This window comes from Pagrus major, chromosome 15 (genome assembly GCF_040436345.1).
Source record: "Pagrus major chromosome 15, Pma_NU_1.0".
In the NCBI taxonomy this organism is placed as follows: Eukaryota; Metazoa; Chordata; class Actinopteri; order Spariformes; family Sparidae; genus Pagrus; species Pagrus major.
Genome location: NC_133229.1, coordinates 8,289,250 through 8,576,971, shown reverse-complemented (window position 1 = coordinate 8,576,971; position 287,722 = coordinate 8,289,250). Strand labels below are relative to the sequence as shown.

The following is a 287,722-nucleotide window of genomic DNA, read 5'->3' as shown; positions in this document are numbered from 1 at the left end:
TTGAGGACTTGTATAGTTGTCATGGAGCTGTTTACTCGCACGTTAGTGACCGAACCATAGCCTGGAGTAAACACAGATGTCTGGAGGCGAGACAAAACAAACATGGAGAAATCTTTAACAGAGAGGACACAAAGTACTGGGGACTTTGCTTCATCAACACCTGTGGCTTGACATTATTTGAGTAGGGAGTCCTGGACATGAGAACCTTGTACATTTTGAGCAGGAAATCTAAAACAGAAAGGAAATCTGTGCAGCTGGAATCCGTTCAATAGCAACACACACACATACTGTACTCTGGAGAAACTGATGAAGGAACTCATTGTACTCTGTGGAACATTAATGAAATCAGCTCAAGGCAGGCAGGCTGTTGTGAAACTCAAAGTACAGGCTCACCCACACAGGAAACTTCTGCCTCTGCACCTGGAGATGTGTCAACAACGGGATACATTAATGTGTGTGCGCGTATGTGTGCTCTGTTTATTGAACCTTGTGGTTGTAGAAGTGTCCGTTGATTGAGAACCGGTGTGTGCGCAAGCGCTGCAAGTCTCGTGCGGTGTGTGTCTTCGCCCTCCTCTGAATCTGCATGAAGGAAGCATCACTCCTGGTCCTCAGCAGCTGAGGAGAATCCTCTTCCTCCAGACCGACCACATCATCAGCTGGGGAAAAACAAAACTCTCTTACTGTGTGCATGCTTTTATATACATCTGCGGAAGTGGTGGAAGAGGGGCGAAGTACTGGGCCTTTACTTCTACTACTTTAGAAGTACTACTTTATTTTACTCAGTACAACAATCATAAAATACTCTATTACAAGTAAAAGCATCTACCTATGATTTCTTGATTTCACAAAACTGAAACTCTATTGGAAGAAAATGATCACATAGCTGTACGAAAGGAATTGAATAGTGAAGCGCCAACAACCAATCACGTTTTTAGTGCCTATATTACAACTGAACCAGTTAATAAATCAAATATTAAACCAGAACTGGGGCCTTGTGTAAACAAACACAAAGCAAATACTCTTGTTAGTTTTCCTTCAAAACAGCTTGTTATATAATCACCATATCTAATTTGATACCACAGAATACCATGAAGATCTTCTCATTCAGACGACTCCAGGCTGGGAGTGTCTATTAATGAAGTCAGTGTTATTAGCTGAAAGTCTGTGGTCATCCTGTGGCATTTTTGTTGAAGTAATTTAAAAAAATTAAGTGCAAACACATGAATACGTGGAAACGTGGACTTTAATTGAAAGATTTTTATTGGAAATTATGCAAATCATTTTAATTAGGTGTATATATAGCTGTGTGTAGGTGTATTAGCTGTGCCTACAAACTCCCTATAAATTAATAAGTTCCATTGTTTTCATTCATTCTCATAATAAATTATCTTGATTAATGTATAAATTGTTTCTATATTTATTCATAAACACTTGCCTCTAGAAGTGTATGTATTTTTTTCCAGTTCCATACAATGTGCAGTGTTTTTAGCCCAGATGCTAATGTTAGGCCTAATTAAACTTTGTTGTAATATACACATCTATTCACTCTTCTGCTCTCAATTTAAAGTCGAGAGAGTGCAAGTTAAATCAAAATACCTAACCCTTTCAGCTTTGTGTGAGGGTTCAGTCTTCCCATCAGAACTGTAAATCCTATAAGACAGCATGAAGATCATCATGTGACAAAACTCTGTTTATCTTTGGTAGAGATGACACCCAAAAATTGTCAGCAGGTGACAAAACAGCTTAAAGAAACAATCCCAGATTGATGACTGAGTAGTCTCAGTCTTGGTTATTTATAGTGTTGGTGATCTGATCTAACTGCATTTTATGGTAATCTGTGCTCTCCACGTGAGCCAACCTTTCCACTGGGAGTGCTGACTGAAGCACTTGCTGAGCTCTAATCCGTTTCAGCATGTGTACATTAATCCACCACGTGTTTGTCAGAGAATGACTGCACCTGTGTGCTTCTCACCAGCTGGTCCGATCTCTCTGACAGGGGAATTATTGTTGGCCTCTGATGATAACTGCTTTTCCACATCGTTTCTGAAGGAAGGAAAAATGTGTTTGTTAACATTCTTGACACTTGAAACAATACTTTAAATGCACCCAGGTGCTAAAGTAGATCTGAACTCAATGATTACTTGTAGCTTGTTTAACTTTATCTCACAGTAGATTAAAAAAGAAAAAAACGCTAATTTACCCAATTACAGAGTTAAATGAGAAAATCAATATCCCTATCGGTTAAATACAAAGCTATTGACAGTTAGCCTAGCTTATTTCCCCTGCTTCCACACTTTATGCTAAGCTAAGCTAACTGTCTCCTGGCTGACAAATACGAGGGAGTTATTGATCATCATCTGTCAAGAAAGCAAATAAGTGTCCAAAAATGTGAAACTGATCCTTTTTTGTCAAACTACAGTCTCCAAGGTATAGGATAGACTTCCATGTTCAATATTAAGAAGGAATTTAAAGATATAAGACCTCAGGTTTTACAGTAGGTGGTTTATCACTGTGACAACGATATATTTTAAATGCACAGTATGTCATTTCTGCTGTAAATGGTCTGTCAAACGAATCAAAAGACATTAGCAGTGTGGAATCCTAGAGGTGTTTTCTTTATCATTAAACAACCACCACTGACGATGAAACTCTATCTGTGTGATTCAGGTAGCAATGTTCGCAGATGAGGTAATGTTTTACAGTTTTATTCACGAATGTTTAGTCACGTTTGCTGACTTCCTTACTCACTCTCTGACTCTCTCCTGGAATTTATAGCAACAAACGACCAAATGAAACGCACCATTACCTTGAATTAACCCTAACTCCAAAACACAATTATATTCACTTTAATAAGTTGTAACCATTGAATGTTTTGGCCATTAAATTTTTGTGTTGCCAAATGCAAAAAAAGTAAGTAAAAAAGTAATGTACATAGATTTTTGTTATATCAATCTAAATTTATATTCCATTCACTTCCTCTTAAAACTGTGTCTTGTACTGTAATGTCCTCTTTAGTGATGAATAAAATCTTCTCTTATCTCTCTTTATTGAAAAGAATTGCCAAAAACCTAAAGGTGACCCAACCTTGAGTATACAAACATCATGTTCTGCACTGGTAAAATATATTTTCCCAGTTTCCTTCACTGAATAATACAGGGTGGGGATACCGGTGAACAAAGAGGTGAGTTGTTAGAGTTTCTATTGTGTGTGAGATCCCCTTTGATTCTGTTGTAGTTACAAGGCCCACATCTGTTTATTCAGCACATGAAGACGTGTGTGTGTGTCAGTTTGTATCAGCTACCTGTTGAGACGAAATCTTTCATTGTCATCGTACATCTGAAGCCTGATTGGTCGGCGGAGACCCCAGTAGATGTTCAGTAACCCCTCGAGGATGAGCTCTCCATCCTCCTACACACACAATATGCACAAGCACACACATATAACAATAATTATCAGGACTCATGGTCAGAGGGGAAATCCTGCTGGCAGCCCGCCACAGCGGCTCAATATCAGGTGTACGTGCAGGAGCAGACGCTCGCAGCGCTCACAGGGTGAACCCTCTCATCTTGGAGAAACCTCGTCAGGTTCGACCCACCCTTTTATTTATACAGTACGGGGGTGAAGTCACGTCTGAGGAGGCAGAGAATTGACTGCTTTGGGTCACGTACACACGGCGGCCGGGAGGTGTTTTGATTTCACAAAACTGAAACTCTATTGGAATAAAATGGTCACATAGCTGTACGTGTTCTGAATACAGGAGGAAAAACTGTGTCACCATGTTTAAGATGGGTGAGAAAAAGGAATTAAATAGTGAAGCTCCAACAGCCAATCACGTTTTTTGTGCATATATTACAACTGAACCACTTAATAAATCAAATATCAAACCAAAACTGGGGCCTTGTGTAAACAAACACAAAGCAAATACTCTTGTTAGTGTTCCTTCAAAACAGCTTGTTATATAACCATCATATCTAATTTGATACCACAGAATACCATGAAGATCTTCTCATTCAGATGACTCCAGGCCAGGAGTGTCTATTAATGAAGTCAGTGTTATTAGCTGAAAGTCTGTGGTCACCCTGTGGCATTTTTGTTGAAGTAATTTCATGGAAAAATTAAGTGCAAACACATGAATACATGGAAATACAAGGAAAAGGGCTGACTTTCATTGAAAAATGGAATGGAAATTAAGCAAATCCTTTTAATTAGGTGTATATATGGTTGTGCGTAGGTGTGTTAGCTGTGCCACGATATATACTGGTATTGACGATAATCATGATATTAAAAAATGTAATATGGTGTTAATAATACACATATTCAAATATTGTCTGTGAACAATTTTTCAGGAGGCAGAAGAACAAAGGAGAGGTGTCAGGTTCCAGGAAGTACAATAAAAGGTTCATAAAAGGTGACTGTGTAAACCTTTTTTGGGAATTTCTGAGCAACTCTTCTGACAGAGAAACTGACAAAAATGTATCTGACTTGAACAATAAAAAGTTGTCTCGAAACTGAAACAACAGATCAAAACTTAGGGTGTAAATAGAGATTTAGGCAGAAATGCTGAATGAAAGCAGTTGAAAGTAGGACCTCAGATTGCATAAGAAAGCCACGAGTTAAACTATTTCATGGGAGCTTTCACGTTTCATGACTGTTAACGGTCGAAGTTTCATGGATAACTTGTGTCTGACATACATTTTACTTTACACATCAGACTGTTATTTCATAGTTGTACAGAGCTGGGTCAAAAGGAGGCTCTCCAGTGAGAAATTATTGAAATAATTATAATACTGGAGGCAGTTTTTAGAACCATCTTTAGACGACCACAGTCATTTTATGACTGGAAAGTCAGAGAGAGGGGAGAAGAGGCAGAGAGTGGGTTTTTGAAGGGGAGGCAGATTGCTCCCAGGGCTTCATTGTTTCTGTAATATAAACATTCAGAGCAGCTGCAGCACTGAACCTCGCTAACCCACCACTCCTGAGCTTCCTGAACAGGCATGAACACACCCTCACAAGAGATGTGAGTAAGGTCAGCTGAGCTATTTTTGGAGGAGGCAGTTAATCACTCTCCCTCAACGTGCCGCTATAAAGCCTGGATACGTGCTCTGATCCAGTCAGACTTCACTGAGCGAATGAGACATCACTCTGCTTCACTCTGCATATCAAACCTACAGCCAAAGCATCAAAGGTGAGAAGACTTCTACTGTTTGTTCGTCATTACCAGCTATTATCTATTACCAAGGGTGTACAGTATAGCCATAGTATAAACATAGTTTACTTGATAAAGTAGATGAAAACAAATAATGACTTTAGGTAAATGTTTTAGCAGCACAGTGACAGACCCTAATACTAAAAGACAGAAATTAAAATCACTATCTAAAATCACTGTCTAACTATTTTACTCTTCCTCCCCCGCTTCAGCATGAAACGCAGGCGGTTGTTGCTCTCCCTGCCTCTCTTACCAACAATTACTGAGACGCTCGAGGACTTGCCTGCCCTTCCCTCATCCTCTCAGTCTACCCAGAGCTCCGAGTCTCAAGAGGACTACATGAGCAGTATCCAGGCCCTGGCCTGCCCTGTTGAAGCCCCGAGCTGCGGCCCTGTCAGACTCCAGAGATCCCCCAGGCTGCGGAACTTCTCAAAGGCTCCGATGAAGCCCTCGGTCTCAGCCTCACTTCCTCGCGGGTCTCCCCGCACACTAAGGACTTCCCGACCTTACAGTCTGAGTCTGAACAGCTCGGAGGATTTTTCTCTGAAGATGAGCAGAGAGAAAGACTGCAGGGGCAAAGACCCCATGGACTGGCTGTTTGGACAGATAAGGACTTGAAACAAAAAGCTGTTGCTGTTTGAAGCCCTGAATGCACTCTGGTGGAGTATCTCATAATCAAACAAGGCTGGAAGAACCTGCTCCGTTTATGAAGATGAAAACAACACAGTGTATGATGGGACTTATTACGATGGCCTGAAAGAAAAGTGGAGATCTATTTATTTCTATGCACTGAGGACTCAAGTCTACATGTTTACATTGTTTGTAAAGATGTTAAGGATATTGTTTGTAATAAAATACTAAAATAATCATGAAAATGTTTATTCCTTGCTGATTGGAAAGTTACTCGACAAAAGAGCTGAAGATCATTGCGTCTTAAGTGTATTTACAAATAGAGCTGAAGTGATTAGTGATTAATCAATAAGAAAATGATTTGTCAGAATTGTAATAATTGGTTAATCCTGTAAGCCATTTATCAGCAAAAAATGCCAGTTATTTGTAGTTCCAGGTGGTCAAATGTGTGAAATTATTTTACGTTTGCTAACGTAAACTTGATCTTAGTTTTGTGTCTTAGACAAAACATTTGAAGACATCCCCTTCGGCTCTGGGAACCTGTGACAGTTTTTATATTTTTTGACGTGTATGTAAGGAAATATGATTAATTGAAAAAGAAAAAATCAATAGCTTAGCTGAAACCAATTATAAGTTACAGCCATAGTTGAAATGCTACTGCAGGTTTGTGTCTTCCGATTTACTCCCCTACATTTATTTGACTATTTAAGTCTCTAGCTAATTTTCATACAGCCATTTTATTAGTCAGTGTTGGCAGTAACTATGTACATTTACTGTACATTGGTTATAGTTCAGAGGGACATATTGTACTTTTTACTCCAATACATTTACTTGAGACCTTTAGTTAATAGTTACTTTGCAGATTCAATAATACATATTATAATCAGCAAAGACAATATTCTATTTAATTCTAGATAGATACGTTTTTAATTATTCCTGGAGGAAAATTCACAAGCTACACAGCAGTTTATAAAAGAGCTGAAACGAACCCTAACTTTACCAGCTGCAACGTTAAGTGTTGCACACATCACACATCATAATTATACATTCAGTAATGCAATATATATTACTCTGAAATGAAGTAAAGAAATAAAGTAAAAGTTTTTCTTTTCAAATTTTTACTTTATTTTTATGCTACTTTTACCTGTAATGGAGTATATCTGCATTGTAGTACTCTTACTTTAATGAAATGAGTTCTGAGTACTTTTTCTATTATCTTACAGATCAACACCCTGAACAGTATACAAAGCACCTAAAATGACCTCCTTTGACCTGCTATGACAAAATACTACTTATATATTACAGCAACAGTTTTATTAATATAATTTGTAACAATTCAATACTCACTGGAGACATTTAAATGAGTCCTTAATTAATACAAGTACATTTGGTGTATAATTCTTGATTCTCTCTTTATTTTTAATCAACATAATAAATGCAGGACTTTAGAGCTGTGTTTGTTTCTACTGACGGTTAGTAAAGGATCTGAACCGACCATATCAGTGATTTTTGGCCCTGCATCTCACTGTCATCTAGTGGTGGTCAATGGTGCTGCAGTGGTAGTCTTTTTTTTTTTTTTTTTTTTTTTGCTACAATGTACTTGATCCTGCCACTAGAAGGAGCTGCAGGCACATTTGATATTTGAGGATATTGAGCAAACAAGCACAGACAAGCACCTTCACTCTCTCCTGTGTTTTGCTGATCCCAGATAAGACTCAAATCGTTTGACTATAGCACATTATAATCTGAAGAGATTATTTAGTGGAAGTTGGATTTGGTAAAAGGACATCCGTTTAATCAGATGATTTAGCAAAAATCCACCATGCTCAAGTGCTCTTGAGCAAGACAGTGAATCATTACTGGCCCAAGAAAGGCTGCTGCTCTGCAGTCTGAGCAGTGAATAGAGAAAACACCTCCAGCTATCCGCCTTATCTACATAGTTACAGCTAATACAGTTGTACTCTTAATAGGGATACATGTTGGAGCTTGTGTTCTCCGTGAACATTCTGGGTCAGTTTACAGTGAATGGTGCAGAAACCTCAAAGCACCTGACATGTCTTCCCACGCCATGACTAACGCACATCACCTGACTACACCTGCAGAGGTGTGATCATGATGTAATCCTAAAACAACAACACCTGTAAGTCCTCGTTCCCTCTAAAACCACAGCCTCCACTTTTCTTTTTCAAACAGACACCCAATTATCGAACAATAAAAACAAATACTCAGATATGTCTGGTATATACAGAGGTGTAAGAAGTACAAAGATGTTGTAATTAAGTAAAAGTCGCAATACCACAGTATAGAAACACTGTAATTATATGTAAAAGTCATGCTTTAAAGTTTTACTGAAGTAAAAGTACAAAAGCATCAGCATTACAGCCTGAAGGACATACTGTCCTATCATATATCATATCTGCAAATATGTGCCAATATGAAACCTTAAGAGTGCGATAACAACATTTGTGGATCATCACAAAAAATCTGTGTTAATGAATACAAAATATCAGCAAATATATAGATAACTGTATTTTTATAATGTTGGTAACAACAGCCCCAAAAGGTAAAAAGGTAAAACAAGAGGATATTTCATTTCCAACATGATTGCCGTATAAAGTCAATGCATTAATGTGTTCATCACTCCTTTATATAGTTTATCTTTTGGGTAGCTTGTTAATTTCTTCTCAGGGAACAATAAAGATTTATCTTAATCTTTATTAAATCATAATTTATTTTTTTCTCATATTTTGGATTATTAAACTAAATCTGTAACTATTAGCTAAAATGAATATCAAATATATGTAGTGGAGTAAGAAAATATAATATTTGCCTCTCAATTGTAGTGAAGAAGAAAAAAAGTAGCCAAAAATGGAAATACTCAGGTGAAGTACAAGTACCTCAAAATTAAAAAGTAATATTGTTTATTTTCATACTTGAGTAAATGTACTTTGTTACTCTTAACCACTGTGTATATATGACCACAGTAAACTCTTTCTGGAAATGATGGTGAACGTCTACGGCTGGATTTCATCAAAACTCAATCACACAGGAATGTCACTGCTGAGTAATGTTTTGACCCTCATTTCCACAAAATATCTACTGAGTCACTCCTCAGTAACCTCTGGCCTCAATGCATCAGCTCTAACAACGTCACTAGATCATGTCAAGTAGAAAATATTTGAGTAAGAGAAAAGATAATTTTACATAAAGGAGCTCATTTCAACTTGATCATATGTCATATTGCAGTTGTCTCCATACTACTACAAAGTATTTTGTAGGAAGATCTTCTAACCACACAAATCCTACCCCATGATACTGTAACACGAAAGTTCATTAGGTAGCTGTTCTGAAGCTTTTGATCCAGTTGTCACGGCCCAAAAAAAGCTGAGACACTGCGGAAAATGTAGATAAAAACAGAAAGTAATAATTTCGCAAATGAACCGTGTTTACTGACAATGATTTTACAAGGTGCTGCCAGGCCCATGTAATATCCTCAATAAAAACATGTTTTTTACAAAGTGGTGAACCTCGTCCCATCCAGGTTCACGTTTCATGCCCAATCATGATACAATCACCTGTCAACAATGAACCCGTTTACCTGTGGACCTGTTGTGTCTTTGGATTGTTCCACAACTCTCCCAGTCTCTTGCTGACCCTGTCCCAACTTGTTTGAAACATGTTGCTTGGATCAAATTCAGACTAAGCATAGATTTTTAAAAATCAATAAAGTGAATTATTTAAAACATTAAGTATATTGTCTTCGTGCTGTCATTTTTTTACAGTATATGTCAAAAAAGGATTAACAATTTATCAAGTTTATTTCATGCTGTCCTAATGTTTTTGGAATCAGGGTTCTGCTACTACCAGCATAGTATATTGAAGACACATAGCGGTTACTGTTTAGTGCCACTCATTCTTGTAGACTACAAACAAGTGAATCAGTCAGAAGTTGTAAAGGAGTAATTTCACAGTACAAACTGAACGCTGGAGCATGAACAAACTTGTGGGGTTTTTTTTTTACTACAACAGAATGTTTATTCATCAAATTTCTATTCAACGCTCAGATGATCAGATTGTGTTGGTGCAGTTTTGTGGCTGCAGATTTTTTTTAGTCACACTAGACCAACCTAACAATGCTGTCTTTGCACAATACATGCAGACACAGATTTCACAATATCACCACATTTTGCACATAATGATTTTTAGGATTGACCGACATGCCTTGGCCCACAGTTCACATCAGGTGTTTTGTTGCCTTTAAGTATAGAGGCTAATTTATGGCAACCTATACTTTATAACATTTTTGATGAAGAATATTTTGGTTACTGCAAGACTAAACTGTTTTTAAAAAAGTAATCTATGTGAAATTATTTAAATTTGGGCAACATTATCAGAAAAGTGATAAAAAATGATACTGTTACACAGCCATTATTTTATATTACCAACAGTCTGAATCACAATTTTTGTTTACAATAACTTCTGGGTATAAACCCCTGCATCAGACACTAGTTTACATGTGTTTACATCAGTTTACAATCTAATTCACTTTTTTTAATGACATTATTTCAAAGTCTGTACATCTCATTCATGTAAAATGCATATTTAATGCTTTCATGTGTCAGTAATAACTCTTTCACTGAGACACTGACAGTGTGAGTTACCCAAAACTAGCAGTTAGTCCAAGATGTTGCTGTTGTGTAGGTATCAAAGATGCTGGCAAAGCAATTATACTATATAATACTATATATATTTGAACATTAAAGTTACGGCTGAAAATGACAGCAGAAATTAACAAGAATTCTCATATCTCTGTTATGTTGTCTCTCTTAACTCTTTCTTTGCCTGTTTTCTGTAGTTTTCACAAAGCTGGAGCCTTGGACAGCCTGAGTTATAACCCAGAAAGTAAAATATACTGTGGAATGACTCTTTTTACAGCTATCACAGTAGACAAATATATGTTTAAGTTATTCTAAAAGTTTTGACTGAATCTTTTTACCGATTAGTGACGCAACATGTTTTGTCTGAATAAGTGACTTGTGTTTTCAGCAAAGTGAAAAGAAGACACCCACATAAAAACCTCAGATGGCTGATGACAGGTTACAGTGGTGGAGTGTAATGTGTTGAGTCACTGTGTATAATGAGGGATAATAATGAGCACAATCTGTTTCAAATTTCCTCATCACACACTAATGTTCACTACAAATTACCCTTTTAATGGGTTCAAGTCATAAGTCTGGTTCATTTCATGTCATTACTGTGATATCATTGGTGCCTCTGTATATCTGTGCATGTGTACTGTATGTTGCATGGAGACATATTATGTGACATGTGAGTGTGTGGGATTTTCCCAGAGTGTAGTGATGTAGTGGGTCCGGCTGGTGGGACAAAAAGAGGGACAGATCATGACCACCCGTCCAACACCCCACACCCCTACACACACACACACACACAAACACACACACTCTCTGAAAAACCTGCTGGTGAACACATAGGGGAACTCCCGACCATAAAACCCATAGGATGATTATCAAACAAATAACCAAGCAGCTTTACAGACACACCACAACAGCAAAACGTCTACTGTGGAAATACTTGTCTGAGCGGTTAGTGTATATGACTAAAATCTGACATCCCTCCCTCCCTCCTTCCATTTCCATTTTCATTTTGAGGCAAAGGGAGGCTTTTTGTGGTTTGTCAGCCCGTTGGCATGTTGGAAAAGAAGCCAGGAGTCGCAGCTCTGTGCTCAGAACTGCAGCCACATTGTTTGGTCTCAGACTCTTTGGTCCTCATTGTCTGCCTGAGAATCAAAGTGCCAGTTTAACTGGTTCCAGTGTTGGTGTGTGTGCGACCCATTTAACAATGTCCTGCAATCCAGTACGCCCACACACTCACCGGTGAGCAATTGTTGATAACTCTACCTGTTTATCTTTCTTATTTCCGCCAGTCAGGTGACATGTCTGAGGTGGCTGAGCCTTTTTCTTACCTCGCGAGTCCTCAGCTGGAAGTTTTTCCCTTCGTGGTAACAGTTGTAGGTTCTCAGCAGTGATAAGATGTCAGACCTGAACATGAAGACAAGGGATGCAGATGGTAGATTAGCGCTGCAAGAAATGATTAAATCTAAACAAGAAATCGCCACTGTACTTAATTGTGGGTAATTACTGTGCAGTGACTGAACTCAAAGGACTTACTTGGGTATAAGTTTCTCTTTGCTGAGCTTCACGTAGGTCTGACGCTCACTCATTCTGTCTGGAGCCCAGCTGAGTCAAAAGAACATGACACAAACATTAAAAATAACATAATGACAGTATTATCTGTAAACTAATCTACATAAATGATGATGTGCATGTACAGATAACCTTAACACAGGGATGGCAGACGGCCCGACCTATAATCCTAATGCGTCAGTATTTGACGAGCTGGGAATGAGACTCAAAAATCTACTTTTCTTACAAATAGCACCTTTAATTCCCTAAAAAGATGATGGAAAATCACACAAAAAATATAACAAAACCAATGATTCATAAATACTCAATATAAACATTGTGTTGCTATATTTGTAATTCAGTTTGAGCCCTGAATATTTTTTCTAAAACAGACACTGCTGGACAAATGGCTCCTGTTAAAAGCAGGGACAGGGAATTAGAAGAAATCACATGGTGCTGTTGACTCAGAGCCACAACTGATGTGGACAGAATGTCAAGGCAACACTGGACAAAGCCCGGAAAACTTTCATGTGTCTTTCATGTCATTCGAGGATACCTCCTGCTACTGTGGCAAAGATCTTACAAACAATTAGCATCATTAAAAATGATTGGAAACACTCCTCGGTCATGTGAGTGGAACAGTTTATCAAGAAAACAACAAGTCTGCAACATCAGACTTGTTCTTCTATGTGCAGTAAGACAAAACAAGGTTAGCTATCAGTCAGTGTGTCCTTCAAGGTGTCAGGTCTTTTCTGACAAAGCCTGAGGAATGGTGTCCCTGATCCCTGCATCCTAAATCCTGTGTCTTGATATTTTCTCGGGAAAGTGCGAGGCATGGGGAATTTCCTGGTTTGGAAAGCCCAGCTCCGAATGTGTGGGGGGAGGAGCAAAGGGTATAAAACAGCAACATGTGGCTCAGGGGCTCAGTGTCAACGCTCAGCTTGTCTCCAGTATGAAGCTTTATCTCCAGTCGATCTGTCAGCTCGCCTTCTTCAGCCTTTGCTGTGTACTGATCACAGGTAAGAATCTACAGATTGGATGCATTTATGCTTATATATATATATATATATATATAAATATATATATATATATAGATGTGTGCGGTAAACGTGTTGTGTTATTTGAGTATTTAAACTTGCAGTAATCACAGCTCGTGTTGCACTCTATTGAATTAACCTGTAATCCTGTTACTGTGTCTGTGCAGTGAGGGAGTCAGACGGCACGTTTGTCCCGGGAAGATGTTTGTGTCCAGACAGCCAACCGGGTGTCAGAGGGCAACTGAAGGAGCTCGCAGTTTATCCAAAAAGCCCCAGCTGTGATAAAGTCACAGTAATGTGAGTACCAAATCCTGCACACACACACACACACACACACACACGCACACACACACACACACACACACACACACACAGACATTAATGTACGCTGACACACATTCAGATGAGTGTGAGTAAATGTGTGGTTTTACATGTGTTTTTTCAGTGTGACACTGAGGAGTAACAACGAGACAGTGTGTCTGAATCCAGTGGCACCCATGGGCAAACAGCTGATTCGCTGCTGGAACAGGTGAGGGCATTGATCTGTGAAACTAGAACTGAAGCCTAAGGGATACTATAGCTGTGTCAACATAATGAAAAAATGAAACCCTGCAACAAAAAACAGCAAAATACAGCCATGTTTTTACAAGACAGGTCGCAGTTATAACTGGTTATAGAGGGTAGAGCTGGAGTTCCACCCAACTTCATATTTCCCATTAATCACGGCCAACAGTATCTTAATTGTTGCCAAGCCAGTTCTTGTCCGGACAAAGCACCTAGTTGTGCAGTTTTTTTTTCGTTTAACTCTCCTCCACATGTTTTGCTACTTGTGAGACAGAAAGAATAAAAGCTAGAGCCTCTAAGATAGTTGTACTCCACTAATTCTGTATTGGAACCATAACTTCCTTACTGTATTTGATATACAAATATTTGACCAACTTAAAATGGACTGTGGCCAAGTTCTTAGTGCCTTATCTTCTCTGACTCAACCGATAGATCTCATTTTAATTGTCAGGTCCTACAACAGTATCATTCACAGACCTTCCTCCAGGCTAAAGTTCTCTTCTCTGTGTGTGTTTTCTAGGGCTCACAGGCTGGGTCGTGACACGAGGCTGTGCCTGAGGAGGAGGAGGAGAGGGAAAGGTCAGCGCCAGCGACCTCGACAGAGGAGCCGTGGCCAGAACAGGAAAGCCTCATCCTCTAACTCCCAGTAGTCGAGCAGCCTGACCAAAGATGGGAAGCTACTGCATGGAGAGAAGTGTGAAAGCTGATTCTGGCTACCAGAGAGACTGTTAAGATAGAGAAACAGCAGGCTACCACTTTTCTCGCTGTAAATGTCATGCAGCTCAGACGTCAAGTGCCCCTTAATTGTTGTCTGAGTATAAATCAAACTCAGCAGTGGGCCTTATGTTTTCTGTGCAGATGACTGATGTAACGTGATGTAAAACTAAGCCCTGGAGGCTTGTCATAAATGTTGACAGTTTGAGCTTTAAAACACTGTTAAATGGACAAAATGGTCAATGTATTGTTTGTATGTACTTCTGTGTATGCAGCTGGAAAAGCTAACTGAAGAGAATTAGTTGGATATTTATTTTTATATGAATATAGAGGATTTTTTTTTTTTTTAAATAAATACATCAGAACAACAGTTTGACCCTGTGTGCAATTCATTGTTAAAACTCCTGATTATCTTCACGCTCAAAGATGGGAAGGATGATTACTTACTTGGCAGGATATGAGAGGTCGCTTAACCCACAGCTTCAACTTTAGTTAATAAACTACAGGATGTGAGTCAGCGAGCGGCGACACAAAGTAAACATGTCTCCCTCAAAACATCTGAAGAAATATCTCTAAGCTCTAACAGGGGCTTGTTGTGTGTTGTATTATCATTATATCTCTTTCTATAGCACAAATATACAGAGGTGACCACTTGATTGCTGGTTGGTGTTTCTGAAAAGCACAATAGCATTAATTGTGCGTATCACAGGTTGTAGCTCTATACTTTTATGGACTATTGACAGTGTTGCACAACTGAGAATCAAGGTGATCAGGGTGTGGGCTGTTGAAAGTGAGCGTTTTATGATGGCTTGTAAACCAGAGTTACACCAGCTCTCATTTCTTGTAAATCATGTGACAGGATGGATCCCAGTTGAGCCTTAAGGGAGGGAAAACAAACAGACGAAATATTTTGCCTGCTTCTGAAGAGCACCCACATCAGTCTGTGTAATGGAAAGTTAATATCCGAGGCATGTGCTGACCGGTTTTTGTTTTCCATCCAATTCACCAACTGGCACTGATTTGGAATCTAATGGCTAATCTGATCCTGATGTTATCACTGAATGCTTGGTGGCACTTGGTGGTAATATGGAAAGTGAAAGTAAACAGCTCAATAGAGTCCTTTGTCTCAGGCTGGGAATTTTAAGGGACTTTTCACAGGTAGCATGTTATTGATGAATAAATAGAAAGCAGTTGGGTGACTTCAATGTTAAAACAGGATACTGGTTAGGAGGGTCAAATAACAGCTGCCAAGACACAGTAACTCTTTTGACACTGGAAGGCATGTTAGCAACACATACTCCCTTAAAATCCAATGCTAATATGACTAACACATAAATTCACACACACTTATATTTATCTGACGGCTATAAATACTTGATTGAATACAGATTGAGACGTTGCACACCAAATCTAGACATACACTACACTCAGTAAATAAAAATTAGCTTGATCTCAGCCAAATACAACAATTAAAATACTGTTGTTTTCTTGTTTTTGTTGGATTATTCTTCATCAGATGTATTAAAGAAACTGATAGTTTCTATGTGGAAATCCACATAGCCTCCTACATCACTACACTGGAGAAAAGAGATGTGTTGTCATTTTAACAAGGAAAAGATAACAGCTATTGACAGGAGCAAAATAACTCAATTTGAAACCATACGGGGAGATGTATTATCAGCATTGAGTACATGAAAACATGGCCTTTGCTTGAGAATTCTGGTTTTACACTTGTTTTATCCTGTGAAGGACAGAAGGGATTGTATTGTACCTAGTTGATTTTTCTTTTTTTGGCGGTTAGTGACAGAAAATGGACGATATACTGAGGCTGAGTTGTTTCATGTGTGGTATACAGTAAATGTCTGTTAGTTTTCCTTTGTTGTGTATTATACATTGTGTATTATAAATTGAGAAAATCTAATTAAAATCTTAAAAAAGCAAAACAAAAAACTGAAATACTGCTTGATGCATCAGTAATACCAATACAATGAAAATGAAGTAGAATCTGGCATGCAGGACTTGTAATTGAGTAATGTAACCTGTGATATTGCTACTTTTAAATCAAATAATAATCGAATAAAGCATCTGAATATTTCTTCCACCACTGTTGAAATCCCGTTTAAGATTTACATGACAGTTTTTTCATTATTACACATTACTGCTTTCACCAACAAATCTTAATATTAGCTATCAGCTACGAAAGACTGTTCACCAAACTTATTAAGACATTCACACAAACTGCAGTTTTGCTGAACCTTTTCTGCAACACACACTACACACACATTTTGTAACCACATGATTAAAATGTAGTACAAATCATTAATCATAATATGTAGTGGCAAATGATTGGTTACCACCTTTTATAGCAGTGTGATTTTTTTATTCCTTTTATCACTGTGTAATTGTGCCAGTATAATATAATGTTTTTGTGGCTTCTTGAGTATTATGTATCATTATACTGCCCACGTATGATGTTACAGATGGGTTCATGTTTCTAATGGAGGCCCACAGTGCCATGTAGTTGTTATAGTCTACATACAGTATGTGTACTGTCTGATTCATGAGTGTTTTCGGTCAGTAAGCGTGACTTTATTGGTCCTGGTGTGATTCATAGTATTTTGAGCGATGTCGGTCTGTAGTGTGACCTGATTGGTCCAAGCGTGTCAACCTACTGTAAGGTGGCCTCTTGTATTGTCTTGTAAAATATGGTGGCCTTTGTACCGAGACGATTGCAAGTGAGGTGAGCAGTGTGTGGGAGTCTTTTGAGCTGGCATCTTAAGTAAAAGTTTGATGAACATGATGTAACGTGATGTTGGTATTTGGATTAATGATATAAAGTCTGTGCTTTGGTCTGATAACTGGAGGTTTTCTGTTGACAGAACTGAGAAAAAGGAGCAGCTATTGAAACTAATTAAAGAGTCAAGAGGTTATAAGTGTATAAAGGGAGAGGAAATGTCTCATTAAAAATGCCAGAACATGTTATCAACTACAGCTTAATGTTTCCTGCAAACTGATCGTTAAAATGCACATCTCAACACTGGATTGTGCTGCCATCTAGTGTCTAAATCATTATGTACATCTGATTTGTAGAGTGTTGCTGCATTGCTGGGTCTCGCTCAGTGGTAAGAGACAGTTTGTCTTGAACTTGGAGCATGAACTCTGACACCATCTGCAGAAACAGAACCTGCAGGACAGCGAACAGATGGATTTTGGAGCTTTTCATTTAATATTTAGTCCAAAAATGCTCATGGCTGAGTTGTTGGTTGGGACTCCCAGTACTTTCTGGGATGATCCATTTAGTTGCACTGCATTATATGGTCACATGATTAAAAAGGGAGGTTAATCAGCTTAAAGTATAAGTTCACCCAAAATGAATATTCAGTCATTATCTACTCACCCTCATGCCGATCAAATGTCAGTTGAAGTTTCTTAGTTCACAAAACATTTCTGGAGCTTCACAGCAAAAGAGTGTCACAGCATTCTCCTAAACAACTGAAGTAGATGGGGACTTAAAAACGTAAAACTGTAAAAAACAAAACAAAACAAAAAACAACATAAAATGGCTCCATACAGCTTGTCTGGTGTAATCAAAGTCTCCAGAAGCCCTGAGATCCCAAATTGATTTATAAGACAATATTTACACTGTTGATGCACAGTCAAGCTCATGTAACCACTTCAGATGCAGTGTGCATTACAGCTACAGTGAAGATTTTGGCTTAAAAAAAAGGTGTAAATAACGTTTTTTCAAATCAAATGGAAAAAAGATCTTGGGGCTTCTTGAGACTTGGATTCCACCGGACGAGCTGTATGTAGCCATGTTATGTTTTGTGGGTTGTTTTGTTACACTTCCAACAAGTCCCCATCTATTTGAGTTGTTTAGGAGAAAACTGGAACTCTGTTTTTCTGTGAGGCTCCAGAAATGTTTTGTGGACTACGAATCTTCACCCGATATTCCATCGACATGAAGTAGATACTGACCGACTGATTTTCATTTTTGGGCGAACTGTTCCTTTAAGCATTTATGTCTGACTTATTTAATGTAAAGGTAGTTCGACTTTGATCTATTACTGACCCATTTATAATAAATGTAACCTAGTTCATCAAACCCCTTGGTGGTTGCTATTCTTAAAAGCAAATGAGGCAGAGCTTTGCTAAGAATAGGCTCTGATGGCACATGGGAAGTGATTCTTTTGCATTTCCTGCAGCTGAGACATAAGTTACTTAGGAAGAAAAAAAAATGCTTGCATGAGCAGCGACTGTCACCACAAAAACCAGGAAACAGACTTCCCAGTACTGACCACACCACCGCCTGACTGGGAAGTGATCTCTGGGAGATCTCTGCAGATTCAGCTGAACAATGAACACTGAGAACGAAAGATGGAGAATGTTTTAGCTTTCTGTCACTATGCTGCCTTTCTTATCTCTTAATACAGCTGAAGATTCAAATCCAATCACCTCTGATGCACTTGTTTATCATCCACATGAAACTGTTAACTACTGGGGTAACCTCACTACCCATCAGCCCTCCTCCCTCCCTTTAAGCACCTCTCTGCCCACCTCCGCTCTCATGCAAGGAATCTGCTGACAGAGTAGGTGCATAATGGGATGGTCAGTCTATCGCTCATGCATATTCATACATAATAATGGGAGTATAAATATTCCATAACTTGAAAGATTCCAGTCAGTCACCATTTTTATGAATTATTCAGCCAGCGCACATGGCTGCACAGGAGACAGACTGAAGACTGAGAGCTGTGCAAAGAAGATAGGGGTCAGTCTATGGGTGAAGTGAATTTACATAATCTGTCTGTCTCTTCTCTCCTCTTTTCTTCTCTCCTCTTGAGACTAAATTGCGCATTAGCCCACCTCTGAGCTCCCTCGATGGACAAAGAAGCTTCATTGCGGGTCTGCTAATTGGTTTTGATCATCGCGAGATTCGTATCCAATTATCGCACCTACTCTGGCAGCTGCGCCCGGAGACGACCCATCCCCACGCGTAAAAATGTCCAGGAGTGCTCCAAATGACGCACAGGATGCCAATTTTTAACAAAAATAAAACCTTTCTAAAAATGTAGACAAACGCCAACTGGAGACATCAGAAAATCACCTGCTGATAAGTCATGTATTCCTGTGTAGTTTTATAGGAGTAAAAATGATTCAATCTGATGAAAAATATTCCTAAATGCATGAAAGGAATTCCCAGCGCTATAACCTTCATCCAACTTCACAACACCTCTCCCCATCCTGTTGTTTTCAGGGTTTAACCGCAGAGTTACATCGCTAAAGTTTACCGCTTCTTCACGTTTTCATATAAAAACATGTCGCAGTAAATCTGATTAGTTTGAGGGTCTTACCATAGCAGAGCGCGTCCTCCGTCTTCTTCCGTATATCCACCACCGATGTATCCCGCCGCTTGTTTCTTATCAGGCTTTCATGCCTACCCGGTCGTGCGGTATTCAGAGATGGGAGATTAAACTGACAGCAGGGTGAGCCAATGGAAGGCCGCGCTGGAACTCTTCAGCCAATGAGCGTTGGGGGTGGGCGGGACGAAGACATCAGGGATCCAGACTTGTCTCCTCTTCATCAAGGTGCCTCAGTGCTCTGCCTCAGTGTCATCAGTCAAAGCAGAGTCTTAGATTCTGATCTTCACGGTTTAAAAATGGTTAGTTTGACCTGGAAAACTCAGGTTAGAGGTTACATGGAGTTTGTTTATTGATGTGTTTTGTGCAAAAAATGCACATAGATTATGTTCATTTGATTTAATGTATATTTTGGATCTTTAAAATGTATTTCCTTCTTGTGCACTTTTATAGATGGACACTCAAGAATGTTAAATGGACACCCAAGTCTTTTTTGAAACATAATTCTTATTATGTTATGTTATCTTGTTATTAGACATCACAGTTTTTGTTTTTGTTCAGAAATATTCTCACATTTTATGAAAATCACCTTTTCTTTTACATGTTTTTTTTTTATAGTTTGTTGTGTTTTAATACTTGTTTATATTTTTCCCTTTTTCTGGCTTGTTAATTTTAATGAAAGTCTGAGTCATGTGTATGTTTTTTGACAGAATTGAAGCAAACCAACTGCACAAACAAACAACACAAAGACATGTTTGTCTTCCTTTACATATGCAGCTGTAAGAAAACCCAATTCCTTCAGCACAGCCACCATTAAAGCACCTATCCTGTTTGTTTTCCCAGCTCAGCAGTAAAGGAAGAAGTCCCTGTGAGTGACCTGTTAAGATTTATTTCACCCATCCTGTTTTTCAGCCTGGATGTGCCATCTAGGAAACTATTGTACAAACTGTAGGAAGTCTCCCTCTCTCTCTGTCTGAACAGGATTTATGATTTAACATGCACAGAGGAAGTAAGTTGTTCCAGCAGCTGAATAACTTCCCCCACAGAGAACAGCTCATTCTGAAGGATATGGCTATGACAACGTTGGTGGAACATTTATGGAAGCGGGCTGGAAAAACTGACGTTCCCTTCCTCTATTACTGGGTCACTCAGCTGCTAATTGACCCAAGATCATTGTGAAGCTGATAATACAGCCCTGATTACAGGACAATGAGCGTCCTCACTGAACTCTGGACAAAGACTCTCTGTTTTCCCCTCATCTCATCCCTCCTGACTGGATTCACATGCTGTTATACCTATTCAGTGAAAAACACATTTAAATGGTGAAAAGAGTTTATGACATCAGTATAGCTGCCGGAGATGTAATTGGTGTCAAATAAAGGGGATAACCCAGTTGTTTAACCTGCAGGCTTTTTATGCGTGCGTGTGTTTTCACGTGTCTGACCCCAGAGAGTGAGGTGTTTTCTGATGAATGAGCCTCTCTGCTTTTATTGATTCTCTCTTTAGCTTTGATGCTGCGGAGAGATTGCCTCTTAAGGCTACATGCAGTTATATATCTGCAGTTCAGTGAACAAAGGACTGAGGAATACAATGTGTGTACAGTCTGAATGTGTGTGTGTGTGTGTGTGTTTTGACAGAGCAAAACAGTATTGATTTATGACCTGAACAAAAGATGAATGTCTGTACGGAGAATTGTATTCTTTGTAGCGTGATAAAAACAAAAGACATACAAATGAAATGCTTTTCATACATCCTTTTGTATCACAAATATGCTAATTTCAGGGTGATTTATGGAGCCTGGGTGTGATCCAAACAACCTATTAATATTATCAATGCACAGCGTCTGACATATTATTAATGCATGAATAATAAAAGTAATTGTGTTTGGTTTGTTGGCACATACGATATGTTGTGTTGAAACACAAGCCTGATCTGATGCTTTTCTCATCACCATAATAACGTGAGCACTCCTCCCAGAGCTCCGTCTCCATGGTCACCACTCACACACGACAAACACACAATGAGGAGACTTGAATGTGACTAACACATGCACCTGCACAAGCTCTTAATTCCTGCTACTCCCGGTCACATTCACGCGTATTTTTCCTCTGATGCTGAATGGACGAAACAGTTGATCTAATTTATTGCCTCATGCATAATGCATGCTGCAGTAACTGGATTGGATTGCTCCACGTTAATGTTTGCTTTTCAATCAGTGCTAGCTGTGCAAAAGAGAGGCAATCATGCTAAAAGCCACCCATGTGCACACGTGGGTACAAATGGTTTAATTTCTTTCCATTTATACAGTTGAAGATCAAATTGTGCTCAAATACATGCAGATTTCACATACAATACATTTTTCTTTATGTACAAATAGATCTTTTTTAAGTTAAAAATACAAAAATCAGTTGGACATTTTATAAAAAAATCTAATAATCTTCAGTATTTAGTTGAGGAATTACATAAAATACACAAAACCTTTTAACTGAACACTCAAAAATGCTCAAAAGTCTTATTTTGGCCACCAGCTGGTTGCTCTCAGTCAGTATGAACACATTGCTCATCTTCTCCTTTGTGTGATATCAGTAAGCAGCTCAGTCTGAGCGCAGAGTGGCGTTCAGTCTGTAATCATCGGTGCAGTGTCTGAGGTGGTGTCTGGCTCACTGTAGCAGTCCATCTCCTCCATCTCTCTCTCCACTGGCTCCTCCTTGTTGCCTCTGAAGCATATCAGCCTCCTGTCTTTCCACCTCCTCCTCTCCCTGTCTGCAGTGGCTGCTGTCTGCTCCAGCTCCAGCATGGCCTGGACGCTCTCTCCTCTCTCCCCCGGGCCGAGGCACCGGTCTCTGGTGGCGAGAGCCAGTCCCCCTCCTCTCCTCCCCGGAGCCATGTGGAGGAATGCGAAATTGCTGTCCGAGTCTGCTGTTTCCGTCACACACACAGTGGTCGGGCCTTGGTCGCTGTGGCTCTCCTGAGGCCTTTTGGGAGACTTGTTGGTCTTTGATTTCTTGCTGAGGATGAAGTTGAAGAAGGCCGTCACGAGAAGCATTGTGCCTGAAATCAGAAAGTATATTTTATTTTATAATTCTTCTTTAAAAGAGACATTTTGAAATATCACAGTAAGAAAAGCACATGTAAAATAATACAATTTCCATCTACGCCTGTGTTTTTCCTACTATGTGACAATTCAAAATGTCTGTTGCTGTAAAAGTTGATGACACTAACAGTACAGTAAACAGTACTGTGATTATCAGCGTGTTGTAGCTGCTGGTGCAGTTTTACCTGGGATAATTGCATGCCACACTAACACAGGGTGCAAGAAGCAGACCACTGACATTATGGAGTAGTAGAGGAACTTATGGAATCCTCCGATACGAGCCATCTTCCCCCACAACTGAAACACCTGCCAGTCTGGAGGACAGCTACAGAGAAAGACAGGAAGAAGAGGAAGATTGAGATTCATTTACAACAAATTCTACGTGGTCACAATTATTCATGGGAACTTATTATTTTACTAACGAACTGTACAATGTGCTCATTTCACTGTGTAACCAGACACCCTTTCACATCCTATTCTTAAGAGCAGATATTGTGTAAGTTCAGCATGACTGTTAAAGATAACTTACTTCTATGTAAGCATAGAGGAAGCCTGATGTAGGTCATACTCATCAGTTTGTACTCTAAATGTCCAGTATGGATGACTAACTACACAAGGTTATGAAGTCAGCAAGAGTCTCCTCTGTATAAAAACGCACATACATTGTACATTCCTCTTGGGATGAGTCCACATGCGTATGTCTGGTTCTAGGAATCAGAATTAATCTTGTGAAAGTCAAGACGCTCTGGAGCTGGGTCCTTTCTAACATATTGTTGTATTAAAAACTGGAACAACACTACCCCTATCTTTCTTCTTTTGGGGTGAAAAGTCGTGTTCTTACAAAATTAGATACGTTGACATTGCAAAGAATGAACCCTTCTCCCTCTGTGCGTGGTGCAGAGTCTTCTGGGGGCCCTGAATACAGTATGAATTCACCACTGACCAGTTTAATCTGAACCTGTCTGGCCTTCTCATCTACCCAAGACCTTGGGGTTTTCATCAATGTTTTCATAAAGTTTCTATTTTTTTTTTGTTAGTCAATTTTTTCTTTTATGGATTGGGGTCTTAATCTTCCAACTTTTCTAGTTTCTGATGTGTTTTGGAGTTAATTTGTTACTTAAGGTAAGGGACTACTCTGGGGGAAACAGTTGACTTTAAGTACTTTAATTACATGTATACATTTACTATCTAATAATTACATAAGATCAATGTAAGGATCACATATGATGCAAAGCTCTTCTGTAATGTTGAGTCAATGCATTTAAAATCGATAACTTAATCTGATTAAATTAAATTAATGCATACTTAAACATAAACCTTGTTTATTTAATTATTACACATACAGTTATGGGGGAACTTCTACATGTTTTCAAGTGTTTATTATTCAAGGATTATACATTTCAAATTGGTTATTGGGTCTCTGTAATAAATCATACATCTAATTATTTAATTTATACATATTGACTCAACATGATAAAAAAACTTTGCACTTTGCTAATGTAATAGAATTAGAGGGAAAATATACATGTAATTAAAAAAACTTAAAGTCACTTTTCTAGGCAAATTATTATTATTATTATTTTTTGTGAGGTCAGCCAGGCTTGGAGTCAAGCTGTCTGTGCACGTCAAGCCCATCCAACTCCTGAAAGCTGCAACCAGTACGGTCATTTCATACCAGCAGCATAAGACAGACGCTTGTATGTGGTTTTTTCTCTGTACTGTACTGTACTCACGGCAGACACATGAACAGAAGAGTATCCAGGAAATAGGCCAGCTCAAACACCATGATACCAACAGATGACACTCTGGAAGGAGGAAAAAAAGGTTGGAGCCACATGAAACTGATACAGTCTCATTGATAACATCAGTAAACTGTTTCTAAACTATGTAAATAATCTAAATATTTAACTTTCTGTGTATTTTATCTTGGGCTGTGGGTGAAGATTGCATTTTCTAAGTTGTGCAAGATGCGGGCAGAAGGGTTAGGTTTCAAGTGCCCTATGACAATAAAAGAAAGAGGTATCACCTCATATGGTGCAAAAGACCAAAAAGGCACTGAGGGATTGTGTTTGGTGCTACTATATAACCCCCTTTGTGTTTAAATAGTCTGATAACCATCTGATCAAGTGAACCAGAAAAATGCCCTCATACTAATATCGTACACTGCCCTCTCTTTGAAGAGTTATCACTGATTTGTGTGTGCGTATGTTTCTGTGTGAAGCGTTCATCTGCATCTGTGTGTACTGACTGAATAAACAGTCATGCATTTCTCGTCTCCTTTGGGAGATGTTTTCCTGTGACTCTGTGGGAGTTTGGCTGTGAGCCACAGAGATAATAAGAAGTAGGTCTGAAGGATCGCTCTTCTTTCTGCCCTCTTCACCTTGTTTCATCCTTCTGACTCCTTCCCAACATCTCCTTGCAAGTGTGTGTGTACATATGGTGTGAAAGCGATTATACAGGCCAGGTACAGTATTGTAATTGTTTTCTACAATCCCTCAGGCCACACATTCTTTACCATATTAAAATCGAGGCGGTCTGTTTGTAACTCAGGAATGCCACCAGTTTAGTCCCAAGCAGGCCGGAGTCAGGAGTGCTTTGGTAGGTTTAAATTCATACTGTATATCATGAGGTCGACTGTAGTGCCACTTACAATAAGTAGATGCCGAGGCTGTTGAATTCTCCATGATGTATGGTCTCCACTCCCACAGCACACAACACTGAAGAAGAGACAGAAAGATAATTTCCTTGTTTTTATTCAGGCTCAGGTACTCTGTCGCTGGTGAGCAGATTCTGTCCAGCAGATGTCAGACTTAGTTCATGATTTCCTCAATATTTGGTCAAAACTTGGATGATTCAATGCAACCAGTGAAACTTGTTCAGATACTTTTAATGTTGCCACTGTGATGGAGCTTTGTGTTGTGCTGCTTTTACTTTTTTTTTGGCATATTTCTACGTATCTTTGTCGTGCTGCTGTCATTTTATTCTTTCCTGCAGTCTTGTAGCTGTGATGTTTTAGGGTTTTCTCCCCTCATTGAGCAATAACGATTTGACCTGAGTTGACTTGAAGTGACTCAACTTGATTTCAGAGTTAACACCCTAAGGCGTAGTATTCATCTGAAGGCATATGCCATGAAAAGATATATAAAGACAATAAGGGCAATTTTTAAAATTGTTTCCACCATGGTCACAACATTTTTGTAATAGCTTACTCATGCTTGTAATTATCATTTCGCTGCCGGCAGTTTAGGTTGCGTTATTTGAGTGGGCACTTAACACATCACAGATCTGCCTAAGCAGAGCACCACTTGTCTGTGAAGTGGTTCTTACATGTCATCAGGGTATGTAGATCCATTCTCTATCAATATTTCTTCTTTTCTTCCATTTATATGAATTCACTGTAAATGAAAGCATACATTTATTGGTAAAAGGAAAGCTAGGCTGCAACTGGAAGCTGCAGATTTGTTCCTTTTTGTTTGTAAGATGAACTTTGCTGCATTAAACTTCAGCAGGTTGACTCTCTTCTACAGCTGACCTTAACCTCTGACCTCAGTGTGGTGAGAGAAAATCTCCAGAAGAGATCAATAAGATTATTTATTAGAATATTTTAAAGGAATAATTTGACATTTTCGGAAATAAACGTAGATCGGTACCACTGTCATGTCTGTATGGTGTAAATGAAGCTAGCACAGCAGCTAGTTTATTTAGCTTAACACAAAGACTGGAAACAGCTAGCCTGGCTCTGTCTTAATGTAACAAAATCTGCCTAGCTATTATATATTATCATATCTTTTCATTACTACCTGTTCGACAAGTTTTGGTTACAGAGGGAGTCATGTGCAGGACTGTTTCTTAGCAGGCACAGTAACTAGGCCTACCTTGCGTCTTGTCCTCATGGTGAGGAGCCAGACAACCAGCAGATACCATTGGACCACCCACATGATATGGGATAAAACCACAATATCATTTAAGAGACATACATGCTGCCTTCAGTCAAAAAACAGAATGCAAGGAGAGCTGTTCAGTTGTGGAAAATAGTGTCCCTCTGGTGCTCATCAGTTTAGGGATCTTGTTCTTTCAAAATCATAGAAAAAGTCTGAGGCACTCAAGAGGGTGATGAGTTAAAAAGCCTTTAATTAATCACGGCTGTTGAATCACAACAATAGTAAAAACACGCTGCCTTTAAATGGGACTTGTGAGCTTGTCGTTATGACCGCTGCTCGGCAACGGTGCCTGGAAGCCACCAGCGCTAACAATTCAGCGAGCTAGAAAGCAGGTCACGCATGCAGGAACTGAAAAGGGATAAAGTTAGGTAGAATTAGGTAATTCATAAGAAAAGCACTATACAACTAAAATTTCAATATATTAACTTACCATCTTTCAAAAACTAAACAGCCATTTTTTAAAACATTAGCATACACGTCATAACTCGTGAACTTGGAGCTTTCAGAAAATTTACACTAACAAGGGGGATGTTCGTCTAGACTGCTCTTGTGAACACTGTAAATATGACCACATTTGAAGGCAGCAACAGTATAACTTTTATTTTTGTGTGATGTGTAAGAGGTGCTGGTGGACTGGTGGGTTTGTCACCTTTGGATAGATACAGGCTAGCTATTTCCCTCTGTTTCTAGTCTTCATGCTAAGCTAGGCTAACAAGGTACTGGCTTCAGTCTTGATATGAAAGTGGTGTCAATCCTCTCATCTAACTCTCTGCAAGAAACCCAAATGTCAAACTGTATTTTGAAGGTTCCCAAATGCATTTGAACATACGGGACGCTATAAAATTAGATGACAACAAAGTCTTAAAAACCATAAAGAACCGCCTGTTTTACTACCCATCAAACCATCGACCATCAAATATATTTCTTCTTTAATCAGTTGTTTTCCTGTGGGGTCTGAAAGAGGTAAGCAAGTGCTGATCGCCACTAAACACATGGAAGCAATTTCTCTGGCGTGCTTAGCTGAAACTCTGTGATAGAATCTGCACCAGAGGGAAATCAAGGGAATGTTTTCTGGTAGTTTATAGACTGTGAGAGGAATTAACGCTGCATATAGAGCAGCTGGATATTAACATATATGCGCTCTCTGCATGCATGTCTGTTTGGAGAACACACACAGAGGCAGACAGGCCAACACAGACATAAAGACGTGTAAACAGAGACAGAGGCATACCATAAACATACACACACACATATAGAAGCAATGCACTGAAAGCTCCTGTAGGTGTGAATGTATAACAGCTTGTGATCACATAAGCCCAGTAACCCAGCTGGATACAGAGACTTGGTTTCTGGTGTGATGCGAGGCACATGTCTCTAAGTAAATGTTCAGTGTCTGCAGCTGTTGGAGTTTAAGTAGAGAGGTCCCATATTTCTTGAAAGAGGCAGCAACCAGAGAGCTATTTCCCCCGTGATGATTTAATGTGGCTGAGAGAGCTGCGTGCAATCTGTCCCTGCGTGCCTGAGAACAACAGCGAAGGGGGGGACACTAATAGCAAGGTTATGTATGATCAAGTATGTTTTTATATGCTCCGTATATCAGCAGAGTCGAGTGTTCTTGGAGGTCAAGTATACAGTTGGCCAACATCACCATCTGACCTTCTAACATTTTGGGTTTATGAAATCCTTAAAAAGTCCAGCTGGAGAGCTCCTAAAAAAGGTGACACTTTCAGCACAGGCAGGAGTCAGATATCAGCTTTAAACAACAGGTTGCAACACTTCATAGCAGATAAAATGTATAACTTCTATCACTACTCCTACTTCCAATAATCTTATGTTGAATTTTAAGTTTACAACAGTGTGTAAGCTCTGACTGCAGAACCTATCAGAAAGATGATCTGGAGTCTGTTGTACATCAGCTAGGACATCCAAAGAACTAAATCAAACTCATACTGAGACAATAAGAGATACACATGAGTCACAATTTAATCTTTTCATGTTTTTCTGTTTGTTTTTTTATTTTTACTTACCTGTTGCTGTAGAAACACCAAGAATCCTGCAGGCGCACTCCACAACAACCCACCAAACGCTCTCTGAGTTCCCCATGACCTTCTTCACTGTTTAACAAATGTAACCTTGACGCTTCTCTAACACTCCCTGAAATAGTCGGTGTATCTAGTAGTTACCAAAGCGGCAATTTAGACGCATCATTGAATGTTGGCTAGGTGGGTGGTTGTAAAGAAACTGGAATAATCCATAAGCGCCATGATGTGGAGCCTCTTAGACTGTACGCTTTTACTTCTGAAAGGTTTGTGACTCAGTGCCCCTGTTGCTCCATTAACTACTAATCACACACACACACACGCACACACACACACACACACACACACACACACACACACACACACACACACACACACACACACACACACACACACACACACACACACACACACACACACACACACACACACACACAATAACAATGCCACTTTCATTTAGCAATCCACCTTGGACGTCAAGGTGAAACAGTTCAGTTCGAGGTCATTTGTATCACATTTGTCATTAGAGCTGGTTAAAAATTGTCCACACACACTGCATAAACACACACATATTCAGATTTAACAGTAATTTGCTTCCCTACCAAAGAATTTCTTGTCCTCTCTCTACAAACCTCCTCTTGTTTTTCCTCTGTTCAATTTCATCCTGTTGTGAGGACGATTTTGTGTGATTGAACAAACAGAAACACTTTTTTTATCTTTCAAGGCCACAATCACACATTCAGCTTACAGTTTGGCATCCATTTACTGGGAAAACACTGTTTGAGCCAGAGTAAGGATTGTCAAAATAACGCTGCAGCTTGCGTCAGTAAACAAAAATCAATGTTTCACGCTCAAATAAAATATTCCAAACAAGTTCAGTTTAGTTTAACACTGACGTTCTGCACACAGCGAATTGTGTCACACTGCAATGGATATGGGATAAAATGCTGCAGGGGCCAACAGAGACCCTTTGACACACTTACACATGCGTAAATGCAAGCCCGTATAATCGCTTGACGCAGGTTTGGCTGAGGTGTAATCTTGTTCAGGCACAGCAGAGTCCTATTGGAACAAGTCACAGCACTAACACACACACACATACACACACACTGACTCCTGGTAGGGGCCAAAGTAAGCTACATAAATCTCCTTAAATCTCTAACAAAGACACTTTTGTTTATGCGCTCTACTTGTTTCCGGCTAAGCACCCAGGTTATTTGTGGCATTTATGGTATATATAGAGTGAAGGTGAGTGCGTACGAGCAGAGCCGCAGGAACTGAAGATGTTAGATGTGTAATGATTAAACCATAACTTAAGTGGAACTACTTTTCTCAAGATGGCAATGTCACCCTGTCAGGTGGTCCAATATTTTGGTCCAGACTGAAATCTCTTGGCAACTATTGGATATTTGTAATATCTGCTGACTTTTGTGATGCCCTGACCATGATGTTGACATTTGATTGACATTTGTATTTAGTTAAATGTCAACAACTGGATGGATGGATTGCCATGACATTTGGTGCACATGTTCATGTCCCCCCTCAGGATGAATTTTAATAACTTTAGTGCTCCATGAATGTTATTTGGTACCGTCATCAGGTTGAATATTGTAGTTTTTGACCAAATACCTGTACAATTATTGATACTCAGATCAGCATCAGCTGTACTTTGGGTTTAGTGCTTATTAGTGAATGCTAGCTTGCTAACATGCTAAACCATAACTGAACATAGTTCACTGTAACATGAACATTGTGACTGCTCAACATCAGCATTTTAGCATTGTCACTATGAGCATGTTAGCATGCTAACAGCAGCATTTGCAGTAGGTCAAAGCACAGTTGTGCCTAAGTACAGCCTCACAGTGTGGCTATATAGATATTCTTTGCAGAGAGTTTGTATTTTGTAAATGTTGGCATAAGTCATTAAATGCTAAAATATCTCCAAAAGTTCAATCTGTTATCTTGTTTGTCCTTTTGCATTATTGAAGGATCATGAAAATAGTTATGCAAATATGTGTCTTTTCAAAAGTTTGACTACTTCACAGGAGATGTCTCCTACTTGACTGTAAAAAGTCCATTCTCAGTGTATGTGCACTGGAGATCAAGTTTCCACATCAAAGTTGTGTGCTGAATATTCTAAACTGTTTGTGATGTAACAAACCATGTTCGTAGGCCCGCCTCTTCAAATTAGATTTTCAATCGACTTTCAGCAGATGAATGGGAAAACAGCCTTCTAGTGTCAAACTCTGCACATAAATCATTTTACTGAGTGAAGCTCAACATTCTGTAGTATGAAGAAGAAAAATCATTTTTGAGTGGAGGGGGACTTCAATAGAACTTTTAATGCTCAATAGATCAGTAGTAAGCTATTGTAAAAACATCTGCTATGAACAATCCCTTTGGTTGATGTAGCAGCTCTGGCATGCTTTGTCTTTTTTATCTATCTGTTTCATTCATCAAGAAGACCCCTGCAAAGGAGAGTTTGGAGCTGCACAGCATCAAGACAACAATTTACAGCTGCTGGACGGTTTATTAGCTATTCTTTATTTTGGTAGCTGGGATGCATTTATATAATAAATAGTTATTTTGACTAAAGAGATTTACAATGTGACTTTTATTACCCACGCATACTGACTCACACACATAGTACCTCAACCATGTGAGCCAGGAAAAATTGGGGCTCAGTGCCTTGCTCAAAGACACTCTGACAGGAAGAGAAGAGGAGCCAGGGAGTGAACCACAAACACAAATGCATGCATATACATGCACTGTGACATACTGTAAAAAAGTGACCACCCACTTTATGTGATTAATTGATCGAAGAGAAATCTTAGAAGCCTGAAGAAATCTTAATGAAATCACGCGTATGTTTATACTGCAGTGCATTATTGCCCATGAACGAGACATTCATGAGCCAGGAATGTGTACTGGGCATGTTAACTGAGCCTAGCCACCATGGCCACAGTGGGCTGTGTGTTTATGTTTATGTGACTTTCTTGGCCCTCATGATGACATTAAAAACAACCTTATAAAAACACAATTATGGTAATAAGTCAGTGTGTATTGTGAGGGGATCATTGCTGACATTTACTGTACGTTGTGAGTTTTATGGTAATTGTCAGGCTATATGCCAGAGGGTGTTTAGGTAATTGTGACTGATTGCCATCTGGTGGGACTGTAAATCTGATGTTACTGTATAAATACAGTCTCATGTTTTCATTCAGTCTGTGCAGAGATGTCCACATCTCCTCTCAACGTTCACCCAGCCTGACCCACGACCTCTCACCCTCTTCCCAAACTTTCACTCGCCTGCTCACATGTTCGTTCACCCCGTAATCATCCCCACGTTACGCCTCCTCACCCTCCTCCTCATCACGGCTTCACACCATTCTCCCCCTCACTCAGCTGTGCCCACGGGCATGGGACCAGAGATTAGCCATGCCTCTCTCTCCCTCAACTTCCTCCCTCCCTTCCTCCCCATCCAGCCCTCTCTCAGTCCAGCGTGGGTGTCTGGTGCCTGTCAGAACCAGTGAAAACAGCTCTAATCTTAATTACACCAGCAGCTTTATTACCCTGCTCCGTTGCTTTGCTCAGGCAATCTCTCCATAATCACTTTCTACAGGCTGTTTTATCTAAAGGCCGAGGGAGGGCTGTGAAAGACACCTGAGAGACTGAATTAATTTCAGCAGAATACTTGAATATTTCTGAGAATATGAGGATATAAAACTAACTGGGCACACTGTGATATTACACCTCACTGCAGTCTTTAACACCCCACCATGGTGGATCCTAATTACTAGATTTACAAATGAATGCAGCCACCTAGTGGTGAGAGGTGTTGGTACAATGCAGCCCTGAAGTGACTTCATGGTCATACTGCTGCTGATTTATGAAAATGCTGACACTGATCCGGACAAAAGTGTCTTGTTCCCTTCTGTCTGATACCATTTATAACAATACCAAAAGGTCATGAGCAGAACCCAGAGAGATGAAGCACCGACGTGGGAAGGAGAAACAGGGAAAAGTACGTGGTTGTGAAAGAGATTATGAATCATGGAGGTTTCGGGAAGACATAGGAGACATGTAATCCCTGCCTGTTTTGTGTCTTATAGTCAACACAGATTATATACGTCATTACGAGGTGGTGACATGTATTTCACAGTGCTCAGACCCCCCGCAGTTTTATGAAGAATTAGAGTGTTTTTGGGAACTGTAATGAATCAAATGAGGTTTATGTGGTCACATCACATTTCTGCTTTGCTTTTACGTCTCTGTAGGAACATCATGGTGCAGGGCCGAAGCATGTAGTCAAACATTTTTGAACATAATTTGAACACAATTTTAAACCGCAATAACAGATTTTTTGGCCACTTGGGGGCAACAGAAACAAGCAATAAAGATAACACTCACCTTATGAGTTTATGTGATAAATAAGCAAAGAGTTGATACGTTTCTGACACTTGATTGAGGAGGGGGAGCTGTGTCTCATAATTTCTGTAACTTTCTGAAAGCGATTATCTGAGATTTATACTTAAATCACGCTGTGATTGGCCGGCAGTGCGGAAAAAAGAAATAAGCAAGGGTTTGAACTTCTATGTCTTTTTTTTCATCTTTTCACAACAATTTCTTTCACTTTTGATGTGTACAACCAAGTGCACGTCTATGAATAGGAGTCTAGAGGGGAGACTATCTGTAAAATGTACACTATCCCCATATTTAAAAGATGTCACGTCTCTATGACTGCAAGCTCTTCACTCCACCTTCGAGTGGAGGCGTTTGAAATAACTATAAACTCTACTGACATCAGTTGAAATAATTACTTGTAATTGAGCCAAACCTTACACATCCAGCAGACATGGAGCAACACTAGCATTCAATCAGAGTCATGTTTATGTCCACCTGAAGAATGTACGTCCAATATTCACTCTCCATTTTAACTCTGTTTTGGTCTCCACCACCTCCTGAGGAAAAAAATCTATTTCTTTGGCTGCTAAATTACCGTACAGCCGATTTTCAGAGCTTTCTCGCTGAAAACAGCTGCCTGTTGCAGCTGAGAATGACAGTAATGACAGAGGCACAGTGAACCACAACAGTTAAAGCAACATTATGTAACTTTTGCTGAATAACAGCTGTTTCTGTTGTCACAAGTGGAAATAATTACAGGATGCTGGGGGTATTAATTCTATTGATGTGGGAGCGAAGAAAGTGAAACACTGTTGTACCATTATTACTAAACCAATATACAGTCTATGATCTGGACCCGAAGCAGCTGTATGTTAGGATTCAGTTTCTAACACTAGCGTTACAATGATTTAGTGACTAGTGGAGGGTAAAGATCTCGCTGCCCCTCTCTTTTCCTCTTTTTTGCTTCATCTCTCAATGTCTTCTTCAGTCTCTTCGCCTTTGTCATGATGTTGTTTCTTTAGGATGAAATAGCTGTATAATGTTGCATTAAAAGTTGCAGTTCAGGAAACCAAAACAAGGAGCTGAAAGATGCTAGAACAGGAGATCTGGAGAGTTGTGTGATAATTCGCTGTTGGTTCATTACTACAGTGACCTCTCTCACATACATTTAGTCAAATGATCCATTGTTAAAATTAAAATATTGACATTGCTGATGGTGTTCCTTGGACTGCTAGTGTGGCTACAGTGAGGAGACGGCGAGCAGCCGCATATATGGTAAGGTATTTACCATGTGCTTAATTTTGATTGGCAGAGCGTGACTTGGCTTCACACAGGATGCAAATAAGCTGGCTGAAGACAACATGGAGATGTCCAGTTAGCATCCATCAAACCAGATTCTCACACACCAGTGTATGTGTTTGCATGTTCTACGAGTGTAGTTTGGCTTCTCGGCTGTGACTAAGAGGCCAGCATCGCTAATACATAGTCAAGTAAGTCATTATCCCCAGTTTCTCCTCCAAAGCTAATGTTAGACTGTCCTTTCTGTTTCGGGTTTTGATTTGAGTGCTGCTGAGTCAGGACGCTTACATCCTCTGCAATGAGACATTGTGATTTTGATCCGCTTTGTGTACTGAGCTGATACCGCAGAGGTCATCAGCCATTTTTGTGGTGATTGCGTTGGCAGATGACTCTTTGTCCTTTCACTTTAGCAGCACACTGTGATGAGTTAAAAACAGAGCTTCCTCGTTTTCATCTTGCGGCTCATAACCTGTCTCCTCCTTAATATGAAACTGTTTAGTCTGCTCGCTTTCATCAGTCCCTCTTGTCTTCTCAGCAGCTCACAGACAGGCCTACGGAAAAGAAACAACTTTTGATTCTGACACTCGTAAGAGCCGTCCAGATGAGAGAGGAACGTCTTTTCGTGATTGTATGCTTTCGATGTTTTTATATTTTCTTGAGCAGTTACAGAGCGCACTGTTCTTACACATCCTCTAGCAGATGTGAGGTTTAGGAATGCAGTGTGAAGTGAGAGGGCAATCTCTTCCGACTGTTGGCATAAACGCACACACATGTGCGCACACAATTAGATTCACACAATGATAGTGAACAGAGAAGGGAACTGTGAGCAATTCAGAGTTTGGCCTTGGTACTGAGGAGTTCTGAGATTCTTTTCTTTATTTCTTCTTTCTGTATGAAACAACATTTCTGTCCCATGAGAAGTTATTCTGTGGTTAGAGTGCAAAGTCTTTAAAGATGGAGCATTTGCCCTGTAACCAAGAGGTTGCAGCACAAAACCAGGCCCCACTGTTCCCTCTGGACTGATGGCAGCCTCCCATGTGGCCGGTTGGCCCATGTCGGCTTTGCTACACATGCTTTCTTCAGCAACTCAAGTCCCACAGAAGGAAGTGGATCTAAAGTGATTTAAGAATATGAATAAAAGATTCTACAAAAGCCACAGTACTCTTCCTTCAATACACATAGCTGTGTAGCATCATCTGCCCCATGATAATATCTGAGACGGTGCAGTATTTCATTGTAAAAAGAAGAACCGTTTCAAAACCTAGCTTCTTTCAGTGACATCCAAACTTTAGTCATAAAAATCTGCTCTTCATTTCTTCCTTGTTGCAGCCCAAGATTAGAAGAAAAGCTTTCACGGTAATCTGGCCTGGCTGTAAAGATTTTCTGAGTTGGTCCTCAGAGACAGAAGTTCTACTTTTAAGAACATGGAGAAGCTGAAGTCAACAATCCTAAATACACCACTGAGTGCAATAGACTGTAAGAGCGTGACAGTGAATATGGGAGGATTTTCCTTCCTGAGGAAACGCTGTTGTATATCATAGCGCAGTGTGTGCATTTAGGGTGATGGACAGAGCTAATCCTCAGGTGTCGGGTGACCTCCTATCACAGAGCACACTGAGGGTCTGTTTGGAATTAAGTGAAAAACCCTGTTACTGTCTTGTCCATGTGGGAGCAGTAAAATGCAGTCATGGTTCACATTTATCACATGAAATAAGGTGAATTTAGTGAAATAATACAGGCAAAGGTTACATAGACACACTATAAAGAGTGTGTTGATCCCAATGCAAAGACCCCTGTATCCCAGTTCATAACTGGTTGTATATGAAAGGTTAAGTTAAGATAGAAAGAATACAAATTTGAGGAACATCGCCCAAATTGAGGGCCTCACCTTGCCCCCCCTTTCTCTTTCTTTAAGGGTCTTTTTGGACTTCAGACTTGGGTTTGAGGTGCAGGTTGGACATGAAAAGGGGATTTAGGGGGTTTAGGGAATGAATGTTATTAGCGAAGGCCTGCACAGATATAGTTCAGATTTTCAGGGCCTGGACCAAATGCATGATCTGATATTGCTATGTTGTTGTTCATGGAAAATCATAATTAATGTTGCTGCAGGACCACATCAAAAAGATCAAAAAATATGCACATGGGAGAAATTATCCTTTTCTAACATGTGGTTAAAGTTGTGACAGGGTTGATTTAAGGCCAAACCAACCTTTCCTAAACCTTACCAAGTATTGTTGTCTAAACTGTGACAGAAAATTGGGGGGAAAAAGGGAAATAATACGTGAGCTTATATGTGCCAAATGGAATACAAACCCCACTCTCATGGTTGAGAGTCCTGTATGTAAGCAGTTCAACCACAAGAGATGTTGGCTTTCGCTTTTTCATGAGCAAAAGCGAAATTAAGAAACACCAGCAGTGATATCAGATAAACCTGGATGAAATCATCTAAAAACCTCAGTGAGAGGGACTTCAACTCTAAGTAACCTAATTCCAGTTACAAATACTACAAAAAATGTGGGTCTTATCAGGTCGCAATTAACAACATATCTTAGCTATGAAGGTCTTTTCAGTGCAACATACAGTAGTGACACTTCTACAGGTCCAGGTTGCAGGTGTGTTGGTCAACTCGTAAAAATAACTGTAATAACTGTAACTAATAACTGTAGTTTTTCTAAACCCTGTTAGAGTACAGACTTGGGTTTAAGGTTATGGCTGGACATGAAGAGGGGATTTTGGAGGTTTAGCGAATGGATGTAATTACTGAAGGTCCTAATTGAGTACAGATTTTCAGGGCATAGACCAAATACACAATCTCATATCGAACATTATGTTGCAACAGGACCATCATTGCAGCTGACCAGTCATGTTTTGTAATGTCATAGATTTGTGACTTGAAAAAAAATGTGAAAAAAGCATGGAAAAATACACACATGGGAGAAATTATCCTTTCTAACATGTGGTTAACGTTGTGAAACCACCTTTTCCCAAATCTAACCAAGTATTTATGTTGTCTAAACCTAACCAAACTGTGACTGAAAAGAAAGGGAAGTAATAAATAAAAAGTAATAAAAATCATTAAGTGAAACATATAAAAAGTCCCCAAGGTGAAATGACGTTCTGGATCAACAATAATCATCAGGTTCTAGAGACAACACCAACACAGACCAGCGATACCAGATAAACCTGGAGAAAATAATGTAAAAAAGTCAGTGAGAGGGACTCTCAGCAACTCAACCATAGTTAGAAATACGACTGAATATTTGGGTCTTATCAGATTGCAATTAACACCATTTCTCAGATATAATGTCTTTTCAGTGCAACATAGAGACACTGTTACAGGTCCAAGTTGCGGGTGTTTTGGTAAAAAAACAAAATAAAATTATAGTATAAAAAAGTATATAATAAAAAACAAGCAAGCGAAAGATTTAAATTGTAAAGGAAGTCTTGAAAATCGTGACAACAGTCAAAGTTAAACTTAACCAACAGGGAAACAATGGACCTTTACACCCGATACAAATACAGCTAACAGGTATTGGCTGCAACTTTATAATGATGTACTGTAAGTTTGTCCAACTCTCTCTCTCTCTCTCTCTCTCTCTCTCTCTCTCTCTCTCTCTCTCTCTGTGTGTGTGTGTGTGTGTGTGTGTGTGGAGACACAGACAATGAATGAATCTAAATCCTCAGAGGTTGAAACAGCTGGGGATCAGTTTGTTTCTGGACCAGTGGAAACCAGAGAAACTGCAGCTCCTGTTTAACTGATCATCATGGATTTGGATGGACGCATGTAGAAGTTCAGGATTCCTTGAAATAAAATGACTTTGATTGGCTGTAATTGGAATAAAATGGAATCTGTCTGTCTCCTGTCTACAGTATGTGTGTTCTTTGTCCTTCAGGCAGTAAAAACAATATGACCCTGTGTCTTTCCCTAAAACACAGTTCCTAATCCTGTGGTCGACTTTTACAACTGCCAGCTCTGTCTGAAGACAGCTAATAAATTGGATGATTAAGTTCAAGATCCAGGTTAAGAGAGTGGAATCATGTCTTATTACATGCCACATTATAAACACCATGTCATTAGTCAGGCCTCATACTGAATATCAAAAGAGAAGTCACCGTCCTCCCAATCCATCACATATGGCTGTGTTTTATGAGTGTGTGCAGTGGTCAGGGTGAGGGCCATCCTTCAGCCTGGTTAAATGCTTCCATGCAGCCGAGTTTCGCTAACCGCTACTCATTTGCCCTATTGTACAAACGATAGGAGGCCTTGATCAAGGACAGCCTGCCAGGAAGATTGCTTTGGCCGATAGTTTGCTAGTATGCGTGCTCATGCTTCATGCATACGTGCAAATGGTCTCGTTTCCGTGGAACAGGTTGAGTTTTTGAAGAATATGAGTCCAGAGAGCAAAGTGAATGTTTTTGTTCTATTTGTGAGGCAGCGAGAGCCGAGTCAAACATCATAATGAGACAGATTTGTTAACTTTATTATTAGATTGGTTGAAAAAAAAATCAAATAAACATCATGAGGCCAATGTGCTGCAGTTCAGCTAAATCCTCTCAGGGTGCTCTGAATGTTGGCCGACACTTTAAATCCCAAAACATGAATATAAATGACTTTATAACAAAGGTAATTATCTGCAGTGTTATGAGAATAGACAGATTTGATGAAAGAAATCTAGGAACTGTTTATTCTGGCACCGACAAACTTGTTGGTCTAATGAGAGGGGAGCAAAGGTTTTGTTTTGTAAGACTGTGACTTTGACTTTATGGTAATAACTGCTACAGCACGCCCCTGAGAGTGTGTATACCTGTCACATACATAAATCACATCAGACTCATGAGTGGACACACAGGAAGAATGCTCTCTAATTACTCTGTTTCCATCGGTGGGTGCGCTAACAAGCTATGAGCGACAACATATGGGCTCTAAAAGTGAACCAACATCACGCTTTAAGATCCAAATAACAAAAAGAGGTCGATAATAATGTATTTTCTATGTTTAATGTATCCACAGACTGTTTTTGCCTTTTCCACAAGACCAAATGATAATACATAACTGCTTTTTAAGATGTTTCATATGTCTTGATGTGGTCACTGAATACACTGAATAGAGAGGGAAGTGGTGAATAAATGGAACCATAATGAGAAAAGAGTCAGAGGACCATCGAGACAAGATGGATGAGAACGCGACCGCTGTCAGAGTGATGTGTTTTGCTCTGGCGCTGGATAGATGTGATGCCTTCATGCTCCTCTCCTGCCTAACCTTTCGCTGCTCCTCTGTGAACCCGTGACCCCGTTTGACCACACAGAAGCGCTCCATCAGCAGGGTCATGGCCGCACGTTAACCCTCTCTGCCGCTCCGGCCTCGACATGCGTGGAAGTGCAAGGACGTGCTTAACACTCAACAGTCTCCTCGTGACTCTGACATCATGGGTCATCCTCGCTTGGGCCGGTCGCTGTGGCAACAATTGTTCATGGGAGGGGTTAATGATTTAAACAGTCTTCATGACTTGAATATGTAAAAGTGCAGTGGTGGGAGGACATGATGTGCAGCTAGAAATCGAAGAGGAAAAGTGGAAGAGGAAAAGATCAATTGAGGTGATTGGTGGAAGGTTAACAGTGAGGTCAGAGGGATTTCATAAAGCTGAGTGCTTGAACAGTGTAAAAAATGCAAAGCTCTCGTTTCTATGTTTTAGCGGAAGTGGTGAAAATGAGGTGCAAGATCCCAAGAGTCCCTTTTTCAGCCGGGGTCATTTGTCTAAATGGCGAAACTCAGCACTGTAATAAGTCATGCATGAAATGTGTGTTTAGACTTAACAAGACGCAGCAACAAAACACAAGAGTTTAACACGTCCTCCATACAATAGGCTACATAAATATGAAGGAACACGATTCTGTTACTGTAATAACATGAGCAGTAATGACTGTAATTGTGTCAGTTTATCCCAGCAATTGAAAGTTGGTAGGTGTTATTCACTGGGGGTGGATGACTATACCTGAAACCAAAAGTGGTTTAACTTGGAAAGAAAAATAGAAAAATGTGTTCTGTTATAATGTGAACCTGTTGCACAACTCCAGACCCCTTCAGCGCTGAAATGTTAGTTTCTGATTAGAGCTCTGTTTCCTGTCCAGACAAAGAGTTGTGATTTCCCCTGTAAATCATTGCTGTACACTTTTGGAATCAACCAGAGCTGAAAAAAAAAATCATTCTCAGAAATCGAAAGGCAGTTTTTCAAGCGGCATGAACACCTGATGACTTTATAGTTTGTCCTCTTCCCAACTTGCTCTTTGCAGGGTTAGAGGTCAGAGGGTGATGTGTGACACAGCAGAGCTGTTAACCCCTGCATCTGCTGCAGTACACGTCAACCTGACTCAAACAGCTATAAAGATGCCTACGAGGTAACAGGTATAAAAAGCTTGAAATTCTACGAACAGCACAAGTTTCAGCTGCCTTCACGAGGCCAGTGAGATGTGACCTGAGGCCATGACAGAGTGTGTAACAAGATGAAACATGGATTGCAGTGATGACAAATGCTCTCAGTATTTTAGTGTTTAGACAGCATTGTGAAATAAAAACTATATCTCAGACAGGAATTCTGCAACTGGCCAGTGATGGACAATAACTACTTAAATTTATTTACTCTGTGCTTGAGTACGACTTTTGAGTATTTAAAAAAAGAGACTGTTCATTGGGTATAAAAATGACAACAAAGCGCCATGAAGACTGAAGGGAGATGAAAGACGAATGTGCAGCTAACTAGCTAGTAATAGCATGCTGGCGCTAAATGGCCACGACGTGCCAACAGTGGTCTGTGCTTCTTTTTTGGCAAGATGCAAAATTGCTGCTGTTGTCCTCATCGTGCCCTTTTTTTCTGGTAGACAGTGTAGGTATATCCCTTTCTGTGGTAAGGTGGGAGAAATACTTCCAGGTGACAGCAGTTCCATATTTCAAAAATCAGAACGTTGAACCGTTTTTGGGGGAAGGTTTGTTTGTTCTGTTTGTTTGAGTTATATACTTACATTACTTCAAGTGATTTCACAAATCCTCAAACCAAGAGAAAAAACATAAATTCATTCAAGGTAACAGAGCATTTCATTTGGTTTCCCATCACTGTAACTTCTGGGAGAAATTCAGGGAGAATCAAGCCAATGTGACTAAACATACCATGTAAAATCACTTTACCTCCCACGTGAACATTTCTGTCTGAGTCAGGTAGATAGGTTTTCATCAGCAATGGTGGTTGCGTAACAATCAACACAGCAACACTCATGATCCCACACTTCTTCTGTCTTTTGTTTTGTTTTGACTGAGAGACCTCTGGTGGCAGAAACGATATATTGTGAGTTTTTAACACCACACTTTTACTTGTAATGCAGTATTTTTATAGCGTTGTATACCTACTTTTACTTAAGTAAATGATTTGAAGACCTCATCCACCACTGCATCTAGATACCTTTCAGTATGTGCTGGTATTCATTGTGCAAACTCCATAAAGATAATCAAATCAAACTCTGAGTTTGTAGCATAAGTATCATTTAACTCTTCAATCTGAAGATTTCCTTGACATGCTCAGTTCCACTGACCTCAGGGAAATCCAGCACGCTTCATTCAATCTCCACGTACCACACTCTGAGAAAGAATTTGTCGATTAGCTGTCCAGTGATGCCTGACACTGCACCTTGTCCAGATTTCACGGTCACTTTCTTTTTGATGCAGGTCGCACTATGATATATCTTCACAGTCCTGACCTTTAGCACTGTGGCCTCTGGCGACCGCACACAATCTGTGAAAGAGCGATCCAAACATGATGTGAGATTACAGCGGGAGGTTCGCTGTCGACAGTGCCAAGCCGCCGCATCTTGACTCAGCGTTGTCACTCCTCTGTATATCACTATTTGAGGCCTGACTTCAGTTTGGAGTGATGTGTTATATACCAGATGTATTGAAAGTGTCAATGTTAAGTCACAATTATACAGACTTAACAGTTAATCACTTGGAGGGAGAAAGAAAGCAAATGCACATAGAGCCCCTTTTCTCTTCATACAAACGCCAAAATGTGTCAGACCTGATGCAGAGGTCATGGTTTCTCTTGTAAAAACACATGTACTAATTGGTGTATGCATCATACCGTGTGTCACACAAAAGCACTGATTATAAAAAACGGAGGTTTTTAGACACTTATGGGTTTTTTTTTACCCTTTTTTTGTACTAAGAGAAAATAACAATTGTGCTATCTGCATCTTAACACAAACACACTGTGCGAGCTCGATGGAAAATGACTGATCGAGCTCGCTGTTTTACGTCACCACCATAAACAGTGGTCCCCTTTGTTAACGCTGAGTGTTGAACAAATAAAAAAAAACGGGTTCATAATAGTTGCAACTGTTTTTTTGGCAAAAAAAGATGTTTATCTGCTCTTGAATATACATCACAGTTCATGTACTAACTGCAGATGGCATGACTGATTAAATACTGATTATAGACAAGACAGAGACAGTCAAAGACAAGTCATCAGATACTGAACTGTGTGATTCTTATTAAAAACACCTATTTCATTTAAAATACACTACTTGTTTTTATTCAGGCATTGTGCAACTGCTGTCTTTATGAGTCTGCATAGTTGATGTTAAACACAGACCACACCTGGCGTAGACCAAATACACAGAGAGGCAAACAATTCTCTTTTATATGTGAAAAAGAACAGATTTGCTTCACAAATTGAGTCTGCGTTTGAGACGCTTCCCTGAGGAGCACATGAAGCAAGCCGGACCACAGTCTAAACAAATACCAGACAGATAAACCTGCTGTGAACATCCCTCACTGACACAAATACACACACATACTGTGAGCTATTCACACAAAAGAGATATAATGAAAAAGTACATAGAGGCTACACAGAAAGACATAGTCATGATAATTTGACAGATTATTTAGTAGCTGAACATATTCTGAAATTTTCCATGTGAGTTTTTCAGCATAGATCAAGTCAGGTTCAACTGTCAGGAGTCACTGAACGAGTGTTTCTGTCACTCTGCCGCTGAGGTGGTCACACTGTGTGTGTAGCAGCACTGATTAACACATGTAAACCACGGCTCAGCTAGTTTCATCGGACAAAGATGGAGAATGTCTTGTGTGAGGGGAGAAGTGCGGGTGCAGTGTTTCTTTTGGGCGCATAGAAATATATATTGTCACTACTGTAACGATAAAAAACATCTAATTCATGAAAGTATGAAAGCAGATGAAATGTGTCATTTTTACACTGTTATACTGAAAAATTTCCTTTGACAGTCATACTGTTCATAATGTGGTTGTAAAACAAAGAAGTTGACAATGAAATCTAAAACATTATGTTTATATTATGTTGTAATTACATATAAACAAGGACATTGTCAAACAATTTTTCTAAAATCTAGAGTATTATAAACAATAAAAGTTCATACCATTGTGCAAGGGCTTCACTTTGTGTTGTGTGTGGTGGGAACTCCATATCAGCTCAGATGAGGAGACATTTTTTCAAACAGTGAAATTTAAGGTAAGATCATGTATGGTTAGAGTAAGAAATTATGGTATGGATACATAATTTTATTTATGTGGATGTTACAGGATAAATTATGCTGATCACATGTATTAGCCAATGAACAAAAACTGTTGTCGGCTGTTGCTTAGCTTTACTGTAGGCTACTTTACATATTAGGTCCTGGGTTAAAAACATTTCATATTTCCCACCAGAATCAGCAGCAGGTGGGTTCAACTGCAGGTACTGATGGAGAGCAAAGCATTTGTTCTCATTTGTTAGTTAACTTTTTTTTTTTTGCATGTTATTTTCAGAACATTTCTTGTTTTTTTTTTTGTTTTTTTGTTTTTTTTTTACAAATTATGCTTTGAAAAAGTGATGTGGAACTGACTATTTCAAAAAGTGGTGGGGACATGTCCTCAATTGTAAATGACACCTACGCCATTGTGTTACTTTTGACCCAAATGACATGGTCAAAGGTAAAAATATGCAGCTCGCGTTCAAAGTCAAATAATGTTCCACATCTGGTATTGATTGAACAGACATGTGAATTGTTTATCACAAGGAAAATCAGTTTCTCTCTGTGGAGTTATCTTTTTAACATTTATCTGAAAAGTGTTACTTTGTCATGGTCTTCCCTACACAGTGATAGAGGCAGTAAAAATAAAAATAAAACAATAAATCCTCCTTTTGTTTTATTTTACAATCTAAATTCAAGTCATCTTTCGGTTATTAAAACAATATTACAACTGTTTTCAATCTTAACTTGGCAGACATTTTATTTCTAAACAGTGAATCAGTGGATACTTATTACAATGAATGAATAAATCACACTTATAACAAGATCTTCATAACATCACTGATGTTATGGTGTCACTGAGTGGAGCTTTTTTCAGGCCACTTACAATATTTTTTTAACTGTCTCTATTATTCTTCAGACCACCACATGCTGCTATTCATTTCCAGAAATGCAACATTCACAGGATCAATGTGAAACGAGGGTTTTCTGTAAACTAACACTGGTAGTACATAGTTACACGAGAAGTCTCGTATGCTTCTATCAGGAAGCTCATCATAAATCATACAGGGGACGAGGTTTATCCCCGCTGGAAAGCCCGTTTAACCACACAAGCTGTGGTCGTGAGGCCGGAGTGTGATCCTATGTAGCCCCAAACTGCTGCACGTGTGTGTAAGCTGCATTTGACGATGTTTGTCCTAAAGGACACGCTGGCTTATGGCCGGATAAAATGGCCCGGGGCTGTCTTTACAAGTCATAACTGCTTGAGTAGTGTGTTTGGGGGGCAGGGGGGCAACAGGAAACCAGCCTAATCCATCAGGATCAGTCCATTAAGCCCCAGACAGATTCAATTAAAGGAAAAAATAATTACCTCTGCCACAATAACATAACACCGCAAAAAACAATACTGTCTCGGACACTTAACGACTCGCAGACTAACATACAGGAACAATATTTGAACATTAGAGAACAAACTGAAGTTCAATCACTGTTTTGTCTTCCTTAAAAACCATGCAGTAAAGTCCAACATTGATTGTGATTTCACGCATGAAAATGTGAGGTGAGTCTCCTCAACAGAAAACAAATGCTGCTCTCTGCGCCTGGTAAACGTTGAAAATATCTTCCTCAACTCGAGCTGAAGTAGAATGTTAATAAGTTTCAAATTAACATTGTTAAGTTGTCCAAATACTTCTAAGTCTTTCCACGTACCTCTCACCAGCTGCACAAATATGAACGATTTACCCACAGGGAGTATAAACTTTCATTTCATACATGAGCCCTGTGGCAGAAACACCGACGGACAAGCCAATGCGGATAGAGTTCAAACCTTAGAAATAAAAGATGTAGAGGGGACACCTAATATATCAGGACGTTAGAAAGGGCCAAGTGGAGCCTCGACCACAGATATGGAAGCAGTAGAAGCTCTGTAATCTTTTCCAGAGGTAGCTGTCATGCCTTCACATATGATCAGAGTAACATTCTTAGCTTATTTTGGAGTGAGATGAGAGAGATGTACAGTAGATATGATAATGAGCCTCTTCTGTCTTCAAGACTTTGAATGTAATGATAACTGCATTTCTTCACTGACTGTCCACAGGGCTGGATCATAACTTTGATGCTTCATTGAAAGGCCAACAACTGCAAAAGACGCTTATGAAACGAGCGCTAGATGAGAAGATTGAGACCATTCTAATACTCGTCAGCCAGCAGTAAACTTAGCATGGCATCAAGACAAGAAACAGTCATCCAGTTCCAGTTCAAGAAACACTCTGGCACATAGTAAAATGGCAAATTGTGATTTTTACACTTTACACAGGTGCTGATAGGTGGTTTTTGTTACCTTTGGACAGAGCCAGACGAGCTGTTTCCCCCTGTTTCCATTCTTTATGCTGGGCTAACCAGCTGCTGTCTGTAGCTTCATATTAAACACACAGTATGTAATTTCTGCTGCTCTCAGTCAGAACAATGAACACAAAAGACTAGTTTGATGACATTGAGAAGTAGCTCGGGCTTATGGGCATTGTTGCATTTGTTGTTAAACAACCACCCTTGCCGATGACAATCTATATGACGTGAATCTGGTGGAAATGTGCATGGAAACATACTTATTAACCCTCCCCATTTTGCTGGGAGACTCCATTTTGTCATTGCCCTCTCCTGGTTTTCCTCTCCTGTAATTCTCCGATGTGTGACAACACAGAGAAATAGGGAGGAGATAGAACATTTAAACAAATGTCAGATGCCCTTGAGAGAAAAATTCCTGTTTCTTATGTAAAGTTTTACATTGATTTTGCCCCCACGTTTCAATTTTGTCAGTTGTGGGGGTCGCACCTCCTCAATCCTCATTGAGAGGCTGACAAACATAGTGCAGTGGCATGCACAGACTCTCTAAAGGGCTGGGGCAAAACGCTAGAGGGCGAATTATTCTGTAGTTTTCTGAGAATTAAAATTAACATCATTTGACATAAAAGCGCTATTTCATTTTACTTAATAATTTGTTACATTTCACCAGAATGCAGGAAACACAGTCTTCGATTCTCAAATTTTTCAGGGGTAAGTCCCCCAGAGCCCCACTTTGGTTTCAAAATCATCCCTATTTTTGAGGTCTCTTGCACTGTTTTAAAAAGCCCCAGCAGACAGTGTAGCCAACAAACCGTTGAGCCATGCAGTCCTGGTTCCTCTGTATCCTCATACAGTCACACAGAGGGTCACAAAGTCAGCCCTGCTCCACAATACCAAATCAATTCCTCTTATCTCCTTTTAAACCTTTTATAGCTGCCATGAGTGTTAAAATGTGGCTGAAATGTGGCTGTTCCTATCCCCTCTTCCTCTGCCCTTTCCCTCGCGTTATCAGGGTTTTATAAGGTTCGAGATAGCACCTTAAAGCTCAGACGCTTCCCAGAGGCCCCCTGTCGGTCCTGAGTCTGGTCAGGCAGATTGACAGCAGGCAGCCAATACAAGGTCACCTGGGCGCTGCCCCGGGAACAAGACATTTCTTATCAAAATCACAGCGCGACACGGACCTGCTAACCAACCTCACCTGATAACAAGGATTCAGAACAAGCAGAGGAAGGGAAAGGGGTATAAAGAGGAGCTGCAAGGAACTGTAAAATATGGAGAGGAAGAGATTCATCAAAGAGGGAGATTAACACTGAGGGTTTTATCTGGGCAATAAATTCTAAACCAGCAACTCAAGTCCAGGCTTTCCACTAAATCCTGTGACACCGCAGCTTGTCTAGTGAAGCAAACCAAATACTGCTCTTACGCCTTGGCCTGGATAAATATTGCGTATGGAGGCCTGCTGTGATTGTTAGGCATGTCTGAGAGGCAGACGGTTTAATGTGTGTATGTTCACCACAGGGTTCCTTGTAGAAAACCCTCACTGTAGCTGAGATTTACACAAAGACCCTATAGAATGACGTTCATGCTGCTCTGTGTCTCTCTCTGTGTCTATTTTTTTACCTGAGTGTGTGTGGGTCATGTAAATCCGGGAAATATGTGTGTTCTCCACTTCTCTACTATCGTCACATAATAAATGTAGGATTGGTTGTTGCCTGTTTGACTGATATTAAGTGTTATAGCTAAAAAAAAACAAAGTGAATGAGCTTTCTGAGGGAGGTTGGCTACACTGATTGGTCTCTGTACTTTCATTCTGCGTCTCCTCCTTAATAGGATTCAAGTGAAAGCCACATTAGTTGAATAGCTGCCACACAGAGCCCCAGACAGACACACAGGTCCAGTCAAAACCAGCTCAGATTTCAACGGCCAGCCAACATCTGAACCAGCGGATTATCACAGCTTCTTGACCATTATACACCTCTTGAATGGTCTTGATTCCCCCGTTAATGGCATCCGTGCATTTGTAAAGCGAGGAAGTGAAAGAAATCCTCGCAAAGGAAGAAAAGAGACAACCTTATTTCACATTCACCTCCCGAAACCTTTTCACTGCACACACAGCTCCCAGACACAAAGCTGCTTTTGTCTGAGGTTAACAGAGTCCTGCTAAGGTCCAGAGGCAAGACTACTGGGAACCTCCATGCCTTCTCACACACACACTACAAAGATATGTCTATATTAAAGAGACAGTTAAATCCAAAATTTTAAAACAAACATGTTTTACCTTTTACATGTTGTGCTATTTAATCATCTAGATTGTTTTGGTAGGTGGCTGAGTTTAAGAGGTATTGCAAGAAGAGATGTCTGCCCTCTATTGAACATAATGGAACGAGATGACACTCAAAAAATTTATTTGAAAAACTCAACAGCTATGTCCCTTTCCAGAAATCATGACCCAGTAACTCAAGATAATCCACAGACCTGCGCAGTTTCATTTAGGAACTATTTTCGTTCCTTATTGTCACACAGAAAGAAGCATACATCTACTAATGGATGAGAGATTTGTGCTTGTGACAGTGCATGATGTAACCATTAATGGTGTCATCCTGGGCTGAACTGTAACGTCAGTCATCTTATTTAGCTGAGTTAGCTACCCTCTTGTTGATTTGTAGATACACGCTTCCTTCTGCATGATTATACATAAAGAAAATAGTTCCGGCATGTAACTGCTCACAACAAGGTCTGTGGATTATCTTGGTAACTGGGTCATGATTTCTAGAAAGAGACATTACTGTTGAGTTTTTCAAAATATATTTCTTTTGGCACTTTCAGCACCACAAACCAAGTGCCGTCTAGTTCCATTATATTGGAGAGAAGGCAGACATCTCTCGGCTGATATCTCCAAAACTCAACAACTCAAACCAAAACAATCTAGATGAATAAGCAGCACTACAGGTAAGTGGAAAAATATGTATTTCGGATTTTGAGATGAATTTTTCTTTTAAATGTATGAAAAAGGTCTCTATCCAATATCAACTAACTTCCTTTACAATCCTTTCTTTAGTATTATTGTAAATCTTACTTTACATCAATCTCCTCAAGGCTTTAACCTCTATCAATTCTTCGGAACTATATGCCACATCTACATTCCCCACCAGCCCTTTCAGATAGTTTTAAAACATTTGCCATCCATACACTTAAAGTGGAAAACACTGAAAGGTCCACTTGTTTTTCCTCTTCTTTTAATTTATTTGTGGTTGGAAAATGCTGGTATGCAGCATCATCGCTAACAAATGGGAAGAACCACAGATAAATGGATTGGACTTAAAAACAGATATTTGGCTCTGTAAACCTCTGTTCTCTCTCTTTTCTGTCTGCACAAGAATAAAATACTGATTGATTAACTCAAGGCGAATGATAACTTTGGTAACGCTGCATTGAGACGCTTAATCAAATCAATTTACATTTGTTGAACAACAGGAGCGGAAAAATATGTCGGGGGAAATAACTCTCCACAGAGACCCTGAAGCTTGAATTCTTGAGACAGAAGACAAAAAAAGCATCTAGATTAACATTGACATGGTCTAAAACAAAAATTCTATTTTAAACCCCAAATCCACTCATAACTTTGAATTATATCTGAATAAAACCATTTCATTTTCATACATGTGGTTCTCGTCAGGACAGAAAAACAACAACACAGACAAAGCTGATGTACCTTTTTTATAGAGGAGGATTATTGTGAATCTTATTGCCATGAGCACGGCCATTCCTTAATTCTGTGCGGTTGAAAAGACGTGACAGGAGTGTGAAGTCATTGTCGCAGGAGAGCAGTTTAGAGAAGATGGATGATGAGGGAAGAGGAGATAAACTGGCGCATGAGCTGCAAACCTCTGTATACCTCACTACACTGGTCCTGTCTCTCTCTAAATAGCCCATCACATTAGTTTGGCAAAGAGGGAACAGAACACCAAAGACACTGAAATTGGCCCATTGTGGGTTTGGATGTCACGAGCAGAAATTTCTCATCTGTCATTTTTTTCCTCTGAAGTTCGGAATGAACAGATCTCGTTTCACCACCAGAACGAGAAATCCATTTATTTCTGTTTCCATTCAAGAGGAATTCAAAGTGTGCACTCACTCCTGCAGCTACAACAGAAACAAATTAACTCCCAATGAAAGTTTAACGGTCTCTGTTGCAATTTATCACCGTGTTTGGTAACACCTGCTTATATGAACAGAACACCGACTCCTTGATGTGTCAACCAGAGCAGGCGTGCTGAGAATGTGTGTCTGTGTGTGTGTGTGTGTGTGTGTGTGTGTAAGACATGTTAGCGGTTTATGACCTTTAAAGCATAAAAATTCTGGTCAGGCTCACTCAAGTGGTCCGGCCACATGTGGAGAAAGTTGAAAAGAGCACTTGTAGTGGTCAATGTGAGTCCTTCAAAGACCACCCATAATTGGACTTCATGTTACGGATGACCCGGATTATAAAACGACCCTCTGTTTTCCAATAAAAGACTTAACTAAGTTGTGAAACACTTTCAGACCAGGCAAAAAGAGAAGAGTGTTGTCTTTATACATAACAGATTATCTTACCTTCTCATATAAATAACCATCAAATTAAAGCTTAAACCATTAATGATTGTTCAAATCGACACCAGTATGAATGAACAATTATAGCTGCTAGTAAATTAAACAACTTCACCACATTCCACATATCAGAAGTCTCACTTCCAATAATATATATTGTAAATGTGGACTGCACAGCTCTGACCTTGCCTTGCAATTGTGGATATGAAGCACACACACAGAGAATTATCAAGTATTTAACTATTTAAAGGTACATAGACGTTTTTATAGCGTGTAGAGCAGCTTAAAGGAGACTTTATCACATTTTCTCCACTAGAAAGGCTTGAACTGATGCATCTTTACAGCAGCAACTGTATTACACCAAACCTTATTTCATGCCACAACTGCAATATGCGTATAAAAAATATTAATGTTGAACCCTCTCCAATTATTGTGAAACACCTGAATTTCCTTTTGTGTAAATCATGAGGAGCAAAAAACACCCAACGAACAGAAACAAAAAGTGTCCAGAACTGACTTTCATTTTGTTTTCTGTCACCTTTACTGGAAAAAAGGCAACATTTTCTGTAAAAAGGTAAAAACAGATTGATTTAAAGGTGCACTATGTAATTTTGGGGAAGAAATTTTAATCAGAAGCGCAAAATCTTCATTGACAAAATAATTAACAAACTCTCTTCATTCTCATTACTGAATACACTGAATAAACAAACTGACCTTAAAGGACAACATAATTTCAGGATGTTTTACTTTGTTTATATGTGGCGGACCCTGCCACCTTTCTAGCTTCAAACAGTGTTCTGGGGACCTTAGTTTCCTCTGAGAACAGCTTGTTTATTCAGTTATGGAGAAAATAAATATTTCTGAGTTTGAATTTCTTCTCCAAAACTACGTAGTGCCCCTTTAAAGAACATACATGAACCAAAAATGGAATGATTTTCATACGAGTCATTTAAAATGGCCAGTTGAAGATGAGGAAAAAACCTTTGATTAGCTCTAGATGAGATCTTGATGTTAGCTCCTGCCATTTGCTATACCACGCATTAAGAGCTCTTTCTCTGTTTGTTTACAGGCCTGTAAAAAAGTTGCATAGTGTACCTTTAATGAGTATTTGACTGAATATGAGTCCTTCATGCTCATTTTTATTATGCCCGTATCCAGTTTGCTGATAACAAAAAAGTTGTTTGTTTGTCTTTTGACAGAAAAAGTTTCTCTACAACAAATTTCAGAAAAGTAGCAGCAGTGTTGTAATCACATTTGACAGCAATTCTGCACTACTACTAGATCATTAGATTATGGTTAATACATTCGTTATTAATTATCTATATAGCTCTTGTGAAAAAGTCCAGTGTTGGCCGCTGACCAAGCTGCTGTATTTGACAAGTGGGAGTGAGAACATGTTGAGATGATACACACCAAAAGTACATTTGTTGCAAAAAAATAAATCTTATGTGAAATAATCACATCTGCAGGTCACATCTGTCACATGGATATTGTACAGCTTGAATAGTTAAAAGGCGGTGGTTCAGGAGTAAAGGGACAAGGGTGGAGCAGGGAAAGACAGTTCCTGGCACAGAGGTAGACCTCAACCCTCCAACAAAGTCTTTGTTCAGCACACACAATCATGTGCATGTACAGCCACTTTAGAGGATTTAGAAGAGGTTAAACCGAGAACCATTGCAACCACCTCCAAAACCCAAAACAACCACTTCAAGTCAACAAAAAGATTTTCTTTCTCTGAGGCTGTATTGAGATTCAAAAGGGTTTGGAGATGAATGCTAATTTCTGCATATTAACATGGTCATGATATGTGCTAGCATGATAAGGTTACACTTTATATTAACCATCATTATTAAATAGTAAATGCATAGTTAATTAAACTTTAGTTAATTGTTATTTCACTGTCAACAAACAATGAAATGCTCATTTATTAAACAACAGTTTAAACATTATTCAGATGGCTATTATAAAGCTGCAACTGATGTTTATAAAACTTGCTCAATAAATGGTTTATCTAGCATTTCATTGTTTGTTAATAGTAAAATAATGATTACCTAAAGTTTGATTAACTATAAGTTTGTTCAGTTTATTAATGATGGTTATTATAAAGTGCAACCAACCAAAGCACTAGACAAAATAACTTTTCAACCTGATGATGTCGCAGAACACTGATGGGATCATTGAAGGTTTTCCAATTCATCCTCTGGGAAACAATGTGCCAAATTCAATGGCAATCATTTCACCCAGAATCATGCTGGTGTGAGGAAAAGTCAGGTAATCATCAAAGTCATTAGTATTCATCCTCTGAAGACCATGAATGTGCAATATTTACTGGTAATCATCTGTTATTTCAGTCTGGACTGAAGCAGAGTTGGTGTTCTGGCACAACTTCACCTACTTCAAAGGTTCATGGAGAAGGGAATAAGTCTAAAGAGGTCAAAACTACAAGCAACACTTGTGGTATATTAGAAGACTTTATAGTTAGACAAATGTGTTGCAGCTTTCATCAGGGTCATTAAGAAGCACATTACAATTAACATTTCAATAGGTTAGGTATGAAAGGTATTCAAAAGGTAAAAAAATATTTATATAGATGATGACCGATCATATAGATCAACACACATATTAGCCAGGGGAGTCATGTGGTCATGTGGCTTTAGGCCAATCATTGTCTCAGACCGACATAGAGGTAAGGGGAGTGTCCAATCAGGGACATGGGTGACAACATATTTGGTCCATAAACTATAGAAAAGCAACTAAGAGGTTGTACAAAGCAGAACATTTCATAAAGTGCTATATGTAGAAAGAGTAAGAAGAACAACAAGAAACAAAAAATGTTATATACACGTATTGCCATAAGTGTTGCTGGTGTTTTCACAGAAAATACATTGCAATCCGTATGTTGTGCAGCTAAAATGTCAAACAGTGTGGACAATACTGTCTTAGAATTGAAATGTTTCCGTGCAGAAAAGCTCACAATGGAGGTCTGAGCAGAGAAAATAAAGACTTCTCCACTCTTTTGCCTCACTGATGAAGACACCAACACATTTTATTGCAGGTGAGGCCTTTTGCTCTCCAGTGATGATCACTTTATTCTACACACATATATTACATCCAGTAAAGCAGCGTAACTCCCAGAGTGGAAACACCAATCAGATCAGAGGCTGTTGTTGAATTATGGTACTGTTAGTTTGAAGGGGGAATGTGCAGCGGATGAATTTACGGGTCTCTGATTCACTCTGCATCGTCTAACCTCCCAGAAACACTCAGCCCCTCCTCCCTCTATGCTACACCTCCACGCTGTAGTGCCTTAATGAGTAACAGAGCTTGGTTACAGTCACTAATCAAAGCCAGCTCTGGAAACAGACCTTTAGCTGGCTGCTCGTTTCTCACCCTCACCTCTCGTTACTTTGTCTTTCCTCTACATCGTCTGTACCTCTCGTCCTTTCCTGTCCTCTCTCCTCACCTGTCAGCGACTCCGCTTCCTGTTTTCTCCCGCCTCTGCCAGTCTTCTCCTTCGCGTCCTCGACTCATTTGTCATCCGCTCAGAGAACATTGGTGACGTACGAATGTTGCTGATAGCGAGCCGACAGGAGGCCTCGGGGATCACACGGCCCATTAAGAATAGAGGAGCAGAGGCAAGTAACTCCAGGCCAACCAACCGCCATGTCAACACACGTCGCGCATTTGCAGTTTCACAACTCTGTTGAAGTTTCCAGAGTATTTGTTCCACATGAACTCCATTTTTATAATCTTTATATACATCCATGCTTATTTTTTCCTGTCTTTGTGTGATTAAACGCATGTGTGATCGTGTGTCCGAGCACATGCAAGTCAATCTGTACACATAATCCCCCTTGTGTTCATTTGTGCCTTCATGAAAAATCACCCTCTGTTTCCCAGCTGGGGAATCACTTCAAAGGCGCCACGCACGATGAATAGCATGTAACAATATCTCGTATTTGTCCAGCGAAACAGGACAAGATACTCTGTCTTCACTTCTCTGCTGGTGCCGTTTCTTCTCTCTGATTAATAGGCCTTTGATTGCAGCGACAGACCTGTGCCCGAGCACACCGAGCTGCATACCTGCCATTACAGCCTGCTACGTTACAAAGAGAGCACATAAAAGTGACAGTCATGTTTAGCTGCTCTGTCATTCTGATTGACAGCTGTAGCTTTAACTCTCTCTTTAAATGCTTTTCAAGTGTTTTATGTAATGACCGGGGCATGGAGAGGCAGTAAAGAGACAGCAGCTGTGGTGTTACGGCTCAGCGGAGGACTGAGAATAGAAAGACCTCGGGGGTCGTCGCTAAAAGGAGGGTGGGCGAAGAGAAAGGAGAAAGACGTGGCTAAATTTGGGGAAAGTGCTTTCTTTACAATCAAGCAGTGATTCCATGATAATTGATCAGTCTAGGATAACATGATATGTTGAGTGCACTTAGCAAATGCATAAAGACTCCTCCATGTTAAGCTTTGAGTATTATCAGGGTGGACAATCTTCAGGTTTGGCAGAAAATCTGAATTGCGTTTTGTTTCTTCCAGCAAATATCATTTTTCTCAACCTCCTCATTAGGCTGTGATGAGTTTCTGACATGTATTCCAAAATGTAAACACATCTCTCTGGGAGCCTGAGGATGAGGACAGCTGTAGATGGCCTCATACTGTCATATTAAAATCAGAATACTGATAAATTTTTATGGTCTGGGACAGTTTTACTGAATATTTACCGCTGCTCCCATCTGCCAGGAATCAGATCCAAGATGCTCTTTTGCATAATGAACAAGAAAAACGGGGAAGAGCAGAGGTTAGAAGAAAACTGATGTCTTATGGATTCACTTTAAAGCGCAGAACTGTGGTAATGATATTACAGTATATTATTATCAGGTGCAGGAACTCGAACAAATGGCCCAGCTGCACACTGCTTCTTTCTGTTGCTGTGATTACAAGAAAGCACTCGCACTGAGAGACAGTTTCATATATCTTCAAAACTTATAAAACTACGTTGAAGGAATTTTATATTAAATGGTTTTTCTGTCAAGCAACAAGGCTTGTTAATTAATTTGATTTAACCTAAACTCAGAAACACTTTGTGATGATTTATGTCCAAGTGGCTTTCAGCTGTTTTTGGCACTCACTCACCTGTTTCAGCATCCCAGAAACATGACATGGCCCCATACCAGCTTGATGACAGACAGGATCAATCTGCTGGATAACACTTGGGCAGTTTGACACACAGGAACGAATGACTAATGAAATATTAACAGACTCCATGTGTCTTTAATGCTTTTTTATCACACAAATGGATCAGGTTTAAGGACGGGCCAAAAACATCAAGTGTGTGAGGATGCTTTGACTAATGTAGGAGCCAAAGAGGTTCAGAGATATAAGAAAGAAAAGAAAAGGGGTGTACATGGAGAAAGGGATTGTGTGTCAGTGCCTTTGTCAAGGATTAAACATGTGGTGGAGACTACAGCGGGAGGCATATTGTTTGTGTTGTGGTTTTCAGTTTCAGTGACAAAATAAACTGCAGCAGTTTTTGCTTGTGAGAAAAATTGTGTTTGCATATGTGTATCTGTCCTGGTATTTAGTGTGTGTTTATGCACGGTTGCAAAACAGTAATCCACACACGTGGAGAAACATGCGTATATATACAGGTTCATGGTTCGCTGCTTCCAGCTTAGACAGAATTGAGAAACTACAATAAAGGAACACAACCAAACCAACATGTTTTGCAGATGAGACCAAATCAAGGACATTTTCATCCAAATTATGCCCCAAATGTGAACTTAATGACTTACCCTCTAAATGTTGTGAGAGTGAATCACAGAGCTCTATGACCCATTGAAAATCCTACTCCAGAGACAAAGAATCAAGATGATATACCGCAATGGCATTCCTTCGATTTGCAAAACCCGTAACTGCATGACAACAGTATATCATCAGTCTTGACTTCAAAAAGCAGAGTCAGCAGTGTTACCATGAACCTTAATGCATCTCCTGGCTGCTCCTGGGCAACATCACAGAAGCAGCTGAAGGGTTTTCGTTCCCGTGGCTGGACTCCACCAGGTGTCAAACTCCATGGATCAACCAGCAGCTAAGGCTCGACACCAGCTGTGGTTCATGTGGTTCGTTCTGGCACAATCTCACAGCTGAAACCATAAAAGCTGACTTTAAAACTGACTTTATGGTTTAATGTAAAGTGACTAGATTCCTTTTTTGTGAGAAACACATTTTTTTTTTATTCCACATAACTCAAGAAGTATCAAACTGCAAAACTAGTACTCCAGCACTCCAGAGAATATGTTTTTGTGCAAGGCAAGTACAAAAATTAAAAATATTATAGAAGTATATGTGACGACAGCTTTGTGACGCAAGAAGGCTTTTGTGTGGTTTACAAAAACGCTTTTAAAGGACAATAAAGAAGATCAAACTTGATGCTGATTATATCTTATTTGAAATAAGAACAGAGAAGCATTAATTAGGGCAGCGAGGAAAATCTGGAGACAGTTGGTGGGAAATAACGCAACAAATATTGAGACTCTGCTCAGACAAATAGGGAAATTGTGCCATGTTATTTGACCTGGACATTTTATCGGAAGACTTTTTGTTGCTGCTACATTTGAAGGATCTTGAAACCAACAAGTGATTATAAAGCCATTGTCCAATTGTTTCTCCCTTGATTCAACGTCTATAGTTAAAGACTTCATTGACAGGCCATTGAGGTGGTCCATATGTCGGTGTGAAGGCACAGGGCTCGTGACTCTCTAGAGGATGTAGAGGAAACCGGACAAAGGCTCAGCCAGCAGGCCCTCTGCCTCACCAGAGCCTCAATGGAGCAGCGGCAGATCCCCCACTGGGGCCAGTTGCCTGTACGTTTTCAAACCAAAGTCTGATCTATGGAAACTGGCCACTCCAACATAATACGCTCAGCCATCCATACTCCTGCCCCCTGGGTCACGTGGTCTCTCTTTAAAGGTGAATAGTAGTTAAGGAATGTTTAACAATCTATCGGCATGTGACAGATTCGTGTTTTTACCAGGTCATCATCGACAGCATGCGGATTCATTTACTGTGAGGGAACTTGTTAAATATTTAGATGGGAAAGTATTCAAAAGCAGCTTTGTTAAAGTGTTACTATGATGAGACTGTTTAATGTATCAGCTTATTGGTCTCAAAAGATTAGATATAAGATTGGGTACAGAGATTGGAGCTTGTGACAACAACAGGACACACAAATAAAATTAGGATTTTTTCCTTTGTACTATCAGTTTGCATTAGAGTCCTATTTGATTTCTCTCTCTTCTGCCTTTATCCATTAATTTCTTCCTCTATTCGCTTTGGCAACAAAACTGCATTCAGATTTCATGCCAATAAAGCAAACTGAGATCGAAAAAAGTGACACAAAAAGAAAGAAAAACAGATACGGGCAGAACAACAAAAACTGAGATCAGAGTTGGCAGTCGTAAACTTTCTCAAGGTTTTAAAGTCCTAAAAAAGACCTTGAGAACACCTGACTCAGACGACTTTATTAATCCTTTTGGGAGGTTCCCTCAGGGAAATTGAAGCTCAATGTCACTCACAACACTGTTACACACACAGTAGAAAAGTATACATATAAATAAAAAAGTATACATAAATAAATAGGGGGGACAAAGGAGTTTTTTAGTCTGTTTGTCTGGCTCACCTGCTATGCCTCCAGAGCTTCAGGGAAAAACCTGACATGTGATTTACACTTGCAGTCAAGAAAAAGCACTTACCATGTTCTCTGAGCGTACAGTAAGAAATGTCTCATGCAGAGAGGAGGAGATGGACCCCTGGAGTGAGACCCCCCAAAACAGACAGACAGACAGATGGGCTACAGAACAGGACACCGCAGCTCTTGTCAGCTTGGACGAATATGTCGGGCGTGACAGGTGTGAATGAAACGTAACAGGTAGCATATGCAACTTGTGCCCGAAATACTGGAAACACAACCGAGAAACGCACATATTCATTAAAAACTGTTACCATCCGACCCCAGAGCACCCTAAAATGTGAGTGGGTGTCAAATTTTTCTTTCACTTTCTGTTCTAAAGGGGAACATTTTTAAATCAACAATTCCTGCTGAGAAAAGTGTTTTATTACGAGAAGATGCAGCCTGTGAACTTGTTGATGCAAGACAGAATTAAACAATAGGGGGAGAAGATGTGCTGCCAAGTCTGCTTATGTAACCACACTGCTGTCGTCCATTCACCTCAGCAGAAGCGTGTAACTCTTGCTGATTGTGGCAGAAATGTTGAAATACTTGGATGTTCTCTAACTCCCCTCCCATGACACAGATTGGCCCCTATTAACAACCTTTGTGTGTGTGTGTCTGTGTCTGTCTGTGTGTGTGTGTGTGGGTGTGTGGGTGCAAGACAAATGACTTCCATTTGTAGTTGTGCTCACTTGCGCAAACCGCACTGCACACGTTTGTTGTTTGTGCAGGCTCACACAGGTTTGGGACATAACAAAGAGGTGAATATAAAGTGTGTATTGTAATGATCCTGTGTGTGTGTGTGTGTGTGTGTGTGGGAGTGTGTGAGCAGGTTGATGAGCTGTTGTGACCGATGCCACTTTGATCTGAACCCCTCTGAAGTCAACTTTCACTCCAAACTGAGAGACCCTTACTCAAATACTTCAGGCTCTTTTCCTCCTCTGCTTGTTCTATCTTCTCTCGTGCACACAGTTGAAGGTAGCCATTGTGGGCTGTGAGAGAAGTCAATATGTGTCCATTGAGCTGTCAGCTGATTCTGCTCCGTGCTCTCGTCTCCATGGCATCATTTAAACGACCGTCTGACAACCAGAACACACTTGGTCTGACCGTATGGAGCAAAGTGTCTCAGACGGACACAAAATGATCAACACACGAAGATTTACATATCGGTACACTGTAAAATCTGACCAAGTGACTTTACTTTAAAACAATCAAGTGAACCGGTTACCTCAAAGTTACCAAGGAGACTAATACGTTTAAGTTGTTAAAACATTTTAAATGTAATTTACTTTGTAATTCTGAGGTAATAGTTTTCCAGACTTTTTTAAAAGTAAGTAAGCAGTGTAAGAAAGCACTTCATAATCAATATTTTGTATGTACATTAATACTCAATCCTTGACACAGATATTGCCCATATTACTGACATGAAGGAGGATTTATACATCGCGTATGATACTAGCTGGAAGCAGTAAATAACAAGCATAAAAAACAGTTATTCTCCTTGAATTACCCTCCTCTATTCCTCACTAGTTTTCATGATAGAGTGTGCTGTCAGCAGGTGGTTTGCTTTCCCACAGCTGTATGACGAGAGGATATGTCTCCAATAAATGGGAAAAAAGAAAGAACAGAAAAACAAACAGCCACTTTGTGCACATTTTTCTTGTTGTTCTGCGATTCAGAAAAAAAAAGTAGCAAAACACATCCTCAGTCCGTGTAAATATAAGCTTTTGTTTAGGATTTCCCAATAGATTTATACTATGTGTTGTGCGTTAAGTACAGCTGTGTGTATTGGGCTTAAACAAGCCTCTAAAGGTATTTCAGGTATTAAAGCATTGAAGTTACTCATTGTGTGATCGGCCCAGAAGACAAGGCTCATTTATGTTTTCATCTCACATCTCTGCACACACACATTTACACATATAACACACACACACGCATTGGAGTGTTTGCTCTGCAAGATGAAAGCCAAATGTCTGGAAACAGACTCCACATCTGCATCCCGTTAAATACCCTAATAATACCAGCAAACACAACAGTGAGGATTTGCATGTACACACACACACGCACACACACACACACACACACACACACACACATATTTGGCATTTTCTGTATAAAGGCAGTTGTTTAAAGATTCACTTAAACTGAGAATAGTTTAACTCCTCTCCAAACACAAGCTGGGAGGTGTGTATGTTGAGGAGTGTGTGTTGTTTCTATTTCCCTCAAGTCTATTTATTAGAGCATGAGTGTAACAGAGCACGTTTTGTTGGAGTGAGTCCTCTCTAGTTACACTTTTAGCGTTTTAATTAATTTGGGCCAATGAAGTCCCTGAGAAGACAAACCATGACTGAAAACAAACACATGTGCAAAAATGTCTCCTGTTTCTTTTCATAGCTCTGGCAGCAGCCACAGGAACATGTCGAGCAGGGGGAAACCTATCCAGTGTTCAGCCGGTGGGCAAATTTGACATGTTTTATTAAATTACTGAAATATCTTTTAAAGCAGTCAAATAAAGGCAAATTTGCTTCTTATGTCATCCTAAAATTATAACACACATGACTGCTTAATTACTGCACATAATATGACTTCTTAAAAAGAGAGAGAGACCTGTGTGTGTGTGTGTGTGTGCGTGCGTGTGAGTGTGTGTAGGTGTGTGTGAGAGAGAGCGTGTGTGTGTGTGTGTGTGTGTGTGTGTGTGTGTGCCGGTTTGACGCGCTGTGCGTAATTTGGCAGCCAAGTTGAGAACACGCAGACAGGAAACAAGGATTTTCTTTCAAAATAAAGCACGTATCCCAAACATTGTGCAAAAATAGTCATCAACCTCTGATATGTTGCGAAGAACGAACTCAACAAAATGTAAATCTTATATTTTTATTTTGGTCGCAATTTGAAACATTACATTACTGATTATTAATCCGCCACAACAAAAAACATGCATTTTAACACTTTTACTTTGTTATCTACCGGAAGTCGTATATATTTTAATTCTTTCTAGCTTTTTCCTGTTCACACTGGTGTATTAACGCTCCGCCACAGTCCCGTGTGCCACCACAGCTCCTCTGGACTTTACTCTGTGTAGGATCAAATCTCAGTGGCATTACCGCAGAATGGATGTGAAGCTGTTGACGCTCTTGGCTGCGCTCACGGTGGTGATGTACGCGCCTCCATCACAAGGTATCACTTTATTTTCTCATTTGTTGTGTGTTGCTGGCTCAGGTTTATTTAGACTTTTTTATTTTTGCAGCTGCTCAATGTAAAATAAAGCCTTTATCTGCAAGGTATTCCCATTTTAGGTTGTTTAATTACTATTTGTCTGGATGGATCACGGGAAGTGAGAAAAAAAGAAATACAAATTTCGTATTTTCTGCGCTATTTCTGAAATACTTGCGCAAAAGTAAAGTTTAAATAAGCGTCTATTAGCTTTCCCATTCCATAACTGATGTATATTATTACTTAAATATATAAATAACTCTGATTAACTTTTTCAATTGCTGCATTTATCCTAAATTTGCATTTAGACATAGCCTCAGTAACAAATCCACCCAAATAAACGGCAATTTAAAACAGATGTATAAATCCAATTACATAAAATTGAAGTGCAAATCTTGCCTGTACTTGTTAATCAAACGTAACAGCTCTTCATCTTAACTAAAATATTATGTTCATCTGACAAAATGTTAGTGTATTCAATGCATGAGCGTCTTCTGGTGTGGGAAACCTGTTTTCCATCGTGCGTAAAGCGCCTACAGGCTGCACATGCGGCTCCAGCGGTGAGAAACTGCCCATCGGATCACTGATCAGCGTTTGTATTTGTTCTGCTCTCTGTTTTCATTCAATCACAGCCAAATGAGGCAGCTATAAGACAAAGCCACAGCTAGTCTACATGGCGACATCAGTCACCCAACTAGAAGGTGTTGCTCCTTTTATCATGTTAATTCCTGTGGCTCATGTGTAAAAACAATTAGCATAGAGTTTAATCTATAGCAGCACTCCTCACCATCTGTTTGTTGTGACCTGCAGTTTCCATTTAAAATCAACTTAAACACTCACCTCGGATACTAAATAATTTCACGCATTTTTCACCACTCTCAGCTTGGTTAATCCTGATTTTTTTTTGTCGTATAGGTTTCACGAAAAAAGAAAACAAAGTCCTATTTATTTTTCCACATTTATCAGCCGTGAAAATCTGAGGTTGTAGCGGAAAGTATGCACATCCATCATGAGGTTTAAGGACCACACAGTCCACAGTTGTGTCTGACTGAAAGAGTTAGTGTTTGTGCGTCTAGAAGTCCTGTTCTATGTGTCTCCTACCTCTGAGTGGGTTCTGTGGCTCAAGCCAAAAATGCTATAAAGCCTAAATATGTAATTTTGATTTAAAGTTGGTCAATGTTGGCTCCATCCTCCTGCAACAATGCACAAATATAACTGAGATAGATAACAGATAGATGGGAAATTCTTATGCAACATGAAAGTACTGTGCATGGGTGGTTTGCATGTACGGACAATACCCTGTAGATTTATAGAGATTCTGCATCCAGGCTTCAACTTGTTGATCTGTGTACATGGTTGTACTTGTTTTCTGTACCATTTTCATGTAATTTGATTGTTTGTAATACGGTTCAGTCTCATTTATATTCAGCCTTATCTGTCCAGCAATATCCCAGTTTTCACATGAGATCATTACCTTCATCTAATCTGTTTAATCCCCTTATTTGAAACATGCTTTGCTGTAAATGTGAAACAGATGCTCATCCTCCTCTCCTCTTTCTCAGCAAAGCCCATCAGCCTGGTGGAGAGATGCTACTGCCGCTCAACAGTCAACAGCCTCCCACGAGGCTACATCCGAGAGCTCAGGTTCATCCAAACGCCCAACTGCCCCTTCCAAGTGGTGTGAGTATGCTTTTTAAATGCTGGGTTCAGTGTGTGGCACCAACACAAACACAAAATCACATGTTTTTCACTCAGGCCCTAAAACATCAGACAGGTTTCCTCCTTGTTGGACATTTCTCACCATCAATCTCTGAGAGGTGACAGGCCAGAGAAAAGAGTTGTGCATGCATGTTTACACACACGCCCCTCTGTCACTCGCTTTCACACGTCGTTTTTACCTCCGGCCCCCCTGACGCATCCACAGGAAGTGCTCCATTTGAGTATGAGCGAACGTGAATGGGAGGTGGAAATTGGATGCAGTTTTGTTTTTGGACAGGAAAGCAATAACTGTGGGTTTTGTAATTGGGTTTGCTTCCCATTTGCTTGTCACGCAGCGTTTCCTCCTCATGCTGTGCTTACAACCTTCAGGCCTGATCTAAATCGTTGTTACGGCTCGTGTGGAGCTAACTTACAGATGAAAGTGCGCAACAATGCAGTTGGCTGCAATAGAGGGGAAAAATCATAAACAGTCAATGTTAAGAGTGAGAAAATGGATTGGCACATCTTGTAAAAACACTTACAGGGGGAAAGGGAAAAACACATTTTTAGTTCCTCAAAAACAGGACATGTGCACCAAAGGACGCATGATCTTCCACATGGAGACATATGATCTGGTCTTGACCCTTTCTGTAAATAACCACAGGGTTATGCTGGAGTTAGAAAGTAGCCCGTAGCCCCATGTTGACCCCTCAAACTCCATGTTTTTAAGTGCACATTTTATAGGTAACTCTATATAATACTTGAGGGATAAGAGCTTTGAATGCACTTATTCTTTACCTGAATGAATATATGTAGCAGCATCACATGTAGGATGAAAGAATAATCAGTCACCAGTGTGAAAGAGCGGTGTGTGTTAACTTGACACCGTAGTGTTAATTCAGTCACAATGAGTCAGGACACCTAATGTCTCTGCATTTTGAATAATTCACCCTTTCATCTTTAACTGAGTCATACACTGACTTCTCCTTTTTTTTAATCAGTGCTAAGCTGAAGACGAACAAAGAGGTGTGTGTGAACCCAGAGATCCGGTGGCTGCAGCAGTACCTGAAGAACGCCATCAACAAGTAAGATGCAACAAATCAGACTCACCTTATACCGATTGTGTGTTAGCTCCAATCCATGATCCTATCGTCAACCTTCATCAGATAACTCGTCTGGGGCGCCGCAAAATCACTTCCGCTCTATAGAGATTTAAAGTAAGGGCTGCGAAAGCACAAATGCGCATTTGGACATCTATCAATAGGCTATTGTGAAAGTGACAGCTCTTTAATTGCCCATTTATAATGGAGCCCAAAACCTGAGACGTGCTGGTACACGACTAAGTGGGAGTAGATTCACTTTCACACACTAAGCTTAATCTGCTCCTATAAGAGCGCTGTTATGTGTTCATCCCTGGTCATCACTGGTTATGTAAGACAAAGGTTGAATAAAATACAGACTTAAATAAATACTGTACATTTGCCTACCAGAGATTTCAATAATGGCCAAAATAGAGTAACTTCATAGAATTACCTTTGTCTTTTGGTCAACCTGTGTAACATTAAAGGGGCACGTTGTAGTTTTGGAGACGAAAGTCAGAATTTTAACATTAACAATATTAATGAGGTAATAAGGAAATATTTATTTTCCCCATAACTGAATAAGCAAGCTATCCCCAGAACACTGTTTTACGCTAAACATGTGGCAGGGTCCGCCACATATAAACAAAGTAAAACAGTATGAAATTGTGTTGTCCTTTAAGGTCAGTTTGTTTATTTACTTTATTCAGTCATGGAAACAAAGAGTGTGTTTATTATTTTGTTTAGGCATAAAAAAATTAAAATCAGTCAATGAAGATCTTTTTCTGCTGATGAAAATTTCTTCCCAAAACTACATAGTGCACCTTGAATGCAAAAACTTGCTTTCGAAATTCATGTCTGACATTGAGAAGGCTAAAAGTCACCGCCAATATCAACTGTCTCCTTCCTGCCATGAGGAAACCTTTCCCAAAAAACCGTCGGACACCGTAAAGTTTATAGAAAGGATCAAGTTGCCATCCTGTACTTTGTGCAGTCATGCATTTTCGAGGCTCCCCTGTCGCGGGTCGGATGAAACAAACTCTGCACTGTGCTCAGGAGACAGATAAAGATGCAAAAAGTGGATTTCCTTTTTTCCAACAAAAAGAAATTGAATGCAGTCTTGCAATCACCGACCCAGTGAGGATGTTGAGTCAATACCCACTGACTGAGTGACCCAGGGTCCCGCAGTCAGACTGTCTGTCTGAAGGATGATTGTGGAGCCTTTGACTTGCTGAGGTGTGAGCGCCTCTCTGCATAACAAAACAGACCAATGCATAGTGTAGATGGTGGTCATTTACAATGGATCAGACCTAATGTGTTTCCAATTACACATACAGCCAAAGGTGAGGAGGGACAAACTTATTTACAATGTGTGCAAATTACACACAATTGTAAAGTCATGCATTATGCCACTCTTTAGTGTGATAAACAAAACCATGATTACCTTTTATATCAGTCGAAACAGAGCTCGGCTCTTACAGTATCACTCCAATGTCAATAAATAAGCTGCCCACCCACATTCAAGTGTTTATACTGTTTGTATACGGTTACCGCAGTGGTATGTGTATATCACACCACAACTGCTGCAAATGAATGTTCTGCAAAATTACATATTTAGATTTATCAAAACAAGTTTTTTTTTAATTGAGGTGAAAGGTTTACAAAAAGCTGTGAAGTAAAAATCAATCTGTCAACAAGTAACTGACTAAAAACTTTGGAGAAATGGCCAACTGGCAAATGGGCGAAAAGGAGACCGTTAATGAGCTAAAACTGAGTGCAGGATGAATGTGACTTTAAAAGGCTAAAAATGTTGAGTTCCTGATTGCAGGTCAACAAACATTGTGGTCCTGTAAACCTGAAGCAGCTGTTTTTATTTGAATAGACAGGAACTGGGTATTTTCAGGATTTTGGCATTTTTCTGGCTCCCACTCATGGCTGAACAAATACTCATTAATTTTCAATTTGGTGTTTACTAGTTACATTTTTATGGCCAAGTGTTTATTAAAATGGCATAAATTTTGTTTGTCTCTCAGCCAAAGTTGTCTATCACATTGTTGTGGGTTTGGACAAAATTGGGAGCCAGAAACCAACCCTGTGAATGCTCAGTGCCAAGTTTTGCTGTATGATTTTGGCATTGTTCTCATAAAACTCACGTAAAATTTATTTTTCTCTTCCAGGATGAAGAAATCCAAACAGAGCATCTAAAAGCTCCTGCAGAGATCCTCCTGAGCCATCACAGATATGTAACATGTGATATGAGATCATCTGGTATGTTGTACAGCACTTATCCCGGCTGCCATGCTGCGGCCTTTTGCATGGAATAAACCTGCAACACCCCACCGTGAACACCAGCCCTGTCGCCGTCTTCACCATCACCACTCTCACCACTTATAGAGATCATAGATGTTATTAGTGCAAAGTGCAATTATATCTGTGAGTGTATGTTCATCTAACTATAATGTATATACTTTTCTGTTTAAATACTTCCACAGTAAAGAGCTATTTTTGGAGATGTCCTTGTCCTTCTGGCCTCTCTGTCATTTAGGAAAAGGGGTCGACCTCGGGGTGAAAGTGTTTAAGGGATGTAGGTCAGTGAGAGGGTTTTCTCCACAACAAAGATGAGTTAGCATCCCACAGTCCTGTAAAGTTCTGAGCCAGAAGACTTATAACAACTAATCCTAAACATGGCATCTGCTTATCCTTACTGTCTCTGAATTTGAATTGTACAAATTGATGAACAACAACGTATAGCTTTGCTTCTAAAAACAAAGGAACAGGCAGTGCCAGAGAGTTTGCCAAGTTTTTTCAATGTTTCAAACTAATTGGCACCATGGAATTTCAATGGGTGCCAGCTCAGCTACTCCCAGACTAAATATAAGATGTTTAAAAGATCCTAGTAAAAATGGCAATTACAATGTTTTTGTGATGGAAGTCAGGATGCCAAACGGGCTCGAGCATTTCCTGAGCTGTTCTGTGGCTATGATTACGCGACCCTGTGTTACCCAACTTGTCTGCCTCTCATTCTTAGAGAAAAAACTGAACATCTGGATCCCAAACACTTTTAAATGAGCAACCAATAAGTCTAAATTTACTGGAATCATAAAGCGTGGTTACTTAACAAGAGATGGTGAGAAATAAGTCCCAACACAGTTAGCTGTCTTACTAAACCGGTGTCAAAAAGTCTTGTTAGATGGATTCTGAATGTGATAACCTCTTAGCATGAATGTCCGTTTCAAAGAAGGGTGTACAGCATTTTGAAAAACAGTTACCACATCGTAGTTAAAACACTAAGGCCCTGTTTACACCTGGCATTAACATGCATCTTGAGATCCGATCGCTCAGACCACATTCGGATGTGGTATGACCACATTTATCCATTGAGGGACTGCCTAATCATCTGGATCAATCCTATGAGTAATTAGAAACATCTACTCTTCCATGTACCAGTGGCATCAGCGAAACAACAAGAATGAAAAACAACAGGCAAAATGGATTGCACATTACACTCAAACACACTGTTTAATTTCCATTTGGACTGACTGATCATATGCCAAGTTCTTTGCAAACTTCTTTTAATTTTGGGCAGAGAAGGCATGGGATGAACACTGCTGTCTCCCGCCTGCTAAAATCAACAATACATTTGGTCTTTGCAAATTCAATGGTCACTCCAGAACCATCGACTTGAGATCGGATCACCAAAGACATGTGTCAATGCCATGTGTAAACAGAGCCAAAGTTACAGTGAGAGCCACAGTAGAGAGAGTTTTACTGTAGTACCATTACTGACAATGAATAGATGTACATTGATATGGCTACCTATAACTGTCATGCAGATAGCAATGCACTTTATATCTGATGTATTCAAATTTTAATGGCAACATTTACCATCACTCACTGAGTCTGATCATTAAATTCTGTCTTTTGTCTTTATTTTCCATGTTAATCTTGCTGTTTTAATTCTTTTCTCTTTGATGATTGAATGTGTAGCAACATTTAACTGTTGGGAGATCTTTGCATCTATTCAATCTCCTTGTCATATGTCAAATTAATATTATACAAATGTTTTATTTTTGTACTCTTTTATGCATTTATATATTAAATCTCAACACTTAAATGAAGGAAGTGTACTCTCACAATTGAGTCGTCCAGCCGGTGTTTTATTGTAAAACTTGTAGCAGTTAGACAGTAAAAAAAAAGGGAAATCTTTAAAATGACATGGTTACTATTTTAATGTGTGTGTTCCTCTACATGTTAAGAGCCTCATACACATTTATACCCATTGATGCATACACACACACACACACACACACTCACACACACACACACACACACACACACACACACAGTTTTCCAGGTCCAACACACAGCTGCTGTAATCTTACTGTACTAGTAGGTCAGGGGGTAAATCAAAGACTTTGATGTAAGAACATGTGTTTAGCTTTACTCACAAGGGCAAACGAGAGCCAAGGACAATGATCCTGCCTGTTATTTAACTATTAACTCAACAAGCGACCATTAGGAAAACATTAGAGCTAAAAGGGATGAACTTTTAACTTCCCTCAAAGGGCATTATGTGAGGCGGAGCACAGTAGTATATGTGATGAGAGTGGTGCGCTGATTGAAACATCGGGGAGAGATAAAGGGCAGTCAGTGGCAGTCAGCAACCCATTTTGCCATGTTTACTGATTAGCTTTGAAGTGCTGTTTAAGCAGCATAGAAGCAGAGTCAGCAGCACTCTTGTGGGCGATAACGCCATTGATTTAGCCACTTATTTAGCTCTGATGTCCCAATTTGGATTGGGAATGAATCAAATGTAATCACTGTAGGAACTGATTGTGTTAGACTGATATCACTGGAGGAATCTGCAGGTAGCGAAAAGTGTTTCCCTCACCAGTAATGTGAAGATTGGGCAGCTTGTCTCATGTCACATTTTATCGATCATACAGAGGATAAACCTTCAGTATTTGTATTCTGAGTAAACAATGTAAAAAACATTTGTTCACTGAGAATATGTCAATTAAACTTTATAAGACAAACAGCTCACATGTCATTTGCCTTCTATCATCAATATGTGGCTCCATTATGACTGTGTGAGTTGCACGAAAACACACAAATGTGACATCTAATGAAAAGCAGTTGTGTCTAATAGTTCATAACTCGTTGTTTTCTTGGGATCACTGCCAACATCCTCCAGTTAAACCATGCAGGTGGTGCCATGAAGCCTGAGATGTAGTGAAAGGAGGATGTTAAAGGTTTAACTCTTCATTTTATGTGCACATTTCATTTACCTGTAAATGGAAAAAGTGCGGAAAAATATGCAAGAAATGTCTGAAAAGATCACCCATAGCTTTTAAAACTAAATCATTCATATAAAATGTGTTGAGTCTGAGAAACAAAACAGCTAATGTAAACATATAAAGAAGTCCCTTTGACAGTCTCCATTAAACAAGAGGCTGTGGAGAGTAAATGAGACATGTTTTAATCGCTAATGCGTCTGCACATCACATTTTACTAGTGTAACAAAAACATGATTAAATGCATTATTGGCAGATTTAAACAAGTGAGCTTTTTTCAGTGCATGTTGGTACTAAACTAGCTGGGCACTGAGCCTACATATACAACCCACAGATCTGCTCTCCACAATGCGTCTCATATATCAATCAGCAAACCTGAGACAGGCACACAGATCTTATCAGCTGTGGCTCACTGCCATTTTGGAGAATCAATCATGAGCTCAGTTTGAAAGTGAATTTAAAGCCATGTTTCCCTTGCAGGGACTTTCTCCAGGCACTATGGGAAAGGAACTTTGGGGGTGGGGCTTGTAACGCTGAATATTTCCAATTGGTCGAGTGCTTGAAGAAATTTTGATTGTGTAAAGCCAGCCTGTGATTTGTAGTTTCCCCAGCAAACACACCACACTCTTCGGCCAGCTGCTGCTCCTCTTGGTTTATACCTAGCCTCTGGAGCTGCTTTTTGCTACCAGAGTGTGGATGAGAGAGGGTGGACAGACTCCATGAGTCCCTCCATGGGCAGCCTGGTGAGAAAAGCCTTTACTGAAACCAAGCCAATCAAGCTTGGTGTGTATGGAGGGGAAGCCTTCACAGCAGACACACAGCCTGTCCACTCTGCATAGCCCAGAGACACAGCTGTGAGCCGAAGAGGTCGGTGTGTTAAGCAGAAAAAAACAGCTGGCAACCCAAACCCGCCAGTAACACAGACATGCCAGTGCACGTGTAAAAAAATGCTATCAATGGCGTAGGCTGTGAGTAGAGCCTACATAAAATCATCAATCAGCTGGGTTTATTGGCTGGGTTCTTAACCACAAACAAAACTGGAGATGTCCTGACATCTTATTTAAAACATACAGTTTTTCACCACAAACTCAGCTGGTAATTTCCCAACATCTCATCAAAAATATCCCGTTTGGTGGCCGCAAACAAGGCTGCAAAAATCCTGACATCTCGTCAAAAATATTGAGTGGTTTCACGCTTTCAAATGTTTAAACACCACCTCGAACTGTGGTCACTGGCTTGACAGCCTTCTCGCCTATCTGTCACGCCATCCTCATCCTCTCCATCTCACAACATAAAGGTCAGCTTAAATACATGTAATATCAATGTGACACGTATTGTGGAAACGTCAATATGGTACTGTATGTATGACACGTACTTATTTGAATGTAGGCTATCCGTGGTATGCGGAAACATACACTGCCAACATTTCTATTCTGGTGACTAGTCTCTCTTCAAAGGTCTCTAGACCGCGGCAAGAACGCAGACAACAACAGACTGAAGGAACATTTTAGTCCCTTGAAAAGAAAGTAGGTCCTGGGACCAAAAGTTCCAGGTACTTTGGGACTTTAGACTTTGGCTATTGTAAGATGATATTTTATATTATTGTGAACCATTTTGAAAAAAATCGGAAAAGATAATGAAACCAGAAGGCTACTCAGCACCTTGGTATGAGCTGTACAGCCCGCACTGTACTGATTTACTCAATGGTAGAGGAATGTGCCAGACAGGGGAAGACATATGAAATTCATATTCGTATTGCCTTCAAAACTCTGTTGGGGTTTGGAGTTCAACCACAATGTCAGAAGAAAAACTGACACCTTGACAGACGGATAAAGATTTGTCGTGAGAAATGCAGTGAACGACACAGAAATAAGGGACGAGTGGAGTGTATGTGCTCATTTAACTTAGTGTACATATTCCCTCCATCTTTCGCTGTAAGGGCTCACAGATGTGCAGCCAATGAAACTCCACTTAGTGGTTATTCATCATGAAAAGCTGAGCATGAAAAATATAAGATTTTAGTGTATGTGTGTGTATATGTGTGCGTGAGAGGGTAACAGGGGTCATAGAAAGCCACTTCAAGAGGGTCCCAGTGAACATTGCTCCCCGGTCAGACCGGTTTTTAATAAAAACTACAAGGTGGTAAAGTTAACCTGGGGTCAGTTTTAATGTTTGCGTGTGTGTGTCTGTGTGTATGTGCAAGAGTATCCAAGTGTGATGTCACTTCCTAACTCCACTCCAAGACCATTAACTCTGCTCCGGCTCCGTACCTCCAGTCATGCTGGCAGCTGAACACCACAATTTAAAGGCCAGTATAGTTTGTCACAACCCAAAATGTCAAGGGATCATGAAAATTGCCCTGCGGAACTAATTAGGCGGTCAAACGCAGACACTCCTATGTCACTGTGGTCGGACTATGGAAGAGTAAAGTGCTATGACACTACAATAATGCCTAAGATGGAAATGAAAGCTATCGGGCCACTTGTGAATTGTCTGAACTGCTTTATGATCCACTGATGGTCTTATTATATTGCACTCAATGAGAAGGCACTCTGGTTTTCACATAGTTTGGATGCAACAAACTCCCTTCAGTCACAGCATCATCCACACAAAAGGAAAGTCATACTTATGAAATGATGTGTGTGTGTTGTTATGCTGAACTTTCTGTGTCTGTAACTCTGTTTATAAGATAGCATGCACTGCAGTCACATTTGATGTCCCAAGGGAAAACTTTGTATTTTTTGTTTCACCCCCTCAACAATTAGCTCAGGGCACAAGGTCAGCTACTGCAGGGCAGACACTTGGCTGTCATGTGGCATTAATCTTTGGTTTTTCCGGTTGAAGGTTGAGAACTTAAATTCCTTGGCAACCAGCTTCAGACTCCGAGACAACACAGAGACAGAATAGGACATAAAGATGAAGCGGCACATTTAAGATTGAAGATTAAGAACCTATAATGCTGTGAGCCTTATCCTGAGGAAGGCTAAAATAATTGAAACTGGGCCTCTTATTATCTGTTAAATTATTCCTTATACACGAATCCTTCTGGATGTTGTTATTAGTGCGGTGGCGTTTCCCTGCCTCACGTTTGAATGCTAGCTGCCCAACAAGTGGCAGACTTCATGAAGAGTGGATCAAGAATATTATAATCATTTATACAATTATTATTGATTAATTAATATTATCATTATAGTAATTTTGACTCTCTATAAGTGACCTTAAGTTGGTATTTTGTTGCTCACCACCAGACGATTAATGAAATAATCTTGAATACCTATAAAAAAAAACATGAATTTCTATCTTTTCTGGCTATTTTCATAACCCATGTCTAATAAAGTCTGAATAATGTAACGATCGCTATCCATATAAATTACCTTCATCAATAACTGGAGGGTGCTGTCTAACGTCTTCAAGCGAACTACCCATTCTGCCGTCTTTGTCAGCATGGCGGATCACACAAATCCCTCCGTGGATTCGTCTATTGGTCCATGAACTTTCATTCAAATAAACCTCATATACTGTGAAGGAGAACCCTCTTGAGATATGGTCTTAAGTAATGTCTCATGCATACTGTATGTATTTACATATGTTGCATACAAAAGCGTCAGCAATTTCTTTCGCCCTCTCAGTACTGATTTTTTCTCATTTCTAGTCAGAGTAAACAACAGATGTTGCCTATCCTCCTGCACACACAGAATAAACCAACTTTACTCTGACTGTGATTCCTACAGAGAAACTTTCTTCCACTATACTTTAATCCTCCGGGAGGTTGATGTGTTCCTCCTGCTCTCTCTCAACCACAGCTCCTCTCCCGCTGCCCCCTGTCTGTTGTTATTTACCCCCCTATCCCAGACCAGACCACTGCCCTTGGGCATCGTGTGCACCAGAATCACACTCCCCAAGGGAAACATTAGCAGAGTCATAGCTGTTTTCATATCAGATGACCCGTAGCACATTTCTACAAAAGCACACTCTGAAAAATACCAAGTAATGATTTGTAAATGACTTGTTGATTGCGCAAAAAGGGGGGAACAGGAGGGAGTGTTGTTAATTGCCTTAACACTGCCAGTGACCCGCTAGAACATGAATCACAATTATGACAAAATGACTCAGCCGAATGTCTCCGAAGAGTTAGTTAGTGCGACGTATGTTGAGAGTGACCAACATGCAGTGTGTAATAACGGCGGCATGTGTGTGTCTGTTTGAGAGTGAATGGGAGGCTAATAGAGGGGCCCCTATAAGCAGTTAAAATAGCCCCCCTGCAGTCTCTACCTTTCATGTGCTAATATTGCCGAGGTTATGAGTCCCAACACTATCCATCTTCACACAGATGTTTGCATGGACATGGGGCCGTCCCTCCACACAATAACACCAGCTATGGTGCAAATTCCTTCAATGTGATTCTGTTTTCAAACTCAGGATCAACACAGTGGACTCTGGATGTTAGGTACGGATGAGGCACAAAGAAGTCACACACCAAGGGGGCAGTGGGAGGCCTCAATCTGAGGGGGCCTAGAGACGCTGAAACACCACCAACTTTATCACACACTGTGTTTCCCTTCATCTCCATTCCTTTCAGGATTATCACCCACATCCTAGTTGGCTGATGTATCTGTGGTACCCCCATGAATGGCGTGTTGAATGTCTTCCCATATGTAGCCCTGAGTGCCATATGACACCCAGAGAAGACCATGAAGGATGTGACTAACCATACGAAGAAAGAAACAATTACGCCATTATCTGGAGATGAAACCGATAGATTGTTCTCGCATCATCTTCAATACCACAGAGTGTTTTTTATAAAAACCATTAGGCCGATTACCGTAGAGACCCTTCTGTTGGGCTGCAGTGTGACTCAGTGCCTGTGCACGCTGTCCATATGCCACAGACAGGGAGGTCTCAGGCCTAATGCCATCCACCAACAATTGAATTTTAAGAAACAAAGGACAGAAAACAATTGTTGCACCCACAATACATCTGAATGGGATTTTGTTGTAACTGATAGCCCACAAATATTTGTGTCTTTATTTCATTAGAAAGTTGTGTTGCTTTGACCGGATTTCAAATGTGACAAAGATTATTTGCACGATCTTTGGTATATTTCCAAAAAACAGAACCATTTGAAAGCTCAGCATGTCTGATGATTAGTCTCACAGTGTAGCCCATGCATAGTTTCCACTGGGAGATGAATACAAGCAGCGAGCTTGCTAAGTTTTACACACTCCTAGCTTTCAGTGTAACAAATGAACTCACAAAATAACAAAAAAGGAAATACTATTACAATTTTTTTTAACAAATATACAACTTCTAAATTCAACTTCTCTCTTTTACCAAACTAAAACAGTTTAATTACCTTGTTAACTCATCCTAAAACACAATTCATTCAAATTCAACAGAAACAAATAAAAACTCACCAAACTGGTCTATTTTTTTCCCAAAGTCAGCTGTGGTTGGTCAAAATAAATCCTCAAGTCAGATGAGGAAATATTACACCTCACACGCAGTTTTCGCTTGCTGCCGATACCCGATTGTCATTCGCTTCTCTTCCACTTCATGTCCCTCCTGTCCTTGCCTGCTGTGTCTTCTTGTCCCCGGAGTCATTGTCTTGATCGGAGACGCTTTATCACCTCCGTATTGTATCCCGTCTTCAAACTGTGTCTGGTCGCGGTCCTGGCAAAGTCACGTCAGCTAATCGGGCTGCTGGCTCCGCAGCTAACTGAGCTAATTAGCTAACGATAGCTAGCTAGAGCCAACGATAGATAGCAAAGCTCATGCTGACACATCAAATGCTGAGTATGGCAAACATCATAACTGCTCAAAATCCACATTTTAACATTGTCATTGTGATAATGTTAGCATTTGTGACTAAGTACAGCCTTCACAGAGCCCCTAGCTGTAGACTCTTAGTTTTTGTTTTTATCTAAATTTAGCATTGGTGGAAATGTAATGAAACATTACACATTAAATCCTGATCAGTGGAAAGAGGATAATATTTAAGATTAAGTCTGTAGTCTTAACAATACCACTAACACTGTAATGAAACATTTACAAAAAGAAAAGCTGAATAGTACTTCCACTTTCATTCATATCTAGGCCAGTCCTTATCAGAAGCTGAGCCAAGAGCTTCTTGCCAGCTCTGGCTCAAGGACCAGAAGTGCGAATCCAAACTAAACGCGATCTCCCACCACACAGATCCCACCGCCTGCTTCTCTGCGGTGAATCACAGCCTGCTCTGGAGAGCCTTTCACTCAGGTTGGAGGAAATCCAGTCATACCAAGGAAGTGAATTCAAGTTGTGAAGCTGAATCCGCAAACATAGAGGAATATTCAAGACCATCCACCTTGCAGTGTGCCTGGTACGTTTGTTTCCATCCATCTGGCCGACTTAATGAAGCCTTCCTGGAATCACATCTATTGTTATAGGAGAGCGCAGCCTCACAGACAAACCAGTTGTCTGTTGCAGTTTCCATAAAACACATCAAAGAAACTGGAACAAAGGCTTTCTAATACCCAGACTAAAAGGAATTCTCTATCAATCTGGTTTGAATTGTGCACTACATAAAGGAAATCTTCTAAGTCGGCTGTTTATAGTGGCCCCAGCGCCGAGGGCCAGTGTTTGGCTACCTGTAAATAGTGAGAACTATTTTCAGGACTAAAATAATTTCTTTCATAAACATCACAAATTCACTTTAGTCCCACCACAAAGAATATGTAATTGCAGCATGTTTGTGTCAGTGGATGTTCCACTGACAAGTCCAGGATGTACAGCTCATGAAAAGTGTGTCCAAGTTAAGAGTCTGAGCGATGAACTTTAGTATTACCACACTGCTGTGAAGGCCAGCTAAAAATTGGACACGACAGAGACGGACTTGACTTGGCTCTCGTCTTTAAGAGGCCGCAGAGGAGTGTTTTTCTTCCTTTGACCTCTTTATGGGAGCTCAAAAATCAGGGTGCAGTTTTTCACTGTTTCTACAGGGCTGATCTTAAATGCACAGTATAACACTAACTCCTCAAAAGTAAATATTTCCATTCATTTTTCCATGTATAAAGGCTGTGTACCTTGGCACAGAGACCAAACAAAACCATAAATGCAATGATTCAACAAAAAAAAGAAACAAGCTGAGGAAAAAACGTGATATTTGTCATCTAACAGCCGCAGCTGGAGCTTTGTTAACGAAGTACAGACATTTACACAGTTAGGGCTGCAAAACTCTGAGAGATTATCAGTTAAGAGACTAATTATATTGATATAACAAAGGTTTAATTTACATATGATCTTTTATAACCTTGGATTTGCAAGAGCTATAATTATTTGTCAAAAGGTTACTTTCTGGTTTGTGTGTTTGCTTCTTTTACCCACACATGGTTTGTCATCGCTGTAAATACTCAGATTTATTAGGTATGAAATATGCCTTATAAAAAGTTTACCTGCAAAACAGATGTCCTTTTTTCTTTCTTTACTCTTTATTGGTAATATTTTTGTGAACTCAAGGGAATATCAATCAATTAAGTGTTGGTTTATTCCTTTTAAGAATGACTTATCTGGTTTTTGCAAGTAGATTAGATGCAACAGCTTCAAAGGTGAAGATGTCAGTGAAACAGGTTTAAAGGGCAGGTTCACTCAAACAAAACAAAACACAACAACAGATTGTATCACTCACAGTATGTGGTATTCACACAGTCAGTTTTGGTTTTCTCTGTCCAGGTTTTGAGATATATGTCTGTGAGGCTTCTACTTCTTTGCCAACAATGGAGGTGAATTGATTTGTTTTGTTGTTGTGGTGATTACAGTACTGAAAAATAATGTTAATATTTGCAATTTGCCTTTCAAGAATTAGTTTGGATAAAACCCCATACACAGCAGGAATAGCTTTAATAGGAACTGCTTTTCTACAGAGGAAGTATATCTCATAAAAACTTTAATTGTTTTAGAATTGAAGATGGATTTGTAGGACAATAAAAAAACATTGCAAAAACAAAAAACATCTTTCTAAAGGAACATTGTTTGGTTTGACACAAAATTCACACAGTAAATGTTCCTGTTTGGGTTTGTTGAATGGTTCAGCTTTTACAGAGGACATAAATGTTTTATTTAACGCTGGCATCAAATAACACTTGTAGATTTTAGTACCTATATTTACGCCCCCTCACACAGCGATCCTCCACTTTCCAAAGCTCGTAACACGAACAAAACTGCCAACACGTGAATCCTCGCTCTCTGTGTGTAACTGAAGATGTCTCTCCACCTGCAACATGAGGTTGAACTGTGACGCTGTTCCTTTTCAAACTCAAACTGTCACATTCATTTAAATATCACCCACACTGTCTCTCCTTAGTGTACTTTTCCTTTTGAAAACCACAACTTAAGCAGTGCTGAGTGTACTTCTTCAAGTGATCAGAGCCTGCAGTGCCGACCCAATTTAGAGACTCAAGAGCAAGAATAGAACAGTAAAGTAAAAACAGAAGACTAGTCCTGGGACCAGAGATAGCAACACATTCTCTGGAGAAACATCTAATACCATCACAACTGAAGAAGATTTTACTCCACTGACAGCTCACAGAGCATTCTACTGTGCTTTGTGTCACTTAAAATAAATAGTTTGACATTTAGGAAAATGCGTTGGAATTTGTTCTCCTGCAGAGCGTTAGTCTATCCGTCTCACCCCTTCCTGGCTGTGATGCAATTTTGAAGAAGTAGAGATGTATCTGTTTTTATTTTGTTGAGGTGAATCATTGTGGACAGAGGTTTCTGTCCAACATTTGCTAGGAAAACAATGGAGATGCCAGAAAGTTACTGATTTCCACCGGGCCTGTCCGCGTTGCATTAAGGTCGCGACACAGTTACCGGAGCTGATCACAGCCGTTGTAGAAAAGGCTTGTAGTTCCACTGGCTATGCATCACTGCGTTTCAGAAGCACCTCTCCGCTCTGCTCCATGGAGAATACGCAAGTGCGTAAGTGTCTATTTTTGACGGAAGCGGACAGCAGCTGCGTCAAACTGCACAGAGCAGATCGAGCCAGGCAGGGTGTCCGACAGCAGAACGGCATAGTGCATCTGGTTAATTATCAAAATAAAACACCGTGGGCAGAGTCAGGATCTTTAGCACAACAAAGTGGGAAATATTATATAAATAAATATAAATAAACGCACTTAAAACAGACAAACAACAAAACAGTATAACTATGTAGCCTACTCACTCATGTTATTAACACAAAAATAAAGGAAAAATGACAAAATAAACACAGCAAGTCAACAACATCAGGCAGGCATGGTGCTCAGCTTCTGAAACACTCCTGGTGGGATATGAAGCCACGTGGAGGACGGAACAAAACAGCGTAGCACACGTGAGGTTACAGAGACGTGCCCAGTGGATAGTGTTACTGTTCCTGGCCAAAAAATAGTCTGGCACACAGTCTACTATAAAACGGTTATCATCGTCTTTATGGTTCAGTTTTTGTACAGATGTGTTACCTTTGCACAGAGCCAGACTCACTTTCTCCTCCTCTTTCCATTGTTTATGCGTAGTGGTTGCCGGTACGTGTTTAGCATACAAACATGAGCGCTGTGTAAATCTTCTAATCTAACTCTCTACAAGATTGTGAATGAATGTATACCTCGAAAAATGTCTTAATCTGCAACTCTCTTGCCCTTTATCTGTCAGAGCGAAGCAATGCTATGTTCAATAAATGGTCTGCATCTCCGTCAAACTACCACCAAGCAGTCGTCCTTATCCGTCTTTCACAAACTCCCTGCCAGCTTCTCAAGACCGCATACAGAAACAATCATGTCAACGGTGACAACCTTCTCTCCTGATGTACACACATACACCCACATGCATGCCAACAGGGCCCTCCCACCTTCAGAGGGTCTGTAAATCACACTGCTATGACATCCATTTTTCTACACTCACGTTTGATGGTTAGCTCAGTACACAATTGTTCATTTCTCCGACCCCCTAAAGGGATTGTATTGCTCGCATCCAACCATCAAGAGTTAATAAGACAATAACTGTTAACTGTCAACATGTCATGAAAAAAATTTCAAACTCAATAAAGCTGACACGAAAGTGAAAGCTGTGGTTAATATTTCTCAAAACAAAACTTAAACAATAGAGCCAGATCTGACAAAAGGCTTTTTATGTGTATATAAAAAAATACTGTCAGATTTTATTGCATATCTTTGTCATCATACATCTCCTGTGATGTTAGGGCATAGCTGCTCAGAGAAGATGAGTTTGCCGTGTCCAACAGGGCAGCTCGTCACACGATTCACATGCTTGTCCTTCATACATAACATTTTATATTGCATATAAAGATGATTGAATTCGCCTCCGTTAACTCTAATGTTAAAAGACACTGTAAAGATGTCAGTGTCGGTAATGAAAATGGAGATAACCGGGGTAATAACTGAAAGATGTAGGACAGACGTGAAAAGTGGAGGAGGAGGAGGAGGAGGAGGAGGAGGAGGACGGAGGGCAAGGACAGAACATCTATCCTTCAAAGAAAAAAGACTTGGAAGGTGAGAGAGACTAAGTAATAGGAGAAAAGAGAAAAAAGAAATAAAAGACATGGGGGATAAACCAACGCAACAGAGAGAGCAAAAGAAAAATGAAGCTTCAATTTGTTTGACCATTTATGAAAAATAAATGTGTGTGTTCGTGTGTGTGAGTGAGAGATGAGTGGCTGCATTGTGTGTAATTTCCTCTGAGGTGAAAGTGCATCTCACACCTTCTCAGCCTGTTAATTTCACCCCAGAGATGGGAGCAGTTATTGCAGTCCCATTCAGTAATTACACTTCAGTCCAGAAAAATGCTTAAGGTTACATCTATGTTATTCTGCCTGACCAGCCCCTGGGAGGGACCTGAAAACTGCTCTCAGTGCTTTTTCTTACAAACTTATTACTTTGGCTCTCAGTGTATATACTGTGGTGCTCCAGTTGGTGTTGCACAAACAGTAGAAACAGTATACCGAAGAAACCTACAACAGTTTACTGAGCATCAGGGTTCATCGGGGACTTAATTCCTGATTGCAACACTAAGACAGATTTTTTTGGACACTTTTTTCTCATAAATCTTTTTGGTTCTGGTAAAAAAAAAGTGAATTCAATGCACTCATATGAGAGCCAATGGAGTTCTTAGTCCCATCAAAGACTGTTATGGATTTTTTCCCAGCACTTTGTGTCCAGTAAAGCATGGCCTTTCCCACATAGCTTCAGCTCAGGCTGGTGCATATTAAAAGTGCTTGTTGCTGATCCAGTGATAAAAATGCACAATAATTAGCATGTTGAGGCTTGAACTTTCCCGAAAACAGACATTACCAGAGCTGTTGTGTGAGTTAACAGGTTTAGCCAAGCATAGAGAACGCAACCAACGAAGCCAACCAAATTAGAGGCAGAGAACTCGGGGTGTGATCCATAATAACGCGTCCCAGGCACAAATATCTCCTGGGCATCTACGCAGAGCTCACAGCTGTCTTTTTCAACATTTTACACAAAGCGATCAAGCGATCAATTTGCCTTTAATCTGGAGGTTCTGTAAGCGATCTACAAAAATTGTCATCGAGAGGAACATCAGGTCTACAATCCCGTAGTGTGAAGTCAGCAAACAAGTTCGCCAAGCTAATGGCTGCAGCCAGAGCAGAGCTTTAAGCTAAATGATAAGGACAGCATGCTAACATACTCAGAGCAACGGCATGCTGATATTTAGTGCTTACCATATTCACCATCTTACTTTAGTTTGATAGCAAAGAGTCAGAGGATTACCAAATGATATGATTCAATTATGATTCATCCTGATCTGAACATGAATGTCTGCACTAGATTTCATGGAAATCCTTGCAACAGTTGTGGGGACAATTCACTTAAAACTGCAGATGGGAAGCTTATGGTGGTGTTACAGGGAAAAAGAGAGGCTCATCAGAGGATTTATCATCAGCGCATCATGTCCAGATCAAATTTCTTGGCAATCCAGCCAATACTGAGAGGTTTTTGTCTGGACCAAAGAGGTGGATTGACTGACCGACACTGCCATCACTAAAAACATGTCCTAGAATAGCTAAAAGTAAGACACAGCCATATTTTTTCTCATCCAGTTATAAATATTAGGATTGCATGCATAAGCAAAGGAAACGAGGATAGTATGTGATGCTTATTGTAAGATGCTTTCATCACAGACCACTACTGTATGGTTAGAGTAAATGTTTACAGACACACAAACTGCTTAATAGGCTCGCTGGCAAATTTTATCAGTATCTCTCCTCAAACTGAATTCCAGCTAGTCTCTGTTTGGTCTTCTGCTGAGGATGACTCGATTGCAAAACATTTTTAGTCTGACCTTTATTTTTGACTACAACACATGTAGTTTGTGAATGACAGAACACGGGAAATGAAGCCCCTTGTCTCAGAAAATACAGCATATCACGTTTAAAATGGATAAAGATGAAAGTTGTTGTGAGTAAAAATATGACAGTGTTTTTGGAAACTGAGAACAGTGCTTCAGGGTAAATCTCTGGCAGACTTACTAAAAATTTGTCCTTGTTTCATTTTGTACTGGAAATATCCACCTCCCCCACCCACACACTTACCAGTGAGCCGGTAGCGTCCTTCTCTACAGACAGCCACAGAGCCTGAGGTCTGGAAACGTTTCACAGTTTGGTTTTTCAACGATGCTTCCCAATGATGCACCAGCCACACTGTTCAAACCTGCCACCGCAGCCAGCGAACATTAAGCCACACTGGAGAAAAGGAACGCATTTGATATTCATGAAAAGAGGTGACTGGCAGTCAGAATAACACAAAAAGTTGGAGGTCTAACTTGTGTCAGTGAAAGATTGCACCTCACAATGACTGACCTCCAGGGGATGGGAACCTGTTTAGGTTTTCTCATGTTTGGGAAAATGGTTTTTTCCTCCACCAAGAAGGTTTTGTTTTTGTTTAACTTTGTTTGTCTGGATGGATCAGCAGGATATCTCATAAACCTAGAAACAGATTTAAATCATGTTTTGTCAACCCAATATTTTGGCTTTGTTGTCAAAACTTATTTTGTTGAAAGAACAAAGCGTTCATAGAACAATCGATGTTATTAGTGGTGATCTGGAACTTTACATAATTATTAGTCATGGTTATGAAACAAAAAGATACTGTAGATATTTGTATTACATGCCAAAAGTGTAACAATAGCAAAATGGTGAGTACCCAAATGCAGACACACAGATGTTTAAAAAAAAGCAGAAAGCAAGCTTTTAATGAGCTGATGTCAAACATCCAAAAATCCATTAGTTTGAACAGGTGACAAAAAGTCAAAAGTAATAAAAAAGTCTGAGGACAAACCAGAAAACCACGAGGAACAAATAGGGAACACACAAGGAGCGGCAGAGCAGCGCAGGAGACACGTGGACAAAGACAGACAAACCAACAAAGAGTGAGGGAACAACCCGGGCTTGAATACAAAGGGAGTGATTAACTAATGAGACCCAGGTGTACACAGGAAAAAAACACACAATGAGAGGAAGTGGAAACTAAAACCTGACACATGAGAATAAACCTTCAACATAAAACAGGAAATTACAAGACTAAATACCCAAACTATGACAGTAGGGTTGTGTGATGACACCTCAGACAGCTCTATTCACCCAAAGAAGTCCATGAGATGGAGTTGAAATCTCCAAAAAGCAATTTAGTGGATATGGACTTGGGATTCTTTTCTTATAGATTACAGGGATAAACACTCCAAATTTTGGAATGGGAATGTACACAAAGTTACAAAGATAGCACAAAGATATCTAAATCTCAATGATCACTGACTGATCACTAGTTAAAATGTTAACACTGAGCTCAAACCTCATCATGTTTGCATATAGTAACACAATTTTATTAAATAGTGACTATACATACAGCACACAACAGTATTGATTTCATGACAAAAAACGATGAATAGTTTAGTGTATCTATGTATGTAACAAAAGAGGCTAATAGTTAAGTAACCCATGAAAACATTAATAATATGACACTATGACAACATAATACAGTTTTCACCAATTAGAAACTGAAAGATAATGTAAAAGATGGAACAAAATGACAAATTAAGCAATAAATTAAATAATTCAAAGTGGAAAGACACTTAATTGCTCCTGATTGGTCCAACAGATCCTCCAACACCCAAAAATGTCTCTGTTTTTCAATCCTCATCCTCGGGTAGCTGTGGTCTGGCACTTAATAAACTTTCGTTTCATAGCAATATTATGTAGAAATTGGCAGTTTTTGTGATTCGGCACCCCCACACTGTCTGAGTGCAACATCACTGTCGTAAATACAAGCCCCATGTCTGTAACAAATTGTCAGATGTAATATGTTATATATAACTACAGACAAAACTCATTACATCATAACAATGTCATGTTGAAGTAAACATGTATGTAACGCTTTGATCTACCCTCTCACTGAAGTTACATAGTGCAGAAACAAGTGATGGGGGGTCAGAGTGGCTGAGACAGAGACACCATTCACCCTGTTACAAGACACTGTACCATCAACATGATTTTGAAGCTGTTATTTTAAAGTGAAAAATGTACATAATGTTGCTTTTAGAATTGACTGAGCTGCTTGACCTGTTTCGGTTTTGGGGCGCAGAAAGTAGCAGATTTTTGAACTAGCCATCTGTAATCCGACTGATGAAAAGAAGAAGAAGAAAACAGCTGCAAACCAGCATTTATAAAACAGTAGGTTCACGCTCACATAACAGAATTTACAACCAGATGTGACGTAGCTACCTCACACAAGGAGAAAACATGGGAGATCTGGACAACAAGAGGCTAATAATTTTGGTGAAACAACTGGACTACAGCTTTAAATCTTACCAAGATATTACAAGAAAGCTGACATGTGGCAGGAAATTAGCACCGAGCTGGGTGGAATACAAGGCAGGTAATCTGGAAAGTGTGTTATGCTACATATATTAGCTCAGCGAGCTGTCTCTGTCTTCCTGTCCTGAGTTTTATCAGACATAAATTATCATAACAGACGGAAAAGCCCATTTGTGGGAGCAATCATCTGGACACTGAATGTTTCTGGTGAGTGTTGTGCTTTAACCACCCTAAGTGTTGTAAGCTTGTTACCACGGTAGCTGTGTAGTCAGCCCTGTGTTATCATGGTGTTCGCTAATGTCAATCAAATCCAACAGCGTTTTCTTTCTCTCAGTGCACAAGTGCTCCAACACAGCAATCCCAAGTGCACCGCTGCTTTTCTGCTCAAAAGAAATGTTATGTGGACACGGGCCCTAAATCTTCTAAAGCTGCTCATCTCAGCTTCACTCAAGCAGTACGACACAAACTAAATGAAAATCAGGAGCTAAAAATGAACACTGACAGATTTCTGAAATATATTACATCTCTGGAAAATTACCTATATAATTTTAAAGTGAAAAATGCTGTCACCTATTACAGCCACATCACAAAGCCACATGTCCACATGTGTTGTATTGTGCTAACTCCTCACGTATGACATTTGCAGTCATGACTGTGGAGAACGCAGGGACAGGACTCACCGTCGACCCCAGAGGGAAGAGCTCTCTGGGGAAGCACGGTATCTGTTCAAACAGATATTGAGTTTGTTATTTTAGCTCCGGGAGGGAGAGAGGATCTGTTTTCAGATGTAACCGCGGGGGAGCTGGTGTCGATGTTTATTTTTCTTTCTCAGTGACACAGGCTGTTATCAGTCACTACAGCTGAAGTCTGAAGGAGCCACCAGCAGCCTTCCATCACTGATCATAATCCAATAAAACATCAACTACAGATGGTGGTTAGTCACACCGACTGATGCTGGTACAATTTATAATAACCTTGATCACGTTAAGACAACCAAGCAAACACCCATGTGAAGTGAAAACCAGGAACCACTGTGGGCCACATGGTCCATTGAAATCCATTGAAATTTTACCAGTCAAAGTATGAGTCAGTCCTTTCTTTTTTGAACATCCTTCTTCACTCATTGGTCACAAGAGATCACAGGAATCTGTACCTGTTCCTTCTGTGTTTTTTTTGTTTTTTTTACGAAAAATCTGCATCAAACTGTACTCACTCATACTAACTCAACTTCCATTCAGAACAACTTCAATTTAAGTAATAAGTGCTTTGATCCAGTGTAAATCTGATGTTTAGCATGAGACTTTAAGGCATGATAAATGTCCTGTCTTGACAGTTTTTACAGCAAATTTTGTTTCCACCTCTAACAGAAAAAGAAGCCTCTTGGGATTTTCCTCAACATACTAAATATAGGCAACAGTCACTCATTAATGGGTTATGAAAAGCTGTGCTGGAAGATCGGTCAGATCTTTCATTTTTTTCCCCAAGATCATCCTCCTCCTACAGCTGAAATATCACAGATCATGTGACACAAAAATGCCCTACTTTGACTAAATTAAATGAGATTGATGTGTTGACAGCTCGTGCTGGCAAGAGTGACCGATCATATGACAGCAAGGGGAGATGGGATATATTAAAAATAAATATCATTTCTGGGTTTGGAAACTGTTTTTAGAGCATGTAGCTGTGGTCTGGCAATGTCTTGCAATGTCTCGCCACATCTGGTTTTAGAAGAATCAATATCAGAATCAATCTGTATTGTGGGATATAGCAAAACTTATCACATAAAGAATATGTGTATCATAATGTTGTATCATAACACATTGCAACCTTAGCAGCATCATGCCTGAGGTGGTATCCTAAAAATGCAAACAAACAGAACTTGGACCTTGAGGCTAGTTTAGACTGCATGTCTGCATTAGTGAGGATGTTTAGATGTTTAGTCTCAGGACCCTTCAGGGAGAACTGGCCACGCAGGACCCCGAAACCTTGCTGAACTCTGACCTCTCAGAGGGGCCCTGAAAACATGGGCACTTGTGCATTTCAACAAAAAGATAGAGTTATACGTTTAAAAAGAGATGAAGAGATGATGGGAAGCTGAGCAGGAGCGGCAGCAGGAGGGAGAGAGCAGGACAGGAAGGCAGAGTGTGGCCCTTCAGCAGGCGTTAAGGATAATAAAGAAGAGCTTAAGAGGGTTTAAAAGCTGTTGGTGGATAACAGCAGGACAAATGAGAGGTCCTCTCTAACAGCAGCACTTGACTGACCCCAGCTGAGTAAACAACATCGCCACGGGAAATCTGACTACCTGGATGGGGAGAGGAGCAGGAGGAGGTTGTTTCTTCTCCACAAGTGTGAAAATTCCTTCTCATCACAGATAACAGTGATCCTTTTGGTGTTTTATGCCCTATTAAAAATGACTTACAGTGTGTGGGAGAGAGGTGTTAATGGAAGACACTGTCACTGATATAGTTTCATATATTATCCTTATCTGTATTTAGTACACATGAATGTAAGTGTTGATATAACAGTCAATGATGTGTCAGCGATGCTACATTTAACCTTGAGAAACTGTGATATAGATTTTGCATCCCACATTTACCACGAGTGAAAGTTTCCAATTGGTGCTACAATTCTTCCAATAAGGCAGCTTCAAAATGTAAAGGGATAGTTCACACAAATCACCCCAAACTAAAGCACAGTTAGACAAGCAGATATTTGGGATTTTTTTAGTTTTTAAGAGTTCAATCGAGGTGAATGGAATTTTTTATGTAAAAAATTACATTTGAAAACTCAATGGGAATATGTCTTTAATGTCCAGGTTAGGGTAATCCAAAGACCTCAAAATTTAGGTTTAGGTTTAGGGTTAGGCACAAAAACAACTTGGGTAGGGTTTGGAAAACATAATGGTTTGGCTTAAAATACCTCTTTTGGTTGCCACGATCTTGGCTAGAGGTGGTCCAACTTCCATTGAAAAAATGTTGGTTTCGTCCGCAACAAAAACGGCTGAAAATCTCTGCAGGTGTCCTAAAAAAATATTCACTGTTGTGACTTGAACTGTCGTCGGCTGTTCAGCAGCCTTGTCTACAATACACCACTGTCCTCTCCACCTCTTGATGTGAAAGTCAGCCAATAAGCATATCATGTGAATGTGATAAGCCACATTTGTCAAACTTTGCTGATCTGTGATTGTTAACTGTTGCTATTATATATGGGCTGGAATATTGATACCACTCTCCACTTACGTGTCAGACTATTTCTTGGCTGGGAGCAGTAATTTCCTGTCATCTCATGACATAACCCCTATAACTCGTCAAATTGTCGTTTTTACACTTTTTCTTTTTGTACAATTAAGCAAACTGGGTATAATCTGCAAATTTCTTAAATTTAGAGTTTTTGCTGTCAGTCAGATTTTGTAACCGTTGGACAGAATAAAGGAGGAGAAGGAGGAGTGCCTGGATTTGACACAGTGGCCAAATCATGTAAATAATGTGATGCACACTGGCCCAAAAAGACTTTTTCCCATAAGCTTACTGCAAAAGGGCAGCAGCTATAAAACAGTGGACACATTTCTTTGAGCATCACAACCCCGCAAAAAGACTAGCTTTTATCAGAATTTGATCCCCTTGGTCTGGTAACAATTGGAAAGTCTGAAAGAGCTGCACGATTAAATTATTTTATCCCTGTTCAAGTTAGCCAGGGGCTTAACAAAGAGTTTTTTTCGGCTTGACTGTGTATGCTCTCTATGAGTCCCATACAGAAGCTATGCAGAAGATCCAGGTAACTTTATACCCGGACTTCAAACTTTTTTGGCTTCATGTGCCACTGAAAAGCTTTCACAGGAATATATCGCATCCAGCGGTATATCCAGTTCTCATTATCAGCCATCTTTTCCAGTCTTTGTGCTATGCTAAGCTAACCGACTGCTGTAGGCTTATTTTTACCACCAGAAAGCAGATAAGTAAGTATTCTTCCCATTCAAAGTACTCTGTACTGAAGAAATAGGCAAGGGCTTTTAGAGCATGAAATAATTATCCCACATAGTTTATGACCAACCTAATTGCCATCCAGCCCAAATGGCAAATTTCCAGCCTAATACACATGTCGCTGAATCAGCATCACTGTTTTCTATTCCTAAATGGTTTTTGGTCTTGTCAGTGGGCATCAAGCAGTGGCAGTGCCTCCCTTGAGGGAGGGTGTGTTGGACGACATCATAATTACAGCATGCCAACTCTCTGAAGCAATGAGAACACGACTGCGCCAACATTCATAGAGAACTGCTTCAACTTTCTGTTCACTGAGAAACAGAACGAGAAGGATGTATTAGATCACACTGGACAAGAAGACAAAATATAAGAAACATCTGTGTTTCATTTCTCCGGGAGCCAAAAAGTAGTCCGCTTTACTAAAAATGTTTTGCATCCAAACAACAGATGTTAGTAATGTTCAATCAGCTGCTTTTTACTTGTAATTGTCAGTCGTGTCCATGTGAAGCAAATAACCAGAGCTGAGCAGGTGAGACCTCACACAGTCAGTGTCTTGGGGCACTGCAACTGTGAGCAAAACAGATCGAGTTGTAATAATAAATAGAGTTATATTTTTCTGCAAGGGAGCTGCTGAAGCACAGACTGTGTGTGGTTGCTCTTAGCACGGCCACTTAGCAAACAAGAGAAGCATGTGCTTGAATCATTTCTCATTTCACAGTTTGTTTGTAGGCTCTGGCTTACACATGCCCTCTTCAAATGAAGATATCAAATATAACAAAACATGGCACTGACAGGGTACTTGTACATTGTGTAATCCACTCTGAGTATCTCTAATCAATGAAGATTCCCTGGTGGCATCAAAATTAGGCCCAGAGGATAAAGAAAAACAAAGTTTTATTTTACTTCAAAGCAACCCGGCTTTTCTCTCCTGTTGCCTCGTTGTTGGCAGCACCTCTGACTCTTGCGGTTTGTCACAGGGCTGGAGCTGATCCAAGCTAACTAATCAAAAATTATGCTTAGTCAATATTAACTGATAAGAATTAAATACTGATGGTAATTATGGGGTTGGTGTATTTCTGTTCCTAGTCCTAACCAGCCCTTAAAATAGCTTTGTAATTTGCATGAATGTCTCTGGATGAAAACTAAGCTTTCAGGGCTCAACGATGGTCACTACAGTAGAGAAATTATTATTTTAGCTGGAATATGCATTTAGGCTCTAAAACTGTTTTGGTTCCTGGCTCCACTCTCGCTATAAGCTTCATGAGCTTGATCGTCTCTGTTTCCTGCTGTGGAAGTCGCTCATTTTCAACCACCTGGTCATGCTGTAAGGAAACATTCGAATGACCCTGGACCATTTATTTGTAATGAAATATGCTGACTTTGCTGAACGAAAATGTCCAGAACATTTCCTCTTCTCAGTGTCACCCTCACTGTTCTTCATTTCCCATTCACATTAGCACGTCAACCACAACAGCTACAACTTACAGCTTAAATCCAGTAGGCCTGTACAGTACATCACCATAGGCCATCCAGATATCTGCCACGACAGCTATATGAAAGAATATGTGATAATGACTAAAGATGTGTTAGCTAATATATTAAAAATGCATTGCATAGAGAGCCAAAACACTCTGCCAATATGTAGAAAATCTTTAGTCACGACTTCAACATCTAAAGAGAGAAGAAAGTGGAAATGTAATTGTGGTAAACCAATAAATATAGATCTATTTTTACATGCAGCAGAAATCTGTCCAGCTTCTTCCGAGAATCACTTTGTTTACACTACTTGAAGAAGTGTTGCATTCTTCTGTTGGTCCCAATTTTCCTGTTTTTCCTCTCACCACGTGTCTCTGGCCGCAGCTAGGAGTTCCCCTCCATGTCCACTCTGAGCAGACCCCAGGTCATCAAAAACATGTGGCAAGATAACAAGACCTCCATTAAGCAGGATCATGGCCCCCCGTCAGGATATTACAGAGCGAGGCAAAACTTGTTCTGCACAATAAAAAATGTCCTGACTCAGGAAACACAACAGCCTGTGCTGAGAGGTGACAATAAAAATGGCATGACCTCTAGCACTCGCTACTAAACTTAGACTTGGTGGATGGGTGCGAGAGTCATGAAGTCTGACATGAGAAAGTTCAGTGCCCTTAAAACTGAGATTAAAGATGACTAACATGACAGAAAACAACCAAAAAACATCATTAATCTCAAAAAGAGGCAAAAAATGATTCCTTTCACAACATTAAAAAAGCAGGCCAGGGATTTGTCTTCTGATGAATGGTGATTCATATTACGGTAAGGTTCTTGGCAACAGTACAGAGCAATCATTTCTAAGAATAGGGGGAAAAAACCTATTAGTCATTTGCAGTGAGTAAGATAAGAAGATTGATAAGACTATCGTGTCAGTACATAAAGTATGCTGGAACTAGGAGGTAGCCCAATTAAACAACATATTGCCAATTGTACATTTCTGATGGTGAATTGATTAAAGATGTTTCATGTTACTGCTTCCTTTATAGAGGCACTGGTAGGTGTTTTTGGACCGAACCAGGCTAGCAGTTTAGCCCTGCTTTGAGTCTTTATGCTAAGCTACAGAGATGGTATGGAGATATGAGAGCATTTTTTTAATGCATTTTTTTTGGACTTTTCATGGCTTTATTAATAGGACAGCAATGAGAGATGATGGGAAATGTGATGAGAGGGAGGGAAGATGACACGCCACAGGTCCAACTCGAACCCTGGGCCGCTGCAGCGAGGACAGGGCCTCTGTATGTGGCACGTGCACATTTCACTGATGCAGCAACCATCAAGTTGCCTTCCTGTCCATCAGAACCTGACTGTTCACTCAAGGTGTTTTGCATATTAACAAATCTTTAACACGACAGGTTATATTGAATTATCATTGTCACTGACAGTGGTGGTCCTAGCTTGCATGAGGCCCTGGGCGAACCTCACCTTCATGCTAACTGGGCAATTTTCATATTCATATTCATATTTATTATTTATTAATAACAATACACTGCCCACACTGTCTATATTACACTGTTTATATTTGTACAAATTATGTATATACAATTCTATTTCTATTTCTTACCTTTTTATTGTATAGTTTATTTTTTACTATTATTATATATATATTATTTTTAATTGTTATGTTGAACTGTCCTTTGGCTGCTGTGACGCACAAATTTTCTTGTTTGCAGGACTAATAAAGGAATTCTGATTCTGATTCTTAATCCCCTGCTTCACCGCTCCCCGCACCAGTATGAGAGCTGAGGTCCAGAGGTGAACCTATCCCCCCCCCTTCTTCCACAACCTCTGTATATGAGACTTTCTCAGCAGCAGCAGACGCACCTTTACAAAACAGAGGGCCACTCCCCACACGGCAACATGACATCATTGACTTGACGTGTAAATGAGCAATACAAAAACCAGTTGAAATGAATGCAAATAAATTTAAGGCAGCTGGTACGGGTTGGCACCAGGGGCGATCCGCCGAGATAAGCCCAGAGGCGGCTGCTACAGAGCCGGTTACTGTGGGCGACTGTCCCCTCTCTTTTTTTTTTTTTTTTTTTTTGCGGGCGCTCATGCCGCCCCTCCACAAATGCCACCCTGGGCAGCTGCCCATACTGCCCATATGAGAAACCGCCCCTGGTCACTGACTGAATCTGTAGCTTTTAGCGGTGGAGCTTCCTGTCTGGTGACCGAGAGCTCCCCTGTCAGCTCAGCCTCATATATAGCACGTTACTATCCCATTAATAGCTTATTGAAAGCCATAAAAACAATCATGATGTTGCAGATAGGTGGCTGCTGAGCTGTTAAACATATAAACAGTGCTTGTATGGGCCCTTTTTGTGTTGAACTGGCTTTAACAGCTCGAACTAGCAACAGACTCAAAGTCAGATTGGCCTGAGCTGAGATGCGTTAACTTACTGATATACATACTGAATGGCATTGGAACCTATGCAATCACCAGAATAATTGTTGGAAATGAACTATAAATCATGGATATATTGAAACTTTTCTTTATATTTAGTTTTATGTCGTGACGACACTGTGCTTCGGTCACCTTCGGTTTAGGCACAAAAACCACTTAAGGGTTAGCGTCAGGAAAAGATCATGCTTTGGCTCACCTATTTCTGTGACCACATACATGGCTGCAAATTGTCCCGATACCTCATCAGAAATATCCTATTTAGTAACCACTGACACGGCTGGAAAATGTCCTGCCCTCTAGTGAAAATATCCAGTGGTTTAGTGGTTACAAATGTGAAACAGTGGTCTCTTGCTTGGCAGCCTTCTCACCTTGCTGTCATACCACTTACATCCCCTCCTCTGTGGACCACAAAGTCAGGTCATGTTTGATGATTGTAGAAATGTTAATATGAAATGTACAAATATAACTAATCCTCGGTTTGCAAAAATGTACAATGCCAGCATGTCATTCTGGCGACTGACCTGATTTGAACAGTGATGAAATGGCCTAGCTCAGGGAAAAGTGAAAAATCTACTTAAGAATAAACAGAATACAGAATCAAAAATCTGCAAATCAGCAAAGATTGATGCTCTTGCATTTATTCAGAGGTGGGTCTGCTGCCCATTTCTTCGATTAACAATCCCTGATACAGGAAGCCAACAGAGCTGAGGGAAGAGAGTCAGGAAGGAAGGATAGTTGTGGGTGAGGAGAGGAAGGGGTTGGCAGCAGCCGTGAATGGTATTTTCCATGGTTGGATCCCTTGTTTGTATTAAAGTGTGAACTGGCGGTACAGAGGATGTGGTGGAAGAAAGAGGATGCAAAAAGACACAATAAGATGGAGAAGAATAGCAGGCATTTTATGGTTTCTATATTTGCTCATTCCCTTTCTCTCTTCCTGGTCTGAGTGCTCCCTGTTGACCTGTAATACGCAGAAAGCATTTATTTTTCCTCACTGACATGACTCCTCTGCTGATACTTCGGCCCAGAGCTGATATCAGATTGGGTTGCAAGAGCGGCTAATAGACTCTTGGCTCTCAAGCATGCCGCTTTATCTATTCCAGAGCTGGTCTTTGACGTTCCTAGCAATACTCCTCATTTATCTGGATACGTCTTTGGTGTATAGACATAAATCTGCTATGCTGAAGTCATGTGCAATCCTTGCAAGAGGTGAGCAGTTGCCTCAGAGTCTATATTAAAGGATCACATGATGGTCGCATCCTCTCAGTCTTGAAACAGTAGACACAGTGCTTACGAAGCTAATTCAATGTACTTTTTATTTGTAATCAGAGCCTGATGTGCAGTAGATATGCCAAGTCTCTGTTAAAAGTCTGGAAACCAGAACCTGCAGCCAGGACTTTACAAGAAAGTGACAGAGAATACTCATTATCAACCCAAATAAGTCACCACTGGACTGAGATTTGATGTTCTGTAAAAAGGATTTGGTTTAGCACTTCATATATTCTTCTAATGCACTGGGTTGTTTTACAAGATTGGTCACTGCCTCCCACACATGATATCTTTGTGCAGCTGGAAATACTTCTGAGTCCACGATTATGACTGGGTCTCAGAAGACGTCAGCATGTTTGATTTGGTCGACGAAGGAGATCAGATAATCGCGTTCATGCATTTTGTTTCCCATGTCAGTTTTTCTCATCAGATCGTTCCAACAGCAGCATTAAAAAGGGCTTACGCAGGTATAATTACATATATTCAATAGTGTGATTATAATGATAGAGATTTAATTGAAAGTATCTGGAATGGATTATTTTAAACTCAGAGCATATTGCTAAATTTGTCTACACCCGCTGCACACTGCAACAATGACAGAATGCTGCAAGTGTGAAGAGTGATGCGTTTGCTCTGCTTTTTAGTCCACTGGGGACAGCCAGGAAGCCAGTTAGGCCTTCCTGTTATCGTCCTGAGTACAGCCACTGCTACATACCCTGTGGTTCTGTTTTCTGCGGGCTAAATGGCATGAGGCGTGCTCCTAATCATGCTGAGTGAGGACAGGGGCCATGTCGGTGGGGATAAAGTGTAAGGAGCGGGCAGCTAACAAAGCTTTGGGCTTATTTATGACTCCCACAGCAGATGGGGGGCTGGTCCAAGGTCCTAGGCCATGAGGGGCACCCAGCCTCGGCTCAACACCCTGTGATCCTATCCTGGAGTAAATCAACCACTCAAAAAGCTCTGACAAACTGAGAGCTACCCGAGCAGCCTGAGGTCCCTGCGCTATACACTCCGTAGGCCTGGTGTAAATCAGCTGGTGGTCAGATAAAGGGGATAGGCAGACGTGATGGACAAAGGGCTCTCTTGAGGCCAACGTCCTGAGAGACACAAAGCCCTCTGCCTCTTACCAATGTGCGGTTTTAGTGGATTTTTCTCAGGCAGACGCACAAACTCACTGCACAGCCACAGACCATCTCACAACTGGGCGATGTAATTAAAATACCAGTTTCTATTAGACTGAAAAGACATCATGACATGACATCAGACATTCTTTATGTCCAACAACTGTCAGTCAGTCCGTCTTTTGTCACAATAATAGATAGCCGAAGGCAGGATATGGGTTTTTGATAAATCATAGAGATTGATCCTCCTGTCTACATGTCAACTTGTGCTTGAATCTCAAATAGCACCTGCCAAATGAATATAATGTAGTATATTGCTCTTGTTATTGCTTAAACATACATCTACTTCTAAATGATGCCATTGTCTTCTTTGGAATAGGAAGGTTTGAGGACTGAAACTATCTAAAAAACTGGGGCCTTTCTGTGTGGACTCTTTTCCCCTTGTCTGTGAGGGTCCTCTGGTTTTATATTCCAAAGACATGCAGGTTAGGTCACTTTGTGACTCTAGGCTTCAATATTGGTTTGTGTTAAGGGTGTACTGTACACCGCTTGTCCAATGTCAGCTGGGATTGGCTCCAGCCCCCATCAAAAGGATCTTCAGTTACAGATAATGGATGGATAGATAGATGATCTTAGTTGTTGTACAACTAAGAAACAAGACTAGGACATGTCACGCTAGTGCAGAGAAGGTAGAGAGTAGGTTAACGAAGGATTTTTTTATTGATGCATTGTTCATTCCTTGGCTTTGTGTAGGAAAGGCTCCTGTTGGCAGCGTAAGTGCAGTCTCATCAGTGGAAATCAGTCGGATCTGCCACGTTTGACCACAATATTATCAGCCCTGTCAATCATTTGGGGGGAAAAATCAGTGGTTACTCTCTGAAGTGTGGTCTTTAGTTCTCTGGCATTTCATCAGAAGCCATACGGCATAGAGACGTCGGGTTTTAGTGTGATACTCCAAGTATCTCCCACTGAGATCAATACAGCTTGCACCACTGTCTGACACCAAAGCAAGATTCAGGGACGTAATGACCTTTTGTTTTTCCTTGCAGGGAACAGGGCTGGGCTAATTAAGGTGATGTAGTGCAGGGGTTGGAGGGAAAGCAGAGTGGAGAGGAGCACAAAAACAGAAAACGGGAAACAGAGCAAAAGACACCACAGAAACCCAGAAAACACATAGAACACATGACAACATGACACTTGAATGAGAGAAACATGACAGGCCACCTCTTATAGCTCCTGAAAAGTTGGCATTTGGGTCCGACGGCCATGATGAACTCAATGAAAGTTCCCTAAGACGAGACAAATGCTTTTGCAACGGGTTTCTTATGATATATAAGCTGTGAAAGAGCACATTCCTGCAAACAGCCAAAATTCATTTCTGCTGCTGTAAGTGATTTATTTATGTCATCGTGGAAACCCTTTTTTTGACACCATCATTAAACACTCCAGGGATTCCATCTACTGTACATCATGTAAGTGTGGAGTTGGCGAGAAATGGTGCGTTGCTTCCTGTTCCCAAGTACATCTAGAGTGTGTCTCAATGCTGACAGGAAGAGGGGGCTCTGAACTTGGAACTTGACTTAACCTTTGGCACCCAGCTTTGTCCCACTCACTGATCCTTTTGGCCCAGACCTTGTTGTCCCAACTTTGAATCAGAGTTATGAAAAGAATTCATCTTAATCTTTTCACCCTTTTTCCAGAAATACGCATAGTCACACCAGATTTTGAATAACAAGTTTATCTCCCTGCATTATTGTTTGTCCCCTTATGAACCTGAGTTTGATTACTTCAGCAATGTTCACATCATCATAATCCCTGATTCCTGTTGTTCTGAGCTTTATCACTTGAGTTTACGGCAAATCTGTTATTTTACCCATGAAGCTAATTGCCCAGTGGGCGAGTCCCTGGTGTGCAGGGGTCCCCCATTTAAAGTTCTGTGTGTCAGCACACATTTCTGATGACAGTACACATGTTTCTGATTAGATGGAGAGAACAAACACACAACAAACAATAGAGCCGTTCAAATGTTCTTTATACAGTAGATGTAACCCATGTGGGCTGAATAGCATCAAACCTATCTAGCACCACAGGGTAGCGGCGCAGAGAAAATGCAAAGAATCTGACTGTGACTGGCTGGCGCTGAAAGGCATGGAAAATCACAGCTCACAGCCAAATAAGTCAGAGAAACTGAGCACTATTGCATCTGACATTTGGAAACAGTTTAGTTGTGACAGTGAATAAAGTGAAAAATATAGGTCCAAACTCTGGTGATGGACTCTGTCAGTATTTATTTACCTTGATTCTTGTGCGGTTTAAAAAGGCCCCTTTACACACTACTATGCTACTAGTACGTATTATAAGAATAAAGATATCAGACAGTGTAATGACAGAAAGACGGCTGGAGAGAAATAAGATGGGGTTGGCGGGGGTGAGGATGATGATGGTAACTTCTCTGTGTTTTGCAGACGAAGCGTTAGAGGGCAGCCCAGCATAGAACAAGTGGTCATACATCACTTTAAGTGGGATTACACAAACACCTACACATTCAGACACACTTATTTGTGGAAGTGTTTAGGCTTTATTTAGATATCTGAGTACCAAGGTTATTATGGTAACTACATAATGATAATTACACACTAAAACTAAGTGTGAAAAAAACATGTTAGTCAAAGGACCAGTGTGTAGTTGCAGATAGCAACAAATTAAATACCCCTCATCTCACTCTCTCCCACAGTGGCCGCTACAATCACAAAAAACGCCATTAGCCCTCTCTAGAGCCAGTATTTTGTTTGTCCATTCTGGGCTGCTGTGGTGGACCAGCTCCCTCTGTATATGTAAAAGGTTCATTCTGAGGTAACAAAATCACAATTCTTAGTTTCAGGTGATTATTGTTCCAGTTGAAAACATTGTGAATATTATCCATTTCTGCCAATAGATCCTCCTAAATTCTACACACTGGACCTTTAAATGTACAACAAGGAACATTTAATACTGATGCCATGACATAAGCAAACAAAGCCATCATCTTTCGGGGCTTTTCCATACACATGTGCTGGCCTGGCATGCCTCGGTTAGACTTGGCATGTCAGTCTAGCGTGGCAGGGATTCGCATTCGGTGCCTGCTTAAAGGTGTGTCTTTAACTAATGACGCACTCGTGTTGAATATTGGTCAGCGGAGCAGCTGTAAATACTCTTCCTCTCGCAGAAGAAGAATAGCTGCCAACAAAGCTCTGCTAATTAGCTGTTAAAGACGTTGCATTTCCTATAAATTCTCCACATTAAAAGCTCCGCAACTCCCGAAACAGCTGAAAGTAAACATATTGAAACAGTAAAATAAGCCTCATGCCTGATAGTACAATCAGGGATGCAGGAGAGACACTCAAGAGATTCAGTTAGAAGCAAGAAAAGTACTGAGAGCTGAACACTTTTTAGAAAAATCTTTCTCTCTGGACATCACCACAGCCCGCTTGGAGGCAGGGTGGGCACGCTTTTGCCCTACTCCAGAGAGGGTCTATCCTGGATATGGCTTGGCTCAACTCAGTGCAATAAAACTGGGGATGGAAAAGCAAATCAGCGCGGCCAGCGGCATGGCAAAAAGTGCCAGTGGAAAGGCTGCATAGAAGACTGATTATATAGTTAATCTTAATGCCTGTCCCCAGGTTGAATTCAGAAGATTAAAACTAAATTTTACAGCAGAGTGCTGAGGATGAAATGATGAATCGCAATGACTACATGAAAATCCTTGTAGTCCCTTGTAACTGCTTTAACCGAAATAAAAATAAAAACTAGACTTTACAAAAAAATGAAAACTAACCGAAACATTATTGTTAAATCTAAAATGCAAGAAATTGTCAGTTTGGTCAAATGTGTCAAAACAACAAGCATGAGGACACAGTGGTGAATATGTTTATTGAGATTGGGATGTCGAAGACTGTGTGAGTAGACCTCATAAAGTGTTTGTATTGTATTTCCTATTCGGGACTTTTTGGATCTCACCCCTATTATAAAAAAAAAACCCAAAACTTATAGTGAAACTAATAAAAATTAAACTGAAACTAAACATTTATAAAACAATAACAACTAGACTGGAACGATCAAACCCTATCTGGCAACTAAACACAATTTAAAAAAGAAAAAGGAATGAAAATGAAACTATAATAACTGATAGTGATCATTTAGGTTGACAAAAGCTGATTGCTCTGCTGCCTGTCAGGTAGCAAGGCAAGGGAGAGACATAACTCAGTTTAAACTGTGGGGAGGTTCGACAAGACCTAGGCGACTGGAAGTTTTCCTGTGGTAGGAAGTTTTCCTTAGTTAGATGCCCATTCATCTTCTCTCCCATGGAACCTACCTATCACCCCCCCTGTCTTCAAGACCTCACCGATGAACTGCTGTTTTCTCAGGGGACACATACCCACACTGCATCGATCATCAGCTTGGCAACTGGTTTGGTACGTTTTAACAATTTGCGAACAAACGCTGACAAAACAGTCCTCAAGTAAATATTTAGAATGTTAAGATACCAATCTGGTCATTTCTACATCTGTTGCACAGTATTGTCTCTGTCTGTGTTTGCTCATGTTACAGGCCAGGCTCTGTGTCAGGACACTGCTGCCACTGTATATCACCGACACAGCCCTGATCCCATTGTTGTGGTCTACACTATCAATGGCTGGAGTCCACCAAGCCACATCTAAAGAAAAGACTATATTTGTCACTGCATACCCGAGCTGGCTCTAACACTGAAACACACACATACACAAGGTCAGATGCATGTACACACACAGTAAACTAAACCCACATTGCGGTTCTGGCGGTTTCGTGTGATGTGTCACTGTACCACACAGACCTCGTCCTGAATCTTTCTGGTGTGGTTGGTTCCAGCTGAGTTTGAGGTCTGCAAAATACACAGTTCTGTGTGACCTCCCAGTGTCGGCACAACCTGACCTAGAACAGGTAGGCACATGTGAAAACGTGCCCGCTCCTGATCAGAACCAGTTTGCATGCAGGTGTTTTCCTGTGCACTCTAGGAATCGCTTTAAAACCTTTTATAGGGAGATTAAAAAAGCCCATTTCATCGAGCTCACCATTTTGAACAGTTCACCTCCAAAACTAATTTCCATCAAGATATTTATAGGAGCACAGTAGTGTACAGTTGTTGTGTTATTTGCCCGCAAACGTACATAAACACACACCTGCTGCTGAGCGAAATCGCAAGCAGATGGATTACATCTACTGTAGCATGGCAGAGGTCTGATGCACCCGGATGACAACCCAGCCCACCCCTGTAATTACTATCAGGCGCACACACAGACATATACTAACTGGGACAGGGGAACACATGGGAGGCATTAGCACTGACAGTATGGCCACACACATGTAAAGTGGAATATGGCTTGGATATACATTAATATAGACGTGATGATGCTTTACTCATGTTGATTTATTAACCAGTCGCTGGCTTAAGAAAACATCATGGTTCTCGTCTCTTCACAGTTAGACCCTAAAGGGTTTACTCAACCAAGAAATAGGAACCAAGTGTTCCACTTGACTGCACAATAGTGTACCATCACCTGTAGAAATGCAGTGATTGAACAGTGTGTGTGTGTGTGTGTGTGTGTGTGTGTGTGTGTGTGTGTGTGTGTGTGTGTGTGTGTAATGTGACAGCATGGAGACAAGATATGCAGTATCTCTTTCTGTACCCTAAATGAATGCATATGTTTCTATACGTACAGTTATATCTAGTTTTGCATTCAATTGAACAAATAATCATTTGTATTTTTATTTAATCTGCCATTTATTTTTGATTTGTCATCTGTGAATCATGAAAACATAGTGGAAAAAAGGCCAGATGACATCTTAAAGTTGCTTGTATTGTCTGACCAACAGTCCAAAACCAAAGAGATTCAATTTACACTGATATAAAAGAGGGAAAAAAACAGCAAATTATCATATTTGATCAGCTAAAACCTGTAAATGATTTACTAAATGACAGAACAAAATATCAGTTATCAAAATAATTGGTTTATCACCTCCGCCAAGGAAGTTATGTTTTCACCTGTGTCCGTGGTTGGTTGGTGGGTTGGTTGGTTCTCGGCCCAGATTAGATCGTCACATTAACTTTTGGTGCAGATCTGGATAAAGTGACAGATTCAGGAAGATTTTTCTCACTTTCTTTCATTGTGAGATAAGACATTTTCATTAACTTCTCAGGGCATAATGCATGGATTGGGCATATTCAGGTGGCTGGTATCTATGAGTAAGTCCAGTTTGATATGGATCCTAGATCTGGTGAGTGTAAATTATGGTTAAGCAGATATGGGTTTGAAATTTATGCAGGGCTATCAAGTTTGATTTTAGATTAAGCTTGATGGAATTAAAAGGGAATGTTGGGCCTTGGCATAGGTATGTACTGAGTGCCATTACAGTTTACAATAGTTTTTAATACTTTTTTCTACAAACATCGAATAACATCGAATTATATCATTTGCATGTGTAAATGCCTTCCCTGAGAAGAAAACCCAGGCCCAGTAACAGCTCTCTTGAATTCACTTGAGAAACAGATTGTGAGGGAAAAATGATGCCCTTCAGCAGTGGATTTTTTGTTTGGAGTATGGAGCCAGAAAAAAAATAAAATCCAGTGTATCTACTCTGACAAGAATTACATTGCACATGCAAATTTTGAGGAAGAAATTGACCATAAAAAATCCTCACATTTCATTTTTTTACTGGAGCACGCACCACAAAACACAAGAGAATTTCAGCAAACAAAAGTGTTTATAGAATGCTGAAAATGTAAAAGTATCGGGACGAAGAACAAATGAAATTAAACAATGCAGTTAAAAATGGTCAGTGCTGAGCCGGTCCACATCAAACAAGACTCTCCCATAACTGTTTACCACAATGAAATGCAGCAATGAGAGGAGTCAGTCTTTGACTAGGACCTAATATGCAGCTGGTTCATCTCAGGCAAAAGACAATCCTGTTGTAGCCTGTAAAAGCAAGGACAATAACTCCTCTCTCACAAAATAGTTTGTAAATGATCTCATCCTCCAGACATTCATCATGTCACAAGCAGCTGATGAAGGCCATTCAGAGTAAAACACACTTTATCATAGCGAGGAGGACAGTATGCAGGAGATAACGGAAGAAACACAACTTCATACACCACGCACCACCTGTGGAAGTGTGCTAGAGTGCCTAATGTTACCTCACTTACCCCTTTATGCACATAAACACTCATGCTGTGGAACCATAACTCTGCAGTAAGTCTCTCAAAAGCAAGCACCGCCATGCTTTGCACGTGTAATGTTTTCTTTTTAAATCTCACTCCACTTGTTATGCTACTGTCAGAATGCAAAGCAGCACAGAGCAGCAGTGTTAACATCACACCACCGCACCCTCTGGGATTTGCACTCTACCCTCCTACACCCTATAAATCTTCTAAGCCCCTCGCATACAAAGAAGCAGGGTTAGTAACATACGCTCATGATCACACATGAAGTCATGCCTATACATAAAGTCAAGATGGACAGCTTCGCCACCCACTAAATCCTGCCAGCTCGGTATGGTCAATAACTTTCCCCTAAATTATGATGTGCAGAAAACACGGCCGTATACATCCATACTATCTCCTCCTCCTCCTCTGTGATAAAACTTGTCAAGTATTACTTAAATAAACACAAGATGGAGGTCGAAGACAGACAGGGTTTACATTCTTCTCTGCAGCTCAACCTTACAGTCACAACATCGCGTGAATGTATCATTTATTTCCCACCATAGGTGATTTATCAGCAGCCTGATAGTTTATTTAACTTGTTCTGACTCCTATCTGTGGGCCTTTATATCAACTATCCAGACGAAAACCAACAAAGACAACGCTGTGTCTTTTGGCTACCTGATCACGCTCTGCACCCTGCATGACTTCTACTAATTAAACTACAAGCAAAGTCCTACTTCTTACTGTGACACACTTCCCTTTTGGTTCAGTACTTTTTAAATTCAAATCCCCTCCAGTGTCTCTGGAGAGGTTTCACTGAAGGTGACCCACATTTGCTAGTTAAGCAAATAAAATAGATCAGTGTCTCCATCTTTCTACACTTTTTGAGCCGAGGGCGACAGCAATATCTATCCCTATATAGATATTTCTGCTTACACAAATAACACTGTTTGGAAAGCTTGCTGGCCTTTGCTCAGGCACCGCGGTGCGAGGCAGAGAGGTTATTTAATTAAATCCTTCATTTATTGTTGCAAGACACTGGAAATAAACTTCCTCTGAGATGCAAGGACTTGGCACTGCTCACGTTTGTGACATCCATGAAGTGCAGGCTTTCTAAACCTTTGGAAGAAAATGACATTAAAGGATAAGTTTTACCAAAAATGAAAAATTAGTCATAATCTACTCACCCTCATGCTGATGGAAAGTCAAGTGAAGTTTTGTAGTCCAAAAAGATGTAGAGGTAGATGGGGACTTATTTTAAAGTGTGAATAAAAATATAATGTCTCCATAGAGCTTGTCCTGCATAGTCAAAATCTCCAAAAGCCCCAAGAGATCCAAAATTGATTTGAAAAGATATTACATTAGGCTTATGCACCCACTTCAGACGGGGTGCATGCCAACACTTTTAGCTTAGCAGTTAGAGATTTCAGCTTTTAAAAAGATTTAAATAACAGCTTTTCAAATCAATATGGGATCTCAGGGCTACTGGCGACTTAGATTAGGCCAGACAAGCTGTATGGAGTCAGTTTCTTTTCAGTTGTTTTCTTTATGTATTGAACCCTAACCCTATTCTATTCTGTAATCTATTTAAGTTGTTCAGGGGAATACTACAATGCTGTGTTGCTGTGAAGGCTCAGAAAATGTTTTGTGGACTACAAAACTTCCCACGACTTTCTACCGGCTTGAAAGTTAATATTGGCTGAATTTTAATTTTCTGGTAAACTTAACCTTTAAAAAAGGAGCCGATACCTTGCAGAGGACTAGAAGTTCTGAGAGTCTGGTTTACTGGATGGTGCCATTATGCAAGGTTTGGCTGGATTGCACCCTGATTGCAACACAAAAACTCCCAAACTTTCTTGGTCCCTCGTCATACATCTAACTAGTTCCCAGGCTGGTTATGCAAAACTCAAATACAATGGATTACATGCCAAAATGTGGTCCGGCTGCACATTTTTATAGGACTGGGGGTGGTTCAATGACATCCTCCATGGTTAATTGTTAGGAGCATAAGTGGTTTCATGGCGCCCTCTAGAGGTGAAGAGCCGCTGCGTGTGTGAACCAGCAGGGGGCGCTGTCCCACAAGTTAATCATTACACAGAGAGCAGCTCTCTGCCTGCCTGGCACCGGAAACTAGGAAGCTGGAGCAGCAACATGACATAAACCGAGCCAGTGATGTTGTGTAACCGCACTGTTTGTGAGTAATGTCTGTCATTGTTGCTTCAACACTCGGTTTAACGTACACAGCCTCATTCAGACAATAATAATAGTGTAGTTACGTTCACTGCCTGTCGTATTAATCTGTAATTTTGGGTAGTTTAATTCAAGTCTCGGAGACAGCTGATGATTTTCGGCTGTTAGCTTAGCAGGCAAGCCTAGCCACGTAAACAATGGACAGCTGAGAGAGACTTGTCTTGACAATGAATGTTATTACGGTCTAAATAGCCGCTTCTTATAGTATATTCTTTGGTTAGAGACAGGTTTTGAAACGTATCATTTTCCCTTTCTACGCTTGCTCCTTCACACGTTAATTAGCATGATGTATGTTGAATAAGCTGCACGCTAACGGTGATTCAGTTCACAGTTAGCGTTTCCTTTTTTAGAAGCTAGATTAAGTTAGCCCACAGTGGATATGTTTAATTAACGTTATACCCTTTATTGAAATGCTGCCAGGGCTTAGAAGAAGCATGGGGACTACATCATCTGCTTACATAAGGATAACACACTGACTGGCTCTGTTTGCAGCTGCATCACCATGCCTGTAGACGGTTCAGAGGACCAGGTGCCCTCCTCTCTCTCCAGCCCTACCAGTGCTGCCCTTACCCCTGGAGGGACAGAGGAAGATGGGGCTACAGGAGGCTCAGCAGTCAGCTCCTTCCCTGAAAACAGTCAGGGCTCCGAGGCAGCAGCAGCGTATCCTGCCAATACTGGACCCGAGGAGGGCAGCACTGGTGAGCTATGCATCTCTTTACACTAAAAGAGAGAAGGAAACATGATAAAGAGTCACTCCTGGCTATCTCATACTTACATATGTTGTCATCTGTGGTGTGGTACAGGTGGTAAGAGGACTGGAGCCTTGCTGCAGATCAACCGACAGCGTATCCAAGCCTCAGCAGCCAGTTCTGGAGCTGATGAACTTCAGGGTCTTGGTGTGGCTGTGTATGACCAGGATGTCCTTGAGCAAGGTGTCCTGCAGCAAGTGGACGAGGCAATCCACGAGGCCGGTCAGGCTGCTGCTAAAGCGGAGGCTGAGAAGGAATACCAGTCTGTGCTCGATGATGTCAGGTAAAGGACAATAACTGCGATGAAAGAAGGGCCTGAGATGGTCTGAGTTTTCCTCTTGGCAACATTATTGTATTGTGTTTAAGGGTCCCTGTGAAAGTCCTTAAATCCAAGTCATCATAATTTGTACTGATATAAGTATTTTACAGTAGCTTTATATATGCGTTTGATGAAATGTTACAATAGCATTGAGATAGAAATCTTACTTTGTTTTTTAATGATGTGTGTTTCAGATCTGTTACAACATCTCTGAAACATATCAACAAGATTATCGAACAGCTGACTCCATATGCTGCCTCTAGCAAAGACGTCAGTCGGAAGATTGAATCAGTCAAACGACAGAAAGAAAATAAGGTAAAATATTCATCATGTGAAACCATTTATTTCAAATGATATGATAAACACGATAATTTTTTTCATTTTGTTATGTAACCCATGAATTTTGTAATGACCAATGAATTGCCTTGCACACTGTATAATGTTATTTAAACATAATATTAGTGACTGTGGTGATGATGAAAACGCATTTTAATTCAGGAGAAACAGCTGAAAAAAGTCAGAGCCAAACAAAAGCGACTGCAGGCCATTCTGGGAGGAGAGGACACCCTACGAGTGGAGGCTGAGCTCTTGGCAGAGGATGATGGAGAGGAAGGTGAGATGTCTTTATTGTTAACCTGTGATTCCTGTACAGTGTATTGAATGAAAGCGTTGTCCACTCATTAATGGGGGAATCAATATTGGGTCACATGAGGCAAAAAAAAGTGTTGGGTGGGTCATGTGGGTCATGTTCAGTGCTGGCCAAAGTGTAGCAAAACAAAGCACACAAAGAAACAATGCAAAGCATTAATACCAGTTGCAGTTATTGTTGCCAAGAAGGCGATTCTGTGGCATTCCTCACTGAGAAATTGTCAGAGAAGATGGTAAATACAAATACATACACGTGACGGTGCAGTGATGGTTGTTTGGAATATCAAGATGTTAATATATGTTACATCTTCTGATTACAGATGTCAACTCTAGTTAGATAAATGCCAGAAATTTGTGAAACACATTTTCACATTGAACTCTCCCCTGATTTTTTTTTCCTTGTGACAGCTGTGTTATATTTATTGTTGAAACGTTTTTTTCTCCAGTGTATTTGTTGCTACTCAACACTGTGTACTACTTGTCAGCAGCTTTTGAAATCGGTTTGTTCCTATTCATTTATTGTCACGCAATTTCGCCCACAGGGATCAATAATAATTTCTGATTCTGATTATTGGATATGTTTGGTACATCTGTTGTGCAAATCCACAGAACTGTGAAACATCAAACCTACCAAAACAGCTGTCAGTAGGCATTTTTAAATGTTCTCTCAAACGGGTACATTGTTTCTGTTTTGGCAGAACTGAGCATGGACCAAATCAAAACCACCTTGACATCTATTAGGGCAACATATTTAACAGTTGCAGCCTAAAAGAGCAGTGTTGCAGGTGTCTCCTGCCGAGTGTGATTTGGTGCAGAACACCAGTTGTTTCCTGTCAGCGTGAGCAAACATATGCAAATATATTGTTGCTACACACTTAAAGGTACCCTGTTAAGTTTTCTTCTAAACAAAACAGTGATGTTTTCATTTGTGGTTTCTAAACAAAATCTATTGACTGCATCCTTTAGGCCTAACAGATGTGTTCAGTGTATTCCCCTCCTTATAAAACATAAGCAGAAACCTGCTTGCACTCATGCGTCTTCATCCTCCAAATCAAAACATTACTCCATAGCACTAGTAGTGGTTAAAAAAAAAAAAAACTCCACAAGGTACCTTTTCAGAACCAATAGTCTTCAGTTCTATATCTAACCCTGCCCTGTGCTTGTATGTTGTCCAGAAGCTGGGCCGTCCACCCTGGGCAGCATGCTCATGCCCTCACAGGAGACTGAATGGGAGGAGCTCATCCGGACAGGACAAATGACTCCTTTTGGAACACGAATCCCACAGAAGGAGGTAAAGAAGGAGCCTCGAAAAGTGATGCTTGCTGAGAACTCAGCTTTTGACCAGTACTTGAATGACCAGGCCAAGCTGGCTACTGAGAGGAAGAGAGGCCCTCTTCTGAAGAAGAAGAGAGGCTCCGGACTCAGCCCTGATGAGGAGGCCAGGGGAAAAGCAAACAGAACTAAGTCCTCTTCCAAGGATAAAAAAATGAAGAAGTGCATGCGAAAGCTCCAGATAACTGCTCTTAAGGCCCATCCTAAGGCTCGGCCTAAGGCTGAGCCTCAGCTCCCTAAGCCCAAGAGGAGGCATCGCGCTGAGGGAGAGGAGACTGACAGCGAGGCGTCAGAATACTTGCCCAGTGATGAAGGTATAGATCTTGACCAAGAGGAAAGAGAAGCCATGGAGGAGGGCTTCGGGGAGGATGATGAAGAGGAGTATAAGTTGAAACCATACAAGAGAAAAACTGAAGGGAAGTGGAGGAAGAAAGTAAAGAGACAAGAGGAGAGTGAGGAGGAATACCTCCCTGAGAGTTCAGATGAAGAGGAGGAAGAGAAGGTTAAAGACAAAAAATGCAAAGATGATGGAGATGTGGAATACTACAGACAGCGAATAAGGTATGATTGTCTACTTGCTGCTATAAACTTTTATAGATTATTGATCATTTTGGCCTGCAATTTGTTGTGGTTAAGGTTGGATGCAACGGTGTGAAAAGAAAGTTTTCATCAGCAAGTCTTTACATCAGCGCCTGCAAATGACATGCTCAACAAACACCAGATTGAGCTTTTAACTTTGCATCACATTTGCGATGGCAGCGGTGCAAATGTGCTATTGTTATTCCCTTTAGTTAAGGAGAAAGCAGTCGGTTTCTGCTGGCTCCATAGTGCAGAAGGAGAGTTAATCCCAGATGAGATTGGCAGCTGTTTCTTGACTAAGCAAATTCACTCCCTGCTCTTCTTCTCTCTCTGCTCTCACACTGGCCTAATTATCCTCCTGCACATGGTTTTATACACTCACTCACTCTAATGCTCAAATTAATGGAAGAGCAGCCCTAATGAGATTTCATATTTATAGCTGCCAAATAAATTGTGTTGGCATGTGTCCTTTTTCTACACTGCAGTGATTGAATGTCAATTCAACAGCATAGACACGGCATGGATGGTGAGGCTAGCTTATATGAGGAATGATATTATTAGAGTGGGCGGTATTTGTAGTTGGGTGGGGGCAGAAAAGTGTAATTAACTGAACCAATGCTTAGTCTTGACTTAATTAGAGAGTGTGGTCTCCCAGGCCCAGCTAAAGGACCAGTTTTGTGGCAGGGTGACAGGACCAGGCCCAAATGAAGATGGATTCTTATCCTCTCCACCTCACACCTTTCTGGGGAACTCGCACTACTAATTGTCTGTATCAATCTTCATTTGCTGTGCGACGACTGTGCCTCTAACTGCCCTCTCTCCTGCACCATTAAAACTCTTCTCCTTTACATTTCCCTTTTTACTGTAGATGTTCTACCGCTCAAGGGAAATACCCACAACTCAAAACATTTGCTATCCACACACCTGTGTAGGCAAGTCTTTAAATAAACCACTGAGTAAAAGAGGTGCAAATGAAACATCCGTCCATCCATTCTCTGTACCTGCTCACTCCGTTTAGTGTTGAATGTAGCTGAAACTATCCCAGCTTGCATGAGGTGGCAGGGTACAACCTGGACACGTCACTAGTCTGTCACATGCCAATACAGAGACAGAGAAATCCAAAATGGAATTAATTTAAACATCTCACTCATTTTTGATCTTGGATCATGAAATGATTCAAATTTAGGATGTGTAACAGAATATCAAACACTCAAAGGTTGAACTGACAGTGTTAAAAGTTTAAAGATGAAGCAGGGTTTATTCTTTGACTTCTAAATCAGTAAGTTGACCATTAAGTAAAAATTGAGATCTTCACAGTAAAATAGATAACTGCTTTTTCCCACGAGATGTACTCGAACCTCATTGGTGTTTTACTCATTCTCTTACTAGGAGATGGAAGCGGCAACGTCTTCGAGAAAGGGAGGAGAAGAGAGAAATGGGTGAGGAGCTTACAGACGACAGTGATGAAGAATTTGACGAAGGCTTCAAAATGCCTGGCTTCCTCTGGAAAAAACTTTTCAAGTAAGTTCAATTGAGAGTTATTTCAACATCTCCACTGTTACAAATTTTTTTAACCCTCAACTTAGACAGCAGTAACATTTGACTAGTAGCTGTAAAACAATTAGAGTATTAAAAGATATGTGAACATTGAATACTTTGTCTCGTAACAACCTTTGTCCTGAAATGATAATAATTAACCAAAGATTATTTAATTAAGACACCATAAACTTGATTCAATGCTACTGTAGGTCACTGTTATTCGTTATGTTTTAAAAACCTTAACACTAAAGAGGAAGTGTGGCATCACTTAGGCAGGCAAGCTTTGTTCTTAAATATAGGATTGACAAGTCCACATCTGATTGCTATTGTTCAGAACTTCTCATATGCCGTTTGGCAGGTGTTTTAAGTTTTTGCATACATATACACCACATTATCAGGTACCAGCAGACAGGTGTGCGGTGGATGTGGGAACTCCACTGTCAGCAGGCAGGTGGCATCCTGGGAGACGAGATGGGATTGGGTAAAACCATCCAGGTCATCAGCTTTCTGGCCGGGCTGAGCTACAGCAAACTGAGGACCAGAGGATCCAACTACAGGTACGCACACACACACACACACACACACACACACACAAGCAAACTGTGGCCAGAGACTGTGTGTCTGTATGGTATGAATATTTGATTAGGGGGATTTCTGCTTGAGAGTGTTCATCTGAATTATTAAACATGTTTCAATTATGAGACTCTTCACTTTCTTACTGCAGACATCAGAGAAAACACTGACACTCAGTATGTGTGTGCATGTGTTGGAGAGAGAGTGTGTGAGAGTGGAGTGTCTTTATGATCACTTAAAATGAATTTTGGACTCATGAAGTGGGTGTGCAGTAGTGTGGGACAACAAACCAACCATGGAGAACATGGTGATAATCTGTTTTACTGCACGAACTTCACTCATGCATTTAGAGGGTGGAGCTTCCCTGATGGTCAATACTCTGTCTACTATAGACGCCCACAAATTGATTGCTTGCAAACTCAATTATGGCCAAGTATCAATAGCTTCCACCAGGCAGAGGTTCATACCAGCCCATTAGTGTATCTTTGTGCATGTCTGTGTCTGTGTCTGTGTCTGTGTGTGTGTGTGTGTGTGTGTGTGTGTTTGACAAAGCACTTGTAAGTCTTCACAGATGAGCTGAGCATGTGTCCCACACACCTTTTTTCATTCATTTGTAAGGTGCAGCTAGTGAGTATATCTTTGTAGTAAGATCATCCTGCTCCGTCATCGTACCTGGACACTCAGCTTCCTCTATTTCCTTTATTCCTGAATGCATTACACATTCTAAACTAATGAAAGCACATATTAATTTCCCACTTAATGGGAAAAAGCCTTAGTTTTCTATAATTTGGTATAGAAATGATGACTAAAATTTGCTTATGAAATTTGCTGAGGTTATCCAAAGTTAAATGAACCTCGATTTCCCGTATTGCCCATCTTAATTGTAGTTTTGAGATTAAACATCTCTGTACTGTGTGTGTGGTTGCAGGTATGTCGGCTTGGGTCCGACCATCATTGTGTGCCCAGCTACAGTCATGCACCAGTGGGTAAAGGAGTTTCACACCTGGTGGCCTCCTTTCAGGGTGGCCGTTCTACACGAAACTGGCTCTTTCACTAGCAACAAGGTAATTGTTTGTTAATGTGTGTTGGTTTTTCATATTCATAATTCAGTTAGAAAGTTTTCTACAGGGTCTTTTTTTCCTCTGGGGGGCACTAGAGGTCTGTTTATGCAGCATTATCTCCTAACCTTCTCCCCTCTCTCCTCAAACCACATTAAAGGAGATGCCCTACATCGACGCTCAAGCGACCAGAGATGGTTAGGAATTGCACTGATGAAAACCTTTTTGTTTCTCTGTTGCAGGAAAAGCTTATTCCAGAGATAGCATCATGTCACGGTATTCTGATAACCTCATATTCAGCTGTGAGGAATATGCAGGACACCTTGCAGCGCTGGGATTGGCACTACATTATACTGGATGAGGGCCATAAGATCAGGAATCCAAACGCTGGAGTTACTACTGCCTGCAAACAGGTATTGTTTCAGACACATTCATGAACACACTCATTTAAAGTGGCTATACAGAGCTCTTCTTGAATACAATTAAACATTGTAGGATTGAAAAAGTAATACATGCCTTTTTAATTTGTGTCAGTTATCTAGATTCTCCCTCTCCACTTTCCTAAACATCATCAGAGTTTATGTTCCGACCTTTTAAGAAGCTATATGCCTCCATTCATTCTTGTACAGCAACATTAAGCGTTTTAGAGCTTCACATCGATCTTTAGGAATACATAACATTCATTTTCTCCTTCCTCTCGCTAGTTTCGCACTCCCCACAGGTTCATCCTGTCAGGCTCTCCAATGCAGAACAATTTGAAGGAGCTGTGGTCCCTGTTTGACTTTGTCTTCCCCGGCAAGCTGGGGACATTACCTGTCTTCATGGAGCAGTTCTCTGTGCCGATCACCATGGGAGGATACAGCAATGCCTCACCTGTACAGGTACTGAAACACACATACACAAACACAAATGCACAGTTAGAATTTGTTTAAATTCTGCTCCTTGATCGTTCTCCTCATTTTTGAGTCTTAAAACACATTTGAGAAGATAAGAACAGAATAGAAACCAGGTGTTAAGGCTGACCAGGGGATGTCATTCTACTTTTCTGTTTATTTTAAAATTAGGTTTTTAATCTTTTCATATAATTATAGAACAGATTAAGTTTTTAAAGGAGCACAATTACTTTGAAAATAGAATAAGTACAACACAAAGCCAAAAGGCTTATTGCTATTGTGGTTTAAAGTGAATGGGAAGCATCCATACAAAAAAAGGTACTCAGTTAATCCTGCAACCTGATAAATAAACCTATAACTGTAGTAGGGCTGTGTGATATGGCCTTAAAATAATATTGCAATGTTTTCAGGCTTTATCACGATACATTTTATATATATATTTATAGATAGATAGATATTTTGAAATCTCCTTAAAATCACTTCATAAATGCTGAAACTTGCCAACAAAATCATATATCACAATATTCTGACCAAATGCCTCTATCGATATTGCAACAATATTGTAGGGATGACTATTGGTACATAAAATAACAAAATAAAATTACATTTTTGATAAATATTCATTGGTAATCTGGAAATAATGACTAAGCAAGTATCGGAACAAGTAAAATAGTCTGGTAATTTGGAAAAAATTACATTTATTAAACGTAATGCAGCCTTTAAAACCAGGAAAAGACAACACTTTAGCCATATCATATATAATGAATTTAATATGATGTACAGTCTCATATCACGATAAAGATATAATATGGATATATTGCCCAGCCTGAAACCATAGCATAGGGAGAGACCGATGAAAGGCTTAAGTGTCATTTGACAATATCAGTCACACTCATGCATGTACGTGCAATTTTGGAGAGCTACATGGAAGCAAGTCAGAAAGAGAGATAGTGGAGCGATGGAGCCCTTAAGTGCAGTACAGGATAATGTAGGTCCATGCAAAGGAACTTCAGTACATCCCTAGTGTGTGCGAGAGAGAGGGAGAGGCTAAAGTGGAGAGCCAGTGAGCTAAATTGTAGCCCTTTGTCATTAGTGTTCAGTCGTTAATAACCCACTGACTGTATGGATTTAATTATTTAAGCTTGCTATTGATGCTTCTTCCGCTGTCGATAATAAAAACCTTTACTAATTATTAATGTTATTAAATGGTCAGAGAGGGCTAAGCTCTGCTGCCTTATCCTGTTCTCAAAATTCTCAGAGCAGCTGAGCAGGTCCTCAGCTGATGTTCATTTGTACGTACAGACAGATGTATGTAAAAATGTATGCACGTGGGGTGGGGTTGGATGAGCATGTGGATGTGGGATCCATTACTGAAGACACCCCCATGTGAATCCACTCAGCAGCTTGAGCATAGATCACTGGATCATCTGCTTCCCTCCTCTTCTTCTTTTCCACTCTCACCTCCATCGAGCCCTAAATCCCATCGTGTTATTGTCCCCTCCAGCTTTGCAGAGTGTCTTTGATCCCTCAGTGGACCCCCAGTGAGTTAATGTTTTAAAGGTTAACTGCCCTTTAGCACCGACTCTGGATGAGTTGAAGCAGCACATTTGCAGTGGGGTTCCTGGTGTGGGGTGGGACCGAGTGATTCTCAAGCTCTCTGCTCTGTTTCCAGTGGAGCTGGCCAGTAGTAGATGTAGTGGTAGATGAAAGAGGAGGGCTCTGTCTCTCGAGACCAGCTGCACTATGATCAATGTTTAATGGCTCGTACTGCTGAGAGGGACAGCAACATGAGGGAGGTGATGAGAGAGGGCGGGAGAGGGGCTGAACGACGACCATGCCTCAGGAAACACTGACGGGTGTGAGCGTTGACACGGTGAACTGAGTGTTGCTTTTGTTTGTGCTGAAAGGTTTAATTCTTGTTTTTCAGGTGCAGACGGCATTTAAGTGCGCCAGCGTGCTGAGGGACACCATAAATCCTTACCTGCTCAGAAGAATGAAGGCAGACGTCAAGGACAACCTCTCCTTACCTGACAAAAACGAACAGGTATTCATCATACCCTCAAGACATTTGACCCTCTCCTGTTGAAGTATCGAACAGCCTCTCACGCCTTGATCTCTTAACCGGGGAGGTGTTTATCTGATTGGATGTGACTGTATGTGCCACGTCTAAGGAGTATTTGATGAATGTGCATGGCCCTTGTCAGGTGAAGCCAGCTAATAAAGTCTTGGTAAAGTAAAAGAAGCAGGTATTCATTAAGGTGGCCAGTCCCTGGTCTGTCCTCGCGGCTGACGCTGGTTGACTCCTCAGTCCACTTCAGCTCATTAAGTCAGTCCCTCAGGACAGCAGTGGCTCCAAAAAACACCTTGCTTCCCTCTAATTTCTCTTCTCGCACACTGCACTTCATCAAGGGGCTTTAAAGTGGATGTTCACTGCTCATTACACACTCTTACACTGCCCTGTGTGTGTGTGTGTGTGTGTGTGTGTGTGTGTGTGTGTGTGTGTGTGTGTGTGTGTGTGTGTGTGTGTGTGTGTGTGTGTGTGTGTGTGTGTAGGTTCTGTTTTGCAGATTAACACAGGAACAGCGGCAGGTGTATCAGAGCTTCTTAGATTCCAAAGAGGTCTACCAGATACTAAACGGGGACATGCAGGTAAGCCTGGCTACCATAGTTTAAGCAGGATCACTGCATTTGTTTTATGCTTTTTCATTGTGTTGGCACTCTCAACATAAGGACAAGGAGGGCAAAACTCTCGGTGGAGACTTCCAGGAACAAGACTTTCCTTATTCATTATTTAACCTCTTAACTGATGAATATCAGTTCACTTTGCTCACTCACAGGCACTTGTGTGGGTTTGTATACACTCCTGTATACTTAAAGAACAACACCTTGAAGTGGCATCAGTAGAATGAAGTTTTTTTTTGCCATGTAAATTTTGTTAAACCCTTAATAGCTTGACTCAAGCATTCTTTAAGATGCTTTCTTTAAGGATGCTGTGCAGTTGGTCTTTTCACATTAGTCAGACCCTGGAGAGAGAGACTGGACCATTTATCACTACTGACCAAATGGACGTGGTTGGAGAGCCACGAGTGACCACAGCAGATTGTGCATAAACACACACACACACACACACACACACACATATGCTCTCATAGACATATTCAGTGGTCACTCTCAGTCCATTAACCACCATTACTAATGCAGTGACCGTTGGGCCTTCATCAAGAAACACAGCCTTTATGTCCGTAAATAAATTATGTAACTCATTCCTGTAGACTAAAGTAAATGTGTTTATTTGTTTAAAGGTGCAACGCTGTAAACTGCAGCGAACTCTACCAACCTTGTACACCAGTTTTGTCACCTGTCAACCAATTTTGTGTTCATGAATGAAATAACTATTTAAAAAACCTTTCTGTTCTTGTGTCATTTAGGTGTTCTCAGGTTTGATAGCGCTGCGTAAGATCTGTAACCACCCGGACCTTTTCTCTGGCGGCCCCCGGCTATTGAGGGGAATCCCAGAGGACCAGCTCACTGAGGAGGAACACTTTGGCTTTTGGAAACGCTCAGGAAAGCTGATAGTGGTGGAGTCTCTGCTGCGTCTCTGGCACAAACAGGGCCATAGAGTCCTGCTCTTCACTCAGTCTAGACAGGTGAGGAACACATTGCTCTGACTGTCAAATTCACTGACCGATCACTTTTCCAATTAATTGCCAACTTGTAAATGTCGTCTCTGCATTTGTTGTTGTGTTCATACAACCCCTGTGCTTGTAAAATTGCATGTGTGTGAGTGAGAGAGAGACAAAGTGTGTATGTGAGAGAGGCCCCAGCTGTTGCAGTCAATACCAATGAGATTATACCTCAGAGGGAACCTGAGACCCTCCCTGTCGGTATCTCTGTCCATGTAATATTAATCTGCTCTAATCCTTTTAGAGATAATCCAAACCTCAGCCACTCTTTTCCTCTCTCTCTGTGTTTCTCTCCCTGTCTTCCGTTTCTCACTGCCTCTCTGCCCTCTTTATCGTCTTCCCCCTTTCCAGATGTTGCACATCTTGGAGGTGTTTGTGACGGAGAATAACTACTCATACCTGAAAATGGACGGTACTACCACAATAGCTTCCCGACAGCCCCTCATCGCTCGCTACAACGAGGTAAGGATTAGTCATCCCTAATGGCTCTGAGTGTTTCCCATGAAAATCCCGTCCTGGGGGACACAATGCTTCAGTGGAACTCTGCACACCCTGAGGTGGAAACACTAATTGATGACAATCTGTTGTTCAAACTGGATGTATCGTGTTGTCTCTGTCAATGTGGGTGTATCTTCAGAGGAAAGAATTAAAATTTATAGCTAATAAAAAGTGATCAAACCTGTTTCTCTTTATATGCCAAAGAAAACAATATCAGTACTTTTGAATTAATTTGTTTATGTCTAATACAAAGTGTGATCAGGATTGACATTTTTTTAAGGCGACTTGAAATGATTGTTTTCTTCTCTGCACAGAGAATAAAGTAACCAAAAGCACAGTTTAGATTAAGCGGTTTGATTCTCTTTAAATACAACCCCAATTCCAAAAATGTTGGGATGCTGTAGGACTCTCACATCTCACTTTGGGGTTTGCTTAATGATAAATAAAGTCTATCAGTCGAAACATCCCAACTTTTTAAATTTATAAATTTAATTTAAAAGAACAGGACGTTGTTGTTACATTAAATATTACACTAAATAATAGTTAACAATTTACTAATTATATTTATTCATTTAATTATAACCTGAAGAGATTATCAAGACAATTGTTAAATTGTGGACATGATTTTCATGAATTAGTGACATTTATATTTTTCCCTCGTGTTATTTTTCTTACAGGACAAATCCATTTTTATCTTCTTGTTGACCACTAAAGTCGGAGGTCTGGGAGTCAATCTGACTGGAGCCAACAGAGTCATCATCTATGACCCAGACTGGAACCCCAGTACCGACACACAGGTTGGACAGATGCACACACACTCAATAATTCAAATTAAACATTTACCAGGCGCTTTATTTCTCATGGATTTTTATTCTTCTGCTTATGTATGTGTATTATTTTCGACTTAAAATGACTGACATTTGTAGTTGGACACCAGCTTTTCCTACTTCTCACTATTTTTACCTTGTTAAGTTTAAACCTATTATAACCTTGATTACGCATTTCAGATAATTAACCTTAATAATTTATTTGAATGTTATGTTGTTCATAGGCGAGGGAGCGGGCATGGAGGATCGGTCAGAAGCAGCAAGTGACGATCTACAGGCTGCTGACTGCCGGCACCATCGAGGAGAAAATCTACCACAGGTCAGAGTGACGTTTTTATCTTCGACCATAATCACTTCTCTACACGTCATATTCAATCACAGAACTCAATAAAAAACAGATTTAGAAAATCCTGCACTGTCTTTAGTGCTGTCTCTCGCATTGTCTGGCATTTTAGTTGTCTTGCCATTGACTTCACGTGTTCATGAATGTTGGTAATAACATGACTAATTGCTCACATCACTGCTGTATTACCACTTGCACTATCCCAGTTCTCAGTAATTGAAAAGCTTTCCTGCATTATTAAATGGCCAATCTAGGACTTCTAAAGTGTTGCTCTGTTTGGTTCGGCTCTGTAAAGTGCTTTAAAAAAGCAGGTTGGAAGAACTGCAGGGATTCTATTTTGGTACCTACAGTAGAGCGGTTAACTAATTTTCTCATCCATCAGCCAAACTACTCTGTGGTGACAGAGGATTGGGGTTGCCTGCTGAGGTAAAATGCTGAATTACAAACAAGTATCTAATTCTGTATTTTATCTGTTGCAATTCAGGCAAATCTTCAAACAGTTTTTGACCAATCGTGTTCTGAAGGACCCCAAACAAAGACGCTTCTTCAAGTCTAACGACATTTACGAGCTCTTCACCCTGTCTGACCCTGATGGAGCTCAGGGAACAGAGACCAGTGCCATATTTGCAGGTCTGTTTTGTTCTCATCAGAGAAGCATTTTATTGTTCTGTCATTAGATTATCTGAATCTCATCCCAGGTTTTGTTTTGATTCTCATACAGGTACAGGCTCTGATGTCAAGGCACCCAAGAAACCTGAGAGGCCAAGGCCGTCACACACATTAAACCACGGTAGCCGTGTACATAAACACTCCACTGCAAACCAGAATGAAACTGGTGTAGACAGCAGACACTCCTCAACAAACATTCCTTTATTAAGTGACGGAAACACCTCTCCATGCAGTAAAAACTCTCAGGATAAACCCAATGTCCCGACGGACAGTCAAAGCACCAATCAAAATGGCGTGGACGTAGAGCCAAATATTTCAGCAAATACACAACCTACAGGACAAAATAATATAGACTGGGATGCAGACAGGCCAGCAGTGAAAAACTCAAACAGCTCTCACCAACACAGAGACAAAGAATCTCCCCTGACGAGCCCACAGAAACACAGAGAAAAGAGGAAGCACTGCAACACATCTGACTCAGACAAACACAAACACAAGAAACGTAAACACACCAAGGATGCTCGGTTTGAAGGCCACCGCATCTCTCACTTGGTGAAAAAGAGGACCTTTAATAAAGAGGAGAGTGGAGACAATGAGGGAGATCAGCAGAAGAAATCTGATGATTACGTCTTGGCAAAGCTCTTCAAGAAATCTGGTAGGCCCGTCAGCCATATCAGATGTGGTTTATTTAAAAAAATAAGAGCTGCTTTGTTGACTGTTTTTGCATCTCATCCTCCTCTGTCTTCTCCAGGTATCCACAGCGTGATGCAGCATGACACCATCATGGAGTCCTCCAACCCTGACTATGTTCTTGTGGAGGCAGAAGCCAACAGAGTGGCCAAAGATGCCATGAAAGCCCTTAAGGTTTCTCGCCAGCAGTGCAGGCTGCCCTACAATAGACCTCCACCTCCTCCGCCTGCAAGGTACACACTTGGTCTAGATTTAGACTGGTTTAGAGCTTCACTCATCTCTTTTAAAACAAAAATGTCTTTTTCCCTCGTTTGCTCTCTCAGGAAACGGTTTGGACAAAAGAAGAATTCTCTCTTGGTTGCACCTGCTGTTCAAACTGTGCCTACTCCGAACAAATGCAAGGTAACAGCATCGTTGTTATGAAAGAAATGCAGTATAATTAGAGAAACTATTTTATATTTGTGATGCCATTTTGTGTAAATTAATTTGTGTCTCTTTAGGATGCTGCTATTATTAAGAAGTCCGTGTCAAAGAAGCCTGGCTCATTAGCTCATTTCAGTGGGGAGGGAATCGAAACTGAGCCAGACTCCGCCCCGCTCTCCTCCACCTCCCTGCTGGCCAAGATGAAAGCCCGTAATTACGTCAGCCTGCCCTCCAGCCAAAGAGAAGACGTGGAGGAAGAGGAGGCTGACTCTGGAGCGCCAGGAAGGAGCTCCTCCCCAGCTCCGCCCACCGAGCACGACGAGCTGCTGGTGGATCTGCGTAACTTCATAGCCTTCCAGGCGCATGTGGACGGACAGGCCTCCACCCACGAAGTGCTGGAGTATTTCAAGCCAAGACTGACCAAGGAGCAGGCGCCTGTGTTCAGAGAGCTGCTCAGGAGCATCTGTGACTTCCACAGGACTTCTGGTCAGGAGGGCATCTGGAAACTGAAGGAGCACTTCCGCTGAGTGCTCAGACTGAACCGTGATACATACGTCAGTGTTCGAGCCTGTGATATCCGCTTGTTTTTTATCACTTTGTATGATATTTACTGTCAAACTGAGAATTTCTAACAAAAACACATCTGTCACACTCAAAATTGATAACTTCACATTATTACAGTTTGTAATTGAAGGACCATGTTGTAGGAAAGCCATTTGTCTCTACAATGGACTATTGGCTTAGCTGATAAACTCATGATTATCTGTTAATTATGAGTTAACTAACTCTTGATGGAAAGTCCATTGCAGCTAGTTTATAATGTGTTTCAGCTGCAGGGGGAACGTTGGTGCTCATTCAAGCGTTGTTGCCATTGCTTCTGTTTTGTTCCATTGTTGTTTGGTTATACTTGAATTCACTTGTTCTGCCTGAAAGTTAAGACTGTATATTACAGTGAGTAATGACTTACTCGGAGATGTATTGCTTTCAGGATGTCTCAGAACAGTCTCTCTTGTGTCACATTTTGTGAAATGTAATATGGGGAGTAGTTTGTCATTTTGTAAATAAAGCCAAATCACAATTTTGGTACATTTTGTAATGCTGACTTTTTTTGAAACTATGTGCAATTATAGTTGGGGTGGAGGGTGTGCAGAGCTTCAAAATAAGATTCAAATGATCTACCTCCAGTAATTTGTGAACAAAAGGAAAGTTGTGTCATGTTTTTATAAAAATAAAAAACTCTGAATGCACTGTGTTGCATATGTTGTATGCAATAAATCTGTAACTGCGTTTTTCTGTTTGATTATTTGAAATGTGTGTATGATAAAGGATGACTTTTTGAATTAGTCTGAAATAATTCCAGAAAATAATTATACTTAAAAAAGTGGGTGATCTTCCCATAAACACATGTTCAATTTTCCATATTAACCCTTAATGGTGGTGTATATGGACGTTTTGATAGAATTTGATATATATATAAATGTGGTACAATAAAGCTCACTTTCCAAGAAAAAGGACCATTATGAAGTTTTTATTTGAGTATAAAAGTGTGTCGCTGACCAGGGTCCTGAAATGTGGTCCGACAGAAGAAAAAAAATCAAGGAACATGTGTCCCCAAATATAAAAACCTCGTTCAAGTCTACTTGTAAAATTGTTTCACACCAACGCAGATGAGAGTGTAATTTCATTTAGTCATTTAAGCCACCATGAGAGGCTGGAGAGGAAAGGCGCTGACAGGAAGCACACACACACAGAGACACACACAGACACACACTTCAGGCCTGCACTCTTGTCAGAGTTGTCTAGACCAAATATTGGGATAAAGTTATCAACCGTTATTTGATTTCAATTTTCTCCACGCACCTCGCCGAGGTCATAATAACAACTTTATTTTCAGTGGTGCATAAATTAATTACGCGCATTTAATAACTAAAATATCATTATATTCCCCCTTTAATAACATAAACGCTGCACGCCAGGGAAACCCTTAATAGCGCGGGGCCCTGTAACTGGCCATTATCCGCCTGTAATGATATTACAGAACCAATTACGCGCCATTAGAAGGGATTTTCTGCACTTTATGTGGTTTAGTCCAATCCCGCACTCCTCTTCTAAATTTCAGCTGCTTCTCGAAGCCTCATTTTGCCTCCACCTCAGAGACGCATGGCGTCTGCGCTCTGCCGTCCCAGATGCGCTTTAAAACTAATTGAAAGGGTCCCGCAGCAGATCATTTATCTGAGGAAGCGAAATAAATCGCAGGACCCCTTGCTGTGAACAAAATCAAAAATTTGGCCTTGTGAGTGTTCTACATGCGCAACCCCTTGTAAAGTGGACCCCCTAACACACCCTGACGAGCAATTAACCCACCCGACAGTCAATCTAAAACCCAAAAGCAGTCATCCTCCTTTTTTTAATATATGAAAGAACCAAATAAAAAGTGCAGCGGGTATGTGTGCATGTTTATGGTTAGGGAATATGCTTGACTCTGGAATAACAATCACTTGTGATGAATTTTTTTGGCACCAGAGCAGAGTTGCCGTTTGCCACCCTGGGTATATCTCCCCTCTCCCCATCTCTTTCTTTTTCTATCTTTCCCTGACACACACACATACACACACACACACACCAGGGGTTGGGGGTGAGAGAGACAAAGCCGTGATAATCCGATTAGGACCAATTAGGCGTGAGATTCTGCGACACTAGCTGAAAGCCTTAACACTCTGTAGACAGTTATACAGTTATAGAGACATCTGGACACTCCCAGAGAGAGACAGAGAGAGATGTGAGTGGTGTGTGTGTGTGTGTGTGTGTGTGTGGGTGTGTGTGGGTGTGGGTGTGTGTGTGTGCGTGTGTGTGTGTGTGTGTGTGTGTGTGTGTGTGTGTGTGTGTGTGTGTGTGTGCAGGAGAGGGAGGGAGGGAGGGAGATGTGGACACTCCCAGACAGAGAGTCAGAGAGTCAGAGGAAGTGCAGCAGCCTCCTCCTCTCTCCAGCGGGAAGTCACTCACATCAGCATCCTCACACTGCAGGTAGGATGCTCCCTCTCTGTCTATCTCTCGCATCAACTTTGAATCTCTCCAAGTGTCGGACCGTTTCCGCCTCTTCTTAGGACGATTATATGTGTTAAAATGTTCCCTCCACACAGATCCGAGGCTTCGCGCTGAAACTTTTGTCTCTGTTCCAGGTTCAGTTTCGCAGCTCGGAGACGCGCCAGGATGTTCTACTTTCACTGTCCGCCTCAGCTGGACGGAGAGTGCTGTCGCTCCAACACATGTAAGTTTCCTCTTCCGCATATAGATTTCAGTTTTAGCTGCCGTTATTATTTTATAGAACTAATCAGGTGTCTGTTATTTAAAGCTAAAGAAAAGTTTGGCGATGTTCGGGCTGCGCACTTGCGCGCACAAAGTGTGTGTTGCGTTGTCGGAGGAGCGACAAAAGGCCCGAGCAGATGTTTTCTTCTGTCTGTTTTTTTTTTTTTATGATCACATTCAAATGAGAACGAAAGTGAAACTTATTTTTATGCAGTGATAAATTTAAATATATTCTCATCCAAACAGATATTTAAAATCTTTAAAAATTAAAACTTCAATAGCTTCGGCGCTTGATGATTATAAATACACATTTCTCAGTCTAAATCAGCGGGTATTTTCTATTTCCCACACACTCAAAGGTGGATATAAAGGGTTAAGTCAGATTCCCCCTCTGCGATGTCAATCTGCTGGCTGTTTTGGTGAAAAGCGCTGGTGGTTTGGCCCCGGGGCAGAAGGGGCGTTTTGTCCCGGGCACAGATGTTGGGTGTCATGCCTCTTAGTCCGTCATGGTTCCCCTCAGACACCCGACATCAATGTTTCATGCAACTAATGGAAACAGAAAATGTGCCAGAGAATAAACTCCATAATCATTTCTGCTTTGGCCAATATGTGTCGTTTTTTTGTCCGCGTTTATATTCTAGACATGGAATCTTGCAAGTTTTATTTCTAACACATTTACTGAATTAATTTAAATGAGCACATTATTTTATTGGCTGACTGAATTCTCTCTAATAAACTTTTTTTCCTTCTATTTTTCCAGTGAATTCAAGCGGGTTTGGCAACCACGCCCCGGCTGATTTTGATGATGGATTTCTCCGCAGAAAACAGCGCAGAAACAGAACAACATTCACTTTGCAACAGGTAAATATTTTACAGGGGAAGAAACAGAGCGCAAGAAATATCTGAAACCTCACTGAGGGGCGAAACAGGCACGTGTTAAATATCCAGGAAGAGAATAAAACAATTGGTGAAGTTTTCAAAATAAAGGACTTTGACGGAGAGTTGTGCCAGACAAAAAATAATATAAAATAAAAGCCTTTATAATTGATAACAACCTTAAAGAAAATACATATGAAAATAAACATACAAGATTAGGAAACCTCTTTGAATAAACATTTATCCTTTTGAAGATCATGCGTGGGTTTAGCTGTAAAATTGTCCTCTGTGATCAGCAGGCATTCTGATGTCAGGCCAGTATTTACGCCTATTTCAGGCTTTACTTTACTTATTTAATCAAATGGGGCCATTTATTGTAGTCTGTTATCCCTGTTAAATGTTTCAGTTTATACCATTTATAGTTTATATAACTAATCAGGGTAATAGAAAGAAAGAAAGAAAGAAAGAAAGAAAGAAAGAAAGAAAGAAAGAAAGAAAGAAAGAAAGAAAGAAAGGTGATGAAGAAGTCAACCATTATACAATGTAGTGAAACTGGTTCCCTGCATTTAACCCATACCGGACAAGCAAAGGCAGACAGACAAAAAGAAAGAAAGAAAGAAAGAAAGAAAGACAAATAAAGCAAATATAAAATAACATATTAGTCCAGCAGTACAAAACAAACTTATTGACAGTATATCCTAACTGGTGTGTTGTGTCCATGCAGCTGGAGGCTTTGGAGGCTGTCTTCGCTCAGACTCACTACCCGGACGTGTTCACCCGGGAGGAGCTGGCCATGAAGATCAACCTGACGGAGGCCAGGGTGCAGGTAGGCTGCAGCAGCGTCATGTGTCCTGGGCACGTTTGACCAGGCGGGAGAGAGGGTAAATTAAGCCACTCTGTCATTCCGGCGATGCACTTTAATAACATCAACATAATGGTGAATATTAGATTAGCCTGATTAATCGGTCATTCATAATTAACCAGCGATAATGTTCCTCACTAATTTGTCCGCGTCTCAAAGGTAGGAATACATCATCCGTGCAGATCCCTCCGCCGTGACGCACACAGAAAACGATATGTGCTTTTAAAAGAGGGCAAAGCCTGCAGCTTTCTCTCTCTCTCTCTCTCTCTCTCTCTCTCTCTCTCTCTCTCTCTCTCTCACTACCTCTCTCTCTCTCTGTCACACACACACACACACACACACTTTAAAACACACCAAAAAGAAACACACACCTTAAATTTGGCAATTTATATTCCGCTCCTGCCCTGCACATATGCGCCGTTATAAACTTGGCCAGATGTAATTAAGTTATGTGTCCTGTATGTAATTTCCTGCATTCCAGATTTGCTTTTGGGTTTTGTTGTGCGCGCAGATCTAATTGTGGGAAATATAATAGTTTGCCTTTTGTTCCCCAGGGTCATCTTACTATCGCTTAAACCCAATGGCGGGGTTGATAATGGAATCCGGCGCTGTAAATTAGGGATTGTAAACAAATTATTCCCCTCCTAATCCGATTACCACATTCCTATTATTAAATCTGAACATGAATCCACCGCAGTATGCAGGGATATTAAACTTACATTATTATTAGAAAATAAATTTCCTTTCTGTTGTAGTGTTGGTGCCCCCCTTTTTGTAAAGTGTCAATGGGCCTCCCCCGCATTAAGAGCACGCAGCAAATTGAGATTAATGGAGCAATTATAGCCCATTCAGAGAGGGTGTGTGTATGGGGGGGGCGCGACTTCTAGCTGGAAGGTGCAGGGGTGAGATAAGTCCATTGGTTGTATTGTTGTCCTGCCACCAAAATGTTGTCCTTTCTTTATGCCGAATGAATGCATGTGTTTTGTTTGGCTGTTGACATCATTTGTACCTCGGGTACAATGGGAGGGATGCAGAGCACATGCACACCGACTCTAACCTCCATTCACACATCATGATTAATGCCTGCTAGAACCAAGTCCTAATCGAATCTGATGTTGTCAAACAATCACTAAATAGGGAAATAAACGACTTCATCATGGCCGCCTCTCTCTCGGGCAGCACAACTGTCAGTGGGAAGTCATTAAAATATGATAATGAAAAATTGCTCAATTAAATGTTGTTATAGGCAGTGACCTTCATTCGATTAAGACACCAGAACTTGGCTATATGTTCTCAGCTGGGTGGATGGGGAAGTTTTTGGGGGGTAAGTCAGGGACTGTGGGACATAAGAGGGCTGGTGTGACGTGTTCAAACACCTTTTTGGTTTAGGAGACGAAACAAAGCAATCAGAGGAATTTGAGTTTGAGTCTGTTTCTCAAAAAGAAGAGAAATTCAGAAAATCGGTTATAAAGCTGCTTTCAATACATAAAACTAATGGTTGCAAACTGCTAATGTGTGCGCGATATCCAGATCTAATTAGTCATTTAATTTAATTGTTTTCTCTTTCTGTCTTCCCTTTTTTCATTTTTTATTCTCACGCAGGTTTGGTTTCAGAACCGCAGAGCAAAGTGGAGGAAGACGGAGCGAGGTAGCACAGATCCTGAAGGAGGCAAAGAGCAGATGAGCGAGGGCACTCCTCCATCTCGCAGCATCAACTCTCAGTCCCCGGTGGACCACAGCAGGAAACAGAAAGAGCCGCTGGAGATGCAGCAGAGGTGAGAGGAGACGGATGACTTTTGTAGCTGTGGGAGGAATTTGTGACAGAAAAGGTTGCTGGTCCAGATTTGCAGACTGTGACGGAAATAAATAAGAGGCAATATCCTTTCCGTCAATAACTGACGCCACAAAACTCTGACAGCCACGTAGATCATTTCTGTCAATTGTCTTTAATAAACACTTTCAAATAAATTGACTATGAAACAATAAAAGCAACAGAGAAAACCAGCTCAGCAGTGCAGAAAGTTAGAAAATAGCTGTAGATATTTCTAGAAAAGGTGTACTTAAAGAATCATTTGTTAACATTTCACTAGATGATTGGATACAGTTTGTCTGTTGTTTCCAGTATCAACAGGACAGTGGGTCCAAGTGGTCCCTTCTTCCCGTCTTGTATACCAGGCACCCTCCTCAACTCTGCCACCTACGCCCAGGCCCTCTCACAGGTCGCCACACTGAAAGGTAAATATGATTTTTCAGTCATTTTGCAAATAAAGATAGTGTTAATGAAGATGATGATGATGATGGGACCCTCTTTTATTATTTCACAGGTAATGGTTTGTGCTCCTGCTGCGTCTCCGACCCCATGGGCCTGTCCTTCCTGCCGCCCTATGGTTGTCAGGGTAACCGCACAGCCAGCGTGGCCGCCCTGCGCATGAAGGCCCGTGAGCACTCGGAGGCCGTGCTGCAGTCCGCCAACCTGCTCGGCGCGGCGACCGGGCCCGGCACCGGCGTGGGAGTCCTGTCCGGGGTGGCCAGGCCCGCTGTGGGCCCTGCCATCGAGGTGCCCGGCGCTGTGGGAAGAGGAGGAGACAGCTCCAGTCCCAGCCCGGCCAGCAAGGTGCTGGGCAGCAGTCCTGACAAACACCCTCACTGCTCCAAGGACCCACTGGAGAAAAAGTGAGGCGCCGGACTCAAGCGTGGATGTACTGATACTCTAAATCTGTGTGATCGTGCCTGTCGTTACTACTCTACTCTACTCTGGTCCTATGAGCAACTAAGCACAACTACTGACTGACTCCAGAAAAGGCCTTGGAGAGACTTTATATCACAATGTATGGATGCAAACATTGAAATATTTATTTGACAGTAAATTATTATTGTTTGTGAGAAATGCTGAATATTTGGGGCCTTGTTAACCCCATAGAAGCACAAGTGTGGTTTTGGATCTATATGTGTCTTCGTGCACTCTTGGACTCTATTTGATGGACTAACATAGATACAACGTGTGTGCAACAAAGACCTACTTGATAATGTGAATTTAAATAATCCTGATACATTTTTCATAAAGAGGACAGATGCTTACATTGTGAATGTTCATGCATGTAAACTGTAAGTGTAGAACTGGTGGCGGGGCTGTGAGGATTTTTGGCAATATAATGTTTATGCCGTCAGGTCAGTAAATGGGCTCAAACAATCTCTCCTTCTTTTTGATTTTTAGAGTGAAAGTGCACTTTAATATTAATCAGCCATTTTCAGTGTAAATGTGTACATGTGCCAGAATACAGTATGTTCATGTGTGAAGCCCAGGCAGGCTGAAGCAGACCCAGTGACGGAGCGCTGGTTGTCCCTTCCACTCTGTTAGCACATCTGTAGCATCAGCAGACAGGGAACACACCGGTCCTGTTGTGACATGTTCTTTAAAACAATTAAAGATGTAGTCGCTCATGTTCCTCTCCTGTTGCCTCTCGCTCCAGCCATCTGTTCTGATACATTATTTATCAGTTTCCCTTAAAGCCGGGAGAGGAGAGCAACCGTGACTCTTATTATTTATTTACTTTTAGGAGCGCTCTTCCTCTTTTCTCTTCCTCTCCCTGAGCATTATTTTAATAAACCCCCATTAAACATGATATATGCTATTTATTAATGTTGAATTTCCATTTTAAAAAACATCATCTTCTCATCACCTCAGGGCTCCTCACGCTGTAGGCAATACGTTTGTTGATTTATCGTTCCTAAATATCTCTCCTCACCAGAATGACTCCTGAATAAAGGATCAGCTGATCAGATTGAGAATACTTAACCGCCGAGCACACGACCAGTAGTTGGCCTGATTCAATTTGCGTCCTTGAGGATTTTCAGGAAATTACTTTTGATAGTCAATAACACAATTAAGTAAACTACACACACATTATCATGAATAATTGATAAGAAATTATGTATTACCACGAAGTACTGGTTCAATAATTGATGAGGCGACACCCCGGTGACACAGAAGAGGGAGATAATGTCAGAAGTCGTGCCAGGTTGTACACAGAGTACACAGCACTCACATCCTCTTTTCTTTTTCCTTTTTTTTTTTACACCATTATGTGTGCATGTTGTAAATACCCTACAAATATTCCAATAAAGTGATGCTTTCACTGACTATGAGCCACCCTCTTGTGACATTAACACTTTTTAGGGTTTGATGGGATTTTATTTTATTGGAACAACATATTTACTGACAAAAAACACAAACATTACCATAAAAATAAATTGGAGCCAAATAAAAGTCCAAATGCAATCAAAACAAAGTTTGAAAATCAGAACCTATTTTTATAATATATTTTGTCTCATAATATTGTTGTATAGCAGGTACTGTATCTATTCATGCTCTAAATAATATTACCAAAAACATCATGTCCTAATATAATGATTTTGCTTTAAGTGCATGAGAGAGCTCCAGAGCAAAGATGTTAAGCCCCCTGACATGGCAGCTAATGATAACACAATATCCTTATACAAATCAGCTCCTTTTCCAAAAATGTACCAATATGGACGACGGAATCCAGCCAACTCATACAAAAGACGTGGAAAAACACATTCAATCTCTCCAAAATTGAATACAGTAGTTGTGGAATTTAATCATTAGCCAAAACAAAGGATGCTGAAGTTATAATGACTCCGATCATCATTAAGTTCTGCATGGTGCCCATAATTCACTGCTTTAATATTTGATAAACAAGTCAAGTTGGTGTTGACATTCAGCTGTGCATGTGGCATCATTGATAATTTTCTGTCACCTAAAAAAAGTCCTGAGGCGGTTTTGTGGAGCATTGTTATATCAAATTAGCTGGAGAGCAGCCAGAAAAGCAGACAAACATGGTGAATATGGGGGACAGCAGTTGAACTCTGTTCTTACAGTGCAGTTAATGGGCTTCTTTTGTTGCGGTAATGAAATATTTTGCAGGGATGTGGGGAAATATGTCCTGAAACAGGGAGACGCTGTGCACATGCACCCATCCACAGACAATATAAGGCACATAGAAAGAGACAGTATGCCCAAGAAAGTCTGGCATATACATACAATTCTTTTGCTTGACATTGGGAGCAACACCTAAAATTTTTACTATTCATGGACTTAGCTCCCAAAGTCAGGCATAAAGTGAATTCAAGGCCGGTCCACTGAAGAGCCAAAACAGCCAGTATCATCTTTGCAGCGAGCTGATCAATAACCCAATCAATTAGAATCAATTAAGCGAATCTCTAAATGGACATAATACAAACAAAGCATATCTTAATGCAGCGAGTAATGTGCCTGTCTGCTGTCTGCCACATAACCACAGCTCTGCTCCTCCTTACTCAGCACAGGGAAGAAGAGCATCCTCAGCGTTTTTGATCAATGCTTACAGCCCTCTGTAGTTTCACAGCACAACTATGATGAAGAAAAGTTACACTGTGCAAAAAACAATGTATGATTTGTATCAAAAAAGGCAAAAATTTCAGTACAAATCAAAAGGAATTGAACGCCTGTTCTCAGTTTGTCCACTAGAGGGACTTAGTGAGCAGGAAACTTGTCCTGACTCCCCACAGCAGGGCTTCAAACTTCAGTGGGAGAATTGAGCGTTTTGTAGAAACTCACACTGAGCAAGTCTTGCTGAGGGAGGCTTTTGCAAATTAAATTTCATTAATCAAAACATTTTTTAATAAGTGCTGAGTATTGAAGGCCCAAAAGTGAGAAGATAAACAAGATGATGTAGCAGCAAGCTGCAAATTCTGGATGATTGAGATCAGTGAAGATAATTATCTCATCTACATGGAAGAACTCTAAAGACGGATGTTGCTGAATGACAAGAGTCCAGCGTGGAGGGAAAAATGGTGGATGTGAAGGCCGTGTGGGTGTGGGTGGAGGTTGTTTAGAGGGGAGGAAAGAGATTAGTTAAAAAGGGATTACCTCAGCCTTTCTCATAGTTAAGTGAGCTGTATACAAAACCATGTGTGTGTGTGTGTGTGTGTGCGGGCATATGTGGAGGAGTGCGTCTCCATTAAGGCCCATGTGTGTGTGTCCATCAACTTGCCAGGCCGGCCCTGCACCCGCCGCCAAGAATCCCAGGAAACTATCTGCTACAGCAATCTCCTATTATAGCAGCAGGCTGCAGGAGGGGAGGGCGAGAGGGGGGTCGAGGAGGGAGGTACAGTTCCTCCCCTTCCTCTGCCTTATGGCCTTTTCTGCTGGGGGGTGAGTGAGGCTGTAGCCAGGGAGATTAGACTTGTATTGCTGTAATAAGTGAGTGCTAAAATTCACAGTGAAACAAACCGTCTGGGTGTGTGACATCAAATGAAAACCTCCTGAGGAGGAAAATGAATGAGAAATAAGACAAATCTGCCAAAAAGTTTCTGTTTCTGGTTTTAGAGTCAAGCGAAGGCTACTGTCAAGTGTGTGTTGATGATAGCAGGTGGGTGGTGACCAAGAGCCACTTGTTGACACTCCATATAGTGCTTGTCAGTGCTGTACAACGAAGAGGGTGTGAGCAAATTGAGTTATTTATGTCTCCCAAAGGAGCATCCAAACTACAAACTACAGACCCCCCCATGAACCACAACCACTCTAGCAATCTCCAGGAAATTAGGTTTTTCTCCCGGCTTCAACCCAACAGCCTCCTTAACCAGTTTTAACACTTTACCCAGTCTGTGACAGCTAGTTCTAGCTGCTAACGGCAGGCAGTTAGCTGTCCAGATTTATAAATAGTTTAGAGGCTGTTTGTTTCATCCGTCTGACACTCGACACCGAAGGATCTCACAGATCCGCATGCGAGCTCAAGCCCTCATTCTGTACCCCCATGGTGGACTCTCTCTGGGACAGCTCCTCTATTTCTGTCTGGTCTCCAGCCCCGAGCCCCGCTGCCTGCCTCTGGTCAGATGCTCAAAGATCTGACTGTGGACTACGCAAAGGTTTTTGCTTTGGATTGTTGTCAATAGAAAGAGCCAGAGAGGGATTGAATGAGGTGACGGTGCAGGATCAGATCAGCAGAGGGGAGACGGAGCCTTTTGAAGAGTTTAGAAGAAGGTCCAAATTATGGATTACAAAACTGGAAGGTAAGACAAGAGCTCGTTCTTCACTTTTGTTCGTGTTGAAGGAGACACTTAAAAATGATAAAAATTAAACCTTCCACACATGCATGCTGTCTCATGTAAGAGAGGACATTTTCATGCAGATAAATAAAAGACATGACAAACTTCCCTGCTTCAATCTCCAAAAGAAAACACACATTCACCTACTAAAGGTATTGACTGACAGAATTGTATTTTATTCCACAGTTGCTGACATTTAATAAACATTTAGTCGTATCCTTTCTGCTCCCAGAAGAAGTTTTGGACCTCTGAAAACGAGGCCTCTTTGGTGTCAGGTTTTAGAGCTGGGGGCCCGTCACTAGACAAAAATAAACCACATCACATGCAAGAATGAAGAGAAATCACTATGACAGTTTGATATGAGAGGAACACAATTAAGGGACAGTTACCATAATTGTGCATGATTTTTGATGCTTCGTTCTTGATGTATGTAGATTTGTCCAGTGGATAGAATGTGTTGTTTGGGTGTTAATAGAGTGACATAAGCATTGCTGTTGTTTTAAGGAAAAAGGTGTTTCAACTTTCATTCATTTCTGCACCAGTTTCATCCGACATTGACCTTGCCAGTCAGTACAACATTTTGGTGTGTAGCTGATCTGTGGATGCGTATGACATGGGTGGCCTCCAGGTCAGAAGATATTAATGAGCTACTGGATATTCTGAGAAAGGTGACAGCTGCAGTAAATTTAATCAGAACATAACCATGACGTTACCTTGTTGCATCTAAATGTGCAAATGTTTTATTTAACAAGTACAACAGAGGGAGTACGAGTATAAGAAGGCTACAAGACAGCTCCGTCCCCAGGTTGGAAGAAAGAAATTATTATTTTTGATGCTGATGTTTTGCATCATATAACATGCATTTTAGATCCAGTTAATTACAACCACAGTTTTAAAGGCCCTTCACTGACAATGTACAACAGCCAGCTTACTGTGAGTGATGAGTGAGAGTAACGAGGCCAGGAGAAGTTATGGTGTCAACAGATACACATATGTCACAGCACTCACCCTTGGCCTTGCCTGTTTCAGATTTACAGATCAGAAAAAACTAATTGTATTTATTAAAAAAAAAATGTACAGACTCATTTTGTAACATAAATGTTTTTATATTCTTGTTAAAAAAACATTTTTTTTTATTAACTTAAATGTCACATTTTAACATCTGCGATGATGGATTAAGTACTTGAACCAGCAATAAACCTTCTTATTTTATCTCTCAAATCTCAATTTAGCAGCATGTCTACGTAAGGATATTATTATCTGCTTTCCACCTGCTCTCCCGTACTGTAGTAAAACCAAAGGGGGTTTTCCAAAAAAGATTAGTTGCCAGTGTAATGTTTCAATTCACCGGTCCTATTCTGACTTTTTGACACTTTGATTCAAAGAGAAACATCTTCATGAAAGTCTAATTTGCTAAATTGTCTTATCAACATTAACAAACTGATAATGTGACATTATATTTTAGTTACTTGTTTAAACAATTTCACTTTCAAACTTTTAATCTGTGCGTGTGCGTGTGTGTGTGTGTGTGTGCGCGTGTGTGGTCAAGTTTGTGTGGATGTGTCCTGCTTTCCGAAAATAACTCACGTGAGGCTGTCCTTACTGTGCCTAGCAACAGTGTACTTTTATTCACAACATGTCTCTGAAGGTCATAGTGATTGACTGAAGGCTTTACAGAGCTGTTTTCAGACACGCATTCAGTACATTGCTGCTTAATGCAAAAGGAAAAAAAAAGCGTCTTACACGGCTGCTATCATAAATTAAGCAACACAACAGATTAGTTACATGAGACATGCGAGAGCCTGCAAACACTTCTGTAAAACTGTTTCTTTAAAGATGAATGGTAACGTAAACACTAATTCTTGTTTCTTTTCTCCTGTAGGAAGTCAACAAAATCCAGGATTTGTTCGGACAAAGACCAACTAAAAGGCATAATGCCTTAGGAGCTACTGGCTGTACAAAAGCCTGACTTGGACCCCAAACTCTGGGGCCTGTAACTTCAGCAGCAGGCAGAGTCTATAATTTTGAGGTCTGCGTTTGCATGAATGACTAAACAACCAGGACGGAGCTCTTTGTTAGCGAGCCTGCATCATGACCTCAGTTGAGAAGCGCCGCTCAGGCCGAAAGAGCGGCGGGCATCGAAAGCACAGCGATGGAGGCTACAGCGACACCTCCAGCGGTGGGTCCTTTCTGGATGAGACTGACCGCGAGGTAAGCAATCTGACAGATCGAGCATTCAGGAGTCTCTGCATCGGAGATGAGGCTGTTTATAATGACTCAGACCTCTGTTCATCGTCACCCTGCATCCAGAGAGACAGACAGCTGGCCTTTAGCCAGAGTGAACAGGACAGAGACAGAGAGGACAGAGAGAGGGAGGAACTCAAGAGAGCTGCACATGAGAGCTTCAGCCTCAGGGTGCAGCAGTATGGACAAGACTTGATCCATGGAGGAATGTACGGGGCGAAGATCCACAGAGATCCACAGTGGGAGGTTTATGGGGAAAGGACACAGGGGAGGGTTTCTGCCACATTCCAGCACTCCTTTGTGGAAACCTCTCAACAGGAGGAATCTCTGAGGGAAGAGCAGCTGTCCTTCTTCAGCAATGGAGCCACAGAGTTGAGTTCGCAGCAGCGCAGAAGTCGATCGAGAGTTTCCTCTCTCATCCGAGCTTTTAACTCGGAGGGACAAAGGGATGGAGCAGGGATGGATGGTAAACCCAGAGAGTGGAATGACGAGACAAGCTGGGACAAATCAGCTCTGATGAGCATCCAGAGGGAACTTTCTGAATTCTCAACACCATACCAGCCAAACTTTAACAGTGGTCATTTCCCCTCCGCTGGTCCATTCCCTGCCCGAGACACCAACTTCTACTCCGCTGCAGTGGCTAACATGAATTCTTCATCTTCTCTTATGAGATCTTCCCACAGTAAACACAGCATGTCCGCGCAGGTCAACTGTAACTCTAACTTCTTTATACACAGTGAGTTCAGTCCCTTCAAGGTATGGAGGGACCATAACAGGTTTCCCTTCCAACAAGGAGACGTCTCAGGGTTTATGCACTGTTCAGAGTTCCCTAAATGGTATGAGACACCAATGTACAAGGAGCTTTCACTGGAGGCCCAACCACAGGGTCCGTACAGGTTTGATGAGAGGGGTATCAGACACCAGAGGAATACCATGGCGCCTATGGTTCCGGCGACTCCTTCACGCTCCACCTCAACATCCACAATGTTGCAGAAAGCTTTGTCTGTGGAGAAGCGGTGTGAGTCAGAGCTGATAGGTCATTATCCTCACAGGAAGCGGACTCAGAGCCTAGGAGCTAACAGGTTCCCATCCCAACGCCCGTCAACTGCATCGCCTACCGTCGAGATGTCACGACGTGTCCAGGAAACGATCAGCTCCGTCAAAGCCCTCCAGCAAAAAATCAAAATGATGACAGAGCAAAATATCTCAGCAGGGATGACAGCAAATCAACAAGGAGCACTTTATAGCAACGATAATTCAGTTCCCTTCGGCAACAATGCACCAACAGTGGCACCAAACGTTGTCAGCAGCAACACAAGCACAACTCCCTTCAACATCAGCCAGCTGCTCACACCTTCAGTCCACGCACATCAAGAAGCAGAGACATCAGAGGTCCGGCAGTATGCAGCTTCCCCTCAACCTGTTGAACATCCTCCAGTGCGAGCAGAGAGCAGGGGAGCCACTCCTGACATTAGGATGTCCAGCTACAAATCCAGAGCCACAAGCCTGCTCTTCAATCTTAAAGACAACAGGAAAAGAGTCAAAAGCACCTACAGTCCTCCCAAATTTAAAGGCTTGGAGACACCTGAGAAAAACAAGCAGCACATTATGCAGGAGCCTAGAGACACTGTGATAGACATCCCTGATTTTCCAGATCAAGACATTCAATTTACCCAGGTAGAAGCCACCTCACATCAATATGTAAACCAGTATCATAACCCTGGATTGCCACTTACAACAATAAATTCTCAACCCGTAACAACACATACAGGCCAGTATTCAGAATACACTTCAAGTGATTATCAGACAGCTAAGATGCAAGGTGAGATGGTTCATCACTCTGGGACTGGCTTCATACCTGAAAATTACCCCACCAATCAGCTGGCTAATGGACAATATCTCCATGAAGACTTATCGTCATTCGCTCCCTGTAAGCAAGGCATGTTAGACTTTGTAGAAACTCAGGGAGGAGATGCACACAGGCTTAAACCATCGTATACAGCTGCAGAAACACCAAGGCTAAATGCTGACAACACTCAAACCAGAGAATATTTAATAAGTAAGGCAAATACTGAGCAACATTTTAATGAAACAGCGGGAAGGGAATCCACAAAGGTGGATAGATATCAGCAGCTCATAGACAACAAACATGATTATAATAATGTGTCCTCACCGGATAGGTGGAGACAGACAAACAGCCAAGACACAGAAAATCTCAGTCTGAGAACAGCTATCTCTCCATGGAAACAAGAGATTACTGCATCTATGGAAAAAGACCAACATGCACAGGCTTACCAAAGAGCAGCCACTATAAAGGAGGAACCAAATTTAACGAGAGACAGATACAGAGGAGAAAATCAGCAAAGTATAAATAAAGAACTCGAGAAAAAAGAGCTGAGGGAAAGTTTTGGTGTTGGAACATTTTCTCACAAAAAGGCTGAGTTGGTCAATCCTAACATGTCAAACCAGCTGCCACAATATGCTCCATTTAGTAATGCCACTGTCCAGAGTCCCGCATATTATGGACAGCATCAACCTGGAGCAATTGAGGACAAATATGTACCTCACAATTATTACGGACACAGTAAGGAAAATGAAATGAAAGACAATCATTTGACACAGAATTCTAACAGATACACGGATCAAGAATACGGAAACCAACACTGCCTTTACTCTAACAAAGACAAAACAATGCTAATGCAAGAAACAGGTTCGAGAAAGCCACTTCCCAAGGGGCATGAACTGCAAAGTCTCCAGACAATAGAAGCTAAGCCGCAGTTTGAACATAATAAACAGAAAAATTCATTATCTAACCCCAACAATGCATCTGCCCCCACAATGGGAAACGAGGTAGAGCGTAGACAGTTTGCTGAGGTCAAGGCCGAACAGGCCAGCACAGAACATATGAAAGCGCAACACGCCCAAGCAGAGCTGGCAAAGGCTCAGCGCTGGGCTCAAGTGGAGCAGCCCAAAGTGGAGTCGGCCAGGTTAATTTTAGCAGGGCAGACTGGTTCAGAGAAAGTCAAAGCAGAACAGGCCAAAGCAGAAGTAACAGAGCACGATCGAGTAAACCAGGCGAGCGCAGAACATATTAAAGATAAGACGACAAAAGGGGAGGAGACAGAGCCGCCCAGAGAAAAACAATCAGAGCGGGAACAGACAGAGGCTGAGCAGACCAGAAAACAGACGGTAACAGAAGAGCCAAAAAATATTACAGAGGAAGCAGGAGTCAGGCCCATGAGAGAGGTGCAGGGTGAGCAAGTCAAAGCAGAACAAGCTGAAGCAGAGAGGCTAAAAGAAGAACACATAAAAACTGAGCTGGCTGAGACTGAGCAGGCCGAGCAGGCAAGAATTAAGCAAGCTGAAACCGAACAGGCCAGAGGAGAAAAGCTCAAAGCAGAGCAGCTTGAGGAAGAAAAGGTAAGGGCAGCACAAGTTGAGAGAGAGCAGATGGAGGCTGAACAAATCAGAACAGAAAAGGTTAAAGCAGACCAGGCTGAAGCAGAGCGTAGAAAGGCAGAACAAGCTAAACTGGAGCAGATGAAGGAGCAACAAGCTAAAACAGAAAAAGAGAAGACTGAAGTAGTGGAGGACATCTCAATTCAAGGGAGTCAAGTCAATGCAGAGCAACCTACAACACAGATAAGTAAAGCCAAAGAGGAAAACATCGTCGAGAAAAAGGCAGAGCAGCCAAAGTTGGAACAAACCAAATTGGGGCTAGCTAAAGCAGAGCAAGCAAAAACAGAGAGCATGCAGGAAAGATTCACTAAACCTGCAGCAAAACTAACACAACAGGTGAAAATTGAGCCAGATAAAGTTGAGCAAGTTAAGACAGAGTTAGCTAAAGCTAAAGCAGAGTTAGCTAAAATCAAGGAGAAAATGAGGGGAGAGCAAAAAGAGAAAGCCAGAAGTACAATTCTCACAAGAGAAGATGGGAAAAAGAAAGATGTTACTTCGAGGGCAGATACAAATCAAAATGAAGAGCACAAAGATCAGGCAACGCAGAGGGAAGAATCGGCTGTTGTCAGCAGACAAAACACAGATCTATCAAATATAGGAGCTAATGAGTATGAGCGCCTCAGAGAGAAATATGGTTTCATAGATACAACTTCAATAAACAGAAACAAACTGTCAGCTGCAGGAAACATTTCTTCACTTGATGCCAGTGAAACACCAGCTTTATCTCTTGATAAAGTTGAGCCACCGAATGACAAGAAATCAAAAGATAAACGTAGTCCTACAATGGCAACAGCTAACACAGAAAATGGGAAGGAAGGAAGCAGCTTTAAAGCCAATGAGGTGACAGAAAGTCACTATGTTTACAGCGAGTCATCCAAAGAATTCAAATTATCTGGTGCTGATTATTTACATAGCAATGTAGATAGAGCAACTGGTGACACTGCTACTGATAAAGTGAAGGATAACAGAGTTGAACATTTGGGAAAACGTGATCCTCTAAAACACACTGATGTTTCACAGCACAGAGATTCTGATTTGGCTAAACCACTCAGCTTTGATAGAAAAACCAAGTCAAGTGAGCACAACAAAGGTAAAGATCCACATTTTACCCCTCCCAGAGCATTGACCAATAAAGAGAGAGCTCAAACCAAGCAAGAGATTCTGACTTCCAAGATAAAAGCTCATGCTGAAAAGGAGATTTCAGCAATTAAAGAAAAGGGTTTTGCCATACGAGATGGCTTCATGTCTAAATCCGCTACCAAGTCATTAGCAGGTAGTCAGAGTATAAATATACGACAGCGGCCACCATCACAGGAAGTGCCTAAAAAGCATGAAAGCTCCAGTAATATTACACCAAAGCACCAGATGGAGCCTTCAGGAATACAAACCGAACCAGTCAGGTCTGTTTCAGCTCCCAGTTCAGCTACAAAACCAGTTAAGTCTGCAGCAACCACCACTCATTTAGTAGATCATTCGCAGAAACAAGTTTCCAAGGAACCAAAAAACAGCAACAACAATGAGCCAAAACCACCCAGAGAAGAAAAACAGGCAGGAAGTTATATCATGAGCACAGATGAGGGTTTGAAAGAAAACCAAAAGAAAGAGAATAAGTCTGGAATTGAGTCCCAAATCCAAAGTAAAGAGCTGGCACTCAAGAACAAGCAAGGAAAACAGGAAGCAAATCAAGGAGAAATCTCTGGAAAACAAAAAGAGGGACTTAAAGAGAATCCTGCTGTAAACACAGATCATCTCAACAAGAAGAAAGAGAATCCATCAAAGGCTACAGTTCTGGTGGAGGCTGAAAGCTCCAAACCTATGAACACAGAAAAGGCTGAAAGTAAACATGGAGCAGAGGACTCAGCATTGTCACTAAGTCTTTGCTTTGGTCAGAACGAGACCCCTGTGGCTGATGACAATTTGCAGATCATGGGAATAATGGTAACTGTGCGAGAGAGAGAGCCATCTGAGAGCAGTTGTAAGAGCACTCAAGAACAAATTAATGCAAAAGAGAAGGAGTGCAGTAATTCAGAGCTGGATAAATGTCATCCCAGCTCAGGTGTAGAAATAAGTGAAGGAAATAAATCTTCAAAGGAAGTTAGCAGAGTAAAGGCCGGGGACAGAGTTGTACAGAACGCTCTGAAGGAGGATCAAAATAAAGTTAGTATGGATAATCATCCTGAAAATGTGCAAGAAACTTTAACCCATGAGACAAGACAGAACAATGTGTCTGGGGATGTCACTGTGAAAAAGACTAATTTCCAGCAGGTGTGCACTTCTACAAATACAAGATCCCAAAGGGAAACACAACCCCCAACAGTCACTGTACCTGCTAAAAATAAAATGTCCGCTGAAACTCAACCCCTTCTCTACAAACGGGACACGATAGCAAGAGAAACCAAAGACTACACAAATAAAACGGCAAATGAGAACTCAGCAAAGAGCGTAAGGAAAGATGACGTAAAGAGTGATACAGAAGAGAAAAATCCACAAAACATGCAAACAGCACATACCAATGGGAACTCAGTGGCCAAAATGGCGAACACAGGAGTCTACCCCACAGATGATTCAAACAGAATTCATTCTGAAACTCTTAAAAAACATGACCCTCAGCCATCAATGAAAGAAGATATGACAACGGTCATAAATTCATCCAAAAGCAAGAGCATAGATGGCAAGACTGCACCCCTAGTGGAGGAAAAGAGACATGACACAACACCACCAAAACCATTCAACAAAGCCAGTCAATCTAACCATTCAACTGAGAATGAAAACATGCATGTGTCTCTAAAACTTGTGGACGATAATGTGCATATAGACAGTATTGCCATCAGAGTTGTGCCAGCAGTAACTGAGAAGGAAAACCTGAAAATGGTGGAAAAACATCATGTCACAACTGTCCCTTCTGATGAGATTACAGCCAATGAACACAAATTGGATGTGTCAACTAGTCATGGTGAAGAGGTGAAAACTTTAAACAATGAAGACAGAACCAAAAACCTGCAGATGAAAGACAGTTCAGATCACAAATTGGGAAAACAACTACCTGATTCATTGAAAATAAGCGATCAACAGAACAACACGAAGGCAACCAGTGAGAATACTCAAGCTGCAACTGAAAAGCTTGAAAAAGATAATCAAAGTGGGAAATCAGTGGATGAATCAAAGATACAACAAATGGAGACAGATTACTTTCAAGTACAGGGGGTAACAGAAACAGACAACAGTGCAAATGTTCCATATACATCAGATGCTGTTTCAAAGGGAGGGGAACTTCCAGGATTACTACTGAACAAGGCAGCTTTCAGCAATGGATCACACAATGAGGGGGGAAATGAAGTCCTTGTATTGGATCAAAGTAAAACAGCAGAATCAAGCACAGGAAGTGTTCAAGATGAGAACATGAAAAGGAAAAACAGGGAAGCAGGAGATAATTTGGCTTCAAAACAGAGTAATGCTCCCACAGAGAGACAGAGTAATAAAAATGAGCAGACAGAGGCAGGTCAGGCTATTCATATCAGAAAACAACATACAGAGAACCAGCTCAGTTTATCAGCAAGGGAAAGACAGAGCTCTAAAAATTCCCAACCAACAGGGGAAATAACTGTTAAAACAAAACCTGAAGATAAACCAAGACCACAAGAAAGAGCATCCACAATACCTGAAATATCAGCCCTTGCAGACTATGCAAGGTTAAAAGTCATTGTATCAGAAGACCGAGCTAATGAAATTCAGGAATTCCCACCCAACAAAAAGGAAGGATTCTTTCCACTCATACAGACTCGTCATAGCAGACGCCCAGTGTTCACTGCTGACCCTCAAGACCTCTCTGTGAAAGAGAAAAGCTTTCCAAATAAGACAAAAGTCACCTCCAAAGTGAACAAAGAGCCCAAACCCCTAGTATTTCCTATTACAGAGAAAGAACACCAAAGGACTGGGATGTTCAAACTGGGGGACAAAGAAAGACAAGAGAAAATGCTTTTAGACGCCAAAGCCAATGATGATCTCAAAGAAAGAAACAAGTCTCCAATAACTCATCTCAAGAACCTGGGAAGTGAAGAACAAGGGTCTGGAGCTGATACCCAAAGACTTCTTCAAGTAGATCAAAGTCTTCATCAGCCAAGCTCTTCCTTGTACGCACCAACCTCATCTTCTGCAGTCAACAGGCCAAGAAACACTCCTGGGTCACACCACCTAAAACCAGTTGATAACTCCAATCCACATGAAAGAGTTGAAGACTGTTCCTCAAAAGCTGAAAAATTACCATATTTGGATAAAAACTCTCATCCACGGTCCACTTTGGGGCAAATGTATAACATAGAGGACAATCAACAACAAGAAAAACTGAGAAAAGAAGGGCTTGCACCTCGCCATGAAGAAACCAAAGCAAAGCAGAGCAGAGCAAAACAGCCGGAGGAAGAACAAGCTTCTGGGAAAGAAGTGAAGACAAGGACAGAAGGCATGAAAATAAGACACATGCTAGAAGATAGCAGAGCTTCTCTGGCTGAAGAAGAGAGAAGAGCTGCTCAGAGAGAGGAGGAGAGGAGAGCAAGAGAGCGGGAGGCCATAGCTAGTAAAATCAAGGAGAAGCGCCAAAAACAGAGAGAAGCAGAGAGAAGAGCAGAGGAGGAAAGAAAAGCAAAACAAATAGAGGAGGAGAGAGCTGCTCAAGAAGAAGAGGAGAGGAGAGCAAAGCAAAGAGAAGAAGAAAGGAGAATGAAAGAAACTGAGGAGAAGAGGAGAATACAGATGGAGGAGGAGAGGAGAGTAAAACTCCGAGAGGAGGAAGAGCGGATTAGAGAGAATGAGGAGAAGAGGAGGGAGAAGCAGAAAGAGGAGGAGAGAGCTGCCCGTAAGGAGCAGCAGAGGAGAGCTGCACAGGAGGAGCAGCAGAGGAGAGCTGCACAGGAGGAGCAGCATAGGAGAGCAGCTCAAGAGGAGCAGCAGAGGAGAGCAGCTCAAGAGGAGCAGCAGAAGAGAGCTGCACAAGAGGAGCAGCAGAGGAGAGCTGCACAGGAGGAGCAGCAGAGGAGAGCAGCTCAAGAGGAGCAGCAGAGGAGAGCTGCACAGGAGGAGCAGCAGAGGAGAGCAGCTCAAGAGGAGCAGCAAAGACAGGCCGAACAAGAGGAGCAGCAGAGGAGAGCAGCTCAAGAGGAGCAGCAGAGGAGGGCTGCTCTAATTAAGGAGCAGCAAAGGAAAGCAGCTCAAGAGGAGCAGCAAAGGAGAGCAGCTCAAGAGGAGCAGCAGAGGAGGGCTGCTCTAATTGAGGAGCAGCAAAGGAAAGCAGCTCAAGAGGAGCAGCAGAGGAGAGCTGCTCTAATTGAGGAGCAGCAAAGGAAAGCGGCTCAAGAGGAGCAGCAAAGAAAAACAGCTCAAGAGGAGCAGCAGAGAGCTGCTCTAATTGAGGAGCAGCAAAGGAAAGCAGCTCAAGAGGAGCAGCAAAGGAGAGCAGCCCAAGAGGAGCAGCAGAGGACTGCTCTAATTGAGAAACAGCAAATGAGAGCTGCACAAGAGGAGCAGCAGAGGAGAGCAGCACAGGAGGAGCAGCAGAGGAGAGCTGCTCAAGAGGAGCAGCAGAAGAGAGCTGCACAAGAGGAGCAGCAGAGGAGAGCTGCACAAGAGGAGCAGCAGAAGAGAGCTGCACCAGAGGAGCAACAAAGGAGAGCTGCTCTGATTGAGGAGCAAAGGCGGGCTAAACAGATTGAGGAGATACTCGTTGATATTGAGGAGGAAAAGAAAAGAAAACAGAAAGAGGAGGAGAAAGCTGCTCAACTCTCCAAGAAAGAAAGTATCAAAGAGACCCAGGAGCAAAAGCAAGCAGAGCACTTGATTGAAAAGCAGAGGGGTGAAAGACAGAGGAGAGAAGAATGGATGAGAACTCGGAGAGAAGAGGCAGAGAGGAAAATTGTTCAAGGGGAGAAAACAATTACAAACCAAAGAGAAGAAAAGCAAGCCAAAGAGGAGAGTACCAGGCTCCTCGAGGAGAGTCGAGTAGCACTGATAGAGCAGAAGAGAGTGGCACACGAACGGATGCTTGCTCAAAGAGAGGATGAGATCAGGGCAAAAAAAAGAGAGGAGGAGGAAAAGATAGCAGCCTACAGAGAGAAAGAGAGAGTCGCTCAGATGGAGGAGCAGAAAAGAGCAGCACAGAAGATGGAAGTTCTCCAGTACTATGCCATAACTTCAACAGAATCGGAGAGGAAACCCAGAGAAAGACCACCTTGCTCCCCTTTACCTTCCCAACGAAGAAACAATACACCAGGGCTTGAGTCAGCTGAGGACCACCACAGTAGGTCTTATAGACCACACGCCCCTGTATCTCCAGCTCCATCTCTGCCCCGCTCCAACACCTCCTCACCTGCTCTCGGAGTCAAGCCCTTAATGTTCAGGGTGAAGGATAACACTATGAGAGGTTCGTTCACCAAGTCAGTCAAACCACGCTTCCATAAGAACTTTGGAGATGATTTCCGAGTGGGTTCACCCATGGGGTCAGAGAGGGGAGAGGAAGAGCAAGAGACAATAAGACGCAGTGCTGTAACTCCCGTCCATCCTGACACAGGGTTAAACAGACTTGCTGCTATCAAAGAATCCTCAACTTTTCAGCCAGGATCTTCATTGCAGGATTACTCAGCCCCTCCCCAACATCATAGGCCTTACTCCAGGAGGAGCTTAGCTCTGGATGAAGACGACTCCCGGTCTATCATCAGCAACATATCAGAAGATGTAGAGAGTTTTGCCACCAGTGCAGCAGACCTGGCAGAGCTACGAGGTCTTTATGACTATGACAGGCCAGAGTCAGCCTGTAGCTTCAGCAGTGATGTGTCCCGTTCTTTGGGCAAGCCTCCAGCTGTTCCCCCAAAGAGTGAGAAAGCATTGCGCAGGGCACAGAGGTTGACTACTCGGAGAATCAAGAAGGAGTTGTCCAAAGGTGTAGCAGACAGCGCTGCTGGAATTAAGAAACCTCTTCAAGAAGCCTCAAGTACTCCTTTCTCCTCCTCCACCGAGGTATGCTCCTCCAACCGCCATGCTGTGGCTTCCCCACATTTTTCCCCACCTGTCTCCCTCGCTCATGCTCCAGCACCAGGGTCTAGCTTGCCAGAGCACCAGTCTCACAGCTCTTTCTATGCTTCCCCTCATGCCACTGGCCCCATCTCCCTCCCTGTTGCCTCACCTCATGCTACTGCCCCTGTTTCCCTCCCTGTTGCCTCTCCTCATGTGACTGGCCCTGCTTCCCACTCTTCTGCTAAGATAGTTGCTGATGTTCCTTCTTCTCCCACTCTCCATCATGCCAACCATCCAGCTCCAGTGACCCAGTACCATGTAGAGTCAGGCTATCCCCAGGCCTATCCCCTGACCCAGCGTAAGGTGCTGCAAGACCTCGGCTCTGGGCAGTATTTTGTAGTGGATGTGCCAGTTCAAGTCAAAACAAAGACTTTCTTTGACCCAGAGACTGGAAAGTATGTTCAGCTGAATGTGCGCGAGTCTGCAAAGACCACATCCCGATCCCAGCCCCAGCAAACATACCTACAGCCTCAGCTCCAACCCCAAATTAATGTCAAGCCACAACAACAACAACCCCCCTCTCAGAACTCTCCAGCCAGCAAGCCCCATGTGCTTTATCAAGGCTTCCATGGTTATCCTCAAGGCAACCAACCTGCGGCTGTCAACTCTGGTTCTCACAACAGGTCATCAGCCCCTGTGAACCTCCACACAGACCAACAGGAGAGCCACATCTACGGATATCCAGCCCCTGAAATGGGACAGAACTCTGAAGGGCATCGCTACAGCCCAGAGAAGACTCCATACATGGACACGGTTAATGATAAAGACAAAATATGTGACACAGTTTACAACACACATGAGTGTGACACAAACAGCCAGCTTGCAGGAAGCTCAGTTTGTGAAAATGGTAACCCAGCCCACTCACGATGTCAGCCCCGAGATATAATAACCATGAGTGAACTGGAGGATTTTATGGACTTGTCTGACTGGTGAGAACAAAGACTGGTAGCTTTGACTCAAAAGGGGTTGAAAAAGTAAATAAGTAGCGAGATAATAAAGATGTCACAAAGCACAGTATGAATGGATCATAATATGCAGTACTTTAAATGTTTGTAAATGGGTTTGAATAGTCGCAGAATGTTTTTGGTTTGTAGTGTCAAAAGTCCCTGTGACGTGCTGTTAAATTGCTGCTGTTGATTTTGAAGATTCACTGTAAAGCTTTTTATTGTGTTACAGAGAAGTTCACCATTCCATTTGACTTTTGAATGTGAGAAGCTAAGACATGTTTCTTGTGTATACAGTATTATAATTGCCTCCTAAACATACAAACAAACAGCAACAGTATGTCGATAGTGTTTGATAGTTTGGAATAATTGGTTTCTGCTATGAACGCTGCCAGTTCTGCTTAAGTTTTAATTATTGCTTTTTTTTCTTGTTGGAGACTTTTGCCATTTTGTGATGCATGAAGTATTGTTAAACCCACAGCGTCAACCAAAGATCTGCAGATGGTGAAAACATAGTTTGTCTATTCAACCACCGTGTCAAAGTGCAAACATTGTGATGAGATAATTGCTGTTTCAAAGGATTAATGTCATACGGTAGTCCATTTTTAAAGTTGGAAGTTTATGAGAATGTTTCTGTGTTGCTGTGAAACAGATTAGTGTGACATGGACAATAAAACCACACTTCATTCAAGCAAATCATTTCTCACCATAATGAAAAAACAAAAGGGAAAAAAAAGGTTGATTTCATTTTATGACACAAAATACTGCAATAACAATACAAAGTTAACGTCACTGGCATCCTGTTCTGACTCTTGAAATGCACCCTGGGTCTGAGTGACTCAAAATGAAGAGTCTTTTCACTGAGTGCATAAGACAATTACGTGTTATTGAAAGAGCAAAATAATGTGTCCTGAGAGAGTTCATAAACATAAAAAAAGAAAATTACATTTTGTTGATGACATTTGTGTCTATGTGTCCTTTTTTGCTGTATGAATCAATATGCCTACTATACCAATGGGATCCAATGATTATAGAGATTATATACAGTGTGAAAATGTCTTTTTTTTATTTTCCTTGATTCAGATTAAATGTACACTGCTGTGGTGAGAGTGCCTGCTTATACTCCCCAGTTTCATAGTAAACTGAGGTATTGTTGATCCCCTGAGAAGCAGTAACCTGCTTTGACCACTGCAGGGCAGAGGAGAGCGATTCCTCCACTGACTTGAAAAGACTTGAACTTAAGACTTATGCAAAGGAAAAGTTGAGGGAAACCCCAAGTGAAAGATGTAGTTAAGAGGACAGAATACTTCTCCACAGTCACCAGAACTATAATTTTGGCACTTCTACACTTGCATCTCAATTGATAGAACTTGTACCAGGGCTCAAATTTATTTTTTTTTCAACCAGGGCAGTACATTTTTTCCACTTGATCCGTCCATGCTTTTCAAGAGAATCTACATTTAAGACCTGAAGGGTTAAATCTGTTGTGTAATTCCATTTGGCTTTGGCTGAGCTCGAAGCTCCAGTAGAAGCCCTGCCTCAGCAGTTTAGCCTGCCCAATAAAGCAGCAGGCTTCATACCGCTGGGACAGTCTGACAACCACAGCCAGAGACAAGCCCATGCCACTCTGTCCAGCAGCCAGACAGGGAGAGGTCGCAGCACACACACACGCAAATCCACATAAATGCATCAACACATGTATGCAGACACAGAAACACCGAGCTCACACACGATTGCTCTTTGTGATGCAAAATGAGGATAACCCCTATGTTTTTTAGAGCAACTTGGGAGATGGAAATGCATGTTCAGCGCTTTGTAGTATATGCTTCTCAAAATGACACACAGTGTGACAGGCACATGCACACACACAAACCACGAGACTTGACCATCGCTTTAGAGGTCTGGGGTTTTGGGCCACGGTCCAAGACTCCTCACAGGAACACAGGAAATGACATTTCCTACGTTTTTGCAGGACACACAGAGAAAAAGAGAGAGAGAGGTGGAGAGAGGTAGAGAGAGAGAGAGAGAGAGAGCTTGGAGAGTGAGTGGGAGTTTCTAAGTGGGAACAGAGCATTTACTGTTTCATATTACACAGAAAAGAGGAGAAAGAGGAGAAGAGTTAATGGTGGGTAAGGGCTCTGGTGGGTTGTGCCGCCAGGCTCTGTTTTCAATGTAGCTGCTTATGTGAGTGCTGTGCAGTTGTCTGGGTTTATGGATTCGCTGACTGTGGAAAATGTACTTCTCTATAGTGGTCCTTGTCCTGACTAAGGCTCTGGTCACAGGTAAGTTTACCTTGTTTACAGCAATATAAACCAGTAAGAAAGCGAGCACAAAATGAATGTGTCTAAAGTAGTAACTTGATCTATCATCTAACATATGCCACTGTGAAACCATGCATTTTGAGTTTAGTACGGAACTTCGCATGAAAATAAGGTCAAACATGCAAGAAACACACTGCATTTTAGTTATTGTTTCTACAACAACCAAAAGTTGCAAGTGCATTAATCATTATTGCATTATAGTTAATACTGAAGTAGCAAAAAGTGTTTTGTAAACTTGAAATTGTTAAAAATCAAACGAGTTGCAGAGTTAAACAAGTTCTCTGTGATCAGAGAAAAACCGCTGTATAATTTGCATTCTATAAACTGACATAAAGTAGACTTACAACTCAACTCATACTTCATATTTCCTGCCCTATAATCTTTTGACTATGTTCGGTTTTGTGTTTGGTTTGAGTGTGCCTGTTGCTGCTTTTGTTGTCACATTAAACAGTGTAGGACAGACCCTGAGGGAGATTCCCCAACTAACACAGCAACAACAACAAAAAAAAGAGGCAATGCATCCCAGATGGTCCCCGTTATCTTGTCGTGTTTCTCTCTGCTTGGTTCAGGGCGTACTGAAGATGAACATTCCCCACCTGTAGATACTCTGTGCCTGTCTGATCACACATCTTGTGTCCAGACTTCATGTCTCCTCTAGACAGACCTGACCCAGCTGGCAGCAGGATAAAACACAAGTACCTCCAGGGAAGCAAAATAGGGACGCACAAAGTGTGTTCTCAGTACGCTTTCTAGCCATTACCGACTGAATTCCCATCCAGTGATGGAATGACAGATATAAGTAGAACCAGTGATAGTCTGAGCTCTAACACCATAAATTCAAGCAGCCACTGTGGGTGTGCAAATAAACTTACTTTGTCTAAATGCTACAATTATGTTTAATTGGCAGGAAATCAAACATCTTGCAAAAATGAACTGAAGACTTTTTCCATGTGGGGCGCATTACCAGCTCCAGTTAATGACTAATTTAAAAAGCCGGGAGGAGTCACACAAGCCTCCAGATCTGAAAGTGTTCTTATGTTTTCAAACATTTTAGGGTTTGGTTTGACGTTTCTGTCACAAAAGACTACATGCAGAACATATTCATAAATTTGTGTATGCCAAAAAAAAAGAGACAGCTGTATGTAACATCTGTCTGTGTCTTTTGTCATCAGAGGTATGTCACGCCCTGAATGTGACAGTGACCCCTGGGCCTGTCGTCATGGTAACAGAGAGAGACAACTTGACACTCTCCTGCCTGGTATCTCAGAGGAAGAGGAGTGGCAGTGTCCTCATCCTACGCTGGTTCTTCTCCCCTCTCGCTGCTCCCACTCTCGGGCCTCCTCCCCCCTCTCCATCCCCCTCTCCTCCTGCACTCGAGCCCTCTCAGTTTCTCATTGTGAAGATGGGCATAAAGAAAATGAAGCTATACGGGAACTACACCCGTGGTTTCCCCCAGCCAAAGTTTCGTCTGTTCGAGGAGACGGAGGGAGAGATGTACCGGCTGTGGATTCTCAATGTGTCAGGGAGGGACCAGGGTTTCTACAGCTGTAGAGTTCAGGAGATCCGCAGACACAGGAACACATGGAGGGCCTCGTCCAATGGTACCAGCACTACACAGCTAACAGGTAACTAAAGCTGGACTTTAATACACTCTGCTCTTCATGTCACGTCTGTCTGTGGGCCCCATTTTGGCTGAAAGTTGAGATATAGAGGGTCTTTGAGCAGCTGTTTGACAGTTCATCCCAAATTCAAAGAAAGTAGTAATATTTATCCATCTAGATTGGTGTAATTAGCTGAGTTTTTGAAATACCGGCTGTAAAGAATGTCTCCCTTCTCTCAAATACAAAGGAATTAGATAACACTCAAGGTAATCCACAGACCTTGTTGTGAGCAGTTTCACGTGGAACTATTTTCTTTCTTCCAAGCTACACCCTCCAATCGTATCACCGCGCAGACGGAAGCATCTACTCATGGACGAGACGCTTGTGCTTGTGGCAGCAGGAGATGTAAACATTAATGGCGTCCTCCTCTGCTGTTAATGTAAGCTAGCCTTTTTAGTTCATGAGTAGATGCATGCTTCCCTCTGCACGGTGAAAGAAAATATTCCCTACAAACTGCTCACCACAAGTTCTCTTGATTATTTTGAGTAACTTGGTCATAATTTCTGGAAAGAGACATTGCTGTTGAGTTTTTCAAATGTATTTTTTGACACTTTGACTACCACAACGGACACTCACAACAAAATAATCTAAATGGGTAAATAGCACTACATGTAAGAGGAGAAATATGTATTTTTGATTTTGGGGTGAATTGTCCCTTTAAGCATGTTAGCCAAGTTGTTAGGTGTGTGAGGCCGTTTCTTTGCAAGCATCCTCCTTGACTAGGTGTCCTTTGAGCAAGATGTGAAAGCCCTACAGCACCTGAGCGATCCTGGCTTGGGATTCAGATAGTATTACGTTTTTTTTGTCAGATCAAATACAAGGGAATGATTAACATTGATTACACTTCACTTGGTTCACTTGGTAAAGAAAACAAAACTACCTCTCATCACCACCTGGTAAAAAAGTAAAATCTGCATCTATTAGGCCTTAAACAGGAGGCGAAGAAAGCTTTTTTTTTAAAGAGAGGATCAAACACAAAGGGGATTTCTGGTGTTAGTACTGTGAAATGTTTCCATGGAATATTAGTTTCCAAGGAATTCCCATCCAGCCGCACACAGTCAGCTGAGACATGCTGTCCATGTTATCTGGCGATGGAAATGAGCAAATAAAGGAGGGGTAGTAGTTTTTATTAGAGGATAAAGGGCAAATAGAAATGTTCATGCATGTATTCTCTGACTCCAGCTGCTCTATTTGCTTTAAGTTGTGCAGATGTATGTTTGAGCGTGACCCCAGTCCTCTGGCATTTCCATCTCAAAACAATGAGCTCACACAGCCAAACCACACTCAACAATATCACTCTCTGTGTGTGTGAGTGTGAGGAGTAAAAAAGGTAGAGTGTTGCTGAGCTGGCTACGTTCAAACACTCATGACGTCAGTACCGAGTACAGTTTCTGCAAGCCTCAGGAGAAAATCCACTGGAGAATTCAGTTGCAGTGGAACTAATTTAGTCCATGCCAATATTCTACAATAAACAACATGAACAAATCAGGTTAAGAATAAATAATACAGCATGATCCTTTGTCAGAGTTAGCTGGACTGATCAGCAGGGACACCGTCAGTCAGTATGGGATGCGCTGGTTAAAGGGGCTCAGTAGAGCTTTAAAATGCTGTTATTCCATGCTATAGGTGTGGCTACACCTGACACTGTTGCACAGTTTACCTTTCACTAGTTTCAGGGCAGAAAAAAGCGTAGAGGTTTGAGTCAGACTGAGCCATCTGACAACGCCCTGCCCTATATTCAGGGCAATGTCCCACTAAGGAAGCCACGCAACCTCAGGCATCTCCGACATGCATTGACCACAGAACCACAAACACAAGAGCTGACATTATAAGGATAAACAAAGACAAAACTACAGTAAGTTGTAACTGTATTCCAGGGAACCCCTCAGTCTGCTGATTTCAGAACAAAGGCTACACCCCACTGAGATAATCTGACTACTTTTCTTCAAAACATTTTGCACACATGTTGTCCTCTCCCACGTCTCTAAACTACCAGAGTCAGACCTTCAGCTTAAGTGATTTCTGCTGCTGCTGCTTTTCTTAAAACAGAAAATGAGCACACAATCTGCACGGTTTAATTTGATCAAATGCTGCTCCCTGGGTTAGGGCTTCAGGTTTCTAACCCTGTGACTTTGAGCGGATGGTTCGTTTTTCTGTGCCCCGTCTTCACAGCTGGACTGAAGGAAAGCAGATGAGCCTAAATCTGTACCTGATGGTTTTTGGCTTTAAGCTGTATGTTTTTTTTCTCCCCCCACAAATCTGGCTCTGTTGGGTGTGCAACAGCTTCAACACATCTGCACAGTGTGTACTGTAATAACTCCCTAACAGCCAACCTGCTAACCTGGGGCTGTGTGCACTGATCAGACGTGAGGTTTAAAAGCATGTGGTTAACCACAGCGTGAAGGTCAGATATGTGGTTTACTTACATTAACTGTTAACTGCTCACATTGACGAGAGATGCCTGTTATATGTAGCATGTCACACCTACAATATGTCATCCAAACACGTCTTTTTCCCCTGGCTGGCATTACTTTTCGTTTTCTGGTAAACAGTGGGTGGACAAAATAACAGGAACACCATTCAATTTAATGCAGTCTGACACAACATTATAGACTGGAACTCAATAATTACAAAAGCATTGAATTAACACTTTTCATGTTTCAGCAAACTCATACTGTGCATTAAGGATTTAGAAAAATAGCATAATACAGGGCACTGCATTGTTGTAAAGTCTTCTTTGTGACTTGTTTTTTTAAGTTGTTTTTCTTGGATTAAACATAGATAAAATATAAAATATGTGTAAAAAGATCAAATCCAACCTTACACTTGTGTGAAGTTTTCTAAAGCATATCTTCTCCTGCCTTTACTGCCCGATACATCTACTGCCATTTTTCATGTTTGGTCACAACACAAACGCCGTTGTGTTGACATTAATTACCGTGATATTCAGACCGAGCAGCCAAGACCACATTTGACAACTTTGCAGGCAGTTCAGCAGTCTGGAAACAGGCTAGAAGTCAATTAGAGTTAATATCTTATCATTTCTTATTAATATGTTTATCAACCTGTGTTTAAAAGACATATTAAAAACTCATTATGTGGAGCAGAGACTAAGTAATTTATGTACACAGCCTCTTTTTAACTCTCCTCAACCTCATGCTAAATACCCCTGACCTACACACAACCCATCATTCACAGACACTGGCACAGACTGACAACAACTTTCTTACTCGTTCTCTTTTCACACTCATGAGCACACAAAGAAAAGTGTATCATTAAACAGCTGAGAAGCGACCACCTAAAGGAAGTGGAGATGCAGAGTAGAGGGGAACCCCCAAACACTGTCCAAGAACAGCAATACAGCCAAGCCAGGCTTGTGTGTGTGTGTGTGTGTGTGTGTGTGTGTGTGTGTGTGTGTGTGTGTGTGTGTGTGTGTGTGTGTGTGTGGTGGGTTTGGCTGATGCAGCAGCAGAATCTCCCGTCTTGACAGCAGTTTTGATATTTCTGGAAGCCACTGAGGCTGTCTGCTGTATTCGGTCAGTTTCCTCAGACAACAGCAATTTACAAAGATACTCAGTCTGGGCACAGTTTCCTTCCCTCCGACTGCATTTGCTGACTTTTTAAACTTTTTTCCCCCAGTGCACTTAACTCTTGACGATGGTACCAGTGAAGGACTGTGGCGTTTGTTTGCAGGTACTGTTTTTGTCTTTAGTCCTTTACCATATACAAGTCTTACTTTGATAATGCCACTTTTCTGATGCCTGTTTGTTTTGTAGATGTGTATCTGTGCGCTGTGCTGATTTGCTCACTGGGCCTGCTGTCCATCTTCCTGTTCACTCTGGTTCTCACTTGCCAGTACCTTCACAGAAGACACAGGCTCAAAAGTAAAACAATCATTTGTTTTCTGACAGAGACTTTAAAGGAGACTTATTATGCTCATTTCCAGGTTCATAATTTTTATTTTTGGTCACTACTAGAATAGGTTTACATGCTTCAGTGCTCAAAAAACACATCAGTTTTCAGACAGAGCAGATGTGCTAAATACATATGCAGGTGGCGCTCAGGAGCAGTGTTTTCTGTGGGAGAGGGGAGCTTCTGTTGGTGCAGACTTTGACCTTTTTAACTTTTAAGAGCTTTTACATGCACAAGACCGTATGTAAATGCCGAAGGCAAGGAAAAAATGTAAAAAGCATAATAGGTCTCCTTTAACTTTCAGTTTCCTTTAAAAAATAACACCTGGATAACCTTTACACTGTCAAGTCAACATGATTTTTCCTGCTACCTTCTCCACAGGCAGTTACCTTCTGGTGAAGTGTCCCGAGAGCAGGTACAGTAGTTTTTTAGTGTTGAAACAAGAAACTGATTAATAGATAAGTTAATCGACAGAAAATTAATCCTAAAACACTGATGGAAATTTGCTGGTTCTATTTTCTCAAATTTGAGAATTTGCTACTTTTCTGTGTTTTACATCATTGTCTCTTTGGTTTTGGATTGCTGGTTTGACTTTTTATACTACTTTCAGACAATGCACTTAATTATTAATTGATCATTTGCAAAATAATTTCCGTTAACTAACATTATAATGCTTTTATATTAAGATTAATTAATAATCTAGATTACCGCTACCTGTAATTAGACCTTAAAATACTCTCCTCTGTTCCATGCAGCTCAGGAGAGACCGTAACCAGCTCCAGCAGCTCCTCCAGTTCCTCCCCGAGAGCCCAAAGGAAAGACACAAGGCAGAAAACTGACAGAAGAGTAATCGTACCACCACCTAAACTACCCGAGGAGCCTCCGCCACACATACCAGCCAAAGGTAAAGTGATATTTGGAGGGCAGGATGTCACCTCTTGGAAAGGTTAAATTCTTTGAAAGGTCTATTTGGCCTTTTTGGCTCATGACCTTTAAAAACAAAGCAGCGCCTACTTGTGACCCCTCAGGTTAAGTCTTCAGTGTGGACATGAAGTAAGAGCTGTTGAAGACTATTTATTTCAAGATTGTTTAATTTGAAATTTTGAGTTTTATAGTCTGGAGAGGTAAAGGTGTTTAAGTGTCAAACCAATTTCACTAACTACATTTTTTCAGTCTAATCTTATAGTCGAGGGGGGGCACAGGGGCTCAGTGTCATCGCACAGTATGGAGTTGAATTCCCGGTCCTCATCTTTATGTGTCTGAGTCTGAGTTTCCTCTCAAATTCCAGACACACAGGAGACATTAGAGACTCAGGAGATGGGCTCCAGCCCCAATAAAGGGATTTAGTGGGTAACGAAAACAACCATAAATGAAGGTATCCAGCCAGTACAAAAGCAGAAAAAGATATCTCTTGCATAATTCAATCTCCATGACGCAAACAGGAGCGTTTGAGAGACTACCAGAAACAGTCTGAGAACGAAACTTAGAATGAGTGTCTTGGCTGTCTCGTCTGAAAATGACCAAATAAAGCTCTTATTTCTGTTATAAACTACACCTTGACACCGAAGTGTTTGTGAAGGATGATTTTCTCTTAACAACACAGTCGTTTCTGTGATGATTCCTCCTGGCTGTTTGAGTCAGTTATGACTCTGTTTCAGTGCCTGTTGCTGCAAAGAGACCTCAGAAGCCCAGACGGTTAAAGCATCATCTAAGGAGTTCTGCCACTGTAAGTCTCCTCATTCTCAAGCACAAGACCTACATCCACTTCATCTAAATCATTTCTCAAACAAGTGCACTTATATCTGTTCAAAGGTATTTATTAACATTTTGAAAAGATCGTTTTCTTTCACGCTCAGAGTTGTTATTGAGACACATGCAAGAGGGAATTTGTCCCACGACTGCGTGATTGTCTACAGGAGTTTATTGCCGTCTCTTCATTCAGTTATGAGCTTGATAATTCTATTTAGTTTTATTGCTTCTCAAACACAATTATTTATTTAGACTGCTTCATTGGTTTTATTCCTACAATAAAAATGTCAAACAAGTACACGCAGAAGAAAACTACTCAAACTAAGGATCATCGGTATTTTCTACTAATGGCGTTCTTGTGATTTTGTAGTGAAATGAAGCTCAGGAGAAGTGAGGTTTTGTTTATTTGCACAAACATACTGATTGGATTAGTGCAACTAGGAGGATCTGAGGATGCTGGATAAGCCTCCCGTTGTACCGAATGTTTTTCAGAGTAAACTGAATGTTCCAAGAGGTCCTGCAAATCCAGTAAACACATACTTTCTGCAGCTGAAAAGCACGAAGGGGTGTTTACCACGCACAGTGGAAGAACACTACTGTTTGCTGAAAACGATTAAAAGCAGACACCACTCGCATTCATCTTTTTTCTGAGATGTCCATGTTCATTATAGATATTTTTATACATTTCTCTCTTTTATCTCCGGGCTAAATTCCTTCAAGTTTACCTCACTCTTTCCCTCCCTCCCTCCTCCAGCCTCGAGTATCACATGAGGATAGTCTGACATATGCAGAGCTGGAGTTGGTCAGACCGAGGCCAGAGCCCCCAGCCTCCTCCACTCCCGACCCTGCACCCTCCAGCCCGGACACTGTGTACGCTCAGATCCTCTTCCAGGAAAAACAGCTGTAAACACAGCAGCTCTGGACACCTGGATGTCATGGTGCCTCCTGGTGAGGGCAGAGATTCAGCTCTCCAGACTGTACTGAGTGGCATCCAAAGGACTATATTTATGAACTATCAGTATGGCTTTAGCATTTGTTTTTTGGCTGTAAGTATGCTACAACTGTTGGTAAATGAGCGTTTTTGTGTTTCCTCGGCGCGGTTCCATTCCAGCACAGCAGTTTTTGGGTCTTATAATTCTCTTGTTTTGTTTGTTGGCATCGCCGGCCTGTGAGCCAGATGTTTATAAGAATGCTCTTACTGTTAACTATTGTGTATAAACTCAGGAGACCGTGTGTGGAAAGAAACTGTGGTCCAGGCTCTCTAAACTGCAGTGTCATAAGGCATTGTAACACATTTCAACTGCATTTATAATTTCAGTACTAATACACCAAATGAATAAATATATGCCTGGGTCTGACGTTTAAGAATACAGTCTTTGATTTATGAAACATACTGTTTCCAATTATCTCTTTAAAGTGGATTGGAATGCACTTGATTTGTCTATAATTGTTCTGGGGTCACAAGCAAAATCTGTTTTACATGACATAAGTCAAAACCAACCGAGTATTACAAACAGCTGCAAAGCATCCAGTGTCTGAGATACATTATAGCAGCATAGGTTGTAGAACACAAACATCACATCATCTCTGGCCCATTGAGAAGCTTACTGTTTCTTTTAATACATTTGACAGATTAAAAAATTAGAAATGAATTAGCTCTCTAACATGTTAAAAGCTCAACATTGACAAAAATCCACTTTTTTTGTTCTTTGTTGGAGAGTTTAATAAGGAGGTTGCTACCACTTTCATATCTACCAGGTAAAGATAAGTATACAATCTGCAGCCAGTTAGCTTAGCTTAGCACAAAAACTAGAAGCAGATGGAATCAGCTAGCTTGGCTCTGTCCAAAGATAACATATTCTGCCTACTGGCACATCTCAAGCTCACCAGTTAACTGATATGTTAAAGGAGACATATTATGCTCATTTTCAGGTTCATAATTTTATTTTGGGTTACTAGTAGAATAGGTTTCCATGTTTTAATGCTCAAAAAACACATCGGCTTTCTCATACTGCAGCACTGTATACCCCCTCTGTCTGAGATACTCTGTTTTTAGCTCCTGTCTCTTTAGGGCCTGCCTCCTGAGTATGAAGTCTGCTCTGACTGGTCAGCTCACACATGTCTGAGCCAGCACCACTTCTACCATGAATATATGCATAAATTATGCAAATGTTTGACATGGTGACATAATGATGTCAAGAAGTCACGGAATTAAAGGCGGGACTACTGATGAGGCGTTTCAGGAGCAGTGTTTCTTGTGAGTGAGAGGAGCTCCTGCTGGCGTGGACTATTGTCTTTTTAGCTTTCAAGACCTTTTACATGCACAAGAACCTATACAACACACTGAAGGAAAGGAAAATACCAAAAAAAGCATAATAAGTTTCCTTTACTATCTTGTTTGTTTAATCTGTGCAAAAACAAAGTGTGAATATGACAACTTGTGGGTTGTTTTTCAAGCTATTTCTTCAACTTTCTCATGCAAGATGCCACTTCAGGTGGTGGTGGAACGATTTTGCTACCTTCAGACAGGGCAAGGCTAGCTTTTTCCACCTGTTGCAGTCTTTATGCTAAGCTAAACTAACCAACTGCTGGTTGTAATTTTTTCCCGACACGTTTGAGAGTGGTATCAACATTCTCATCAAACTCTAAGCCTATTTGGCAAATATCCAACTACTGCTTTAAATCTAACAAGTGGGACCTCTTTTGTTGAAGCAAAAGCTAATATTCGCCAAATAAAACATGACAGGGGACTGATGTAATGTCTACCAGCCGGAGCCAATATTTAGTCTAGATTTGATTTTCTAGCACGGTTGTAAAATAGAAGAGGGGGCAGAAATCCCACATTGAGTCTTCTGCTTCTCATTTCAAAGTCTGATCAACGGGCATAAACAGCAAACATGAATCCAGGAAACAGCTCACATTATGCTCAAGTACCCAAGAAAGGTGAAGGATGAAGGCTATTTTGTGAAGGTCAGTGTATGAAAAATGGGATGAAGACAGAGGCGCGTGGAGAAAGAGAATGATGCACATCCACACCCTCCTCTGTGTGAGGGGGAGAGACGGAGAGAGCGGCCATCATCCCCCACAGTTCAGACTCACTGACTAGGATGAACCCGCTAATGACTACATTTATTCAAATTAGACTAATTGTAATCATGGTTAATAATTAGCTTTACAGTGCATTATAATTGGGTTAGGCTACAAGATGGTTCTGCCTAGGTGCAATAATTTATTTGATTTAATTATTCTGAGGAACCCAATGGTTTGACATTTCATATCATAAAACCAGCGGTGTAGAGAGAATGGAGATGGCCGTTGTCTTTAGAGAAGGTCATTGCTCGCTCTCTGGGAAAATTATGAGGACTATTTTCCACTCTATTAAGCCACTCCACTTAGCACAATTAGCCACACACACAAAGGTTAAAGAGAGAGACCTCTTCCTTTATGATAGAGAGGAGTGGTGAGTGTGCATGAGAGTGCAAGCAAGACAGGCAGACAGAGAGAGGGAACAAGTCTCCACAATCCACCATCACTTAAAATGGATTCTTATTGCACTGATGTAGGTGTGTCAGTATTTTACTTTTCCACTGAAAGATTAAAATAATTGTTCAAAAGATTAAAGACATAATATGTAACATTTCAGGATTAAAATACCTAAAAACGACTAGACATTTGATATATATTTTGTTGAGTTGTGCAGTCACATTATTCCAAGAGTTTCCAAAAATGTTCAAACCCAGAGAAATCTGTAATTTATTCAAGGTAATACTGCATTTCATGTGGTCGCCTGCTGCTATAACCTCGAATAAAAACTCAGATGATACGTCAGAGAGTGAGGTAATAGTCGATGAACTTGACTAAACATAACGTGAAGAATACTTTGAAACATTACCTCGTCTCTGAACATTTCTGCCCGACATATTTTTTATCTGCAATGGCGGTTGTTAAACAATGAAGACAACAACTCCCACGCTTCTTCACACCATCATCAAACTATGTCTTTTGTCTTCATTGCTTTGATTGAGGAGCATCTAGCAGCAGAAATTACAAACTGTGTTTAGGGTTTCGTACTGTCTCTCTTCGAGTTTGGTGGCTAAAAGGGCATATTTGTTCATGGTTAACCATAAACACACACACACAAAAAGCACACAAAACAAGCACAAAGGATACCTCAACAACACCCAAACACATTTTATATCATCCTCAACACGCACACTTGACATGACCACCGTAAACTTGTGACGGATAATGGAACAACAAATGAAAAGACAGTCAAACGATCAAATGCTCGTAAATGTCACATTACAAAGCAGATTAAAAACACATTGTGAAAACAACAAAGAAACTACAAACTATTTACAGCTAACTAAACATCCTGAATTGTCCATACCACAAACGTTTAACAAAGCAAAACACTAAAATCCTCGCAGCACAAAATGCTGACGTGTGCATACCACATTTTTTATGATAATGGATGCTTGATGTGCAGTTCGTGAGAAATGGACTGCTCAGGCTCTACGGCACTATTAAAAAGCTGGATTTCTCAGGGAACACTGGCCAAGCGTGCACACTCTTGTTCATCACTCACACAGTTCCTCCTGTTTCAGCTTGAAGCTGTCTCGTTCAACCATAGACTTCTGCTGTAACCCCTAGTTAGATTTGATGGAGTAGCAAGGGTTAATTAAGTATCGTTGATAAGAAAGTGTTTTTCCATCACATTCCTCATGAAAATTTACCCAGCAGTTCTGGGGAATGTTAGGCAGCGTTTGCACCTTTATGCATCCCAGATAAAATTATGAAGACCCACAGAGAAGATTTAGGCAAATAACTCAATAGTTTTAATAGTTGAAATATAGTATTTACAAAGAAACATACATAATTAAATATCTATGTAAGAGATAAAACATTGTATTTCTTCTGAGACTTGAATGTACCAAATATTGTAACATGGTTCTCCCTGAATGCAGACACAGACCTGAAGTGACACGCAGCGTGTATCAATGCTCAACTGGTGTCAGACCTGAGACACTGATGGATTTCCTGTGTCAAAGTCTCTCTGAGAGGATAGAGGGTGTGTAGAAATAGCGCCCGGAGGTGTGATTATGCTCAAACCCTCTCAAAACCTCTCACTCACAGGTCCAGTTGAAAACTCTGCCCCAGGCATCGCCCACCAACAGAGTAGCATGAGTCCTACACAGAAGAGAGTGTGCTTAAGTTAAGAGTGTGATGTTGTACTCTGTTTTAAAACAATAAAACACATACAATAGGGGTCAGATTTGGCAGAATTCAGTTTCTATTCTGTAAGCCAAGTATATAAAGTCTGAAATAAAATGTTAAAAACACACAAACAAACATGTTAAAGAAGAGAAGTGAGAGTGCGAGAAGGTCCTGTAACCTGGTGCAGTTTTGGAGAAAATTTAATTTAAATATTTAAATAGTTTATGTTTTATTATGAACATACATTTGTTTGTGTATTCTGTCAATTGTAGTTTTGAAAATCAGCAGGTCAGACTTTAAAAAGAATCAGAATTTCTTAGTTTTAGGTGATTATACACTAATGAAAACAATTATGATCAATATAATACATTCCATTCTCCTAAAGTTAAACCCCCCTAAATAGTACAGACTGGACCTTTAAATGTAGTTTAAGTTGTTAACTTTAAGGCAAATCACTCCTCTCACAGCTGTGAGCAGTGTTTACAGTACCTGGACATGGCCAGCGCTGTGATGGCTGGATTATTCCTAAAGCGGCGTTGCGACACAGCCTGATTTCTGTTCAGCTCCTGACATAACACCAGATGTCTCTCCCAGCCTTTCACCTGGCATGAGCTGCTCTCTGTGGATACATCATGAAGAAACCACCTTTATTACTGAATCACAGGGCAGGTGTCCACCCTGTCTGTGACCCTGACCCAGCGGTCGTCACAAGGAAATCAAATTGTGCATGAACACAGTGTGTATCTGTGGCCAGCAGGCTGATAAAGGGAGAAAAATCCCTTGAATATAAATGCTTCAGTGTTACGTAAAGACTTGTCTCAATGTAATTTACCAAGCATAATACTCCTATGAGGTGATGCAAGGCTGTAACCAACGTATGCCAAATTGGATCTGGGTATTATTGCTTTCTAAATTATACAAGCACACACACGTCAGCAGAATTACTCATCAGTGTTTACTGCCTCTATGTTTAATAACTTTATAACAACATAATTCCTGCTAGCCCTAATGCTAGTGAGGGATGGGGTAAGCATTACAAGCTCTCATCTGGAAACCTCGCTGTTGAGCTCTGAGATGAGCGGTTAAAAATAATCATCTCACACTTAAGGATTTATCTAATTAGATAGCGATGGGTTTCTTTTTGAAAACACAAAACACAAGAATCATTTCTATTTGTGCAGTCGCATCTCAGACTCACTGTTTCACAACTGTCAGCTGCAGCCATCATCTGTGTTGTTATAAATACAATACCTATATGCATATCCCATCCTACTGCCTGTAACATTACCGTCTCTCTCTGTTCGGTCTTGCCCTGGGGACACAGGCTCTTCTTGAGGGCCAGGTAATTGTGTTCTGGTGTACTCTGTCTTCCATATCTGTATGAGAGACACATAACGAGTAGCAAAATCAGACGTAATTCAACATAATAACAAACACACTCGCATACGCACCAGCGCGCGCACACATCCCATAACTCAAGGTAATAATAAAGTAATAATACTATTCTTGTGTGTGTGTTGTGCATGTGGCACGGGCACCCCCTCCCGAGTGAAGCCTAATTTAGAGTTTGCAGCTTTGATTGCAGAGAGGCAGCATATGCTTATATGCAGTCACACACATAACCCATATGCTGTTATTAATACCTTGATGGACATCCAAGCTGCTGCGAGGCTAATACCAAAGTAATGACTGTTACATTTGAATACTGTATAAAAACAAAGCAACCTCTCCCACTGATCTATTAGTCCTGCAGAGAGCTGCCAGACAGTGACTTTAAAGACGGACGTTCTCTCTCATACACACACACAGGGCCGCCCATAAGGGGGGAAAAGGGGAAAGCTCTTTGGGGCCCTGACACTATGGGAGGGCCCTCCAATAATTATCCTAATTTAAGCAAATATAACCAAATTTGATTTTGAACAAAAAATACTCACCATTACTTATTAAAACAAAAATTAAAAAAAATTAAATTGTTGTTGCTTTAGTAAACTGTCGCCTGTTTCATATTGAAGACCCCCTTTGTCATGTAATGTAATGTTGATTCAGCTCAGCAAGCTTCTCCCAGCCAGGCTGCAGAGGCAAACAATAGTCAGAAGGCTAAAAGCTAACATTGCTAGCTAGGACGTTCCGCATGTGTTTATGTAGGAAAGAGTAAAGCACATTATGGGAGGGCCCATTCACTGGACCTTTTCAGGGGCCCAGCCGTTCCTGTACACACAGTAACAATCACATTATTATACGCTTACATTAAAAAAAACTCACCCGTATGATGCCATCTGCACAGCCAGTGACGACAACGTTCTTGGCGTCCCACTCGTGTCGCTGTGTGAAGCTGACACACAGGATGTCTGGCTGAGGCCCGCAGGAAGTGTCAGTGCAGGTCAGCAGCTGGCCCTTCATGGTCCACAGGTAGAGCTGAGGTCCCGCACAGGACGCAATCTCACCCTTGGATTACAGAGTAATATGGTGTTGATGCCCATGTGCGCAAAGGTACACAAAGAGAAGCCCAAAAAAGCAAAACACACGCAAAGAGGATATGCATGCTGTCAGCAGTGAGAATTATCTTTTCCTCACACTGTGAGAAGATTGAAGGGCAAAAACATGGCAACAGTGAGAAAAATGACAAAGAACAGAAAGAAGAGAGATTTTGAGAGTAGAGTCAGTCGAGAATTATAACAAAAAGAGGTCAAGAAGGTGGACTTACAGTGAGGTCATTGATAGCTAGTGCAGAGATGCTGGTAGTGTGTCCTGCTAACTGGGTGACGTAGCTGAGTTCCTCCATGTCCCACAGGATACAGGTGAGGTCACAGGAGCCACTTACAATAAGACTGTGGACCTCAGACACAGCCAGGCACGTCACTGAATCTGTGTGACCGTATAACGGCTGTGAAGAAAAACCGGGTTAGTGTTTGTGTGAATGAAAATGCATTCTGAAAGATAAATCTCAAACAGACAAGCAAGCAAACCAACCTGTCTGAGTTTCATGTGAGTGAGTTTGTCCTTGTTGACTGATATGTCCCACACACACACCACAGTGCTGGTCCCTGCAGTGACGATGGTCGTCGGGTTCGGACAGGCGGCACACAACATCTCCCCCCAGTTACACAAACTCTCACACACAGCAAAGACCTTAACATGGACATACATAAGTAAATCAATCTGTGATCATGTATGTACTGTATGTATTATATTTATGATGGAGTGAAGGGACTGGATGGTATTTAAAAACCTATTTTTAAGTAGATGAATTTTTCATCTAACTGGTAAAAAAAAATCTTTGTATTAATTTTACATTATTATTTATCTTATAACTTTTTGTTCTCCAAAGTATCGTGCAGCATTTTTTATATGTGGAGTGTTGTAAACCCTTCAAAAGGCCCTATAAAGCAGGAACCAAGATATTGCTGAGATATCAGATACGCAGAGTGCATTGCCAGGTATGATAAATATGTACAAGTATTCAAATAGTTGTCAAGAAATTTGTCAACACAGTTAACACAGCAGAATGTAGTGCTATGAAGAGAGTGAGAGTTTGGCAGATTATAAAGATCACTTCACTGTTTTGATTGAGCGTGACTAGTGATAATAGAAGTCAGATGATTCTGATTAGCTGATGGTGTGTTCGGCTTGATCAAGACACAGTGAGATGCTTCATATGCATGTGATTAAACTGGGTAAAATTCAGTTTCAATAAATGTGCATATTAGGCCTCCCAAGTATATAATATTATAATATACTTTGTGATTCAAGTCACATATGTGAGAAAAAGTCTTGTCTTGTTTGTCAAAGAAAAACAACATCACTTTGCAAGGTTGGATCCACATCATCACACCACAAACGTACATACATACCTTTTCTGTGGAATAGTTTCCAAAGGCACAGCTGTTGTCAGGGAAGCCCCAGCTGAAGAAGCAGCCTGACAGAGGCGACAGGAGGAGTCTGTTTCTCTGCAGGACCACAACTTCTTTTTCCAGACACAGTATCTGACCCACTGGGCCTCTCGGCAGCTCTGCAGAAATGTTGACATTGTTAGTGGAAGAGGGGCACCATCAGCAAGAAGTTGTGGAACAAAGTAAGAGTGTGTTTTTATTAAAATTGTCTCTTCATACATCTGCACCCACAAAAAGTTGGATAAAGTGACCTCAATCTGCCTTTTGTGTACCTGAATAAACTTGCCTGGCCAGATAAAGATAATAGCTCTTCAAAAACATCACATTAAAGAGTTTGGTGTCTCAGTAAACTTGTAAAGAATTTCATTAAATTGACCATAGTAGACTGGGCAATTAAAACAGCTATTCCCAGGTTACAGCAAGCTGAGGCTCTGTCCTAGGGGGACACCTGCATCCTGGACACCACTAGCTGTGTGTGTGTGTGTGTGTGTGTGTGTGTGTGTGTGTGTGTGTGTGTGTGTGTGTGTGTGTGTGTGTGTGTGTGTGTGTGTGTGTGTGTGTGTGTGTGTGTGTGTATGAGGGTGGGGCAGCGAGAGAGAAGCTGTAATTGTGCCTGTAATTGACCTATTCATGCAGGAACAGGCAGAAATCATTATATCCCACCGTCAGTTCTGCTTCTAAAATCCCCGGAAAGAAGTTGTGTCTGCATTAGTCTTAGTGTTCCTCCTCCTATTCATCTCTATCTGCTTATTGATCAGATCAGACACTCTAAGATTTAATATGAAATGTAATTTGCAGGAATCTCTCCCTGAGCATTCGCAGATTCATCTCCTCTCCCTCAGTGGGCCTGTAGGGATATTCAGATTATTAAGTAGGGCTCAGTGGAAGAATCATCTCCATATTGTAGCTCTAACAGATAGCTCCTTCCACCCTTCCATAGTGTAAATTAATCTATGGACGCTCTCGCTCCGTTTCAAAGAAACCCTTGAGACCTGGGAACATCTTATATATAATAATTGACATCAAAAGGTGTGAGATAAAATAAAGGAGGAACAATATAAAATGGTGTCAAATGCAGATGAATCGAATTGATTGAATTTAGTTTACTCAGCAGAAAATATCAACAACGATTCAGTTGTTTGGAAATATCTGTTGTTTATGAGGCTATATTATGATTTGCTTTGATTTTATACCTCCATGTAAGGGAATAGACATTTTAGCTGGGATTATGCAAAATATGGAGCCACTAGTCAGCATCGGTTAGCTTAGTTTAGCATAAGGACTAGAAGCAGGTGGAACGGCTAGCTTGGCTCTGTTCAAAGAAGAGATGCACCAATACCATATTTCCTTCCTGATACTGACTCTGATACCTGAACTTTGTGATAGACCGATACTGAGGAAGGATCCGACACCAGTGCATAAAACATTTTTTTTTTTTACATTTTTTTATAGTTGTTTTATAACTGTACACTACTAACCCTGTATGAACGTTAAGTTATGGATGTGCTTCAAGTTACACAAGTTGTTTGCCGTTTTGGATATTGGCTACTACTGTGCAGTAAAAAATCTGTTAAGTTGCACATATGTGTACAGGACGCTGCTGGGAAGAAGTAGGATCCCGGAAGAAAGAAATATTACATAGCATCAGATCATGTGCAAAAACTTGTGTACTGGCTGATGGCTGAAGGCATTCCCGATACTGGTATCAGCATTGGATCAACCCTGGTCCAAAGCTTATAAATGTCTCAACCAGCTCCTCTAAAGCTCCCTCAGTAACATGTTATGTCTCAGATAGAGGTGCTGGCAGCCAGATCTTTTGTTTTACCTTTGGACAGAGCTAGGCTAGCTGTGTCTGCCTGTTTCAAGTCTTTGTACTATGCTCTGCTAATTGGTCGCAGGCTGTAGCTTCATATTTAGCGCTTTTAATCGCTTTTAAGATCTTTTAATCTAACCTTCGGCAAGCAAGGAAAAAAGCCTATTTCACAAAATGTCAAACCTCTGAATGGCTGCACAGAGGTCTTCAGTTTGTCCAGTTTGAAGAAAAATGGAGTTGGATGAGCCGATGATGATCCCTCTTTCTTAGAGCCACTGCGAGGTGGATGTGGCTTGGAGAAGAGCTATTTAAAAGACAGGATAATTTTTAAAAACAATATGATCACCTGATGCAGAAAGTAGCCCACTAGCTTATTCTTTTTACCTGTTTGGGAACCTGGCCGAAGTTGCTGACGTATCCCAAGATTGTGCTCTTGATGACGGGGTCCTTAGCATTCTGCCGGCCTCTCTGAGCATAGAAGTAAGGGTGGAACGTGTTCACACTCTCTACAGCAGCAGGGCCTTGTTGCCGGTACCCAAAAATCAGGTCGATCCACAGGTGGAGGTGGGCACTCACATAGTCACTTTCCAAGGCCTAAGGGAAACAGTGCAGGATATTGTTAGACAAACTAAGACCACCTGGTAAAGTAATATTACAAACTACTATACATGCACTGTGTGGTGTTAAAATACAGCAGTGTGCAGTGCTCATTGTTATTACAGTGAGAACAATACCATCAGTCAAACTGTTAATATGAGAGTTTAAAAACACAAGAAAACTTCTCTGAGGATGCACAACCAATCAAATTATTCAGGTACTGTATGATTTCTTCCAAAAGTCAATTAGAAGTCTCGAACAGCAGGAAGCCGCACAGCTGTGGTATGAGCATATGTTCATGTTTGAATTAAAGAATGATTTGGGTAGAATTATCCAGAGATTGGTTTTGAGGAGTTAATAAGGAAAAGTGGGCATTATGACCAACATGAGTATCCTTGCACCCAATCTTAATAAACCCATCCTGGAAAATCAGAAAACAGAAGCAAAAACACCGTAACAAGGATATATTGTCCTGAGTTAATTTGTATATGGAAGAAAAAAACAATCTTCCAAAGTCACTAATTTTATGAGAATGGTAGGCAATATGAGTAGTTCAGTAGATTACAGAGTGATAACCATCTTAGATGCCCCAGGAATGGAAAAAGGGAGGGTCAAACTGAAGAAATCAGACCAAGAGGGAGGAAAAAGAACAGAGATATACAATAACCACACACAGGGACAGAGCTGAGAAAAGAGCGAGAATATTCATCTCATAAACATCTGAAAGAAATAATGGCATTATGAAAAGAGAGAGTCTTGTGCTGCCCTGAATAGTGTTAAATAGGCTTGTTGTCCTTCAAACTTCAGATACATGCCTTTTCTCTTTCTTAATAAGAAAAACAACCGGCCATTGAAAATAGTCAGCACTAAAAGAAAGAACCAACTCAATGAGACAAAATGGCCTTTAGAGAATCTTACAAATGGCTGTTGTGAATAAGATCCGTCTCTTATACTCCTGTAGAAAGAATGAAGACTGCAACCAACACTATTACAGTGCGGCTATTACTGAAGATGCTTGTTTTGGACTAAAACAGTGCATCTTCTGTGTACATACATCAGCTAGTATTGGCAAACATGATTAAGTCTAATGGGAACAGTCCCAGTATGTAACAGGCCGGATTGGCCAATCAAAACGGATAGGCCTGGTGAGGTCGGGGGTCACTGACCTCTCGATGGACTCTAATGAACTCCTGGGGGTCACCTTTCGCCCATGGAGGCAGCTCCACATCTCCCAAAGTGGTACCATCCTCCATACGGCCTATAGAGACATGGATATACAATTCATTCAGCATGCATCACATCACTGTGTGTCATCTTTTAAAAGAGTTTTTTTTGCCACTGGTGGCACCATGGAGCAATCCTTTGTTGTGCGGCTCCCCGGTTTGTTTGTGTGTCATTTGTGTGTTCAAATAGCACATGCACGAGGACACACATGTATGTGCATTAGCACCTGAGTAATGCAATCTAACCTGCTGACAGCTTCACACGATTCCACTGTGTGACAGTTGTTGATGTTAACGAGGCGAGAAATGTGGTGATGCAAAAGCAAAAAGCAGGGAAGAAGAAGACGACAGGCCGATGTAAACAATGCAGGTGCAGATGCAGGTCTTGCTGCAAGGATAAACACAATAGGCCTATTTTATGCCCGGCGCCAAGCATCATTGCTAGTTTCTGACCAGTGCAGTTGTCATTTTCATGCCCAGCGTCAACATTGTGTAAGTAGCAAATGCACTTTTACCCTTCTGAGCCTATGGGAGTATAGGTCTTAAAATGAGGGTGTGGTCAGGCGCATTGCTGGTGCAATGCTATTCAGCAGCAGAAAGTGACTGCACCATAGACCAACAAAAACCTAGAGTCAATGTAGTATTTTTCCCACTATTTAAAAGGCGCATTATTTTTTTACTTTAAAAATTAGAGAGGCTGCAGAGATATCAAATGAAGTTAGTACGCTAACCTGCTAGCCCTGGACCTGAAAACCTCTTTCTCCCAGTGGGCTAAAGCTCCAGTGTTAATCGTGTAAACACAAAGACTCCCCCAGTAGTCTGACTAGCTGCACGGCAGTTGGCTTGGAAGTACAGAATGCAGATAGTAGCAGTAAGCAGTTACTCTGGTGATATCTCATCTGTTTGGAGTATAAATAAAAAAAAACAAGTGGCCAATGTATAATGAGTAATGAGTATGCCTTCAAAGATTTACATCTTCTAGAAACAAATGGGCTTGATGAGAGCCACAGACAGGGCAGGGCGACTAAAACGTTGTTGGTTTGGGCCTTCCTGTGCTTTATTTACAATATGAAAAGTATGGAATAACACTACCCTAATCATTTGAGCAGATAAAAAACAAAGGTCCAACAAGGCAAATATCTTAAGGAAATTCACAATTTCTGTAATTCATTTAGATACAAAGAGGAGGATTTTTGTGCCTCACCCAGCTGGATGTGGTTAGAGTTGAGCAGGAAGTCAGGCAGGTAGAAGAACTCTGGGATCAGCTCTCTGACGTCCCCCATGTTGTCTCTGGAGGCTGACTCCCACTCCTTCTTTACACTGAAAAACATCCGCTCTGGGATATCAAACCCTCCCTGTAGGGAGACAAAGCACAACACTGTCAGACGCCCAGCGCACTGTTGAACCAAACTTTGCAACAGGCATGTTAATAAAAGAAGTCTGCCTGATTCAGTGTAGTGAACCATATTTTATTTTCTTCATTGTATTATGTAAGCAGGAAATCTCTGCTACTATTTGAAGGAAGCTTTTCATCTTTCTGTAAAATTCCATAATCTATGATGGAAATCTCATGAGAGAGAATGTAATTTAGAGTAAAACAATTACCTCAATGAATGAAAATAGCATATATACTGGTAAACTTGGTTAGAGATGTAAATCCAGTTATGGATATTACTACACACCCGTTATGCGCTTCAGAAGACAAAAAGGCACTGTAATTCACCAGACTAACATCTTTATTGCTTTATTCCGACTATCAAATATGCATGCCTTTTCATTATAATCAATTGGATGTTGTATTGTAAATTGGTAACGTGTGGCTATTTGCATTGGCTTCTTTTAGATGCTTTCTGTAATTATTTGCATATATATTGAAATCTTGCCATAATCTGCTTTCACCAAAAACAGCATGGAAACAGGATCTGGAGTGCTGAAAATAGCTCATATTAGAGTCATATTATTAGCCAGATTATGTTTGAAAATAAAAAATGACAAAGTGATGAATGTCAACAGGCATCTAGAGCACTGGGTTTACAGACTGATCTCTGGGTCAGTGGAAACACTGAAACTTTCTTCAATTTCTTCAGAAAATTAAGACAAAACTTGATCAGTGATCAGTAGTGATTATATGCAGAATTTGACCTACATTATTCCTTGATACATTTTTCACATGTATCATTTATGTAACATGTGTTTGTGTGTAGCTTTATATTTATCTACTCATGTGTGAGAGTCGAGACTTCTGCAGTTTGATTGGTGTTATATTTCAGCATGTGACGGATGCATATATGTTAGGGCACAAACTGACTGAGGGTTTTTTGTGTGTGTGGAAATGGCTCAGTAAGCCAACAAATCAAGCCCAATTCTTTTCCTGATCTCCTCAATGTGAGCACAGAGCCACAGAATGTCAAAGGCCTCACCTGCAGTGTCTGGAAAGTGTGTGAAAACGGCTCCATCCTGACAAGGAAGGAGGCTACGATGATGGCTGAGGAGTAGTGGGTGCAGTAGTGGCATCGTGCCGACAAATCTCCTACAGAGTGAAATTGTGGTGAATAAAAAGTACAGTGAAAAGCAAAAGAAAAGAAGACTGAGATGAGCTGACTACATACCTTCCACCTCAATATTCTCTACCTCCTCATATCTCTGTATGAACATCTGTCTCCTTTTCTCTGTCTGAGCTCCCATTGGCTTGGACAGGTCACGGAAAGTTGCAGGATTCGACAGATTGAGAGTCTATCAAGGACAGAGATAAATCAAACCCATAACACTTTCATTACCTTAGTTCCCTACAATATGAATTTTCAAGACAAAGATGTCACTGTGTGTGGTCTTACCTCTGACTGGTAGTCAGCGAGGACCCAGGGGAAGATTGGATACTGCATCAGGTCATTGTACGTTCTTCCAGCAATGGTGTTCAGATGCATCAAGTATTCAAAGTTACTCATTTCCCCTCTCTGGAGGAAAGACAAAAGTAATATGAATCCACTTTACAACACAAAGGAATAGTTATAAACAAAAGTGGAACTTATTTACTATTTATGTCAAATCTACTGGCAGCTTTTTTTGGCAGTCCACTGATGTCCGAGGAGTAACAAATTTATCTGTAAGCACAGTCATGGAAAGTATCTAAATACTGTACATCACTACAAATATTGTACTTTTTTACTATACTCAATTTGTCTGATGGCGTGAGTTATTACAATTTTTCATCACTTTTTAGAAATACATGGTTCTCACTGGATAGCAACACTACAAACATATGATGATCTTATATGATATGATGCATTGCTGTAGATTAAATTAGTCAACAGTATGTAAAGTAGTTAAAATGAGCTCAACCTTAAACATCTACGGCAGTAAAATGTAACATGCAACACATATAAGCAATATCCGGAGCACAGCAGCAATATCATTCCAAAAACATCATCTATAACAGTAAAACACTGTCAGTGAGTACTTTTTATACACATAATTACATACACATATTTTTTTCTGAAGTAATGTTTTGAATTCAGGGCTTGTACTTGTAGTGGAATTTGTTCACAGTGTGGAATCAGTACCTTTATTGAAGTAAATGATGTGAGTACTTATACTGTGTAAACACAACCAACTCTAACAAAACAAAAAGGATGAAGTGCTTTGTTTACTGAATTACCTGCCACTTAACAAGGGCTGTCTTTTCAACCACAGGAGTCTTCCTAAAACACAATAAAAAAGACAAACACCTTGAATTAGCTGATCACTGAGCAGTGCCTATCAACACAAAGTTTTTTTTGCTTGCTCTGTTGCCTGGCAACCAGCTGTTCAAATGAAACACAGCAGCAGCAGAGTAGTGGAGCAGCAGAGTGGAGGTGAGTGAGTGAAATACAAATCGTGTGTACACAGCTGTAGGAGCAGTTATGGGACTGAGGTGAGCTACAGTAGGTAGCATAAATAGTGAGGACAGACGTGGAGGATGTGGCAAATGGAGCCATCTGTAGGTTGTGAGGAAATATACTTTAGGTAACACTGTAACTGACCAGGCTCAATCAGCAATTGAGCTGTTGAAAAGAGGAAGTAATATATTCCTTGTGCAGGGATTTTTTAAATGACACGCAGAGGTTAATGATTACTAGTCAAACAGGAAGAATATCTTTCTTTCGCATTTCTGTCACAGAAGAAAAATGAAAAGGTTTCCTGCTTCACAGCTAAGACAAACAGTTTCTTCTTCAGCTGTTTTTTTCATTTGGTTAGGTGTGTGTCCAAGGAGTGCTGCAAGGCGATCCTTTAATAAGCATTCACTCAGATAGACGGGCACACTTGTAAAGTTGCTCTTAAACAAACTGCTCAATCAAAATACCTTGTTTTTATGCGTGTCAGGCTAATCATAACAACAATACTAAATGACAATGCTGCTGAACATTTCATCAGTATTTCACTCATGGACCCCATATCTAAACTAGTATAATCTAAATGAGGAAAGCAGTAAACTGCTTCTGAAATCTCTTTTCCCTCTGTGGCCAGTAACATGGCAATAAAGTCCTGGCGCCAAGCACCCCAGTTGCTAAGTAACGCTATTAAACAAGAAGAACCTTGACTTTCCCTGTTTGGTGTCGGGAGGCAAGAGAAATGTTGATCTACACAAACGGTGCATTCCTGATCTTTTCCTCCCGACTTTAACGCCACATTTTGTGAGATACAACTACCAGGTATTCTTAGTTCAACTTCTATAAGCTGACCAAATTGGAAATGTAGTTTTTTCTTCCTGTGCTATAACATCAGGACTACAGTAATGGAGTGTTTTTTGGCACATAGGTGAGAAGCTTCGAGCTGACTGGCCAGTTCACAGGAGCTGAAGCTGCTGCTGGCATGTTTCTGAACACAATTTCATCACTTGATTAACGTCAACTCAGAGAAAAAGAAGATAAAATATGGTGAGTACATATCCTCATTTATGAAAATTAAGATACAAATTTTTTTTTTAGCAAAAATTAAGAATACCGACTGAAAATCAGTATTGCCTTGCTGACTGTTATCGGCCTGTTAGCAAATAAGATGGCATTCAGCGATAGCAGGGGCCGATTTTTATCCCTTGTGTCACATCAATTTTGCTCTGGCACATTCATGAGTGACACCCCTGCCATCAGCCGGTAAGGGAATGTAAGTAGTGTAAAATTAAATTATAGACTACGTAGTTATATAGCAATCTAGTTTAAAAAAAAAATTTATTAAAGGTTGTTTCATAAATTGGTGTGATTGCATTTGTGCTTTTGTGCCCTAATGAAGGGCTGAATGACTTTAAAACAGTTCAGTTATTTATTTAGACTGAAGATTTCTTTGTTACCCTGTCACAAAAGAGGGAATAAATGACAACAAAACAAAATAAACAGGCATAAAAAAACATCTTTATCAGCATCACTTATTGGCCAAATTGTTATTTTAAACATTGGTATCAGTGTAGAATAACAAACAGTAGGATAGCATTTGATGAATAAAATAAGGATGCATGGGTTTAGAGATCGAGAGGCTACTTTCAAGTGTATCAAGTTTCTAATACCTCCTCGCCTTGCCTCGCCCAATAACTCCTGACCAAATTATTTTGTAAAACTACACTAAATCAATCATTGCATTTGGCCCAGTATGTGTTATCTAATTGCAGGCAATAATTTCATGCAATAGTTTTCTATAGGAGGTTATAATAGGAACAAGCACCAGTGGATAACCTCTCTCATCCTGAGGATGATGAATGAGGCGAGAGAGGGCCTTGGGGTGTAACACAGACACAAACAGACACACACCTTGCTCTTTTAGACAGGAAGGGGAGAGGAGTGAAGCCCTCATCACACTCCCAACACTCTCCAACTATCATTTATCAAAGTCCTGATTTGACTCTTTGTGCACGCGCATACATACCGTAGTACAGTACATGCGCGTCTGTCACCACAATTGCATGTGAATATTTCATGCACACACATACACACGATCCTTGCCTGAAAAGAGCCAAAACAGCTCAATCAGTTCAATGGTGAGGGAGCATCAGCACTCATTTGTTTTTGCTGTATTACCCAGTGTCGCCTCTCTCCTATTGTTCCCCTGCATTAGCCTTAATTAGAGAGTCGTGCTCTTAAATACCCCCATGGGCAACACTGGGTGAGCATGCACTACTGCAGACATAACACTGTGACACACACACACGTGCACACTCACTGACACACACACTCACTGACACACACACACACACACACACACACACACACCGCTCAAGCTCTCACACCTCAGAGAGCATGCTTTCCCTGATGCCCTCAGGCCATACATAAGCCCTTGTATCTGAATAAATCACATCAGCCTTACACACACACACACACACACACACACACACACACACACACACACACACACACACACACACACACACACACACACACACACACACACACACACACACACACACACACACACACACACACACACACACACACACACACACACACACACGTAAACATACACACAACACATTTATTTGCTATAGTACTGTGTGGTGGTGTAGATTAGATAAATTATGGTAAATCAGCCACTTGGGGGCAACTATCACCAAAGTGATACTGAGCTAAATTTAAAGCTGACCTGTTCAGTAATTCTTTGTGTTGCAGTACCATGCCCAAAAGGAAGGGAGTCAAAGGGACAAAGGTGACCCTCAAGAGTGCCAAAAAGGCAATACGGATGACCCAAGATGGACGGCGCAGACTCACCCTTAGCAACATGGGTATAACAATCTTCCCAAAGTGTCTCCTCAAACTGACCAACGTTGACGAGCTGGACCTGAGCCGCAACCTGATACAGAAGCTCCCAGATAACATTGGGAACTTCTCGTCGCTCAGATGGCTGGATCTACACAGCAACAGACTAGAGTCTGTGCCCGAGTCTATTGGCAACCTGGTGGGACTGACCCACCTCAACCTCTCTAACAACTGCCTAACCTCTGCAGGTTTACCCTTCTCATTGGGTTTTCTCACCAGCCTGAAGAGTCTCAATCTGGGGATGAACCAGCTGGACAGCCTGCCTCCAACAATAGCAGCTCTCAGTGGCCTCCAAGAGTTAGGCCTGTTTGATAACCTCTTCATCAAGTTACCAGAGTTTGTGGCAGTCCTATGCAACCTAACTAAGGTAAACGTGAAGCGAAATCCTCTATCATATGCTCAGGAGGATGGTGAGGGGATGAAGGAAAAGTCAGAACCAGAGGAGGATGTGTACCTGGTCCATGAGAGCAGTCTGTGTAAGACATGCCTTAAGAGATGTAAACAGCAGAGGGAGAGGCTTACGAGAGGAGGACGAGGAGGAGGAGGAGACATGTTTGAGGACAAAAGGATGAGGACTTATCCGGGACTGATGGTGCCAAACTCAGTGGCTAAAGTCAATCAAGATGTGTGGAGAATAAGAAAGCCAGGGCCAATCAAATGCTGCTGATGGAATCTTAACTCCCTGAAAATTTTAAGAATATTTACATGATAATATTTGCATAATATCTTGCTATATGTCACACAACAGTTGATGTATTTTCCACTTCAACTGATGTAATAAAAACGCGATTACATGTAACTGTCTTGAAATACTGCTGTTGGATGACTGACACTTACCTGGCATTAGCAATGACCTCAGCAACCCCTCTACCTTTTAATGCTGACACTACTGTGCACAACCTGCAGGGAGACAGAGAGAGGAAAGAAAAAGGATCAGAGTCAGAATGCTGAAAATCTTTTTTTTTTTTTAACATCCAGTCTATGTAAATATGGTACCTTTTATATGCAGAGACATGGTCTCTATTCAGGAAGACCAGGAAGGCTGAATGTCCGTTTTTCATGAAGACCTCAATGGCACTGTCCTGATAGTAACAGAGAGGCATAGCAGCTCTTAAAACTTAAACTAAGTGACTGAGATGCAATAACATTTGTGTCAAGTCCTTATAAACCTAGAGTTAACATGCATAAACAACAATGCAATTCAACTGCAAGAGCAAGTACAATGCATAGATCTGATTTCTCTAATGGGGCTCTGAGGAACTTCTGTGTTGTGCTGGAAGCTGGTTGTTTGTTTTGTTTGTGGATTTCTAGACGTTAACTACTGTTGCTCTCTGTTAGCAGAGCAGAGAGAGGCACTAGAACAAGCATAAAATCACACTACAGTCCAGCAACATTAAACAACTTTAACAAATCGTCCAAAGGCTCATATAAGTAACTGAGAGAGATGGGGAAGGTCTAATTTTGCACATTGCATTTCAATCCACTCACATATAACCAATAAAAAAGTGATGAATACATGTAAATTGCTACAAATTGTTACATCGAGCCCCTTTGAAGACAAACCTTATCATGTAATCTGAACATATTATATTATTTAAAGATCCTTGTTAATTCAAGAAATTTGGGTTAAAATTAGCATTTGCATGTCTGACCTCTAAGAGGAAACGCATGAAGCGGGCTTCCTTGATATCCTCGTAGAGCCAGCGTCTGCACCTGGCTGAAGGCGGCTCTTTACTCAGCATGGTGGAAATAAAGGAATCCCTCACACTGGTAGAAGAAGAAAGGGACACAAAGGACAAAAGATGATTGATTGAGACAACTGAGAAGCTAACAATGCTCGTTACATGTTTTGCTGTAACTGCACACATAGCTGTACCTGCTGGGGTGGTGCTGCCTGCAACAAACGTCTCCAGCAGGACTGAGAGTGAATCCCTCACACAAGAGCAGGCTCTCCTCCCCAAACAGCAGCACCCCCTCTGTTACTCTCAGGCCGCTTACCATCACTACACACATCTTAGCCTTTACCTACAGAGAGAGAGGAGAGAGATACATTAAGCCCCATGTGAGGCACCATACACATCAGCACATACCTCTCCTGGGACATGACATGGCAGCAACGCAGGCACTTCAGGCTTTACTTGATTGATCATTTTAATCACATATTTTAATCATTATTAAAAAGACACAGTTGAACACTTCATTATCAGAGCTGATTGATGGGGAAGAGAAGGACCGGCCCCCTCTTTCAGCCATGTGACTGTGTCTTTCATCCAGCGCCAAAGTGGACCCACATGCCGCTTTCAGCTCTCGCTGTAGCTAATGCTAACTGCATTGTGATAATGTGCGGCTAATTCTATTGTCTCCCCTCATTTCACAGCGAGTGTGTGCACCTGGCTGTCTCTCTGGGTTGGCCCCTCTGCAGGCCCTCTGGGACACAGCGCCCAAAAACCATATGGGGCCCCAACATACCCGCAGGCCCCTCACAATTTATACTAATCAAATCAGACTCCCTACCCCTAGATACAGAGTCACACGCTTGGTGCAGGAGGAGGCCCAGCCTGACCATTATTAGGAGAATTAATCACTGCCACCCACACAATAGGAAACCTGCTAAGTGATCAGAACCTCTTGTCTGAATGCACACATAGAGACACGCTATGATGGATAATATCACTTGTCATGTGAAAGCGTTTAAGAGGAGTCAAGGTGAGTGAGTCTCAGGCACAGAATCGTTACATTGAGCTATATCATGGTGAGATTTAACGGCCGTTTCCATCGTCGAACACAAACTAGCCTCAGGCCTACTGCTCCTAACAATGACTAGATTTCAGAAGAAAAACTAGTTAAATTTATTGTTATCAAAGATTAAATAACAATAAACTTGTTTCCTTATCTCCTGGCTGTGCTCTGGACAGATACGCGTTATCAGTCTGTGGGTGATTTAGCTGATGATGGGAAGAAGGAGAGAAAAGGAGGACTTTTATTGACTGAGAGCCTAATGTCAGACCATTGATTTCTCCCCACACACATTACTGTCATAATCACACTATTGGCGCTGGCAAGCTAATTATGAGTGGATCTCCCTTTGTGTGTTACTGTGTGTGCTAGCCCGTGTGTGTGTGTGCATTTTTCAGAGCTAATGACTGTGTTCATTTGACAGGAAGCTCAGCAGGACTCTCACACTGAACCACTGCAAGACAACAGGACGCACTTGCACACATCACACACTTACTAAGCGGATGTAAGACAGCTTGCATCACCTCCTACTGTTTTTATTAATACTTCTGTCAGAAACATTAAAAGCCGCGGCTGGTTGCCGGAGCGATGAGAGTCCCTGTCAACATGTGCATTGGTTTCTAACTCACTGGAAGAATGAGAGGAGCTGAGCTGGGCCTCGACATTAAAACATTACACTAATGAGGAAAGATGAAATTCTGATAGCAGCGCTGGGCTATTGGAATCCCTTAGTCTACATCAGATAATTATGATTGTGAATATTAGCATGGTGAGGAAGGAGTAGTGTTTAGGCATGTTGTTTTTAGCACAGCATACCAACACATCCTCCTGTGCTAAAGTACCTGCTCTCCAGGGTGCAGCTCCTGCAGAATGGTGCGTATGTCTGGGCAGTCTTGTGTGTTCGAGCAGGGTTCGGGGGTGGAGGGGTCGAGTGGACCCTCAGTGACGGCAGGCGTCTCATTCAGAACAGGAAAGAAGGTTAGACGGTCACAATCCTGTCCTGCCTCCTCTTCATCCTCTTTCGCCTCTGCTCCAACTTCACACAGGATCTTCGGCTCTGTTACAAAGGAAAAAATGTTCTCACTCAGTTTACATCCAACATCCGATTTCTGGTACATGTATTTTAAAAAAAACAACAAGCAACATTTTTCTTTACCTTTGTCACTTTCTGCTCCATTTTTGTTCTCTTCATACAGGCTAGTCCTTAGACCCATATACAGCGTCCCTAGCACCTGATGTAAAACATATGACACAATTAAAGGTTAGCATGTGTACTGACTGAACACTAAACAGGACCCTGCTCTGAAGGCCTTACCCGCTTGGATCGTCTCAGAGCCTTTCTGCGGATGCGTGATCTGGTCCGGTTGGGCCCTTCAGCAGCGTCTTGCACCCAGTTTCGGCTAAGCAGCACACCTGGGCCGGGGCCGAACACAGCTCTCTCCCTCAGCAGCTCGGCCTCCACATGCAGCCACGTGGAGCTCACTTGCTCCCACTCACTTGCTCGTAACTGGAGTGCAGATATCAGCCCAGGATAGAGGGAATACATTAGACAGACTAACATTATTACTAGAGCTTCAACAATAAATAAGTTAACTGTTTAGTTGCCAAATACTAAATTAATCATCAACCATTTTTGAGTAATTTTTATGAAAAAATAAACATTTCTCTGATTCCAGCTTCTTAAGTGTGAATATTTTCTGTGACAGTAAACTGAATATCTTTGAGTTGTGGACAAAACAAGACATTTGAAGACATTTTATATTTTTCTGACATTTTATAGACCAAACAACAGTGACAGTTCAACACTTTTCACACTGGAAATAATATTTAGTTGCAGCCCAAATTATTATATATGCAATTTTGGCATTTTAATAACATTTATTTCAGCATATTAATGGTAACATTTCTGTCAAACCTGTAAGTGGTTTGTCCTCATATTCTCGAACATGCTGTGGCCTCTCTGTCGATGTGACTCCATGTACGACAGAAACTCCTACAAAAAACACGGGAGTAACCTGATGTTTGCAAATGAAAAGAGCGGGTGGCACAATCGCTCTTCCTCTACCTCATATTGCACACACACAACACACATCATGTTCACAGAGATTGTATATTCATAATGGTATTGTTGTTTCCTCATGCAATTACAATGCATTCATACAATTACATCTGTTCTAAATTGCATTCACTGGGCAAAATAAGCTAGTGGCTACAGTGGCTTACAATAACCCTGTCTGGAAATGTAATCATTTGTTGGTGTGATCTAATTAACATAAACATTAATATCACTGAGCCATGCCACAGTCAAGGGCAAGGTAAGTGTGTGTGCGCCTTATTGTTTGCGAGTGAGTGTGTATGTTTCGATTAAAAGAGAGAAGAAAATAAAAAATGGAAAAACCCAAAACAGAGCCGTATTGACACCACAGGATGCTCGTGTTCAGCAGACACACTGGGATCATATTCTGACTGTTAACTGCTTCATTAAGCCCATCATCACAGCAGTGCTCGCTGGGAGACTAGTGAAACAACATGTGTCCATCCTCACAGCTGACCCAGGAAAGCCATTTAATTGACTGAATGAACATGCAGTAACTCTTTATATCGAGTCTTATTTACAGATGCTAATTCTGTGTTTTGATTGCAACAATTGATTCTAAGTACAATAAAAAAACAACTGCTTCTGTAACACAAGATATGCAAAAATTCAACAGCATTTCAGAATAAACCCATGCGTGAAAGTTGACGACAAACTTTGACAGGCTCTCCGGAGAATGAAAACTGTTTTTCTCTAAATGACTGACTGCCGATCCAAATGAGAAGTTGTGCAGAGAAAGAAATAAAGGAGTAATTTGAGGGGAGATTATAGAAATATTATAGACGAAAAAGAGAGTAATAATGAAGTTTGCGAACTAGAGCCGTGTTGCGACAGATAAACAGCAAGTCGGCGTCATCATCTCCTAATTTCATTCCTTCATTTGGACAAACATAAGTAATATATAGCATTAATTACCCTATTTAGCAGATAGGAACCTCATTGGCTTTTTAAATGCTGCATTAAATACATAACTCATCTCTTCCCTCTGCAATTAACATCAGAACATCACGCTCATTTCCATTTTAATGACTTCCCAACAATACGCCACCTTTGATGATAAGGCAACATAATGTCAACTTCATTCTGGGCTGGCAGTGAATGTGTAATGAACTTAACGTGATCATTAGTGCTGTTAATTATCTTTCTAATATGAGGACACAGATATGATTATGGAAACTGCATTCGCTGATGAAATAAATCTCTAGAAGGATTGCACTGAAGCTTGACTGAGGACACAGACTGCCTATCAGTCTCTGTATTCTCATTCATTACCTACAGAAGGCTTTAAAACTCTTTTTGTTCAATAAAAGTAGATATCTGAGACTCAGAAACTATGCTCAGTGTAGAAATACATTACTGTGGCTCCAGTGACTCCCCACAAGCTCATGACTTGCCAACCAAAGGTCATAAGTTGATGATCCAGAAATTAATTAATGAGTCACTTGTTTCTTCATGACGATGAATGGAAAATGAGCAGGCCGGCTGACCACTACTGATCACTTGAATATCAGTTTTATGAACACTCGCCACATGCTGCAACCTACTCAGAGCGAAGTGGTGCAACAGAGAGGGAGCAGGCAAACATCCCTCCCTCTTCTCTTCTGCCTCTCAGACAGAAAAACAATTCATCACCCTCTCTGATAGCCTGTCAAAGACTGATATGATAAAGAATAACATCAAATGAATAATGTTTTCATCAGATTGGTACCACTATAATTGCCAACCCGATTTCTGTCGGCAAAGAGTCACGCACAAACAAGAACACACACACTTTGTGGGGGTGAGACAGACACACAGACGCGGTAATTTCATGCCTGTGTGCCTGAGTAATATGTCCCCGCTCCCTGCTCCAGATGGCTCGACGTCTTAAGCGTTGTGGGGGAACTAATGATGTGGGCCACGTGTTTCGGGGGGAAAAACAACAATAAACGCGTCTTTAACCTTCAGCAGCAAACAGTGTGTTGTAGCGAGTGTTCCCATGGATAGGCCTAACAGATATCAATTACTATGCCCACTCAGGGGCAATCAGCTGTGATAATCCAAATCCATTTAAAGAAATAATCAAACACCCCCACAGGGCTGGACGGCCCACAGCACAAACACAGCAGTGACTTTGGGATGAGTGTTTGGGTGCAGCGCTCTGGGATGCATAGGCACCTGGGAAAAGGTAACGACCCCACACACATCAAAGGGGACAGCAGTCATGGGCATCTCTCTGTCCCGTCCTGTGCAAAAGAACCAAACACTGAGGGATTTACCTCTACTGTTACTGACTCTTTGCCATGTCTGCCCAAAGCTGAGCGAACAGCACTGCTGATCACATCAAACGTCTTCTGAGAGCTGCTGGCCACCTTCTTCTTCTGAGACTCTGAGATGACATAAAAGCAAAATTTAAATGTCAAGAACATAAAGGTAATATTCAGGTATCTCCTCTTTCTTCATTTAGTGGGAGCTGACCTGTGTGTAGCAGCCAGGCTTTGTGTGCCATCTCCTCCCACAGAGGGCTGATGTCAGTCATGCTGACAGGCCCCATCTCCGCTGTGTGGCTCGCTGAGATCTCTATCTTACAGGCTTCTTCAAGTGTGTGTTGCCTCTCCGTCATGACCTTTGACCAGCAGGCCTCCACTATGGACACTAGTTCTCTGTCATCTGGAACACACACACATTTTTTGTAAACTCTCTAGCTACCCAGTACACCTCCATAGACCTAGAAATATATACAAAAATATCACATTAAAGCGATTAATGTAAATAAACGCTGACATACTGGCCCTCATACCTGCGGTAATGTCTGCCGTGTTGCTGAGGCGTGCAGAAAGTCTGGTTTTGGTAGCAAACACGTGGGACGAGGCTTTCCTGTTGCGCACTTTTTGTACCGCACATCCAAAACCTTCAGGGTAACTACAAAGAAAAGGGTTATGGTGTGAATTAGCAGTGAATCCTGATTTCAGCAACATCCTTGTTTGTATCTGCATGAAGGTTTATGTTCTAGATTACCTGCCAGATCGTATCAGTAACAGACAACGAAGAAGGCAAGTAATGAAGTTCACATTTGAATTGTAAGTTGCCATGAGAACATCCCAGCGTTCCATGAAGGTCTGTAACGCCCTGATGACCTCTTCCTTTTCTTCTTGGGAATGTCGCGGTTGAGACAAGAAATAAAGCAGGACTTTATTGGTGCAGGAGTAGAGGGCCGACACTGTCTTCTCTTTCTGAGTTTGGCCTTTCTCCAGAGCCTACAAGTATTCAGCATAGTATCTGTTATGAGTTGGCTAAAAGGACAATTAAGAGATTACTTTTAACTTTGATTTACAAATTATCAGAAGTTTGCATTTTTATTCATTTCAAATGGTGAAAACAAATGTTTCCATATTATGTATCTACATGAGATCTGTGTATGCTGCTGTATGTACGTGTCTTTCTATGCATTCATCTCACCACCACAATCTGATCTGCAAGGAAGTTGAGCCAACTCTCAGAGTCTCCCACGATTGTTCCACTGTAAAGTTTCTGCAGTAGAGTCCTACTGAACAGCACCACGTTCTCAATCAACGTGCCCATCTGTCCTTCGGGCTTCTCACTCTGGCAGTCTGAGAGAAAAAAAAAATACTTTTTATTAATTTAATTTCAGCACATTCAGATGAGAGATTTTTATGTTTGTTTTGTTTTGCATGGAAATGGTTAGACCAGTTTAAGCTATGAGGAAATTATGCATTGTAATTCTACCTTGTGAGTTAAGATGCGTGTTGTTTTCTTCTTCATGGCTGAGCATGTGAATGATGTCCATGATAAACTCCAGCAGTTCAGTCTGGAAACTCTGCTTCTGTCCCAGGGATGCACCATCAGGGGAAAACTGTGACAATTAAGCAGTTAATTAGTTAAAAATCCTGACTGACAACAAATGATTACCTCTGTTATGCTTGACAGTGAGGGGAACACCTTGTCTCATGTCTCAAGTATGGGTGTTAGTGCTAGTGTGTGTGCATGCAGGTGAAGCTTTAAAACTGAAAGCTGAAAAGCTGTGAAGACCTCTACAGAAATCTGTAGTACTTCGCCTATTGGTGTTCTCTCCCTCCTAGTGGTGAAGGATTTTATTAGCAGCAGCTTGACTCTGTCTCATTTAGTAACTGAGCAAAGAGTGGCACCTTCTGGAGAAATAAGAGTTTTGCAGAATAACAGTACAATTAAGAGGCTTTTTCTTTTTTGGGAATGCATTTTGATAATAATATGTATGTGTTGTCTGTATGTTGATATTTGAATGTGATCCTTAAACTGACAAATCACAGTAAATAGTTGGCTGAAGTTATGTTTGCTAGTGCTTTCACCTCCAGCAGCAGACTCAGTGGATGTGTGTTGGTGTTGGCAGACACATTAAGAAGACTGTCCATGAGCAGAATACGAATGAAGTCGCACACCGGCTTCCTGTTGGATTGACTCTTGAATGCGTCGTCACTTTCACTTGTTACGCAAGGCTCCACCGCACCCTGAAGGAAGTGAACAAACCAGTGAGTGAAACCAGAGAGGTAAGAACTGTGTCACAAATCTAGAAAATACACAAACCTCTGAATCGTCTGGAGGGTAAACAACTCCGGCGAGAGCATGGAGGAACTCTGGTGATGCCCACAGTGGGTCTCTGGGCCGGAGGTTATGGAGGAGACAAAGGAACTGCATCACACTTGCTGGGAGCTGAACCTCCCATGATGCATCAGTGCCTGACATGTGCTTTGTTGGAGGCTGTTAAAACATCAAAGAAAAATATATTAAACATGATTAGTTGTGGTGATAAAAACAAAGGTGTTTGGTTATTCTGTTCTTACCTGAGTGATGAGGACTTTCACTAATTCCAGCAGTATTGTAGCAGCTTCAGCACAGAGCTGCTTAGCAGGACTGTCTGCCTGGCTGTCAATCAAAGACTGTAGGACATCATCCAAATGCACCTGTAGATGACACATAATAAGGCATTATGGCAGTGATGATTAAGAGGATTATCTAAAAGATGAAAAATTACCTACCTCTTCCTCTGCAGTGTGACTGGCCTTCCTCCCCAGCAGCAGAGCAGCCAGGGCTTCATACACCTGAGGCAGGTGAGAGTGTCTGACCAGCAGCCCCTGTAGAACATCAAAGCCTGGACACGTGATGCTGGAGCACTCATACGACCAAGAATGTGCTCGAAGATTGTCTGGCAAGGCAAGGCAAAAAATTCACCAATGGAAGTTGATTTTGTATTAAAATAAAACGCTTAAAAGCCAGACCAATACATCAGTCTGATTTTATTGGCTGATATTGGCCTATCACAATTATATCAGAGATAGATAGGTATTGCTTTATATAATGGCAGACATGCGCAGTTATGAAAACTTTTGTTTTTTTTAAGGAAAAAAGATCGGGGTAATTTAAAATTATTACATTTCCTGGGAAGTTTATTGTTTCAGGACACTAATGTCATTTTGGACATTGGTCATTTCATACAGTCAGAAGTGCTTGTTAACCAGATTAGATTAACCAGATCATTTTCGATGTATTGATATTAAATTTTTTTTACTCCCTAATAACTGTATCGGCACCAGCCCCAAAAATCCAGTATTTTTCAGGCTGTAATTCTGACAGATTTAAATCTTAAATTACTGTGAATTTAAGATGTTGAAACACATTACTAAAACTATAATTTTCATATTAATTTTTATATTCAAGTAATGATGAAGTTTATGAGTGCAAAATCATGTTAACAGCTAATCTAAATTATTAAGAATGAGATGTAAAAAAAATAAAACCCAAATTACAGAAATTAACTTAATAGCATCAGATTCTGAGAGAGGCAGAGTGACAACACTGAATTATTTCCCTGTTTCGCTCTAAGAAATTATCCCCTTACATACCCATGACAGCAAAAGGTTCTTCCATGCCATCGATGAGTGTTGCTGGGAGCACACCCTCTCTGAACCTGCTCTGCTGGCTGGGACTTGACAGAAAGTGTGTGAGCAGGACAAGGCCCAGTTTCAAGGTGGAGGGGTGAAGGTGGGGCTGAAGGAAGAGCAGGAACCAATCGCTACCCAGGGCATCGAATAAGGCCTTCTGGCCACTAGTGGGGAATTAGAAAATGACTAATGATTAATTCAATACATGTTTATGTTAAGACATTATGTCAAATGAAATACTGTGAAAATATGCTTTCATTCTAGTTTTGGTTTAGCTAAATAGTAACAGATGCTTCTCACTCTTTTATTAGAAGGCTGTCTGAGTTGAGGATTTCACAAAGAGAGAATAACATCTGGTTACGGATCCAGATGAGGCTGGCAGGATCAGAACTCGAAACTACAGAATATAGAAGAAGAGTCTGGGTCAGCACCGGTAACAGCTTGTGTCGTCTGTGAAACATTTAATGTCCTGTATAAGATGTAACTGTGTGTTGTACCTGGTGTATCCTGTGAAAGATTGCTGTCAGATGTGTTCTTGCCTTCATTCGTGTTGCTAAGAGGAGGGAGTGTGTAGACCAGGAAGAGCCCAAGTCTAACAGGGGGGAAAAAAGGACAGAATTTAAGATTAGAGTTATCCCTAAAAATGTAACTGATCTGATATCTGTATGTTAAAATTGTATCACAGGAGCTCTTTTTTGTGGCCAAGACAGTACCTGCTGATGTCCTGAGGGGTGAAGTCAGTTTTTAGAAGGGATGTAATGACACCAGAGATGATCTTAACCTTCTCAACAGTCACGGCAAGATCAGAGAGCTTGAATAGCAGCTTTGGTAGCAGGCCCATACTGTGCATGACCCCTGCATTCCTGCTGTCACTGCTGAGAAAACAGAGACAGAAACAGACAGAGCATTAATATCAATCGCAGACGGAAAATCTAATTCAGCAATCCATGCACACGTTCAGTCATGCTCTTCTCTTCAGCCCCTATGACTGATTCTGTTGAAAATTCCCTTGACTGTACATTCCTCTGATATTGATGACAAGCTGCTACAGATGTTGACAGAACAGCCGATAAGGCCTGTCGTCAACCCTGAACAAGACCCTCTTTTGTTGTGTTATGTAACTCATTGGCCATGTGAGTTAAAAGTAAATTAGATTAAAAGCAACAACATATTCTGTGTGGTCTGGTCACATGCTGATAACATGCGGAAGTTACCTTGAGGATTTCAGGATTTCAGCAAAGTGGTTCAGAACTGAAACGTCCAGATTATCTGATGTTTTCTGCCACACCTGAAAACAAGGAATAATGAGATAGCAGCACAACTCTAACAATTAGCTTGATGTAATTAAAAATGTTACAAATAATCTCAGGGTGGACATGAAAACGATCCAGTTTCTATTTCTTCTGCTAAAATCTACATGCTTACCTCCAGGTCACACAGCAGGGCCTGGAAAGCAGGTGTGTTCTGTACACAACTGGACTCAGAGCTCAAGTCCACTGAACTCGAGAGATACAGAACCAACTGAAAGGTTCTGGAGCTGACCAGGCTGCTCTTCATCTTCAGCAGGAATGCTAGCAGCTACAAAGAGAGCAAATTATTTATAAGGACAGGTCACAACAGTGAGGTAGCATATTTTGCTGTTTGTTTATAAATAATGTGCAGCTACTCCTGTGGTTTTGCAAGATCCAACAGACCTTGTATCCATTGATGCGGATCATTTCCTGCTGCATGGCAGGATTGGTCTCCAGCACAGAAAGAAGAACTTTAACAGCTGCGTACAGGGAGCTATCATCCGGCGCCATTGCAACTAGACTGAGAACAACTGCAGGCCCACCCACATACAGAAAACCACTGGATGCACTGCTGGGGGTGAATGTGCGCACACCTAGAAACAAAGAGGCCATGTGTTTCCAAATGTGATTGCAAGTAACAACTGATGTGCCAATACATGTTTCAACATAACACTTTATTCACCAAAATGTCCAACCACGGCTGCTCCTATGGTGCGAGCTGTGCCATTCAGGGGCTGACTGATGTTTTGAACAAGGAGCACAGGAGTGCAGTCATCCCGAGATGTTATCCCCATCTGTAATTACACACACACGATTGTTACTTTGTCAATCAAAACAGCAAACACATCAGTTCAACATGGACTCACCTTACCTCTTTAGCAATCAGCCTGCAGTCCACCTCATTGTAGTTCTCTCGGATTTGCGCGACAGTTGTTAATGTGGAAATTGCTGGGTTGATGCCAAATGAGATCCTCTCCTCAGGAACCAGCCTGAGGGGGAGAGACTCAGCATCTGGATCACAGCCTGGACACAAACAATAAGGTGAAGCAACACAGGTTGGTTAAGTTGCAAAAGTCAAATTAAATGTGTCACCATAACTGCCACTAGAAAAAACTAGTTGTGTAATTAATGTATTAATTAGAAATGAGAGTGGAAACACACAACTTGCATGCATGCATGGAATGAGCACTGTGACCATATTATTTACTGCATAGCATGGCACGGTGGGAAGACATAAATAAATGAAAAAGGTAACACAAAGCTTGATTAATCAAAACTACACTCCAAACACATATATAAAACAACCTCATCTTATTCTAGGAGCATATTACTCATTAACCACAGGGAAATATAATTACAGACTTAGCATGTATCATGTGATCTTATCACGGATGACTTACAGGAAGTAAACAAAGCCTATTGTAGAAATCTGGTCAAACTTGCACAAGATCTTGTGACTCACTTGTTTTGAGCAGAGCCAGGAAGTTGCCCACATAGGCTGTGCCTTGTGTGTATATGACTACCACTGCCTCAGGGCTCAACACCTCTTCAAACAGATAAGTAGGACCAACACGCCACACTAGAGCAGCATGCTCCTTCCAGAGAGCTGGTGTTCCTATCAGTCCGTACACGTCAATCACAGCCGTGGGGTCCATGGAGACATACTGACCAGGGAATGGCTGAATGTACCTCATCTGACAGAGAATGAAAAGGCTTGAATTAATTTCTAGACCTAATGTGGCATTAATTATCAGTTCAATCAGTCGCTCTCTCCTTGTCTTACCTTTCCTGTCCCCACTGCTTTGCCGTTGAAGTAGGCTGAGACCAAACAGCTCTTCTTCACATCTTTGGCCATGACCACAGTCAGGTGGTGCCACTGACCTGGAACCAGCATGCTGGAGCAGCGGAACCTCAGTGATGTAGGCAAAGAAGTGGGAGTGCAAACTTCTGGCTCCATCATATCTGTCAAACAGCCATAGAGTAAAACATCCCCAAATGATATACAGTCCCACTTTAAACACACTTGATAAGGAACAGCAGACAGTTGAAAAAGTTAGAATGCTAAACAAATTCTTCCAATTTCTTGCCAATCAATAAATGATATGTTAAGTTCAGCAAATGTTTATGGCTCTTACCCAGGTATGTGAATGCTTCCTCCTCTGTGGAGATAACCAAACAGCCGTCATAGGCTGAAAAGGAGATAGACAGACAGATGTACTGCTGTTCAGTCCGGGACATGTGGCGAACCACTGACAGCAGACGGATTGGGTGGGAATCACAGGCCGAACTGAACCTGTTGATCTGGAACCAGCAGGAGAATGAGAGCCCAGCTGTAGGGGGGAAACCCCGGCAGTCTAAAACATGAGAGAGAGATGATTAGACATGATTTTATTCAGAGTAAATAAAAAGTATGTGAGTAATAAACATTTAGACTCCTCACTTACCTCCTCCAATTCCACCTGTCGAGATTGAATCAGCGGTCACTCCTTTCACTGTGGCCAGAGAGGGCAGGAAGAGGCAGCTGCAAAGTAAGAAATTATTATTTTAGTTAGGTTATTTTTACAGTACATATGTTATATAATTATTCTATGTATAGCACAGATACAATCTGTCATCAAGGATAGATAGTAATGCTTTTGTAGTGAGTAAGTCATTATACTTAATACTCTCTCGATAATCAACTTTTGTTAGTATTATATGCAAACTATTTTTCTCCTTTTTCCCCAATTTGTGCTGCAACATTCAGTTCCAACTTTTCATCAAGTCTTGTCTATTTGTGACTGCAAGACAACACAGAAACCCAGTAAAACAAGGACTCACCCATATCCACTCTCGCTCATGTCAAACTCTACAAAGGCAGGTGAGGCCGAGACTCGGTGTGGTCTAAAGGTGCGCGGTGATGTCATGGACACCAGACTGATGATCTGGTGGACCGGGACTGGAGAACCAACAGAGGATTCACTGCGAGTTGTGGACTTTAATAAGCTGAAGGTCCTCTTTAGTGTCTTTACAGGAGATCCTGATGAGGCACCTGCCTCTGTACTGTGACCTGGTTTAGACAACACATCAAAATGCACTATGCGTGACCAGCTTCATGTCTGTGTTTGATTAAATTATACCTCAAGAGGACTGAATCAACAACTGTGATTCCAAAAAAATTTTGGACACTTTTTGTGTTGCAGACATCAAAATCAGACCGAGTTCATATTTACAAAAAACAAACAATCAAATGTATAATTTTGAACATTAAATATTTGTTCTCTATTCAAGTCGAAAGCAAATCAGTGTGTTTTGTTTTTATTTTGGTTTTACACAGTGTCCCAACTTATTTGGATTGGGGGTTGTAACATGCATCAGTAAAAAGCAGGTATAACAGAAAGTTTAACAGAAATTATAACAAAACAACTTTTTACCATTTGAAACAGGAGCTTTGACCTGTGGGAGACATTCTAGTTGCAACTGCGTGGCTGTTTTGTCTGTCAAGCACATGAGAGGGTCCCCTAAACACAAGAACTTTCTGAGGAGTGAAAGGTAACACACAGATGTCAGACACAAAATATTGTGTATTAAGTTCCAAAAGCCTATTTATCTTCAGTACAACAGAAAAATGCATGTGTGAACCTCGGAGACCGAGCATGTTTCACCTGAAGTCAGCATGTGTGATGGCCTGGGATGAGAGCTTCTCCAAGATCCTTGTAACAGGTAGATGTAACGGGTGGTTTGGAGCCATCAGCATGTGCTGACAGTGTGTCAGAAGAGTGGAGACCAGCCCGCCTTCGCACATTACTTGGCGGTTTCTCTCAGATTTGACCAAAGCTTGGATGTGGTGTGCCATCGAGAACTGGACCTCCATAGAGAGCTGGGAAACAGGGAAAGTTACTCTTGCTGGGGCCCTATTGTGTATTAGGGCGCACTCACAATTGGTCCAGTTGCTCTGTACTGTGCTGAAGCACGATTGTCCCTCCACCCCAGTCCCCCCGCTGCCATGCACTCACACTGCTCCGGCCGCAACCAGGTCTGAGCACAGTTGACTCTTGTATATACATCATCACATCGCAGTGCGGTCGCAGCACAATGGAGAACAACACAGAGAACATGACTAACTTTACTGACTATTTTGTGGCTTATTTTGTGTCATTTTGGTCATAGACGAGCTTCTATTCCTGGATTTCTTGATTATGCAAAGGAGCGTAATACGCATTATTATACTTCATGTCCATGTTGCGCACCCATGCTTGTGCTTGTGCATGAGAAACCATACCATGCCGAAGCACACCTCTTCCAACCGTGCCATGGCCAAGGAAGTGTACCATGCTTGAGCTCGGTACGGAGCACTCACACTAGTCAAACAAACTGGACTTTGAGGGTCAAACGTGCTTGGGCATGGTATGGATGGCCTAGTGTGAGTGCGCCCTTAAATTATATGCAACATTAGGGAGTATATCATGTTCCTAGAAAGGTACCTGTGGGTCTTCAGGGGTAAACACTGATGGAAGGAGAGTCATAATAACTCGGATTGCTCCTGGATGAAGAATAATATGATCGCAGTTGAACCTACTGTGAGCCAAGCAAAAAACACAAAACAAACGGTAAAAAACTACATTTAAATAGCACCATACAAGACATATGACCATGCCACACACACTCACACACAGACACACACACACACACACACACGGACACAGACACAGACACAGAAACAGAAACAGACACACACACACACACACACACATCAATTTAGGACTCAGTATCTTGCTCAAGGAAACTTTGACATGCAGGCTGGAGGAGCCGGGAATCAAACCAACCATATAGGTCAGTGAAGATGAATAAAAGATTCATACTTATGAGACTACATTTAGATATAACGATATCAGGAAAATTCATCTTGCCGGAATATGAGTTTGTCACCACTTGCAACTGGTTAGAAATATCCACCTGTACTGAGACTCTGTGTTGACTGTGGAAATACTTGGTGCTGGGTTTCTGGATCTTCCCTGTGTGTCCTCTACAGACTGCGGGCTTGACCCCAGGCGGACAGGAGGGGAGCCTGAATACACTCCTTCAGGCCCTGCTGGTCCATTTAGTGTCTCTTTGTCTCCGTTGGGCCCATCCTCAGGCTCTAGTCCCACATGTAACTCCAGAGAAGAATAGGTCCCTGTGGCGAACTGGTCGAGATAGGAGAGCAACCTTATACATGTCCGTAGAGTGAGAGGCAGATTGGGCTGCGGTGTGGTGGAGGGAGAGGAGAGAACTTCAGGGGCCTCTGCTAACTCAACAAACTGGTGGAAGCTCTTTCCAGGAGACTGATTGTCCTCTCCAGTCTTGAGACAGGAGCCCTCCTCTCCATCAAACCTCTCTTTCTCAGGGCTTTCTGAGTGTAAGCAGCCCAGCTGGAGTAGAGCCTCCCCCAGCCTTTCATAAAAGCCACCAGTCTCAAAATGGTGTGCATTAACTGTGTGAAGATGCACAGCCAAAGCCAGAATGTGGAGAGTGAGAAGGAGGAGGTCCAGCAGCGGTTGATGCCCAAGGGACTTCCACACGTCTCCCTGAGGAGGGTCGGACAGAGCTCCTTCCATGTCAATCACTAGAGACAGCAGTCCGGTGAAGCCCCCTGCTCTCCTGAAGGCGTCCCAGCTGTTGGGGCTCTCCAGCACCTTCAGCACAGACTGAAATACAGAAGAGAGAAGTCAGACAGAGCATTTGGACAGTGAGCATGTTGAATCACCAAACACAATCATACATACAATATGAAGAAGCAGATTCTGTTCACTACATTTTAGGGAGAATGTATTTTGATAGACACTAAACAACAACTACAACTCAAAGTCTCAGCTTTTAAAAGCATCTCCATAGTCAATTAAAAGATGGCATGAAAAATAGATGAAACATATAGATATATCATAAATCATTTCAGGTAACTAGTTTTTGGAGGTGAACAAAATCGTATTAGCTTTATTCAATTTAGAGACCTAATCCATCAGACAGGTAATGTGTGAGGCAGAACGCAGAGGGAAATGTGATTAACTGAAACTGGAGTAATCACAATGGCTCTTAACACTTGCCAACCCAGGTCGTACCCAATCTGATTGCCACCTGCTTTAACCGTGTTAGCACAAGCAACACACGCGCGCGCGCACACACACACACACACACACATACACTCTCACACACATTCAATACACACAATATCTGCAAGTAAGTGCTCTTCTTGCTGCCATCTATAAAAATGGACACATACAGTGGGTGTGTAACTTAGTTAAGCTTAATCAGATCTCTGTCCCATTCACTGATCTGATAGAGGTGGTAATCTTCAGCGTGCCACAGCACAAGGCTGCTCGCCTAATCAAATCGGTCCAGAGTTAACAGCTAAACCTGTTTTAGCAAATCAATCTGCATTTGTCTGTAATGTAATCAGGGTCCCACATGCTAAGAAAATAAATTCACTAGTTTATAATGTTTTAAGTGCATTACAATTTGTTATGATTTGATGTAGAGTGAAGACAACACACACTGTTCAGCTGATATCGCTGCATATCTGAGCGATTCTATATGTGTGTGGGTCTGTGACTGGGTGCATGTAACGTGCAGTAAGTACCTGCAAAAGGTCCCGCTTCAACCTGAGTTCCTGCTGTGTAGAGGAGCAGAGGGCTCCGATGGCTGTGCTCATGAACTCCTCTGGGTTAATCTCAGCTAGCTGCTCCAAAATGCTCAGAGTGGGACCTCGATACTGATCCTCATCCAAGAAGATCTTTATGTAGGGAACCATACCGAGGTCTCGAACTGAAACTGGTACACACATGCAAAAATTAAGCAGACAACAGCAGTTTTTAGCCATTACATGAATAAACGAAACAGGAGATTGCAGATGGTGAGACAGTACGAAATGTAATTAAAAAATCGACATGAAATGAAGTGAATGTGTATACCTGTGTTTTTGATTGAACGCAAAGTAAGGGTTGACACAACTTGAAGCATGCAGGTAGTGAGCAATTTCTCGCTGTCCTCCACACATGAAAGCTGCTGGGGATCTAAAGGGCACAAGAAATTCAGATGAAAATTACAGAGTAAACATTTTATCTCAAAATTACTCATGGTGAAAGTGAAAGTAATGAATTAAGACTGGGTGTGTTGCACATTCCCATATTCACTGTAATGGATCGTAATGTCAAGCAATATCTCTCTAAACAGCTACTGAGAGCAGACAATCACGATAACATCAGATCTTGAGGAAACAACTATGTCGGTTCATACTTATTTGAGAGGAAGCGACGACTCCGGCCTTCCTGAGGATCTTGGCTCTCCTTCGAAGTTCCCCAAGCAGCAGCTCAAGCAGACCCCAGTCACTCAGCACCTCAGCTAGCATTCCACTGTGCACCGTCATCCTGCAGAGCAGAGGAGATGGGTCTTATTCACCCCGCATCAAAGAAATAATGGACAGAAACAAAGAACTATTGGTCATTGATTTAATAGCAAAACCAATGAATTTATATCTAAAACTAGAAATAAAAATATTTATCTTTTCTTACCCATCATGTGAACATCTGTCTTAATGATCTGACTAATCAAGCTGTTGCATTTGGAGAAGATATGTTGTTATGTTATATGTTTTTGGCCATGTATTATTTAAAGATATAATGTGTAAAATTTCTGCATTAAAAAGTACAAAAACAACTAGAGCTTTGTACTATATATTTTGTTGAGTTGTGTACTTGCATTATCCCAGAGAAACCCGTAATTGTATTCAAGCATCAACATGTTTAACTTGGCTGCTTGTCATTACAGCTTCTGGGGAAACATTAGATGAAACATCAGAGAGAGAGGAAGGAAGTCAGTTAATGTGACTATAACTATATTACATAACCTTGTCTGTGAACATGATTTCTGCCTGGGTTGCGTCATTAAGATTTTAATCAGCAATGGTGATTGTTTAACAATGAAGACCACAACTCCCATGATCCCACGCTACTTTAAGGCATCATTAAACTAGTCTTTATTTTCAATGTTTTGAAGACCTTCTAGCGAATTTGAATTCGAGCACGAGCATTCAGACCAATTATATCTGCTCACCTATGAAAACACTTAAGAGCCACCACTCCAAACTCAATCCCTGCCACTCCTCCTGCCAGTGTTCCAGTCCAGCTCTGCTTCAGCACACCCAGGAGTGCCCGCAAGGTCTCATGGGGGATGTAGCTCATCTTAAATACCACCTGTAAGAAACCCAGCATTTAATCAGACCTTGTATGCATGTTGTATCAAAGAAAATGCACAGGGACTTTGCTGTCAACTTTCTAAGTCATACCATCTCCAGCAATGAAAAGAATAGTTTTTGGACAGGTGCTGGTTTACTCCACACACAGGCAGCCAGCTGGGCCATCGACTGGACAGTCCACTCCAAGAGGAAGAAGTTGGCTAAGTCCCTCTCCCATATTGTCTGCAGGGTTCGAAGAAGCTGGCAGCACAGCAGAGAATCCTGAGAACACAGCAAGGAGGTCTGCAGCAGGTGGAAGGCGCGCAGGTTCTTCACTGCTGAACCTGGATATAAAAGTACAAAGAACTGAAAAATTATCCGTACACTTAACTTGTCAAAGGCTTTAGCTCTTAAAAATCAGTCATTTTGAAGAGAATATGAAATGCACGTTTGTTTACCGTTTTTGTATGTATTTTTGTACTTATCACTGACATCAAATAAAGTAAAACAATGTCAGCCTGAGGTCAATTTAGCCAAAAGATGTTTTGAATTTAAGGCTCAATTTATCAGATTTTGTTTTGGCAAGGTCAGACAGTCAATTTCTTGGAAAAAGGAAAACCAATGAATTATAAACAACCTTTTACACAGAGTGCATGCTGAATCTCATAAACCAATTGAGTTACACATACATAGATAGATTGAAAACAAACAACATAACATGCATGAAGGCAAAAGAAAGTAGTATAATCTGCCTTGATAGAGTTTGTTTGCTGCATTGTCAAAATATTTATAAGGAGGTCTTAGATTTGCGAGCTAAAACACAGTAATGTTTGTTGTGAATAAATATATACCTGGTTAGTAATACGATTCATTTTCACACTTAGTCAAAATTGCATCAGAACCAAATAAGATCAGCACAGAACAGCCCCTGGTCCCTCTGTTGGAAAGAGATCTACTCCTTGATGTGATGGATGGGTGCTGAGTGTGTGTGTCAGTGTGTAGGTTCGGATGGGTATGTGTGTGTTTATTATGGACACTCTATTTATGAGTGTTGGATGGAGGTGTGTGTGCATCTATGATAGATGGCTGGTTGCTGTAGGCCAGTGGTGAATGGATGTGGGGCATCCTAACAGAGTTACAAGGGAAGCCTCCACTTCATCATCCCAGACATAATCACCTCAGCTTCCTGTTAACCTGAGGGGTGTTGTGTGCTGCAGCGGGGGAGCGGTGGGGGAACGGGGAGTCAGGGTGTGTGGGAAATCAGAGGGAGGAAGTGGTGCAGTTTGGGTGGGTTATAAGAGGGCAAAAGTGCAAAGGAGAGATGAACTGTGTAGTCATTTGGGGGTACCACTCCCTCCCTAAGCCTAACTTTGCTGAGCTTTGCATGTGAAGATAATTAGATTGTTTGGAGTGTGGATTCGAAGGGGATGATTCAGAGTTTATCCTCATGGTGCAATCAACTATTAGAGATAATTAGGAAGGGGTGGCTAAAGGATAACAATGCAAAACTAAAGTTGAAGAGTTGACCTACCTTTGGTGAGTGGCGGGTCAAACTTGAAGCCTGAAGGTTGGGGGTTGGTGACACAAAGAGCCACTTTCAGCTCAGTTTTTCCAAAAAGGGTGAAAGATGCAATGAGAGCCAGCAATTCCTCCACAGGCTGGAACTGATCCACAGAAACACCTTCCTCACAGCTAATGATGGGATGATGATAAGAGACAAAAAATAGTCAAGTTAAATGAAAAGCAGAGAGAAATAAAGATTTCTCTGTACTGACTAAGAGCAGTCAAATTGCATTTGGAAAATTCCACTTAATTTCATTTCCATGTCTACTTACTCTTGCCTTAAAAAAGACATAAAATATATTGCTGCCTTTTCGTTTCCTCTCTAAACATTCAAAACATCATTGTTTGAGTCTCATTTACTCCTAATCCTGAAATTTCATGGCTGTTACCTTCTTTTTCTGCTCATGTCCATTTATCTCACCGTTTCAGGATGTTCTCAAGGGCTTTGTAGCCGTCGTTAGTGTCAAACTCCATAAAGAGGGCTGGATTGAGGGCATAGGTGTCTCTAATGAAGCTGAACACAGCCACAGCCACCTCGGCTAGCAGTGGTCCTGAGACGTCAGCACTGATGTGCAACAGGTTCTGAATGCAGATACGGACACAGTTCTTGCCTAATGAGGAAAAGACGGTGGTCTTCATTAGAGAAAAAGTAACTGCTCAGAGACATACAATACATTCGAAGAATAAAATACAGGCACTCAAAGTTTCCCTTTGAAGAAATGAAGAACAGAGAAATTATGTTACAAGCACACTGCTATAGAATGACGACTCTATAGAGTCATGTGAGCATGACATGCTGGGAAACGCTGCAAACTTCTTGATGTCCCAAAGTTAACTTGTGTGTCCCAGAACATTTGAGTGGATTATCTGTGCTGATGGAGGCATCATGTGAAACATACTTCAGCATGTCTCTGTTCTGGGATATGTGGTCATGTGTCTGTATAATCAACTTATCACTGGAACTAAAATATCTGTCTGCACAAATAACTTTCCCTGGAAAAGTCTAAATTATTCACATTCTGTGAAGCCTTTTCACTGATGTATTTAATACTTGTTGAGTGAAATTGATGGATCAGTCTATTAAAGCTAGGAGTCAGACAAATTAACTGTCTATAAAATTTATCAGAAATGTTCACTTATCCAAATAGTTTTGAGTTACATCACCTAGCAAGCTCGGGGCAGTGTTGCTTGTTGCTACAGCAGAGACTGCCTTGAGGACGCGGGAGGCCTGATGCCTCCAGGAGGCGCTGGTCTGGTCCCAGAGTGATGTGAGGCCAATGATGAGACACTGCAACTCCTGGGTGTCCACCAGTCTCTCCACATTGACTGGCTGCCGGCAGAGCTGAAGGAGAACCTGGAGAAGAGCAAGTAGGAAGTTTAGAGTGAGACCGAAATCTAGGATAGACAAGGACAGCTTGCATGATAAGGAGGAAAGAGGCAAAGAGGGAATACAAATGTAAAATTAGGTTTTAGCCTCAACTGACCTGGGCTAGTGGCTCCTGAAAGGTCTCCTCTATGGCCATGTTCTCCTTTTTAGCTGGAAGGCAGACTAGCAGGTATAGACATTTCACCAAAGCAGCAGGGAGCCCTGGGTTTATACAGGACAATATATCCTACAGGCACACACACAAAAAATTCAGTGTTCATATTTCAGTTAAAAAAAATGTTTATTTTAAAAAGGTTGTTTCAAATTTCAACTTTCAACTTTTATTTAAAATCATAATACTACTTGTAATAACCCATACTGTCTTGACTTTGTGAAGTCTGCTGTGTCTAGATTGTGAAGATATTTGTGACAATTATCAATATGATAAATATGATGTAATGTTGGTCAAGGACTTAACACATAATAAGGACAATCTGAGTGAGTGGCTCCAATCAAATGTAAAAAGGTTGTCAATTCGGGTGAAACCTTAAAAAGCTGATTTGATATCATCACTCACTGAGCTGTCAGCTGTCAGCAGCAGCAGAGACTTTAACAGCAGCCATCCTTTATTTTCTGTTGCCTCGCAGTTTTTCTCCTTTGTGTCATGCCTCTGGAAGAACTGCACCACCTCATCACGAGCCCCCTCTGAAAACACAAAAAAAGACTCAAAATGTGCCGAACAATAACCCCAAAGACTGAGGGGTCATGAACTGCTTCTCTTCACTATCTACTATCACAGAAATCAGTAAAATCTAAATCCATATTTCAGTCAAGTGTGTCAGTGTTCAAACAGAAAGCAGCATGCATATCTAAAAAGAGTTTGGGTGGATACGTGTTCTTACAAGTGTTTCACTTCTTTTTTAGAGAGAAAATTTGCATTGTGTTTCTTTTTTGGCAAGTTTTTGTGCTACTGAGGAGTTCCTTGTAAAACGAATATTTCTTTAAAACGACGGTGGTGCGCACCTAAAAGGACCAGCTGTAAAAGGTCACACTTTTTCAGGTAAAATAGAATAAATAAGAATGACTAAATAGCTACTACATGAACCATGTTGGTGCCATGTTAAACTTACAAAACAAAAAATAGAAGTAACTACTTCCCTAAAAAAAAAAACCTTCTCCTTCCTTCCCCCAGAAAAAAATATACATAAACAACCAGCAACAGAGGGATTAAGACAGGGGAGACAGAGAGAGAAATCTGACATGACCTCAAGAAGGGAACTATGTATCAACCTATTGGAAAAACACCACAGTATACTGAAAAAGCAGAAGTAAACGGAGAAGGTGGAAAGCCCCTCTACCTGGAATAAAACCATTAGTACAGTACCTGCAGGCTTTTCTGCCAGTCTGCTGTGGATGTTATGAATGACAACATCAGCAGTGAGAGCTGCAAGCCCCTTTAAGTTCAGACCTTCAAGTCGTCCACCATCCTCACAGACCTGGGATCAGAGAGGAGAGAGTTCATCATACTAAGATACTGGAGAGCAAAAAGTCTACTGCAAATGACATTTTTGAATGAAAATGGTACCAAAACGTGCCTCTAATATGAATTTTAAGATGTTTTAGCGTGTTAACATTGGCATAAAATGACTGTATGCACTCATATGTACTGTATGTATCTACTACGTTTGGTGCACTATGAAACAATATAACCATATGATAGTCGGATCTCAACTGCTTTGGCTAATGCACTACACTATAAATAATAGAAGCCAGTGCGAACTATATGCTCTTTTCAGTTCCATAAGAGGATATCGCATTTCACTGAGTTTGCTGTTCTTAAGTGGGGCTCTACATTCTGCTCAAATCTCTGGTCATGAGGCAAACACACACATACACACACAGAACCATACACAAACCAAAGAGTGATTACCTCTGCAGTTGTAAGCCTGATCAATGGAGTTATACACACACAGGAATTTATACCAAGTGTATGCACGGATAAAAATAAAGAGAGGTTTCTTCATCACTGTGACGCAATGAGAAATTCCTCTTTTTCCAAATAATCAAAGCGAGGCCCGAAGCTCTTTTGTATTTCATGTGACAGCTCAGTTAACTTTATAGATTGACTGAGAAACCACATACACACTTGTTCAAAGGACAATGATGAGATCAGCTGAGGGCCAAACATCTGACTGCCGCCTCATGTTGCTCTGATTGTTCATTCAAGCGGTCTGGAATAGTTTTGGAAACCACAGTCTCCTGAAGCATCCATTTAACCTTTTCAAGGATGGGTATTAATTAGAATTATGGCTCCACTGTAAATTCTCATGCCATGTTTATTTCAATAGAGAAACTTTGTTGAAGCAGAGTGGGGGTTTCTGGCACAAAAGACTAATGAGCTCAAAACTTCAGCAACATTTAAGTATATAGAACAACTTTATTATGATACCAACACGTTTTGGCGTGCGGCCTTCATCAGGGTCATCCCTCAACCCCACAAAAAAGAAACATTCACTTCATTCAGCAATAAGAAATGCTCCATACCTGTATGTAGAGAGGAAGGACTTTGACTAGCTGCTCCTCTCTCCGCTCTAGAGGAACATCTTCTGTTTTGTGGTCAGGGCTCGAGCATGTGTGAAGTCCCAGCTCCTGTAGTTGTTCTATGAGCTCTTGTGGGAGTTGAGGGTTCTTACAAGAGCCCTCCACTTTGTCCACCTTCAACTCCACAGAGACAGATAACTCCCCTGAAGCACTCAGCTCTCCGGTTTCCTTATTGATCCTTTCCCCTTTAGCAGTCTGGTCCTGGAGGAGAAAAAAGAGCCAAAAGTGAGACTGTTCCATCTTCGTTCTTGAGTTATTCTCAGCTGACATGATATCCAGAATAACTTTAAATCATATTTCCTTGATCTGTGCAACTTCCTCATCTGATAAAGTTGTCCCAAACCTTCTGGCCTCCTGCCCTAAACCCCTGAGCAATCACCAGACAGACATATGGAAGTTGCGTGTCATTTTCCTTAAATGTTATCAACCTCTGTGAGGGAACTGCAGGGTGTAATTGATCCCCAGTTCTCAGTAACTGGAAGCATATAATACCAGTGACTGTCATAACCATTTCAAGCTTCAAATTCCTCACTGCATAAACATTTTTTACTGATGTTTTTTATTATATTCTTTCATTTTTTACAGTGCAATATTTATTCATAAACAGTAAATGTGCAGCAGTTTTGAAATACCCAAACTAGAGTTGCAATGATTACTGATTAGTTTTCAACCATTAAATTAGTTACCAACTATTTTAATAATTGATTAATATGTATAAAAACTTTCTGATTCTGGTTTCTTTACTCATCTATGAAGGTAAACTGAATATCTTTAGGTTGTGGACAAATCAAGATATTTCAAGACATTATCTTGGACTTTTGGAGGCAGTGATCAAAACTTTCACCATTTTCTGACATTTTATAGACTAAACAACTTATTGATTGAGAAAATAATCAACAGATTAATCAACAATGAAAATAATCATTAGTTGCAGCCCTGTCAGCACAGTGGCACAGTGGTTAGCACTGATGCCTCACAGCAAGAAGGTCCTTGGTTATCTCTCTGAGATAACCAAGGACATATGCAAAAGCTCGCCAATTGGGACCAATTTGTCCTATAAATCCATAAAATCAAACCCTAGGATTCTCTGTCCCTAAAGTTATTGATCATGTGAAATAATTCCTTGAAAGTTTGAAGTCCCTTACACAGAAAGCTTTCAGTATAAATGTTGTGTGAATGGGGAGTCCTGCTCCCACGCAGACATGTTTCTGTATGACTGAGGCTTAACTGGAGCATTGTTTCCTCATTACAGTAATATTATTTTGGGCACTACTGTTTAGAGACACATACTCATGATGAACAGCAAGGGTCAGTGAAGACTGATAGTTTAACTTATAAGCCAGAGCCAGTAAAATCAGCTATGACTGTAAGTAAAGGCTTCACATTCCTTAGAAATTCATTAATACTTTGATGTTTTCTCATGCGAGAACAGTCAGTGTCACTCCTTACTTGAGAAATGGAAAAGCAGCACATGCGTCTATTGCGTTTGACAGTGACTTACTGTACAATCCAGTTTGTCAACATTAAAAAAACACCCCGGATAAAGTGACACTTCTCCCAATCTTCAAAAGGAAAATCATTCATGCAACACAAAGTTAAGTCCTCATATTCTTACCTGCACTTGTGTGAGAGCCATCTGGGAGTTTCCAAGCTCTAAGAGGACGCTGTCATCTGTTTTGTGTTATTCAAACTCAGTGAGTGGTCCGTCATTGTTCCCATGTCAGGAGGAAAGACAAGCAGAGACCTGCTAAGACATGACTAGCACCTACTGCGCAGTGGACCCTTCTGTAAAACTGCCCGCCCCTTACTAATCTGCAGCATGTAGACTGAACTTTGAACAAGCACAGTAACTCACATCAGCTGGCCCAGGTCATGTGCCTTCTTACTTCCCCAGAGAAGCAGAAGTGAAAAAGAGTTGTTTAGCTGGCTCGATGAGGCCCTCCCACTACAGCTCAGAGAGGACTCAAAGAGTCCCTTTGCTTTTTATAGACATGTCATGTAAGGCTGGCGTGATATGAATGACAGTGACAGGATCACATGAATCACCAAAGAAGCCAGCAAACAGCTTGTAATAACAGACTGTGTGTGTGGATAACTTGCAGGCTTTGACTAACAGGAAACAATGAGGAACAAATTGCATTGTGTGTGTTTGTCTGCTGATAATAACTGGAAAGACAGGCCTATCATACTGTGTTTAAAAGGTTTGGTATGTAAACAAAACTTTAACAGAAAACAAGCTCACAGATGTTTATAGTGTTGTGTGTTAAGTAGATTATTGTGGTTTGGATGCTTGTAGTGTGTAATTGCACTGAGATTGGGAAACTGCGGTGTGTTGGTGACATAGAAGATAAACATAACTTAGCTAAACAGCGCCATCTTGTGGCGTGTATTGGTACAGAAATATGGAGAAAGCAGCCAGATATTGAGAAAAACAATCTTAAAACCTGTCCATGTATGTAATATATATACATTTCAGTTGGAAAAAACACAGGAGTAACAGATGACATTAATGACGCAGAATAATGTTGGTTATTTGTCGCTTTCTGTTATGAGGCATGATAACTCAGTGGTATGGCCTATCTGGGCTCTGAAATTGAATGACGCCATCGTTCACGTGATTAATTACTGAAGCTGAATAATAATAATAATTAATAATTACACCTTCACCTCATATAAAAGGCTAAATGTCTACAATTAAAGGCTACTTAAATGTACAAAAAACACAAAAATGACGAAACGCCTGCTGTTCACGCTCATTAGCATCATTAGCATAGATACCTCCACCTGTCACAGGAATCACCGTCACCTGCTGAAGTCAAAGCCCCTCCAGACAAATCACTCATGGGCTCAGTGTCGTCTCATCCCCCGTTGTGAAGCCATTTTTCTCCTCTGTAGGTTTGCCTGGTGTTGCCTCCAGCCGATAACAACACACTTCAGTACTCAGAGATAAATACGTCTAATCTCAAGTCGTCGTATTGACGCCGCGGGACTAACTTTTGTAAGATGACAGCACGTGCTGTGGACACTCAATGACGTTTATCCCGTCCGAGCCGAGCCTCATTTTCAGCCGGTGTCGCAAACACATGCGGTCCCTGAACGCAGCAGGTTAAAGTCTTACTGTGTTATTATGTACCCACAAGTCATCAGAGCCAACAGCAGCTCATTTAGAAATTAATTGATTTTATTGGCTATCGACAAGTAAGCAGAAAAATACAACCTACATAATATAGCTATATTCATGTAGGCCTATATAAATATGTATAATTTACTTTCACTTGTATTTTTTATTTTTGAGGTTTGAGTAGAAATATTGCCACAAATTACTTTTAACACTTAAGTAGGCCACATTTAATATCAGACTTTTACTCGAGTACTAATCGTATGGGTGACTTCACCAAAGTAATACTGTATTTTAACTCGATATCTTCACTTTTACTGATGTAGCACGCGATCTGCAATGTAACTAAAGTTATCAAATGAATGTAGTGAGTAAAAAGCACAATATTTGCCTCCAAAGTGGAGTGTAAAGTAGCAGAAAACCGAAATACTATACAAGTACCTAGAAAAAGTACTTGAGTTTTCCTTCAAATAAACTCATTATCTTCTTGTCAAATAACCAAAAAATATTTATTTTAACCTAAAAAAAATTCTCTATAAATAAAGTGTAAAAGTGTGTTGAGACTTCATCCCTAATATGTGCATGTTCAATATGACACAAGTAATTCATTTTAAGGTGTTGTCTTATTTTTAGAGACCACGTGTTTTTGTGACGCGGGGGTGACATCACCGGTCATGTGACCCGCCGCAGCCAACGAGCAGTCCAGGGCGTGGTCTGCCTCAATCAGTTTAGCACAATGAAGGATTCCCGTTACCTTGCAGCGAAAGATGATCTCTGTTCTCACTTTACATCGTGATGTAGCAGCGCGTCGTCAGAGGAGCTGATTTTGTGTCCGTTGCAGTTTCCGTCGGTGTGAATAAGAGCAGGCTGCAGAGCTGCAGAGCTGCAGAGCTGAGGCGGTGAGCGCTCATCATCATGCATCCGATGCCTGTGTGCTCCGTTAGCAGCGGAGACATATTTGACTGTATACAGAGAGGAAACATTGAACAGTGTATACAGTTCCTGCAGACCGATCGGTCAGTCCTCAAGCAGAAAGGTAAGTTAGAGTGAGATGTAATAAAAAGTCAGTGTTGCTCTTTTATTTGCAACATATTTGTGCAACAACAGGCCACTATTTCCTGTGTTTCTGTCAGTTTAGCCTGCAACTGTCAGTGATGGTATTTCCTCATTTGCTCATCTTAAATCTAGGAAACTGCTGATGAACTTTATCAAGAGACTCAACCTGTTACACCTGTGTCATATGTCTGTAATACACATTTTAAAACGTGTATTAATTGCATCACATAACCAGGATAAGTTATAGTAAGCATACAGCCCTGAACAAGTATCATTTTACTGAATCTTATGTTCAAAGGACCCATTTAAACTTTTTATCTTGCACCAGTGTGTCCTGATGTGCCAGTTCAGGAAACCAAACCCTGCCGTAGCTCCTCTGTGAAATGGTCTGGCACAGAACTAGATGGACAGATCCTGTGACAACACAACACAGAGTCACATTGTGCCAAAAGGAACTCTAACCCTTTTAAAGATCAACAGGCTGACGGGCCGTGCACTTGCGTCAGGCTTATATTGTTACTCACAGAACCTGAAGATCAGTTTGAACGTTTGCATCTTTAAACCTGACTGTGATGCGTTTCACTTCATCCAGGCTGGGGTGGTTTCACCCCGCTCCACTACGCTGCCCTCCATGGTAACCGCGCCATGGTTGACCTTTTCCTCAGTAATGGAGCTGACCCTAACGTGGCATGTGATGCGGGACAGACAGCCTTTCATTTTGGCTGCAGGTGAGTATTATTTGTGCATATAGAACATTCTTGGATTTTCATGATGTGAGCGTGATGCTTTTCTTTCTGTACTTGATCCTTTGTCATAACCTTTTGTTGTTCTCTCAGGCAAGGGAACATCTACATCATGCACCAAATGATGCAGTACGGAGCCGATTTGCGCCTCATAGACCTGCAGGGAAAAACGTCGCTCCATCATGCAGTCACTGGGGGCAGCATGTGAGTGGAGGAAACAGCTCGTCACAACTAAGTTCACAGTCACACACAAATAAATCATGCATGCACTAACTGTTAGTGATCTTTCCCAGTGTTGCAGTGCACTACTTGTGGGAGACGGGGATGTTCCGGTTCTCAGACACAGACATGTACCAGGTGACACCCCTTCACCTGGCCGCATCCACAGGAAACACAGAGGTGGTCCGCTATCTGCTCAGAGGCCAGGTACGACTCACTCACTTGCTCTAGCTGATCAACAGTAAGATAGAACATTATCTTAAAGAAGTTCATTAGAAGGCTTTTGATGTAAACATTGAGTCAAATCAAAATGATTTAAAATCATAGCTGCTGTATTGCTGTCACACTCACTGAGAACTAATATGCAAACAATGCACTGTGACTTTGCTAAACCTTGAGCTGCTTTCAGTTATTTCAAGCTCATTGTTTTTCATTCTCAAGCACCACACAGCAGTACACATTCACAGTGTGGTTATCTGACACTTTCCTCAACCACTCATATTATATAACTGTAGGCAGCCATTTTATGCAAATAAGCTCAGATGAGCCTCATAGCTCTACACCACCCCGCACAAAATAGCGTAAAGCTGAAAAAAGCAGCTGGCTGGTGAAAAAAGAAACATATAAAGCTGGGTTCAATGTGATTACTGTTGGAAACCAAGCTATTTAACACTTATTTTCATAAAAATATCACCTACAGCCGCTTTAAATAATGTTTTCAGACACATTTAAATAAACAATACACAATCATCAGGCAGCCCCCATGCAGTAAGTCTGAGGACCCCCTAGGGGTCAGCACCCTAAAACATACGAAACACAACACCAATCACACATTAAAAGCAGTTCTCAAAAGGTGAGTTTGATTGATGATTTAAAACATTTTTCTTTGAGATTTTTCTGCCACCCAGTGGACCACATAAATGTAACCAGGGCCAAGGGTAGTCTAAGTCCATCTAGTTGAGAATGTGACAAAGATAAGTTAAATCTTAAGATGCTTTTATGAAACAGGGCCCAGTGCAGATGCGACTATTTTTCAGCAGCTGTTCATCTCAACCCGTCTGTTTCAGAGGTGTGCTATCGATGCAGTTGACCAGCAGGGAGCGACAGCGCTTCACGTTGCAGCAGAGAGGGGCGGAGTGGAGGTGTGCTGGACTCTGCTGCAGAGGACAGGCTGCAGGATGCTCCATGAGAAGAGCCACAGCGGCCTCACACCACTGGACCTCAGCAAACAGGGGAAAACATTTAGGTGAATCTGCTGTTTCTAGAAATCTCTGGAAAAACACTGAGTAGCACTCCACCACATGGAGTGGTAACACCTCTCAGTACCTTTAAATAGCCAGTGTGTTCACATTTCCAGATTGCTTTTTCCTCATGGGATCCTGATGCTGATTAATACATTGCTATACTGTGTGTTTTTCTCCAGACATCAGCAACTCACCAAGCTACTGAGTCGGTACATTAATGAGCCAATTCATCACAAGCCCAGAGAGTCTCATGGTAAATATTACTACTACTATTACGTAGTTTCATTTAGGGATGAAAACAATGACAGTGGTGATGGTAGTAGTGGCACTGTTAGATTTAAAGTGCTGTGTGTACGGCCACGTGTCAAGTTTCTCACACATTTTTGTATGTCTTTTCTCAACAGTTCTGTATTACTGGACACTGTTCTTTCCATCTCTGGGCGGCGCTGCCATCCTGCTGATAGCAGCCATGTTGGGAAGCTATGGAGGGATAAGCTGCGCTTTGCTCTTCCCCTGGCTGGCCAGAAGCATCTTCACACAGTACCACCGCATGACCACATACCAAAGGTTTGACAAAGCTGCTGTGCCTTTTTATCATGTGTTTATATTTCACTGATGTTATATCTTTGGTTGAGAGAGTACATGTCTTTCTTTCAGGTTGCCCAACCCGATCTACTTGGGCACCCTCATGGCTGGCTTGTTCCATTCCCTGCTCTGCTTCTATGGAAAAATAATGCCTAATATCCTTATCAAATAACGTACACATTAAGTCTCGTGTCCATGTGTATTTTTGTGTCATCTGGCTTTACAGACAACACTTGGTCAATGACAAGGTATTTTAAAATGTTTAAATCCACTAAAAGTTTCACATGATTACCTCTTACTAGTCACGCTCCCCAGAGGATAGATCCTTGTGATCCTTTTGTCATACTCTGACCTTTTCTCTAGCACCACGTAAAGCTAAATATGTACATTGTTTTCCATTTCCACTCAATGAATATGAAAATTTAACAGGCATAATACAGTGAAATTTGATGTGCACAATCATGCTCCCCAAAAAATATGTCCTTTGCATTTTGGACACTCAACAAGTCTGTTTGTGCAGGCTGTCAGCTAGCCAAGCAGACATTGGCTCAGCATAGCATCGCAGAATCTTTGGCAAGTTGTATTTAGTATCTTGTTATATTGCCAAGAATATCATTATTGTGGAAACACCCTGAAATATTATTTTAGGGCCTCCCACACCTTCTCTCCCGGCTGTCTTGCTCTCTCAAATGTACACTGTCTGTTAGGTAAATGTAAGCTAGGATTTTGTATATTAAACAACAAGTGTTTATCCTTAACCTTTTGAAAGTGTGTGGCCAACCAGTGCTCTGGTCCAGGTGTCAATGGTCCACTTCTCCCTGGTCCTCGGTCTGTTCTGTAAGGTTCTGACTCAGGACCCGGGGACACTGGACAGAGCAGATGCAGATCCACGGTTCTCCTGTGTCGCTGACCTGGTGGAGAACAACCAGAGCCACCACAGGTTCTGTCCATACTGTGAGGTAAGACATTATAGTTCATGCAGCCATTGTTTTATGCATATCTAGTTCTTGCAGGTCTTTTCTGTCGAGATCTAAAAGTGTACATGTGTCCCAACTCCCCTTCTAAAGGTCCTTGACACACCCCTGCTAAACTCTCAGCTGTCACAATGAATCAATGATGTGACAATAAATGTCATAAAATATTTATGGTGATAGCCTCTGCAAAGGTAGGAAATAAAAAACAAAATGTTTTTGTAAAAGGTTGACAGTGAAGTTATGTTTAGTTCATGTGCTGCATCACACAAAAAGCTGGATTAGTTCTGACCGCTCTGTTTCTCTCCCTGTCTTTTATTTCCTCACAGTTGTTTCCGCCCGACTTCACTAAACACTGCAAGCTGTGTGACCTGTGCATCAAAGATTACGACCACCACTGCCTTTTCCTCAACCGGTGCATCGGCCGGGGTAACCACCGCCTTTTCCTCCTCTTCATCCTCTCCATGGTGATTGCCCACCTTCTTTTTGTTGCTACGGCAACAAGTTACCTGTCGGAGAACACGCCTGCGGGTGGTCGCAGCTGGTCCTCGTGGCTCACGCTGTTAGGAGAGGAATTCTGGGTCGTGGTCATGATGAGCATGAACGCGCTGACGCTCCTTTGGGAGGCGTGGCTACTCACCGAGCAGTTTGATGCCATCGCCACGGGAACGACCACCTACTTCAGACAGTGTGAGAGCTCAGCACGACAGAGGTCACTGGTACAGCGCTGGGTCATAGTGCTGTCGTTTCTGCTGGATGGCCGGAGACGAGTGGGCAGCGGGCAAACAAGAGAGGACAAAACCGCCATAGACATTTGATACTGTCAGTCTGTATTGTATCCAGCTGTTGTTACATCACCACTCACTTACAGATGTACAGTCCTGTTTTACTAGTACTTCAGCTAACAACTACTGTCTTTATTGATTAATCTGACAATTATTTTCATGATTAATTGATTAATCATTTTGGTCTAAATAATGTCAAAAATCTAGAATTACCACCTAGCGGCTGTATGTCTCCACACACCAGTCAAGTTGTTGTTCCTGAGCTGTGGTGTTGAATAATAGGCAGAACATTTTTAGCAGAATATTATGATGTCACCGTGCGTTTCACCTCTGATCTTTTGGATATCAAATGTCATAACTTCATCATTTTATCCTATTAGACATTTATGTAACATTTTATAGTAATTATTGTATTAGTTTTGTTTTTTATGAGGGCACAGCGATCTTGACCTCTGACCTCTGACTTCCAAATTCTAATCATTTCATCCTTGAGTCATAGTGGACATTTGTACCAAATTTGAAGAAATTCCCTCAAGGCGTTCTTGAGATATCACGTTCACATGAACGGGACGGACGGACAACCTGAAAACATAATTCCTTTCAGCCATGGCTGTCGCTGGTGCAGAGGCCTAAAAATGCTCATCACAATTTCCCCGAGCCCAAAGTGATGTCTTCAGATCGCATCTTTTGTCCAAACAGCTGTCCAAAACCAGAATACTCTTCATTTATTATCATAAATGACAAAGAAAAGCAGCCAGTCAATACATTTAAGACGCTGGAACCAGCAAGTGTTTGAAAAGCGACCGAAACGATTAATCGATTATCAAAATAGTTGGGGATTAATTAAATCTTTCGATTGACTTATCGTTACAACTCTACAGTTTACAGTCTTTGGTGTGCACTCAACTTTGTGTGGGTATCCTCTTTAGATTTAGTAACTCTCTAATGCCATATAACATGTTGTACTTGAATGTAAAAAAAAAAAAAAAAAGGTTACATCCTAATACTCTATTTTAATATACAGTAGGTTTGTCAGCAGATTTGTGGCTAGCAGGATAACTAGCACTAAGAGTTTAGATGTTCCCCTAGTTTTTAGAGACCTCACTGAATACTTGTTAATTAACTTATTGGTTTACTTCGTTCTGTGTTAAGTGATGGACATTTCCTCAACTGTGTTTTAGCAGGGAAACGCCTCTGAATGAATGCGAACGCTCATACCTGTTTTTGTATTCAACGTCAGCCTACTTTTTTAACCTCAGTGTTGTTTTAAATACGTGTGCCACAGTGTAAAGCTTCTAGTTCAAGGTTGTGAAGATCTGTGCATTCATAACATTAGCACGTCCTGTGATTAGCAAGTGATAATGGTTATGGAGGGTGCACTGAAAGGCTTTGTTCCTAACATAATGTCATTACCTCTCCGACCTGCTCTCAGTCGTTTGGACCATGACACTTCCTCTGCTCTCGCTAATGAGACATGCTCTTTTCATGTCTTCAATTAAACACACTCATTTCCTATGTGTCCCTCAGGACCATATTTCTAGATTACAGATGACGTTCCCCACACCCCTCAGAGGCTGGTGTGTCTGGACTGTGTGAGTAGCTGCGTCACGTGGTATTATTTAGTGTCTACTGTACTGCCTTCCATGCATATTGGAGTGGTTAAGATGGGTGCATGTGAGCCTGTGAAACTGAGTGCTTTTACTGTGTTTTCTCTGTCACTAAATCAGTGTTATTGTATTGATCTGGCTGCCATTTGTCGATATCGCAGTATATTTTATATGTACTAATATATTTTATCTGTGGTGGCACAGTTTCTTTTGGTTTCCAACATGATACTGTGATGCTCCTTTTTCTGATGTGAGAACAATATGTTTAATAAATCACTGACATCTGCCATTTATAGACAAAATAAACCAACTGTCTCAATTATCTCATTGTGTCTCAAAAGAGGAATAGATCCTTTTAGAATCAAAGCTTGTGACCAGCTCTCTCGATTTATAAATCACCAACAGCCAGAGCTTTGATTTTCATTCTGGTGTCTGCGGTGAGAATATACAGTAAGAACATCTGCAGGAGACACTCATATTTTTTTACACAGAAGTCAGCAGTTTTCACTTCTCCATCAAGGCAGCTCACTTCCTTTAGTGAGAGACAAACAGACTGGAAAAGAAGAGGAGGACGGCAGGCGAGCATCGCACAGCTGTGTTTTATTTCTCTGTAAAGCAGTACCTACAGTATCACAGCATCTGCTCGGGATTATGTGATGCTTTCTTGTGCGGCGCAGAGAGTCATCTGGTCTGCCCCTCAGAGATGACATGGCAAGTAATACTCGCATGACTGTTTTTATTTCCTTCCTCCTATCAGTCTGTTCACATCAGCATTCTTCAGGCACTCGTCATTGGTGCGCTAATCATGGCAGCTATAGTGGTCCCTTCTCTTTGGGTATGTGAATGTCATTTGATTTGTTACTTAGTGGTCATCAATTAAGCAGAGGACTGAGATTTCAGTATTGCCATTGTTTTGACTCTCTGTGTGTGTGTTTTGGCTCTAGAGGTGGCCTCAGCGGAGAGGGATACACTGTGTAGACAAGTTCACTGCCATGAAACCATCCAGGACTCCTCTGACCAGTGACAAGCCATTGGACTGGGCAGGTAAAGCTCTGATTTTAGCTTATTTTGATGATGTTTGTGATTTAAAGCTATCTATCTCAGCTCTTCTCTGTCTGTCAGGGTATGAGCTGTTCTTATGAAAGTGTACAAAGTTACTATGTACTGCAACCCAGTGTTGAGGAAGCTACTTTAAAAGTACTTTAACGGTAGCAGAGCTATCCCAAGAGAAAAATCTAAGTTGATTCACTAAAGCTAATTAGAAAAATTAGCTCAAACTACTTTAGAAATTAAAGCAGAGTAAATTGACAATGTACAGGTGATACAAACTTATAGCAAAATATAATACAAACATGCCGCATGAAAAAGTGCCAATCATTTGAGTTTATTGCAAAAAAGTGCCTGTTTGACATTTGTAAAAATGGAACGAAAACACAGACAGTTGCCTTCCAGAAACTACAATCCAGTTAGGGGTATTCCACCAAGCAGAATTAGAAAGTTAGACAGGCAACTTCTAAAATAGCATGCGATAACTTCTCTGACAACCCACTCACCAGAATAAATGTTGGCAATGCACGCTTCTGCAAACCGTGGAAATGTTGAAACTGTTGAAACTACTTTTCTTTATCATGCAACTTTACATTTCTGCAAAATCATTTTACTTTATGAAGTGACAGCGCTGTGCTTATGCTCTGGTTAGGTTGAGGAATAAAAAACAATTGGTTGGGGTTCGGGGAAGAAATTTTAGCTCAAGATACCTGTTTTCTTCAGCAATAAACACGGCTGGAAATGTCTTGACGTCCCTTCAAACTGATCCTGTTTTGTTACCCCAAACTCTGCTGGAAAATGTCCCAACGTCTCGTAAAAAATGTTCAGTGGTTTCAGGCCTACAAATGTTGACACACTGTCTTGAACAGTGGTCTCTGGCCCAAATTAAAACGTATCCAGGGTCTGCAAAAACGTAAAATGCAAACCTTTAAATTGGCAACTGGGTTTTCTCTGAACATTTGTTAATAAATAGCAATAACCAGTACTGATGACTCATTGATGACTAAATACCTAATATATGCATGTGTTAGGAGCGGTCAAGATAAAGAACTGAGGTTGGGACTGGGAAATGGTGGTTCAGTTACAGTACAGAAATAATCTAAAAAAATAAAAAATCATTACTTTTCTTTTATGGTCTAAAATTATCTGTAGTTTCAGTAGTTAATTAGCGTACAGCAGTCTAAAATGGTGTAAAAATGTAATTAAACAATATAGTTGAACTACCATAAGCTACTGCAAACTGCAGTAAAACTACTGGTTCAATTACATGTAGTTTAGTACCCCCCAACTCCATTATAAAGCCTTCATTTAGGAAGAGTACAGTATTACTCATTTGTCAATGGTTGACTGTTATGTGTGAGCCGAGTATTTTTAACCTTGCAGTATGAGAAAGCCGAGTTCGCTCTGTCTTCCAGCAGTCTCTGTCTCTGTGCTGCATTTTAGTCTCATCCAGCCTCTCCAACTGCAGCATTTATCTGCTTTATCACATCCACTCCAACCCCACCAGACAGAATAGGAACAAGAACATCACACCCTTGAGTGCTGTGGCTTCACCGCACAGACTGCTGAGTGACTGTGGAGTGTGGCATTTTCTCCTCTGACCATAAATCTTAGCCTGAATAAGTCGGGATACTAAACATGAGTGCTGTAAAGTGGAGTTTTTGGCAGTTTTACAAACACATATCCACCCAGAAATATATCTTACAGATACAGACAGTACGATGACTTGAACGCTTAGTCTGCATCAAACATCCTAGTGGTGAGAATGGTGTCAGTTAAATCAAATGTATTGATCTGAGGTTGCACTTCAGGTACAGAGGAGACCATAATCAAATCTCCATGAGCAAACAGTTGGAGGGATTACGAAGACCGTGCGGCGATGGGGGAGCCAATGTAAAGAAATGGGTGACAAGACAGAGGACACACTGCCAGACATATTTATAGACGGTGAGAAATTGATACTGAGAGTGTGCAGCAGCAGAAGGCAGAGAGACAGAGAGGGAGAGAGGGAGAGAGTGGGCAGGGCTCGAGGTATGTGAGAACAACAGCACGCCGGGCCAGTGGGACAGACAGGGGGAGGGAGACGCAAGGAAGGAGGGGAGGAAGAGGAAGAGGAGAGTGTGTGCTTGAGTGCCTCGTGAGAGTGTGTGAGTGTGTGTATGTGCGTGTGTGTGTAAAACCAGACGTGTCCAAGTGCAAGACAGTGAGCCGGTGAGAGAGAGAGAGATGCTCGCAGAGGATGAGGAGTAACAGGGCGAGGCAGCAGCGTGAGGAGCTGAGCGTGAGTGTGTGTGTGTGTGTTTGAGGGATAGTGTGTGAACAGAGGGATGCAGTCATGTCTCTGTGAGAGGGAGCAGCACAGCAACGGTAACCATGCTGAGCCCCAAGATAAAACAGGCACGCCGGGGTAAGCACAGTCCCTCCTCCCATTTCTCCATCCCTCTTCTTCTCCTTCTTCTTCTTCTTCTTCTCTCCATTCTCTCTTTTTCTTTCTCTGCAGTCCATCTCTTTCTTCTTTCCATCTCCCTCTTCCTCTGCGGAGCTCCATCTGTCCTGCTGTCTTTGTGATAATGTGACATCGATATTGTTGTCAGTGCTTTCATTGAGAAATGACACCAAAAAGGTGTAACCGCGCCATGTTGGCACCAACTGTGCACACCGGTGTCATTCTGCATCCCTTATCAGTAACTGACCTGAGTTTTCTTGCATGATCTGAACTGTTGAGGCTTTTATCCTCTGTGTCTAACACTCAATGAGAGTTAACAGGCTTTACTACAGGGTGATGTAATCCCGCCTGTCTCTTAATTATACCGTCCTCATTCCTAGAAGATTTGATCCTGATGGAGATACTGTGGGTCGTAGTAAAACATGGCTGCTTGAAGGATAATGCTCCCTCCAACAATGGTCTGCATCCTGACATGTTCGCACCACATCCCTGTTTGTTCAGGGTTTATTGAGTTAGTTTTTGCTTGGCACAGTTCGGAGCAGGTGACAGACAGATCAGAGGTGCTGAAAGGAATGCGGGGCTCTCTCATGTAAATCACAACAGCTGACTGTCAAACATAGTTCCTCTAACGCTGGCTAAAATCCACTTGTGACCGCTGAAGTCGGGATGCAACATATACATGCCTCTCACATGACTGTGGGGAGATTAATAAGGAAGCTGTAAATCACAGGGACAACTCCTGGCATTGAGATTATCACGACGCAGAGTATAGACACTTGCTGTGCTCTTCATAGCAGGTGGTTGCTGTAGACAGCCGACAGACACACACGCTTCAGGTCGCTCGGGGAGTTGTGACAGTTGCCAAGTTATCTCAAGGAAATGCACTAGCGTTGGTTTTCAGAGAGTATCCACAGAGGCATCCCCACCCTCACAGGAGATGAATTTATATCACATTATTGCATGATAATAGACTTAACAGAGCAAAATAATGGTTTCAAGAACACGTATTTCTGAGTGTGTTTAGGAAGGGCTGTTGCTTCATTTCTCCCCTGGCAGTCATTGTCTTATTCTCAACCAGCCGTAAAAAAGTAAGACCATAAAAGATGATGGGAAGGAGAAGTGCCTCTCCTTTCTCCTTCACCAACACAGTCAGAGAGTGCAGCAGCCACTTCAGTTTGCTCGCCACGTCTTGTGCACTTGCCATCTCTCATTTGCTGTAATGGTATTCTCTTTTGATTAGATTCCCAGCTCTGCTCTCCTCTGACCCTTTAATGCAGCATCATCCAGGGCGAATTCATACAGCATCACTGAGCTGGATGTGCACTCACAAGCTGAGCTGTAAGAGCAGAATCTAAAGCGGTTAAGTAGCGATTCTTACAGGAAGACGTTATTGGTGTTTGAGGCTTCGGTCCATTATCTGTGTGGTGAATAATTATCAATATGAGGACATTTGAATGATTAATGAAAGGCTGCAGTTAACAACATATGATTCTGCACAGCAGGTTCAAAATGACCATGAAGAGGGGTGGGACAAGATATCGATACGGCAATATATCGTATAACGAGAGGAAGCGATACATCGTATTGCCACTGCGCCAAATATCAATATTTTTATTAAAACATGCAGCCGCTCTAAACAGATTCACCTGCCAGTTTGACTTACCAGAGTCAGTACTTCAGGACTCCTTGTGGTGTAAACTTCTGTAAACTTGATTTACACAGATTGAATTTATATAGATTTTAGTGAGGCATAGTTGTATGCCTCCTTTAACATTTTAACTCCAGAACTGATTTGCCCTCTGGCAGTTTGGCCATTTGCCAATTAATTTTCCATTGGATGGCACGCATGGACAAGTTGCAGTCAATGTGTGTGTGAGGCAGTAAACTAGTAAACTACTCTATGCACCTTTGATATTTGTTTCATCTCAGGTAATGTCAGCACCACATTACAATGAATGAATACATAATTCCTGTTTGTTTTGTTTTTTTGTTTTTTATTCTTTCATATGTTTCCCTGCTCCAGCACACCTGATTGAAATGATCAGTTCGTCATCGAGCTCTGCAAAAGCCTGATAATGACCCATTCATTTGAATCATGTGTGCTGGAGCAGGGAAATGTCTAAAACATGCATGGCAGCGAGCCACCAGGACCAGAACTGAGTTAGACAGACATTGTGATGAACTGAAGATTGTCTTGCAATGTATCAAGAACTGCAGAAACGCTGTATCGATATCGATACCATCAATATTGTCGGCAACATAATGTGAAACATTCCCACCCATAATGATAACTTCATGTCTATCATCTCCTCAAATGTTCATCAATGAGACCCTATCCTAACTGAAGAAGTTTTGCTACTGTACCATATCAATAATTAATAAAAACATTATTATGGGCTCATATATATGTGAGTAAAAAGACCATGGAGATGTGCTTAAGAATGACATATACTGATGTCTAATAAATTAGTTGAATAATTTAATCCCTGGTATGAAGGGAGTGGGAGGACTAAATATGTAGAAGTTACTAGTGGTGGAATGTGTCATATTCAAGAACTGTACTTAGATACTTACCTAAATACTGAGGTACTGTAGTGGAGTATTTCAAGCCTGTGCTGCTTGTCTGTCTCTACATTTGAGCGTAAAAAAAAATTGTATATTTTACTCCATTTAATTTGACAGCTGCAGTAACTTTATAGATTAAGACTGTATATACAAGATTTATGAGATAAAATGTGACGCACTCGTCACGCAATCGATTAAACATCAGTAAATAGTTTAAATTTGTGCCAGTGCAGCCAGACAAACACAACAACAAGCAAAATGCTCCAGTAATGCATCATTAATAATGAATGTGATTATGATATCATGACTGACCGGGGCCATTTTTCAAACATAATGAGTACTTTTACTTTTAATACTTCAGTGGTGGAATGTAATGTAAGTACGTTTCCTCAGGTACAGTTAAGTACAGATTTGAGGTACTGTACTTGAACTTCACTTCAGTATGGTTGAGTATGCTTTACTTCATACTTCTACAATTCAAAGGGACATGCTGCACTCTTAATTCTTCTATATGTAATTTACATCTATGTTACAAGTTTCTTTACAGATTAAGATCATACAAAAACAAACAGAAAAAAAACATTCACTCAGTTTTACTAAAAACTAAATAAAATAGTTCAAATTAGCTCCCCCTCCACAGAGTAATATTCTGCTCAGACTTTAATGCATCAGTAAAAAATAACTTAATAATATAATATGTACAGTTTGACACTCACAGGGGCAATTTTTCTGCATTAGCACTAATAATTAGTAACATAAAGGTACTTAAAGGTGCAATATGTAAGGTAATTGGCCACCTGTCAAATTCATATTCAACAAACAGGGGGCAGCATGTCACTAGAGTAACCCCTAACTGCTTGTAACTGTAGCTGCCAATAGCTAGTTAGCTCAGTTAGCCGTGCAGCTAGCGCTCTGGACTGGGGGCTCAGCGCACCAGTGTTATTCACGTTCTCTTGATAAAGAAAATAATTGTTTTTAACTAAAATTCTAACATATTGCACTTTTAAGTGAATGAGAGGCGATGCGCTCTGAGTAACACTATCCCTGAAAAGGTTATTTGAATCTTGTACAATAATACTGTAGTTCTTTGCTGACAGTAGATGAAATAAAACAGTTCCCCTCTGAAATTTCCTGCCTCTTTTTTAGAGATGTACAAGACACAGCTGGGTCTGCCATATTTATAGATCCTGCTCTGCCTGCTTCTGCTGTCAGCATACAGTTTTGTTAATGGCTGCTTCGCTTGGCCTCGTCTCTGGCCTCGTCCCTTCCCAGCAATCATGACTCTGCAAATGAAGGACATCCAGAAAGGGGAGAAATAAAATGAGGAGTCCAGACAGGGAGCTGATAAGCAAGAGAGAGGAAGCAGGAGAGCGATTTCAGTCTCGGCCCTTGCAGATACCTTCCCTGCTGTCCTCAGCAGAAAGCAAGATGCAATTAACAGGAAAAAAGAGCCATTGATTTCTCTCTCCTCTCTCTCTGCCGTCTGTTTATCTCCCTCCCTCTTTCTTTCTCCCCCTGGCTCCCCAGGGATCACTCTACTGTCCCTGTTTCTGCTCTATACCTTGTGAATACCTATGCTAATATGTAATCCATGCTTGTTGTCAGTCTGTAGCAGTTAAAGCGCAAGCTGATGCAAAGCAACACTCCTCTCTGTACAGCAGTGACATTCATTAATGCCTGAAACACATAATAAAATGTAAAGGAATAGATGGATGGATTTCATCTTAAAGCAGGGCATCTTTCCTGCAAAATGGAGGCCATGCCTTGGAAGATTGAGTTAAGAGGAAATCTGGATGCACAGTCAAGCCTGTGGGTTTATCTACACCCAAGAGAGACTTCTGAGAATAATGATTCAGGATTGTCTCTGGGTGAATTTAAAGAATAAAAGCAAAACAACAAAGCAAGAAAATCCCCAAAAAACATGTATCCTCTGTCTTTATGTAGCTCTGTATTTCTTGATCGCTCTGCCTCCCTCTCATTCTGATGCTCTTAATCCTAAAATCTCCCTTTATCTCTATGTGTGTGTGTTTGTGTGTCTACGCAGCACGGTCCAAGAGCATGGTGCTTGGAGAGTTGACTCGGGTCTCCAGGCCCTGCTCTCCTCTGGATCAGGAGAAGGCTTTGAAGGCAGGCTGGCTGAAGAGACAGCGTAGTATCATGAAGAACTGGCAGCTGCGTTGGTTTGTGCTGAGGACCGAAGCTCTGTATTTCTACAAGGACCAGGATGAAACCAAGGCACAGGTGACGCTGGCACAAATACACACACAATATGTGCTAAGATAAAACTTTATTGATTGCACACCAGAGGAATTCACTCGTTACAGCAGCTCAAGGGTCACAAGCAGAGCCGAAGGAGAGATTGAGCTATGCATAATAATAGAAAGATATAGTTTGCATATCTGCCAAAAAACATAGATAATAACAGTTAAATATGAAACTAGATAAAAACAAGGAACATGTAGGGGAAAAAATTACAGATCACGTACACAATATCCACCTGTCACACGTACATATATGAGCATAATGTATGTATGTATGTATGCATGTGTGGTGAGTTCTGTCAAACTCAATCATTTTTCACACAAAAATCATTAAAACATTAGGACCTCCACACACTCTCCATTGCAGCCGTAGGGTGTTGTTATTGCCCTGACACACACACTGATAATGTGGTTACTAGCTGACCCCTGCTTCTGCTGTAAGCACTTAGTATGTGACCTTTGACCTTCTCTATGCTGGAAGGATCAAAAATGCAAGTACATCAGGAAGTGCTGGAGGGATAACTAGATGAAGAGATGTTTCCCTGAGTCATCCCTCCCTCCATCATCATTACCTCCCTCTGTTGGACGGCTGCCCGGAGAACAGTGTACTCCGAACTCTATAGTGTTTAACATGCGCTACACGTCCAAGTCCAGAACCACTAAGTGATTTCTTGTCTGACGCTTGAACACCGATGATACAGGTGTTTTCCTCATGCTTGTCAGTCTGTCAGTCTGTCAGTCAGTCTTTCCACCTGTCTTACTCACACCTTCCTCTGCTTTCTCCTACAGGGTTGTATTCCTCTTCAGGGCAGTCAGGTCAATGAGTTGCCTGCCAATCAAGACGAGCCTGGCCGCCACCCTTTTGAAATCGTTCCAGGTGAGTTGGCATGGCGACAGCGCTGATGTGAAAGGAAGTGAGTGAGTACTGTTCAAGTGATGCTGATCCATCTGTTTAATAAGAAGTGCCAGCAGGGAACTGTTGGGCTAACTTTTGATTTTTATTTTAAATCTCTTGTTTCGCTAAAACCTGATGTTTGATCAAGTTCAACTTCTAATATCATTTCACAAATACCACAACTTAAAACATGTTTGCAAGAAAAAACATCAAGATCAAAGCTGGACTCAGGATAAGAGTACCACACCTAGTTATTGGCAGTGATGGACTGTAACTAAGTACATTTACTCAAGTACTGCACTGAAGTATACATTTTAGGTACTTGTACTTTACTTGAATATTTCCATTTTGTGCTACTTTATACTTCCACTCCTCTACATTTTGGAGGCAAACATTGTACTTTTGACTCCACTATATTTATTTGATAACTTTAGCCACTAGTTACTATGCAGATTACATGCTGCCCCGGAGTCAAAGTAGAACATTTTAAAATTAATTTATTTCATCAGCAATCAGATAAAAAAAACACAAATTCTGATAATCAGTCGACCCATAGTATACAGTATACATCCATGTAAATATATGTCTCATTTACTTTTACTTGATACGTAAATACATTTACATCAGATACTTTCAACATCACCACATCTGGAGATATGTGGTTTTCACTGGGAAGGACGATAATCTGAGTAACAAGTAACTACAAGTATACAAGTACAATATTTACCTCTGAGATGTAGTGGAGTAGAAGTATATAGTTCCATAAAATGGAAATACTCAAGTAAAGCAACTTGAATTTGTACTGGTACAATGCCTCAAGTAAATGTACTTAGTTACTTTTCAGGTAAAAAATCCTGATAAATGATTATTATGTAGTGAAGAAAAAAATTAAATACAGGGTGTTTATAATCATCTCATTTACACAAAAAAGTTGTTTGTTGAGTTTTCTGTTCGCCGTTTCCACTGATGGAATGTAACTAAGTACATTTACTCAAGTAAAATTTAGAGGTGGTTTTACTCTCCATCTCCTGCTGCTTTTTACTTCCACTTCATTACATTTTGGAGGCAAATATTACTTTTGACTCTGCTACAATTATTTGATTACTTTAGTTACTAGTTACTTTGCAGACTACATGCTGCATCAGAGCCAAATATGTGTATTTACTTTCACTTTTGATACATAAGTATATTTAACATCAGAGACATTTTACTCAAGTACTATTCATATTGGTGACTTTCACTTTTTCCAAAGTAATGTTTTAACTCAATATATTTACTTTATTTCAAGCTTTTTGAGTACTTTTTACAACACTGTAAATGTCATTCAGGAGGGGATTAAAACCTCAGACTATGCAACATCAACACATACACCACAACCACAAGGTCAGGTTTGATCTTTTTGTATTTCCAGACATTGTGATCATACTGTACATTCAGCAGGTCATATCCTCTGTGTAAACCTTGTTGACCCAAAAACAGAAGTAACTCACAGCTCCATATGAGTCAGAGGCTGTAACACATGCGTGGAATATGCACAGCAGCAGAAGGGATGTGAGTGTGTGTCTGAGGGTAAAACAAGGGTTTTATTCATTTCTGCTGTTGACAGCGTGGGGTTGGCATGATTATGGTCAGAACAGTGGACAGTACTTACAGCACATACATCAGAGGGCTGGCTTGGAAGTTAAACTTGGACAGACATGAAGTTGGAAGATATGAGACAAAGTTACTGGCTGTGACGGTTGGCTCTTGTCGAATGGTATCATGGCTCATATCATCATAGATTCACCTGCAAGAATTAGTTCTTCTTAAGGGCAGCGGCTGCTACTTACTGCTGACAGTACAGGTTCAACATGGGCCATTACTGCAGCAGGCTGACAAACAGCCTGACAGGTTATCACGAGGATGAGGTTTCTGTTAATGATGGTAGTAAGTACATTTTTCTCTGCTTTGATAATACAAGAGGAGCAGTGCTGTAGGAATACTGTAACTCTTCTGTATGTAAGTAATGTTGAAAGCAGATTGAAGTGTTGAAAAGTACTGTGCTTCTCCCTCTCTCTAGATAGCTTCAAAATCTTGGTGTATAAATTAAATTTTGCAGAGGCGACCCCCAGATAAACACGGTCCTGCATCAGAGTTCATATGGAAAACAAGCCTAAATTTCATCTGTGCGAAGAAACAATCGGGATATAACACTGCCATGTCTCTGCTCTGTTGAATTGTTTCAGCTTTAGGTGATCTGTTGGACATTACATACACGTGCATAAGTACACACATTGTCAGCAGATTTAACAGCTACTGCAGGGCAGCACAGTGGTGAATGGAACACACTGCATCATTAGCAGGTGTGGTCACATCCTACTGTATTCCTCTTCCAGTTAGTGTTTTTAATTATTTATGTGGCCTTTCTGTGTTTGTGCACTTCTCTTAAAGGACCATTCCAGTATTAACATGTGTTTTAACTCATGAACAATAGAAGGACATTGACAGGAGGCTATATGAGTCAATGCTGTATTGATTCTTCAGGTAGCAAATTTGAATGTAATGCAACTCCGCAATATTACATTGATCTACGGTTGCCGATTTAATACTGAACTGCTCAGATTTGTTGGTTAACACATGCAATGGTGTTCAATAACATCAATGTTTTCCTCAACCCAGCCTATGTCTTATTTTCCCACCTCACAGGCAGCCGCTGTTTTCAATTCATTTCACAATACCATGAAAATCAATGAGAAAACAAGATGATCATTATGATAAATTACCTTCAGGGTTGTGTTCTCCGCAAGCTAATATCCAGACAAATGAATGGAGACCAATGGTTCACTGTAAGTTGAGACAAACACAATCAAAAATCCATAGGAGTCATTTATTCTGTGGATGCTGGGGACATGTCCCCACCACATTCTGATGTTGTCACCGTCACCTTTTTAAAAGCATTATTTGTTAAAAAAAAAGAAAAATAGCTTGTGCCATGAAATGTTAGCTAACAAATGAGAACACTCTACTCTCCATCAACTGGCTGCTGCTCATTCTGATGTGGAATTATGAGAGCAACACCCTACAACATGTGCTGCAAAACTTCTATAGTTCATTAGACATTAGATGTGACATATACTGTAAAATCAGAATGCGATACATAAGATGGATTTAGCTGGACTAGCATATCTAGTAAGAATAGCCATAATATTTTAACAACATTTAGATCATTGTTAATTTGCTGTATTTTCAAATAGTGGGCCTACAAAAAAATCTAGTGTCTAAAGTACAGCGTTGCGTCCTAAAGTAGTTTCTAATGTCTCCTCCCTTTTTCTTCTTGGACATTGTCCACTTTGGGTGCCTGTAAATTAGGCTAGTGCACTTTGTTTAAATTGTGTAGCTAACTACTGTTCTTTCTGTATTGATGATCCTGTGGCAGCCCGTAGTGCAGGGTTTTGACAATGCGGTATTTCAGTTTAATTGTGTGAAATCTGTGAATTAATCGTGTGGTATTGAAAAGAATCCCTGCTCCAGTTTCAACGTTTACACCTTAACCTTGGAATGAGTCATGACTGGTTGACTCATGAGCTCTTGTGAACTTTGTTTTCTCTAACTTGAAAGTATGCACCATTTAAACAAGGCAATTTGATGTAACATATAACAGAACAATGCAATTATTTTTGTAATGATCTACTCTGGCCTCATTTGATGGTCCATTAAATTGCCTAGCACAGCCACATATGTTGAAAACTGTTTAAAAATCTTTTTTTTCATCCGAGACCTTGTGTCCCCACCACTTTTAAAAACAAAGTGACATCGTTGCTAAGATCTAGAACACTATACTGTGATTTGGATAATGGCTGTCATGCCATGCATACTATGTGCAATTTATAGGTAATGGGGTAAAACATGCAAATAGATCAGAGTGGTCTTATAATATGTGAGATGGTGTCCAGTGTCACTTTGTAAAGAAAGTTTGTTGGTGTGGAGACACAGAGGTAAAGGGTCTGGACAGAAAGAGACGGAGTGAGAGGCATGGTGCAGTTGCTGGTGTCCCCTGGGACCGCTACTCTTTCTGGGTCATTTCTCTCACACAGAACACACTATGCACCACAGCGCAGGACAAAGTAATGAATGCAGGTACTGATATATAGCCTACACAGCAAGCCATACACAGCCCATACCAATCATCTGTCTTCTGGATTGGTTTTTATAAGGTTTTCATTTCATGAATAGCAGTTGTGATGCTTTTATCTGCATCTGTAACTGAGGATTGCCTCCACCTCTTCACAAGCGATTACAAAGTCATAAAGGGAGAGTATTTCACATAGTGCAATCAAAGCTAAACTAAAATAAACTAAAATGTCAAACTAAAATGTCAAACCGTGGGGTATCCAGCTGCGTGCAGCCAGAGGAAGGAGAGGCAGAGCTGCGTGGCTGTCTTTGTACTTCACAGGGGTGCTGGAGCTAATAAGGTTACTAAAAACACTGATATCTGTAGAACCCACTCCTTTACAGATGATAGTTTATGTGATCAACAAAGTAATTGCAAAAGCTTTATCTGTTCTGTTTTGCAATATGTTGTGTCATTTTGTCTTATTGATCCAGAAAGTAATGAAATGCGGTTGTGTTTTCAGGAGGGGCTGGAGAAAAGGATCGAACAGGTATGAGTCACGAATCATTCCTGCTGATGGCCAATTCTCAGAGTGACATGGAGGAATGGGTCAGAGCCATACGTAGAGTCATATGGGCTCCACTAGGAGGAGGTGATATTCTTAATTATATGCATACACACAAATGTCTACACACGGTGCTGTTTACTGTGATTAGGTAGAATAAAATATTGAAGCTTTTATATTTTGAGCTATGAATGACCTGATTGGTGTTTGTTTTCTGTGTGGCTGCAGGCGTCTTTGGGCAGCACCTGGAGGAGACAATGTTGTATGAGGCCCAGTGTGGCCCTCAGCGACTGGTCCCCGTGCTGGTCGAACAGTGTGTGTGTTTCATACGTGAACACGGGCTGGGGGAGGAGGGCCTTTTCAGGGCCCCCGGACAGACCAATCATGTGCGAGAGCTGCAGGATGCATTTGACCGTGGCGAGAAGCCAGTGTTTGACAGGTGACGTACTGGGAGGGGGCATTTCATCTACAGCGGAATGCAATTCTATACTCTTTGCTGGACCGTATTCTTTATGTCCACTCTCTTACAGTACCACAGATGTCCACACAGTGGCATCGCTGCTAAAGCTGTACATACGGGAGCTGCCCGAGCCTATAATCCCATTCTCCAAATACACACAGTTTCTCTCTTGTGCTCAGCTTCTTACCAAGGATAAAGCAATGGTAATTACATGTCTGCTTAATACTTAAGTCTTATATTCACAGACTCTTGCCTTGGCAATAAACATGTCTCTTTTTCATTCAAGGGTATCTTAGAGCTAGGCAAACAGGTGAAATCCCTTCCTCAGGTCAACTACAACCTCCTTAAATACATCTGCAAGTGAGTAAACACTCTTAATAGTTGTTAAAGGGACAGTTCACCTCAAAAACAAAAAAATAGATATATGTCCTCTTCCCTTTAGAGCTATTTATCCATCTAGATCATTTTGGTATGAGTTGCCAAGTTTTGGAGATAGATAGCCATAGAGATGTCTGCCTTCTCTTGATTATAATGGAACTAGATAGGACTCAACAGCCACGTCTCTTTCCAGTAATCATGACCCAGTAGCTCAAGATAATCTACAGACCCTGCTGTGAACACTTTTTCACACCGACGAGAGGCTAGCTAATCAAGTTAACTAAACTAGTTAAGGTTAAAGCTCAGCCGAGGGGGTCACTACTAATCTTAACATCCTGTACTATCACAAGTAGATGCACGCTCCCTTCACCGACATGATATTATCAGTGGGTGTAACTTGGGAGAGAGAAAATAGTTCCTACATGACACTGCACACAACATGGTCTGTGGATTATTTTGAGTAATCTGATCATGATTTCTGGAAAGAGAAATTGCTGTTGAGTCTTTTTATTTGGTGCTTTTAGCACCACAGGCTAAGTGCCATCTAGTTCCATTATATTTGAGGGAAGGCAGACATCTCTCTGGCCAATATCGTGAAGGTGAACTGTCCCTTTAAGGTCACTGATGTGTCTCTTCTGATGGACTTTGCTGTTGCTGCCTTATCCCATTCACTGTGCGATGATTAAGGATTTGACACCCTGTCACACAAGAGAAATAACATTCATTACACCCACATTATCGTCATCAGAGGAAGTGACATCGCATTGATTGACTCGGAGTGTGCATAATTGCTCTTCCTCCCTGCCTTCTGCATCTATATAAAGATTGTCAGCTGAGCCCATACGCCAGCCAGAATCATGACTCAGTCCTCCTTTTTTTATTAGTCTGAATTTTACTGAATGAAAAAGAGGTTTCTTCCAGTTTGAAGCAAAGCTGTCATCACTGGTGATATTACATAATGTGGAAATGAGTTCTGTTTTTTGTCTGCTCAGGTTTCTGGATGAGGTTCAGTCTCACTCCAATGAGAATAAGATGAGCGTCCAGAATCTGGCCACCGTGTTCGGACCCAATATCCTTCGGCCCAGAGTGGAGGACCCAGTCACCATGATGGAGGGTCAGTGATAATGCTCATATTTCTTTCCAATCAGTATGTACAATGCCATGAAGCATTTCAAGAAGGTGTTGCTTGTTATGTGTCTAAACAGGAAGTTCACAAGTGCAGCACCTGATGACTGTGCTGATCAGTGAACACACCGGACTTTACCAACAGGAAGAGCCGGAAACTGAGACCAAGATCCCCCCGCAGCAACAACAGCTGAGTCCTCTCAATCGGAGCAAAGTGGAATGGATCTCACAAGAAGACACTGACCCCCCTCCCTCCTCGGGCACTGGCTCCAAAACGCCTAAAGATAAACCCCAACCTTCCACCCCCTCTACTGACAGTAAGCCGACTGCACCGAGCACCATTACAACGTCAGAGACAGCTGAAGATGGTCAGATTGAAGGCAAAATTAAGACGGAGGAGAAAGTGGACGGAAAAGCAGATAGTAAAATTGAAGGAAAAGGTGGAAGTGAAGTTGCTGTTAGCCCCAGTAAACAGTCCAAAGCCCTGCCCTCCTGGAGGTGCTCCTTCAAGGGCAGTGCAGCATCTGGGGGACCGAGGGGGAAAATGGGAGGGTCAGCAGGGGACGTGTCAGCAGCTGGGGGCAGCAACTGGCTGATGAATGGCCTGTCGTCCCTCAGAGCTCACAGGCGCACCACCTCATCAGGTGAAAAACTTAAAGACTCGACTCTGTCTCTGAAGGATTCAACCCTCTCGCTTAAAGAGACCGCTCTCTCACTTAAGGACTCACAGAGAGATTCTGATGAAGACTCCCCTCAAACGTCTTTGGCCCACAGAGCCCTCCACCAATCCCACAGACTGTCTGCCTATGACAATGTTGCCCCATCCAGTCTAAGCCTGCCCGCTGACACATCCTCCATCTGGACATCCTTTGAGATCTCGTTGACCGAGCCAGAGAGAAGCGACAAGGCCCTAAAATTAGGGCAGGGTCAAGAGAGACCTGCAGAAAGGGGGGCAAGTCCAAATTCTCTCGATCACAGTGCAAGCGGTACTGAGGATGAACTGGCAGGAACGAATGAAGGTCTCACCAACATGCTGACCGAGCTCAAGCAGGAGCTGAAGAAACAGAGGACGAGCTACGAGACCTGCATTCGCAAGTAAGAATGAGCCATTTTCTGTCAAATAACCAATTAAAATCAGCATGACGTGTTATTAATAACCCATTCTTCTTTTCTTTGAGGTTGGAGGAGTCCTGTTCTAAGTACCAGTCCCAGGTAAACCGCCTGGAGGAGGAGCTGGACCAGGAGAAGAAGAAGTTTAACATGCTAGAGATCCGACTCAGGAACTCGGAGCGGGCGCATCAAGACGCGGAGAACCGAAACATTCTCCTGCAACAAGAAATGGAGGAGTTCTTCAAAACCCTTGGGGATCTGACCACAGGGGCAACACGGACCAACTAGACCAAACCAACCTGCCTTCATCTGGTCCATCAGAGGACGAGGAGCTCGATTACTGGGAAGATCAGCCAGCCCCAAAGCTTTGAAGACCAAATACCTCTAGTGCAGTACTACTTGCCATCGTGTCCTCTTTAGTACCGCCGTCTTGTGCCTACACTGACCAGTGCCGGTGCCAAACGAGAACTCCTCTGGACCAAGCAGCTCTGATTTAACCATTCCATAAAATCCCTTATTATGATGATACACCATAGGTCATGTAGCTGGTTATTTATTGACTAAATTCTTCTGCAAGAGAGCAGAAAGAGCCTTATCTGTGAGGTTAAGTCTTTCCATAAACACCAGGTTCATTTATTGGAAGAACTCTTAAAGGAAACAGTAAAAGAAACAACACAAGACGTTAAAATTCAACTCTTTTATTTGCTGGAGTTGAAGGTAGACAGTTTCCATTTTCTGATGTATATAATTAGTCTGTTAGTGAGGCAATTTCAGATCCAAAGGCTAAAATTCACACGACTGGCCTTGCCCAAACACACCACAGCTGGTTAACTTTGCTGTCAGTGTTTGGTTAAACCATCAGAGGACTGCAGCGTCATCCCAGTAGTGCTGAATGGCTTTCCCTTCTTTCCTCTAAAAGGTACCTGCACTAAAAACCAGAGTTGCTCAGAGAAAACTCATGCGTAGTCTATTCTATCTTTTCTATTTTTTAGAGGAGATGAAGGAGAGGAAAACCACAAAAAAAGAGGATGCCACAGTCAGTTGAGATGTGGCCCACAAAGGGTCAGGACATGCGTCACAATCCCCAAAGTGCATTCTGAGAGCTGATGCTAGGGGGTTACTGCCTGGAGTGCCCAACCATGAAAAGGGGCAAAGGGACAGGTTGGGAAATTGAGCCATCAAATACATCCAAAGGTTATCATGGCAGGTAGCAAATGTCTGTTTCCCGACTCTCAGAAAACAAACATACAGTAAAATGTACAGATCAACCACCGACTATACTAATCTATGAATTATATTGCACAGAAAACAAACAAAAAAGATGAAAACGAAATGCATATAAATAGAACTTCTGAATGAAATGTACATTACATACAATAGATGCCTCCTAGCTTGAAATAAATAAATAAATAAATAACACAAATACAGAAAAAAAAACTGGATCTTTTCTTCACATTTCTTTCAAATGATGTGTGCCATGATATACATACTGTGTGTTTGAGAGTGTGTGCATGTGTGTGAGGTAGAACTCAGAAAGACGCACCACAGGAGAAGAGGGGCGTCCGCCACGGAGAGGACTGAAAATCATTGAACTGAGTAAGGGCACTTAAATTAAATATCTTAAACATCAGACAGCTGTGAATAACGTCTGAAAGAACCTGCCAGAAGGGTAAAGTGACTCATTTAGACTTAGTCTCTGGTGACAGTCCCCAAGTACAGAGCTTGTTGTAGCCAGTGGAGTGGCCTATATCAACTCCTCACCATGCCACATTTCTGTTCTCTTACATTCACCCTGATCTTCCTCATCCAACAGACCATCACCTACAAATTACATCTAAGTAAATAAACAAGTTAAAATACAGTCAGTTAACAGTATGCTATAGTAAAAAAGAGACTCTGCGTCAGGGTTATAGACCGTTTGACTGCTTGTCAAGATGCACACAATCAGAGGTGACGTTATACTAATCATTAGGTTAACTTGGATAAAACCAAGGGACGCTTTCTACAAGAAAGATGAGGAACAATATCAAAATAAAAGCATCCATTTGCAACTGGATCCGAGATGACATGTGCTATAGTCTACTGCTAAAGAGAGAGTAGGTGTAGAGTCATTCAAATGTCCCAAAAATAAATACAAAAATGCCAAATGAACAATTCAAAAATATACTCAACATAATATCGTGGCGCTGACAGCTCGGTAATCGACTGTTCAGCGGCAGCTAAAAAAAACAGCAATGTGTAAAGTACACTCGAATCCCTCTCTTTCGTAACACACATCACAGATTCACATCAAAACATACTCTGATTCTTTGCAGCAAAAATACAGTAGTAATGATACAATTTCAAACCACAATCATTTACAGCAGTGTAGGGGAGGAGGGGAAATAAAAACAAACTGTACATTAAAAGCGCAGCTCTACAAACTAACATGAGAAGTTCCATTGGCCTAACCCCTCTCCCATCACACACACTGATGGGGACAGGTTTTTGTGTGTAAGAGTGTGTGTGTGTGTGTGTGTATGTATACTGCATGTGTGCGTTATCTGCAGCAGGCCAGTGCACCCAGAGACGCGTGGCTGTCCAAGCTGCTGTCTGTTTCAGAGGTCATGGTGGGGTCACTGCTCGGGTCAGTGGGCTCTGTGGACATGGACGAGACGTCGTTGGCTGAAGAGGAGGAGGAGGACGTGGGCTGAGGGGGGCTGTCGATCACTGCTGCACCTGTGCTGCGAAAAACACACGTCAACGAATAGGTTTCATCGAAATACACAGGACACTGATGTTATCTGTTCGGTCACAAACTCACATGTATACAGCGCCAGAGACTTTAGAGTCCTAGGAAGCAATGATGTGGTCATTAGCAGTTTAAGTCTTGTTGAAAAATGAAATCTTAGTTTTTTATTTTGTGTAGTTAGGGGCTGCTTCGATACCACAGGGTTAGGGAAAAGGAAAGATTTTGAGAATAAAGTTTAAAGATTTCAAGAGAAGAAGACAAAACTTAATAATTTGAGATTGAAGTTGCAATATTGTGAGAAAATGTCCAAATATTTAGACAAAAAAGAAGTCAAATGAAATCAAAATGAAAATAAAGTAATAGAAATACAATGTATCCTTGTGAACAGAATATTGTATGTTATGACTGAAGGTAGACTAGATGAGATGTGCATCTTTTGCTTTTCCTGGCAGTACATGTTTACTGTACAATTATTATTTTTCCTTACATAACACTTGTGTGTTTGTTCTGTTTCTTATAACTAGCACACGGCTGCTGGTCTGCGTCTGCAGGATGAGTCACGTCTGTGTCTCGCTGCTTTTTCGGCAATAGGACTCTTGAAATATTATCACTTGATTCTCAAATTATCTTGACTTTATTTTTTAATTATTGAAATTTTATTCTGGAAATATTTTGACTTCATTTTTGAAAAATATTACATATGAATTCTTGAAACAATACGACTTAATTCAGGAAATATTATCACTTTATTCTGGAAATATTAACACAATAAATACTAGTATACACCGATCAGGCATAACATTATGACCAACTGCCTAATATTGTGAAGGTTCCCCTTGTGCAGCCAAAACAGCTCTGACCTGTCAAGACATGGACTTAAGACCTCTGAGGGTGTCCTGTGGTGTCTGGCACCAGGGTGTTTTATAGTGGATCCTCTGGGTCCTGTATGTTGGGGGGTGGGGCCTCCATGGATCAGACCTGCTCCAGCACGTCTTACAGATGCTCGATCAGATTGGGATCTGGGGAATTTGGAGGCCCGGTCAACACCTTGGGCCCTTTATTGTGTTCCTCGAGCTGTTCCTGAGCAGTGTTTGCGGTGTGTCAGAGGACATTGTCCTGATGGAGGGCCACTGCCATCGGGTAGTGTTGTGATGAGGGGGTGTACTTGGTCCACAACAGTGTTTGGATGGGTGGTGTGTGTCGAGTAGCATTCATATGAATGCCAGCACCCAAGGTTTCCCAGCAGAACATCGCATTGTGATGGGATGATCAATGTTATTCACGTCACCTGTCAGTGGTTTTAATGTTGTGGCTGATCGGTGCAAAAATAATTCTAACTGGGTTGTGTTTATATATTTAGTATTCAGTGAACTTCATATTGAGTATTTTTTCATTATTCAACCATAAGAGAGTCTTCTGAAACACTGTTATTCATCCTCTCCACCTCGTCTCATCTCCCAAAGTTATAATGATTACTCACCTAAAGGAGGGGGCTGGCCTCTTATCACTCCATTTTTTTTCCACTCCTCCCATTCACTCACTTCCTTATAAATAAGCCCTACAAATGAAAGAACAGGAGAAACTTAGCGGGGCGTGCATGTATCACAGTGTGTGATGTACTTGTTCTTTACAGTCGGAGCGTAGTGCATACTGTACAGTCCAGACAGCATCATGTTTCTAAATTAGACGGGCTGTGCTGGTGTGACCCTCCTAAAAAATGAGTGAGGGGTCATTATCACCTGGCAGGGGGTCAGGATGAGCTCATCCTGCTGCTACACTGAAAGTGATATTTACTCACAATCTCAAACCCTCCCGTGCTCCACAGAATCAGGTTCCCCACAGTGGAAAACACTAACTGGGAGGCTTTACAGGGGATTTCAAGTCACGTAATGCACTCTCTGGCAGCTACAGTGGAGATACAGACCTCCTTGGGAAACAATGTGTGTGACTGCATGTCTACACATTCACTGGCTGTCCCACTGGATTTCTTTACACATGGTTTATTTCTGGGATTTACATGGACAGAAAGTAATCATGTCACCACTGATGAACTAATCATAGAATCCGACCAGCTGACCATTTCTATATTGTAAATACGTCTTATTTGCACAAAATTGGATGTATTAACTATAGCAGATAGCTTATATATCACAGCTCTCCATATCTCCAGCTGGTTTGTTCGTCAACTTAAATCCAAAATTCAGCTATCTGACTTATTATATACTGACTTACTATATGACTTCTGAACCTGTAACTCGCAGATTCTTAGTGTCTTAAAGAGGTAAAACAATGCTCTTCTCCAACTAAACTTCTAAATAAATGTAATTTAAAGGGTAATCAACATTAAAGTGTGTTTACAGGTCTGCATATGTGGAAAAGGTAGTATCAAGGCTTGTGTGGCTCCAGAGGAAGCTGCATGTAATCTGATAAACTGCCTCTGGTGACGTCGCTCAGTGGCTAAGCTGCATTGTGGGTAATGTAGCCACCAGGTCTTTGTTAAAAACAAATAATCCAAAGTGATGCAACAGAGATATCACCTTTTTTATTCCACGCATTCTTCATTTTAAAACCTCGTGGCTACATTACCTACAATGCAACTGAGCCACTGAGTGACATCACTGTAGGCAGTTTATCAGATTACATGCAAATTCCACTGGAGCAAGAATATAGTAAGACGTTTTAACATTTATTAGCTCGACTGGATATCTGTTACTGATATCTGCCATGTTATTTTGCCTAGTTGAAACTCTAATTTTCTATATCTATTAGGGCTGGGCGATATCAATAATACTGAAATATTTTTTAGGCTATAATCACAATATATATCTCAATAATTTGACAGATATATTGCAATTAAGCACTCCATTAACAGTAGGACTGGGCCACAAAATCAAACATCATGATATTTTTGACCAAATATTGTGACAATAATGTAGGGATGACTATTAGTACTTTTGATGAATAATCATCAGTAATATGGATCTGATGACTGAGTGGGAGGTATCAGAACATGTAGAACAGTCTGGTAAATTTAGAAAATTACATCACGTTACTGGAACACTGTGTTCATAACCAGGAAAAGACCAGAACACACTTGTCACAGTACAACAATATCCAAAATCTAAGACGATACGTAGTCTCACACCACAGTAACAATATAATATATATATATCGCCCAGCCCTAATATCTGTAAGTACATTTTGACTTCTGAGATTCAAACTACTAATGCCATTCATCTGCATTACAGATATTAACAATTCAGTTGCAAATATCCACAGTATGAAATTGTAACTACAACTAGTCAAAATGACATAGTTAATATCTGTAATCTTAATTCCAGTTAATCAAATTTAAATAAACAGTCAAAACAAATCACTATAAGGAAATCCAGCCGAGCACTGTGGTTAATTCCTGTGCTGCATCAGGGGCCAGAGGGTAAATAATACACTTAAACCGCCGGTCAAAAGTGAAGTGTTGAGTGTAGTGTAATGCTATCTAACCTTTCCACTCCTCCACGGTATGCTCCCTCTCATCCAGCTGTTTCTCCAGGATCTTAGGCGGGGGCTGAGAAAGAGAAAATGGCTTAAACGGCACATTGGCGCAACGAGAACGAAGCCAACTTTCCACTTCAAGCGATGTAATTAAAATCTCATGTGACCCATTTAAGGATCATGCGGTCCGATCGGCGATCCACTTACCGCTTCCACTTCAGCCGGGTCGTACCAAACATTAATGTAGGGGTGCTGCAGGGCCTCGTCTACGGAGATGCGCTTGGAGGCATCGATCACTAGCATCTTGGATAAGAGATCTCTGGCTTGGCTTGCTGAGGGGGGGAAACGACAGATAGATAAGATACAGATAAGATGCTTGTCTTGAAATGTGGTCGAAGACGTCTTCATGATTTATGGTCATGCAAAAAAAAACCCCACTACCTTTCAGTTTGTTGTGGTCAGAGTCAGCAGGGAAGAGCACGTCTGGGAAGAGTTTCTCAAAGCTGTATCCAGCGTAGCGTGGCCTGTTTTCTACGTACGTCCTTACTGACTGGTTCAGCTTCATGAGAAAGTCCTGAGATGGAGTGCCTAGCTGCTCAATCACCTTGTTCCACTGGTCGATGTCTGAAGTGTGAATGTTAAGGGAACAGGCCACACACACATTCTTCACTCTCACACGCACACTGTAACACACCATAAGGGCATCGTGACATTTACCTTTCGTTGAGGTGCACACACCAACAGCTCTATTTACGTAGTCTACACACACACACACCTACATCACATGATCTGAAGTGATGCAGCCACTCAGTCACTCTCCTATAACTACAGCACATACTCTCTCAGCAGCTACTGCCCTTTAACATCTGAGTTTTCATAATAGGTGGGTGCAGCAGAGCAATGATGGAGGCCGTGTTTGTCGGGCGGAAAAGTTGACAATGGATAGCAGAGTGACAGGGGGAAACTCCTCGGGATGGTGTCGGACCTCCTCACACAGAATGAAGTGATGACACAGTGATCAATCAATGACGGGGAAGGATACGATCAGTGCCGGGGAACAACACACTTCCCCTGATCATCTCGGCCACTATGCAGCCCACTGACCACACATCCACTGCAGGTGGAGGTTGAGATGATGGGGAGGTGGGCATGCAAACAAAATGGTGAAAGAACAAACAGAACAAAAATGAGAAGGATGCAAACAGAATGACAGAGGCGTGATGATGAGTGGAAATGAGAATGGAGAACGTGCAGCGTCAGCCGGATATATGAGAAAGAAGCGAAGCGGTTAAAGTGAAAACTGACATGTGGGTGAAAATTTACAGCCCGTAGCTGCCGGAAAGCTTCGAATAAGACACTGCCCCGAGGCCTGGCACAAAATGATGTACTTTAGTCAGAAATTGACCAGGGAAAAAATCTGACACACTGCACAGCATGAAGCACAAACACTTTACAAAGACTGTTAATATTCAAAATGTGAAGAAGCATTAATAGGACCCAAGGATACAGTCCCTTCCTGGGAAGAGGATTTTATGGCGCACCATTTCCGCCAGTATGCAGCCCACAGACCATATGTCCACTAGTGGAGTGGAGCACGGTAAACAAAAGCCAATAAGAGGTGAGAGGAATGCACAACAGGTTAGATACAAGCAGGATGCTAGTTAGTGAGCAATATCTTACAATAAATCTCCATTATGTATAGAAGCACCATGCAAGTCACAAATGTTTTTTATGCATCAAAAATCACCAAGGGTTTTACACTGCAGACTGACGGATACGGCACATAGATTATCACTAACCATTGGCTTGGTAGCCCATGCCCAGGATAACCTCTGGCGCTCTGTAGTAGCGTGTAACAACATACGGGGTCATCAGCAGGCCTGTGGCAGCCGTCCGAGCCAAGCCGAAGTCCAAAATCTTCAGCGTGCAATCTGATTTGACGACTATGTTGCTGGGCTTGAGGTCCTACAGAGGAACACACACAGCAAAATGCAACTTCTTAGATGCTTTGTCGATTGACTGCTAATGTGCTGACGTCTCTTTAGTGATTTATTGATCAAGTAAGAGAAGTGTCATGAGGAAACATCTTCCACCACCATTTTGAGATTAAATGGACCCCCGACATCAGAACATCTCGACCAGTCCTGTTGTTATATAAGGATTGTTCATGGCTTGTTTTGGTGATCACGGTGTCGTCTTAATGCGTCATGACTAAAATCCAGCTGATAGACTGCAGGTTCCGCCTCCTGCTGCAGCTGTTTTCTGAAGATAACTTTCGTCTGTGCCATGTTTTCTCTGCAGCGCAAATTGCTTACTGAGATGTTTTGCTTGTTAGTAGCAAATGCATTGTTAAGTTCACAGTTTCAAGATGAATCAAGCAGTGGTACTTCACAATATTGATTGTGTTTTTTTCTGAGATCGGCTGCTTCTTCATTCTAACTAGAAAATATGTTTTATTGGAGATGTAACATTTCTTTACTGATTTAACATTGTCAGAATTGTATTTGTTGTGTACGGAAGCCAAGAATAGCCGTAATGCAACTGTTTTTGTCTTTTTAATGCCATTATCATGAGATCACAAGTTACTTATTTCGTTGTCTCAAGATCATGTCTCATTATCATGAGAAAATGACTTCATATGAGCCACGACATTTTCAAAGCAAACCATATGAACTTGAGCTTCTGCTATTTGTTGTGGGAATGTTTTCCCTATTGATCTCATATGAGGGTTTTATCATGACTAACACAACAACAGAGCTTGTTTTCTCGAGATAATGACCTTTGAAAAACAAAAACCATGCAAGCACGGCCGTTCTCGACTTTCTTTAGTGGTGAGACGCACACCTGACTGCATGTTTCTGATGCTGATGCAGTTCTCTCTTTATGTTGGTCTTCCTTTTCATTATGAGGTGCAGTTGTACATTACTATGCATGAATACATTTTGCAGCTGCTTATTATTGATCCATATGGGGAAAGTTGTGCATTCACCAGCTCTACTCGATACGCAGGTCAGAAGTCCGTATCAGACAAAGCAGCTGGAAATCCAGTGTTTTGTTCAGAGAAATTTTATTAAGCATTCTTGCTTTTATCATCAAAGAATTACACAAATGGAGATATTTTCCACTGATGTTTCAACAGAAATCCTAAATTGAATTTTGTTACTCTATAAAAGACTATATTCATCATCTCCTGGTGCACCGTTTGACCGTTTGCCCTTACACTTCAGTGTCAAGTGTCACAGCAGGTTTAACTGTTCCTCTTGGGGACACTGGCCTGGCATCAGTCTGTGTGGTGACGGCCAGCTGATGCTTACCCTGTGAATGATGCCAGCAGCATGGAGGTGTTTGATACCGCACAACATCTGATAGAGCAGATAGGACAGCCTCTCGTGGTCCAGCTCCATCTGTATGACCTGGCACAGGTTGGCATCCATCAGCTCCATCACCAAGTAACTGACGGAGCAGAAACGGTTTTAATAAACGATGCGTACGGTACTGTGTGCTCCAAAATGAAAAGAAACACTTCACATCTCGTTACTTACACATCCTGGAAGTCTTCTAATGATTTTTGTGGTGTAAATACATTTAATAGGCCGATGATCTGTGGGTACAAAGGGACACGTTTAGGCACACAGATGACTGAACAACTTTTGCCATTAGTGGCGTATGTTTGCATACTTACATTTTTGTGATTGACACATTTCATTAGCACTAGCTCTCTGAACGCCCTCTTGGCATGGGTTTGATTTTGAAACGGCCGACTCAGCTTCTTGATGGCGACATTTCGTTCAAGGATTTGGTCATAAGCAGAGCTGTGGAGCAAAGTCATTTCAGAATAAGGTCACAAAGGCAGCACAATAGGTATTAAACGTCACAGGATATGGGTGTGTCGCTAAAGAAATGTACAGTTTATATGTATTTATATTTTAATTAATTGACATTAAAGACATTGTTCTCATGAATGTCCTGGTGGAAACAGTGACCCATGTTTCACCAGATAGCTCTTGACTGAATATGGACACAACACTCACCAGACGATCCCCTGTGCTCCCGAGCCGATGGGTCTGAGATTCTGGTACCGCTTCAGTACTGTGAACGTTGAATCCCCAACATCTAGGCTGTAGAACTCTCTTTCTCTCTTGTTTTTGTTCATGGTGAAATCCTCGATCACTGTTCTCTGTGCATCCAAAAATGTCCTCTGCACACACAAAGACATGCGTTTAAGTATTTTCTAGTGCCAGTAAGACACCACAATAGCTGCTGAGCAGAAAAGCCAAAAATTAGAATGTCAAATGGAAAAGAAAAATCCTCTGCTCAGGAGAAGAAAGATTAGGAGGGAAGGAGGAAAGACACTGCTGAATTTCACACTTGAGGCGAGCACTGCGGTTCCTTATCTCTGCAACTCAGCAAACACACCAGGATGGAAGATTTTATATCATCAGCAGTGGTGGCAGAACAGCAGGCCACAGGGAGGTCTACTCCATCATATGAAACATGACTCTCTGAGTGACTCTGTCACACTGGAAAACCAAGCCCGGTGATAATTCCTGCGAGTTTGGAGCCCAGCCCAGGACTCCAGCCCAGTTCTACAAGCAGGTCTTCCACAGGCACATGTTAACTGGGTCAAATTGCACCATGAGGGCTGTGAGCCCAGATAACATACAGCGCAGAGATGCCAATTTGTTCGCAAGACGATCCCGAGCATGCTTCATTTTGCATTTAAATCTAAAAAAGGACACGGTGACTTCCTTTTGCGTTTCTTCAGTTCTTATATAAGCGACGTAATCGCCCTCCCCGCTCCTCCACTCTCCCGACACACAGTCCATATGAGGGATGTAATTGCCAGAATAAAATGAGTCAGCTCTCCTTCTGTTGCTCCAACGTCACAAAGACGCACATAACATCCACCTCCCTCACAACATGAAAATAGACGTGCCGCCTCTTTCTAGATTTCAGACAGGAAGGCAATTACGCTTGAATGGGTTATGAATGGCTGTCGCTGGTATGTACAGTTACATTTTATTTTGTAATAATGGCTCTCCGTTAAGAAAATTAAGGTCAGGTCAGTGCAGGGAGGGAATCTGGATGTTAACATTGCTGTTCCTGCTGTGAAATAAATCGTATCGATGGTCACAACCGCTCGCTGCATCGACACATTCCCCTGAAAAATCACTTACACACTGTTAGATTGCAGTTGCAGCAGCCACATCAGTAGTCTGCAGGTCTGCACCTCATGGATGGATGCATTTGAAGGCAGGGACGGCTGTTGTGCATCTAGAAAACACAGCAGGGTCATTCCTGGAGTGCACTGCCTTCTAATGACTCTGTTTTCTCTAAACAAGCTGCTGCAGCCTAATGATTTAATGAAGGGCTTCCAGAGCACACACTTAGAAGACAATTAAAGACTCTGGCGAAGGCGGCTGGAGAACTGTGTGACTGTTTGACCACATATTAACACAACATTACGTGGTGTGGTGCAGCCTTGCTGTCTAGTACACACACATTGACAGCCTAATATGAATACCATCTCGTGTCTCCCAAACAAATCTCAGCCATACACATTTGTATTATAATCTGAAATACCTTCTGTCACTTATAATCCTCCCATGTGCCCAATCCAAGGATAAAACAGCCCTTTTCCCTCCAATCCGCACATGCAAACTGTGAGCAGGGCGGAGAAAGACACAGAAACAGAGGACCTTGCTCCAGATTACAGCAGAGTCCTGAGTGGAGGACCACCATCGACCCGTTATTCATTTCTATCGGCTGTCAGCGTGTTAACCTTGGCCACACGACCCCTCGTCTTGTCTTGTCTCGCAGGCGCAGAGTAAATGACCGCAGCTGCACCGGAGAGGAAGCCGTGCATGCTTAAAAACACCGTCCGAGACATGAATGCAGTGATAATAATGACACCCATACCGTGATATGCCGGGGCCTGGTTGTGAACACAGTGCGCAGTCGGCGGCGAAACTGGCCCTGCGTGTGCGGAACGCCTCGTACGGCCGGGAAACGAGTGTTTCTGGCGGGGGTGAGCAAGTGAAGCTACGGCGCGACAAAAACAACAAGCACCTCGGTGAAAAGCAAAGCAAGCGTGCACATATAGCGACACACGACCCTCCCCCCACGGCCAAACAATAAGCACGTCTGAGGAGCGAGAGGTGCGAATCCTCATCTTACCTCTGTCGGTGAATCACAACTATCGATCCCCCCCTTGCGGTCCGATCGCCGGTGAAATGCTCCGGAGCAGCCCGACGATACGTTAATGCCGCCGGTGAAGGATGATTTATTCCGTTGTGCGGCTTAAAAATACATGACCTCACCAAATTCACTTGCCTACGTTTCCATCTGGCTGCTACTGACAGGCCGGGACGCGCAGTGCGCACGGGGCATGCGTCCCAGCAGCGCGTCACTCATCCACAGGGACACACCCACCGCCTCCTCCATCCATCCTGCCTTCCTTCCGCCTGAGCTATCTATCTATCTATCTGTCTATCTATCTATCTATCTATCTATCTATCTTGAAGAACTAGAAACACAAACTTGTGGCCCACTTCCGTTTAAAACATACTAAATGACCTGTAATGTAAAATGTAGTAACTGTATTGTACAGGGCTGACATGCACCCCACATATTATATATTACTGGTCTTTTTTCTGTCCAGCAGCATTACACAAGTTCTCTTAAGTGGTATTTCCAGTAATGAGGAGTGAAAGATGAGGCTGCATATTGACCAGCTGCTTTATGTTTCTTAAAAATGTATTTTTCTGGTGAGTGCAGCGCCAGGCTGCATACTTTACGGATCATTGGCCTCCAGAGCATTTGTTGTTTTTTTTTCTTCCTGTAACTAAAACAAAATGGATTGGAAGCTGATGCCCATGTTTCACCCCGCAAAGTGTCCCTGCTGCAAAATCCTTCACAGAGGTAAATGGAAGGACAGAAAGGGCATTTAGTGGAGCACAGGCACCTGGATACAAGCCAAACAGTCGAGCACATATGGATTCTTATAGAAAATATAGAATTATTACTTTTATTTGTCAGGTCTGTTTGATTTAAAGTAGGCTGCTTAGTTAGTTTGATTGAGTATTCTGATGCATTTTAGATTTTTTTAATGTAAACAAAAGGTAGTCTTAGAATCGCAACCTATTCTTTTTATATGAAGACAAAAGAGAGCTAGATCTAAGTTAATAATGTTTTCTGAAGCGCTTTCTGACATCATCTACTAAAGTATTTCCAGTTTTGTTGCTTAATACTTCTACTCCACTACAATTCAGAGGCAAATACTCTTCTTTTTACAGCTCTATTTATCTAACAACTTGAGTTAATTTGCAGATTCAGATTCATGATATAAAATATGATTAAATTATCTATTACAGGTTAAGTAAGATAAGATTTTATTGATCCATGGGGGAATATTCACAAGTTACCCAGTAGTATTAATGACCTTTTACTAGCTGCAACATTAAAGTCATGTACATATATATCTATCAATATTTATAATTAAATGAAATAATGTTTGTTGCACTCTGAAATAGGCCATTCCACATTATAACTCCTAGTAGTATTTAAGTAGGCCTATATTTGGAAGCTAATAGAGAGATTTTTTAACTGGATTTTTGAATATCACTGAAACCACCACTAAGCATCTTACTGCATAACTACTGTACATGTTTTCTGTAAACTGGTAAATCCACAAGTCGTAAAGTTAGAGTTAGAATAGTTTGTGACTGAAGTCGGCCTGTGAAGACGGACTGGTGAGTAGGTGAGTCTCCGTGTTCGGTGTGATGACGTTTAATGTCCGTGACAACTTTGGTTGTCTCATTTAGCCGCTTGTTAGCAACTGTCATTTTTAAGACACATAGGTGCTTTATAATTCAACTGTGGGACATTAAATGATGTATTTTATGTCGTCGAACAGAACATGAAAATATCTGACAGTATTTCGGGCATTTAACTGAAAACCAATTACAAAAAACTCATTGACTTTGAGACGAGGGAACCGGATGAACATAAATGCTAACCAATGTCTGTGTGTTAGGACTACAACCTACACCGCTCTATACTGTCTACTTTCACTTAAACACACAGTATGTAATTTCTGTTACTGGAGGTCTCTCAATCGAAACAGAACATAAGAAGTAAGCAACATTGCATCATGGGAGTTGTTGTCTTCATTGTTAAACAACCACCTTTTGCAGACGAAAATCTATCCAATGTAACTCAGGCAGAAATGTTCACAGACAGACAAGGTAATGTGTAGAAGTTTATTCCTCTCGTCATGTTTAGTGTCGTCTACTGGCTAGCTCCTCACTGTCTGACTCTGAAACGCACCGTTAGCTTCAGTAAAATTACATATTCCTCTGAAGTTAGCTTGAAATACTCTTTTTATTACACAAATGTAGTTTTTTTTCAAACCTATTTATACAGAAATGTTACATATTATATCTTTAAGTATTTATTATTTAAATCTTCCCTTTCACTTGTATTTCTGTTATATTACTACTTAAAAAAGATCTGAGTACTTCTTCCACCACTGTATGTCAGTTTCCTTACGGTAGATACAGCAGATAAATGTGAAAAATATTGACTGGACTGTAAATACCATTAACATTAATATGTAATTCCAGCTACTCGGTCAGTTTATTAGTCATTTATGGAGGTGATGCTGCAGTGGTCACATACACGCATTAATAAACTGAGGGCTATTGTTTGCATGATCAGTGTCATCAGGGCCACATCCTCTGTAAGCCTCCAGAGCTGCTCTCCTGTCCATATTAAACTGTGCTATCATGTGTGGACTGTGACATGCTGCACGGGCTCTGCAGAAACCCACAGCATAGTAGTGAGGGTACATCTAGAGTTCACCCACCAGCTCTCACACGCTACAACGGCGGAGGCGCAGCCATGCTCTGGACTGAAGGCATGTGACTGAATAAGGACATTAGGTAAAATTACGTTAAGTTAGCGCTGAGTAGTTTGGATTCTCCCTGCAGCCACCTGACAGCCCTGGATGCTTGTTATTTATCCTTGTCCCTGCGCAGATAGCCCGGGGCCTGCAGAGGCAAGCTGCGCGCACTACACCGGCATGGATACACGTCCCGGCACCGACTCCCGCAGCAAGCACACAAGGCTACTACGGTTTCTTACCCCTTGCTCGAAGAGAGCCCGCAGTGTTATGATCATCGTTGGGGAGCAGCCCGACAGCAGCAGCAGCAGCAGCAGCAGGCTACAGTCCGCTCGTTTGGCCGAGGTCGTTCGTCCTTCCCAGGCTTCTCTGTAGCGCACCTACCGCCGGGGGATCCACCGCACCTTTGGGCGTCAGACGGATTAGGTAAATCGGTGTAACTTAGCTGATCCCACGCCACCCGCTATTGGTGGCTCTGACCTGTCGCTGTCAAACCGCGAGGCTAATCCAATTATGTGTTTAAAGGCGAGCAGCTAAGAATAGCGCCAATTACAGTCAAAAGTTTCACATCTACAGCGTGGTGCCGCCGGCGACACAGCAAATGAATGGGGCACCATGCATGTATAGTTAATGTCATTGATGAATTACCTGCCGGAGAGGAGCAGCCTTTTTACCAAGAGGACGTCAAAGCAGCAGTGCGATGATCACAAGGATTATTTCGGATCCGCGGTGGGAGCAGTGAAGATAAGACACAGGATCAGTCCGCTCACATAGGCTACATATGGTACCAGGTAATGTTTCCATCATCTTCCTCCTTCCCACAGTGCTCTGATTGACAGTCTGCTGAATAGAAGAGGGTGATTCTGTTCATTATTCACAGATTTCATGTGTGGTTTCACTTCAGCTCCCCACACTCACAAGCCTGTGCTGAGATTTACCTTTAAGGGTTATAAAATGCATAGTAAAGCCTTCATCTCCAGGCCTGTGTCGACAGAAATCATCTTGGTGGAATTTGTTGTTGTCAGATGCTGCTACTGGAGCTAATCAGACTCTGATCATGTCCTTACCATCATACTTTGTTTTCATGGTGTGTGAGTGTATTGTCACTGTGCTGTATAGAGAGAAAAGAGGCTGTGAGAGACCTAGATCCTGAAGAGGCATGTTGTCCCAAATTCCCAGGAATACAGAGCAGCCTCTCCTCCGTCTGTGTCCACATCATGTGGCTGTCTGCTAAATGGATCAGTAAGGTAGTTTTGTCTGTAACAGGATAATAAGACGGGTTGTTGACTGCTTCATTTCAATCATGGCAGGTTCTGCGTTTTAGTCCAAATGAGAGGATGAAGATGGTTTAACTCCCAGTGAGCCAAGGAGAAAGGAATGTGTATGCAGGGGCAACTGGTGTGTAAAACAGACATGCATCAGCATCAGAAGATACTGGAAAGCGTGAGTTCTTGTTGCATGAGAGATCTTTGAAATTAGTTTCGTAATGCAATTGATTATGAAGTTTGTGAAGGTTGTGATTTGAGGAATGCAGACGCTGTAACAGAAAGTTTGATGTTGGTGGTGAGAGGAATCACGAGAAGCCCGACTTGATCAATTCAATAAACACAACCCAAATGTAAAGGTCAGAGCTACAGATCGACCGATATGTTGTTGTTTTTTTCAGGGCCGATATGGATACTGATGATTGGTAATCAAGGAGACTGATAACTGATATCTGGAACCGATATACATTTACAATAAAACAAAAAAAATCTTGTCAAAATGTAGGATAACCAGTGATGGAATGAAACAATTACTCAAGTACATCGGCGTTGAAGTAGCACATTTTAAAATGATTTTATTTTATCGGCAATCGGACATGAAAAACACTGATACCGATCATCGGAAAACTGCTGAATACTGGCCTCGATAATCAGTCTATCCCTCGTCAAGCCATGTTGTAATATACACAACAAAGTTTATGCACATTTTGCCCAGATGTCAACATATGACAGCGTGTAGTCGATATAACCAGGTTTCTGTCTCGATCTCTGCAGCAGTGTTTGGCCTCACAACAACACTCCAGTAGCCCTTACACCTGTAGACAGACCAGTGTGACGGAGAACAGCTGCTAAACTTCTGCACAATAGTGAATGGGGAGGACCTGGCAGTGTTCCTACTTTCAAACCAGCCTGCAGGGATATAGGATTATTGTATATTTCTCATCAATATAAGCTTAATCACTGACTTAAACGGCCTGCAAAACCCTTGTGGGGTTTTTTTTTGCTTTGCCACACACGTAATCTCGACTTTCCTCGCAAATCTGGGTGTCACAAGCCGAGGATAAGTTCAGTTCAAGTGAAGGATTTAATCAGGCCTAAAGTAATTGGGTTGTGTGTACAAGTGGCAGCGTGTTGCTTCGTTCAGTACTGCGAGTAGAGTATTGTATTACTGCTCGGGAACATTTAGAGGAACAGAACAGTCACAATAAATAACGGAAACATGATGGTTGGGTTTCACAGCCTTTAGCATGAGTCAGGAAAAAACAGATTCTCTCTACTGTTATTTGAGAACGTTTTCAACATGTCTCACTCACAGTTTTATTCTCATGTCATGGAAATGGATCCGTCCGAGGTTGGAAATGCAGTTAAAGGTCTCTCAGACTTTTCCAGCACCAGTGTGTTGCAGTTATTGCTGCCGTTTGTGACAGCTACTTAAGGAAATGTCCATAACAGTAGTCTTCTAAAGTGATGGCAATATCAGGTCTCGAGTTTGCAGTTCAATCGGATGAAATAATGCAGTCTTTTAGAAAATACAGGAAATAGACTCTCTCAGAATGCATTGATCTGAAAGAGACAGACATTTTACTGTGGGATCGGTTCAGTTTTGATGTGTGCATCTACCTCATCTAACATGTTTTATCATGAATTTGTAAAATTTAATCTGACTGAAAAGAAAAGACAGAAATACCTTTATTACATAGTCACAATAATATGTTATATAACTGATGAACAGCAAAATATAAGTACATACAAGTAAGTTGGGATATGATCTTCTGTCTGTCAGCTCATGTTTCTTTTTCCTCCTCCACGTTCTCAGACTGTATATAGCCATGATAATACCTCCACGGTATGTGACAACAAAACTAACATGGGATCATGACACAGTTCCTTTGGTGCCGGAAGCAGAACTGCCCTCTGCTCAGAAAGAAAGCCTATTACAAAAAGGAGGGAGGGGCCGTGAGCGGCGAGAGGCAGTGAGACTAATGGAGTAAGATAATCTAATCACAGTCCAGTGCACAGAACTGTCTTTTTCTCAGAACCCTCTCTCATAACTGTCTGAGAAGACCGAACGTTGTTGACAGGCTGTGTCGACAGCAGTAATGAAGCCCCAGAGAGACGTAAAGATGAGGCAGTTGTGTGTGGTGGATGTGATGAGAGGATAATAAGCTTGACACCCGGCAAAGAGTAGCAGCTCAACCTGGAGGCTTAAATTGTTTTTCCTGAGTGGTGAAAGATGACATTCATTCATTGAACTCCAGCAAAAGCCAGAAAAACCTCCCCTGAGAACATGACGATGAACAAAAGCTCTAATAAGTGATGTGTGTGTGTGTGTGTTGTATGCATCTGTGCGTTACATCCTCAGGTGCGTGCTTGGAATGTGTGCAGGATGAGCAGCACATTTGTAACATTGGCTGAGGTGCTGGAGGCTCGAGGGGGACCTCTGCTGGAGGAGGAGGTCTGGTCCCTGCTGCTGGGCACTGCAGAGTCTTTAGTGGATGTCTCCTATAAGGGTAAACCATTTCCGATAACTCCCTCTCATTGCAGGCTCACACACACACAGCACACTTAAAGCTACGACCATGTTATGTTATGTAACATCAACATTTGAATTTGTCCTGCAGTATTTCTGTAACATTGCCGCTGAATTGTGCCAGCAGAATCATCATATATAATCGACTTCCTCCTGTTTTGCAGGTCACAACAATATGTGTAACATCATAAGCCCCACCTCCTTGCTGCTGTCAGCCACTGGTACCTTAGCATTTAAGAACTGTGGCCTATCAGATGAGGTATCCACCTTCACTGCTCCGGAGATGCTGCAGGGCCGTGCCAGCTCAACCAAACCTGCCATAGAGAGGGTCAGTGCATACACCCTCACACCTGTCCTGACAGCTCAGGGGAGAGCCGACGGCAGACTTGTCAAACACCAAAGAGAATCAGTTCGCTTTATTTGAACTCATATCCTGATGTGTCTTTTTTCTTTCTTGGAGTGTAAAATCTCAGGATGTCAGGAGTTGAAGGACAACTGAGGTGTAAGCACGCCATCTAGTGGCTCAGCATAAAGACCTCTTCTCTGAATCCTGCACTTCAGAGCTCTGATTTATTAATATTAGTTTGTACAGACAGGAATGTTATCAGTTATATGTGCTCTTTACGCACCTTTCAGTAATCTGCCTCGACAGATTCCTTATAATCATAATCACAATATATCCTATTAACCCATAGACACATGAGCAATTTGCCTTTTAAAGCTGCAGAAAATATTACCCCACGCATCATATAAAACAACATGTGCTGTGTCCTCAAACAATACAGAATTTGCCATTTATTATTATTTATTGTTGCCCTTTATTTAACTGATGGTGGAAATATAAATGTTTTCATTGCACTGCTATAGATGCACATTAACAGGCTATTAATATCATAAAAGAAAATCACATTGAGATTGTGCGTCACTTATCATATAGATGAAGTAACACCATACAGGGGTAGAGCATATAACGGTCATTTTTTAGATGATATTTAATTCATAATTCTCCTGCTTGACCACACACATTGTTCACATCAGTTCTGTTTGTATCAAACAGTAATGATGACGACTGATGGGTGTCAGCTAATGGTTTTAGTTATGGTGCGAGTGTTGAATATAAATTATTATTGAAAAGACATTCTCGTATCATTGAGCACAGTAACAAGTAATACATGTACGTAAAGGTAAAGCTGGTTTTATTTGAGAGTTGGTTGGTAATGTCTCATTAATATTTCCAATGTTCTTGTCATTAACCATTTGATTTTGTTGCACAGATGCTGGTGTATTCACTGGGTATGACTCTCTACTGGTCAGTTGATTTTCACCTACCTCAAAATCAGGTGAGAGCTTTGATATGAAACTGCAGTATCCGCTTCAGTACCATCATGTTCCCACGCATCAGCTAATATAATGATTTTCTGATCTCATTCCTTCTCAGCCAGTCCAGTTGGGTGACCATCTAAACAGCCTCCTCCTCAGCATGTGCGAGGACCTGGCCCACCGCCGGGTGAATCTCAACTCCATCCTGGAAGCCTGCGAATCTCAGCACAAAGCCTCCATCCTGCCGTCGCCCACCAAAGTCATCAGACAGCTGGTGGAGGAGGTTTTTCATGAATCAGTGAGTCTAGATATCCACCTACAGTATGTTCCTGTCTGTAAGCATTTCTCTTCTCGCTTCTCCACAGGCCGTTGTGTATGTGTCAGGATTTAAAGGCATAGTGCAAAATTACACTATGGCAAAATATTAAAGCGATTGTAAATGTTAGTGATTTCTTTTCCTACAGATGGACCATGGCTCTTTGCCAGACAGTAACGTTCCCTTGAGTGGCAGGAGCCAGATGATCAGAGAGAGACTTCATGGTGAGCAGACATGTTAGAGTCCTGGCAAACCTGAGTGTACAGAAAATATACCACTGATCATCACTCTCAAGACTAAGAATTAGGTCTGCACAATATTGGAGGAAACTTTATGCAATATATGTATCGGAATATGAAAAAATACAGAAATTTACAACAGATAAATTAAATACTTGTTTGGAAAGAGTGAATCATTACAGAACCATTGAGCTGATTTTGTAGAGTGCGTTTTGTCAAAGAACCAAAGCAGGCCCGGCCTTGTTTCATAAATTGATCAAGAATGATTTTGATTGGTGTGAACTCCCACGTTTACAAGAACCCCTGAACTGGACTAAATTATGTTGTATCAGGCAGACTTTTCATGTAAATTAGTCATGGAAAATCAGAACCATGCGAGCTTTCCTTTTGTACCAAGTCGCAAAAAAGTTGTAGCATGAAGTGCTAAAACGATACATTTTGCAGCCCTACTTAGCGTGATATGATATCATAATTGTGCATTACCTTGGATATCCCATTTATGAATACAGAATTTGGAAAACACTTATATGCTCCTCATAGGTGGAATAAGCACATTTTAGTCTTGGATCAGTTAAAGCTTCTAATGATTGATGTTTTGTACAATGAATGCTCCAGTTTTTCTTAATTTGTCTGCTTTGTCCCAGCATAATGAACTTTTATATTTACTTTTACTGTCAACATCTTTGTGTTTCTTTTATTTATTAAGTCATCTGTCATGTGTTTGTGTTGTATTCTATGCTTTCTACCTCTTGTTACACATAAACTTTTTTAGTTATGCTTTTTAGAGCTTTTCTCTCAGTTGGTTTCCCATGTTTAAAAAAGGTTATCTACCTATCTAAATATTATTAGATATTCAGAAATATTTGATGTTGAACATAATCTTAACGCTGGAATTTTCTCGAATAATCTTTTGGCCTACCCTACATCAGTAGGTTTAAGTGCTTCAGGACTCTGATAAGATTTTGGCAAATAACTTGAAATTGAAAACAGCAGAAGTTAATGTCTGTGTGGTTGAGAGTTTATACAAATAAGTGATATGTGTATTGCATGGGAGTATCTATTCATCATAAATAAATCTCAACCTTTGACCCCACATATTTACAGAAAGTAGTTGCAGTCATTACACTTTTGACTCAGGACAGGAAGACAGGATTAAAATCTTAACCTAAAGCAAGCCCAGGATTAAGTTCCTGCGAGAGCCAATAATCAGATGCTGAGTGCGGACACTACAGTTTAAACCCTCTGCCAGCCTCATGGCCACCCAAACATCCCAGCGTCTTCAGGGAGCACAGAGACGGACATTTTTCATATGTCATCTCTCATGTCCTACCTGTTTGACAGGGAAGAGAGGGCCCTTTTCAGACTTCAGCGATGGGAGTGCTGAAGGGAGGAGATACTCAACGGACTCTGACTCAAAGTCAGGTATGTATGTGAAACTGAAAGGAAGATGAGGAAGGTAGAAATGAGGAAAACTTACATGCTTGTCTCAATGCCTGTTTTCTAGGGAGTTTACCTCAGAGGCCTTGGAGACACAGACCGAGGAGCTCTCCCACACCATTGTACCAGTCGTCTTTAGACAGGTTAGTGCTCTATGCGTGCGTAATTACACTTTCACTACCAGTACTGTAGTTAGAAGAAGGTTCTGTGCGTGCATGTCAACATAAATAAATCTTCTCGTTTCGTGCTCCCTCATTGTCTGTAGGGACTTTGAGCTGGACGTGACATTGTCCCAGAGTTCGACTTTTCCAACTTTGTCCTCACAACTATTACACAATCCGTCCTTCCTCCCCTCAGACTCCCTCGTGGGGTTCGTCACAGGGACAGCAACTGCAGCTGGCTTGGTCGGAGCCCCCACCACGACATCTCTCCCAAGACATCAGGCAGATCTCACAGTCCTTCCATTACCTTCAGCGAGTCCTCCCTCAGCCTGAGCCAGAGGAAAGCTAAGGTAGGGCTTTTTTTTTTCTTCAGTGACAGAAATGCAAGGGAGATGCTTTTGTAGAAAGTAAGCTTACAGTGTAGGTTACTGATTCGTTGTTAAAGCAGCTTTTCTAGGTTGCAGTATTTGGTTTAATGAGAATGACAGTGACAGCTGTGGCGTATTTAGTGCAGATGAGGGTCAAGTTTAATTCCAGGAGCAGACAGTGGAGCAGTTAGAGAAGGACAAAAGCCTGTCGGATGTGTTTCGGCTCATATTGTAAATGTTTGTTTTGTCAGGCTTTGGGTCCCGAGTTCATCAGAATGCCAGATGAACAACACACTGTTCTCGAGCTTCCAGGATCTATTGTGGTAAATGAATGATTTCTGTTCATCTGTTCAATTTTACTGTACATTTTTGTTTTTTTTTCACATTATTTAAACTCGTCCCTTCTTGCATCCTAAATGTGTGTTTGCATAACTGCATGCACGGTATTTGTATACTCATGTACTTGTATGTTAGTGTGTCTTTATGTCGATGTGTGCCTGTGTGTTTGTGCATGTCCACAACAGTCCAGAAAGGGACGCTCTTGTGCGTCACAGAGAGAAGTGACTGTCGTGCTGCCTAACGGACAGTACGTGGTGGTTCGCTGTGACATTAAGTCCAAAGCAAGAGATGTGTTTGACATGGTGGTGGCTCACGCAAACCTGGTGGAGCACTTTTACTTTGGTCTTGCCTTCCTAGATGGTAAGAGGACAGATTATATGAAACCTTATTTGTCTTGATTGCATTGATTGTACTTCAAATATTCAATAGAAATTAATTTAAAAATATCTATAAATGTAGGCATGAGATGTTAACTTTAGGAGGTAATGTTAACAAAAAACACTTGCTAACACTTTCTATGAAGCCCGTGTCAGAGTGTGGATTATACTGTGACGGGGGGATCAAGTATTTCTCCAGAGCGTGAAGGGAACCCAGTACAGCACCAGTGCATACTTTAGTGAACCGAACAATGCTGTACCAGAAATAGATACTATCACTGTCAGGACACTGTCAACATACCAAGGGGCAGGCACATGTGTAACTATCACATAGTATTTACACCTGTGCCTGACTAACATTAAAGGCATCGACCACCCGGTAATCAAAAATTAACAGCTGTTTTCTTATTGTGAAAATAGTCGAATAGGAAAAATAAATCAAGATTCCACATCGTAGATCCTATAGAAGTCCAAATACCTCAATAGGACTCAGTCTGACAAGCAAAGGTGACTCCTATCTTTGACCTGATCAAATTCAGAAATACTGACGGTTATAAAGATTAAAAAAACTAGCTACTTACATAAACGTACAGCATCTACATTTGCCACTTTAGGGGTGTCTGTAATTGAATCATTATCAAACCAATGTCTATAATGCATTATACACATTAGCATAATGTGTATAATGCATTATACACATTAGCATATTGTGTTATGTTTAATGTATTATTTATCCTGGCAAAAAATGTGAGTGACCAGCAACCATGAAGTGTTGATACTTGACCTTATAAGTCATCATGAAATGCTTTATAATGTGTGATGATTGTTGTCATAAAGCATTATGAATACTTATGATTGCTTATAAGTGTAGGCAAACTATAACGCATTATAAGTATGTTTTTAATGCGTTAAGATAAGATATTGAATAATGATGATTGCTATAAAGCACTATGAATATTCATGAGTGCTTATAACTGTGATTATACAGTGCTATAGGCATGTTACAACACATTATAAGTCTGTTCATAATGTGTTATAATGCGTTGTAGACGTGGGCTTTATAGAAAGGGTTACCATTCTGTTAATTGAAGTTGATTTAATTTCTTTTGTTGTTTCAATCACTTCAGTGGTCTTGAGGTTAAAGAGGCTTCTCTCTGTCATTCTGCAGATGATGAATATTTCTTTTTGGAGCATGAAACTAAAATCTCCAAAGTTGCGCCTGATGGTTGGAAAAAAGGGCAGATATTGTCTTTTTTGATGTTTCTTCGAGTCAAATATTTTGTTGATGACATCTCCTTCATTTTGTGAGTATAGTGCTAACTTAATAAATGCATTTATAGAAACACCTAGTTAAAAAAATAATGCTGCTTTTTTTAAATCTTTTTTTCTTGTTTGCCAGGCACAGACTGACTCGTCACCAGTACTATTTACAGCTGCGTAAGGATATCTTGGAGGACAGGCTTTACTGTAATGAGGAGACAGGCCTGTTTCTGGTTGCTCTCGCCCTGCAGGCTGAGTTTGGGGATTACATGCCAGAGGTACTGAGGACAATCCATATGTAACCTTATGTCTAAAAACACCATCATCATCTTTCAGAGTGCGTCACATTTGTTTGTTTTGTGTGTCTCTTTAGTTGTATGGTAAGAATTATTACCAGCCAGAGCATTATGTGTCCAAGAGGATGCTAGAGAAGCTGGCCCTGCCCACTGTCAAGGAAGAGCTGCCAAGACTACATGCGAGTCATGCCCAGATGCTCCCTGAAGAGGCAGAAATAGAGTACCTAAAGGTGTCCAGAATATTATCCAGTGTTTCTCTTTGTTTTTTGGCTGTTTTTTCACCTTGCAATAAGCTAAAGTGATCAGGCTGTGTGCAATGTTGCTGCTTTTAACTTGATAATATGCCAACTTTTCAATTTTCTGTAGTCTAAATGAAAATAAATGTCTACAATTTAAAATTTAATGCATATATGTGTGAAATATGTACCCCTCAGATTGCCCAGCAGTTACCAGAGTATGGAGTTATGTTCCACCGTGTGGGCAGAGAGAAAAGGCCAGTGGTGGGAGAGTTGGTTTTGGGAGTCTGTGCCAAAGGAATCATCGTATACGAGATGAAGAACCACGTCCGGACTGTCACCCGGCGCTTCCTCTGGAGGGAAACCGACTCCATATCCACCGGGGTAGAAAAACAATCTTATCTTATTTTTGTATTTTATTTTACTTTACATCTAACGATGTGTTGTTTCTGTCCTTCAGCGGCGTAAACTGATCATAGAGTGCGGCGGGCCCAGTGGGAAAAAGCACAGTTTTGTAACAGAGAGCTCAAAAATAGCACAGTACCTCCTCAACCTCTGCTCCGCACAGCATAAGTTTCATAGCGAGATGACATCACGACAACTCAACCACACCATGATACCAGGTGGGAACATTTAAGTGATTGTATAGAATGTATAGATTTTCATGTTGACCATACTGCTGCATATCAAAGAATAACAGAGAATAAATAACGCCTGATTCTACTTTGTTTGAAAAGATGAAAACATGGCCGTCTACCGGGGTCGTAACTTGAACCTGAAGCGGATGTCCTGCTCAGAGGGCATGTTGAACCATGTTGGTTTGGCACCTGGTCAACCAGACTCCATCTCCAAGTCCTGCGATGACCTGACCGCCAAGCTGGAGGAGCGTCTCCGTCAGCAGAGGGAGATGAGGAGGGAGATGAGCAGAGAGATGAACAAGGAGCTCCCTGAAACAGGAGATTTCAGGGACACAAAGGAGCGACAGTGTTGGAGGTAACCCTTGATGACAATAGGAAACAGTGTTAACATTAAGGACATAGAAATGTAATTCAACCGTGCACATGTGTTGCAGCACTCCAGAGACAATTCCCAGAATGATGTCCAGTGTCTCGCTACAGAAGCAGGACTCTGATACCTCTTCTTCCATACGCGGTAAATATGTCACGAATTTCTTTCGTTTACTGCCGACTAAATATACGTACATTAGTTTGCTAGAGAACTGGCTGTATGTAGCTCAGATGGTAGAGCAGGCATCCCATGTACAGAGGACGTGTCCTTGCTGCAGCAGCCCAGGGTTCAAGTCCAACCTGTGGCCCTTTGCTGCATGTCATCCCCCCCCCTCTCTCATCCTGTTTCCTGTCACCTCTCTGAGCTGTCCTGTAAAATAAAGGCCAAAGAAAAACAGTTTTATCAAATGCTTGGCCCAGTTGTATTCAGAACAACTTCAATATCAGTCATATGTGCTTTGATCTTGTATAAATCTGATATTTAATATCTCAAATTAATGTTTTCACATTAAAAAAAAAAGAAAATCAACTTTGTCTTCCAATTTAAGCATGATAAATATGTTAAATTATATATTTTGGACTTTGTCATGTGAAGCCACATCTTGACAGTTTCCACAGCAAGTTTTGTGTTTCCACCTCTAACAGAAGAAACTTATGTGGGGCTTTTCCTTAACATACTAACATCTCTGACATACATGCTAACGTGTTTTTCTGTTTATGTGAGTTAACCCTTTGCTAGAAAATATGCTAATGTAAAACATGTGCTTTGCAGTTGATACACCAACCAGGACCCCACCAGAGAGAGAGATTGTCTGTGTGTCCCTGAAGAAAGATCCCAAACTGGGCTTTGGTGAGTTTATTAATGTCCCCCTCCAGTCGAGAATATGTTTTATCTTCTTGTTCCTACGGTTGAATGTTGGACCTTCGCTGTGTAGAATAACGTGTGTGCAGCAGAGTTTGACACATTCATTGCTGAAAGTGTTTTTAAGGGGCGGGCCTATTATTACCGGCCCGTAATTTTATTTTTGTGTGCCTTAATAAGTGTGTGGAGGGGATCTTTAAGGTGGACTGAGCTGTGAACTTGATGTAAAATTAATGAGCCGAGTGACGCTTATCTGATTCTTTAACAGACGGCTTTTGTCCTCACTTCCTCTCTGGTCCCCTTTCAGGCTTTGTGATTGTGGGCGAGGACAATACAGGTAAACTTGACCTTGGGATCTTCATTGCTTCCATTGTGCCCGATGGACCTGCGGACAAAGATGGACGAATCAAACCCGGTACGAGGCGATGGGAACTGGAAAGAAAGACACTGGCTCACAATTTAAATACAGCGTAACATCGCTAGAGACATGGATTTTAAAATCATTTGTTGTTTTTTCCAGGTGGGCGCCTCATCTCCCTGAACAAGACGAGTTTGGAGGGAGTGACGTTCAGTGACGCTGCTGCCATCTTACAGAGCAGCCCCGATGAGGTGGAGCTCATTGTCTCCCAGCCGAAACGTAAGATCTGCTCAATGCTTTGTCCTCTACATGCACAGTCTGAGAAGTTTATACAATCATGCAAATATCCATCAATACAACCTATATATGTGTACTGATGTCCTTTATCCCACCTGGTTGTTTTCCTATCAGAGTCCCTGAGGGAAAGTAAGAGTTCCTTGAGTCAAAGTACTCTCGGTTTGGCATTGGAGAGGGGCTTTGGCTCACAGACCACACTGAGTGGGATTGAGTACCGCCCTGCCATGGAGGAACTGGAGGAGGCCATCACTCTGTCCAACATGGCAACCCCAAAACTGGGCAAGAGGCTCCACATTCCTGTTGTTCGGATACACGATGCCCAGGTTAGAGCCAGTGTCAACATGAGGTCAAAGCTGATAAATGAGTTAAACCAGTGCTAATGGTTAAATGGATTAAGTGCATTGATTAATGTGATAAAACTCTGAGGTGTAGTTGTTGACCTGCGTCACAAGTGACCTGAAAATACCTGATATCTGTTCCTGCTTTATGTTCTGTTTCTCCTTCAGGATGTGTGTTCCAGGTCCCCGTCTATCTTAAGTTTGAAAGCAGGGGAGAGGTTTATATTGGAGCTGAAGAAAAGCAGTGGTAGTCTTGGCATCAGTGTTGCTGTGAGTGAATTTTTTCCCCTTTATTATATACTCATTTACCAGTTTATTATGTACACCTAGCTAAAATAAATGTAGTCTAATACAGCAGTCTCCAAAATGACCATATGGTTGAGTCAGCAGCTCTGTAAAACAGCTTCCACACAAACATTACAACCTTCATTAACTGCTTTAATTTTAGCCAAGTGTACTTCATACAATATGCCTCTCTATAGGAGTTTGGATTACTTTTGATTGTTTTCTCCACTTCCCACGATGACTCAAAGACGACTGTGTCTTGGTAGAATGCCCTGTGACTCATTCCAATGTTGACATATTGAAACCCACATAAATTGTGCCAAGAACTCAGTGACATTGCTTCCTTGGGTGAGATCAGCTCAGGCAAACCGATTTACAGGATAAAAATGTGAAAGGTCATAAGGTAGCCAGCTAAGATGCACAGTCACTTTGATCCCTACACACTGAGTCAGTGTCCGGGGTTATCTGAGGTCTGTGACATTGACTAATCATCCTGTTTGTAATTTTTATTTATTCATTTTTTGTCAAAAGGGAGGAATAAACACAAACGTGCGATATGGAGGCATCTACATCAAGAGTCTGGTGCCTGGAGGTGCTGCAGAGCAGGACGGACGCATTCAGATCGGTAAGCTGTTTATTTGTCACTTCATAAAGTGATCAGGTGGCTGCCAGAAACACAAAAGGTTCTGTAAAAGTTTGATTTGGTGCCGGATATTCACTCAACCTCTGATTAAGTAAGAAAACTGTAGCAAAGTCATTGTTATTCTTTTTTTATCTTAAATGACAGTTTGCATCATCATCATCATCATCATCAAAGGATATGATGATTTTGTGAGATATGTGCCATCACAGACCTCACCCTGTCCTGTGGAGGAGGAGTAAAGAAGCATTTTTTATTGACAATACTGATATTAATATATTGTCTTCTATTTTGTCAGTTATCTGTATATGGTTGTGCTCCTGGAGCCACTGCGCTCTGTCAGTATCTGCTCAGTTCATGCTTCAGTGAGCAGGGACGACTTTAGATCTGTTGACGTGCGCATCAACCACACACACACACGCATCCAGACACACACACAATCATCCACACACGCATACACAAACACACCCACTCAAACCGTTTATGTATTGATGTTGTTAATGATGATGAGATTTGTGTTTGTGCATATGACAGGTGACAGACTGCTGGAGGTTGATGGGTCCGACCTGAGGGGCGTGACTCACCACCAAGCTGTCGAGTGTCTGAAGAGGACTGGGGAGGTATACACACACATGCACACACATGCACATGCAGTCAAACACAAACACATTTTCTCTTTAGCTGATAGGACTGCAATATCTCAGTTAAAATATGACAGAAAAAATGTTCGGCGTCAGTGTTTCTAGAGTGGATTCATGTCCTACTTCCTGTCCTCAGTCTGTGTTGTTTTCCTTCAACCGTGACGACAGTTCCTCCCAAACCTTACAGCAGTAGTTTTATTCATCTAAACTTGAACCATAAAGGGATGAGAGATCGGACAACCCTCATCTGGGTTGTTTTAGATGGCTTTTTTTTTTAGTTGCAAGGACTTGTTGGACCCTTAAGACCTGGATTAATCTGGAGACGCTTTTTCATTTCACTCCATTCAAAGCTGATTATGAATATGCGGCTTTGCGCCATTAAAAAGCAGGAGATACAATCTGAAGTCTATTAAATATAAAGGGTGTGTGTGTGTGTGTGTGTGCATCTGTTCCCCATAGGTGGTGAACCTGCTGCTGGAAAGGGAGCCCACAGTCATACTGGAGCCCAGACCTGACTCACCCTGCCCCCAATTGCCCCACAGTCCATCAGTCCATACACAGCCCCCCAGGACCGAAGTCTCCATGGAAACGACCTTGAGTGGTCGAGTCAAGGACTACAGCTTTGTGACTGATGGTGAGAGGGGAGACGAAGGGGCACATGCACTCACAGAAGAAAAAAAAAAAGAAAGAAAAGGCACACACACACTTGCACACATGGCCCAGAGGTGACTGTGAGTCATCTGACAGCTACATTGTGGTTGCTGTCAGACTCGGTCCCCCCCGAGACTGCACGAGCTGAAACCTTGAAGCTGCCTGTTCAGCTTCGTTAAAGGAACAGTTCCTCATCCCTCATTCCTTTCTTTACTGGAAATGCTTCAAAGACATGTGACAAAGGATCGCCTGCTTTCTCTGATTTTATCATTTCTGCTAAACTAAATGCCTCTCAGAGGAAGATATATGTGTGTCAAGGGGGTCGCTAAAACATCTTTTTGATCACAATGTAACAAATCACAGCCGGCATTACAGCTTAAAGATTACACAACACCCATTAATACTCACTAAGATCCCCCTTCATCTATCCTCTTTCCTAGAAAACACGCACGAGGTGGTACTAAGGAAGAGTTTGTCCGGCCTCGGCTTCAGCTTCAACATCTCGCAGATTCGCTCTGGGCCAGACCACGGCAGCGTGGTCCGCATCAAACGTCTGTTCCCGGGTCAACCGGCGCTAGAGAGTGGGCTCCTGAGAGAGGGAGACATCATTCTGTCTGTCAACAAAGAGCCAGTCAAGGACCTCTCTTACCAGGTAGCCTTGTGGATTATTAGTCCTTATATATTCATACCAGGGAATTGACAGCTGGTGAGTTGAATCTACATTCATAGATTGAGCTTGTTCGTTTGTTTTTTTTGTGGTTGTATTCGGTTAAGGACATAAAAAAGTAGGTCAAAAGTCTTAAAAGAATAGAAGGGTTCAGGAAGTGCTTACTACAGCCTAAAAAGTGTCCAAACATTGGTAACTAAGGGCAGCACAGTAGATGATTTCATCTGTTTTTAAATATTTAAAAATGGGCTGGTGAGTGTATGAGCAGCACCAGTGGCCCTGCTTTTTCTTAAGATCTCGACCACGTCATCGGTTCACTAATCCTTTAATCTCATACCACCAAAAATAGCAAGCTGGTTGTGTCATAGTGTTTGATGTGTCTTTTAATCTTTTGTGTACTGCCATGGAGTTACAAAGGCATTCAGACAGGTGCCTTTAATCATAAATCACAATTAGATACAAGCCAGATTGTTGAATAAATGAACCGAATGTGATAATATGATAATCTTGTTTTGACATACAGTACTGTATACTCAATTGAAAACAGTTGAAAGACAATATATTGAATGTTCCACCTCAGCACAACAACACAGTTTTTTTGTTTGTTTTTGTTTTAGAGGGTTTTATTCCTGCTACGTGGAGCTCCGTCTGAAGTTCATCTGCTCATCTGCCGACTAGGTCCTGGAGTGCTTTATGAGGCAGATGACAACACACTGGTGAGCACACACACACACACTCGCTCACACATACAGATAAAATCACATCAGTTAGACCCAGTAATGAAGAAGGATCGTCTTGCTTCCTGTCTGACTCCGTAGAGTCCTGCACACTTCCGTGAGGTTCGATCTCGCTCTCTGGATATCCGACTCGGAGAGGACTACAGCCAGCTCCTCAAGTTTCAATATGATGTCAAACTACTTGCCCAGAGGCAGGTGGACCCCACTCAGGAGGAAGCTCTGACCAGCACAGCAGAGAAAAGCTCAGAACCCCCAGCAGCTCCAGCGCTCTCCACCGAGGAGAGTGTGGACAGTGAAGTTCAGCCCAACCCGCCTCCCCCATCTCCTCCACGCTCACCCCCGTCACCAGCCTCACCCACATCACCGCCGTCGCCAGTCTCACCAGCCTCACCAGCGTCACCTACCTCACCTGCCTCACCTGGCTGTGGCTCTCCACCAGCTCCATCAGAGTCACAACCAACCGCTGGGAAACCAGAGGAACAACGGGAAGTCGGAGCAAAGGAGAAGAAGAGGGACGGGAAAGGGGAGGCGCCAACGACTACAAGCTCAACTGTGATGCTTATGGATGCGTATCCGAAGACTGCCTCAAACTATGCCAGGTAATGTATCAGCTGTAGACACACATGAAAACTATAACATATTGTTATATCACACAGTAATAAAAAAACATTATTTAATGCACACTATATCTTGTGTGTACTGTTTGTTTATCTGTAGTGGGGTCAGAGAGGAGGCAGATGGAAGTCTGACCTACTGCCTGATGGGAAATGGACTGACTATCATGGCAGATGAAGAGTATCTTACCATCAGCTCCACCCTGGAGCCTCCTCACAGCCTTCCCTCCAGTAAGACCACTCACACCGCAACAACCAACCTCCCAGCCCTCCATTCACAAACCTCCAACACCTCCTCTAGTTTCACCTCTCAGAATCCAAACCTCGGCCCTCATATCCCCACCACCACCACCACCATCTCGCCCCTCGGCCTCTCCTCTGACACCCCGACCACTTGCCCCCTGGCCCGCCCAGCACAGCCACTCACAACCCAGCCTCCGAAAGCCAAGCACCACCCGATCCAGCAGGGGCTCCTTCCAAGTCACTACAAAGCGATGTCCAAGAACGGCAGGCCCGTGGTGCCTCCACCCCAGCCTCCTACTCCACCATTGACCCCCATCACAGCCCAGGTCATGTCCTCTGTGCCTCCCTGTGCCAGTCCACCTGCCCCAACGCTGCCACCCACAGTGCTGCCGCCTCCCGCCCAGAGCCACATACAGATTAGGGAAGAACCAGAGAAGAAAGAGAGGGAATACAGGGATGATGATTATGATGATGATGTTGACGAGGAGGAGGAAGAGAGTCGAAGAAAGGTAAGTTTGTGATGTTTTGTGGTCTCACTTAACATTTTACGAAGCATATATTTTTTACTCCAGTAGATTTGTTTGTCAGCAGAAAACTTTCAACAGGTTATTTGGCCAGAAACCAATAATGAACAATGACATGCTAGATAAAATAAACAGATTAATTTAGATTAGATTGTCGAATCTGTGGTTTGTGTGTTCAAAAAAGAAATTCATCAAATTAACCCAATCCTTGTTACCCTTGCATATGGTTCATGCATCACTTGTCTGCTATATTGAAAGGGATTTCTTGTATTTTTAAACCTGGGCCCTGTGTTTACATACATGACAAATCGGTGCAAAAAGTTTCCAGTTGTATATCTTCACAACACGGGCTGCAATGGCTGCAACGTCGACTGTCAAAATAAGTCCACTAAAAGTAAAAGTGCTTGTTTTTGCCATTTACAGACTGAGCTTGTTATTCTGAGTGTCTGACAACATTATGGAGGGGATCCCTGTAGAGAGAGACCTTTTTATCAAACAGGAAAATCAGTTTTGTTTAACCAGAAACAGCAGCTCATGCATTTACAGAAACAATAATTTTATCATCGTAAGACACAATTAATTCAAACTCGTCAGAAACAAAATGAAATTCACCAAAACCTTCTTTGTGCATTGTCCCAAAAAACACCAACTTTGGTTTGGTCAAAATGAACCCTTAATTTGCTCAATGAGATATCGGGAGAGAAGCACGAGGGAGGTCGGACATCTGTAAAGCAGCAGGGGGATACAGCCTGTAGAGGCAGAACATTTTCACATCCATTTGGGAGAATGAGAATGAAGACGGTTTATTTCAATCAAAGGATTACTTTGACACCAGCCGAGGCAATCTACTGGACAAAATCCAAAACAGTCACATGAAAATATGTTACCATAGGGCCCAGGTTTAAAAATACCAGAATTCTTCTTTTATGCTTGATAAAAAGCTGTATATGCTACTATTTAACATATATTACAACTTTGAGTGTATATGAAAGGTTTCACCATTGGCGTACCAAATTTACAGCCAAAATTTGTGGTCTCTCGCTTTTGTGGTCATGGTTCACCAAAGTCAACAGTGTTCAAGTTTAAGCTTCAGGATGAAAATGATGTCTTTACTGTTAAAGTTATTTGGATAATTTCTGTAGCTGTTTAACAGATAAATTATCACTGTTTGTCGCCTGTCAGGGTTTGGTTAAAGAGTTTGAGCTGACAGTGATTCTGACCAAGTCCAGAAGTGGAAGCTTTGGGTTCACGATCACTCGAAGCAAGCTGGACAACTGCTACTACATACAGGAAATACTGGACAACCCAGCCAAGGCAGATGGACGACTCAGGGCGGGAGACCGGCTCATCACAGTGCGCACACACATGCACACACGCATGTCCGTACGTTTAAATTTTCAAAACCTAATTTTGTTCAGAGCGTTTCTGTCACTTCTCTGTCATTTGTTTCCAGGTAAATGGACACGATGTGACCAGTGTGGCAGATGATGTTGCCATGACGATTCTCAGGTCATCTCCGAGAAGACTGAGTATGACCCTGGGGAGGGCAGTTAGCAACCTGGTGGCCCCGCCTTCCTGTGACAGCCTTCCTGATGTAGTTCTCCACAAGACACCTTCAGGACAGCTGGGTGGGGGACTTTTTATATTGTCACATATATTAAAGATATCAGCAGTATTATTCGATTGTTTTTACTCTATGTGTGTTTCCTCCTCAGGTATAAAGCTTACAGGAGGCATCGGAAGCAAGTGGCAGGGCATCTATTGTCTGGAAGTGGTGCCAGGCTCCCCGGCCAGCGAGGAGGGCAGCGTCCAACCCAGTGACAAGATCCTGTACATCTGCGGCAGGTGCACACTGGGGATGACCCTGGAGGACGCAGTCAAAGCCTGTGAGATCGCCCCTCGTAAAGTCAAACTGAAAATCCTCAGGTATGTGCCTCAAAGGCTGCAGAGATAGACACTGAGATGCGTTTGTTTCTTTGAATGACTCTACTGTTTGTGTCCGTCACAGAGAGGACCAGCCGGTGACCCCCAGGGCGAAGTGGAACGGTAAGGATTTATGGGATGCTTTCCTCTGCTTGAGTGGACACATAAACATACAGATGGTTTGGTTGTTATATGCACTGATGGATTGCCTAGAAACCAGATATGTTTGTGCTCAGCTGAAGAATGATAAGTTAAGTTCAATCATTAGCAGAAAGTGTTCTTAGTGTTCTTTTTTTTTTTATTCAGCACCTGTATGCAAATGTTTCTTTGTACAAGCTACACTAAGAAAATAATTTGCCTAAAATGGTGAATTTAAGTATTTTGATTAAACCTGAATTTTCCATCTAATTCTGTTACACAAGTTCGATGTAAAGGGTCACATTTAATGCAAAGTTTTTCTATCACGTTGAGTCAATGTGTATAAATTAAATAACTCGATGTGTGATTTATTACAGACAGAATAACCAATTTGATGGTTGATACTTGAAAAACACATTATCTTCCTCCGTAGGTCTGTTTGACTGGAAGAAGGACAGGAAGTTCTTCGCTCGTTTCGAAGAGCCAGTCTCTCCAGAGAAAGAGTCTCCTACTGAAGATGGTGAGTTTTTTTCTTCCTCTTCCTCGTCTATCCCCTCCAAACTTTCACATGTTCTATCAGCGCCATAACTGGTTCCCTTTCACCCCTTTGCTTGTTGCTCCTTTGTCTGCGTGAAGCCGGAGCTCGGTGCTGAAAGATAGTTCTCTTTGCAGCTGTGTGTGTGTGTGCGTGCTTGCATGCGTGCGTGCGTGTGTGTGATCTGAATGCTGACAGACAGATCCTGGGCTCTCACAGCAGGATTAATAATTAGCAAGCCCCAGGCCCTCCACTGGTGTATTGGACTGCAGGGCTGTAGCCATCACACACACACACACACACACACACACACACACACACACACACACACACACACACTCATAGACGGTGCCATACAGCCAGTGGTCTGCAGGGCAGGTAGCTCAGTTGCCTGGTGACGGTGCATGCAGCGGTAAGGGACAGTGGAGAGGGTCAGTCTGAAAAGAGCAGTCTTGTTCACCTGTCATAGAAGAGACGCACCCATCAACACTTCTCTTTCAAAATGGCCGAAGAGGTGGGAGGTTGGTGTGTGTTGTTTTTTTCTCTGTGTCTGTAACGGTAAATTTCATTGGCTGTAAATGGTCGCATGGATGAAAATTGGTGCAGAACTCCAGATGTATTGTCTTATTTAGCTTTGACATCGCTTTTACTGGCTTTATCATTTTAGTTTTGTCTGCTGATTCATCGATAACTTCCTTTTTTCTCAGCCGAGCCTGTGTGTAGGACCACTGGAAGTTTCAGATGTCTTTCTATCAGCCAAGAACACGATGTAAGTCTCCAAACATTTTAATCATATTTGCCCAAAAGCTCATTCTTTCTGGTGTGCAGCGTCATGTTTTCTCACCTCTTGCCAGCTCTATCTCTTCTTTTTCTTAGTGTCTGGTGAAACACACACTGTAACATGAGTCTACTGTGTGTCAATCTGCGAGTGCTTTCTCTGCTGGGGGGGGGGGGGTCACCGTCTGCATGTGTGTGTGTCTGTCAGGCTTTCTGTACACCTGATTCATATATCAACAACACAATGGCACTTTTTCTGTATAATATAAGTTGCTACTGTAAATACACACAAATAAAACCACCAGAAACTGCACCAACGCTTCACCAGCATCCCCTGATTCTTCATTTTCCTCCTCTTGTAGAGTTGCATCATGCAAGTGGAATTCACAAAACCAGAAGGAGGAGGCCTCGGCTTTGCTTTGGTCGGGGGAACCAATGGCAGCATGCTCAGAGTGAAGGAAATCTGCTCGGGCGGAGTAGCTGAGCAGGACGGTCGGCTGAGAGTGGGAGATATTTTATTAGAGGTGATAACTCATCACACATTTTGTCTGTTTTATTACCCTAATTGTAGAGAAAACCCTCATCCTCACTGTGTGTCCTAGGTGAACGGTGTGATTGTGTCCGGGCTGAGCCACAATAAGGTGGTGGACATCCTGCGTAAAGCTGAGGGCTCTGTCCAGCTCACCATCTGCAGGGACATCCTGCCCCTGACCTACTGCGAGTCACCTTCACCGCCCAACATGTCCGCTCAGACTGAAGCAGTTTTAGCCGAGCAGCCGGCTCCTGTGTCCAGCCCGGATGCCTGTTCCTCACCTGACGTCATGCTCAATAAGCCAGTTGAGCGGCCCCCTGGTACGACCTGTGACTGTCTTTCCTTTTATTGCGAATTTTTAGAAGGATAATAGTGCTGTTATAGACTTCAGACTCAAGTTGGGTTTATGTCACAAGACTTGGCTGCTCCGCTACTAGTCTTATTTGAGACTTCTTTGCCTCAAAACTTTCAAATTTCAAACATTCAAATTAAAATAAAAGTTTTGATCTGAACTGCTTTCATTGATTCAGAGGCGACGTCAGACCCTGTGGTCATCGAAGCTGGTGTGTTTCTTAACTCTCCACCCCCTCCACCACACCGTCTACTGACTGTTGTAACAGATGAGATGGAGATTAAGCAGGTAACACGTACACTAACAAGCATACACACACAAGTTCATGAACTTTAGTGTAGTATTTATGCTGTATACTCTCACCCCTTCTTCCCTCTTCACTAACATCGACTAACATCTCCCTGTCTGTCGCCTCCTCTGACTGCTTGTCTGTGGAGCAGGAGAGCTGTAACAGCACCCCTTCTCATCAAGCCTGCTGCCCGTCCCTCAATGTCACTGACATGTTGCATGGAGCTTCTGACAGGTAGTTACCTCCCAAACTACTCTCCTCTTGTAATTGTGCGCTTATTTTCTCTCCCTGATCCTCCTCTTCCTCCTGCTTCTTCTTTTGTTTTGGCCTGCCAGAGTTCCAATGTTAACCACAAGGAGGCAGCAAAGAGCAATAAATAAAACACCACCCTGGGATAAATGGCGTTATGGCCAATGAGACAAACAATAGTGTATCAGTTAGGAGGTCTATACTCTAGTACTATATTAGAGATATTTTAGCCTCTTGTCTATACTGTATTTTAGGTGGAAAGGTCGCAGGGAAAGGAAGCTCAGCCTTGCATGATTTCATCCCCTCCTACCGAAGAGTAAAAATGGTCTGGTCTCACCCCTGCCCCCTGACTCCCCCAGGAAACAAATCGTGACCAAACTTTTGGACCAGTCCTGCAAAGACATCCGGAAAAAAACCCAGTCAGACGGCTGGAGCAGCGAAGAAGAAGATGACGATGTATTTGACGCCACCGGTCGGGAAACGACCTCACCCCAAACAGGTGTCTTTTCCTCTGCTCCTGTCCTGATGTTTCACAGGGAAAATTGTGTCTGTGCTGAGCCATACAAGCAACCCTTGTCCTCCTCTTTTCTCTCTTGTGTTTCCTCAGGCCCACCTATTGTGTCAGAGGAGGAACTGGCCGGTTTAGCTCTCATTAGTCCGGCTAAGACCAGCCAGTATTCAGGCTCCAGAGTCAAAGCTCTCATCCAGATCCTGCAGCATCAACTGGACCAGCAGGAACTGGTCAAAGAGTTCATGGTGTGTATATTTTATAACGTACACATTTACCAGTGGGTGTAAAATTACCTTAACAAGGGGTAGAATTACAAACTTACCAGCTAATGTGCCATTTATCCTTTTGATCCTGACATAAGAACTATACAAAGGAGGTTATTATAAAGAAAAGCAACAATTAGCGCTTAATCGATTAGTCACTCAAAAGAAATGTAATTGCTAACTATTTTAATAAACTTTTAATCGTTAATTTTTTAAGCAAAAATGACTAAATTTGCTGGTTCATGCTTCTTAAATGTGAGGATTTGCTGTTTTCTTTGTCATATATGACAGTAAATGAAGTGTTTTTGGTTTTTGGACTGTAGGTTGGACAAAAGAAGCAATTTGAAAACATCACTTTTGGCATCTCGAAAATTGTGCTGAGCATGTTTTACAATTTTTTTTACATTTTATAGACTAAACACTTAATTGATTAATCATGAAAATATTCATTAGTTGCAGCCCTATTATTACGTATTCTCCACTGTGGCACATTGAAAGAAAAGCAGCAAAGAAGAAAGACACTCACAGACGGTTTTGTTTTTGTCATTGCATGTTGTTCATTTCAGGCTCTGGAGCATCTGAAGCCCTCTGACAACTGTCTGGTGGGAAAAGCCCCCGAGAACAGAGAGAAGAACCGCTACAGAGACATCCTGCCCTGTAAGTCTGCAGTCTGTTTACTTTCACTTTCTCCAGGCGGATTCTAAACTTTTACTCTCTCCATTTGTTCAAACCCCTGCGTTTCATTTTATGCTTCCCTATTGGAGTTTTTTATTGGTGAGCTGAAGCTTGTAAAAGCTGGATACTCACAGACTTGGCATTTATAGGAGAGCCTGTTTGTCAGCTCTTTTCTTAGGCTTTACTTACTGAAGGGAGCAGAGATATTTGTTTACAACACTTAAGGACTTCTGCGAAACAAATCATTTCCTATATTAGTATCAATAATTAACTTTTGCCGCACTTTTAATTTTCTCTGAGTCAGCCAAGTATGTAATGATGAAGAAGATGTCATTTCTTACCAACCTTGTAATTATCTGGGATTTATATTTTTAATAAATGAAGCAGCATCAGGAGGATATTATATTACCAGCTGTGTTATTAATAGGAATATTGGGGGGTGAACAGAGAGACAGGGTGTGTGCAATGCTTGAATTGTGGTCGACACTGACGATACAAAAAAATACACACATGCACACAAACACACACAAGCAGCCCCTCAGAGTGTGTTAAAGGGTCGGAGCTGAGATGAATGAGCGTGATGATAAAGATTGTGACCCCCAGTGGAAAAACGGTGCAGGAAGAAGGGCATGTTATTTACAGATCCGATCCCATGCTTCAACTATTTTATTTAGAAAGGCCGATTTCCAGTCTGCGGCTTTTTTGACCTCACAAGCAGGGCGGGGGACCAACCCAGAAAACATTCCTAATTGCCCCTCGGTCTATCACCCCTCTCATCACCAACACACGTCTTCACAGCGCTGGTTTGTTGAGCCTGACTCCAGACCTCTGAGCTATTTGCTAGACTTTATTTACTGTACACTTAGATCGCGAGCCTTTGGTGAAACAACAAGGTGAGCAGTGTTTGTTGTTTATGATCAAGTGATGAATGAATTATCAAAAAACATGAGGGATGTCTCGTTCTGGGACATATTTATTTAGATTATGAATTCATGCAGTTGAGGGTGTTTTTTCTCTCTGTCTCTTTCCCCCAATAGATGACAAAACCCGTGTTGCCCTTGGAGACAACCAGGACTACATCAACGCCAGCTACATCCGCATGCAAGTTGGCGATGAGGAGTTCTTCTACATCTCCTGCCAGGGCCCGCTGCCTTCCACAGTGCCGGCCTTCTGGCAGATGATCTGGGAGAGCAAATCTGACGTCATTGCCATGATGACCCAGGAAGTAGAACGGGGAAGGATCAAATGTCACAAGTACTGGCCGGAGAAGCTGAGCGTGCCTCTGGACACCGGCAGGTTCCAGATTCACCTGGAGAACCAGCAGTACCTGGAGTATTTTCACATCAAGGTCATCCGCATTTTGGAGATAGAGGTGAGAGATTTGTGAGGAACACCTTCCCGCCTGTCAAATGTCGTTATTATGGTTTAAAATTCAGCGTGAAGGGGAACAATTCTTAAACATAATGTTATTCCAGACCGGTGAGACCCATCTTGTCCGCCACCTGAAGTTCACACACTGGCCTGACCACGGTGTACCTCACAGCTCAGAGCAGCTGGTTCGCTTCATCCGCTACCTGAGGGCGGTGCACAACAAGGGACCAGTCACCGTGCACTGCAGCGCCGGCATCGGACGCACGGGAGTTCTCATCTGCACTGACGTTCTTCTCAGCCTCGTCGAGAACGATTTGCCTGTGAGTGGAAGCCATTTTGTGAGCTTTACTAATACGTTTGGATTACAAAACTATTTTTAGCAGCGCTAGTGGTGCGGCTCTGGGGGCGGCAGTGGGAGTCGCACTGTCTACCACTTTGGTCCAGACTGAAATGTCTCATCAGTTATCAGACTGATTGCCATGAAATGTTATACAGATATTCATGGTCCTCAGGGAATGAAGCCTAACAAGTTTTGTGATCCTCTGACTTCCTCTGGTGCCACCAGCAGGTTGACATTTATGGTTTATAGTCACTTGTCTTAACAGGTATTGGGTGGATTGTCATGACATTCGGCTCATACACTAATGATCCCCTCAGGAAGAATTGTAATGACGTTTGTGATCCCCTGACTTTTCATCTAAACCTGTCATTGGGTCAACATGTTAATTTCATATGCAGTGACACTGTATTTGTTTCATGCTCATTAGCAAATATTGGCATGCTAACACACTGAACTAAGGTGGTGAACGCTGTAAAGATTATACCTAAAACAAAACAGTGTGTTCGCATGCTGTTGTTAGCATTTAGCTGTCATTGGGAACCATTTTCTCCTCCCTTCTGCTTTCTGTGTGTTTCCCTGTTGCTTTGGGAAACAACAACAACAACCTACACACTGAAAATGGCAGGTTACTATAACCATAGCCTGGTAGCTAACGGTATGAACATAACAAGCTAGCGGTAATTACCGTTTCTTTCTTGGGGATTTAGCCATTTTAATGCTAGGGCTCACCTCTCAGGAGCACAAATTACAGCACCCTGGTTTTGGCCCCGCCCAAGACTATTATGATTGGTTAAAAGAAATACAAACAAGCCGGAGCGTTTTTTTCCTGTATACCAGAATGCAACGGGTGAGAAATGGACAACTTGTAGAGCACTGCGGACCAGAATGGCTGTTGATAATTTACTACCGACATAACTACTGTATAGACATAGACAAGCTCTCACACGTGCTGTAATTGGAGCTAACGACCTTCTGTCTCTGTCCTCAGATCAATGTGAGCGACATCGTAAAAGGGATGAGACTTCAGCGGCACGGGATGATTCAAACCAAGGTCAGTGTCAACAGAAGGGTCAAAGTTCAAAGTTCAAGCTTTAAAAGAGAGACAGTTCCCAAAAGCTAGACGTGCCCTTTGTCTCTCTCGTTTCAGGAACAGTATCTCTTCTGCTACAAAGTCTGGTTGGAGGTTTTACAGGGCATTTTACAGCTTCACGGCAACCAGTGGCAACCGGAAAGTCCCCGAGACCACAAAGTAGTTTGAATGTTTCCACGTCCAGCTCACCTACCTGCAAAGCACAGACTGTGTTTGAGGAGCCATGTGCAGTCTATCACAGCATTGATTGGTGATGCCGTTTTTCTTTGGCTGTAGTTAGTTTCGTTAGCTATAATATGAAACCTGTACTTCTTCTCTGTTTTGATACTTTGTGTTGAAGCCCGTTGTGTAGTTACGATGACTTCAACTTTTTTTTTTTTCTTATCTTGTATGTGCTCTCGGTGCTGTGATTATATGTCCATTTAATTTAGATCACTGAGGTTGTTTTGCCTTTCCAGGCTTAGTGATTTGCCTTCTGTCTCTGGCATCTTTTTCAATTTTGTGTCACTATTCGAATGTATCTCATTTATGTCTCTCCATGTCCTTTAATTCTCAAACTGCATTCATTTTTAAGTCACATTGCATGGAATTTAAAATCTGGTAATATTCACATTTTTTACCTGACAGTAATGTCACTAATGTCATCAAAGTGCACAAGTGTACAATAGGATCATCATACCAAAGGGAGTATCTGTTTGTGACCTTGATGAGTGGCATTTGATTAAGCATTGTGTTATCATTTCATTAAGTGCATTTGTACCCTGGAGAAAAGGGCATTAGCAAAAGAACACTATTGATTTTTCAGTTCATCATCTAAGGAAATGAAAAGAATCAAGTGCCTTGGAATGACTCACACCGCTTGCTCCAAATTGACCCCGAGCCGCTTGTCACAAGCGGTCGGGGATGAAGAGCAAGAAACTGATTTGAGAGCGCCCGGCGGTGTTTAGGTTGAATGTGCAGCTTTCAGTCTGTTTGTGGTCTGAGGTGAATGTTTGGTTGATCCAAACCAGAGGAGGATTACATCTCATCTTTTAGTTAGTTAAAACGTAGAAACAATGTGAAGTTTGCACACCGCCTGTCAATCTTTTTTTGTTTTGTTTGTTTGTGGGCCCATTTTATACAAAAACACTCTCACAATGAAAGTCTTACTACACATAATCACAACTTGCACATCCTAATACAGATAAGGAATGATTGAACATAACAGATGTTTGGATAAATTCATAAAATTTTCAATTCACTCTTTTACTAAAATTTGAACGAGGCATGAACACTAAATGTTCAGATTTTTTGTAAAATGTACAAAACTGATTTAAATGATTAGTTTTTAGGTCGTAACTCGTTATGTGACAACATCCTTTATCTGTATTCCATAAGCTATTTTAATACAAACTCAGCCAAAAATGCAAAAAATATTAAGAGGTTTACAAACTTTCCATTTTGCCACTTTAGAGCAACAGAGCTGCATCTCCAAATCACAGGTCAAAGATGATTTATAGCTGCTGGTTTGAACCTCAACCTCTGGATGTAAATGCTTGTAAGCTTTGTTCTTTTAGCTGCTATCACACACACACACACACACACACACCAGCTCTCTTATTGCATGCAGACTCTTAAAGTACAGAAGTCTGAGCCTGGAGTTTGACTGAATGACTTGATCAAAATGTGGAATGTAACAAAGCAATAGTCTCCACGTGGAGAGGAGATCAGAATGTCAACCTCTTACCTGATAACGTCTCCCAAACTGTTCGGAGCATGTCGGTAAGACATATGCAGTACTGTACCTTTGGCTATGCAGAGCCGTCAGCCTCTGTACTGTGTATGCAACATCTTTTCATTCAATGCTGATAGGTAACCCTCTGTTATGTGCAAGTTCATGTTGTCTCTGAGACCCTGATGATATGTTTTCTCCCTCAGATACTGAAAAAAATGATTATTCTTGAAAGAACAAAACAAAAAGCACATTTTGCGCTCATCTGTGAAAATGCATCTTGTACAGTCGAGCAAGTGCTTATGCAGTAGCATTGTGAAATGTAATAACCCTTAATTGCACAACTGCTTATTAATGCTAAATTAATATCTTGTCACCGTACAAGCCACTATGTAACCAATAACTGAGAACAATGTAATACCTCTCTCTTTAATTAAAAACTCTTCTGAAACTTGTTTGCATGTTATACAACACATTTCACCCCCCCCCCCCCCCGACTCTGAACGCAGCATAACTCAACGTGGAACAACGGAACAAGAGCAGCAGAGTGGGTTTTCCCTGACGGCACACACACAGAACAGAGAGCCAGAGGCGGCCTTAAATCTAATTCCACTGAGCCCCCTCTCCACTTTTACTGCAGGGTATACTCCCTCTCGGGTTTTACTGCAGGGTAAATAAGCTGGTCTCACAGGGGTCTTTGTGACAGCATGGAAACCCCTGGAAACACACTGCACGCTCCGCACACATATAAACCTGACGCTGGGGGGAAGCCACGGAGCAGATTTACTCCCTCACCTTCTCTCTACTCTCTCTCCCTCTACTTTAGGCACTATCTCACACACACACACACACACCCTCCTCCCTCTTTTTTTCTCCTTGCTCCCCAGCTCAGACCTTGTTATTGCTGTAAGTTATGGCAGGAACGACAACAACTCGGTTATTCAAGGCCCATTCACATTTATGGTTGTATCATTTTATTAAACAGTTGTCCTTTGAGTTTCAAAACCACAAGACAGAGGAAGAATTACTGACTGGCTCACCGACTCAAAGGTGATATTGAAAAGCAGGGAAGGTGATAAGTGAAAATCTGTTGAGCCCCAAAGTCGGCTGGTAACGGCTGCACTCCAGGAACATGAGCAAGTATCAGGGCTCTGACAGTATAGCAGCCAGGAGGATGAAGAGAGACAGGAACAAAGTTGGTGGTAAAGTCATTAACGGAGGGCCGCACAGTCAGAGGGTGTGATTTAAAGGGCTGGGAAACGTGTCGAAATAAGCGCATTCGCTCTCAGTAAATCCTCCTGCTCTCTGCTGGGCTCACAGTGAAACACAGACACAAGTCTGTTTTCTTTTTCTCTGTGTACTGATTAAAAATAGCACACAAATTATGTGCTGCCACAAAACACCTCCACACACACACACACACACACACACACACACACACACACACACACACACACACACACCTAATGTTGGTCCCATCCTCCTTCACTGCTTCCCTGTCCCCTCCTGTCAGATTTCACCTTGAGGAAGTCTTTTGCTTTTTTGTGTGACTGACGCAGCTCCATCCTTCTCTTCGAATGTTAGGACTAAGACCACAGTGTTTTGTTTCATTTCCATCTTGAAAAGGTTCAATTCAATCACATGCAATGTCTTTTTCTCACAGAACGACGCTTTTAGGGCTGCAGATTTAATGGAAACTTTTAGATTACTTAATGCACATCTCCTGTATATTACAGCCGGGCATAACAGAGACTTTGGGATCTGGACTAAAATTTAAAGTTCTGTGGGCTGAGATAAAATCTGAGTTCACGCCATGCATTTGTCACACTGACTCCCCTGAAAGGTATTTTAGGTTTGAAGAGGTTTTAAGTATGACCCTCCCGCTGCAGCCAAGCTCAAGAGGGCTGAGAGTTATTACCCTGCAGGATGCTTGCAAAATAGGCCCCGTCATACACCATTGGGATTCTCAGAAAAACACAGGGATGAATTCCAGCTCGTGTTCTCTGATCGACCGGTGAGATTAAACCCGAGCTGATAAAGGAGAACTATCAGAGAGCATTTGTGGGAGCTGGACGGCCAGAGTAGGGGTTTGGCACCGAGAGGGCCTCGTAGTAAACAAAATAGCCTCACAAAAGAGCAGATGTTCATGTGGAACAAGGCAAATTGATTTTTCACACCACTCAACCTTTATGTAAGAGATTATCGTAATACTTAAAACTGTGGATGTGAAACAGTATTTCACATGTGATTAATTCATATAAACATGCATGGTGTTTGGATTTTTCATGTGAAATACATTTTAGATTAGATCGTGCCATTTTGTTGCTGTCCTGAAAACTCCATACCTCCAAAAAGTCAGGTTTCCATAAGCTAAGAAATACACGCTCGTCTCCAGCTTTGTGAAAATTCATTTTTTTAGCTAATCCAGTGGGGTTTAAACTGTTTATTTAGCTTGAACGTGCAATAACGTATTTTTTGGCCACTTGGGGGCAGCAGAAACAAGTTGCAAGTCATCGGTCTGCTGCTGGATAGGTGGTGTACAGTTAGCTGCAGCCAAAAGCAACACGAAAATCAGTCAGGGTGAACCAATGCAGTCACGTCTGAGGCCGAAAAACCAAAACAATGAACTCACAATCTGTAGATCTGACCTGTACTGAGTTAAACCGTGTGAGAGTTGTTTCTGTGGAAGAAGCCGCGTGTTGAGCGTGAACAGACGATGGAAGGAAACATGATGTTGATCTACCTGTGTGTTACATGGAGGGGAAGTCAGCAAATAGCTCACTGTCATCGACACGTTGAGAGATCCTAAAACACTTCTTAAAGTTTCCCCATGCTACACATACCAATTGTATTACACTACGGATGCTCGCGTCCCTGGAACTGAACCGCCTCTATATTCCAAAATGTGGTATATTTAATTGAGTGTCAACCAGCAAAATAAATGAGCATTAATGTGTTTTTCTGAGTTGTTGTTGACCGTGCCCTTTGTAAGTCGACCCCATAGGCTCCTCTGTGTTGACAACCCGCTGACAGAGACACAGAGAGCCATTCATCCCCTCTCTGAGCAGAATGTCACTTTTGTGGCTGTTGAGACTCTCGGAAACCACAGACTTGTCAAAAGAAGCCGATTATGATTACGGCCTCCTCTTGTATGTTCACTTGTAATTATCTTAAGTCGGTTAGCTGGGCTCGCCGTCGGGTTTTCTGTGGTGAGCTGCGAGTGGGGTCTAGAATTACATCCAGTGGTGCTTTGAGAAAAGGATTTGATTTTCCTGAGACTGTTGGTTATCCAGTGAATTTGTGTCATTTCCTGGTCTGTTCTATTGTGTCTGGTTGAATCTGAAAACTATAAAACATGCAACAGAAGACAAACTACTCACCACATCAATACACTTTGCAGCTAAGTCTGTAATCATCATGTTTTAGAAATGCATTTATCCATCAAGTTAATCAAGCAGTGAATTCTTTTCACCACTGGCCCTCAAACATCCTGAGTCTGCCACTGAAGACGAGTGTTCACAATCGATCTTATTTACTGCAGTTATTGATACTCAACAGTTACTGTAGTTTCGGTGGTATTGTTACTTTTGGTAACTTTCCACCTCTATCACAAAACAAACAAAAGGGCATGAAAATATCATGTTAAGGGGAATTATTCAAAACATATTAATTAGTTTGCAGTGGTTGCTACTTTATGCACAAACTTAGGCCTGATTGTAAGATTTATCATTATTTTGCTCTCAGAGAAGTAAAGACTTTTATGTCAACTGGAGATAAGCATCCAACGTGCTGAAGAGCACAGACGTGTTATGTAAAACTGCGAGATGACTGTGGTGTATACTCCATTTGCTGGTAACATTAGGATACAAGGAATGGTTGTAGAACATTGTGGAGCATTTTGTTTAAAATAAGAGCCAGCCATAGATGTTTTTAAATACGCAGTTACAGCAGATGCAAACAGCAACAGAGTTATCCATTTATTCCTCTCAAAGGCCAGAATAGTTGAACAATATTGTATTTTAGGTGTTTGGCTTGTGTGCTCTGGAGCAGCAAGTCCATGAACAGAACCCGGGAAAAGCCTCTTTCCAGGACCATAATTTGGGATAATTATCATGTGACCTCTCCAAGCCGCCAGAGTAAATGAGCACCTGTCAATGGGCATAAACTTTGGTTTTGCTGATGCTCCGTATAGGAGGGAAGAACAGTGTGTGACACAAGAGCACTGCTCTGGTAACCAAAAACAAATATTCAAAATCGGCTAAATGTAGAATTAATAAGATGCTTATATGTGCTTATTTTAATCCTTCTTCCCTTGATGTTTGCTGCTGGTGCAATTTGACAAATTAGGAACAGTAAGGGGTATTTAATTAAATGGAACATGGACACTACTACAAATGTGCAGCAAAAGGCCGTCTTTTGTGAACTGAATGGTCTGTGTCACTGAGTGGCAAGGACGATCTTCTCTTTGTCAAACTCCCTCCTGAATCACGCGCCACATCAGAGCAAGGTTGATTAACACCTGCTTTCAATTAAGTGACTTTCTCATCAAGCTCTGGTTGGAAACAGAAAAAAAAGCCTCACGCCTCGTCACGTCGAAGATGTTCCTGAATTAGAAAGCTATTAAATCAGAGGAGCAGACGCACGGCGTTGCGAGGGCCGTCGTTTATCTTCATTTGAGCGGGCCCTCCATGATCATCTCCACAGGGGCGGCTAATTGAAAAAGGGCTTCAGAAATGCGATTGTTAGCGGCGATAATAATTTATTACTCTCAGCTTGTGGAGTCCTGGGAGTCATTTGTATTCATTAGTGTAAATTCAAATTATGTTTGCGATTAAAATGTGACTTTGACAGGCAGAGGGGCCTCAGACAGGGACAGGCGCTGATGAGACCTTTGCTCCGGGTCACTGCCTCCCACATTCGCCTCTTACTAAGTACGCGGCGGAGGAGCCTTCTTTGCCTCACCACCATCAATCTGTGTCTGATTCAAGTTGAGACGTTAGCTTTGATGGCCTCCTACTTAGGCGTGTGTGCTCTGAGCACACTTGGTAAGCAAATGAACCCACCGCCTGAAAGACAACACCAATCAGATGCAGGACAAGACACGGGCGCTACCCAGTAAAGAGTCATTCTTCTCTTTTCTCCTTTATTGAGCCAGTAGTCGCTGTTATCAGTATTTGTCATGCCTGAATAATATTGACCAAGCTTTTTTCTAAATGTCAGGCAGTGATTTCTTTGACATCCAAGAGGAGGTGGCAGTTAAGTAGGTCAGTGTCACTGTGATGAACATCAACCATGGCGGGTCACTGACTGGGCCGCTCCTCCACTTGCCCGCCTGTCACAAACCACTGAGCCAGAGGAGGTAAAAGAGCTGAGTGCTCCTTTATTGGAGCCCGGTAAATTACTCCAATACAGGCTGTCACCACGTAAAGTGAGGAACTTTATCAGATGTACACTGCCAAAGGTCATATTTTATTGACCTGACAGGTCTCTGGCGGGGGCCTACTGGAAAGGGTGACAAGGCTGGAGCAAAGGCTGATGGTTAAAGGCTGTTTGTGTTGGACGTGGAAATGTCAAACATGGCAGTTTGGAGGCAAGAACAGCGTGAACTCAAACCACATGCAGATTTCCTGCATTAGTGAAGGTTTAGTCCCCATCTGCAGAAGTGACGGTGCAAATATTTAAACATGTAGGAATTAAACTTTGCATTTGCATTGAATGAATATGGCTGTGTTGCAAATAATTCCTTTGTACTTTATAATAAAATTAAATGTATATTTCCATTTTAGGCTATTTCCTATTTCTACTCCACTACATTTTAGAGGCAAATTTTGAAGTTGTTACTCCACAATAATTTTGACAGCTTCAGTTACTTTGCAGATTTAGATGAACAATTACAACAACATCATCAGTTAAGATACCCAGCAGTAGTTTAATAAGTTAAAATTAGCTCCTCCTTTACCAGCTGCAACATTAAAATGACACATTACTGCATTAATAATTATGAACCAGTAATATAATAAACACTATTCTGAAATTGCATGAGTGCTTTTACTTTTGGTAGACATTTTTTTTCCAACTTTTACTTAAAGGATAAAAAAACTGAAAAGAAAAATACATAAAAGCTCCTTCCAGCTTGTCCAGCGTAAATTCAAGTCTCAGGAAGCTCAGACATCCCAAACCGATTTGAAAAGACATATTTTACACGCTCTCCATGTGAGGTCGAGCTTGTGCACCCACTTCAGGTTTGGCTTTAGCTTAGCAGCTAAAGTGAAGATTTTGTCTTCAAAAATGGTGTAACATACATCTTTTCAAATCAAGTCCACATCTACTTCAGTGGGAGAATGCTGCAACACTGCGTGGCTGTGAAGCTTCAAAACATTTTTGTGGACTACAAAACTTCACCCAGCTTTCCATCAGCATGGGGGTGAGTAGACAATGACTTTATTTTCATTTTTGGGTGAATTTATCCTTTAAGTAAGATTTTGAATGCAGGATGTTTGCTCATAAAATATTATTTCTACACTGTGGTAGTGCCACTTTTACATAAGAAAAATTTGTGAGGTCTTCTTCCACCACTGTTTCAACTAACCCTTAAAACGCTGTGTGTTAAAGGGTCTCAGATCAGCCTCTATACTCAACAACCCAGTGTGATTCATCGTCACTCTGAGACATCTTCCTCCAACACGGGCCTACAGAGGGGCGTTCGTCTCCCTCCTAATGCTCTGCGGCATGAAAACAGATTTCCCCTCTCAATTACGCGTGAATCACACACTTTAAAGCGTCACACATTTATATGCAAACATGGGAAACACGAAAAACGCACACACACATACATAACTGTATACCTGTGGAAAATCCCAGAGTTTCCTTCTGACCCTGGTCCACACTTGACACGGGGACAGGAGCACCAGCTTACATCAATGGAGCTTTTCTCTTCGGTGGAGGGAAATCTCATACGCACACGTACACGGAGCGTGCACGGGAACACTCACAGGGCAACCCCCTCACACACTCCCACGCTCCAGCCCTCTGTAAATGTCAAACCGTGGGAGAGAGGGTTTATCTTGGAGCGGGATGGTATTTTTACACCTTTCCTTACTGCCTCTCTCTCTCTCTCTCTCTCTCACACACACACACACACACACACATTGGGTCTTCCAACACTGCCTGTCCAATGAAGGGCAGACCTTGGCCTTGGTGCATTAACTCACACAAAAAATAGCAAAACACTTGAACATTTATGCTCTGAGACATCCTTTCATGTATTTGCAAAGTTTAACCAAATGTCAGAATTGGAGCCAGTGTGGTAAATGATGGGTAACATTATTTAAAACACCTGAATGTGAAAGAGTTTTATGTCCAAACGATGATGCTAAGAATTCCACTGCATGTACGTTACATGTGTGCAGTTATACGTTGTGTTTATAACACAACAACAAACAGACAAAAAGGATAGTATTCCCAAGACAGATTTTTGTGGTGGTGTGTTCGGTCCATCTCCCCTCCGCTACAGCAGCGGAGCTGATACATTTCACTCTAGTCTAGGTGTGTACCTCCACTGGCTCCACTGCAGCTCCGGCAGTCCGGACCCTGCCGTAGCAGATACACAAGGCTTCTATTTCTGCCGGATGCTGTAGCACGGTGCATCAATTCAGATGAATTCAGCAAAGGGCGGACAGGAAGTCACATGCCGAAAAAACAACATAACATCCAGTCAGTTTTCATAATAAACACCAGCACAAAAACCTCAAAAAAAGAGACAAATCAAAGCACTTCTTCTAATCCTTAGGTTGGGAACACTAACCTTTACTAACACTAACGGGTTTGTTGTTGTATAACGTATATCTGCATACATGTAACATTCATGTAACCGGTAGAATTCTACCCCTAAATTCCACCAGATCTGTAATTATGGCAGGAACTCCTCGGTCTCGCAACTCCAGCTGTCCGGCAGTGCTGCACCGTGCTGCACTCAAAACGGAGCAAAACCGTAGCGGAGCCGTTCCGCAACGTACATGCAACCAGTGGAATTCCCGGGTAGGCCTCATGATTATTGACTTGAACTCATATTATTATTCCACTTCAATGTGTTAATGTTTTTGCACGCTGTTGTTCCACATTTGGTGTGTTTGTCATCCATTATCTGTGTCTGCACAGCTTTTCCTTTCTCTGCTTGTACCATTAGCGAGCTCCATTGGGGACTTACTGACTTCCTCTGTGTTATACTAACACCTTATCTGGATGCACTACTGGAGGAAAGTGTATATTTTGTGAATAGATGGCCTTTACTTGACTGAAAGGAAGTGTTTTCCTTGTCTGGGCTAGTCTAGACTTGAAAAATAATATGAAAAGAGACGACAACTCATAACTCATAATACTATGTACTATCTATTTTTAAATCATTTTCTAGCTGTTAGGAAGGTGTATGAAGGCTAGCTGAGGTCCTACAATATTCATCGAGTAGTGCAACTTTTCTCAGGAACCACTTTTACTTCTTAGGAACAAGAAGGCCATATGTTCCAGGTAACTCAATCGCCATGACAAATGTTTACAGTTCATGCTTTTGCAAACCACTGCTACTTTCACATTTGTACATGTTTTCTCAAAATGTGTGATCATTTTCACATTACATGTATAGGTACAGGTATACCTGGCTGTGAAGCCAGTGACTACAGTGCGAGACTACATCATATATTAGTGTGACACCGATGGATATTTTCAAGGAGTCCTCAGCCCAATTTTCAGCCATGATTGCGGTGTCAAAAACCATATGTTTTTGAAGGGAAGTCAGGACGACTCCAGCTGTTTGTGGCGACCAAAACAGGTATTTTAAGCGAAACATGATCTTTTCCCAACCTTAACCAAGTGTTTTTGTGCCAGAACGAGCAATTAAGAGGAGTTTGTTTGGTGAAATGCTGTCAAGAATGAAACACCAACCTCGAGACTCGGGATGGATTTGTCCTTATATGTTATTAACGTGCTGTGAAAGCACACAGCTCGTCACTTTTTGATTTGAATTAACTCTTCTGAAACGTCCCCTGTGATGTCACAACTGGAGAGGTGTAAATGTTTTTTAGTGGAAATGGACCCAAAATGCTTCATGGACATACAGAAGTGTCCCCTCAACTCGAAGGCTTTCCTATAAAGTTATTTAAATGTTTTTTTTCTTTTTAATTACACTGTACTATTCTTGATGTTGCGCTTCATTTGAATGTACCCACTGCTTCTTAACTTATTATCTTTGGTGTTTTTATGATTTTAATCATCCATTGATGAATTGAAGTTTATTTCTCTTGTATAACTGTGTATTTTATTGTTGTGTTTTTGTGTTCGTTGTGAAGCACTTTGTAATGCTGCTTTTGATAAGTGCTATACAAATAAGCATATTATTGTAATCGTTATCATTATTATTAGAAATCTTTCCATTCCAATAGTTTGGTTGCCAACACATTAATGTTCAAACAGTGCCATAGTCTGTTTGTTGGCTGACGTTCAAACAAGCAACACTTCATCATGATTGAGATGTTACAACACAAATGCTTCTCAAAACTCAGTCTGAAACATTTTATTTGTCATGAGTTCAGTCAACATCCAAAGCTTTCAAGGAATCGTTCACTCTAGAACGAAATTCAGTCATTATCGACTCACCCTCATGCTGATGAGAAGTCCGGTGTAGCTTCTTATTCCTCAAAGTGCAGCTGGAGACCTGCGGGAGTACCCTCCTACATCCATATAACGGGCGTAAATGGTGTCCGAGACGAAAAGGTCCATAAAACTACACAAAAACTTTGTAATATTCCTCCATACTGCTCGTCCGCTGCAATCCAAGTGTCCTGAAGTGGCGACATCCAGAGTTTACTCGAAACGACCTCATTTAGTACATTTTTCTAGCCTAAACAGTCACTATACTATATTTGCCTGGTGGCACGGTCCTGCGTGCACGCGAGTCTCCCTCACAGCCACTTGCACAACGGAAGCTGCGCCAGGCAAGATTAACAGAACTCGCGATAGATACACACCAGTATTTACATCCTGCTGTGAGTTTCAAAGTTTCAAGTCACTAGTGCAGGCAGATCCCTCTGTATTTGTGTGTTGCTCGGTCACTCACAGCTGGATGTAAATACTGGTGTGTATCTATCGCGAGTTCTGTTGATCTTGTCTGGCGCGGCTTCTGTAGTGCAAGTGGCTGTGAGAGCGTGCCTCCATGCAAATATAGTATAGTGACTGTTTAGGCTAGAAAAATGTACTAAATGAGGTCGTTTCGAGTAAACTCTGGATGTCGCCACTTCAGGACACTTGGATTGCAGCGGACGAGCAGTATAGAGGAATATTACAAAGTTTTTGTGTAGTTTTATGGACCTTTTCATCTCGGACACCGTTTACGCCCGTTATATGGATTTTTGCTGCAGGAGGGTACCCCCGCGGGTCTCCAGCTGCACTTTGAGGAATAAGAAACTACACCGGACTTCTCGTCAGCATGGGGGTGAGTCGATAATGACTGAATTTCGTTCTAGAGTAAACTATCCCTTTAATTAAACTGAATAACAGTTTTTAAAAGCTCACAATTGATATGAAAGAAACATAAACACAGTTACCATATAATTACACGGCTGAAGCTGAAACTTTTATTCATTTAATTTAGGAACAATGTATATATGATTTAACCATGCAAACGTATGATGACCGTTACACTGCCGAGTCTGCAGGTACTGTAATAATTTATACTGATTCAGCTACACTTAGAATTAGACCAAATGGATACAAAAAATCTGCAGTTTGAAAGGATTCATGTTTAATCAATCAGTCAATTGTTGAAGCGCCAATTCAAACCAAAATACATCTTTTTTTCCAAATATTTCCAATGTTTTCCAAATTGATCAGGTCTATACCATATATATATATACTTCTCTATCCAATTTATTTACAGGGACCCAACATTTCCCCCATGAGCAAGCACTTAGCAACAGTGGCGAGAAAAAACTGCCTTCTAACAGGCAGAAATCTCAGAGCAGAACCAGACTCAATGGTGGGCGGCCATCTGCCTCGACCGGTTGGGTTGAGAGAGAGAAAGAGAGAGAGAGAGAGAGAAGGAGGGAGGGAGGGAAGGAGAGAGGGAGGGGGAAGACACAGTGGAAGAGATGGGGACAAGGATGTTCCATCTCAGCCAGTAGCATAGACAGCTGGTCCCAATCTGACCTCCTCTCTGGTGTATCCTGCAACACATCAACATAATTGTCACGGTGCTACTGTGGCAGTCTGGTGGTTTTTCTGTTTTCTGTGTTCTCCCTATCTGCGTTTCCCCCCTCCTTTTTCCCTCACCTGCTCCTTTTCCTGTGTGTGTCTGTGGGCGTGGTGGCAGTGGCTGACACCTGGCAGTGGCTCTCCGTCGGCGGCCAGGCCGACACCTGGCAGTGGCTCTCCGTCGGCTGTTCCTGCTGCTGGTCTGAGGTCTCGCCAAGTCCTGTTCCTGCCCCTCGGTCGGAGATCCGGCCTAGTCCTGCTCCTCGGTCGGAGATCCGGCCGAGTCCTGCCCCTCAGTCGGAGATCCGGCCGAGTCCTGCCTCTCGGTCGGAGGTCCGGCCAAGTCCCGTTCCTGCCAGTGGATCTCCAGCCAGTGTTTCTCCGTCAGAGGAGGCCGCCGTCATCCTGAGGGTTTCAGCCTTCGCCGCCAGCCTCCAGTGGGTTTCTGCCTTCGCCGCCGACCTCCGGTGGGTCCCAGCCTTTGCCTTCAATGGTGGGTGGCCATCTGCCTTGACCGGTTGGGTTGAGAGAGACAGAGAGAGAGAGAGAGAGAGAGAGAGGGAAGGAGGGAGGGAGGGAAGGAGAGAGGGAGGGGGAAGACACAGTGGGAAAGATGGGGACAAGGATGTTTCTTCTCAGCCAGTAGCGTAGACAACTGATCCCAATCTGGGTGTGGCGGCAGTGGCTGACACCTGGCAGTGGTTCTCAGTCGGCTGTACTGCCCCTCGGTCGGAGATCTGGCCAAGACCTGCCCTTCGGTCGGAGATCCAGCCGAGTCCTGCCCCTCGGTCGGAGGTCCGCCCGAGTCCTGATCCTGCCAGCGGTTCTCCAGCCAGTGTTTCTCCGTCGACGGAGGGTTTCTGTCTTCGCCGCCGTCATCCTGAGGGTTTCAGCCTTTGCCGTCAGCCTCCAGAGGGTTTCTGCAATCGCCGCCGGCCTCCAGTGGGTCCCAGCCTTTGCCTTTAATGGTGGGCGGCCATCTGCCTCGACCGGTTGGGTTGAGAGAGAGATAGAGAGAGAAGTAGGGAGGGAAGGACTAAGGGAAGGAAAGAGGGAGGCGGAAGACACAGTGGGAGAGATGGGGACAAGGATGTTCCTTCTCAGCCAGTTTTGAGACAACTGGTCCCAATCTGGGTGTGGTGGCAGTGGCTGACACCTGGCAGTGGTTCTCCATCGGCTGTCCTGCCCCTCGGTCGGAGATCTGGCCGAGTCCTGCCCCTCGGTCGGAGATCCGGCCGAGTCCTGCCCCTCGGTCGGAGGTCCGGCCGAGTCCTGATCCTGCCAGTGGTTCTCCAGCCAGTGGTTCTCCGTCGGCATCACAGCCGACCAGACCCAGACTGTCTCCTGACCTCCTGGTCTCTCCCTCCCCAAACTGACTTTTAATCCTGAATAGAATAGAATATGAACACACAATAAGTTCAGTGTCTGTGGATTTCTGAATCTGTCTTCTCAGTTGGGTAATCAGTCTGCTGTACTAACATTTCCATGAGTGATCATGTGCACGGCTCACTTACGTGTCTTTTGTAAAACAGGATGTAGGAGGAGCTTCGGCGCTTGGCACACACAGAGTGACCGGTTGTTTCAGTGACCACTCCATCATTGTAGGTGAACCAGCGGTCAGTCAGGTCCTCCTGTCCCACATCTATATCCACACCATCAGAGATGTAGTGTCCTAACAGGAGAAGAATCATTGTTAATTTGGGCTGTCACAGGACTCAGTGGACAGCATGTATGTTAACGGACAGTTTAAGTCAAATAATAGATTATCTTACCACTTTTTGCAGAGTGTCCGAGGTGACTGATGGTGCTGACCAAACTGTAGCAGGCACCGCCCTGAGAAGGAGCACAGGTAATCACAGTTAGTACACACAAATTTTTCACATGTTCACGCACATCAGCACCAGTCTGATGAGTTGGTTTGCAATTAGGTCATTCAGTTTTTCCTTACCTCCCTGGAGGACACCACCAGGTCCCTCATGAGGTCCACGGGGTCATGGACCTTTTTGAGCTTGAACGTTGGAGTGAACCTGAAACGTTTCAGGTGCAAGACCAGCACTCTGTAGATAGAAAGAAGATGTAAGGGCACCAGGTGACAGAGAAAAACAGATAAAATATGGTGTTACTAATAAGTGGACAGAAAGTTAGGCTTTGTGATGGATGTGATCTCACTCACCTTGGCAGGTTCACAAACGACATGCTGTTGCGTGACATGGTGGCGCCGCACTCACACTTATACTCCAACTCTGTCTCCTGCAGAACAGCACAGAACAAACATGCTTAACTTCTATACTGAATTAACATGACATTAAAACCAATAGATATCCCTACACATGCTAACATAAGCAGTGGTTCTGGGATTGACGTGTTTAATACATGATATTATCACATTTTATCAGTGGGCAGGAAAAGTGTTTCTTACCTTGAGGTAATTCTCAAGCATTTGTTCAATGGTCCCTTTTCCAGGCATGAGGTCCAGGGAGAGGTTGGTAAACTCCTCCTCTCTGGTGGATCCTGCACCACATCTACATCATCAAAAGACAATAGAGTTAAGATACAGCTGCAGAGGAAGGTCTGCTGTGGAGGATTTCAATTCAATTAAATGCTGTGACGTAATCCAATATTTAAAGATCAGAGTATTTTTACAGTGTGGTATTCGTACTGTTACTCAAATTAAGAATCTGTGAATGTGTGTGTCTGTGTAGTTGTACCTTTTGCACGTCCTGATGTTCTGCATCTTAAACAGCATGTGATCTTCCACCGGACAGCTGTAGGTTCTGTCCATGCTTGCTGCCTTCATCCTCAGCTGTGTTTCCAAAGACCTCATTTGGTACAGCACAGAGGTGAGGAACTCATGAGCATCCTGCAGATAGACACACAAACATACAGAGAAGTTTAAACACAGAGGAGAAACCTATCAGAAAGTGGTGAAACAAAAAAAACATGAAACTACGTTACGCACCTTCTGGGAGAGATCAGCGAACTCTGGATTCAAGGCGGCGACTGTATTCTTGAATCCAGTGAGGAGGCGTGTTTTGTGACGCGCATCACGTGAGAGGTGAGACTTGCTGATGTCCATAAATGAACTGGAAAGGGAAATAAAAGGGTCAGAGGCATTCTCTTTCTTTGTTGGTGTTGAAGGTACAATTTAAGGATAAAATGAGTGTTTTTTTTCTTTAGGGTGCTGTACCTCATGATTGCAGTGTCGGGGGTTAAACTCCAAACCGGCTCCTGACAGCTGATGCTTTTAACAAAGTCCTCTAGTGTCAGGAGGCTCTGCAGGCAAGAGTTCATGTAGCAGATCTGTGTGTGGTTCGGTAACCTGATACACAAACAAAACAAGTCAAACATATATAAACATAATCATTAAATGTCTTTTTTTCTCTCTGTTTTACTTTTACTCTTTCTTGTGTATGTGTGTGTGTGTATTTGTGTTTATATGCAGGTGTATTTACCCAAGGCACTTGAACTGCTGATGTCTAAGGGGCTTTGGGACGGAGATTTTAGGTTTTTCATCCTTTTCAGTCACAGGTGGAAGAACTTTCTTGAACAGAGGTACCTTTCCAACTGTAACCTCCATCACCGTGTCTTGGTGAGTGGTGGGGGGGCACCGCTGATGTCCGACGGGCTTCGGGACTGAGATTTCAGGTCCTTCATCGCTTTCAGTCACAGGTGGAAGAACTTTCTCGAACAGAGGTACCTTTCCACCTTTAACCTCTGCCACCCTGTCTTGGTGAGGGGTGGGGGGGCACCGCTTCTTTGGGCCCGGTTCTTCAGGAGCTGGTGCGACCCTGTTACTTTTCTGTTGTAGTAAAGAAATACTCTGGTTAAATCATGCAAAGATACACTCTTCCACCTAGAGTGCTGCACTTTATGTCAATCATACATACCTTATGCCACCAGCGAGGCTTCTTACTCTTTTCCTTGGGCTCACTGGTTTTGTCCACCAAGCTGATGACCCTGGTAAAAGAAATGATCAAAGACAAGTTAAGTTATTGTGAAGCAAATAAATTGTGGTTTTAATCACTCAAACTGAATGTGCTAGCTGGGAATAAAGGAATGTAATCCTTACCTTGTTTTCTCCTTTTGCTGGTTGTGGTGGAAACAAAAAAAAACCAATTAGAATTAAAATGTGTCAAATATATTTGATTGCATTTACAACTTAAAAATTCAATATTAATTCCTACAAACTACTGAAATTAATGTAATACACAGCCGTTCACACATACCATGGGCCGACCAAAAAGTCGATTCCAGATGGAGATTTTTTCTTTACACTTGATGTTGGCAGCAGAAGTGAGTAAGATGGAGACACTGTTGATAAAGAGAAATACAGTTGTTGATTTGAAATGATCTACTAAACTACAAAAAAAAAACTGAAGTTGAAATAAGGTCAAGGTCACATTAACAGAAGAGAAATTACATTAATTGTGTAGAATAAATCATTAATCTTCTCGAGCAATCATTTTAAGGAATTGATCACTCCAATCTGCGTTGAATTCAGGATAGTACTGACTAGTTTAAAGGCTTTTTTTGAGAATTTTAATGATGGGTCTGTAGCAAATTTAGTCATGATTCAGGTCTTTTCAAAGCTGTGTTAGCAGAATCTATATATCTGAGACCAACTTCAGTCAGTGTCCACACACGTGGCTTTCTTTGAGAACTTTGAGTAAAATCACCTACCAAACTCAAAAAGGAAGTTAATCAACCTGACCATGGGGACAAAGAAATAGTCAGGGCAGCAATATGAAAGCACAGTTGGATTTCCTTACCTGCTCTGAGAGCTGCGTGTCTTTCTACTCTCATCTGCTACCACATGTGTAACTTGTACAGAATTCTGTAGAAAAATTAACAGGACAGGAATTAATGAAACATAATGTAAACAGTAGATAAAAACTTAACATAAAACAGAGTATTTACTAAATACCGCAAACTGTCAAGTTAAAATAAGGTCAATGTCACAATAACTGAAAATGTGAAGAAGACAAACCTTTCCAGAACAGCAGAATAGATGAAACATCTTGGCTGCTCGTCGCATTAATCGCTATCAAAATTAAACTTGACTTGACTTGACTTATCCAACGCTGCTATGGTCTGCTTATCCAAACCTGCTCTTGTAATTTCAGCGAATAGTCTCT

The 287,722-nt window shown here is 41.5% G+C and overlaps 14 protein-coding genes and 1 long non-coding RNA gene across 19 annotated transcripts in view; 11 read left to right on the top strand and 4 right to left on the bottom strand.

Annotated features, from left to right (window-relative positions):
* rassf4a (Ras association domain family member 4a) overlaps positions 1-19,762 on the bottom strand; it is a 22,580-nt gene extending 2,818 nt beyond the window's left edge. Inside the window, exons 1-7 of one of the 2 annotated variants that reach the window (XM_073482631.1) lie at positions 19,709-19,762; positions 12,025-12,093; positions 11,820-11,895; positions 3,302-3,408; positions 1,958-2,043; positions 487-656; positions 1-80 (exon numbers count right to left, since the gene is read on the bottom strand). The exon at positions 1-80 is cut by the window's left edge and continues 22 nt beyond it. In XM_073482631.1, coding sequence (XP_073338732.1) covers positions 1-80; positions 487-656; positions 1,958-2,043; positions 3,302-3,408; positions 11,820-11,895; positions 12,025-12,077 — 572 coding nt within the window. In that variant the 5' untranslated portion in view covers positions 12,078-12,093; positions 19,709-19,762. The remainder of the gene's footprint in view (positions 81-486; positions 657-1,957; positions 2,044-3,301; positions 3,409-11,819; positions 11,896-12,024; positions 12,094-19,708) is intronic. The other variant, XM_073482632.1, reaches the window with a different exon arrangement.
* On the top strand, positions 5,101-6,081 carry LOC141009891 (uncharacterized). Its single transcript, XR_012180159.1, has 2 exons — positions 5,101-5,185; positions 5,419-6,081. It is a non-coding gene; the product is annotated as an uncharacterized lncRNA (long non-coding RNA).
* On the top strand, positions 12,971-14,724 carry LOC141009306 (C-X-C motif chemokine 10-like). The gene is made up of 4 exons (XM_073481847.1): positions 12,971-13,058; positions 13,244-13,373; positions 13,522-13,605; positions 14,161-14,724. Exons 1-4 carry the CDS (start codon positions 12,992-12,994, stop codon positions 14,288-14,290), a joined length of 411 nt encoding a protein of 136 aa, XP_073337948.1. The 5' UTR covers positions 12,971-12,991; the 3' UTR covers positions 14,291-14,724.
* A 2,219-nt stretch (positions 19,763-21,981) lies between the features above and the next one.
* On the bottom strand, positions 21,982-29,011 carry tmem72 (transmembrane protein 72). Its single transcript, XM_073482246.1, has 5 exons — positions 28,777-29,011; positions 25,459-25,525; positions 24,542-24,613; positions 22,994-23,133; positions 21,982-22,765 (listed from the first exon to the last, which is right to left on the bottom strand). Exons 1-5 carry the CDS (start codon positions 28,850-28,852, stop codon positions 22,332-22,334), a joined length of 789 nt encoding a protein of 262 aa, XP_073338347.1. The 5' UTR covers positions 28,853-29,011; the 3' UTR covers positions 21,982-22,331.
* A 32,723-nt stretch (positions 29,012-61,734) lies between these two features.
* On the top strand, positions 61,735-68,786 carry cxcl12a (chemokine (C-X-C motif) ligand 12a (stromal cell-derived factor 1)). Its single transcript, XM_073482303.1, has 4 exons — positions 61,735-61,855; positions 63,454-63,571; positions 64,591-64,674; positions 66,846-68,786. Exons 1-4 carry the CDS (start codon positions 61,789-61,791, stop codon positions 66,871-66,873), a joined length of 297 nt encoding a protein of 98 aa, XP_073338404.1. The 5' UTR covers positions 61,735-61,788; the 3' UTR covers positions 66,874-68,786.
* A 35,709-nt stretch (positions 68,787-104,495) lies between these two features.
* Positions 104,496-120,700, top strand: ercc6 (excision repair cross-complementation group 6). Its single transcript, XM_073482469.1, has 22 exons — positions 104,496-104,536; positions 105,085-105,290; positions 105,396-105,624; positions 105,855-105,975; positions 106,159-106,273; positions 107,484-108,201; positions 109,609-109,740; positions 110,157-110,315; positions 111,260-111,395; positions 111,632-111,802; positions 112,094-112,270; positions 114,210-114,326; positions 114,836-114,931; positions 115,711-115,929; positions 116,317-116,427; positions 117,141-117,260; positions 117,515-117,609; positions 118,118-118,263; positions 118,355-118,957; positions 119,054-119,225; positions 119,316-119,394; positions 119,493-120,700. The coding sequence occupies exons 2-22, from the start codon at positions 105,095-105,097 to the stop codon at positions 119,940-119,942; spliced, it is 4,362 nt and encodes a 1,453-aa protein (XP_073338570.1). The 5' UTR covers positions 104,496-104,536; positions 105,085-105,094; the 3' UTR covers positions 119,943-120,700.
* Positions 120,701-122,625: 1,925 nt separating this feature from the next.
* Positions 122,626-127,136, top strand: drgx (dorsal root ganglia homeobox). Its single transcript, XM_073481252.1, has 6 exons — positions 122,626-122,683; positions 123,482-123,582; positions 124,322-124,423; positions 126,062-126,234; positions 126,582-126,694; positions 126,784-127,136. The coding sequence occupies exons 1-6, from the start codon at positions 122,626-122,628 to the stop codon at positions 127,134-127,136; spliced, it is 900 nt and encodes a 299-aa protein (XP_073337353.1).
* A 6,521-nt stretch (positions 127,137-133,657) lies between these two features.
* c15h10orf71 (chromosome 15 C10orf71 homolog) lies at positions 133,658-145,261 on the top strand. The gene is made up of 5 exons (XM_073482393.1): positions 133,658-136,091; positions 136,374-137,720; positions 139,014-139,711; positions 141,107-142,822; positions 142,997-145,261. The coding sequence occupies exons 1-5, from the start codon at positions 133,658-133,660 to the stop codon at positions 145,259-145,261; spliced, it is 8,460 nt and encodes a 2,819-aa protein (XP_073338494.1).
* Positions 145,262-147,411: 2,150 nt separating this feature from the next.
* vstm4a (V-set and transmembrane domain containing 4a) lies at positions 147,412-156,273 on the top strand. Its single transcript, XM_073481931.1, has 8 exons — positions 147,412-147,554; positions 148,766-149,218; positions 152,894-152,947; positions 153,031-153,138; positions 153,548-153,581; positions 153,922-154,070; positions 154,825-154,892; positions 155,670-156,273. The coding sequence occupies exons 1-8, from the start codon at positions 147,506-147,508 to the stop codon at positions 155,820-155,822; spliced, it is 1,068 nt and encodes a 355-aa protein (XP_073338032.1). The 5' UTR covers positions 147,412-147,505; the 3' UTR covers positions 155,823-156,273.
* A 3,457-nt stretch (positions 156,274-159,730) lies between these two features.
* wdfy4 (WDFY family member 4) lies at positions 159,731-203,227 on the bottom strand. Its single transcript, XM_073482624.1, has 65 exons — positions 202,966-203,227; positions 201,803-201,877; positions 200,131-200,388; positions 198,971-199,082; positions 198,164-198,291; positions 197,705-197,833; positions 197,385-197,574; positions 196,642-196,831; positions 196,189-196,349; positions 194,769-195,001; positions 194,537-194,676; positions 193,721-193,851; positions 193,396-193,497; positions 193,065-193,255; positions 191,405-192,135; positions 190,933-191,026; positions 190,114-190,328; positions 189,883-189,986; positions 189,290-189,518; positions 188,914-188,990; positions 188,605-188,823; positions 188,253-188,431; positions 187,932-188,163; positions 187,341-187,492; positions 187,152-187,263; positions 186,872-187,062; positions 186,603-186,755; positions 186,392-186,465; positions 185,891-186,052; positions 185,675-185,769; positions 185,478-185,574; positions 185,139-185,341; positions 184,275-184,441; positions 184,080-184,199; positions 183,823-183,996; positions 183,588-183,746; positions 182,989-183,115; positions 182,701-182,852; positions 182,260-182,498; positions 182,042-182,163; positions 181,720-181,911; positions 181,521-181,630; positions 179,083-179,160; positions 178,483-178,674; positions 178,324-178,399; positions 178,010-178,224; positions 176,308-176,456; positions 176,084-176,198; positions 175,428-175,513; positions 175,269-175,331; positions 171,311-171,353; positions 170,490-170,609; positions 170,265-170,388; positions 170,076-170,185; positions 168,860-169,010; positions 167,599-167,690; positions 166,220-166,429; positions 166,019-166,139; positions 163,984-164,141; positions 163,103-163,261; positions 162,837-163,016; positions 162,395-162,577; positions 161,421-161,508; positions 160,622-160,751; positions 159,731-160,105 (listed from the first exon to the last, which is right to left on the bottom strand). Exons 2-65 carry the CDS (start codon positions 201,821-201,823, stop codon positions 160,042-160,044), a joined length of 9,774 nt encoding a protein of 3,257 aa, XP_073338725.1. The 5' UTR covers positions 201,824-201,877; positions 202,966-203,227; the 3' UTR covers positions 159,731-160,041.
* Positions 172,118-175,119, top strand: lrrc18a (leucine rich repeat containing 18a). Its single transcript, XM_073482625.1, has 2 exons — positions 172,118-172,568; positions 174,285-175,119. The coding sequence occupies exon 2, from the start codon at positions 174,289-174,291 to the stop codon at positions 175,096-175,098; it is 810 nt and encodes a 269-aa protein (XP_073338726.1). The 5' UTR covers positions 172,118-172,568; positions 174,285-174,288; the 3' UTR covers positions 175,099-175,119.
* Positions 203,228-204,089: 862 nt separating the features above from the next.
* LOC141009490 (uncharacterized) lies at positions 204,090-210,815 on the top strand. Its single transcript, XM_073482134.1, has 10 exons — positions 204,090-204,341; positions 204,954-205,089; positions 205,198-205,308; positions 205,398-205,530; positions 206,391-206,569; positions 206,747-206,820; positions 206,972-207,134; positions 207,225-207,305; positions 207,916-208,111; positions 208,453-210,815. Exons 1-10 carry the CDS (start codon positions 204,221-204,223, stop codon positions 208,939-208,941), a joined length of 1,683 nt encoding a protein of 560 aa, XP_073338235.1. The 5' UTR covers positions 204,090-204,220; the 3' UTR covers positions 208,942-210,815.
* Positions 210,816-211,465: 650 nt separating this feature from the next.
* On the top strand, positions 211,466-228,052 carry arhgap22a (Rho GTPase activating protein 22a). Its single transcript, XM_073481717.1, has 10 exons — positions 211,466-211,559; positions 218,618-218,814; positions 219,624-219,711; positions 224,343-224,471; positions 224,613-224,823; positions 224,915-225,047; positions 225,131-225,204; positions 226,215-226,336; positions 226,428-227,442; positions 227,526-228,052. The coding sequence occupies exons 1-10, from the start codon at positions 211,508-211,510 to the stop codon at positions 227,743-227,745; spliced, it is 2,241 nt and encodes a 746-aa protein (XP_073337818.1). The 5' UTR covers positions 211,466-211,507; the 3' UTR covers positions 227,746-228,052.
* Positions 228,053-228,139: 87 nt separating this feature from the next.
* On the bottom strand, positions 228,140-240,047 carry mapk8a (mitogen-activated protein kinase 8a). 4 transcript variants are annotated; one of them, XM_073481720.1, is made up of 12 exons: positions 239,858-240,047; positions 237,712-237,878; positions 237,363-237,492; positions 237,223-237,281; positions 236,995-237,133; positions 235,480-235,645; positions 235,188-235,259; positions 234,122-234,304; positions 233,888-234,012; positions 233,690-233,753; positions 231,669-231,746; positions 228,140-230,175 (listed from the first exon to the last, which is right to left on the bottom strand). In XM_073481720.1, exons 2-12 carry the CDS (start codon positions 237,831-237,833, stop codon positions 229,997-229,999), a joined length of 1,317 nt encoding a protein of 438 aa, XP_073337821.1. In that variant the 5' UTR covers positions 237,834-237,878; positions 239,858-240,047; the 3' UTR covers positions 228,140-229,996. The 4 variants fall into 4 exon arrangements, with proteins under 4 accessions (XP_073337821.1, XP_073337820.1, XP_073337823.1 ...); XM_073481719.1 differs by lacking the exon at positions 235,188-235,259 and adding an exon at positions 234,723-234,794; XM_073481722.1 differs by lacking the exons at positions 235,188-235,259; positions 239,858-240,047 and adding exons at positions 234,723-234,794; positions 239,600-239,707.
* Positions 240,048-246,233: 6,186 nt separating this feature from the next.
* Positions 246,234-269,803, top strand: ptpn20 (protein tyrosine phosphatase non-receptor type 20). The gene is made up of 46 exons (XM_073482140.1): positions 246,234-246,357; positions 246,542-246,705; positions 247,652-247,717; positions 247,816-248,070; positions 248,162-248,237; positions 249,594-249,674; positions 249,757-249,832; positions 250,047-250,200; positions 250,470-250,541; positions 250,743-250,917; positions 252,103-252,238; positions 252,334-252,472; positions 252,568-252,720; positions 252,925-253,110; positions 253,187-253,349; positions 253,464-253,719; positions 253,799-253,878; positions 254,506-254,583; positions 254,903-255,010; positions 255,116-255,232; positions 255,365-255,573; positions 255,757-255,858; positions 256,405-256,498; positions 257,048-257,133; positions 257,614-257,788; positions 258,246-258,457; positions 259,090-259,188; positions 259,291-259,808; positions 259,927-260,575; positions 261,773-261,943; positions 262,044-262,218; positions 262,306-262,516; positions 262,599-262,636; positions 263,085-263,171; positions 263,894-263,955; positions 264,326-264,487; positions 264,566-264,815; positions 265,026-265,135; positions 265,288-265,370; positions 265,745-265,884; positions 265,993-266,141; positions 266,726-266,816; positions 267,872-268,206; positions 268,310-268,525; positions 269,534-269,596; positions 269,693-269,803. The coding sequence occupies exons 1-46, from the start codon at positions 246,234-246,236 to the stop codon at positions 269,801-269,803; spliced, it is 7,257 nt and encodes a 2,418-aa protein (XP_073338241.1).
* The last annotated feature ends 17,919 nt before the right edge of the window (positions 269,804-287,722 follow it).

What these genes read in the sequence shown, in the direction of transcription:
- LOC141009306 (XM_073481847.1), top strand. Translation starts at nt 12,992, where the DNA reads ATGAAGCTTTATCTCCAGTCGATCTGTCAGCTCGCCTTCTTCAGCCTT. An exon ending in TTGCTGTGTACTGATCACAG is followed by an intron (nt 13,059 to 13,243) that starts GTAAGAATCTAC and finishes GTGTCTGTGCAG; the next exon opens with TGAGGGAGTCAGACGGCACG. An exon ending in CTGATTCGCTGCTGGAACAG is followed by an intron (nt 13,606 to 14,160) that starts GTGAGGGCATTG and finishes TGTGTTTTCTAG; the next exon opens with GGCTCACAGGCTGGGTCGTG.
- tmem72 (XM_073482246.1), bottom strand. Translation starts at nt 28,852, where the DNA reads ATGGGGAACTCAGAGAGCGTTTGGTGGGTTGTTGTGGAGTGCGCCTGC. An exon ending in AGCCTCGGCATCTACTTATT is followed by an intron (nt 24,614 to 25,458) that starts GTAAGTGGCACT and finishes TCCTCCTTCCAG; the next exon opens with AGTGTCATCTGTTGGTATCA. An exon ending in GTGGCATGCAATTATCCCAG is followed by an intron (nt 22,766 to 22,993) that starts GTAAAACTGCAC and finishes TTCTGATTTCAG; the next exon opens with GCACAATGCTTCTCGTGACG.
- cxcl12a (XM_073482303.1), top strand. Translation starts at nt 61,789, where the DNA reads ATGGATGTGAAGCTGTTGACGCTCTTGGCTGCGCTCACGGTGGTGATG. An exon ending in AACTGCCCCTTCCAAGTGGT is followed by an intron (nt 63,572 to 64,590) that starts GTGAGTATGCTT and finishes TTTTTTAATCAG; the next exon opens with TGCTAAGCTGAAGACGAACA. An exon ending in CTGAAGAACGCCATCAACAA is followed by an intron (nt 64,675 to 66,845) that starts GTAAGATGCAAC and finishes TTTCTCTTCCAG; the next exon opens with GATGAAGAAATCCAAACAGA.
- ercc6 (XM_073482469.1), top strand. Translation starts at nt 105,095, where the DNA reads ATGCCTGTAGACGGTTCAGAGGACCAGGTGCCCTCCTCTCTCTCCAGC. An exon ending in TACTACAGACAGCGAATAAG is followed by an intron (nt 108,202 to 109,608) that starts GTATGATTGTCT and finishes TTCTCTTACTAG; the next exon opens with GAGATGGAAGCGGCAACGTC. An exon ending in CCACCTCCTCCGCCTGCAAG is followed by an intron (nt 119,226 to 119,315) that starts GTACACACTTGG and finishes TTGCTCTCTCAG; the next exon opens with GAAACGGTTTGGACAAAAGA.
- drgx (XM_073481252.1), top strand. Translation starts at nt 122,626, where the DNA reads ATGTTCTACTTTCACTGTCCGCCTCAGCTGGACGGAGAGTGCTGTCGC. An exon ending in CAACATTCACTTTGCAACAG is followed by an intron (nt 123,583 to 124,321) that starts GTAAATATTTTA and finishes GTGTCCATGCAG; the next exon opens with CTGGAGGCTTTGGAGGCTGT. An exon ending in CCGCTGGAGATGCAGCAGAG is followed by an intron (nt 126,235 to 126,581) that starts GTGAGAGGAGAC and finishes TGTTGTTTCCAG; the next exon opens with TATCAACAGGACAGTGGGTC.
- c15h10orf71 (XM_073482393.1), top strand. Translation starts at nt 133,658, where the DNA reads ATGACCTCAGTTGAGAAGCGCCGCTCAGGCCGAAAGAGCGGCGGGCAT. An exon ending in GCAAAAAGAGAAAGCCAGAA is followed by an intron (nt 137,721 to 139,013) that starts GTACAATTCTCA and finishes CTGTAAACACAG; the next exon opens with ATCATCTCAACAAGAAGAAA. An exon ending in AGGAGGAGCAGCAGAGGAGA is followed by an intron (nt 142,823 to 142,996) that starts GCTGCTCAAGAG and finishes GATATTGAGGAG; the next exon opens with GAAAAGAAAAGAAAACAGAA.
- vstm4a (XM_073481931.1), top strand. Translation starts at nt 147,506, where the DNA reads ATGTACTTCTCTATAGTGGTCCTTGTCCTGACTAAGGCTCTGGTCACA. An exon ending in GACTAAGGCTCTGGTCACAG is followed by an intron (nt 147,555 to 148,765) that starts GTAAGTTTACCT and finishes TTTTGTCATCAG; the next exon opens with AGGTATGTCACGCCCTGAAT. An exon ending in GTGAAGTGTCCCGAGAGCAG is followed by an intron (nt 153,582 to 153,921) that starts GTACAGTAGTTT and finishes TGTTCCATGCAG; the next exon opens with CTCAGGAGAGACCGTAACCA.
- lrrc18a (XM_073482625.1), top strand. Translation starts at nt 174,289, where the DNA reads ATGCCCAAAAGGAAGGGAGTCAAAGGGACAAAGGTGACCCTCAAGAGT.
- wdfy4 (XM_073482624.1), bottom strand. Translation starts at nt 201,823, where the DNA reads ATGGCTCTCACACAAGTGCAG. An exon ending in CTCTAACCACATCCAGCTGG is followed by an intron (nt 167,691 to 168,859) that starts GTGAGGCACAAA and finishes ATGTCTCTATAG; the next exon opens with GCCGTATGGAGGATGGTACC. An exon ending in TAGCTATCAATGACCTCACT is followed by an intron (nt 162,578 to 162,836) that starts GTAAGTCCACCT and finishes CTGTAATCCAAG; the next exon opens with GGTGAGATTGCGTCCTGTGC.
- LOC141009490 (XM_073482134.1), top strand. Translation starts at nt 204,221, where the DNA reads ATGCATCCGATGCCTGTGTGCTCCGTTAGCAGCGGAGACATATTTGAC. An exon ending in GCAGTCACTGGGGGCAGCAT is followed by an intron (nt 205,309 to 205,397) that starts GTGAGTGGAGGA and finishes GATCTTTCCCAG; the next exon opens with TGTTGCAGTGCACTACTTGT. An exon ending in GGTTCTGTCCATACTGTGAG is followed by an intron (nt 208,112 to 208,452) that starts GTAAGACATTAT and finishes ATTTCCTCACAG; the next exon opens with TTGTTTCCGCCCGACTTCAC.
- arhgap22a (XM_073481717.1), top strand. Translation starts at nt 211,508, where the DNA reads ATGAAACCATCCAGGACTCCTCTGACCAGTGACAAGCCATTGGACTGG. An exon ending in AGGATGAAACCAAGGCACAG is followed by an intron (nt 218,815 to 219,623) that starts GTGACGCTGGCA and finishes TTTCTCCTACAG; the next exon opens with GGTTGTATTCCTCTTCAGGG. An exon ending in CTCCTTAAATACATCTGCAA is followed by an intron (nt 225,205 to 226,214) that starts GTGAGTAAACAC and finishes TTGTCTGCTCAG; the next exon opens with GTTTCTGGATGAGGTTCAGT.
- mapk8a (XM_073481720.1), bottom strand. Translation starts at nt 237,833, where the DNA reads ATGAACAAAAACAAGAGAGAAAGAGAGTTCTACAGCCTAGATGTTGGG. An exon ending in TACCGTGGAGGAGTGGAAAG is followed by an intron (nt 231,747 to 233,689) that starts GTTAGATAGCAT and finishes TTTCATTTGTAG; the next exon opens with GGCTTATTTATAAGGAAGTG. An exon ending in AGGCCAGCCCCCTCCTTTAG is followed by an intron (nt 230,176 to 231,668) that starts GTGAGTAATCAT and finishes TTCGCAGCACAG; the next exon opens with GTGCAGCAGTGATCGACAGC.
- ptpn20 (XM_073482140.1), top strand. Translation starts at nt 246,234, where the DNA reads ATGAGCAGCACATTTGTAACATTGGCTGAGGTGCTGGAGGCTCGAGGG. An exon ending in CGGGAGACCGGCTCATCACA is followed by an intron (nt 261,944 to 262,043) that starts GTGCGCACACAC and finishes ATTTGTTTCCAG; the next exon opens with GTAAATGGACACGATGTGAC. An exon ending in ATGAGATGGAGATTAAGCAG is followed by an intron (nt 265,136 to 265,287) that starts GTAACACGTACA and finishes TCTGTGGAGCAG; the next exon opens with GAGAGCTGTAACAGCACCCC.